The sequence below is a fragment of the Balaenoptera acutorostrata genome, chromosome 1 (assembly GCF_949987535.1).
Source record: "Balaenoptera acutorostrata chromosome 1, mBalAcu1.1, whole genome shotgun sequence".
Lineage (NCBI taxonomy): Eukaryota > Metazoa > Chordata > Mammalia > Artiodactyla > Balaenopteridae > Balaenoptera > Balaenoptera acutorostrata.
Genome location: NC_080064.1, coordinates 119331883 through 119575675, shown reverse-complemented (window position 1 = coordinate 119575675; position 243793 = coordinate 119331883). Strand labels below are relative to the sequence as shown.

General features: G+C 37.8%; 3 protein-coding genes and 1 non-coding gene across 5 annotated transcripts; 1 reads left to right on the top strand and 3 right to left on the bottom strand.

Annotated features, from left to right (window-relative positions):
- Positions 1-819: 819 nt before the first annotated feature.
- Positions 820-229018, bottom strand: ATF6 (activating transcription factor 6). The gene is made up of 17 exons (XM_028163936.2): positions 228862-229018; positions 216335-216399; positions 213506-213593; positions 211542-211648; positions 205099-205228; positions 204303-204506; positions 198575-198795; positions 175209-175394; positions 173811-173902; positions 167619-167657; positions 149305-149436; positions 140943-141056; positions 139757-139856; positions 134254-134321; positions 126535-126646; positions 54324-54408; positions 820-6091 (listed from the first exon to the last, which is right to left on the bottom strand). The coding sequence occupies exons 1-17, from the start codon at positions 228911-228913 to the stop codon at positions 5883-5885; spliced, it is 2004 nt and encodes a 667-aa protein (XP_028019737.2). The 5' UTR covers positions 228914-229018; the 3' UTR covers positions 820-5882.
- Positions 84354-85166, bottom strand: LOC103019429 (proteasome activator complex subunit 3-like). The gene has a single exon (XM_057555060.1). It carries the CDS (start codon positions 85164-85166, stop codon positions 84354-84356), a length of 813 nt encoding a protein of 270 aa, XP_057411043.1.
- Positions 134016-134088, top strand: TRNAS-CGA (transfer RNA serine (anticodon CGA)). The gene has a single exon. It is a non-coding gene; the product is annotated as a tRNA-Ser (tRNA).
- Positions 229019-234213: 5195 nt separating the features above from the next.
- DUSP12 (dual specificity phosphatase 12) lies at positions 234214-242798 on the bottom strand. Of its 2 annotated transcripts, none has more exons than XM_007171687.3 (6): positions 242342-242796; positions 241253-241366; positions 241042-241160; positions 240552-240648; positions 240064-240250; positions 234214-236973 (listed from the first exon to the last, which is right to left on the bottom strand). In XM_007171687.3, exons 1-6 carry the CDS (start codon positions 242722-242724, stop codon positions 236812-236814), a joined length of 1062 nt encoding a protein of 353 aa, XP_007171749.2. In that variant the 5' UTR covers positions 242725-242796; the 3' UTR covers positions 234214-236811. The 2 variants fall into 2 exon arrangements, with proteins under 2 accessions (XP_007171749.2, XP_007171750.2); XM_007171688.3 differs by lacking the exon at positions 234214-236973 and adding an exon at positions 239584-239643 and having other exon boundaries at positions 242342-242798.
- Positions 242799-243793: the final 995 nt, after the last annotated feature.

Below are 243793 nucleotides of genomic sequence, written 5' to 3'. Positions count from 1 at the left end.
CATCCAGAGACCAAGCCCTGTAGCTTGGGTCCACTTTTCCTTTTCTGCTGCCCAGCCCCCTACCCTCCATTGTGTACTGACTTTCTCTGCAGAAGAAGGGATTTGGGGTCTTACTTTCTAAAGAAGCCTACTAAGGTATCTTAGGAAACAAATGTAGTTTTGCCTCAAAGAGAACCCTGACGTTACTGTAATTTTGTATATTTGCGTTATCTGACCCCACAGGCCACTGTGAGCTCTTTTAGGGCAGGAATCTATGCCCGATCTATGTCTCGCGAGGTTAGGAATCCATGTGCTGAAGCTAAAGTGCCTGGGTCCAAATTACTGGGTCTATTATTTACAAGTTATGTGACCATTGTAGGAAATGAGTTGTAGGGAGGATTGAAATAAAAGAGCTAGTGAAATTCTTAGTGCCTGAGGCATACACTGGGTACTCAGTAAATGCCTGCACTGATTATTCCCAGAAGGATTCTTTGCTGTCAGTCTGCAGTGACTAGCTTCATGCTTGGAGACATGTCATTCTAAGCTGAGAAGAGGTTTTGGTGTGATTAACTCGGTTTCCTGATGTAGAAGGACAAAGTATAAGTTTTTAGACAGTTTTTTTTTTCCCTTAGTAAGACTGTAGTTCAAATATTTGGACACAATAAAGGAAACTTTTACTTAACCAGGTTGGGAAAAAGAGTGGAAAAGAGTTCAATTGTTTCATCTAAACAGTAACAGGCCACAAAACCATTTTAGGCTTCCCTTCTCATTACTAATCACTTAACACTGAAGATTCATTTTGGGTCTTTTTTTCTCTTTTTACATACAAAACAAAACAAGGCAAGTTTAAAAATTCTTTATTTGAACTTTAGACAAGGAACAAGTATTGCATTATAAAGACGTGCTTAAAAGCATGACATAGTCTGTTGTCATTGTTTCTTTATGTGTTGTAAACCAACATAAGTATTAAGGGAGAGAATGGTACATCTTTCCTCTGCAACTTTAAACCCATTCTTAACTGAGCATGGATACAACCCTCAGAAAGAAAACCCTGGTGAAATGGCATCTCTAACACTCTCTCCTCAGGTTCTAATGGCTCCAGGGGAGAAGCACTGTTGGTCTTAGCCTAACCATATTGGCAACATGACAACAAGAAACTAGTATCTCTAAGGCCAGTAGTGCACAGCAGTTTCCATCTAAAGTTCTATTTCTTTTCCCACCATCTTTTATGAAAATGACTGACCTAGAAATTAGGGCTGAGTGTGAGTTAAAATGGTCCAATATACATTTACTGTGAGAGTCAACCTGCTAATCTCTATCTGGGATGGTCCTATTGGGGGATATGCCAAACTTCCTGGTTTGCTTATTAACTAATGGTCACTGACACCACTGGGGGCAAGCAGCAAGACAGTGTGCTGTTTGTTGACCTTGGCAAATGATAAACTATGATTTATTTACTCCTTGGTTCCCCAACTTAATATAATTTAAAGTCTTTTAATGTGCTAAAAGTCTCTAAGGCAGCAAACTAATATGCTGAATATGGTGTCCACTACTTCACAGTGACTAGCCATGACATGATTCGTACGTAGGATCAAGTTTCCTGATCAAGATACCTTTGTCATCCTTCTTTTTATAAATTCTGACAGATATCAACATAGATATTAACACACAGATATTAGAATAAACTGCTAAAAGTGCTAGTCTTATCCAAAATAAACTTTGTTTTAAGCTTAGTCTTTAAAAATATAAGTTAACAGGATACATTCTGATTTCTTTTTTCAGGTAAGAGAAAACTTTTTTTTTTTTTTTTTTTAATGTGCATAGTTCCATCTGGACTCCAGCAACATTTTTGGGGGTAGTCCAATATTCTGTTTCCTAGAAAATTACAAATCAACCACAACCCCTAGGGAAAGAGGAAATGCTCCATCCCAAATATTGTCAGGGGTAAGAATAAAAATGTCTTACATTTCATTTTCTTTCTTTAAGCTTTATTCTTGTTTTTAAGGTAAAAGTTATAATTAGTATTCCTATTAGCAGCAAAGATCCTAATTTCTGTAAATTAAAATGACTCAGGACTGACAGAAATCACATTTTCGCAAAGAATGAGGGATCCATAGGGGGTAATAAATGTCTATATCAATTTGGTCATTAAGCAATCTTATTTGAGAGGTTAATTCGTACGAAAACAGCCAATAGTATGCAAGGTCTCATTTGAAGTTCAGGCCTATGACCCTGCAGCAGGAAGCTGAGTTGGCCCAGCAGTATGCAGTGGAAAGAGGGCTTTCATGGTGGAAAATTTCCATGTGGTCAGACTGAAGGGGGCATGGGCTCTTACTCTGGCTCGTCAGTAAAAGTGGTTACTTCTAATAGATAGTTCAAAGTGGAAGCTGCTTTGAACCTTTTCAAAGTGTTTGTTAGAAAGTCTAGTACAATTACAAGTTTTTCTGATATTCTGTCAAGTCGCACAACCTGAGCTCAGTGAAATGGCAAGAATCAGAAAATAGTACAAAAATTGCAAGGAGCTTGAGAGTTCTCCAGTTTTAATCACGCCAAATGCCACAGCAGCAGCACCTTATCAGAGTGTCACTGCTGTGACTACTGGGGGTTCATTCCCAGGAGGAAGAGTCAAGCCAGGAAAGTTTGATCAGGACAGTGTCTCTTTTAAAATGCTAGAAAAATCAGTTTGAATCCCAAGTTTCTTGTCTGTTTCTAAGTAGTGTTTATTCAGAACACTCAAGAATGACTCATATAACACTGCTGCTTTCAAATACCGCCATGTCTGCTTCCTGCTAACAAGAAAAGGCAAAGAAATGCCAGCTTTGTTCTGGGACTGTAGTCATTTAAAAAAAAAAAAAATTAGAAGATGCTCTGAGCTTTTATAATCACAGGGGATTTTTCACTTGTGAAAAGAAAGACAAACCCCACCCAATAACCTAAACTGCAAGAATGGCAAGCAATACATTTGTTTCAAGATGATCCTTTCACAAACCCTAACTGTGGAAAGAGGCATTTTACACTGCTGCCCTAATGGAGCTGTGTCCCTGTTCCGCTGAGTGAGTTAACCCCACAGGGAAGAAGCTCCTGACGTCTGACTCAGTAGACAGCATGAGGGAACATCCACTTCCATTAAGCCTTAAAAACTTGGAACTTGCAACCAGGTGGAAAAACCATTCCCAGCAGTCTCTGCCATCACCTCCCAAGACAGCAGTACTGGTGGCCCAAAGGGCACAGAGTCACCTAATAACAGGCGGACTTGCCTCCTCCATGAGCTTATCTAACAAACATTCTCACGAGCTTGCAAAATGCCACTTAAAAACTCAATAAATTAAAAAATTATATACACACACACACACACGTCCCCCATAATTCCTGGCTGCAATCCCCAAAAGGCCATCTCACCAAAACAATTAAGCCAAAAAACCAGCTTAATTTATTCATCAGGCAGAGCAACTTTCCGTTTCCTAAAGGACCTCGAGCTAATGTACAGACATGACAAAAACTACCCTTGTGCCCAGAGATTAACAGTAGCCTTGACAGCAGTTTAAAAAGTAGAATACTTGTCAGCTGCCTTTCACTCATTTCCTGAAACTTTACCCTGAGGAGAATCCTGTTCCCTCATCTCAAAAAGATCAGTTCAAGAACGGGTCATGACAAGGGGTGGAAGGGTCAGTGAGTGAAAAGGGAAGGAGGCAAGGCTCCCAGACTGCTTTTCATGGTCACTTCACAGGTACCCTTAACCCACACTTTCACCTGAAAGAGAGGCATTAACGTGACATAACATACTTAAGTCCTCAGTCTGACCAGTTGGTAAAATGCACACAGGAAAAGCTGGGAATAGAGGGATAAAGTAAAAGCAAGTGCCCCAAACAAGAAATCCACGTGATGGTTTGTTTTTGTGTGATTCAGTGCAAAGGAGAGGAAGGAAGCACCATCTACAGTCACTCCACACACACTGTATTTGCATCCACCGTGATAACTACGACGGTTGCAGGAGAAGATTGGCAGCTTGGGAATGACCGTGTTGCCACTGCCTACTAGCCATGGTAGCAGCCTCTTGTTTGGCTAATTCACAGGACAGAATGGGAAGGAGCAGGGCCAGGAGAAGACATTCCATGAGAAGACTGCCCTGCAACCTAAAGGTCTTCTGGGCACTTGCCTTCTATTCCTTGGCGCCCCTTAGAAGGAAGAGTGGTCCCCAGGGAAAATGGTTCTTGTCTGAAAACTGCCTGGGGCAGCCCAATCAGAGAGGAGTGCTGCCCTGACTTAAAATAGTTTGTACATGGCTAATGGATACTTTTCAAACTCCAGATTCCCAGGGAATAGAGCAAGAGTCCCCTTCTTCCCCTCACAAGAGTGAAAATGATTTCCTCTGAAAGCCTCTCATTGGCTTGCGCAGAGAGGCACCACTGTCCAGACAGAAGTGCTGGTGAGTCTTCAAAATTATTTAGGAGCCACGCCTAATTTCACAGGCAGAAAACTAACTCACTAAAGGTAGTCCTTGAGGAGTTGATATAATGTCTCTTTCCTTTTCTTGCAAGGAGGAAGAGATTGATACAGTGTGGAAATGGAAGGGAAGAAATCTGACAAGAGCAAGTCAATTAGGACAGGAGGCAGTGTTTGCAGAATGAATTCTATGGAGAAATTCAAAAGTTTCGTAGGAGGAGAGGGTAGAAGACTCACTTTTAGAAGCTGAAGGTAGAAATCACAGAGAAGACAGTCAAAGTACAAGTGAACAAAGTAAGATATTTTTCTGTTTTGTTTTTGTTTTTAATAATGGGAGGACAAAAGAGTTAATTCCTTCACTGCCTTTTCACTGGAGAATTGAAAATGATTGCAGTACTATGGGATGCACTCGACCAGCAGGAATCTAACTTGCCTGTCTGCATAGTCTTAAAGGAGTAAATACTTATCAATTCTCAAGAGAAAAAGCTCTTGTTTGTTTAAATGTAAAGTCACCTACATGCTCCTTAGCTGAACTGGGTATCACATCAATAGAAGGTGTGTAGTGTGTGGAGATTCACAATAAAAATGAAGTATTTGTCCTGTGGTCCTTGAGGATCTGAACCAGATTACTAAAGAGAAGACGTAAATATGTGTGCTAACACTCAGTGGCCCATGGCCCTCAGAATAAACGGTAGCTGTGGCTTTAATCTTAAACTGCAATCACATCAAACTTTCAGTGTTTTAAACATATGTATTAATGAAGCTATCTCCTCTTTCACAGCCCGCCTTCTCTTGCACTTCATTCTCGCAAATTTGCTACCCACCTCCGACCCCAATACAGTTGTTCACATGTAGTCTCAGGTGTGAACCGCAAATCGCAAGATAAACTTTACCACCGGGGGATTTTCCCCTTTACCTGAAACTCCAAATTGTTCTGACTCTTTTGGGGATGCTTTTGGCTCTTCTGGTTTTGACATTTGCTTTCCAATAAGCACACATCCACAATTGGTTTTCATTAAGTTGATGAAAGATCTAATGAGTGGAAACATCTGGGTGCTGTTAAATAAAAGTCTCTTTACCATACTAATAAGTGAAATGGCAGAGAGGGGAAGTGGATCTTATTTGAAAGGATATGACTATTTAAACACAAAACGAATACAGAGGGAAAAGCAATTCAGAAAGGTACAGAAAAAAATATCTAAACCAGACAACAGTGGAGGATGCAGGGCTACACGTGCCTGTGGAGATATGCTGCTCCCCTTGTGTCTGAGTTCCAGTGCTTTCCAAGTAGATGGGCAGATGGTGAAAAATAGAGCAGCTTCTTTTCTTCTCTTCTATCTTTTGAATTCTATTATGAGGCAGTTCTCTGCTTGCCACCAAGGCAGAAAGAAGCATTTCTCTCATCCACTCACCGGTCCGGCAGGGTCCCATCCTTAGTTTTCCATTGTAGCCCCTGGGTACTACTGTAGTGACTCAGGGATAGTGCTGACAACGTGGGCTGCCTCTGTGGCGGCTGGAGGGGAACCAAAGAAGGTGTTGGTTTGATTCCTCTGCTGATCTCGGAGGTAAGGAGGAACTGACGAGCTTTTGATGTGGAGGATCCTGGTGTCCATCACCTGACAGTCAATCTGCATCATCACTTCGTAATCCTGCCCATTGATCACGTTCTCTGCAGAGAGAAATAAACACAAGGAATAACTATTCAACAGAATGTGCAATTCTGCTATAAGCTTCAATCCCAGAAAGACATCAACGCGCTTCAAGGGTGTGAACTGTGAACACGCTTTCAAGGGTACAGAGAGACTTCATCAGTCACCAAGCAGAGCTACAGTGCCAGGATGGCCTGTCCTCTCCTCAATTCTAGTTCCCAAACAACCTTCATTGGCTCAATAAAGACTGGAGCCACTGTCAGAGTTAATACCACAGACTATCTGTCCACAGATATTATATGTCTTGTATGCTTTCCATGCGGTGTATCACCATGGCTGGAGCAACTGGAACAGCAGGAGATTTTAGTTGGGGGAGGGGAGAGTGGAGAGGGAAGAATACTTAAGTTCTCCCCTTCCCTTTCAACAATGGGAAGGAATAATTGTCGAAAGGACCGGCATATCATGCGAAGGTAAGGAGACCTTGGCCAAGACTGCTTGGCTCCTGTTCATCAGTAATATTTCTAATTTCATTAAGACATTCCCAACTATGAATTTAAAGATTTGTGCTTAGGAACATAAAATACAGTGAAGACTGACAACAAGTTGTAGACATCTGACAATCATGCTCTTTCCCAGAGGCCACCGTCACTTCTGGTCCGTATTAAGGCAGTCCTTAATTTCAGAGTTCTGGATTCCAGGTACAAAGAGAGCAATACATTTCCAATTTGGGATTAAAAGGAATGCTATAAGGACTTCCAGGTAAACTAGAGGCTATTGGCATAAGGGAACTGGAAAAACCATATAGAGCCATGCTTAACACATATGGGGTAACTTACTATCCTGAGTTTAATATACACAGACATGTACTACACTCCATCCTTCCTATGAGGACAAAAGCTCTTTATTTTCGGGAGAAGGCCAAATTATTCCCCGATTTGTAATTCTAGGTGGTCATTTTCTAACTTGTAGTCAATGAAACTTGGGCATAAAACTGATGGAAGACTTATAAATAGATAACATCTTTCAAGACCAGCTGGACATTCATAGCAATGCAGTTAGAAGATGTGTAAACTTGGAAGAATGCGGGGAGTCAACGTGGCACCTCAGTTTGCATTTTCAACCATGAATCCAGAGCTGGGTGTGGGACTAGGAAGAATGCTGGCGAAGGCCTAGTCCTGTACTGCCTTTTCATGAAGATGATATACAGCCAAACAGTGATTTCAAAATTAAACATTTGGCTTCTCTAGGGCAAAGAATTGAATTTAAAAGTAGAATTCTTTCTATTCCATTATCTTTCCTTTTTTTTTTTACTACTACACCATGCGTGCCAAGTATTACAAATCCAGAGGAAGAAAATCCAAAGTTTGACATTTGATCCTCAGATTCCATTATGTTTGGGAAAATTGAACTATGGAGCTTGTAACTTAACGAGGCAGGAAATGAGTTAAGGAGATCATCTAATCCGGGGTGTCTTAAATTAGGGTCTAATGCACAGACTTCAGGGAGTCCATAAGTTCCCTGAAATTGCATGCAAAGTTTTATTTGTATGTGCATTTTTCTCGAGATGGGGTACATCAGATTCTTAATGAGGTCTATGACCCCCTAAATGTTAAAAACTATTAAATCTAATAATCTATCAACTTTAAGTGCCTTGAGCAGATCATATATCCCATTTTAAAGCCAATGGAAAACATCATTATTCCACTTCTATTGGTTGATTGCCTGTGTCAATCTCTAAAATAGTCTCCATTGATGGTGAATTTCCCATTACAAGTCTTATAAATCTCTTCAATTACAGTTGAAGCTAATTTCCTTCTTTCCCAGCCTTACCAGCAACGAAGAGCAGTTGGTTGCTGCTGCGTATTAACTAACCCTACCTATTCTTTAAGACCATTGCTATGGACACTTAACTCCAATATTACAACTCCTGCCACTTTGTAATGGCTATCAAATCATTTACTTATCTTTAGAGAATTAAATCTGATTGGCTGTAAGTTAGCCAACGTTTCCGATCAAAGTGTTTTCTTTTCCAAAAAGTAGGCAATGGAAGAAAGACAACCTATTAATGTATTTGGAGTCATTACATTCAGAACATGTGACAGGGTTCAGATTTCAAGGTGCCACACTAGTCATTTCCTTTTGGAACCACGGTCCCTCTCTGTTTTAGAAAAACTGAAAGACTGTGTGCATATACACACACACACGGACACACTGAGACACAGATGACTAAATAATGAAAAACACATGTATAAAAGACATGTAATATACATTACTAATTTTTACTACTTTCCTAGATTAACTCGGAATCCAGATGAGAGTTTAAGATCAAGACTATGTTCTGTCACATAGCCCATACCACCTGCAGAAGTTATTAGGGCCCATGCGCCTGCTATGGTTTAAACAGATAACTGGAGTTCTTTAATATCTTAAATGTTGGGAAGAGATGAAAAACCTGGTGATACGTGCTCAGATGCTTGGGGGAAAACTAAAGCTGCGACCTGATTCCAAAACCTGGGAGTCCCTAGTCATGGCTGAAATGGTACTGTTATCCTAAGCCCAACCGAAGGCTCATGCTAGGTATGGTTTGGGTGGCTTTAAAATGGATTCTGTTCTTCACTCCTTTCTGAACTTCTAGGCCAAGGAAACTGTCAGCATTACTAGAAGAAGATTCTACCACATAGGATATGAATGCCTTAAACGGAATTTAGGAAGCCCCTTCTGAATGACAAGCTGGAAAACTTAGGTTTAAAGTGACACGCCATGAGGAATCCCAAGTTACCCAACACCTCTAGAAAATAGTTAAAGGGGCTACAGCAATTTCTTTTCTTCAGTCTACTCTGTGGGACCTTATAGAAGTCCTTTGGGTGTTTCAGTATTGACCCCCTTGGATAGTGAGTGGGGTGGTCTCTATTACTGATGAGGCTCTAATTATTTTAATTAAAGGAGGACAGAATGGGAAACAGCTTATGATCACTCGTGGGCTTCACAGGGCCCTCCCCTGCGCTGTCGGGCATCTGTTCACATGATCTGCTTCCAGGAGCAGCAGAGAGGCTCCGAAACCCCTCCCACAAGTGGCAGATGAAGCTCCCGTTATCCTTTACTTTCAGACTTTGAGCACAGTTAATAACTGACCACCCTTGGAAAGGACATTTTCAACTGTTGCCTATAATTTGTGCCTCGGTGTGAATAAAATAAACCAGAGGAGGTTCTAACTGGAGAGATGAGAACCTGAAAACTCTGGTGGCTCAGGCAGGGAGGAGAGGAACAGCCTCTGAAGGAAAACCCAGGCAGGATGCGAGAGGCTGAGGACGGACAGCACACTTTCATTAAGGGCCAGGCCTCCATTATGAATGGGCAGTGCCCCAGTAATAAGAGAAAACATCACAGCTCATGGGCTTGCCGACAAGAGGGAACAAAGTAAACAACTAGGGAGTTGTTAGAGCTGAGTTATGTGAAAAGACTGCTGAAGGATTTTTGTGTACTTAATGAAGAAGACAGTGACTATTTGGGAAAAACAGAACCAAAAGTTACAGTATGGAACCCAGATGTTAAAGGTTCACTTTCCCTCTTCTATTAGCAAACATTTGGGTACTGCACAAGCGATATAAATAATCTTATGTTCTGGGACTTATGAAGTAAACAGAATGAGAAGAAACACTGACCTGAGTCAGGAAAAAGATGTAAAATATGAATACTTCAAATTCAAAATTAATCAGGCAAATAAAAAGGAAAAGAGATGACTGGCTTCAAACATGAGCGCTAAAAAGTGAGTCTGAATGCCCAGAAGAGTTGGGAAAGCAAGAAAAAAAGTGCCTGGACACTGGAGGTGGAAAAACTCTAGGCAATGTGGAATTCTGAACAGCCTGTAAACACACAATAACTGAATGAAGAATGGCCTGCCAAGAGGCTGTTAGCTGGGAGATGACTAACGCACACCAGGACCTTAACCATAAACAGAATTTAAATACCCCCAAATTTCACAGAAAGTTCAATTTTAAAAAATGACAAGACTTCACCAGTGCTTTGCAAAGACTGTGTATGATAAAACAAGATTTCTGTTCAGAATCAGACACCAATCCTAACAAGAGGCAGTTTGCTCTGTGTTAGCTAGGCTGGTGACAGGCAGTGACAGGCTGTCAGTACCTCTGCCTGAATCCTATAGGGTGTGGGGTATGTGTGTGTACATGGGGGAACATGGAAGGTAAATAAAAATCCCCCCTTCCACTGATCACAAGAGATACCTGCACCCAAAACAAACAAGTGGAAAAATCAGGAAAGAAATCCAAAAGGGTAAGAAAGAGGCGACAAAGGAGACAAAGGGAAAGGAAGGCGGGAATACAATGAACAATAAGGGGTAAAACATCACATTTTTTCGGTGGCTTTCAAAAACTTCCAAAGCTGACTTCACTATGTCTAACCAATCTTATCTCCAATTTTTAACCGGAGTCCTGGTTTTGACCATCCCAGAGCACCATGCATTGTATCTCTGCTAGTACTTTATCCTCTGCTTGGAAAAAATAAAATAAAAAAGCTCTTTCTGTTCTTCTCTACCCAAATTCTCCATCCAGTCAATTTCTATTAACCCTTTAAGGCCCATTTCAAATCCCACTTCTAAGAAACCTTCCATGAAAACTCCAGTATTGATCTTTTTCTTTATAACCAATATATAAATGTTCCATGTCACTGAATATGTTAAAATACTTATAGAAAAAGGTTTGTCTCCTTTAAGAAACGTCGGGCATTTCTGAAGGTACCGGGTGGGGGATCAGTGGTAGAACTAGATAGAACCTCTCCCTCATCAGTGGGGAAGAAGACTGAGTGAGTAAGTACCAGTCGTATTGCAGATGGAAACACAAAATATGCTTCCGACTTGAACAATCTTTCTGGAAACATAAGGGAGAACACTTGCAGGAGCAAAGAGCTCCTAGCAACCACCATGTCTGCCCTTTGCCGTTTCCGGGACAGTGGAGAGATTTCAGGCTGTGAATGTCCAAAGGCAGGGAGGGATGGTGGGAGGGATATTATTTGTTTAACTGCAAGACAAATCAGAATTTGTTAAATATTTTAAAAATACATGTGTATATTTTTTTATTGAAGTATAGTTGATTTACTACATTACATAAGTTTCAGTTGTACAACATACTGATTCAGTATTTTTATATATTTGACTCCATTTAAAATTATTATAAAATATTGGCTATATTCCCTGTGCTGTATAATATATGCCTGTAGTTTATTTACTTTATACATAGTAGTTTCTACTTCTTTATTCCCTACCCTTATCTTGTCTCTCCCCCTTCCCTCTCCCCACTGGTAACCACTAGTTGGTTCTCGGTATCTGTGAATCAGTTTCTGTTTTGTTATATTCAGTCATTTTATTTTTTTAGATTCCACATATAAGTGATAACATACAGTATTTGTCTTTCTCTGTCTGACTTACTTCACTAAGCATAATACTCTCCAGGTCCATCCATGTTGTTGCAAATGGCAGAATTTCCTTCTTTTTTATGGTTGAGTAGTATTCCATTGCAGATATATACCACATCTTCTTTATCCATTCATATGTTGATAGACGCTTAAGTTACTTCCATATCTTGGCTATTGTAAATAACGCTGTCATGAACATTGAGGTGCATGTGTCTTTTTGAATTAGTGTTTTCGTTTTTTTCAGATATATACCCAGGAGGGGAATTGCTGGATCATATGGTAGTTTTATTTTTATTTTCTTGAGGAACCTCCATACTGTTTTCCATAGTGGCTGCACCAATTTACATTTCCACCAACAGTGTACAAGCGTTCCCTTTTCTCCACATCCTCTCCAACATTTGTTATTTGTGGTTTTTTTGATGATAGCCATTCTGATGGGTGTGAGGTGATACCTCATTGTGTTTTGATTTGCATTTCTCTAATAATGAGTGATGTTGGGCATCTTTTCATATGTCTGTTGGCCATCTGTATGTCTTCTTTGGAAAAACGTCTATTCAGGTCTTCTGCCCATTTTTTAATTGGGTTGTTTGTCTTTTCAAAGTTGAGTTGTATGAGCTGTTTATATATATTTTGGATATTAACCCCTTACTGGTCATATCATTGCAAATATTTTCTCCCATTCTCCCATTTTCTCCAAAAACGCTGTCTTCTCATTTTGTCAATGGTTTCCTTTGTTGTACAAAAACTTAAGTTTAATTAGGTCCCATTTATTTACTTTTATTTTTATTTCCTCCGCTTTAGGAGACAGATCCTAAAAAACAGTGCTACAATTTTTGTCAGAGTGTTTTATCTATGTTTTCTTCTAGGAGTTTTATGGTTTCTGGTCTTACACTTAGGTCTTTAATCCATTTTGAGTTTATTTTTATATATGGTGCTAGAGGATGTTCTATTTTCATTCTTTTATATGTAGCTGTCCAGTTTTCCCAGTACCACTTATTGAAGAGACTGTCTTTTCTCCATTGTATATTCTTGCCTCCTTTGTCATAGATTAATTGACCGTGTGTGGGTTTGTTTCTAGGTTGTCTATTCTGTTCCACTGATCTATGTATCTGTATACAGTACCATACTATTTTGATGACTGTAGCTTTGTAGTATAGTCTCAAGTCAGGGAGTGTGATACCTCCAGCTTTGTTCTTTCTTCTCAAGATTGCTTTGGCTATTCGAGGTCTTTTGTGGTTCCATATAAGATTTTTAGAATTGTTTGTTCTAGTTCTGTGAAAAATGTCATGCGTATTTTGATAGGGATTGCATTAAATCTGTAGATTGCTTTGGGTAGTACTGTCACTTTAACAAGATTAATTCTCCCAATCCATGAGCACAGGATATCTTTACATTTATTTGTGTTGTCTTCAGTTTCCTTCATCAATGACTTATAGTTTTCGGAGTACAGATCTTTCACCTCCTTGGTTAAATTTGTTCCTAGGTATTTTATTCTTTTTGATGCAATTGACTGTATTCTTGAATTCTCCTTCCGATAGTTCATTATTAGTATATAGGAAAGCAACATATTTCTCTATATTAATCTTTCATCCTGCAACCTTGATGAATTAATTTATTAGTTCTAATAGTTTTTTTTGGTGGACTCTTTAGGGTTTTCTATACAGAGTATCATGTCATCTGCAAACAGTGACAGTTTTACTTCTTCCCTTCCAATTTGGATGCCTTTTATTTCTTGTCTGATTGCTGTGGCTAGGACTTCCAATACCATGTTAAATAGAAGTGGTGAGAGTGGGCATCCTTATCTTATTCCTGATGCTACAGGAAAAGCTTTTAGCTCTTCATTGTTGAGTATGATATTAACTGTGGGTTTGTCATAAATGGCCTTTATTATGCTTAGATATGTTCGCACTATACCCACTTTGATAAGAGTTTCTATCATGAATGGATGTTGGATTTTGTCAAGTGCTTTTTCTGTGTCTATTGAGATAATCATGTGATTTTTATCCTTCCTTTTGTTAATGTGATGTATCACACTGATTGATTTGTAGATATTGAGACATTCTTGCATCCCTGGAATAAATACTACTTGATCATGATGTACGATCCTTTTTATATATTGTTGAATTTGGCTTGCTAATATTTTGTTGTGGATTTTTGCATCTATAGTCATCAGAGATGTTGACCTGTAACTTTCTTTTTCTGTAGGGTCTTTGTCTGGTTTTGGTATCAGGGTAAAGGTGGCCTCATAGAATGAATTTGGGTGTGTTCTCTCTTCAACTTTTCAGAACAGTGTGAGAAGGACAGGTATTAGTAGAATTTGTTAAATATTACATGGGTGTTACATTCCTGAACAATGGGGAGGCAGATGAGAAAGAGCTTATCTAGTTAGAAGATCTATAATAATTTCATTAAAAAAGTGTATGGGCCTAGAACAATGTATACAAAACCCACCAATCCTTAAGGAGCACTTGTAGTGGTCATGATGATTGAAGGGAACTACTAAAATTTAATGGGCAGGGGCCGGGAAGCTGAACAGTCTGTAATGGACAGGGACAGTCCCATGCAAAACTGTCCTGTATCTCATACAATATTCACATAGGCTAAAAAAAAACCCCTGATTATTACTATAGTAATAAACTCACTGTTTTACATTTAAATATAGAGCACTTTTACATGGGTTTTTTTTTTTTTTTTTTAAAGGATTTTCTTATTTATTTATTTATTTATTTATTTTTGGCTGTGTTGGGTCTTCGGTTCGTGCGAGGGCTTTCTCCAGTTGCGGCAAGCGGGGGCCACTCTTCATCGCGGTGCGGGGACCGCTCTTCATTGTGGTGCGCGGGCCTTTCTCTATCGCGGCCCCTCCCGTCGCGGGGCACAGGCTCCAGACGCGCAGGCTCAGCAATTGTGGCTCACGGGCCCAGCTGCTCCGCGGCATGTGGGATCTTCCCAGACCAGGGCTCGAACCCGTGTCCCCTGCATTAGCAGGCAGATTCTCAACCACTGCGCCACCAGGGAAGCCCTACATGGGTTTTATATACACTAAATTTCCAGGAATAAACTACTGAATAATAATTTATTTATTTAATAACACTTTGTGCTTCTGTATGCCAGACACTGTTCATCTAATTCTCAAAACAACCTCCTAATTCAGGTATTATTATTATTATTCCCCATTTTATAGATGAGAAAACTGGAACATAGAAACATCATGTGATTAGCCACTCAGCTGACAAATGGCAGAGCAGGAAGTTCGAACCTAGGCAGTGTGTCTTTACAATACATTCTTATAACCGCTCCACTATGCTGGGAATATTGGTTTTTTCTGAACTTAACCAAGAATTATTCATCATTTCAGAAAATCACATCACCAGTGGCAAAAACAATCTTGGTATCTGGGTCACTATCAGGAAACTCTAGTATCAGTTTGCATTTGTAGCTGTTGCATTCACAGTGATAGTACATATTGGTTCAAGCACCTGACTTGCTCACTGTGTCTTCTAATGCAATATAAGCATAATAATATATAATGCCTGAACACTATATATATTTATTAATTCAACAAATATTTACTGAATTCCTACCATGTGCCAGGCACTGAGGAAACAGTAGTGAACAAAACAGAAGAAAAAAAAATCCCTGTCCTCATAGAGTTTAATTCTTATAAAAGGTGAAAGTGAGAGGGTAGAGTCAGAAAATAAATAAAATAAATATGTTTAGTATATAGAACGTTAAATAAGTGGTATGGAGAAAAATCAAGCCCAGAAGCTGATCAGGGAATGAAAGTGGGGGTGTGGGAAGTGGTTTGCAGTTTTAGACGTGGTGCCCAGGGGAGGTCTCTCTGAGAGGGTGACCTCTGAATAAAGACCTCAGGAGGTGAGGAGTGAGCCATGCAGCTGTCGAGGGAGGAGTTGAGTGCACATATGTCTGAGATTCCGGGACATTTTAGTGCAGAGGACAGGCAAGCAGTAGGAAATAGGGGTAAGGACTGATTGGTAGGAAAAAACAGGGCTAGAAGACTGATTGGCAGGAGAAAACAGAGCTAGAACTGTAATTTTGGAGTTATCTGCAGACAAGACAGATGGAGTCCTGAAACCAAATGGTACTCTTGGGGAAAGAACGATGGGAACATGTGTGTTAAGAAGGATGGGCATGAACCCATAGAATGGAAGAAAATATCTGCAAACAAAGCGACCGACAAGGGATTAATCCCCAAAATATACAAACAGCAGATGCAGTTCAATATCAAAAAAACAAAAAACGAACAACCCAATCAAAAAATGGGCGGAAGATCTAAATAGACATTTCTCCAAAGAAGAAATACAGATGGCCAAAAAGCACATGAAAAGATGCTGAACATCACCAATTATTAGAGAAATGCAAATTAAAACTACAATGAGGTATCACCTTGCACTGGTCAGAATGGCCATCATCAAAAAATCTACAAACAGTAAGTGCCGGAGAGGGTGTGGGGAAAAGGGAACCCTCCTACACTGTTGGTGGGAATGTAAATTGGTACAGCCACTATGGAGAACTGTATGGAGGTTCCTTAAAAAACTAAAAATAGAGCTACCTGATCCTGCAATCCCACTCCCGGGTATATATCCAGAGAAAACCATAATTTGAAATGATACATGCACCCCAATGTTCATTGCAGCACTATTTACGATAGCCAGGACATAGCAGCAACCTAAATGTCCATTGACAGAGGAATGGATAAAGACGATGTGGCACATATATACAATGGAATATTACTCAGCCATAAAAAGAAACGAAATTGAGTTATTTGTAGTGAGGTGGGTGGACCTAGAGACTGTCGTACAGAGTGAAGTAAGTCAGAAAGAGAAAAACAAATACCATATGCTAACACATATATATGGCATTTAAAAAAAAAATGGTTCTGATGAACCTAGGGGCAGGACAGGAATAAAGATGCAGATGTAGAGAATGGACCTGAGGACACAGGGGGTGGGGGAGGGGAAGCTGGGACGAAGTGAGAGAGTGGCATGGACATATATACACTACCAAATGTAAAACAGATAGCTAGTGGGAAGCATCTGCATGGCACAGGGAGATCAGCTCGGTGCTTTGTGACCACCTAGAGGGATGGGATAGGGAGGGTGGGAGGGAGGCTCAAGAGGGAGGGGACATGGGGATATATGTATACATATAGCTGATTCACTTTGTTATACAGCAGAAACCAACACAACATTGTAAAGCAATTATACTCCAATAAAGATGTAAAAAATAAATAAAATAAAAATGAAGATGTAGTACATATATACAATGGAACATTACTCAGTCATAAAAAAGAATGAAATAATGCCATTTGCAGCAACATGGATGGACCTAAAGACTGTCATACTGAGTGAAGTAAGTCAGACAGAGAAAGACAAGTATCATATGATATTGCTTATATGTGGAATCTATAAAAAGGGTATGAATGGACTTATTTACAAAATAGAGTCACAGATGTAGAAAACAAACTTATGTACCAAGGGGGAAAGCAGGGAGGTGGGGGGAATAAATTGGGAGACTGGGATTGACATCTACACACTACTATATATAAAATAGATAACTAATAAGGACCTACTGTATAGCACAGGGAACTCTACTCAATACTCTGTAATGACCTATATGGGAAAAGAATCTGAAAAAGAGTGGGTATATGTATATGTATAACTGATTCACTTTACTGTATGCCTGAAACTCACACAACACTGTAAATCAACTATACTCCAATAAAAATTAAAAAAAAAAAAAGAATGGGCATGAAGGAAAAGGGTAGGTCTGTGGTTTCATCAGATCATTGTTTACTTTTAACTGAGAAACCAAACTCAGTTTGTAACCTTGATTCATTCATTCAACAAGTGTTTGCGCACTGACTATATGCTAGGCATGGTTACAGACTCTTATAAGCATTTAGATCCCATTTTCTGTATCCAAATTAAACAGAGGGTGAGTTTTCTAAAGAAAAATGGACACCATATGATGGGTCACAAAACTGTCAACCAACATTTACTGAGGGCCTTAAACTGTAAGGAATTATAGAAGAAAATGAGGTTTCTTCCCTTATGCAGCTTACAGGAGTGTTGCAAAAGCAGCAGAATTACATTTAAAATACTGGTAAAACATCAAACAAGTGCATTTCCTCAGAAAGGCCTTTTCTTACTACCAAAACTCAAGTACCATCCCCAAATCATGTCAGTTCTTTTCCTTCATAGCACTTATTACAATGTATAATTAAACATTGGCTTGCTTACTTGTTTACTAATGTATGCCTCCCCACTAGACCATCAACTCCATAAAGTCAAAGAGTATGTCTGTTTCATTCAACACTGCATACCCAGAGTTAGCAAAGTCCCTTCTCAGCAGACAATGAAAAATACAGAACATGGTTAATAAGGCTGTCCTTCATACTTGCTACTCATGTCATCAGGTAATTCTTTGCTTTATGAAAGTTCCACCATTCTTTGACCCAACTTGAGAAAGTGCCATCCTAGAATAGTTCCAGAAATGGTGGTAGCAACAAAGAATTTCTAACATCCTCAAACAAAAAATTAATCCTATTAAGACCTCTGAAACACAGCCAAAGTCACTTCTCTTCAACCCCAAGCTCATATTTTGAATTCATAACCATCAACAGTGACTCTTTCAGAGATGACCAAATGAAATTTATTCCCTGGGAAATTTAGGGGCTTATGCTACAGAGGTCTAAGCTATATATGGTCAAGTGCCTACTTTTTCTCAAGTTCAGCTCCTCTAGGGCTTTTGATAGTTTCCTAGGATGATTTCAGGAAATCTGGCTAATTCCATAATTGTTCAAAGACTAATGGTATTAGTTTTGCTTTACCCTGGACTTGCCTACTCTTTCCCTGAAAATGCTGCCCACATATGTGAGAGGTTTTTTCATCAGATCATAGAAAAGAGTTACAGTTCACTGATCTCCATCAGCCCCTGAAAGGTCATTAAAATGGATAGGACAGGGGCTTCCCTGGTGGCGCAGTGGTTGAGAATCTGCCTGACAATGCAGGGGACACGGGTTCGAGCCCTGGTCTGGGAAGATCCCACATGCCACGGAGCAACTAGGCCCGTGAGCCACAATTACTGAGCCTGTGTGTCTGGAGCCTGTGCTCCGCAACAAGAGAGGCCGCGATGGTGAGAGGCCCACGCACCGCGATGAAGAGTGGCCCCCGCTTGCCACAACTAGAGAAAGCCCTCGTACAGAAACGAAGACCCAACGCAGCCATAAATAAATAAATAAATAAATAAATAAATTTAAAATGGATAGGACAACATTATTACTTATTTCTTCAAATTGAATTTCTAAACTACCAAATTGAAATCTGATTATGTAATTTCAATTAGTGCCTCAAAAACTGAAAACAAGTGAACTTCAGGTATGAGTGGCAACAAAGGGACCCATGAGCAGACTGGGTTGGGGTTAAAATTCATTCTGAAAGCTGAGTGAACTAGACCTAGGACCTGATTTGCCGCCCTAAGACACAGTTTGGAGTTTTAGCCTAGGGCCTGGGCCCAACTCTAGGGATGGCCAATAACTTGATCGCTTCTAATGATTAAATCACTGGCACCAAGTACTAGAAAACTGTTTAGTGGTGTCACAATCTGAAATTTGAGAACCATAAGAACTGAACCAGTGTTCAGAAGCACTTCCCTATAAAACCAGAACACGTGGAATAACTACCCCGCAGGCAGATTAAGGACCAAACCTCTGCAAGTACTAACATTGGGTTAAAGAGCACTCTTTCTTCTGAAAAATAGTGGCTCTGTAATTGCATTTAAAGTTAATATGTGGGAATTTTACATTCTTCCCAGAGCATTAAAATGTCTTTCTCTGCAATATTTCTGCCATTGTGTTGGGCAGGCTCAACTTCTAAAAGGAATCACTGAATCAGAATTTTAGAAGATGAAGGAACCTGAGAGGCCTGATACTGTCATTATTACTCTCAGCCTATTAAAAAGTCTAGCATACTTTTTATTCATAAGATGGAACCTTAAAATATTTTGGAAATGATAGTCACACAATACCAACTACATTCAGAAAAACTCACTCACACGCTAGAAACAACTGTCAACAGGTTAAGATGAATGAGACCTGACATGGTATTGCAATTGCAGACTAAAAACCAGTCAAGTGAATCATTTATATATGGCCAGAAGGCAGTTCGTATAACACTGAAGGCAGCCGTTCTGCATTTTTTTTTTTAATAGTAGGAAGTGTCTCTTCCCTTCCACATTAGCTCAGATATAAAACCTGCTGGAGGGCACAGAAACAGGTTAGGGGGCTCTGTAAACTCCTGAGGCTTCTCAGACACACCCACTCCCGAAGCGCCGTTCAACTTGGACACCTCCTGGGAGGGGCCACACTAGGATGTCAGCTCCCCGAGAACAAGGCATTTCTATCTGTTTCTTCATTGCTGAATCCCCAGTGTCTGGCACACAGAAGGCACTCGATAAACATTTTTTAATAAATGAATGAATGAGGCCTCGGCTGTGTGGAAGTGGCCCCACAGGACGCTGACTTAAAGAGGGTGCTGTTAGTATTCCCCGCCGCCACACTCAGAGACCTGAGCTAAACAAGAATTAGAGTAAGGCAGCTCCCTCAGGAGAGACAGGATGTCCTATGGATTCAGTTTTTAACTAGAGAAGTCCTTCCCCCTCAGAAGAAGAGGCAGGAGTGGAGGTAAAAGGGAAGTGGAGACCAGGCTCACAGGTCAATGTCCACAACATTATTTGCCATTCTGTGTCTCATTTTCTCCACTGAAATGTCCGCAGTTCTCAGTCTGCAGTAAACCTGGCTGCTTTTCAATCACATAATGTTCAGAAAAACCTGGACATTTGAGAACTTTCATGTGTTTACTCCCCTCAGTTACTTACAACTGATAGTTTTGTAGGCTTACATAAGTGAAACCCAGGGAATAAGTTCTTCATAAAGGTGTCTGCGTTTATAAATAGTTCTATTGCTCTGTTCAAGCTCTGTAACATGCAGCCCTGCCTGCAGCCAAGTTTCATTAACAATAGCTAAGGCCAAATATATGTTGAGATTCTGAGATTGCTAATTCAATCTCATCCTTAGTTGAAATTTAAGCAAGTGTTGAGTGATCTAAGATTTTACTTTTTCAGAACTTAAAAAAAATTAAGTTTATCTTTTAGACACAGAGGTCTTTGATAACAAATAGGATTTTTAAAAAAGTCTTAGTTAAGAAACTAATGCAGATATCACTCGTAGATATCTGGAAAAGAAATAACTGCTGACTGATGCCTTTGTAGACATTCCCATAAATGACTGAAGCTCACTGTGGCATTTTCAGCGTTCACTTTACTCTTGCAGATGAAGTAACCAGAAAATTACTGGAAAAGATTTTTCCTTTTGCTACTATTGGAAACCAATCTGGAAAAGTTGTCTAACAATTGAGGAAAGATCACTGTATTTATTTAGAGGAAACAAACTAGAAGACACATAACTGAACAGCTGATAGAGGTCACTGACAAGTACAATTAAGGCTCTGCTGTGAACTGATATCCTATCCCCATCCCCACCCCACCCCCCCAAAAATTAGAAATGGACTGGCTTTTCCTCTTCTCTCAGATTCTCAAAAGAAGCAGCTTAGGGACTATAGAATATTTTTGATTTCTATAACACAAAATAATTTGGAATATACTATTCCATGCATCGAGTAATTTTTCCATTCTGTGAATTCTGATACGCTACCACATAAGTCTACAAATAGTACCACCTATGACTCCTACAACAAATACCTCTTTTCCAAGAATTTATCATGAGTTCTGAATTATTATAAAGTGGGATACAGACAAACCATCTCTTGCTATGATTGTACTGTTATTCTCTGAGTCATAAAAGCTACTTCTCTTTTTTGGCAAGGAAGCCATTTTCTCTCAGTCCTATTTCTATTTCTCAGAAAAAGGAAGCAGTTGTATTTACAAAACTACTGAGTAAATCCCGGTACCATACAGGTCTTTGGCAAGAAGCCAAATGGTATTTTGGAAAATTTAGAAGTGAATTAACCATAAAATGCTCTGATCAATAAATGTCATGTGACTTGCTGAGGAAAGAGTGAGAACATGGAGTGAAGGATGATACCCAGGGATGAAGTCCAATGGAGAGAAGTCTCTTGCTCTCATTTTTTTACAAACTAAACTCACAAAAGCAAAGAGGTTGTTTGTTTTTTTAAGATAAGACCTGCTACATCGAAAATGACACTGAATGAAAAATGGGTATACTTGGGTAAATGTCACATTCCAGTGTTCTACTCAGCTGCGAAGATGACAAACTCTGCTGAAAACCAAAAACTAAGCCTGCTCTATCCCCCAAGGCCTGTGTGGAATGTATGCAACACATGCTCCGAGAATAGCTTCAAGACCAAATTCCCAGAGATTCCTGGTGTCAACTATGATACTCAAACCATGAAGAGATTTTTTATCAAGGATGTCATTTTGATTTTTTGAACTCCAGAGAATTTCTCATGCTCTCTCATGGAACAATTCCTAATAGGTGTCACTGCTACAGCCAAAGCATAATCTTCTTAAAGCATCTATAGTTGTTCTCACAGGAGTGTTAACATCAGGGATACAGGGCCCTCCTCACACTCCTGTTTGTTAAAGACTCTGCAGGTTTGCAATCAAGAATCCTGTGCTGTCTTACGTAAATACTTGGGAAGGAGACACAGAAAATGTGCTCATAAAAGCTACTGGCTGTGGGTTCGGTGGACCCAGAGTGGTATCAGGGCAGGGACTGCTTTCAGCTGAAATGTCTAACCAAATTCCTGATTTGCTGTGATCATTCATAGAATCAGCATGTGTTCTGCTCCAAATGATTACATAGCACAGTTTCTATCTGTAAGTAGTTTACAATCAAGTTGGCAGACAAAATACATAAAGAAAACACTAATAACAGTTCAGAAGGAAGATATTAACAAATTACAGAAAAATATAACAATTTGCCTATATGCAACAGAAATTAACAAATGGTAAACTTATTAGGATCCTATTTGTAGTTCTGTTGTGACAGATAATTATACTTTCTCCCAGTGAAAAGTCATTTAAGAATAAATACAGTAGTGATGGGTTGGTGTTTTGGAAACTGCAAGACTTATTTGTGAAATCCAAACGCTAGCTGGTACGGCGACAAGAGTAATGGTTATAATAAATTAAGGAAACTTCAGTTCAAGCAAAGAAATTAACAGAGTTGCCTTTAACTAAGTGCAGCTATAAAAGTGCTCAGGGATAAGGAGAAAGAAGAGATTAGTTCCTTCTGGAGCAAAGGGAAATTGAGTAAGAGAAAGGTGACTGAGGATGCTGATGTTTTGTTTTATTTTCAAATAACAGTTTTGATTTGATTACTGATCAAATCCCACATTCAGCAATTAACTTGCCATTCTTACTTTCTCAAATTTGTTCTATCTTGTCATGGTTCATGGCAGGTTAGTCATAAATCATTGTGCAAGCAGTATAATAGGAGTGGGAATCACAAACCTCACTCAAGTTGTGCATTTAATAATTAATATTTGTGAAGGAGCTTGGAAAGCTGCCTTCAGCTCATAAGGATATGTACACCACCTCCAGATAAATGTACTCTCTTCACAGAGAGAATTTTACCAAAGAAATGAACAGGGCTGAGATACACTGCAAAACACTGCATTTAACCTTCTTTGCCAAAACTGTTGTACAGAGTTGGACAACCACCAACCTGACTTACCAGTGCATTTCTTTTTTAGGTCTGACAGCCTGGTGCATGTCCTTAACTCAGAATGGCAACAGTGTGGGACCATGCTGTAGACTTACTTCCTTTCCTAACCTGTGTGTCACTGTACTATTCCTGATTTAGTTCCCCAGCCTTAAGTGGCCTTGCCTTCTGGTTTGCTTGCCCCTTTGATGACTCTGAGGAAGCACTGGTAGAGTTGCCCTGCAGCAGAGGCCGCATGAGAGGCCGGCATGCTTGCCAATCCTGTAACGTAACACAGTGAGCTGAAAATACTAGGTCTATGTGAAGTTCTATACCTCTTCTCATTATTCCTGCTGTGTGGAGACAGTCCAAAGGAAGGACTGGTCTATGTCCGCTATGATATAGTAATTAATGAAACAACTGTTTTAAAAGTACAAATTACATAGAAAGTATTCCTAATGAACTGGGTTTTGTGTTATAAAATCACTTATAACCTCTTCTGGATTTTGGCCCGGCTCAGCTCCAAACTGAAAAAGCATGGAATGTGGATCAGAAGACCAGGGTCAGCTTAAACTCTGACACTCTGGGCCGCAGCATTTTCTGGGGAAAATCACTTTACCTTTCTGATCTTCCACTTTCTAATTTCTTTTTCATTCACTGAATATTTTCAGGGTGCTTACTGAGTGCCAAGCCTGTTCTAGGTGCTGGAGTTGAGAAGTGAACAAAACAGACAAAAGCGTTTCTTCACAGCATTTTCTCACAGCATGTCCACTCTAGTGGGCAGGAGGAGGCCAACGATAAACAAGAGAAGTAAATACATAGTATGTTTGAAAATGATGAACATTAAGGACAAAACGAAAGCATGGAAGGGGCATATGAAAAGCTGGGGGCTGGACGAGAACTTTACAAAGAGTAGTCTGGGAAGGCCTGACCAGGAAGATGATTTTTGGTGAAAAGGTGACTTTTTTGTCAAGACCTGACAGTGCTAAGGCAGCTAGTCATGCAGCTATCTGGGGAAAGGGCATTTCAGACTGAGGAACAGCCAATATAAAGGCCCTGAGCATCTGAGGAACAGCAAGGAGGCCAGTGTGACTGGGGCAAAGAAGGAGGCATGAAGCCAGAGAGGGGCTAGGGGACCAGACTCCTTACGGGTCACACAGATTTGGGCCTTTACTCTAATTAGATGAGACACAACTGGAGAGTCTGAGCAGGAGGATCACTGACTGACTTAGGTTTGTTTTTTGTTTTTTTTTAATTAATTAATTAATTTATATTTATTTATTTATTTATTTATTTTTGGCTGTGTTGGGTCTTCGTTTCTGTGCAAGGGCTTTCTCCAGTTGCGGCAAGTGAGGCCACTCTTCATCGCGGTGCACGGGCCTCTCACTATCGCGGCCTCTCTTCTTGCGGAGCACAGGCTCCAGACGCGCAGGCTCAGTAGTTGTGGCTCACGGGCCCAGTTGCTCCGTGGCATGTGGGATCTTCCTAGACCAGGGCTCGAACCCGTGTCCCCTGCATTGGCAGGCGGATTCTCAACCACTGCGCCACCAGGGAAGCCCCTGACTTAGGTTTTAATAAGATCATTTTGACTAGTGTCTTACTTATTGCAAAGGGTATAATAACCATTCATATTTTCAAAGATCTTAAGAATTAAATGTGATCATCTTTGTGGAGGACTTTCAGGCTATAAAGTGATATATAATAAAATGTGACTTACTGTCATTGTGTGGAGTCAGTGTGGCACAATGGAGAGAGGTCAGACTTTGGAATCACAGACGTGGGTCTGAAGGCCAGCTTTTCTAATTAGTAGCTAGCAAGTTTTTGTAACTTCATCTGTAATAGGGATGGTAATACCTAACCTGTAGAGTGGTTGTGAGAGTTAAACATATTAATTCAAGTACCTAACACAGCACGCAATGTACACCTCTCTAAGTAGCAGAACGGAAAGGCATTAGAGCACAGGGAAGAGGCCTGGGAATCAGTGATCCCAGGGTCTAGCTGTGACCTTCCACTGCCTCATGGTCTTGTGGTGAGGAAGTCAACTGCATTCTCCATAGTTAATTCATTTTCTCCATCTCTCCAATGGACGGAGATTACAGTGACTACCGTTTTCCTGTGGTGGTATCAGGGTTAAGGAGTTAATACTTGTGACACCGCTGTATGAAAGGAGATACTGCAGAGTGTTCCTATTGTTAATACAAGTGTGACTAAGACTTACATTATGGAGACAGTGAAAGAATCCAGAGGAAGGTGCTGCATTAGAAACAATGTGGGATTTGTCTGTTTATCTTAAAAACACTACCCAGAGCCTTTCAAGTTCTATGACTTCGTATTTTAAAAAAAGGAAAAAAGAAAAGAAAAAGTAGACAGGTTTCCAAAAGCAGATCTCTATCACACAGTAGAAATGGTTCCACAAGGGAAATTTTGGCAAGTATTAAAACCTTCTTCAAGTCTTCTTTTAGTGCTAAGAAAGCACTAGAAAATTTGGCAAGTTTCCTACGGCTTTTTCAAGATAAGTTATCCCAACCTGCTTTTGGTAACTTGGTACTTCTCACCAGGATCTGTGACATCTTTCTGGGTTTCTTCAATGAAAATCTTGGGGCCCTTCCTGGGTAAAACAACTGGAACGACCACATAGTTTATATAGGTCACTGTTAATCTCTACGGGAGCCAGGCTGAAGGCTGAAAACTATGCTGGTTTATGACTTAGAAAATGCAGGCCATAAACTCTCTTGAAAGAACCTATATTTCTTGGGATTTTTTAAAAAGCAAGACTTTCAAGCAGAGAAGGCCTGCTACCCAATCTCTTCCACAGACCAACAGTGACTTGCTACTTTTACACCATTAGCTCATCTCATCAAAATACCACCAAACACAGAAAGCTATGCTAGACTGCAGCTGGGCATCACACATCCCAAACAACTGTAAAGTGTCGTCACTACTATGTTTTTGCATTAGTAGGCACTATGTAATCTTAACAGAGCTATGGATATGCTCAATTTAACCTTTATTTTTTAAGCAGGGACTAAAGTATCCAATTTAATATATAGCACAGCAGCTCTCGATTAATAGAGTGTAATAAACAAGGGCTTTTCTCAGATATATAAGGCAAGGCAGATGTTCTCTCAGTGGGAGTTTGTTGATATGATCAATATGATTCAACTACATAAATATTTACTTAGCAGCTGTCATGTGTTGGGCACTGTGCTGTGTACTGGAGAAAGAGAGATGAGTAAGACCTGGTCCCAGATCAAGGCGTTTACCATGAAGTAAGGGAGGCAGCTATGTAAACAGATATCACGCAGCATAAATGCTATATGGGTATACGTATGGTGTAAAGAGAACAAAGAGAAGGGGTGCCTTCCCTGGCCTGGGGGGTGAGGAGGGGGCAAAGGACGGCTTTCTGAAGGAGGTGCCACTTGAGTTGAACTCTGAAAGATTCTTCAGCCTGGTTAGAGGTAGGGGAAATTCTAGAGAGGGATAAGCATTAGTCAATACATGAAGTCATGAGGCAACATTCTGTGCAAGGTGTTGTTGAAGTTACACTGTGAGGTGGAAAGTTGGGATGCGAGTCTGGAGAGGTGAGTCTGGGTGGTTCACACAGACCTTGGAATTTACCCCAGTGGCAATGGGGAGCCACTGAAGAGTTTTAAGGAGGAGAGAAACAGGGTCGGATATGTATTTTACTTAAATAAGTCACTAGCAGTAGTGAAGAAGATAGAGCTGGTGAAGGATGGAGACAAGAACAAAGGGACGATTCAACCTTAAATTTTATACATCCTGACTTTTTTCCTCTGGAGTGAAGAGGTCCATTAGTTTTGCTTTATATCTGCCAGTGAAGATAAAAGTATGGGACAAATATTTTTAATGTATGCCTAACATTCCAGAGCATATCCCTCTTGATGCACAAGTCACACTCTGTCCTTATTAGGTCTCCTTTGTCTCTAATAAAGATACATGAGCCCAATGTAAGAGGAGTCTCAAGAAGTCCAATATGGCTCTTAGACCCACAGTGAAAAGTCTTCCCTTCTTTTTTTGTAATAAAGTGGCAAAAACTAGTGCAAAATTGTTTCCCCTTAAGCAGAATTTTTATTTTTTTAAAACATTCAAAATAGACTACTCAAAACGGATTTGGAAAAAATAAGGAATTATCGAGGGAATAGTGAAGAATTTGCTACATTTCCTACATTGCTTCCAATTCCTGTATTGTTCCTTATTTAAGTAAACTAACTTTGGTTACACTACTAAAGAACACACAAACATATCAAGATACTTCTATGGCTATGGTTGCTCTAGAATTAACACAATTGAACCAAACAATGGCAATAAATGGCTTTATTAGGGAGGAGCAAAGCAATTTAGAGCATAGGGAAGTGGGAAAGGATATGGAAACAGGATGGGAACTGTACCAAGGTACCTGGCATACACTGTTTCTTTTAATCCTCATGACAGCCCTGGGAGGTACCTATTGAATCCTTAGTATTGACACATGGGAAATCTGAGTCTGAGAGATTTATATAAATTGCCTCAAAGCACACAGCTAGTGAAGTAGAAGAATCACGTTTGAACTCAGGTATGATTCCAAAGTCTGAGTATTTTTTCCATGACAGCAAGACTATGAGACCTTTCAAGAAGAGGTAGCATTCAAATTTTATCAACATATACTTAATTTGGGCTCAGAAAGAACTTTTAGGTTAATTAAAATGCCCTATATTTTAGAAATGTCTCCATTCCTTGTTTGCATTTTCTTTTCACTCTTCTAATCCCGTCTATCTCTAGCTGTGTGAAAGAGTAGAATGAGACACCACTAGTTAGGAAGGAATTACAGTTGTTCTGCTGAGATGATTGATGGTGGACAGATCAGAGTGACGAAGTGGAGATGATGAGAAGTTGTAGGACTTAGTGTTACTTTGAAGGTAAAGTTAATAAAACTTACAGATGGGATTGGATGTTGGGTGATTGGATGTTGGGTGAGAGAGAAAGAGAGGAACCAAGGTGGTCCTAGGTTTCTGGCATGAGCAGCTGGGAGAAATAACATGAGAAAGGGGTTTGGGAAGAGAAGTAAAGAGTTCAGTTTCGGACATGCGGGTGTTTGGGGATGTTGGAAAGGCAGCTGGGTAAAGAATCTGGAACTCAGGGCACAGGTCAAGGCTAGAGATACAAAACTGGGAGACATCAGCCCATAGATAATACTTAAAGCCACGTGTGGTAGAAATTGCTCCCTGTCCACCAAAATCCATTATCGTCTTTTTCCTCTAGTAAAAGAATTGCCAACTTTTAGCTGGAGTCCACGGCTATCTGACTAAAGACTACATTTCCTAGAGGACCTTCAGCAAGTTGTTGTCATGTGACTCAGTTCTGGCCAGTGGGATGAAAACAGAAGAAATGTTTAACTCCTGTGTCCTCAAGGGTGGGGATGTGTCCTTCACTTCCTATTTTCTTCTTCCTGCTGGCTAGAACACAGACATGATGTAGAGGCTGGAGCGGCCATCTGGGACCAGGAAATGGAGGCAGCATGTTGAAAACAGCAGAGCAACAGGAAAGAAAGAGTCTGGGTCTCCAGCACTAACAAGCTATCATATCAGTGGGATCATCTACCCTCACTTTTATAGGAAAGGAAAATAGACTTTCACCTTGTTTAAGCACCTGCATTCTGGGGTCTCTTTGTTACAACAGCTTAACCTACACTGTAATTTAGATACCATGGGATAAAATGAGATCACCTAGGTGAAAGACCAGGGCGAAGCTTTAAGCCCTGAGATATTTCAACATTTAGGGTTTGGGAGAAGAGAAAGAAAGAGTCAACAGATGAGACCGAGAAGCAGCTGCTAGTGAAATAAGGTGAAAAACAAATATCACATGAACAGTATGGATGCTATTGCTATACTACAAATGGAAATAGGGGTAATTTATGGGACTCTTTATTTGTAACTCAGTGCCTACAATTAAAAAAAAACTTTTTTGATAGTCTGACAACTTTCGTCTACAAACTTTTTAAATCTACCTTATATATTTGGTACTAATGAATTAAAAACTTTGGTGTACTTTTTCCATTGGAGAAATCTGACCACTTCCCTGAAAATCCTTATGCTCTTGCATTCCCTTAGATTCACAGGGAAATCTCAAGTACTGTGCGAATCATTAACATTTGGTAGAAAAGGAGATGGGGGAGGAATCTAACTGTTCACACAAAATACTATATAGAGGCAGTTACTTCTTTAGATGTAATTCCAACATATTCATTTATGTGAGTCCAGAAGCCAAATCTACAATTGCCATTAGTCATAACTTCTGTTAGTACACAGAGTCTCATATAATATGTTAAACAAAGAAATGACAGCTGGAAATTTCACAGGAAAGATTCCCAGACAATAAAAGAGATGAGGAAAGTGCACTCTGGGCAGAAAGAATAGTAAATACAAAGGCCCTGATGTGGGAGTACCCTTGCTATGTTCTGGGAACAACAAGGAGGACACTGTGCATGGAGAGGAGAAAATGGGTAGAAGAGTAGAAAATGAGATCAGAAATGCAGCGCGTTTGTGTGTGTATGTGTGTGTGTGTGGGGGGGGTCAGAATCATGTAGGGTTGTGCAGGCAGTTGTCAGGGCTCCAGCTTTTATTCTGAGTGAAATGGAAAGTGACTGTTTTGAACAGAGGAGGATTACTCCAGCTGTAGTATTGGGGAGAGGCTAAAGAGGGCAAGGGTAAAAGCAGAAAATAATAGGACTCTATTGAAGGATCCAGGTATGACATGATGAGGTCTGGTCCAAAGAAGCAGGGCAAGGAGGTGAGATGTAAAAGAGGTATGATTCAGGATATGTTCTTAAGTCAAGCTGGCAGAATTAGTTGAGGGATTAGATGTGGAGCCTTGGAAGACAAAGAAAGGAGCTGAGGATGACTCCAAGGTTTTTGGCTGTGCGAACTGAAGGATGGATAAGCCGTTAACTGAGATGGGAAGACTACGGGAGGGGAAGGTTGGGGGTGGAAATGAGGAAGCCTGGTTAAGTGTGAGCTGCCTAGGAGTCATCTAAGTGGACATATTAAATAGGCAGTTGGATAAATGAATCTGGAGTTTAGGGGTTAGGTTGAGGTTAGAGGTATATCATTCAAGTGTAGATATTGAATACATATTGAGGAAGTGCATAGCCAAGTCACTCACTGTCACAATCAGGACCCCAAAACCGCTTGATAGGCTAGGGAAAACATGAGCAAACTCTAACAAGATGAAATTATTAAGTTGAAATGTAAAATTCTGTACAAATACATGATGAGGGATACAGAGTGACTAGAAACATGTTTGAAAAAAGATTTGGAGGTCTTAATCAAGTATATAAGTTTGATACATCAAAGGTGAAATATAACTGCCCCCCCCCAACTCATGCCAACTAAGGTTTTGTTGAGAACACCCAAAAAGTGAGAGTTCTATTCTCTCCCTGTTGATCAGAGCACACTTACAATGTTGTGCTCCATTCTGGGTTGGCTTGAACTCAGGCTGTGACAGAGTAGCTGAAGGAACAGGCTTCCTATGAACTGAGGGGGAGAAGATGCAGGGGTACAAAGCAGCCATTTTCAAACATCTCAAAGCTGACCATGTGGGAAAGGGATTAGACTTCTCTGAGGTCTAAGAATACTGAATTAGAACCAATAACTGAAAAGTACAGATTCTGGAGCCATATAGAAAGTAATTTCTGACATTTATAGCTGTCAAAACAGAATGAACTGTCTCTAGATATAATCAATGCCCTTTTATTAGAAATATTTGAGCACTGTCACCATAACTGAGAATCTATTATAAATGCTTTCATATGCTGGATATATTATTAGGCAATTTACACAATATATTAAATCATTCTTTACTACAACCTCATATGAAAAAATTTCAACTCAGAGCAAAGTGAACAAATCACAGAGTTAAGGAAGAGCTGGGATTCACACCTATGTCCATCTATTTCAAAAGCCCATGCTTACATGCATGTCTCTCTGGATATTTTTCAAGTGTGCACAGTATTTTTCAAGAGTGTATGCTAAAACTAACATGGAGTAAAAAAATATCCTGCCTAGTTTATAAGTACCTGTTAATCTAAAGAGCTTTGTGATAACTTCATACCAATTACTGAAACCCATCTGCATCTTTCTTTATAATTGTGTGCAGTACATATCAGATTTCTCTGTAAAGTCAGATTCTCTCTAGCTATAATGGAAGGTCAATTGGAAGGAGGGTAGAGAGAAGTATTGTTATTTCTGGGAGGAAACTTCCTGGGAGTGGTTATCACAGTGAGTGATGATGCCCCAGGAACAAAGCCGAGAATGTGAAAACTAGTCATGACTCTTGCCCTGCCCCCAGGGAAACATAGGAACATAGTTTTAATTCTGTCAGTGGTAGAATGTGCTTACTCCCTGGAAAAGAAAGCATTTATAACATGCTAAGTGCCATGGAAACATATTTGTTCCTTCCACAAGCATATGAAAAATACAGGGAAAAAATAAATCACTGAGCTTAAGAACCAGAGGAAAAACAATTAGAAGAAAACACTAAATCATAACTCCTATTAAAAAAATTCACACTCCTGGGCTTCCCTGGTGGCGCAGTGGTTGAGAATCTGCCTGCTAATGCAGGGGACACGGGTTCGAGCCCTGGTCTGGGAGGATCCCACATGCCGCGGGGCAGCTAGGCCCGTGAGCCACAACTGCTGAGCCTGCGCGTCTGGAGCCTGTGCTCCGCAACGGGAGAGGCTGCGATGGTGAGAGGCCCGCGCACCGCGATGTGGAGTGGCCCCCACTTGCCACAACTGGAGGGAGCCCTTGCACAGAAACGAAGACCCAACACAGCCAAAAATAAATACATTAATTTAAAAAAAAAATGAGTAAAATTGAAAATCCCTTTAAAATAAAAAAATAAAAATAATGCTGCTATGAGCATTCATGTACAAGTTTAAAAAAAAAAAAATTCACACTCCTGAGAGTTATGGGCCGTTACATAGAGGGTGTTGGCCATATATTTTCCTTAAAAGGCCTTTGGGGAAGTATGTGGTGCATCCAGCAAAAGCTCTGCCAATACCACTAGGAACCAAAGGAGTCTCGGGAGCAACAGAACTTTGAAGAACTCACTCCTTCCTCTAGCTGAGCCCCTACTTCCTCAGTGGGCTTTATTCCTGATAAAGAATTTCCTGCTGCTTCTTTGGAGCCTCTTATTTTTATCAACCTTTTCTTTATCAGGTTTTGGGTTGTGAAGTGGCTCTGTTAAAGGAGTATGAAGGAAGGCAGCAACAATCTACTGACATTACAAACCAGAGGGAAGATCTGGTTTTCACAGGCCATTTGTGTAGCTTTACCCAGGCCAAAGGTGGTCTCACAACTGGGTGGCTCACCAGGGTGGGCTCAGATTCCAAGGAGTCCTCACGTGAAACAGACATACTTGCGTGGATGGAGCTTTTGCTTTGTACGGGGGCATTAAAAGGACATGTGTGTGGCTTCAACTACTGTGTCCTGATTAAAATTTTTCTTCATAGAGCAACATGTGTTATCTCCACACTAGCTAGTGAGTAATTAGCCACTAGCACTTACCCACTGGCTCAATCTGTGCTTAGCTTCCAACTGTCACTCTATACATTGTTTCACATAGTTTTCAGGTGACTCTTCTACCATTGTATTGTTTTCACACTAGCGTCTATGCTACTCCCTAATATATGGCCTGTATTAAAAAAGAAACCTTTACTTCCCTACATGATGATAATAATTGACATCATATTCTCACAGGTAATCACACAGATGATTGTGAACCTGCCAGGGAAATTCTAGCACAAAAGCTGGCCTCAATCAAGTTTTCACTAACTTCCTTTTTAAAAAACTAACTGTTTAGTTAGTTCACTAACTTTCTATTCTTTGACATTTATTTTCATGATAGGATCAACTGAATTAAATATAAGACTGTCAAATTCATCAGTTTAGAGGACTGGAAGATTCTTCAGGTTGACCTACTCACCCACAATATCTCTGTGATCTCTAAAACATTCTCAGCACAGATGGGTAAGAAAAAAAAAAATATATATATATATATATATTTATATATATATATAAAGAAAAACCTCACATATATTCCAGAAAACATGAAACCAAAATTAGCACAACAAAAATTGTCTAAAAGAATACCTAGGCTTTTGGTAGCCTATAGAGACAGGCAGGGGAGCTAGCCAAAATCACCGCAGTAGCACTGAATACTTGACATGAACTCTGAAAAATCCATGAGACTTGTCAAGTGTAGAAGCAGGAAGAGTGGTTTGTAATCTCACTGAACACACAAAGATAACTGGATTGCCAGCTCAGGGAAGACTCACCCTGCTCATTCCTTATAAAGGTAAACCAAAAGGCTGATAGCAGATGTTTTCCATTTACGTTCATAGAGAGATATTTCCCCTGTGCTAAGTAGATATGATCACGGAGTAACCATGGAATGGAGATCCCAGTATCCTTCATCAACATGACACTTGTGTTCATGAGGGAAGCATTCCTCATGAACAAGTCTCCAAGGCAAAGGCAATAAAATGGGCAAAATTTATGCAAAAAGGTGAACAGGATCCTTTAAAAGTGAGGTCAATTAAATGGTCAAGAAAAAATAATGTGGTTTTGGCAGATTACGTGCCATCTTCTGTAGTGTCTTGTGTTCTGCTTATGAGTACATCATCCTAACCCTTCTTTCAGGTCAGATCATTATCAATTCACACCTGAATGAGTGTGAAAGTTCCTAACTGTAGCCTCTGCTCATCCATGTCTAATCCAGCCTCTGTCTACATACAAGTCATCTTGTACACTGTCAGGAGATTAATCTTTCTCCAGTATCACTTTTATCATGTCCCTGGCCTTTGATGGTCCTTATGATATTGTGAAGGGTGGTGAACGAATGCCTCTTTATGGTAATGATGCTGGAACAGAGAAGTAAATGAGGAGAAGGAGTGAGCCAAGTGATGATGTGAGGTAAGAGGTTTCCAGAAAGATGGAAAGGCCTGAGGCATGAACAAGCAGTCAGGCTGAAGACGAGCAAGGACTGTGTGATGGAGCAGAATGAACAAGAACAGGGGTAGTGGTGAGAGAGGAAATGAAGTTGGAGAGATGGACAGAGACCAGTTGAGCTATGGAGGCCGAAGTTAGGAGCACAGACTCTATTACAGGTGTAACTCACAATGAGTTATGCGAGTAACTTAATAAGCCCTCCCTGCCTGTTGAACAAATGAATGCTTAAAGTCCATGCAGAACTACTTATTTTGTTAAATTAGAACTGAAGTTTATACATGATTTAAGAGAAAGAAAAATCTTCTTTTGCATGTTGAACATGTTTAAATTAAAATCATCTTTACATTGGCCAAAGTTTTCCATTACTAAAACTGAATAATGTCAATCTTTCTAAGTCAAGGGAAAAAACGAAGTTACACATAAAAATTTCTCTTCTAATTGTGTCTCAGAACTTCAATGTCATCTCTTGATAAAGTGGATTAATAGTGGATATGCACATTTAAGATGCTTTAAAACATCATACATATATACACATATTTTAGGATGGAGAGACCTGCTGATAATATATATTTTCTGAAAATAAAATTATCACTTGTTTGCATGACAGAATCACATATGTGAATGTTCTACCTAAGAACACCATGACTTTGGGGTACGCCACGATTGGACAACAGATTCACTGAGTGTGATAGGTAGCCTCTAAGATCACCTCCAGTGAGCCCCACATCCTGGTATTCACACCCCTGGTACTCCCTCCTATTGAGTGTGGACTGTATTTAATGATTTCCTTCTAATAAGTAGAATATGGTAAAAGTGATGGGGTATCAACTCTGAGATTAGGTTACAAAGAGACTGTGGCTTCCACCTGGAGCATTCTCTTATTTGCTTATTCTGAGAGAAGTCAGATGCTGTGTTATGAGCTGTCCTATAGAGAGGCTCATGTAGCAAGTAACTGCGGGAGGCCTCTGGCCAATAGACAGTAAGAAATGAAGCTCTCAATCCAACAGCTCACAAGGAAGTGAGTCCTACCAACAACGATGTGAGTGAACTTGGACATGGATCCTCCCTAAGCTGAGCTTTAAGAATGAGACTGCAGCCCAGCCCCAGCTTGACTGCAACCTCATGAGAGACGTTAAACTAGAGGCACCCAACTAAGCTACCCCTATATTCCAGACCCACAGAAAGTGTGAAATAATAAATGTTTTAAGCCACTAAGTTTGGGGATAATCTGTTACACAACCATACATAACTAATACATTGAGCTACTTACACATTTTAGTGGAGACGTAGATCAGTTAAATTTTTTAACAGTGGCTAATACAAAAGACATTTAGAATGTCTGAAATACACATTTAATTGCTTTGTAATAGCAAGTTTGCCTTTATAATATTTTTTAAACTTTGACTAATATTCGAATTAGTTTAAAAGGGCTAATTTGCAGGGAACAGCCAAAAAAATCCAAAGGTTATATTAATGAAAAAATTTGGTCAGAAACTAAGAAATTCCAGTTTCAAAGAGGCAGAAATCTAAGAGCAGAAGTGAATGACTGGGTTCCAACATAACTGAGAAAAATCTAGGGATTGTTATCAGATGAAAAATGAAGTTGTAAAATAATATTGTTTTTAAAAGCATGACAGTGGAATATAAAGACACAATAACCTGCACTGGCATTCCAGCTTTAAAGCACTGGCATTAGTGCTTATTGATTTTGTGCAGTTCAACTTCTTCATGCCTGTTTCTTCATCCATGTAACAGGAATAATAAGAAAACCTACATTTTGGGGTTGTAAAGCATTCAGCACAATGCTTGGTACATGGTAAACAAACAAAAAATTTTGGTTCCTATAACAATTAGTATTTTCTATTACAGTCTTAAATTAGAATCTAGTTCTACTTTCACAGAGTTTCAGGTTACTCTGCTTGAGACATTTAAAAAATTTAGCAGAAAGTTGAGGAAACTAAACTTTAACTAGAGTTAAGAATAAGGCTTGTTCAAGAAAGTGAAAAGATAAACCCGTAGAATGAGTGAAAATCCTTGCAAATCATATATCTGATAAGGGACTGAGACTTGTATCTAGAATATATAAAGAACTCTTACAACCCAATAATAAAAAGACAAATAATCAAATTAAAAATGGGCAAATGATCTGATTAGACAGTTCTCTGAAGAAGATATACAAATGGCCAATAAACACATGAAAAGATGATCAACGTTATTAGCCACTGGTAAAATGCAAATCAAAACCACAATTAACATACCATTTCACACCCACTAGGATGGCTATAATCAAAAGACAGACAACAATAAGTGCTGTCAAGAATGTGGAGAAAATGGAACCCTTGTACACAACTGGTGGGAATGTAAAAGGTACGGTTTTTGGTGGAAAACAATTTGGCATTTACTCAGCTGATTCACTTTATTTTAAATGCACAATTTGCTACCATCTCTATCACTGAATCAATTGAATCAAAAAAGAAAAATAGCTGACCAGTGGATACAGAATGTCTACAAAATCCTCCACCTTATTTATAATAAATGTGAAGAATCCATTTTATAATAAACGTGAAAAATCTTGTATTTCATATTGAGACAAGGCTATTTTTGAAAGAACATGATAACATTCTAATTCATTATCATAAATGCAACTTAATCCACAAATGTTAAATCAGGTATGCTATGACTTAAAATCTATTTGAGAAATAGATTATTGGAACTAGGAAACTAAAGAGGCTCTCATAAAAATAGAAGCCAAAAATAATGATGACAAATTCAATGAGTACTTCCCCTGCTGCAACTTGAATGCCTAAGCAGTACTGTGTGGGAAAATAGCATTGTCTTAAAATAAATAAATAAATTAAAAACTAAGTGGGAGTTGAAGATTTAATTATGTGAGGTCATGGAAATTTACCATCATCAAAAAATAAGCTCATGATTTATTTACCTTCTAAGACACACAATCCATTTAAGCAAAGACATTAGTTGTCACTAGTCTATTATGTAGAAGTTACAGAACTTTAAAGATCACCTACCTCAACCTTGTCATGTTATAGATGAGGGCATTAAATTGAACATCTGGTTAAGGGCTGAGCAGGGTGAGAACTAAGAGTTTTGGCTCTAAGTGCTGGTTGTTTTCCTGGGCATTATGCTGAGACCAACCCTTTCCAAAGAGATGATAGCTTCTGTATCTGCACAGAGATAACAGACCTCAAGTGGAGTTACATTCTTTAGGACCTTATTAACTTCTGAGAATATCAGTTATCACCTAGAGTTCCATTTAATGAGTTTTATCAAATGGTTTAGGAAAACAGTGTTTTGGTTTTTTTTTTTAGTTTAATGATATGAAGTAAGGTCAAACTCACTATATTTCTCCTTTGGTTATTGTTTCCTTCTTCTCGCCTCCTGTGTTTAACCTTCTCTGATTATCCAAAATGTAGCTGATAGAAGTTTTTGCTCACTTAGCATCTATCATCGTAGGTTTAGAGAATCTCCTATCTTATGAGGCAGAGCTTACCTCCCACTATATAAGTTTAAGTTCCTGTGAGATAATAGAAAATATATATTAGTCTCTGCCCCTGGTTCCTGGCACAGAGCTCCTGAAACCCTTGGAATTTCTTAAGTGATAAAAGCACTAGAGCATCTTTTGTTCTAATATTTGGTCTTTGACCTTGGTTCCTGACACAAGACTCCTGAAACCTTTTACTAGGTGACAGGAGTGTCTTTTGTCCTAATGAGGCCACTCTGGATTAGCTCCTGGATGGCTCCTGGATTAGGGCTGGTCACCGGAAAGACTAAGCCATGACGAGAAGTTTGGAATTTTCAGCCCTGCCCCCCATTCTCTTGAGAAGGGAAAAGGGCTGAAAACGGAGTTAATGATCGATCATCATGCCTATGTTATGCATGAAGCCTCCATAAAAATCCCAGTAGTACGGGGTCTGGAAAGTTTCCAGGCTGGTGAACACATCCATGAAATGGGAGGGTGATGCATCCCAATTCCATGGGGACAGAAGCTCCTGTGCTCGGGACCCTCCTAGACCTTGTCCTATGGATCTCTTCATTTGGCTGTTCATTTGTGTCCTTTATCATATCCTTTAACAAACTGGTAAACATAAGTGTTTCTCTGAGTTCTGTGAGCCACCCTAGCAAGTTAATTGAACCCGAGAAGGGGGTCATGGGAACCTCTAATTTGTAGCCCAGTTGGACAGAAGTTGTGGGTAACCTGGGGGGCCTACTACTTGCAATTGGCATCTGAACTGGGGTGGGAGCAGCCTTGTGGGACCAATCCCTTAACCTGTGGGATGTGACACTACTTCCAAGTAGACAGTGTCAGAATTGAGTTAAACTGTAGGACACCCAGCTGGTGTTGTGGAGAATTACCTGGTGTTGGGGAAAATCCCACACATTTGGTGACCAGGAGTGTTGTTAGTGTTGTGTGTGAGAACTAAAGGAGAAAGCCACAGGAAAGGAGAATCATAGGTTTTTTTCAATACGGTACCAGATACTTTATTTCTCAGACTTCCTTGTAACTAGGGTGTGGGCATGTGACCCAGACATTGCCTACAAGATGCACCAGCTCCAGACTGCAAAGAAGCCGTGGCTATGAAGACTCTTCTGGAGAGGGTGGTGGCCCTGGAAGCAATAGTATCTAGTAGCATCAAGAGCCAGCTGTGGCACTGGTTCTGGAAGCAGAGTTAGGAAATCAGTGATCTCAATGGTGCAAGCTATGCTCTATGACCAGCTCTGTGGTGTAATTTGGGGCTTTGTTTTTGTTTAAGGGACCTCCAAGTCTGATTCTCTGGTTCTCGTAGAAATTCTGCTTAAGTTACCCAGAGTTAATTTCTGTTACTTGAAACTAAGAAAAATGATGACTAAAAGTAAAAAACAAACAAAAGAAAAAAAAAAGAAAAGAAAAAAAGAAAGGAAAAAAACACTCTATTGTGAGTTTATCTGGGGCAGGCACTGTGTGTAGTTTTTTTGGGTTTTTTAAAATATTTATTTATTTATTTGGCTGTGCCGGGTGTGTGCGATCTTTAGTTGCAGCATGCAGGATCTATTTCCCTGACCAGGGATCGAACCCGGGCCCCCTGCATTGGGAGCGCAGTGTTAGCCGCTGGACCACCAGGGAAGTCCCTATGTGTAGTTTTTATATTAAATAGTATTTCTCAGCTCATAAGATAATATCTAGCCTTAATAAATGTGGAATTGAACTGGCTATTTACAAAGGTAGTACTTATTGATTAACTGCATGCTGAATGAGAATCCCTGGGATAAAAGGGAAAAGAAAGCACCAACAGGATAGTACATTTGCTAAAATGTGTGAGAACAGCTCAATTAACCAAACTCAGAGTAGGGGGCAGGAGATTTTTTTATGTTCATAGCTTAGCTCTTCTAATGGAACTTTCTAACTATCTTAATCTGAGTATAAGCCTGTTTTCCTGGGAAGATACATGGCTACATCTATAGAAATGTAGACAGTAAATTCATTAGTGAGCAGACAGACTGTTTATTTTTACTATTAAATGACATGTTTTATTTTGAATGTAGAACTGATCTGTTGGTCTGGGACAGACTAGGTTAGGGAAATGACTAACACTTACTTACTAGAAAATGTAAAACAAGGCTTTTGTATGTTTAAACACCATGGAAAAAACAAGCAAACTTTGAAATCAATGTTCGCTAAATTTGGATGGAATGAATTTATTTAAAAAGTGCTTTAATTAGGTAAATGTATGATGCCAAGAAAGCTGGAACTTACAGCTTCTCAATTTGTTTCTTCACATTTCAATATATTGGTGAAAAAGTCTTTATGGCTTATCATGGAAATTCGGGGGAACTAGTTTGTGAGCATATCTATCTTATTATGAACATAAATACTTCATCTTTTTGTTGGCCATCATACCAAATTATGTGCTTAATACTAAATATTTATAGATGACTGGAACATAAACACAGCAGCTGTTACTCTGAAATTATGGTAACATAAACTGGCATTTAGTTCTACTGTTTTCACTTAGTCAAAGTAGGAGCCAGTGCTTGGGCTAAAGGAAATATACTGCAAGGACTGTTCAGAAAGTTCAGTTATGGTTCTCTTAATTTCTCAGCCATTTCAGCTGTAAAAATAGGGATAAAATTATACCATGGAGACTGTGTGAGGACCAGATGCAACTATATGTTAAAGAACCTAAAAATATGCTTAATATACATGGTGGGTACTCAAAAAAAGGGAGGAACTAAACCTGAATTTGCAATTTAAACTATTTAGTAGCACAGGCAAATCTATGTCAAAAAGCATTTTGTTTGGGAAAAAAAAATTCCAAAATATTTTAAGTTGTGATATATGCTGAATAAATCTTATAAATGCTTAATTTTATTTATTTTTACCCTCTCATTATTCTAACAGTTTAGCTCATACTTACATACTATTTTTACTCATGATTTATACCATAATTCTTACTTTATTTATTTAACCCTGGATATTATCATTTTAATATGGGAAAATTTACATAAACATCTCACTGTCAATTGGGGTGGTCCCTGCTTCAATAAACTGTAAGGTATGTGACACTGCTAATTATTTTCTCTGGGTTTACTAATGTATTATAATTTAGCTCAAAGTCATATAGTAATCAGTGACAAAGTGAATTGGTCTTTTAAGAGAAGATAAAAATGTTTTCTAAGATATTTATGTCTCATCTCTTCCATGTCAAATACTAAGTCATTTTGCTTCGAATATAAAAATGGTTTATGTTCTCAAAGAATGCCCTTGGTGGTATAAATAAATTACCTTTCACATTTAACTAAAGTGCTGTGTCTGGGGATCTGAAGATCTGGGCTCTGGTTACAGCTCCATTAGTAGCTGGGTTGGATCAGCCATTTGCCTCCTTCAACCTGTTTTCTTACCTGTATCATGAAGCTGTTGTGCTAAACTGTCACTAAGTTTTCTTTCAGTTCTGAGATTCTCTATGATCTACATATGTCCTGCTTCCCAGAAAGATTATTAGTTCTCGAAGGCATAAATCACATCTTAGAGTTCTTTTGAAATTTGTACATTACTTAGCATAGTGCTATGCACTGAATATCTGTAAATCTGAACTGCAATTATATGACACTATAAAACAAATATGGAACAAGATTATTATATCTTATAGTATAAAACTAAGCACTTATTGCAAGGTAACCATTATTTAACATTTACAATGGGGTCCTATCTTACATTTCAGGCAAGCAAATGCTTCCTTTACTTGCTCTAGGTAGTAGGAAGCTGGGAGGAATGACTAAATAGGATAGTTTCTATATGAAATATTTTGTCCTCTTATCTCCATAAACCATCAAAATACTCCTGAGTTCTAGACTTACTCTTTATACACTGTCATATGCCAGTGTGGTAAGCAGCTTCCATATGTTCCTCAATGATCCCCACTTCCTGGTATTCACACACTTTTGTAGTTCCCTGCTACAATGAACCAGGGTCAGTGTATGTAACCAGCAGCATGCAGCAGAACTGATGGCATGTCACTTCCATGATTAAGTTTAAAAGACTGACTCCTCTCTTGGGAGCTCTCTCACTTGCTCACTTTCTCACTCTCATGCATAACTTACTTGGAGGGAAGCCCCAGGGAGAGGCCCACATAGTGAGAAGCTGCAGCCTCCTACCAACAGTGAGTGAGCTCGGAAGCAGATCCTTCAGCCCCAGGCAAGTCTTCATCTCCACCAGTAGCTTGACTACAACCTCAGGAGAGACCTGGAGCCAGAACCACCCTGCTCCCAGATTCCTGACCTTCAGAAACTGTGTGAGATAATCAACGTTTGTTTTTTCAGACTGCTAGGTTTGCAGGTTCTACCTATCTATCTATCTATCTGGCATCCTTTTTTTATATGAAGTACTCATCACTTATTTACTTCTTACCTAGATGATTATAACATCCTAACCGTTGTCCCTGTAAAAGCATCAGCCCCTCTAATTCATCCTTTCCACGGCTGTAAGGGAAGTATTTGAAACATGAGTCTATTTGTGCCTCTCCACTGCTCAAAAAATTTTAGTAGCTCCCTATTATTGTTAGGATTTTCATAACTCCATACCATGTCATGCAAGGCCTTCACAAACTGGCTTCTGCCGTCCTCTCTAGCTTCTTCTACACCTCAGTTCCTGTGTTCTTTAATCCTACTTCAATCCCCCAAGTTGGCTAAGTATTTTTCTTTTTCTGATATCACTATTGTACTGTTCCCTCTGCCTTGAATACCTCATCCACTTGGCCAATCCTACTTATCCTTCAAGACTCAGCAAGTATCACTCTGTGTGTGTGTATTTATTTAATTAATTTTTTTTTCCTTGGATACCCTATACAAGTGCCTGGCTTGTATAGATGCTTTATATATTTAATTCAATTCGACAAAAAAATTTTTGAGCACCTACTATGTGTTAGGCACTTATTTTTGTAAGGCATTAGGAATAACAAAAAATATTAAAACAAACAAGGTCCCTAACCTTAAGGGAGACTACAATTTAGCATGGAAGTTAGACAATGAACAACTGATTACAAATGATATGAATGTTACAAAAATAAGGGAGTTCAGAGTATTCTGGGCAGATAAGGTGGGGGAGAGGCCCCAAACTTATTCTATGGTTTTAGGAGAGCATTTCCTAAATGTATGCTGAGTAGGGGATTTAAGAAAAAACTCTATCCAAAAGATGTTAAATCAGGATAAAAACACAGTCCTAAACTTTAGTCCAAAAATCAAAATCAGCAAGCAAAATGGAGACATGACTTGGTAGTAATATATGTGAAAAAGAGTAATGAACTATATTTGACAGAAAGCACAATGTCTGATGTAACTGGAAAAAAACACTGTGGTTTCATGAATAGAAATACACTATACAGATCTTCCTCAACTTACAATGGAGCTGCATTCCAATAAACCCATTGTAAATTGAAAATATAAGTCAAAAATGCATTTAATACACTTAATCTACTAAACATCATAGTTTAGCCTAGCTTACCTTAAATGTGCTTACAACACTTACATTAGCCTACAGTTGGGCAAAATCATCTGACACAAAGCCTATTTTATAATAAAGTGTTGAATATCTCATGTAATTTATTGACTACTGTACTGAAAGTGAAAAACAGAATGGCTGTATGGGTACAGAATGGCTATAAGTGTGTCAGTTGTTTACCCTCATGATCACGTGGTTGGCTGGGAGCTGCTGCTGCCCAGCATCACAAGAGTATTACATCACCAATATCACTAGCCTGGGGGAAAAATCAAAATTCAATATCTGAAGTATGGTTTCTACTGAATGCATATCACTTTTGTACCATCTTGAAGTCAAAAAATCGTGAAGTCGCACATTTGTAAATGGGGGACCGTCTGTATAGAATTGGGAGATACTCCATTATGCTCAGCATTCCCAGTCTCTTTAAAAGAGGTGGGAAAAGCAGAGCCCATTCAGAGGAGAATGACCAGAATTGACGCACCTTGAACCCAGGTCACAAGAAGAATAGCTTCTGAAAACTGGAAGGCCTTGGTATGTGAAGACTCAGAGGGTACACAGTGTATAAATGGCTAAAGGTCTGTCATGTAGAAGAAATATTTTATATTTAATCCTGTAGATTTATGGGTAGAGTAAGGAAGAGACAGAAAAGAAACAATTCGCAAACTGCCAGGGCTATTTAAAGCAGGTAGGCTTCATCCCAGGAGGTGACTGCTTCTAAACTTGTTGGGCACTGAGCAAAGCGCTGCAAAAGGGAATCCAAACACTGGAAGGGAGTTAGCATGTATGACTTTGTACTAAAGCCTTTTAAACACTGATATTTTATGGCTTAAATACATGAATATTAATGTGTCTTTCTTTGTGCTAATCTACACTGTAGTGATGCCAAGTAGATCACATTTCTCACAAGGTTCTGTCCTACATAGTAAGTAGAATGAGGACAAAGAGATGGGCTTTAGATATCCTCAAAGAGTCTATCTATATGGCCTTCCTAACAACTCTGCTCCTAGCAACGAACTATTTTATAGTTCATCTGTCTCATTATTTAATCTAAATCTTATGTTTAAGGCATGCATTTGTTTCTATAAAATATGTAATAAATCTGGAAGAAAATATCTCTATGGATATTTGGTTGAGTTCAAAGGCAACTCTTGCCTGACATACTCAAGATCCCCAAAGCAAAAGTTCTCTCTAATTAATTCTAATATCTGTATCCGTATTTTCAATTTCAACGTCTGGATTCAGAAAAATGAAATACAGATTTCTTCAGACTCTCTAACCTTTATTTGCAAAAGCCCAAAAGGAGGAGTATTTCCCAGTGTGAACAAAAATTACAATGTCTTTGACATGTATATCCCTGAGATGATGCTGGCCTATCACCCTGTCCTCAGCTTGTGTCTTAAATATCAAAGAATTTACCATGCAAATGGTAAAAGAACGGTGCAACACTCCATAGAAAGTTATGATACCTAGTGTTTCCAATTGGTATCATTGCAAAAGAGAATACACAGAGGAGTTGAACCTATGCTTGTTAAGCAGGTCTTCTGAAAAACAGAAACTTGAGATTATGTGAAATGGCTCAATCTTCTGACACACTTACAAGGTTCTTAATTTTCCAGTACAAAGATAAATCCATTCTGAGTTCAATATGTGTACATAAGAAATATTTCAGATTTTGGACAGTCAGTAGGAGGTTCAAACCAATTTTGTTGGCTAAATAGATGCTGATCTGTAGTTTTTATTAGTTGAAAGCTAAACCATCTGTTTGAGTAGAAACAGATTTTTGCCACAAGGGAGAAAGAGTGAAAGTGATCTCACTGAAGCTAATGGGACTCTGAAGGTCAGTTAGGTACAGTGGGCTTGGCAATAGGCTCCTTTGGGTCAAGGAAGTCCTAATATCCTAGAAGATGCAGTGAAAACTGGTCTAATTTAAACCTCTGAAGTCTTGTGAAAGCTCCAATAGATTAAATGGTTGATTAGTAAATTACATACAAAAAAGACAAACTACTCATGGAAAAAAATTACCTGTACAACTGCCAATAAATCATCAAAATCATAATCATTCTTCACAAAGTGATAAGTATTCCAAGTACATAAAGGCAGATATACCATTAATCCTGGTTTTCTTCTATTTTAAAAATCTATTTTCAGATTTACTTTGTAGAAGAGGGTTCAGAAGAGGCTATACCAAGTAGGAATACCTAATGGTTTGGAAGGAGTTAAAAACAGATACCCTGATGACTTCAAAAAGTAAAACAGAAACAAAGCCAACCAGAGGAAATGAGGGTGGCAAGAAACAGCAATAGGACCGCTATTTCAAGATCATGGAATCAGCTTTTACTTCTCTCTCCTTCAGTTGCCAAGCACTGTAGATTTTTCCTTTAAATTTCTTCGGACATTTTCTTTTCTTTCCATTCCAGGCCTTTAATGACCTCACCCCAAGATTGCTGCAATGTCTCCTAGCTCATCTTCTCTGAAGCTTCAATTTACCCTCCCCTTCTTCCTGGCTCAGCTTCCCTCTTATTTTTTTTTTTTCTATTTACAGACCTCAGCCAGATCAACAGTCTCTTAATAGAGCTTTTATAGTGTTTTCTTAAAATTCGATAGCTTATTAAAGTCACTTCCTTAACTCATTAATGACCTAAATCATATAACTGTATCCCATGTAATAAATAAACACTTATTCCTCATCTCTCCTCAACATGAATCCTCTCTTTACTGTATCCTCCTAGACACCTTGCTCAATCCCAACACAGCGCATGATGGAGCGTTGCAGCGAGCAGCAGGGGCTAGTTTGTCCACAATATCCATTATTTCCATACTAAGAGAAGTCCACATTTTTTTCAGATCACAGTGTGCCTAGTTAAAACATTACATTTCTGAGCCTCCCTTGAAGCTAGGCATAAGACTGTGACACAGTTTATATCCAATGAGACATAAAGTCTGCTAGAAATTTATAGACGTAAAATCTGCTAGAAAAAAGGTACCAAATTATGTTAGTCACCAAGATTTTACCATCTATCATATTCCTCTAATTGTTGATCCTATACCATAGGCATTGAGATTTATAACTACCCAGTACCTAATTGATCTCTCTTTTAAAAAATCAATCAGCATATTGTTTATGGTTTAGAACTGATCTAAGTCATCACTGTTGGTCTAGATCCACTTGCTAACTTAGCATCAGTGGATGCTATAAGCTAAAAAGGGACCTAAGGAATTGAACCAAATTTTACCCAAATTCTAAAGACAATTGGAGTCATACTCTGTCTCCCTTAAGTGACTCTCTTCTCACTAGAAAACTGCCAACTCAATCTGTGGCTCAAAAGGTAAAGTTAGGTCTTTACAAAGGTATTGCTTATCATAGTATAGTAAATGTTATTTACAGCTCATCATTTTACTTGTCAGTTATTACTGTATAATACATAATTAACAGATCTCTGTATATATTTTGAGAGAAAAAACTTCTTTTTGTTCAGGTGAATAGTGTGATTTTTCTCCTTGCCTTAGTAGAAATTCTCAGTATGGGAATTTTACTAGTGGTTTTAATACTGAGTCAAAAGTGAGAGAACAATTTGATAATGCATTTTAAAAAAATTGAAACACGGTTTCAAGAGATGACTCCATTTACTCAATTAGATACAATGACATAACACTGAAATGGAATGAACTGCAGTGAAAATGCAAAATTGTAAATGTATCTAAAAAAATAAATAGCCTGTAGGCCTTTAAGGAGAAATGAATATATAAGAAGAAAAGGTACAACGTTCAGGCACAACTCTCTTGGGCAACCAGCCTGCTTGAGCAGAACAAGTCTAAAATAGGACAGTTTCCAAATATACTTTCTTTGGGATAGCACTTCTATGAAAGTGATTATCAAAAGCAGTTGTATCAACATTCTCATTATTAAAACCAATCCATTTATTTGGTTGGTTTGCTTCCTGCCCTTCTGTTATACCCTCTCCAACTAAAAAGATGTTTCATTGTTAGTGACGTCTCCTAGATTTTCTTTACATGGAAATTATTTTGAGATTAAATATAATTACAGTTTAGCCTTGTAGGCATTTCTTCACCCACTCGGACCCTTAATAATGATAGGGTAGAAGTAGAGTTGCAGTTTTATTTTTATTACTCACCTACAACATTAACTTAGCTACATGGCATACAGAGGGAAAGAGAACAGTAAAAGCAAATCAACAAAAGCATTGGTCAAACTGTGAAACATATCTACTAATGGCTGTGTTCATTCCCTGATAAAAGATGTCTACCAAGTAGCTACCATTAAAAAAATTCTTCTTTGTTCTATGTTCTATTTTGTTGAATTACTTATCAAGAGTGAAAGAAAGGTGGGAACACTCCTGGTGGCGCAGTGGTTAAGAATCCACCTGCCAATGCAGGGGACACGGGTTTGAGCCCTGGTCCGTGAAGATCCCACATGCCACGGAGCAACTAAGCCCGTGCGCCACTACTGAGCCTGTGCTCTAGAGCCCATGAGCCACAACTACTGAGCCCGCATGCCATACCTACTGAAGCCCGTGTGCCTAGAGCCCGTGCTCCGCAACAAGAGAAGCCACCACAATGAGGAGCCCACGCACCGCAATGAAGAGTAGCCCCCGCTCGCTGCAACTAGAGATAGCCCGCGCGCAGCAACAAAGACCCAACGTAACCGTAAATTAGTTAATTAATTAATTAATTTTTAAAAAAAGAAAAAAAGAGTGAAAGAAAGGAAATGAGCAATTTTACTATGAGTGGAAATAATTTAAAAGCAGGAAATGTTGACTTATGGTACAAGAAGACCTTCCAGAATCCTTTTCAAAAAAATAGCAATAGCTTTTAATTCATCACCAACTGCTCTGCCATCCATCTGCAATCATTTTTTTAAAAGCTTTTTCAAAGTATACCTAGAATTTCATATTACTTCAATAATGTTCGGTGTGAAGACTTCCCCAAAGAAAGACTTTCTTTCTTACAGCTTCAGTAACCTGTTTTCAACTCTCTTATGAGACAAGGGAAATTAAATAATAAAGAGAATTCAAAATGAAGAGTAATAAACTACAAAAATTAAATATGGCATGGAGAACACAGAATGATATGACTAGTATTTTCTAAATGGCATTAATTTCACACCCATATCCTACTCTCTTTAGCTATTTCTTTATATAGACTTTTTTCCACAGCTCAAAACCACAAAGTAGAATCATCATACATTATAGTTTAAGGCCAGCCATTGACCTGGCAATCTAATTTACTTTGCTAAAATTGGAAAATCAAATTCCTCTTCCCAAATATCCCTATCCAGGATACTACAAAATCCAGTTGCTCAATAAAATCTGACTTTATGTCCTCTACACCCTCTCCAAAATTCTGCAGGCTCCACTTAAGTCAGAGAGAGGGATCAAACCCACAACTCATGTTTTCTTTCCAAGTTACACGTAACTTTTGAATTCAGAAATGGCAGAAAATATATTTTATTCAACTTCCTCAAGTCCTCATATTACTCAGGATGAAAAACTTTGATACTAGTTATGTCCTCACAATGACTTTGCTCAAATAAACAGGTGCCCAAACGTTTTTGAGCCCATGTAACTTATACTCTTCAGATTATAAATGATATAATTATATTACAGCTTGTCAAATTCATCGCCTAATAAGTCAAAGGAATCTATCTCTGAATCTTGGACAGTTTTATAGTTCAGTTTTTCACATGTGTTTTCCTTTGTAGAACAATTGTTGAAAGGAGGTTAATAATTTCAATTCACTCTTTACTGTGAATTCCAAATTTTTAAAATAATGTGGTAGAAAGGTAACCTAGTACATATTTTAATTATTTTATATTTGAAAAGATTAGACTAAACTGTGCTTGCCAACTGTTTTTAATCAGAGTTAAAATAGTAAAGTCTTTCAAGTGACCACAAAGTAATGACCAAATAACATTTACCTCACTTATTCTGTCATTCAACAAACATGTGCCTGTCAAATCCAAAACATTATATTACATTGAATTATATTGCTCTCAATAAATGCGCTTAACCTTTATACCACAGGGACAAAGTGGTATAAAAGTCTATCTGAAATTCTGGAGTCCAAATATTTTTAATATTTGCACATTCGTCTTTAATATTGATTTCATCAACAATATAATGATTGATCAAAATATATTTTATACAATGTATTTAGATCCTGGCTCTCCATTATGTAATGGTTGAATAAATGGTATGACTTACTTCCATGAGCTTTAACATCTTAATCTGTAAAATGAAGATAATACTTAGCTGGCAGCTGAGCATTACATGAAGTAACAGAGATGAACATCCTGCAGTGTTTCCTGTGCCAGACACTGCTCTAGGTGCTGAGGTTATGGTCATAAGTGCAAACATAAGAAGCAACATTCCTGTCCTCACAGAGAAGGAGGAGCTGGCTAAGCTGACCGAGAAGGAGATACAGGAGGAAAACTAGACAAGCTGTGGTATCATAAAAGCCTACAAAATAAAGTGTTTCAAAAAAGGGAATATCAAAAATGAACTTGAGGTGACTGACTGCGAAGGGGCACAAAGAAACTTTCCAAAGTAGTGAAAATGTTGATATCATGATTGAAGTGGTGGTTTCACAACTGTTTCCATTTGTCAAAACTCATTAAACTGTACACATAAAATTGGTGATTTTTATTGTGTGTACATTATACCTCAATAAATCTGATTTCTAAAAAAATGTATATGTCATGAAAAACAATTCTAAGAAGGGCAGAAGAACTGTTCTAGATGAAAGGAGACTAAAGAGGTGTGACAAGTAGATGCCATGTATGACCTTGGACTGGATTCTGAATCCCTCCCCCCAAAAGCTATAAAGAATATTTGGGGGCAAATGTGGAAATTTGAATATGGATTCCATATTAAACTCTATTGTATCAGTGTTAAACTTTGGTGTGGTCATTTTATTGTGCTTACATAGGAGAACATCCTTTTTTTAGGAGATGCATATTCAAGTATTTACGGGTGAAGTGTTAAAATGTCTGCAACTAACTCTCAAATGGTTCAGAAAAAAACACATGTGAGTGTAAACAGATAGATAAAACTGAAGCAAATGCGGAAAAATGTCAACAATTGGTGAAATCTCGGTAAAGGTTCTCCATATACTCACTGTACTCATCTTTCAACTTTTCTGTAGATTTGAAGTTTTTAAAAATAAAAATTGGAGGACTGAAAACAAGAGGGAATAGTCAACCATGTCAAATACTGTTAAGAGGTCAGGTAAGATGAGAATGAAGACATGACCTTTGGCTTTGGCAAGATATTGGTCACTGGTGACCCTTTTGCAAGAGCATTTCAGTAGGGGCAAAAGCTAGGTAAGAGTGGGCAGAGGAGAGAATGGGAGATAAGCAAATGGAGGCAACGAGTGCAGGTAACTCTTTCAAGAGCTTTGCTATGAAGGGTAGCAGAGAAACAGAACGTGGAGTTAAGAGAGTCTCCCTACACCAAAAGGAATATTAAGACATTTTGTACGTTGATGGGGATGATCCAGTAGCGAAGAAACTGATCATTCAGGACAGAAAGACTAAAAATGCGGGAGCAAAGTCTTTGAAACTGTGAGAAGGACCGGAATGCACAATCCAAAAGGAAGGAGTCACCTTAGATAAGGGTGATGATGATGACAATGACAAAGGTGGTAACAGTGACTAACCTAACAGCTAGGCACTATTTAAAGCATTTTTGCTCATTTAATTCGCACACAAATCTAAGAGGAAGGTATTAGTAATATCTCCTTTTACAGGAAGCCAAGTACAGAAAAGTTAATTAACTTGCCCAACTATACTTATCCAATAAGTAGCAAAGTTGGGATTTCGAACTCCATGGAAGATACTTTTCTCCCAGTGCAATAAGAAGGAAGGCAGAGTTTGTGGGTGTAGATGCAGCTGGTAGCGGAAAGATAAAGTAGCTCTTATACAATTACATCTATTTTCCCAATGTAGCATTTGGGTGAGTTCATCAGCTGAGGGGGTAGGGAGAGGGGATGTTGGAGATGTGAGAAGAGAAGGTGAGAAATTCTTGTTTCAGACGGAAGGCAAGTGAATTTACTAGCAATGACAAGAGGTTTTTTTTTTTTTAACATCTTTATCGGAGTATAATTGCTTTACAATGGTGTGTTAGTTTCTGCTTTATAACAAAGTGAATCAGCTATACATATACATGCATCCCCATATCTCCTCCCTCTTGCATCTCCCTCCCATCCTCCCTATGCCACACCTCTAGGTGGTCACAAAGCACCGAGCTGATCTCCCTGTGCGATGCAGCTGCTTCCCACTAGCTATCTACTTTACATTTGGTAGTGTGTATATGTCCGTGCTACTTCTCTCACTTCGTCCCAGCTTACCCTTCCCCATCCCCGTGTCCTCAAGTCCATTCTCTACGTCTGCATCTTTATTCCTGACAAGCAGTATTGAATGCCCCTTTGGAATTCACGGTCATAAATTTGAAGTGAATCTACTTGTCCTGACTGGATGATATTTTGTAGCAATTTATAGCTGCTTGAGAGCAGGCATAAAGAGGATAGCTGGGTTTAACTAGGGTGGGATTTTTACAGGCAAGTGGGACCTAAGAAAAGAGGAGCCAGGAGGGTGGTTTGCAAGAGAGTGGTGATAGTATGGGACATGGAATGTAAGCTGGGTAAGGAGGGGTGTATGGCCATGATGGATGTAATGGACACAGGAAAAGCGGTAGGGTCAGAGGACTGGAGATCTGTGAGGTCAAAGAGTAGCTGGAGTGTGGGTATTACAGTAGGAGAGTAAGTAAGAGTCAGAGGGGGATGCCTGAAGAGGAGATTTCAAATGGAGTGCCATTATGGATGATGATACGGTCTAGAATATGACCGTGTGGATGGGAGGCTGAGGTGGTGCAGAAATAAAAGATGACTGGATCTAAAGAGGCCAAAGTGCTGGATGAGTCCTCTCTGTGGATGCTGAAGTTTTACAGAGAGCTGACAAAAGCAGTGGTGGAGAGTCATCAGTGAAGGCCGGATAGAAGACAGCAACAAAGAAGGGTAAGAGGAGTGTTATAAACTTGAAAGATGTTAGGGAGACCGAAGAAAAAAGGAGAGGTCATTTGTAAGTTGTAGTGGGGAGCAAAGATACTACCCACCCCATCTGCAGGCTCAGAGGTATATGAGGTGGGGAAGAAAAATCAAGCTCTAATTTGAGAAGTAGCCCCAGTTAGAGCAAGAAGGTGATGAGACGGTTCAGAAAAGAGGCTGAGGATGCAGCACAGTACTGAACACATGGTATATACTCAATCAGTATTTCCTGAATTTGAATCTTAAATTTTCTAATAGTATACTATATCCTAAAAAGGAAAACAAAACTTATTTACAAAGAAACCCAAACCAGATTAAAAAGGAAATGATCCTCTAATTATTGTATTTTTCAAATCCATGAAAAGGCTTATTTTCAAAAATTAGTACCCTGGCCAAGAAAATCAGAATCAAACAGCATCTTATTGTTCTTGGCTTAATACAAACGGATAGCTCAGTGTTATGCAAGAGAATGCCTGGTTTTATTTTATAAGAATCTGAGATCAGAACAACAAAATTAAGTGAATTCTGCCTTGTTGAAGCTTAGACAATAGCCTTTCTGAGCATAAGCTGACCAGAAGTTAAATCTATTACGGTTCAAGCAGAGAAACCTAGGTACCTATGGAATAAGATTTAATAATATTCCCTAAGTATATTCTTTGGAGTGTAATATAGTACACTTTGAAATATACTGTTCCACTTGAAGTTGTAATATGATTGCTCCATGAAAGCTTCAGAGGTATGCCTTTATTGAAGGAAGATAAGTTCGTCTCAATGTTATAGTTTGTTTCTTTAAAAAATTTGTTGTCTTTGTAAGACTAAGAAAATGTCATAATTCTTTTATGCTTTAACAACAAAAAAAAAGTTTTATTTTGTGTCTATAACGTTGCCTCCCAAGCATTTCTAATAAGCTGTCTATATACAGCTAACTGAAATTCTATAGTCCTCTATGGTCTTAATATGTACAATGAATATCTAATACTTTTTCTCTAAGACTAAATTTTATTGGAGTTTATATAGAATCCCAGTGTTTTATTTTATAACTGTATTTGGTGGCTTAATCATGATCATCAATCAGTATGTGGATTGGTTCAACTGCAGGTTAAAGGGCTTTTCATTTTCGTCTTATTCATTAAACTATGAGGTTCCCATTACTAGACAGAAAATTTACCAGTAGTTCTATTACACCAGATAAATGGACTTGAGAAGGATAGCCAATTCTCCTAGTTTCATTAGAGCCTAATATGATGTGTCAGAGGAAATAATCAGCCAACAATATACACTGTGCTCATTTACGACACACAGCTGGTATTGGGAGTGAGAGATTTCTCTTTTCCATAAAGAACCCATCTGGAAGTAATCTCTTCTTTACTAAATTTCTTTAGTACTTTCTTCATTCCTTATGGGACGTTCTCTTCGGGATACAGTGATTTCTGTGCTCGTCTTATTTTTCCTCCTAGACTCTAAGCAAGTACGCTATGCCTTAACATCTTTGGATACTCTCAAAGTATTAATGGTATTATTTTTATTTTATCTAATACCCAGAACTAGTGGGAGAACAAAATGCAATAGTAATACTATCAATATCAAATTCATCAGTATTATGGATTAAATATAAATAGGCTTCTTAGGTTTGGTCTGGGAATCATATCACCATTTATGTGATATAGGAAACTGCTTTGAGTTCCAACAACCTAACTTACAAATTCACTCTCAGAACATAGCAGGGACTTCTTATACATCATGTATTACCAGAAAGGCCCCAGACAACAAGTGTATAAATCAGTAAAGATGTTAACTTTTCCAATTTTGTAAATAAAAGAGAATGATTTTTTCTTTTAAAAATATAGTAATTTAAAAAGCAACTTTAAATTAAATCCTTTACTTTTTAAAAGAGCACAGGAATTTAAAAATAATATTTTGTGAAAACAGTGGGAAAATGTTTCAGAATTAATGCATGGACATATACCTAACCAACTGAACATTTTAAGTGTCTTTTAGTTTAATCCAGAGAATCTAGGTTAAACAAAGCAATTGCATGTCGTTCATAAACCAAAATTTCAACTTACCATTTATGTTTATTGCTGGTAATACAATTGACATCTTTGGTCTTGTAGTCTTGTTATGGGTGGTAGCTGGTAGCAGCAGGTGATCCTAAGAATAACGAAGAACAAGTTGTTACTCATAACAATTGGCTTAGTCCTATAACAAGCCAAATTCAGAGTTCCTAGGATGCCAACATTTCATCGCGATCATAAAAAAATGACAGTTTTTATTTGAACCTGGCTTTGGGGGTAATTAACTACAAACCATTTTACGATTCATTCATTCATTCATAACGCAATAAACATTATGAATTACTGAATGACTATCATTACCAGGTACTATGTATCAATAGTATTCTTAGAATATTCCTAGGTTCTGATAACATATATGCTGCAGTATACTATAAAGAGTATTGGTCAAGCAGTCAGAACTGAGGGATTTTAATTCTAGCTCTGCCGCTGAATAGCTGTATGATCTTGGTCCGTTTCCAGTCCTGTAAAATGAGGAGGCTAGACTAGATAATGTCACAAGATACTAAAGTTATCTATCTAATAGAGTCATTTTCAAACTTCTTTTTTAAAGAAGAGGAACATTCCCTCCACCCCAAAAAAAGAATTTTGATCCCAAATTACTGATATATAAAAGAGAGATTCTGACTGAAGCAAGGCCAAGGCCGAGAGCCTTGCCTGCTTAGCCTCCTCTTCTTCCTTTGAAGCAGCCAGTGTTAGACTTTTCTTTTGGTAAGCAACAGGTATATACTGAAGAAGATACATAGTTCTTGCCCTTAAAAAGCACACAGCGTAGCGGAAGGGTTAAAAAAATTACAAGTGCATGCCTAGCATAACTATATAATTCTAAATGTGATATTGCCAACCTTTGATCATCTATAAATGACCCAGGGCATCTGAGGTTTCTAGTTTCCAACCACACAAATACTGCAGTAAGAATGAGCCAAGAGGAGTTTAGCTTCAAAAACAGGGTAGTATGAGTGTTTTGGAAAAGATAAACACATCTGTAGGTATTCCAAAGCTGATTATGAATGACTTAATGACTTTGATATTAACTACTGTTTTCAGTAACTCCTTTTTCCTAGCAAAAACATGGGAATTGTCACAGCAAAAAGGAAAAAAAGAAAGAAGTATATATATATATATATAAGTGTTTCTATTTAAAGGAGCATGATTAAACTGAGATAAAGCTGACACACAGTCTAACTCCTCTTGCTTTCTTTTCTTGTTCGTTTCTCATTCATTCAACAAACTTGCTATATGGAAGGACTCATCAAAAAGTAGGATTTGACATAGCTGAGAGTGATAAAAATTCAATGCAACTTAATTCAAAGTCAATGTAATTATGAAATGTAAGTATCGACAAAGCTAAGAAAAAAATCTGTGAAAAACAAATTGAAATTAATGTACATGAACAGAACTGTACAGAAAACATTTGCAGTAACTGCTTGTGCTTTGTCTAATTCAAGGCAACATCTCCATGAGAACATACATGTTTTTTTAAAAAGAGGCGAAAAGATGAGTGAAATTGTTCTTTTAGAATTCCAGCCTTGCAGCATGAGAGGTTTTTTTTTTTAAAGTGCATTGTTAGACACAAAGATCACACGTTTCTGAGAGTAAGATATGATAGCCAAGACAAAACAAAACTTGCGGATCTTCATGCCATGAGAATTATAAATAGCTAAACTCCTATAATTAAAATACTGCTTCAGGATCCCCAAAATTGAATGAGAAAACAAACCAACAAACTTACAAGCCCCAAATTAAGGCTACTGTAAAAATAAACACACTTAGATTCCATTGGTCATGGGTTAAGGTCAGGCTCAGACTTACAGCTGAGTTTCCTGCTAAGATCTTACGATTTTCCAAACATAATGCCTCCTACTTTCTTCATTAAATTTCAAACAAAGCAGTTACATTTGCAGCAGAAAACCAAAAATCACATTATTATTTGTGAAAAAGAAGAATCACATCTTGAATGCATAAAAACTATTACAGTTAACCTGCCTTACCTCTAATTATTAAAGGTTTGCAAAATGGGAGGAAAACCTATAATTTAAAGTGCTTGTTTACCAAGAGGCCTACAGGTTAGAACGGCAGGGAATCAAAGCTGGTATACTACAAACTCTAATTGTGCTTATTTTATATTAAAAAATAATTTGTATACACACATGCCTGGGACAGCGTAGTTGTTTCATTTAACATTTACTTCCTCTTCCTCAAGTTAAATGTTTCTTGCCATAACAATGAATTATCAATCATTTTTTTCTCTCCAACTATGTTCATTTCACTTTTTATGGCATTTCACTAATCCTAACAGTGACATCTCCAGAGAAAAGGAGCCAGTCAACAAGTATTTATTGACTTACCATTCATTAAAAAAAATTTACCGAGCATAGTGACCTGCCACGTATTCAGCACTGTGCTACAGACGATAGTTTCTTTTAAAGAACATAAATTCAAGCTTTTATTTTGTTAGGGAAAGAATGCTAATTGTGGCAGGAACAGTCATTTGTGCTCAATATCTGCTTTCCCTTCTATAACATTAGAATAGAAATAGGACCTTCCATTTCCAATGGCATTTAGTTGGGCACAAAGCCATTCAGAAAAAGGACTATATTCCTTTGCAACCAAATGAAGCCATACATTCAAGTTCTGGTCAATGGACTATAAGGAGAAATGGTGCATGAAACTTTGTCAAGGTGGTGATGGTGGAAGGCAACCTTCCTCCTTCCCTTTTCTCTTCCCTGCTAACTAGAATGCAGGTGTGACTGCTAGAACTGGAGGAGCCATCCTGGACCATGAGATAGAAACTGCAATCTGAGATTTATGGACCAATAAGATAAAGGAGCTAGGGATCCTGATGATCAAGGAGCTACTGTAAGATCTCCAGAACTTCACATGAGAGAGAAGCAAAATTCTAATTTGTCTAAGCCACTATCATTTTGGATTTTCTGTCCCTCGTAGCTAAACACAACCCTGATTACTTGTTATATTATAAATTTGTGAAATAATACTAATGGTATTTACTCAAGAGAAATCTCAATAAGGGTTAAAGTAATCAGAGACAGCTTTACTCTATTTTTGACAGCATTCCAAAAACCACATTTGTTATCTGATATTACCTGATATTATCTGATATTGTTATTCTTAATATTACCCCCCCCCCCTTTTACTTATTTATTAAAGAACCTGTATAGGAAATTCAATCCTGGAAAAATACAGGTACAATTAGATGAATCTGAACAAAACTCTTTCTTTCCTATTAAGTCAGTTAATATAATCCAACTGCAACAAAGGTGAAGCTACTTAAAAATAAAAAGGAAAAGTAGAAAAAAAGATGTTGCCATAGAGATAAATATGATATATTTTGTCACTGTCATTCAAAACTATGTTACTAACTTTAAGATATCTTCAAATGAACTCCTGAAAAGACTTTATAGGACTGAGATACCACGGGTTATCTTCAGGGAGGAAGCTATGTGCACAAACATTATAATCAAAGCTTTGTTATTTTTATTCCCAGAGGAAGTTAGATAAACACTGGTGGGAAAACACCAAAACATTTCACTATGAGAATGAAGCATCAGTTTTCCAATGTTATGCAATATTGTGTTTGAGAAAATACACTATTTTCATACAGTTCTCCCAATCCTCTCTTCCAAGCACTTTGTTAGAAAAAGACAAAATATTAGTGCATAATACAGCATCCGAAGTTATCTGTTTCTTCTCTTTTTAACACAGCTAAAGCATTGGAGACTAACTTATCAAAAGAACAGGACCACATTTTGCTCAGCTGGAGGTTATGATGGTAAAACACAATAAAACTGAGGTCCTACTAAGTTTTGCCAAATGTTGATTCTATATTATCTGTGTAGAATAGAAACTGACCCTAACTTAAACTAACTCACTAGGTTAAATGACCCTTCCCACTCCCCTCTAAAACTTACTGACTGATGCCCCTAGCACACTGAACATTCATGACTAGTTTTTGTATTTTGCCAAAACTACTTTTGCTAATTGCATTTGTTACTAATTGTGTAATTTAATAAACTACTATGTAACTGATAAGATAGAGTGTGAAAAGAGAGCACTGTGAGTGTAGTTTATTGCAAGAAAGACAACATGGAACTTTAGTAGATCTGGACCCAAAAGGAATTGGCCCTACCTCAAAACGTGGCGAATGAATGCACATTTATATAATTAACTGAAACAAAATAAGATACATATACATCTTTTTAAAAAAATGATCCCCTGCTTTAACCAATTTTGTTAATTAACAGATTACCCACTAGTCTCTGTTGTACTAGGTAAAACAGCTTTTCCTATATTAGGAAACTCTGACTCAAGGCTGGAGTGAGTGAGTGAGTGAGTTATTTATTTATTTATTTATTTATGCTTTTTAAAAATTTTTATTTATATTTGGCTGCGTTGGGTCTGCATTGCTGCGCACGGGCTTTTCTCTAGTTGCGGCGAGCAGGGCCTACTCTTCTTTGCAGTGTACGGGCTTCTCACTGCGGTGGCTTCTTTTGCTGTGGAGCACAGGCTCTAGGCCCGTGGGCTTCAGTAGTTGTGGCACGCGGACTCAGTAGTTGTGCTCACGGGCTCTAGAGCGCAGGCCCAGTAGTTGTGGTGCATGGGCTTAGTTGCTCCGCGGCATGTGGGATCTTCCCGGACCAGGGCTCGAACCCGTGTCTCTGCATTGGCAAGCAGATTCTTAACCACTGCGCCACCAGGGAAGTCCCTGGAGTCCTTTATTTTTGATAGAAAAGAAGGTCCTTAATATCTAACGATGCCCTGTAGGAATGAAGGGAACTCAATCTGCAACAGGTGGCACTTCTGACACTAAGCAGCTTTCACTTAGATCACTTAGATCAACATGTCAAAAAGTTTTGCAAATCAGGTCCACATTAATAACAATAGACTCTTAACGTTTTATATTTGATCCATATACACTGGATTACATAGATGGGGTTGGTTTTCCAACACAGAAAACTGTTAAAACCAGACCAAAAATAAAAAGAGCATCTATCCTCATTTGAAAAATAGTTTTCTATTAAATTTTCTCTGATCTATGTTCCTACCCTAGAGAGCTTTTATTTTCTATCACTCTACCTCATTTACCTTACCAAGTATCTTTCAAACTGCCAAACAAATTGAAGAGCACATCAAATCTTAAAAATAAGAAGGTCAAAGTAGTAATTAAAAGTAGGCCTTTCACAGTTATTTATCAGATTCACAACATTCTGAACTAATGTTAATTTCTAGTAGTTATACTAATTGTTGATCAGAAACCAAATGTGTCCCTTCATTTAAAGCAATTAAAAAGCAAAAGCAATTAGAAAATTTGAAATCATTTAAATACACAGACGCACATAGGGACATATCCTGAAAATAAGAATTGCAAAAAAAAAAAAAAAAATTAGAGGTAGTAAAATTAAGTAGAGTGTAATCATTTAAAAGCCTATTAAAATGTCTATGATGTAGGACTTCACATCATAGTAAAAACATAGGCAAAGTACATTACTCACCCCCAAACTAGAAACAGTTAATAGAAATAGCTATATGAATGCAGTATTTGTGCCACTAATGTATGCAATAAAACTACAGACCAATAAAAGGGAAATGTAAAGTTTGCATCTGCACCATTAGCACACACGTCAGCCAGAGGCAGAATAAATCAAAACTATTAGTGCACAACAGATGGCCCAAGAGTGAGCCAAGGTTCACATTTTGACAAGAGGAAAATTTTGACACTAAAATCAAATTTGATAATGCAGGCAAGGTCACCAGAGGAAAAATTAGCTTGAAATCCTAATAAGTACAAACTCAAGTTTAAGAGATGGTTCTCATATCAAACTCTATAGGAAGCCCCCAGAACTGCCCAACTGATCTTGAACTCCCCTTTTATTCACACAAAAAAGTGCATGACTGAACCATACAAAACTGTCATTTTTGTGAGTCAAACCTCAGTAATTTCAGGGGACCGTGGTTGCGCAGGCCACACGAGGCCAGGTGCAGATGTATGGCGGCTGCCATAAAAGATGCAGGTGTACAACCTGAAGAGATATCCTATATCAATGCACATGCTACTTCCACACTATTGGGAGACGCTGCTGAAAACAAAGCCATCAAACATCTTTTCAAAGACCATGCACACGCCCTTGCTGTTTCCTCTACCATGGGAGCCACCAGACACCTCCTGGGGGCTGCCGGGGTGTTGAGGCAGCTTTTACCACCCTGGCTTGTTATTATCGAAAACTGACACCTACTTTAAACCTAGACTGTACAGAACCACAATTTGATCTCAATTATGTTCCACTCAAGACACAGGAATGGAAAACTGAGAAAAGATGTATTGGACTCGCCAATTCTTTTGGTTTCGGTGGTACTAATGCAACACTTTGTATTGCTGGCATGAAGGACAAATCATTTGCAATTAAATACTGATTTTTAAATGTTATAAACTACATTAAGTTGAGAAATAATGTTTACATAAATGCATATTTTTATATATGAAAAAAAAATCTCAGTAGTTTAATAAGGTTCAACCTAACAGTTATATATGTCTCTTTTTCAAACCCAGAATTAATTTTGAGTTTCATGGTCAAAACAAGTCCTTGTAAACTTCTCCAAGAATAAGACAGTAGCCTCCAAATCACTCTTCTCTCTTGATGAGAGTTTCAGGGAAAGTGTTTATAAACCTGGGTAGGATTGTTTTCCCTGAAGAAAGCTCTTAGACAAAATGTTGGTTACATGCTTTGCACAGGTAGAGGGCTAGGAAGTTTTTGACTCTATACTCCCTATTACTTCATTCAATAATTTGAGCTCATCAAATTTCAAAACTTTGTCAGCTATAATACAGGGTTTCTTCAAAGGCTGGACCGTGTGTGATTTAGGAAAAATACATTAGGATTCCTGAAACTTGTTATCAATCATCATTTGTTGAGTGCCGAGAGTGGGGCAATCGGAAAAATGTCTTATTAAGGAAAAAGATCAAACACTAAATGCATAGAGTTTAACCATATGAGAGTTTGTCAGACATAATGTTTATAAGATGTTTCATTTTAAAAATTGACTTTACTCAGGACTACTGGCAGGAAGTGAATTTCCTGAGAATTAAATTGCATCCTACAGATATGCTACCAAAGCAAAGCATGGGGAAGGGACAGAGGGAGGGTCTGAGGCTATAGCAAACTGAGTCAACAAGTTTTCTGAAAAAAGAGATTAATTAGGAAACACTTCAAGGAAAAAGTTAGATAGTGATATCAAAGAGAATTACTTTACTTTTTGTTGGAAAAAATGGGGAAAATGTTGGGTTGAGGCCCCCCAAAACTGATTTTTTAAAGTTGTAGGCAGAGGCCCTAGAAATGGGGTAAAGTTGTACAAGAGTAGTCTCAAATGCCCTAGGTGTGTAAGCAGGGGACAGGAACACGGGGAGATATTATTCTAGGTGATTCCTTCATATCAATGATTCTACAACCTTCTAGAGGTGGAGGAAGAGGGGTCCTACTTAATTTATATTTCTAAAGGTATCTCTCCTTGCATGATTCTCAGTGTCTGGATATTTCCCCAGTCTTCACTACAGATCTTGATCCTTTTCTTTCCAAAGCAGTTTTTTTTTTAATTTTTATTTTTTTTAAATTTATTTATGGCTGTGTTGGGTCTTCGTTTCTGTGCAAGGGCTTTCTCTAGTTGCGGCAAGTGGGGGCCACTCTTCATCGCGGTGCGCGGTCCTCTCGTTATCACGGTCTCTCTTGTTGCGGAGCACAGGCTCCAGACGCGCAGGCTCAGTAATTGTGTCTCACGGGCCTAGTTTCTCCGCGGCATGTGGGATCTTCCCAGACCAGGGCTCAAACCTGTGTCCCCTGCATTGGCAGGCAGATTCTCAACCACTGCGCCACCAGGGAAGCCCCCAAAATATTGCATTTTTAACAAGTATCCCCGGTGATTCTAATGCAGACCATTCCAGGATGCTGATTTACAAGCACTGGCCAGCACAACACAGATAGAGGTAATGAGCATGGACTCTGGACCTGTACTGCCTGGGTTTGAATTCTGCCTCTACCACTTAATCTCTAGCTGTAGGATCTAAACCAAGTTCCTTAATCTCTCTGTGCCCTCGTTTTCTCATCAGTAAAATGGGGACAGTAACAATACCTATTGCATGGATTGTTCATAAAGATTAAACAAGCTAATACTTTAAAGCACTTGGAATAGTGACTTGGCACATAGAAAGCACTATCAGAAGTGTTTGGTAATTCTTTTTTAAACAAAGGATTCAAAAGTTTGAGGTCAGAGAAGTGCTTGAGGAAGTGCAACAGGTAACATGAGCATGGGCATTGACACTGCTGTCTGGGTTTATTCCTTTCCACCTCGCAGTGGAGAGCCACGGTTCCACTGCTGAATAAAGGAAACCGAGGGTGACAGGCACTTACAACTGATCCAAACTCCTGAGCCTAGGAATGAAAGCACTTTTATAATTTGAGCTGCGGCCTTTGTGTGACAGAAGAGAGACTGGGGCAGTGACTCTGTGTGTGTGTGGCGGGGGGGGGGGGCAATGGGGACATTTTGCTGTCTGTTGTTTGATTTAATACTCCCTTTAAAGTACCTTCAGTAGACTCCATTAAAGAGCTACATGACTTATCAAGTTTTGGAAGTTTGGGATTTGTATTTCTTTTGGATGTGTCACTATGCCAAAATTAGTCTTTTAAAAGTACAAGCAAAAAAGTCTAGTTTTATTTGAATTACACAGATAAAGGGTCTTTTCCTCTGTGGGGAGACTACATAATGGTCTTCTGGCAGGGAAGCACCTTTAGAAATCAAGTTAAATCCTAGTACCAAAAAAAAAAAAAAAAATTTCACAGGCCTAGTTATTTGAAGAATTTGGGCAGCCACTATCTGTGCAACACATGCCTTTCTCTGCTTCCCTCCACTGATAATGTCTCCTACCCCACCCAATCCCTGGCCCGGCCCAGCCACTCAGCTTCTGCTGTGGCCCAAAGCACTTTTCCCCTAGCCTCAACCCAATTTGCTCTTCTGCAGAGTGGTATTTTTCTCTTTCCCCTCCAAAGGGTCACAGCTACTCCTAATATCCATCCAGGTCTAGCTGAGACTAATCTCATCCCTAGAAATGTGCTCCTACTAGTAGGTTCAGTAGTGTTGCCTCTATTTAGTTTGATCAGGCTGCCATCATGAATACCAGTGTAGGTTATAGGGGCCCAGAGATTTGGGAGAGAGGACACTGAAGGGCCTATACTATATGGTACAAAGCAGGAGAGATCATAGCCAAGTTTTTAATTTGATACTCTTGATATTTAATATTGGTAAGGCAAGCCATGGATTACATTCCTGAGCTGATTAAATAATTTTCAATTTGGTCATGTGAATTTCAAATTAGTTTCCCTAATCTTTAAGATTTTGTACTTAGTTTTTATAGTACTAGCTGTTGCTTTGGCTATCCAGCATTCCAATAGCTTTTCTATTTGTTGGTATCACCACTGAGTGAGTTTTTGTGAGGGAAATAGCTCCAACTACAGAAGCCTGAAGCAATGAGACACAGTCTCTCTCCCAGCTCTCCGGCAACTAGAGCATGGACATGTGACCTAAGCTTGGCCAATCACATACTCCTTTTAAGTTCAAAGACTTGGGCATTAGTGAATAAAGACTCAGAGGGATACAGATTATTCATAGCTGTGAAGAGAGTCTGCCACTGGCAGCAGTGCTAGCAAGCTGTGGGGTGCTGAGTGGTTGGTGGTCCTAACCCAACTTCTTGAGCTGAGACAATGGCTGTGTTCTTGGCTGTGTGGCCTCCTTTGGTTCCCACCACGTTTCAAGCTGAATTCTCCAGCCTTCCATGGAGTCTGTGAACTAACAAATAGCCTTCCAATAAATTCCTTTTCTGCTTAATGTCTGCAGTTTCTGCTTTAAGTTACAGTAGGTTTCTGTTGTTTACAACCAAGAAACATTACTAGCACAGAGCTGTAATTCCATTTCTGACATATTTGATACTTCCAGTTAATGTCTGACCTAAATATTAATTTTAATTAGATTAATCATGGCATTATTTTAGGTAGATAAAATATAATCGAGTGAGTCATAAATCAATGGACCTCCTTATTTCCCATTTGATGCCCAAAGTAATGAAAATTGACTCTGTCACTACCATTCTACCATAACCATACTCAAAAATATTATATTCTAATTGACAAAGCCACTTGCTTTTACCCAGTCCTCACCCTAGATTTTTCTCTGCAGCATTTGACATGCAACTTTCCCTTCTCAAAATCTCTTAGTTCTCATTCCCCTCCAATGTTTTTGTTGTTGTTGCCTTCTCTTACACCACATCCAACATTAATTACTCGTGTTTCTTACAGATGAATCTTTTTTCTTTTTTTAATTTTTAAAAAAATTTATTTATTTTTGGCTGCATTGGGTCTTCGTTGCTGCGTGCGGGCTTTCTTTTCTTTAGTTGCGGCGAGCAGGGGCTACTCTTTATTGTGGTGCATGGGCTTCTGATTGCAGTGGCTTCTCTTGTTGCGGAGCACAGGCTCTAGGCGCGCAGGCTTCAGTAGTTGTGGCTCGCGGGCTCTAGAGCACAGGCTCAGTAGTTGTGGCGCATGGGCTTAGCTGCTGCTATGCGGCATGTGGGATCTTCCCGGACCAGGGCTCAAACCCGTGTCCCCTGCATTGGCAGGCAGATTCTTAACCACTGTGCCACCAGGGAAGCCCCCCAGATGAATCTTTTTTCAATCCATATTGTCACTTGGCATTCTCATCTAGTCCCATGACTTGAAGTATATGTCTGGCTCAAACCTCTCAAAACGTAACTGAAGACCCATATTTACAACTGTTCACTAAACATCTCCACTGAAATATTCGTTAACAGGGTATTTAAACTACAATTTATCTTCCCCCTGTGTTTACTATTTTAGTTATTAACTCATCTATTTCTACCTAGTTATCCAAACAGAAACCTAAAATCATCTTAGACTCCTCCATTTTTCTTACCCTCAACACTAAATATGCCCCTCATTCCCAAGCATAAGTCCGCATTAGCTCCTCTCGTATACCTCTACTCACTCCTTGGTAATCTCATTTAGTCACAGGGTTTTAAATATTATCTATATACTGATGACTCCCAAATTTACATTTCTAGCCCATCTCACTCCCTTGGCCTTGACTCCTATATACAACTGCCTACTCAAAACATCCCCTTGGACATCTCATGGTTAAGATATCCAAAACTGGGGCTTCCCTGGTGGCGCAGTGGTTGAGAATCTGCCTGCCAATGCAGGGGACACGGGTTCGAGTCCTGGTCTGGGAAGATCCCACATGCCGCGGAGCAACTGGGCCCGTGAGCCACAATTACTGAGCCTGCGCGTCTGGAGCCTGTGCCCCGCAACAAGAGAGGCCGCAATAGTGACAGGCCCGCGCACCGCGATGAAGAGTGGCCCCCGCTTGTCGCAACTAGAGAAAGCCCTCGCACAGAAACAAAGACCCAACACAGCCATAAATAAATAAATTAATTAATTAAAAAAAAATGATATCCAAAACTAAGCTCCTGGTAGACCTCTCAAATGTACTTCTCCCATAGTGTTTCCCACTGAGTGGTAAGGCCATTCTTCTAGGGTGCTCAGGTCAAAAATATTGTAGTATGCTTCTCATACTCCACATCCAATCCATCAGCAAAACCTACTGATTCTACCTTCTAAATATATCCAGAATCTAACCATCAGTCCAAGCCATCTTCATCCATTGTCTGTATAATTACAATAGCCTCTTAAATGGTCTGCCCACTTCTGCTCTTCCCTCCTTAAAGTCTATTCTCATCACAGCAACCAGAATGATCCTGTTAAAATGTACATCAAAATGCTCCAATGACTTCCAATCTCAGAGGAAAATTAAAATAACCTCAATGGCCTTTAAAGATGTATATGTTATGACCCACCTAATTACTTCTCTGACATCATCTTCTATGGTTCTTTCCTTAATTATGCTCCAGCTGCAACAGCCTCCTTTCTTGTTCCTCACAAATGCAAATGTTCTTGCCTCAGGGCCTTTGCACTTGCTGTTCCCCCAGGAATATCCTCTCCTAAAATATGTGCATGGCATGTACCTTCACCCCCTTCAAATCTTCACTCAAATGTCAACTTCTCATTGAGGCCTTTCTTGGCTACCTTGGTTAAATTGTACAACACATCCCCACCAAACACACTCAAATCCTTTCCCTTCTCTGCTTTACTTTTCTCCCTAACGCTTACTGTCTTTATCCTTTATAAGCGAGCTCTACAACAGCTGGCATTTTTATCTGTTTTGTTCATTGGTGAATCCCCAGGATCTATTACAGTCTTTCACATGATAGATACCCCAAAATGGTTTATAATATAAATAAGTTAGCTACAGGAGAGTTTTAATAATAGCTTTTTAACTAGCTCTCTGCCTCCAGGAGGCAAGGGCCCCTAAGACCCTTTCAGCAGCTCTGTAAGTTCAAACTATTTTCATAATAATAAGAAGACATTATTTGCCTTTTTTCACTCTGTTGAAATCTGAACCAATGGTGAAAAGGCAAGGTAAAACTGCTGGGCCTTGGCATGAATCTAGGTGGTAGCACCAAACTATAATAGTAATCATGTATTCTTCGCTGCCACATACTCATAGTAAAAATGAATCAATGAATGAATAAATAGATGAATATAAAAACTTTAAAAGCCAATTCCAATTAAGAATATCCTTGTCAAAGCAGTAAAAATTATTAATACTCTCTGTGACGGGAAAAAAAAAACTTAAGTGACTAAGTTGCCAGCTGAACTACACACTTTATTTTTTTTTAATATTTATTTATTTGGCTGCACCGGGTCTTAGTTGTGGCACGCCAGATCTTTTTTTTTTTTGGTTGCAGCATGCGGGTTCTTTTAGTTGTGGCACGCGGGATCTAGTTCCCTGACCAGGGATCGAACCCTGCACTGGGAGCACGGAGTCTTAACCACTGGACCACCAGGGAAGTCCCATGAACTACACACTTTAACTTGAAATAGTGACTGACAAACTACTGTTACTCAGGCTTGGGTATTCATCAGACGTTTTCGTGAAAGTAAGAGAAGCAAGCATGTCACTTCAAAGAAAACAGTCAACAATATGTATTGCAAATGATAAAATTTGAGCTGTCAAGCAAAAATCAGAATTTTGGAAACATAGTATCCACCACCATGAGCATGACTTTCTTGATGTGATTAGTAGTGATATTAATGAATGTGATTTTTTAAATATTGTATAATGAAATATGTTAATATCTGGAAGATATGGATAGTTCAGTGAATCAATATTTTTCAAATGACCGGTGGATGATATTACAAAATCATCCATAGGTAAAAGTTCCAAAGTACAAGACAGATCGATGGCTTTTAATGTTACAGAGTATACAAGTTACACTGATATGATGTCAGATTCCATCTTGAACTAATCTTTTAAGAAATGATCACTTGTTGAGCTTTGATGCTGTATCAAAAAAATAACCCACAATTATCTGAAAAGAGTATTAAAATACTCCTCCCTTTTCCAATTACATAACTGTATTTTCTTCATATATTTCAACCAAAACAACATATTACAACATATTGAATGCAGAAATACATGAGAATCCTGCTACTTTATTAAATCAGATTAGACATTTGCAGAACTGTAAAACAATGCCACTCTTCTCAGTAAAAAAAATTTTTCCTCTTTAGTATATAATTATTTTTCATTAAAAATGTTATCGACCCCGAATAGCCAAAGCAATCTTGAGAACGAAAAATGGAGCTGGAGGAATCAGGCTCCCTGACTTCAGACTATATTACAAAGCTACAGTAATCAAGACAGTTTGGTACTGGCACAAAAACAGAAATATAGATCAATGGAACAGGATAGAAAGCCCAGAGATAAACCCACGCACATATGGTCACCTTATCTTCGATAAAGGAGGCAAGCATATACAGTGGAGAAAAGACAGCCTCTTCAATAAGTGGTGCTGGGAAAATTGGACAGGTACATGTAAAAGTATGAAATTAGAACACTCCCTGACACCATACACAAAAATAAACTCAAAATGGATTAAAGACCTAAGTGTAAGGCCAGACACTATCAAACTCTTAGAGGAAAACATAGGCAGAACACTCTATGACATAAATCATAGCAAGATCCTTTTTGACCCAGTCCCTAGAGAAATGGAAATAAGAACACAAATAAACAAATGGGACCTAATGAAACTGAAAAGCTTTTGCACAGCAAAGGAAACCATAAACAAGACCAAAAGACAACCCTCAGAATGGGAGAAAATATTTGCAAATGAAGCAACTGACAAAGGATTAATCTCCAAGATTTACAAGCAGCTCATGCAGCTCAATAACAAAAAAACAAACAACCCAATCCAAAAATGGGCAGAAGATCTAAATAGACATTTCTCCAAAGAAGATATACAGATGGCCAACAGACACATGAAAGAATGCTCAACATCATTAATCATTAGAGAAATGCAAATCAAAACTACAATGAGGTATCATCTCACACCGGTCAGAATGGCCATCATCAAAAAATCTAGAAACAACAAATGCTGGAGAGGGTGTGGAGGAAAGGGAACACTCTTGCACTGTTGGTGGGAATGTAAATTGATACAGACACTATGGAGAACAGTATGGAGGTTCCTTAAAAAACTAAAAATAGAACTACCATATGACCCAGCAATCCCACTACTGGGCATATACCCTGAGGAAACCATAATTCAAAGAGAGTCATGTACCAAAATGTTCATTGCAGCTCTATTTACAATAGCCAGGACATGGAAGCAACCTAAGTGTCCATCATCAAATGAATGGATAAAGAAGACGTGGCACATATATACAATGGAATATTACTCAGCCATAAAAAGAAATAAAATGGAGGTATTTGTAATGAGGTGGATGGAGTTAGAGTCTGTCATACAGAGTGAAGTAAGTCAGAAAGAGAAAAACAAATACAGTATGCTAACACATATATATGGAATCTAAGGAAAAAAAAAAAAAAGGTCATGAAGAACCTAGTGGCAAGACGGGAATAAAGACACAGACCTACTAGAGAATGGACTTGAGGATATGGGGAGGGGGAGGGGTGAGATGTGACAGGGTGAGAGAGTGTCATGGACATATATACACTACCAAATGTAAAATAGATAGCTAGTGGGAAGCAGCCGCATAGCACAGGGAGATCAGCTTGGTGCTTTGTGACCACCTAGGGGGTGGGATAGGGAGGGTGGGAGGGAGGGAGATGCAAGAGGGAAGAGATATGGGAACATATGTATATGTATAACTGATTCACTTTGTTATAAAGCAGAAACTAACACACCATTGTAAAGCAATTATACTCCAATAAAGATGTTTAAAAAAAATGTTATCTATTTTAAAATATAATTGTTTCATTATTGTTATTTTCAAGTGAATCATTAAATAAATACTTTAAACACTTCTTAGTTTTAATTTCTACTAATGGCTAATGATATTGAATATCTTTTTTTGTGTTATTAGCCTTTTTGTATATCTTCTTTGGAGAAATGTCTACACAAATCCCTTGCCCATTTTAAAATTGAGTTGTCTTTTTATTGTTGAGTTGTAAGATTTCTTTATATATTCTGGATATAAGTCCCTTATAAGATATATGATTTGCAAATAGTTTCTCCTATTCTGTGAGTTCTCTTTTCTCTTTCTTAATAGTGTCCTTTGAAGCATAAAAGTTTTTACTTTTGAAGAAGTCAAATTTATTTTGTAAAATTTTCTTACTTGTGTTTTTGGTCTCATATCTAATGCAGAGTGGCTATATTATCTTACATTCCCATCAGCAATGTATGAGTGATCCAATTTCTCCATATCCTTTCCAGCATTTGGTTTTGTCACTGTTTTGATTTTTAGTCAACTGTTAAGGTATAATTAAAGTATCAACTCCATTCTCAACCTTCTGGGACCAATCCTACCCACCCACTTCTCTTTGCGTTTCCATTCTCTACCACCTAGGCCTAGGCAAAATTAACTGCCCCTCATTTGTGTTTCCACAACCCCCCCCCCTATTAAATCGCTTAACATATTATAGTTTGTGTTCATATGTCTGTTTCTACTGGGCTGCATTCCTTCAGGGTAAGATTTATAATGGTGGGCTCCATGGGCTTCCTTAAGTTATAAGAGACTTTCTACTTAAATATGTAAATACATTTTTCTTGGGAGAGGGAAGCAGTCCATGATCAAAAAAGGATGATGAATCACTGCTTTAAAGAGAAAACATCTCTCAATTCCCAGCATCTCAGACTAAAGGTACTCAATAAATATTTTAACATGAATGATTTCTTTTTAGTGAAAAAAATTATCTCACTCAAAATTGTTTCATATCTTGTAAACAAATGACTTTCACGCTATAACAATTACTTTATTTACATTGAAACAAAAAGATTCACTTATAGACAAAATGTGCTTAAATGGTTAGATTTCATTTACAGTGAAACAGTGAGAAATCTTTAGTAAAAGCATTTTATAAGAGACTGTATTCTCGCAATTAATGACCATTTCATTTCAGATTATCATTTTCTAACATCCCAGACATGATTTAATAGAAAATTGTTGATTTAATAGATTAAATTGCTCTGGTCAGTTTGTGGTTATTCTATCATCATGGTTATTATTCACTCATATCCTTAGAAAATCTTTTTAATCTTAATCTCTTTCCAACAATTAAATGCACTCTTTTCCCAATACATCTTAAATTCCACCAAAACAAATATTATTCCCGATCTGTATTCTTAATATGATGAGATACACTACTACGAATAAAAGGAATTTAGGGCTGGTCACTACAAAGATGACTTAGAATAGGCTGGTCACTACAAAGATGACTTAGAAGAGATAAGAAGTTTGGAATTTCTTTTTTTTTTTTTTTTTTAATTAATTTATTATTTATTTATTATTTATTTTTGGCTGTGTTGGGTCTTAGTTTCTGTGCGAGGGCTTTCTCTAGTTGCGGCAAGCGGGGGCCACTCTTCATCGCGATGCGCGGGCCTCTCACTATCGCAGCCTCTCTTGTTGCGGAGCACAGGCTCCAGACGCGCAGGCTCAGTAGTTGTGGCTCACGGGCCTAGTTGCTCCATGGCATGTGGGATCTTCCCAGACCAGGGCTCGAACCCGTGTCCCCTGCATTGGCAGGCAGATTCTCAACCACTGCGCCACCAGGGAAGCCCAGAAGTTTGGAATTTCTGTACTCACAGCACTAGAGTAAATTGGGCAAATAATAGAAACTCATTAAAACTTAAAAAAAAGTGAATAAGTGAATGGGTGAATCCTTTTTCTTATTGTTACAGGGAGTCAAGTCAATAGAACATGAAGTATACTCAATTTAAGAGACTTATATGTCTAGAGATGTTATAATGTTTCTTTACAAACTTCCTTAGTTTTAAAGATGGCAAAAACAAAACAAAGCAAAACACACATGCATAAAATAGAGAAAGGAGAAAGTTTAGGGCACCCAAATAGAAAATATCTTCCTCATCAGAAACAGTAAAATGAGGAATACAACTGGAGGAGATCACACTTATTGGAAACCACTTACTCTCCTCATCAGAGTTCAGCTGTTAAACAGATGCCTCTAAGAAACAGAAGCCATCATTTTAAGATACTGCCCAACACTTACCTATGGAAACACTCAAAACAATGTAACAAGAACCTAAGCTGGAGTTCACTCTGCAGTGTGAGACCTTCACAAGTGCTGATATGAGTAATTAATGGTGAAGCACTAGAGGAAATAAGATGTGCTGAGCCCTGCCCTGGAATGCCAGGTCACACAAAAGAGGGTTCCTCATAATCAGACTCTGAATAGATGGGAGACCTTAGGCAAGATACTATACAAAGATAATGTTCCTTATTCTAGAAGGGTTTTTTGGGTGGGGGCAGGGGGATTTTTTTCTCTGAGTTTTGAATCTTTACTCCCAATAAGTAAATATTTTATTAGGAAATATGGTTATAGATATGCTCTTTAGATCTATCAAATGGTTGTGAGCTCTGACATTCAAAGATTGTAAAAAATCATCTACCAACACAGAACTCAAAAGATGTGTAGAATGACAATCTGAAATGCCTGACTGAAGTATCAGGCAATTATAAAGAGGATCAATAAACTAAAAAGGAAAATAAAAGACTAACAATAAGGAAAACAAATAGGTACTATTTTTAAAAACCCACCAAGGAAAGTGTTTAGTAAGTGAATACCAAATAATAAAGGCAGGAAAAGACATTCAGTTGACTAATCTGACCCTTTTCTTTGTTTCAACATACTCACAATTATTAAGCAAACATACCAAACTGCTGCGTTCTAAAATGTTAAAAAAGTAATAATAATAATCCAAAGCAATCTAATATTTTCCTGAAGTTTTTCTATTTCCCAACTTCTGCTATATATGGGACATTCAAAAAGCATATAAATATAGAATACATATTTAACTAAGAAGGTGATAGCCAATAAACTGAAAATCTGGTCCCAATTTCCTTCTCCAACCTTATCTTGTACAGTACTCCCTGAAATCTAATAAACGCAAAAGATTTCCTTTATTTCCTTTCTTTCCCACCACATTCTTTCAGGTATACTTAACTTAGCAGTGAGGGTCCTTGTGTCTGTATTGCCCTTGATCTTTATTATTCTGTGCTGGGATTACCTTTCCACCTTACATGACTTAGCTCATACATTTCTTTTTCTTTGAAGGCTTTATGATCATCTCCCTCCTGACCACAAATCTCATGTCTCAAGTCTCATGTAGGAGATTTTCTTAAAAGTCTGCTATTACATTCAAAAAGTCAACCAAAATATGACAGAAATTTTATTAGCAAAATCACAGAGTCATAGGGCAGGAAGAGACCTCAGAGATCTTACAGCCCATGCCCTCATTCGAAAAAATTGAGGCCTAGCTGGAACTTAGACCAAGCTCCAGCGATAACAATTTTATTCAAATATACCAACAATCACCACATCAAAATAAATGTTTCTAAAATCACCAAGAAAAAATGACGGTGAGACCTCCAAAGAAGAAAATACAATTCACTCATGAAAGGCAATTTATCAAATTGCTAAGGGTGCTGGATTCTGCCCACTACCTAGATAGGTTTCTGGGATGTCCCTAAATAAAAGGAAATCAATATCCATCAGCAACTTAACCAACATAATTATCTAACACGTCGTATTTGTCTATAACATAAAATTTCCACTCTTTCCCTTGTGTACTTCTCGTCTCTCTTTGGTGTGTGATCAGGAAGCATATGCCACCTGTAACATAACTCTGAATCATATAATATCAGGATGTTAAATACACTGGGAAAAAAATTTTTCATCAGAGATAATCTTTACAGCCTCTAACCTATAAGAATGATAGATAATTATATGAAAGAAAGAACTAGGGATGATTATAAATAAAGGTGAGTATAATTATTTCAATATTATCAATAGGATCCTAAAATGCATATGCATGAACAATTCTAACACAGTCACATATTAAAATGTTAATGTCAAAATAGGTATAGGCAATCTTATATGTTAGGAATTATTCTTGTATGTTTTAAGTCATGAGTAGTGGAAACAGTCCTATAAATCTTTGAATCTATTATTTCCACAGCTCCTAGGATATATCTTGTTCATGAAAAGAATTGAGAATTGTTAAACGATTTTCTTTGTTCACAGAGAGGAAATAAATGTGTGGCTATATTGTGGGCAGTCAAAGAATGATCAAAGTACAATTGGATGACAACTTTCAGAATATAAAACTTTTCTAGAAAATAAAATCACTCCAATATAAAATAGTAGGTTAAAATTATAGTATAGTGGTTTTAAACCACCAAACTTCAGGTGAGTATATACCTTGGCTATTTATTTATTTATGATCCAAGAGCAAGCTCAAAATCTAAAAAATAGCTGCTGTCTGCTGCACACATTAGTATTGCCAAAACTATGAACAGAAATCCAACTGATGTATTTCTTAAGTTTACTGGGGATGGGGGTAGGGAGGAATGTTGGGACTGAAGAATATGCTTGGTCATTCAAGAGTAACTGGCTTTAAAAATTACTTCGCATAAATACATTCAAATACTTCATATGTATGACAAACAGGAAAACCTGTTCTATGACAGTTAAGAATAATGTTTGTGGGTTAACAGGACAGAATAATGTTTGGGTGATTGACACAGTGGTCTCTCTACTGTAATTTTATACTAAAACATCATAACGATGTTACTAAGGTTATACAGCAAAAGTATTGCCAAATGTAAGTTAGTGAATGCATTAATACTAATGGTGAGCCCAAGAACATGTACAGAAAGAGTTTCATATACACTTGAACAAAATAACAGATCAGTAAATCCTCAGGATATGTTAATCAATGCGCAGGTACAATTTGATGGTTTAATGAAATAATACTGCTTCTTTAAATTACTGAGAAGAGATCAAGTTTGGGATTAACATATACACACTACTATATATACAATAGAAAATCAGCAATGACCTACTGTATGGCAGAGGGAACTCTACTCAATATTCTGCAATAACCTATATGAGAGAAGAATCTGAAAAAGAGTGGGTATCTGTATATGTATAACTGAATCACTTTGCTGTACACCTGAAACTACCACAACATTGTATATCACCTATACTCCAGAATAAAATAAAAATTAAATTTAAAAAAATTAGCCATTAATCTGACAGTGTAGCTAAAACTTTCAGAACTAATTTCAGAGTAAATCTAGTTAATTTAGAAATTAATTAAGTTTCAATGAGACTAAATAATTAAAGGAATAACTATATCCTAGCATTAGTTCATTAAAAGGAACACCAATCTGCCTCTTGTATAAACATATATTTAGAATAGTACTACTGTGAAGTAATACTAAAAGTCTCAAATTTATTTTCTAGGCAGAACTTTTATATTAAACCTTTCTGAATAAATTTAAATAACTTCTGAGGTAGGAATGGAAGAGCTAAAAGAAATATTTTATACTTATTTAATATTTCTTTCTGACTACAATAATTCTTAATAGCCTTTGCTATGGGAATTATCAAAGTTTTCATTTTTCAAATGTCATTTTTATTTTCAAATTTTCTTATGGGGCTAAAGTTCATTAGTTTTACACAAAAGTTTTACAGAATGAGCATGTCTCAGGTAATACATAAATTTATGTACTTGAAAAGCAAAGAATTAGCACATACTATAAGAGTAAGGAGATATTCTTTTAATAAACTACAATTATTTGCTTCCTTTAATCAAGCTATTCTGACTTCATTTGTTGCCATTACTCTTAATTCTTTCTAAAAGTATAAACAGAAATTAGATTCTTAAGTAACATTTAATACTTCCTACCATATGAACTATGTGGTCTTTAGGACTTCTTATAATACAGTGCAATAATGTGGAATTTAAATGCAAAAGGTTATATTCAACTTATTGGTTTCTTATTGAAAATATTAACCCTCAGCTCATGAAACTCAAAAATATGGCCTTTTCATTACTCCTCTACAGAATAGCAAGCATATTAGTCTGTCAAATTTCTTCAGCTCCAGATGGGTGCCTAATAGAAGTAGTGGAGTAAGCTATGAAATATACAGATAATGGGTTCAATAATTTTGAGCTTGTCTCACAGCATAAAATGTAGGAAAGAAGCAGAGAAAAATGTTCACCGATATTAAAAAAGTAGAGGAATAAGACAGTGATGGTTGAGTTCACTATACTTTTCAAATTGTTTAAAACTTATGAAATAATTTTTAACCAGAATGCTTTGTCTTTATATTTATTAGCAAATAAAACTTAAAATCTAAGAGAATTCTAATACTTAAGAGAATACTTTTTAAAGTATTTAATAAACTATGTAACTTTTAAGTATTTAAGAAATTATTTAACTTTTTAAATACAGAAATCTGGAAGGGTAAAGCATTATGTTCATGACCACAGAGAATCAGTTTTGAAGAACAAAATTCTTCACTCTTTGATATACTAGACTTATTTCTCCGTAACTCTTGGTTAGAAAAGTAATAAGAGAATTACTGATGCTGTTAATGGGGTGAGAGAAATGTTTTCAAATGGGCTTACACAGCATGGGAATTCAGTACACATGTTTGGAATAACTTGCAGCTGTTGCAGGGTGAAAGGCTTAAGGAAATCACTGGGAATATTGAAGGAGAATTACCAGAAGTACTTTAAAACATTTATATTATTGTGATAAGAAAAAATGTTTAATTAGATGCCTAAAATTGGTCTTTGTTTAATTCTGATCAAATTTTTAGATGTCTCTCGTCGTTACATATTCCTGGGTATACATCCACAAACATGCTCAATTGTAACAAAGTGGCTCACTTACTATATGTCTTATGAGAAAACAATTTCCTTTAGTTTGATCCAGTTTTGGTTTAGTTCAGTGTAATTCAAAATACTTTATAAATTTACTATATGCAAAACACCATGAGGGATAAAGAGTGAAAGACCCTCACTCTTCTCAAGAAACTTATTTAGAGAAAATAGACATTATATATTATACAAAAATAATACAAAGAAACAGTATTACGGGAATTCAGTGGAATTTTCGGGATTTAATTGAGTGCTCAAATGCTGCTCCCTGAGGAAGAGCCTGATTTTGCCTGTAGGTATTTGTAGGTACCAGAGGTACATTATTCTTTCATCCAGGTAAAAACTGTTAGGAAAGTGTCTCAGTCATCAAAATAAGATGTTAACCTTGTCGTCTATTTGGTTTCTAAAGCATATGGAGTCACCCTGAATTAGCAACATAGAATATCAGTACTCTAAGCTCTCACCGTAAGTCTGGATAAGAGATGTGATATTTAGAAGGTATGCTTAAGGGGCATGCTAGCCAACCACTCCTTTAGGCATTCCAAGTTCCAAGATCAAGCTGAATTCTGAGAAGGCTTGATTCACTTTTACTGAATTGTACATTATGAAAAGATGACAAATCGATGTCTACGGTTAATGTCCCCATCATATATCACTGTAGGTTTTGGTTCAGCTTCAAGACTCATCCCAATTACTCTAGAAACCTTAGCTCTAGGCATGCTGTCTAATGCAAATATACTGCAAACCATATATGCAAGCCACATGTAAACTTACTAGTACACAGTAAAAAGTAAAAAGAAATGGGTGAAATTAATTTTAATAATCTATTTTATTGAACCCAATATACCCAAAAATATTATCATGCAAGACGTATGTAATCAATGTAAAAATTACTGAGATATTTTATTTTTTCTTCTTCAAGCTCTAAGTCTTCAAACTCTAGTGTGCAGTTTATACTTACAGCACATCTCCATTAGGACAAGTTACATTTGAAGACTAGTGGCTACTGTAGTGAACACAGTGCAGCTCTAGAGGATAAACTTCTCTTGGGAAATGGCCCTTTGAGCCTTCGTCTCCAACAAAAAACTACAGCTCCTCTGCTTTCCCCCTTTATTCTGTAGGTTATTAGGGACAGAGCCATGACAACTCCACTTAGCAGTTCTTTGGTGGTGAAGAATGAGGGTTGGGGTACTGGGTCAGTAGGATATTTTAAACCCATATATTCAAAAGTGAAATAAACAAAATCGTGTACTAAACTTCTCGCCATCTATCTCCAAATGCTCTAACAGCACCTCCTTCCAACATAAGTGGCATGCCTGATAGTATAGAATAATGCCTCCTCAGAAGGAGAAGTGGAACTGGAGGTATTGAAACTCCTGAGTTTTGTTTAGTAAGGGTCATTTTTATGACCCAAATAAAGTTACAGTTAACATAAAAATTTAGAGATTGTTTTAGATTTCTTTATATAATCTTTAATTAAGTAAAAATATTACAGCCCATTCTGGTTCAGAAACATTTCAACTTCTCTTAAATTTCGCAGAACACAATAATACACCAGTTCATAGGGATATGTTAATTTATGGAATTCTACTGGTTTGCACGTTTTTAGAACTCCCTTTTAACATAATCTCATTTATTAATAAAAAGGAGGTAGTACAATGCAGTGAAAAAAGCACTAGCCTGAAATGGAAGATGATTTGGCTTCTAGACTTTTGTCACACGAGTTGTATGATGTTATATAATTCTCTGGATCTAAATTTCTTCATCTGTAAAATTAATGGGGCAAAAGTACATCCCTCAATCTCCAAAATCTTAATTGGAAACTATATATTTATTCAAGAATTTCAAAATGCTATATTATCTGAAGCAAATGGTATTTCCAAGGTAACGCTGTAAAACTTTGTTAAGAGTGAGATTAAATAACAAAGCCAAAATAAATGGCCAAGTTGTAAAAGGAACTTAATTCTGATTGCAGGTTTAATTCCTGTCCATTAGCTCCTGCTAGCTTTTCACCAATAAGTAAAAATAACACTTGACATTCTCTATGTGAGAGAATTCATTAAATTCAGTTTAGTACTGAAATATTTTAAATTTGAGTGACGGGGATCACTAAGCTTCACTGATAAGATTCTGCTAATTGAACTTTAGGAACTTGAAGACTTATCACAATAAAGAAAGCAAAGAAAAAATATATACAAATGTAGAATCATCTAATATTAAATACCTATTATTGTTGATGAAAAGATAAGTCATGAAACTTCTATATTTCTATTCTGCTTCCCATGGATAATTTCAGTTCGAGGTAGGCAGATAATGTGTTAGCAGTACAGTGTTGTAATGCAGAGAACAAGGGTGGTCCAGCACCTGTTTCTGTAACTGACTGAGTCCTTTGTTTTTTCAAAAAGATCAGGAATTTTTAAAAAATGCCTTGATGTCAGTGCACAATAGCATCTTTCAGAAATGTTTAAATGTTGACAGAGGAAGTAGGGTTCCCTCCTACTCGTACCAAATCATGTAAGCAGGAACAACTCATCTAATCAGTATAAGACAATGTAATTGCTTTCTTGAACATATTTATAAGGTAATAAAAAAATTTTTGAGGGGGGAGGGGATTAACACTAAATAATAAAATGGCTAATGCCATTATGGAACCTCAACTCAAAAGCAGAGTAAAATCCTAATATAAATATCTAGACATTCTCATCGTCGTCTAGGCAACATGTCTTCCTTGCTACTTGATCTCTATTTTCCATACTCTACTCAAAACCCCTGCCCTAGATGAATATCATTCTCACAGTTAGGTAACAGAGCCTTAAGAATCCTTGAAAGACAAAATGAAATGGGGTTTATTGCTATCTGGATCTGGGGATATCGGCCAAATGAAATTCTAATTAGTAAAACTGGGTTTATATATAAATGCTTATCTGCTACAGAAGTATGTATAATCTTTGTTGCAATAATATGAAGACATGTATGTATTCTTTAAAATAAATGAAACCCACAAATATGTTTCAGTAATTTTGTTAAACTAGTGGGTTATGGATGATTTCTCCCGGTTCTTCAAATTTCTGAGCATTGAGATAGTCCTTTTGAAATTGAAAAAACATTTTAAATTGATAGCATAGTTATCTATTAATGGCTGAGGTCATTTGGTAAGAGTTCTGTAGAAATATGAAAACCTCATAAAGACTATAAAAAAATGTTGCCTCTAGGGCTTCCCTGGTGGCGCAGTGGTTGAGAGTCCGCCTGCCGATGCAGGGGATATGGGTTTTAGCCCTGGTCTGGGAGGATCCCATGTGCCGTGGAGCAGCTAAGCACCACAGCTGCTGAGCCTGCGCGTCTGGAGCCTGTGCTCCGCGGCAGGAGGGGCCGCAATAGTGAGAGGCCCGCGCGCAGCGATGAGGAGTGGCCCCCGCTTGCCGCAACTGGAGAAAGCCCTAGCACAGAAACGAAGACCCAACACAGCAATCAATCAATCAATCAATCAATCAATCTTTAAAAAAAAAAAATACAATACCATATGCAATTGCTCAAAAAAAAAAAAAAGACTTTAGGTATAAACCTAGCAAAACACGTACAGGACTTGTATGTTGAAAACTACAAAACAAGTTTTCTTAAAAAAAAAAAAAAATGTTGCCTCTAACCAAAGAATTTATAAACAATTCAATAATTTTAAAAAACCCTCTAAGCTCCAAAGTTTAAGAACTTTAAAATTAAACCTCTTCTATATCATTTATATGGCTTAAAAAATGTATTTCACTCAGTTCTAAAAACCAGATCTACCAATTTTAGAATTTCCAATCAAATCTGAGTTAGTAGTTTTCATGAGTCACAAAAAGAACTTAAAACTAAAATTATTTAATTTCAAATGATTTTTTCAAACCATTTCCTAAGAACAAAACATCATTACACACATTCTCAATTCAGCTGACTTTTAAAAAGGAATTAAAAGGGGCTTTAAGTGCTAACAATTAGCAAATGATTCATATTGGATATCATGTTTTGACACCAGTTCCTATAATAGGTTTATTATTATAAAAGCTTTTGCAACCATTTGCAAGAAGGGGAAATAATAAAGGACTTGATTTTTGCAGAAGTAGGGACTTTATAAAAGCAATCCAGCTCCAATTTTGATATAGTGTTAGAACAGGGAATAAAATGCAAATACCAGAATTCCTTAACTACAAAGGACATGCATATTTTTTTAGTAAAAGACATGTTTGGGTATTAGAGACAATTTATTTCAATCTGGCATAGGGTTTGACAGCTTAAGAGTATAAGGAACAAGCAAAAGATGATGGTTGTATTATATATGGAACAGATATTTTAAACGTTAGATGATTAACTACGGTTGAAAAACAAGCAACAATTGGACTTCCCTTACATCGTCCACTACACACTGGCATGCAATTAAATGCCTGTCAAATGATATGAACTGATGTAGGATTCCTGGCACTTATCTGAATCAGATTTAATACCTTACAAGGAAAATAAAAAGAACTCTTTTTTTTTTTTTTAATTTATTTATGGCTGTGTTAGGTCTCCGTTTCTGTGTGAGGGCTTTCTCTAGTTGCAGCAAGTGGGGGCCGCTCTTCATCACGGTGCGCGGGCCTCTCACTATTGCGGCCTCTTCTGTTGCGGAGCACAGGCTCCAGACCCGCAGGCTCAGTAATTGTGGCTCACGGGCCTAGTTGCTCCGCGGCATGTGGGATCTTCCCAGACCAGGGCTTGAACCCATGTCCCCTGCATTGGCAGGCAGATTCTCAACCACTGCGCCACCAGGGAAGCCCAAGAGAACTCTTGAGGAAGAATGTTAAATGCAAACAAAAGTCTTTCTATTAGGCAATATCTTTTGTTGTTTTATAAGGTGCAATGTGAAAGATTCAGGCTTTTCAGAAGTTCAATGAAAGAATAAACTTGTTTTACCGTGGCATAATTTTTTAGAAGTTCACTTTGAAAATAAAGCTTCCACTAAACCAGTTACAAATTTTTTCTAATCTATATAGGTCAGAATAGACACAAAGTCATATTCATTTTAGTAAGGACAGGCCCAGTTATAAGGTTATAAGTTATACAGATGTAACTGTAAGTAAAAATTTTTAAAAAGGTGATTCAAACAGAATTTTATCTCTAATTCACTTCACTCATGAAGAAACAGTTGTTTTACTCCTTCAGGTCAAACAGATAAGGAAAATGAAAAAGCAAAAGAAAAGCCAAAAATCATTAGGCACTTCCTGGGTAGACTCAGGTGGTAGACACCACCTCAGAAAAAACTTAATGGGCATCACTATCCACCCTAGAAAAACAAAAAACCACCCGCTAGAAATGTGGTGTGGTCAGACTAAGAAATATTTCTTTTTTTAAAAAAAGATGTAAAAGGAGCTTCCCTGGTGGTGCAGTGGTTGAGAATCCGCCTGCCAATGCAGGGCACACGGGTTCGAGCCCTGGTCCGGGAAGATCCCACATGCCACGGAGCAACTAAGCCCGTGCGCCACAACTACTGAGCCTGCGCGTCTGGAGCCTGTGCTCCACAACAAGAGAGGCCGCGATAGTGAGAGGCCCGCGCACCGACCGCGATGAAGAGTGGACCCCGCTTGCTGCAACTAGAGAAAGCCCTCGCACAGAAACGAAGACCCAACACAGCCAAAAATAAATTAATTAATTAAAAAAAAAAGATGCAAAAGAAAACATCTCTGCTTTCATCTTAAACAATTCTTGCTGTTAAATAGGAAATGCTTTCATAGCAGCTTTTAGAGTCAAGTCTGTATAATAAAGGTTTGTGCTGGTTTTCACCCTTGGCAACCAAAACGCATTGTTGAAAAGAAACTCCTAAATAGTCTCATTCAAAAGTGATTTCGCTCATTAAATGGGGAAAGGGGAAAGGGGAGGGATGATTAGGATCAATTAAAAGAGTAGACAAAATAATCATGTTTTGACCCTATCTAAAGCAAGATCTGAAGGTAGTTTCATTTGTAGCAAGAAATATATTCCTACAAAGATATTGCACAAAGGGGGAAAAAAGGTAGAATTATGTAAGTTTCAGTAATAGATTCTGGACTCTGACTTATATAGTTACCTAGTTTCAGAGGGTCTTGCATCTTGTGGAAAAGAAATTTCAATGGGAAATAACATTCTCATTTCTCACAAAAAATAAATTTAATTCCTCATAATTTCCCTACCAATAACTCATTTGAGAAATAATTTATTGCATGAAAATACTACTATAAAAATACATTAAAAGATTAAGCTCACAACTTACGTATGTATACAGTCTTGAAAATATTATAAGGATTCAGGGCGCAGTTAGTTGAATAGGAAAAAGAGATGAAGCTGTCACTTGTACACAGGGATAATCCCATTCCTATCTATAAAAAGGCTCCCGCTCTCACTTTTTCTAAGTGTGTATTATGTAAGTTCCACAGGTGGTGTTTTTGAGTGATGAAGATTCTCAAATAATACTAAAACTGAAAAAAGAAATGTTTCAATAAATACACTTCAGCTGGCTGAAGTATCTTCATCATCAAAAAAGATAAAATTCTGAACAAAAACCGCTACGGAAGAATGATTCATCATATCACGTCACAAGAAACTCTCTGATGCAGAAGGTGACTCGGGGTACAGTAATTTATCTTACCTGCAAATGAAATCTGAAAATGCTGGACTTGAAATATACCAACAGTATAGATCACTATTGAGAAGATGACAACAGTTTCCCCTCAACCAGGCAGCAAAAGCAGTCAGGAGGAAAAAACCCAGTCACATTTTAGAGTATTTAGATTTTTTAAATGACCCATATAATTTGAGAGGAAAACTCTTATGAGAGCCTATAAGAAATATCTTAAGAGACAAAAGGGGAACGGAGATGAAAATTGGTTGAGAAGAAAATGTGATATAAAGCTTGAAGGACTTGGCAGGGACTTAAGAGATAAATGGATACATAGAAGAAATTCTAAATTGTGTGTAAAAGGAAAGTAGAAGACACTGAGATGGTAGAAGGTTGTGCAAGGAAGCCGCTGTCACAGATTTCTCTTCATTCTAAGGGAGGTATGGATGTCCATTTCTTTAGAACAGTTAAGACCTATGGCTCCTTACATGCTCATTTTTCTTACGCATCAGAGTTGAAAAATATCAAGGGTACGAGTCCAGCTGAGGAGAAGGGAAACTATACATCTGAAAATTAAAGTTCAGATAAGCACACTTAGGCCATCAAAATACGGTAAAACCAAGTTTTATTTCAATCTGTTAAATTGAAAGCATACAATGACCTTAACACATCCCTTTAAACTCCTTTTCTTGCAAAAAAGAAATGATGGTATAAATGGAGAATTTCTGACGTTTGAACAAAGTAACATAGAGTGGAACCTTAGGAAAACCTTCATTTAACTTTCTTTTAAACTTTAGGGTTTTTTTAATTAACCCCTGAAACCATTCAATGTCACCAATGCCATAAAAAAAGAAACCTTGGCCAACATTCATCTACAAAGCTACTTTTAAAAATGGCAGTCCTTTCTCCCTGTCCAACCCTACTACCTTCTACCAGATGGCTTCTGCCCATTCTCTCTCCTGGAAGAAAAATCAAATAAAAATCACACCAAAAGAGGATTCAGTATGAGGATAAGCTATACGAAACTGTCACTAAAGAGTAACGCACATTTCCAGTCGTTTCATCACCTGTAGAGTCATCAAGAACCAGCCTTCCAGCTGCCTGAACAGCTCAGCCAACTCCTGAAGGAAAGTGGGGTGGAGAAAGGTCCTCGGTATAGGTTGTCGGCGTTGGTGCTCCGAGGGGTCTCGATCTTCTCAATGTTTTTGAGGGTTACATCATGCAAGGTGGCATACTGGTTCCGTACATGGAGCAGGATCTGGCGCACACTCTGGTACTCCTTTTCGTTGACCTCGGCTACAGTGCGGCGATAATCTTCCACCTGGGGGTATTTCACTGTCTTGGATACCAACTTGGCCTGGGTGTTGTAATAGGTGGAGAAGCGGCGTAGATAGGAGGCTGCTGTGCTCTCCACGGTCCACAGCTGGTCCGCGGTGTCTTCCTGGATAGACACTCCGAAGTTGTTGCCGTCCTCCGCCTTTGGGAGGAGCAGCTGCACCCACATCCGCACGGTGCTGCATTTCTCTCTCAGCAGCTCGATCTCGGGTTTTACGTGCTGAATCAGCTCCACCAGATGCTGGTTGCTTCGCAGAAGCTGCCCCTCGCCGCCTGGCAGTGCTAGTACTTTGATGGAGGACTGGGTCTGCAGAGGCAGCCGATCCCGGTTGGGCCCATCCCCCGCAGTGTCTGGGGCGACGGGGGTCTCTGGGGCTGGCACCGAACGTATTATGGATAGGTCTTGCAGGCGGAGCTCCTGAACCCAACTATCCAGCTCTGACAGCTTCTGAGGGAAGAAGGTGGACACCAGATCCTCGGCCTCCTGGGCGATGCGGGCCCGAAATGAATCTACTTTCCCCTGCACGTCCTGCTCCAGCTTCAGCGGGGAAGCCATGACCTCCAGGGTCGTCGAGTGTTGGGGCGGACACGGCCTGAGTTCCTCCCTCCTCCGCAGGCTGGGTTTGCGCTTCCGCCGCCACCACCAACTCCCAACAGACCAGGCCCTGCCAGGGCGAAAAGACGTCCCGGAGGTCCCTGCGGGCCGGCGCGCGGAGAAAGCGGGAGCCACACGCTGACCACGCCCTCCGGACGGCGCCCTGGCCAAGAGGCCGGCAGACAGGCTTCGTGAGACCAGCCTAGGCTTCCAGTGCCTTGCCGCTAGAGCACCGAAGACCACGTGTTAGGGGTCCCAGCTGGATCTAGTTATCTGAGCTGCGCCTCCCCTACCTACTGGCCTGGCTGGCGGGAAGCCACTTTCAAGAACATCGTTAAACTTAAGCTGTGAAGACCAGGCAATGACAAGTCGGTCCGCTTTACATAGGAGCTCAAGGAAGTCCACAATCCCTGGATCCAGCAAACACGATCTCTTTTGAAAGGCATCTCACAAAATGGGCTCTCCAGAGCAAGGCTCACTTCTGGAGAGCCTCAAGTCACACCTTTACAGGTAACCTGGGCCTATCCATGCTTTCCTCTTAGAAAGTCAGAAGTGAGTTCACTTCACTATTGTATTTCAATCAAGTTAGTAGACTTCTGAGATCTTCTATGGCTTACTTCATACAATTTTTAGTTTAAATTACAAATGTTAAGTTATATGACTCTTCTTAAAATTCATCTTTTGGGGAATAATTAACAATTGAATCTGGACTGTAAATTAACGTAACACAGTCAAACTTCCTGAATTTGATAAGTGTATGGTTGTTACAGAGGTTAAGTCCTTGTTTTTAGGAAGTACACACTACAGTATTAAGGGATAAAGTGACATGATATATTTAATCTATTCTCAGATGGTTCAGAAAAAGTGTGTGTGTGTGTGTGTGTGTGTGTGTGTAGAGAATGAGATTGCTAAATCATGTGGAGAAATGGTAAAAATTGATGAATCTGTATAAAGAGTGTATGAGAATTCAGTATTATTCTTCTAACTTCTCTGTAAGTTCAAACTTATTTCAAAATAAAAAATGAAAAAACTACCTTTTCCTTAAAGGTTTCCAGAATCATAGAGACAAATTCTGTAAACTTCTAAACTTTCACCCTATTTATTTATATTCATTTTCCTTTCCCTGAAATATTTTCCTTTTGTCCTCTGCAGTACCACAGAGCAAAATCCATGCCTTTGTGACTTTTATTCTAAAATTATTGAAGTATAGTTAAAAAAAGGATTTTTCTAAAGATGCTATAGTATGGTTTCAAATGTAATTGTCACCTCAGCCAGACTGTAAACTCCTTCAGGGCAGGGGCCAAGTCTTAATTCATTTCTTTTGCAGCTGGCATGGAGCAGGTGCTCAATACATGTCTGATGAAATGATCCTGACTTAGTAAGATTTTAGCTAACTATAACTTCACAAAATCTAGAACTGAAAGGGAAAAAAAATCAACAAGACAAACATGTTACAGGTTGGGTTCCCCAGCAAGCAGAGAAGTTGCTTACAGGAGGTTTATTAGGGAGTGCTCTTAAGATAAACACCTGCGGAAAGAAAGAGACAGAACAGGGAGAAGTTGGATTTCGATGCAATCTCAAGGCCTCAACTGACCCCATGGGGAACTGGGAAATGCCCTTCAGAGTTGTCCTGAGGTGGGGTCAAAGCAGTTCCTGAAGAGGGTTCTTTGGTAGCAAGACTTTTAGCAATTGGGAAATAAAAACTTTAGTCCTGAGGAGGGATCTGGGAAGCTCATCATAGCTTCAACTACACATGTAAGATATTAAGATACCTATACTAACAAACTAGCAATTAAGTTGTCCAGCCCCAGTCAGGAGTTGAAAATTCAAAGATGGTTTCTGTGTTCAGATCAATTCAAGTCTCTCAGGAATGACAAAGAAGGTTGTGGTGACAGTAATTATATGTTCAGAGGTGGGGCAGGGGAGATAAAGGTGTGTACGTATGTGAGGGAGGCAATGGGGGATTACTGGTAAGTTGGATCTTAAGATATAAGGGAAGTGGCAGGAAATGAGGCAGGAGAAGTAAGCAAGGACCAGCTCATGGAGGCAGGGCCCTATTTGCCATGCTTTAGGAACCTGGATTTCATAAAAGCCGATGAAGGACATTTAGGCAGGGAAAAAATACACACAGATGTGTATGATTTCAATGGTGGAGGTGAACTTGAAGAAGAAACTAAAGGAAGAGAGACTGTGCCATAATCCAAATGGGAAAGTATGCCTCATTTTAAGTGGTGGTGATGGGGTTGAAAGAGAAGCATCAGGAATATCTTAGGAAAAAAAAAAAAAGAATATCTTAGAAGTAAAATTAACAGTATGTAGTGATCGTTTTAGATGTGGAGAGATGAGAAAAGGCAGAATTCAATACTATGTAATTTTGGGGGGGGGCTTAGGTAGATAATTTCTATTTATACTTATATTAAACCTCTCCTAAGAGGTGAATTAGATATACGTTTTTACACACACATATTTACATTCAACTTTATGGAAATTTAGATAGGGCTATCAAACAGAAAAGAAAAAGCAAATCTTAAAACATGACCACAATTGCCCATATGTTGATTTTCTTCATAACTTTGGCTATAAAAGGTTACGATGGCGCCAGCATGGAAATTCCCTCTTATACCAAAAACACCCTCAGTGGTATATATGGTTTAACAAATGGTTACTCTGTTTTCAAACAGAAAACATTTCTAGTTGCTCTTTTTTTTTTTTTTTAAAGGCATACAATCAATACCTTTTACTCCCCACCACCGACTTTTTTTTTTTTTTAATTTATTTATTTATTATTTATGGCTGTGTTGGGTCTTCGTTTCTGTGCGAGGGCTTTCTCTAGTTGCGGCAAGCGGGGGCCACTCCTCATCGCGGTGCGCGGGCCTCTCACTATGGCGGCCTCTCTTGTTGCAGAGCACAGGCTCCAGACGCGCACGCTCAGTAGTTGTGGCTCACGGGCCTAGTTGCTCCGCGGCATGTGGGATCTTCCCAGACCAGGGCTCGAACCCGTGTCCCCTGCATTGGCAGGCAGATTCTCAACCACTGCGCCACCAGGGAAGCCCCTAGTTGCTCTTTTAAAGAAGTAGGGAAGTTTCTTTCTACTTAAATTATGACAGTGATTAATGAAGCCATTTATATGAAATTATTTTCTTTAGTTGTCTAATGATAAAATATAAAATCCTTTGGGGGATTCAGCTGCTCTTTTTTTCTAGTGGGACGTAAGAGTTTTATTTTTTCGTAATGTTTCCTGTCCTTGTTAATGAGATAGCAGTTGGTAGGAAAGTAACAGCTCCTAATTTTTCTACCCCCATCAATCATCAGCAATCAGTGGTTGTTTCTAAAAATTATTTAATGCACTTGCATGCCTTGATTTGACCCATGAAATTAACACTGAGTGCCAACAGGTGGAGGAAGGCCAGGGACAGCTGTGTGGAGTATTGTCTTGTTCAGGTCAGTTTCTCCTTTCTCCACAGCCCAGCAGGGTTCATTATGTACTGATGCCAATAACTGACACCCCACTCTTCTTTTAGGAATGCCTACAGATTTATGGATTGGTTTATCCTTTAAATATCCTCCAACTCTGAAACTATGCCCTGTGAAGAAGGGATTCTGTGGTCCCGTGTATGGGTTCCATTTACAGAACTATTCTAAGCAACTGTTGTGTCAACTATTGGAGATACCTGTAAGCTTGAGATATGGATTGAAATTTAATCATTCAAAATAAGCTGTTTTTCCCACTGATTTCTTTCTATCTATAAAAGTTAGGAGAAATATAATCAGTGGTGCTAAATCTAGATAATCTTAAGGCTCTGGTGGATGGTAATATTTATCCCCTTATATTTATAAAATTTTTCATCTCTGGGTTGCAGTGGATCTTATGTTATCTAGACCCTCAAATGAGCAATTTCTAGGGCTGACAAATATATCACGTCCTCTTCCTTCATTCTTCCTCCTAGATTGCTGCACATAAAGGTACAGAAATAAACGATGCAGAGGTACTCACTGCAGTGCCCTTTTGTCAGAATCAGCCTCCACATCTAACATAAGCATGGCTCTAAATGAAGAGGAGTTGGCAATACAGCATTGTGGTTAAAGTTACGAAGTTAGTCATGTTCAAATCCTAGCTTTGCTACTTACTACCCATGTGACCCTGGCTAAGTTATCTAATCTCTCTGTGCTTTATTTTCTGCATCTATAAAATAAGCATTATAATAATACCTATAAAAGTTGTTTTGAGGATTAAATTAGTTAATACATGTAAAGAGTTTAGCACAGTCCCTCAAACATGTTAATTGCTCAATAAATGTTAGCTGTTATTGAAGGAGAGTCTATCAACAGTCCAAAATCTCCCTTCACTCTTTGAAACGGAGTAGAACTGTGTATTCTAGACAAACCAAGATACAATTTTCTTGTTCACTATCTTGTTATTTAGCAGTAGTGACTAATTGCACTACACAGTTGAATATAAGTATCTTTTTTTAACGGCTTGAATTTCTGAGATCATCAGTATTTAGAGACCATATCACAGAGGGCATAGGTGAAGCAAGCACAAAGTTTTACTGGCTACCTTGGCTGAAAAGTGCATTTCTGAATAGAACCCCTTCTGGCAAAAGCCATGTCTTCATCAAGTTCACATTATTTTATCTTACAAATTACATAATTGGGATAGTTTGGAAACAATGATGTCTACTGTCAAGGGTCCTTAAGATCACTGATTTTAACAAAAAACCCACTGATCTCTAGGTCCTAGATTCCTGACTTTTTAAGATGCTTTGGCAAATGACTCTCTACGCAAGTCACTGATAGCTTCCTTGTTTACAAAATCCCTGGATCAATAATGTACTGGATGAACTATGAATCTTCTAGTTCAGCATTTTTCAAATTGAAGTCCATCGGTTTCCTATAATTATTTGTGTGTCTTCATTTTGATGATTCATTAATTGATGTAAGCATATTCTGGGTCATATTATAACTGACATGCAATTTGGGCCAGCGATTACATTTTTATGATTGTGATAGCACAAAGTACATCTACCTTAACTGATGAGAGAGGAGCCTATTAGGTATGATTATCCTTTTTCTCCTTTTCCCAAATAACTGTAAATCAGATAGAACAAAGGTTTTCTTAGTGGTTCAAATAGAGAAAACTGGAGGGAGAATTAAGTTATCACAGAGTACTCAATAATATGGAAATGTTTAATTAATTGAAAAGACTGGCACCGTGAGAGTCAGTATCACCTTCACTTATCAGTAGCGACACAAAAACATGGTCTATTACATAAATTCAAGTTGTTGATTTGTATTTTATCTGTAATATTATTTATATTTAATTTATATATTTACATAAATAACATTTACATTATATAATTATATTATTTTGGTTTTGTAGTTGCAAACTAAAAGTAGAAGATGTTTCAAGTTTTGTGTTTATATGTACTTAATAAACATAAGTCAGTGCTGGCAGAGAATTTCTTCCTTTAAAAGTAAAACCCCTCTTATAATGCCTTGTGCAAACAATTCCAGAGCTCTCTTCCTGAAATGCGTTTTTGATCATATTTCTATCTTCTACAGTGTAAGGACCAAATTCCTTAAGCATAGTCCACAAGTTCTTTCATGATCTGGATCCTGCCATCTTTTATTTCCCAGAAACTACTCTACATTCCAACAACAGTACTCTCACATGTCCTATGGTTTACATATTCACCTCTCTCTGCATAAAATGCCCATTGTATCATCTTCCTCCCGCTCTCTATCCTACCAATTCATCCTGCTGTAATCAACTCAAGAACTGTTTCGGAAAAAACCTTCCCTAATACCACCTTCTCCCTTCCTAGATGAAGTCAGTGCTCCTGGCACAAGTTAAATAGCATAATAATATCTACCTCATAAAGCTGTTGAAAGGATTAAATGAAATAACTTACATAAAACAGCTAGGACACTAAATTCTTCATAAATGGTAGTAGTTTTATTTGTATCTCAAAGTATTCTGCATAAATCTCTTTTACAGTTCCTATCACAGTGTTGTAATTTTGGATTTACAAGTCACTTTTCTCTACCATAATAAATTCCTTGAGGACAAGCATTTTAGTTTTTTCATTTTTATATGTTCTTTGGTAGCAGTGTACCAGGTAACAATAAGTGTTCAATGAATATTTACTGAATAAATGAATTAATGAAAGAAATAGGATAAACTTTATCAGACAGGACCTGACTAGCAGAAGAGATGGGACTCTCAAGCAACTTATCTTTTTCTTATTTCCCCTGAAAAGTTGCTAGATCTAACAGCAGTCTTCTGGGCTGAACTCTTTAGGGATTTATAGGAAAAGTAGGAAATGTATTTCTTTTTTTCTCCCATCAACAGCATGCAGAGTTTCACATTCTGCTTTTGACTCTGGTAATATTCCAGAATTCTACCAGTCACAGTATTGCTTAGTTCTGAAAAAGAGCAAGCACTTAAATAACTGGAGTTGGTCTGCAGAACAGTAGTTATGCATTACTACATGTTTGTGCAAAGTGAACATATCAGGGAGTACCAGAGAGGTACACACACAAGAAATAAGGGTGGTGCTGGCTCTGACTCACGCTCCTACTGCTTATTTATAGCTTCTTATTAGTATGGGATTTGTTTTATTTGGCAAAAATACAAGATCTCACTGACTGAGACAGGAAGATGTAAGAAAATGCCTAAGCATAAAACTTCTACAGCTGAATAATAATCTGTAATTCAGTGCTGTATCAACAGACTCCCCAGGGGCTGGTGCAAGCGGAAACCACTCCAGAATTACAGACTTCATGAGCTGCAGACTTTACTGCTAAATGTAAAACAGTGGTTAACTAAAGATTTTACTCCTCCATAGACACTTCCATTTATAAATGCTAACTTCACCAGTTAGGGTTAAATTAACTTAGTATACAAAATATGTACAGTGAGTTTCTAATTTCTCTAAAAAATTTTCACCAGCAGAAATAGTCAAAAGTAAATTTTAAAAAAACAAGCCAAAGAATTTATATGCTTCAACCTCAAAAAATGTACTGTCTCTGTATTCATTTAAAATTACTGACATTCACAGAAAGATAGACAAGATGAAAAGGCAGAGGGCTATGTACCAGAGGAAGGAACAAGATAAAACCCCAGAAACACAATTAAATGAAGTAGAGATAGGAAACCTTCCAGAAAAAAAATTCAGAATAATGATAGTGAAGATGATCCAGGACCTCGGAAAAAGAATGGAGGCAAATATCGAGAAGATGCAAGAAATATTTAACAAAGATCTAGAAGAATTACAGAACAAACAAACAGAGATGAAAAATACAATAACTGAAATGAAAAATACACTAGAAGGAATCAATAGCAGAATAACTGAGGCAGAAGAACGGATAAGTGACCTGGAAGACAGAATGGTGGAATTCACTGCCACGGAACAGAATAAAGAAAAAAGAATGGAAAGAAATGAAGACCTAAGAGACCTCTGGGACAACATTAAATGCAACAACATCCGCATTATAGGGGCCCCAGAAGGAGAAGAGAGAGAAAAAGGACTCGAGAAAATATTTGAAGAGATTATAGTCGAACACTTCCCTAACATGGGAAAGGAAATAGCCACCCAATCCAGGAAGCGCAGAGAGTCCCATACAGGATAAACTCAAGGAGAAACACTCCGAGACACACAGTAATCAAACTGGCAAAAATTAAAGACAAATAAAAATTATTGAAAGCAGCAAGGGAAAAATGACAAATAACATACAAGGGAACTCCCATAAGGTTAACAGCTGATTTCTCAGCAGAAACTCTACAAGCCAGAAGGGAGTGGCATGATATACTTAAAGTGATGAAAGGGAAGAACCTACAACCAAGATTACTCTACCCAGCAAGGATCTCATTCAGACTCGATGGAGAAATCAAAAGCTTTACAGACAAGCAAAAGCTAAGAGAATTCAGCACCACCAAACCAGCTCTACAACAAATGTTAAAGGAACTTCTCTAAGTGGGAAACACAAGAGAAGAAAAGGACCTACAAAAACAAACCCAAAACAATTAAGAAAATGGTCATAGGAACATACATATCGATAATTACCTTAAACGTGAATGGATTAAATGCTCCAACCAAAAGACACAGGCTTGCTGAATGGATACAAAAACAAGACCCATATATAGACCTAGGGACACATTCAGACTGAAAGTGAGGGGATGGAAAAAGATATTCCATGCAAATGGAAATCAAAAGAAAGCTGGAGTAGCAATACTCATATCAGATAAAATAGACTTTAAAATAAAGAATGTTACAAGAGACAAAGAAGGACACTACATAATAATCAAGGGATCAATCCAAGAAGAAGATATAACAATTATAAATATACATGCACCCAGCATAGGAGCACCTCAATACATAAGGCAACTGCTAACAGCAATAAAAGAGGAAATCGACAGTAACACACTAATAGTGGGGGACTTTAACACACCTCACTTACACCAACGGACAGATCATCCAAACAGAAAATTAATAAGGAAACAAGCTTTAAATGACACAATAGACCAGATAGATTTAATTGATATTTATAGGACATTCCATCCAAAAACAGCTGGTTACACTTTCTTCTCAAGTGCGCACAGAACATTCTCCAGGATAGATCACAACTTGGGTCACAAATCAAGCCTCAGTAAATTTAAGAAAACTGAAATCGTATCAAGCATCTTTTCTGACCACAATGCTATGAGATTAGAAATGAATTACAGGGAAAAAAACGTAAAAAGCACAAACACATGGAGGCTAAACAATACGTTACTAAATAACCAAGAGATCACTGAAGAAATCAAAGAGGAAATCACAAAATACCTAGACACAAATGACAATGAAAACACGACGATCCAAAACCGATGAGATGCAGCAAAAGCAGTTCTAAGAAGGAAGTTTATATATACAAGCCTACCTCAAGAAACAAGAAAAATCTCAAATAAACAATCTAACCTTACACCTAAAGGAACTAGAGAAAGAAGAACAAACAAAACCCGAAGTTAGCAGAAGGAAAGAAATCATAAAGATCAGAGCAGAAATAAATGAAAAAGAAATGAAGGAAACAACACCAAAGATCAATAAAACTAAAAGCTGGTTCTTTGAGAAGATAAACAAAATGGATAAACCATTAGCCAGACTCATCAAAAAAAGAGGGAGAGGACTCAAATCAATAAAATTAGAAATGAAAAAGGAGAAGTTACAACAGACACCGCAGAAATACAAAGCATCCTAAGAGACTACTACAAGCAACTCTATGCCAATAAAATGGATAACCTGGAAGAAATGGACAAATTCTTAGAAAGGTATAACCTTCTAAGACTGAAGCAGGAAGAAATAGAAAATATGAACAGACCAATCACAAGTAATGAAATTGAAACTGTGATTAAAAATCTTGCAACAAACAAAAGTCCAGGACCAGATGGCTTCACAGGAGAATTCTATCAAACATTTAGGGAAGAGCTAACACCCATCCTTCTCAAACTCTTCCAAAAAATTGCAGAGGAAGGAACACTCCCAAACTCATTCTATGAGGCCACCATCACCCTGATACCAAAACCAGACAAAGATACCACAAAAAAAGAAAATTACAGACCAATATCACTGATGACTATAGATGCAAAAATCCTCAACAAAATACTAGCAAACAGAATCCAACAACACATTAAAAGGATCATACACCATGATCAAGTGGGATTTCTCCCAGGGATGCAAGGATTCTTCAATATACGGAAATCAATCAATGTGATACACCATATTAACAAACTGAAGAATAAAAACCATATGATCATCTTAATAGATGCAGAAAAAGCTTCTGACAAAATTCAACACCCATTTATGATAAAACTCTCTAGAAAGTGGGCTTAGAGGGAACCTACCTCAACATAATAAAGGCCATATATGACAAACCCACAGCAAACATCATTCTCAATAGTGAAAAACTGAAAGCATTTCCACTAAGATCAGGAACAAGACAAGGATGTCCATACTCACCACTATTATTCAACATAGTTTTGGAAGTCCTAGCCACAGCAATCAGAGAAGAAAAAGAAATACAAGGAATACAAATTGGAAAAGAAGAAGTAAAACTGTCACTGTTTGCAGATGACATGATACTATACATAGAGAATCCTAAAGATGCCACCAGAAAACTACTAGAGCTAATCAATGAATTTGGTAAAGTACCAGGATACAAAATTAATGCTCAGAAATCTCTTGCATTCCTATACACTAATGATGAAAAATCTGAAAGAGAAATTAAGGAGACACTCCCATTTACCACTGCAACAAAAAGAATAAAATACCTAGGAATAAACCTACCTAAGGAGACAAAACACCTGTATGCAGAAAACTATAAGACACTGATAAAAGAAAATAAAGATGATACAAACAGATGCAGAGATATATCATGTTCTTGGATTGGAAGAATCAACATTGTGAAAATGACTATACTACCCAAAGCAATCTACAGATTCAATGCAATCCCTATCAAATTACCGATGGCATTTTTTACAGAAATAGAACAAAAAATCTTAAAATTTGTATGGAGACACAAAAGACCCCGAATAGCCAAAGCAGTCTTGAGGGAAGAAAACGGAGCTGGAGGAATCAGACTCCCTGACTTCAGACTATACTACAAAGCTACAGTAATCAAGACAATATGGTACTGGCACAAAAACAGAAATATAGATCAATGGAACAGGAGAGAAAGTCCAGAGATAAACCCACGCACCTATGGTCAACTAATCTATGACAAAGGAGGCAAAGATATACAATGGAGAAAAGACAGTCTCTTCAATAAGTGGTGCTGGGAAAACTGGACAGCTACATGTAAAAGAATGAAATTAGAACACTCCCTAACACCATACACAAAAATAAACTCAAAATGGATTAGAGACCTAAATGTAAGACCAGACACTATAAAACTCTCAGAGGAAAACATAGGAAGAACACTCTTTGACATAAATCACAGCAAGATCTTTTTTTGGTCCACCTCCTAGAGTAATGGAAATAAAAATATAAATAAACAAATGGGACCTAATGAAACTTAAAAGCTTTTGCACAGCAAAGGAAACCATAAACAAGACGAAAAGACAACCCTCAGAATGGGAGAAAACATTTGCAAACAAATCAATGGACAAAGGATTAATCTCCAAAATATATAAACAGCCCATGCAGCTCGATATTAAAAAAAACAACAACCCAATCCAAAAATGGGCAGAAGACCTAAATGACATTTCTCCAAAGAAGACATACAGATGGCCAAGAAGCACATGAAAAGCTGCTCAACATCACTAATTATTAGAGAAATGCAAATCAAAACTACAATGAGGTATCACCTCACACCAGTGAGAATGGACATCAGAAAATCTACAGACAACAAATGCTGGAGAGGGTGTGGAGAAAAGGGAACCCTCTTGCGCTGTTGGTGGGAATGTAAATTGATACAACCACTATGGAGAACAGTATGGAGGTCCCTTAAAAAACTAAAAATAGAACTACCATATGACCCAGCAATCCCACTACTGGGCATATACCCAGAGAAAACCATAATGCAAAAAGACACATGCACCCCAATGTTCATTGCAGCACTATTTACGATAGCCAGGTCATGGAAGCAACCTAGATGCCCATTGACAGATGAATGGATATAGAAGATGTGGTACATATATACAATGCAACATTACTCAGCCATGAAAAGGAACGAAACTGGGTCATTTGTAGAGACATGGATGAATCTAGAGACTGTCATACAGAATGAAGTAACTCAGAAAAACAAATATCACATATTAATGCATATACATGGAACCTAGAAAAATGGTACAGATGAACCGGTTTTCAGGGCAGAAATTGAAACAGATGTAGAGAACAAACGTATGGACACCAAGGGGGGAAAGCCGTGGGGGGGGTGGGGGTGGTGGTGGGATGAATTGGGAGATTGGGATTGACATGTATGTACTAATGTGTATAAAATGGATGACTAATAAGAACCTGCTGTATAAAAAAAAAATTAAGTTAAAAAAATAAAATAAAAATAAAATAAAATAAAATTACTCTCTGTCCTCTCATTTTGATTTTCCTTCTTAGCCCTTATCACAAACTGATATTCTATTACATATTTAGTTGTATATTTGTTGTGTCCATCTTTAGAACATAAAAGCAAGGGCTTTTTTGTTTTATTTATTGGATTCTCTGCAATGAGGATAGCCTGAAACATAATGGCTACTCAATAAATATTTTGTTGGATGAATGACAGCAAAATTGTTTAAATCTCTTGATTAAATAATAATTCTTTGAGGATAACTGCATTTTGAAAAACTTTTTTTAATTATAAAAGTAAAGCAATTATTCAAATAGACAGTCACAACTTAGCATGAATAAAGTTTTTTGAATAATAAAATCAATCCTTAAAAGTTTGAAGAAAAAGACCTTTTATATTATGAAGATATCTCATACTTATGTTTTCTCTCAAAGAGCAATAAAGGAGATGTTACTTGTTTAAAAAAAATTGGATTTTGCTATTTATCACTTCCATTCACCTTCTTAAAATACAAGTGTTTGTTTCAAAATGAAATTGAGATTCACATTTTGATAGATAGAAATTATGCCTTCTTATCTTTCTATTTTCAACTAATGTCAACTACACCAAATTGCAGTAAAATCAAAAAAATATAGATAAAAACAATTGAGTCTGGACTTGTTTTGGTTCTAATAAGTATTTTGCTTAAGGAGATACTGTATTCTCCTGAATCTAAGCTGAACACACAGTTGGTAAAATAATCCTAGGAGGATAATAGTTTTCAAAAAAATCAGCAATCATATATGCACAGAAATTAGGTTGACCACTTCTTTTTGTATGGTATAATAATACATATTCTTATATATTTTACTAAAAAAAATAAGATAAACTGTATAGCTAAAAAGCTGACCCCAAAGCCTCAGTCTTAAGTGAAGCTGTTTTATCAGAATAGACTTGAACTATTTTATAATCTGAATTCAAATTATTTTATTATTAATTTTTGATTTACTTAATAGCCTATGAACTTCCCTTATATATAAAAATGTCAGGTAACAGGCTTCGTCTAAAAATGAGCAACAGAATTGGAAGCTTGTACAATAACATCTATTAATAATACTAAACCTATGCTGATGTAACTGTTTTAAAATCTGTGATTTTGTGTATGTTATTAATACTTATAGGAAAACAAGACTAGTTTTATCCTACAAATATATAATGTTTATTATATCTTCTGGATGACCTATCATATATACAACATATGAGTCATATGGCTCCTATCTGATATCAATATGGAAAGGTCAGATTAAAGACTACAGAGTTTCTTTTCAGTTATCAGCTGATGTCACTAAATCCATCAAAATGAATGTGACATAGTCAATTTGAATAAACCCTAAAAACAGCTGAAAACCTGGTGTCTTCTGTTACTTAGTTTTCTGTCTGTAATCTAAGTATCTAGTTTCTATAGACATCACATGAAATGAACATTGAAATAGAGTCAATTCAGGAAATCACTCTAAAATCACTTTTTAAAAGGCTACTGTAAGAGGTTATAGACTACTGAGGGAGATTCTGGCTATCTTTCTGTTTGGAAGAGCTCTTCCTTTCAAATTTATGATTCCCTTTACCCCAAAAAGGGATAAAGGGTAGGTCTAAATTATCTAAATAAAGTGTTCATAAACCTAATCAGATAATGGAGAGTAATATAAAAGTCACTTGTAAAATCTTGCACATTTCATACTCTTTCCAAATGTGCTAATTTTCTGTCTGTTGATGGATAATGGCGTTAAAATGCCTCTTTATGGGGAGTTGGGGCTGGGGTGGGATCATGGATGATTGTGCTATATCTAATGAAAAACAAACTCTTTCCCCTTGTCCTATCCATTTATGGGCTCTTCAAACTGTAGCCATAGGCTTCAAAAGGTCAGTCCCCTGATGACAGAGAAACAGACATATATTGAACACCTACTATGTGTTAAGTACTGTTCTAGTACCTGATTTATTATTTTATTATTCTGTTTAAATTTCTTAACCTATGAAGTGATAATTATTAATATTGCTGTATTAGAGATAAGACACTGAGGCTCTAAAAAGTATTTCCCTAAAGTCTGAATTTGTAAGCAATAGAACAATGCTGGTTGAAATCCAACTTCATTTGACTCCAGAGCCTATGCTACATGATTGCCTACAAAAAAAGAAAAAAAAAAAAAAAAAAAGGAGGCTGTCTCAGCACCTCCAAAGTTATTTTCTCCACTAAACTAAAAGGTAATGACTCATAGCTGAGTGGAAAACCCTTTTTTCTTATTTCTGAATAAGGCTGCACAATGCTACAGGATAAACTATCTATACCCTCTGTCATTTTTCTATTCTTTAAGCCAATGCCTAAACTATGTGTATGTCATGTGTATGTAGGAATGTGTATGCACACACACACACACACATTCATACACACATAACATATATTTTTAAAAGATTAATTCTAGGGTCTAATGCTGTAGCTCTCTTTTACTAAAAAAGGGGGAAAACACTAGTAGATTAGACAAAAAGTAGCAGATAGTTCTTTTAAAAACTTTATAGTTAGCTCCTCTTTCACTTACTTTTCTGTGTATTTCTTAGCACTGTGATCTATATAGGCACATGTTACGTGTTTATTTCGTCTGGTCTCCAGAACCTTGGTTTGGCAATATCTTCTGCTACCCATTACACTTTTGCTATAATTATCTACAGTATATGTTATGTTTCCAAAAGAATATATAAATAACAATTCATTGGTTAAGTATAAAGACGGGAAATTTGAGATTGAAGGAGTTCAATCACAGGATACTGTTTTAAGAAGTTCCAGCAAAATGTACAAGAAGAAAGTTTTAAGGATAACACAAGAAAACTGACAGCCTACCCTTTTAAGTTTGGCTTTGCTTTAACTCTATTAAAAGCTACAGGACACAAGGAAAAAAGTTTTTTTCTATTTATTTAATTTTGTATCTATATGAGATGATGGATATTCAATAAACTTATTATGATAATGTTTCATGATGTGTGTAAGTCAAATCATTATGCTGTACACCTTATATGGTGCTGTATGTCGATTATATCTCAATAAAACTAGAAGAAAAAAAGCTACTGGATGAAAACACAGCATTGAATATTATACAATGCTGGATATCCATATGCAAAAAATGAACTTTGATCCATCCCTGCACCATATACAAAAATTAACTTAAAATGGATTATAGACCTACATGTAAAACCTAAAACTACAAAACTTTTAGAAGAAAACATGAGAAAATCTTTGTGACCTTAGGTTAAAAACATGATCCATAAAAGAAAAAGATGATAGATTGGACTTCATCAAAATTAAGATTTCTACTCTTTTAAAAACACTTATAAGAAATTGAAAAGAAAGCAACAGACTGGGAGAAAATATACCCAAATCATGTAACTGACAAAGGACCTGTATCTAGAATATTTAGGAACACTCAAATCAACTATAAGAAAACAATTGGGCTTCCCTGGTGGTGCAGTGGTTGAGAGTCTGCTGCCAATGCGGGGGACGCGGGTTCGAGCCCTGGTCTGGGAGGATCCCACGTGCCGCGGAGCGGCTGGGCCCATGAGCCACAATTACTGAGCCTGCGCGCCTGCAGCCTGTGCTCCGCAACAGGAGAGCCTGCGATAGTGAGAGGCCCGCGCACCGCGATGAAGAGTGGCCCCCACTTGCCACAACTAGAGAAAGCCCTCGCACAGAAACGAAGACCCAACACAGCCATAAATAAATAAATAAAAATTTTAAAAAAAGAGTTCTCATCACAAAGGAAAAAACTTAAAAAATAAAAAGAAAACAATGACAACCCAATTAAAAATAGGCAAAAGATTTGAACAGACACTTCACCAAAGAAGATATATGGATGGCAAATAAGCACATGAAATGATGGTTTAAATTATTTGTCATTAGGGAAATGCAAATTAAAACCTGAGATACCACTACACACCTATTAGAATAGCTAAAATCAAAAAGACTGGCCATATCAAGTGTTAGTGAGGATACAGAGGAACTGGAACACTCATATACTGCTGGTGAAAATGCAAAATGGTACAACCACTTTGGAAAACAGTTTAGCGGTTTCTTAAAAAGCTAAACACATACCTACCATATAACCCAGCCGCTCTACTCCTAGGTATTTCCACAAGAGAAATGAGAGCATATGTCTTTACAGAGACTTGTACACCAATATTCATAGCAGCCTTATCTATAAACTCATGATGGTCAAAGGGTACAAGTTTCCGGTTATAACAGGAATAAATTCTGGGGATCTAAGATACAGCACGATAACTACAGTTAACAATTATGTGTATTAGTCAAAAGTGGAAGGTGAATGGATAAACCAATTGTTATATCCCTACAATGGAATACTAAGCAATAGAGGACTGAACTACTAATAAAGCAACAATATAGATGACTTTCAAAATAATTATGCTGGAAGAAAAAAACACATAATGTATGATTTCTTCATATAAAATTGTTTTAAATGTAAACTAATTTATAGTATCAGAAGGAAGGTCAGTGGTTGTCTATGACAGGGGAAAGAATGGGCGGGAAGAAATTACAAAAGGGCAAGGGAAATTTAAAACTTTCAGGAATGATGGGCATGCTAATCATCTTGACTATGGTGATGACTTCACAGAGATATACATTTGTCAAAACTTATAAAATGGGCAATTAAATATGTGCAGTTTCTTAAATGTCAGTTATACCTCATTAAAGCTTTTTTTTTTTTTAAACAACAACAATGACTAATGCACCATGGAAAACAATATGGAGGTTCCTCAAAAAATTAAAGATAGAACTACCATATGATGGAACAATCCCACTTCTAGGTATATCTGAAAAAAATGAAATCAATATCTTGAAGAAATATCTGCACCCCAGTGTTCACTGCAGCATTATTCACAATAGCCAAGACATGGAAACAACCTAAGTGTCTACTGATGAATGAATGCAAGAAGAAAATGTGATACACACACACAAGTGGAATATTATACAATAAAAAGGAAATCCTACTATGGAGAACAGTATGGAGGTTCCTTGAAAAACTAAAAATATAGTTACTATATGATCCAGCAATCCCACTCCTGGGCATATATCCAGAAAAGACAAAAACTCTAATTTGAAAAGATATCTGCAACCCATGTTCATAGCAGCACTATTTACAATAGCCAAGACATGGAAATGTCCATCGACAGTGAATGGATAAAGAAGATGTGGTACATATATGCAATGGAATATTAGCCATAAAAAGAAATAATACCATTTGCAGCAACATGGATGGACCCAGAGATTATCATACTAAGTGAATTCAGACAGAGAAAGACAATACTGTATAATCGCACTTATATGTGGAATCTAAAAAAGCTGAAACAGAATAGAATGTTACTCATAGAAACAGGGTAGAATGGTGGTTGCCAGGGGCTGAGGGGTGGGGGAAATGGGGAGATGTTGGTCAAAGGGTACAGATTTCCAGTTACAAGGTGAAAAAGTTCTAGAGATCTAATATACAGCATGGTAACTGTGGTTAACAATACTGTATTATATACTTGAAAGCTGCTGAGAGAGTAGATCTTAAATGTTCTCACTACAAAAAAAAAAGACAATTATGTGAGGTGATGGATGTGTTGACTAACCTTATTGTGATAATCATTTTACGATATATATGTGCATCTAATCATTATGTTATATACCTTAAACTTACGCAATGTTATATATCAATTATATCTCAATAAAGCGGGGGGGGAGTGGAGAACGCTAATCTTCACCTTAAAAAAATGGCATTACGTGATATACAAGATCTTACTATCAACTTTAATTACAAACTATGTTAAAGAATAAGTCTTTGCTTCATATAGCAGAAAATTAAATTCAAACTAGTCACAAGGTTTTATTCTTATTTTAAGAGAATGAGAGTCTTCCAAGTGGTATGGTTCCCTGATTGCTAATAAGGGTAACTCCTCAGAAGGCCATAAGGCAGAAATCCAAGTTAAATGCTAAATGTTCAAATATTCCTGATTACAACAGCATAAAATTAGTTAGAAAATGATAAAAAAAAACATGCCAAATAAAAACAAAACAGTATTATTATGTTGCATCTACAAATTCTTGTAATTTTCTAGCTTCCAACAGCTGGAAGAAAGGTGTGAGGGGTAAGAAGAGGGATAAAGAAGAGAAGGATGACCCTTTTTCTCACAACATCTCAAAGTGTTAATGAGGTGCCTGATGATGTTAGCAGAAAGAAAACAAGCTACTGCATCAAGATGTAATAATATAGTTGTGACTATCACACCGTCTAGAATATTCTTGTCACCATGAACTAAGATGTAATAGTTTTAGGTAAGGTATCTCAGAGCAGTCAGGTCTCAGCTCTTAAGTCTCCAGGAGGAGTTCCCTGCACAGGACTGTACTGTAATTATTTGGCTTTCATTCTCCAGATTATAAACTCCTTGAGTGCAAGGGCTGTGTCTTATTAATCAACTGTAACCCCACACCTAGCACCTTCTTGCAGAGATTTCAGTTATCGCATACTGCAAATTGGCACGCCACCATGGGCTGGCAATCCTACTGTTTCTCTGGTAGGCACACAATCCGTTAGTTAAGACAACAATTTCACACCTGCTCCTCTCTCCTCAAATCCCCTATCCCTCCTCCAACAGACTCACCTGCAGCTGATCACATTGTACTTCAGTGGGAAAACAGAAGCCATCAGAGATGTCTTATCTTCCTAGAACCAAACGTCCTACCTATAAACTGGCCTAGCCTCTACCACAAGAGAAGAAAGGTCTCACCTTCTAGTGCAAAGGGCAGTCTTTCTACTTTTGATATGAATTCCACCCTTCTGCCCCTCCTCAAGGACTTCATCACTTCTCCTATTTAACACTGCTCTCTTCCTATCCACTGGTTCATTCCTTTAAAATTTTAAATTATTTGGGATTAAAAAAACAACAATTACCTTTTCTCTGTTCCCTTTGTCAACGAAAAAAAAAAAAAAGCCCAACCTAAAAGTTGAGAATTACGTTTTATTTGGCGGACAAAACTGAGGACTTAAGATAGCTGGGAGACACTGCTCCAAAGAGGTAAGGGAGGAGCCAGGATATACAGGAGTTTCTGCTGCAAAGACCAGGTGGTTGGAACTTCAAAAGACTACTGTGAATTAAAGAAAACCAGACATCTCAAGTTAAGAAATTTAGCGCTTTTCTATGTAAGGGAAGATTCAAGAGTCTGGGCTCACTGAAATCATTCCTTTGATATGTACTGCACCCTAGCCATCCAGGGCCAGTATCCTGTGCTTTCCCATCCTGAGTTCCCTCCAGGCTCAAGGTTGGGGGGGCCATAGTGACTTGACGGCTGCAACATCTTTTATTTACTGATACGGCAGGCAACAAATTTCATTCACACCTTGTATAGGCAGTTCTCAAAACAGTTATGCTGTCCTCATTTCCTTACCACCTAATCCATCCTTAATCTCACTTTCACTTCCATCTCATACCTAAGGGCTCTTGTGAAGGATACCAATGACTTTCATGTTGACACATCCAGGAGATACTTACCTTCATCTTACCTGACCTTTCAGCAGTATTCAAATCAAGTACTCATTCCCTCTTGAATCCATCTCTCTTGGCTTTCTTGGCTTTCCTCCTACTTTGCTGGTTGCTCTGTTTCAGTTTCCTTTGCAGGCTAGCCTTCTCTAATGGAATCTCTAATTCAATCCTGGGCCCTCTTCTCCCTCTACACTCTCTTCCTAGATGAAATTCGCACAGATATTTCAAAATTAAATGGTTCCAAAAAGAACTCAATATTCATATGAAATATATTATCCTGCCCTACACCAAATCGTTCTCATCTGAGTAAATGGTGGCACTATCTATCTAGTTACCCAAGCCAAAAATCTGAACATCTCCAATTCCCACTGAATCTATCTGCAAAATGTATTTAGAACCCATTCATCACTCCATTGCCATCATCATATTGCCTGGACTACTGAAAAAGCCTTCTAATTGCTCTCTTTGCTTCTACCATATCTCCTTCTAATCCTCGGCCCAGATAGCAACTAAAACCATCCTACAAACTACATCATTCATGTCATTCAGCTGCTTAAATCCCTTAATTGGCCCTCAGAATAAAATTGAAAATCCTTACCATAGCTCACAGACCTTGTGTGATACGGCCCCTTCCAGTCTCTCCAACCTCATTTTCATAACTCAGCCTCACCTCCCAAGCCATTCATTAAGTCTTCTGGAGAGGAGTTTCAAGATGGCGGAAGAGTAAGATGCGGAGATCACCTTCCTCCCCGCAGATACATCAGAAATATAGCTACATGTGGAACAACATCTACAGAACACCTACTGAACGCTGGCAGAAGAACTCAGACCTTCCAAAAGGCAAAAAACTCCCCACGGACCTGGGTAGGGCAAAAGGAAAAAGAAAAAACAGAGACAAAAGAATAGGGACGGGCCCTGCACCAGTGGGAGGGAGCTGTGAAGGAGGAAAGGTTTCCACACGCTAGGAAGCCCCTTCACTGGTGGAGATGGGGGATGGGCGGGGGGGAAGCTTCGGAGCCATGGAGGAGAGCGCAGCCACAGGGGTGCGGAGGGCAAAGCAGAGAGATTCCCGCACAGAGGAGTGGTGCCGACCAGCACTCAGCAGCCCGAGAGGCTCGTCTGCTCACCCGCCGGGGCGGGCGGGGGCTGGGAGCTGAGGCTCCGGCTTCAGTCGGATCGCAGGGAGAGGACTGGAGTTGGCGGCGTGAACACAGCCTGAAGGGGCTAGTGCTCCACAGCTAGCCGGGAGGGAGTCCGGGAAAAAGTCTGCAACTGCCGAAGAGGCAAGAGACTATTTCTTGCCTCTTTGTTTCCTGGTGCGCAAAGAGAGGGGATTAAGAGCGCTGCCTAAACGAGCACCAGAGACAGGTGCGAGCCGAGGCTATCAGCGCGGACCCCAGAGACGGGCATGAGACGCTAAGGCTGCTGCTGCCGCCACCAAGAAGCCTGTGTGCGAGTACAGGTCACTCTCCACACCTCCCCTCCTGGGACCCTGTGCAGCCCTCCACTGCCAGGGTCCCATGATACAGGGACAACTTCCCCGGGAGAACGCACGGCACGCCTCAGGCTGCTGCAACGTCACGCCGGCCTCTGCCGCCAAAGGCTCGCCCCGCATTCTGTACCCCTCCCTCCCCCCAGCCTGAGTGAGCCAGAGCCCCCTAATCAGCTGCTCCTTTAACCCCATCCTCTCTGGGCGGGAACAGACCCCATCAGGCGCCCTACATGCAGAGGCGGGGCCAATCCAAAACTGAACTCCAGGAGCTGTGCAAACAAAGAAGAGAAAGGGAAATCTTTCCCAGCAGCCTCAGGAGCAGCAGATTAGATCGCCACAATCAACCTGATATACCCTGCATCTGTGGAATACCTGAAGAGACAACGAATCATCCCAAACTGAGGCAGTGGACTTTGGGAGCGACGATATATATATTTTTTTCCCTTTTTCTCTTTTTCCGTGTGGATGACAGGGTCTTGGTGCTCCGACTGAGTGTCAGGCCTGTGCCACTGACGTGGGAGAGCCGAGTTCAGGACACTGGTCCACAAGAGACCTCCCAGCTCCACGTAATATCAAATGGAGAAAATCTCCCAGAGATCTCCATCTCAACATAAAGACCCAGCTCCACTCAACGACCAGCAAGCTCCAGTGCTGGACACCCTATGCCAAACAACCAGCAAGACAGGAACACAACCCCACCCATTAGCAGAGAGGCTGCCTAAAATCATAATAAGGTCACAGACACCCCAAAACACACCACCAGACACGGACTTGCCCACCAGAAATACAAGATCCAGCCTCATCCACCAGAACACAGGCACTAGTCCCCTCCACCAGGAAGCCTACGCAACCCACTGAACCAACCTTAGCCACTGGGGGCAGACACCAGAAACAACAGGAACTACGAACCTGCAGGCTGCGAAAAGGAGACCCCACACACAGTAAGTTAAGCAAAATGAGAAGACAGAGAAACACACAGCAGATGAAGGAGCAAGGTAAAAACCCACCAGACCAAACAAATAAAGAGGAAACAGGCAGTCTACCTAAAAAAGAATTCAGAATAATGATAGTAAAGATGATCCAAAATCTTGCTAATAGAATGAAGAAAATACAAGAAACGTTTAACAAGGACCTAGAAGAACTAAAGAGCAAACAAACAGTGATGAACAACAAAATAAATGAAATTTAAAATTCTCTAGAAGGAATTGATAGCAGAATAAACGATGCAGAAGAACGGATAAGTGACCTGGAAGATAAAATAGTGGAAATAACTACTGCAGAGCAGAATAAAGAAAAAAGAATGAAAAGAATTGAGGACAGTCTCAGAGACCTCTGGGACAACATTAAACGCACCAACATCCGAATTATAGGGGTCCCAGAAGAAGAAAAGAAAAAGAAAGGGACTGAGAAAATATTTGAAGAGATTATAGTTGAAAACTTCCCTAATATGGGAAAGGAAATAGTTAATCAAGTCCAGGAAGCACACAGAGTCCCATACAGGATAAATCCAAGGAGAAACACGGCAAGACACACATTAATCAAATTATCAAAAATTAAATACAAAGAAAAAATATTAAAAGCAGCAAGGGAAAAACAACATAACATACAAGGGAATCCCCATAAGGTTAACAGGTGATCTTTCAGCAGAAACTCTGCAAGCCAGAAGGGAGTGGCAGAACATACTGAAAGTGATGAAAGGGAAAAACCTACAACAAAGGCTACTCTACCCAGCAAGGATCTCATTCAGATTCGATGGAGAAATTAAAACCTTTACAGACAAGCAAAAGCTAAGAGAATTCAGCACTACCAAACCAGCTTTACAACAAATGCTAAAGGAACTTCTCTAGGCAGGAAACACAAGAGAAGGAAAAGACCTATAAAAACAAACACAAAACAATTAAGAAAATGGTAATAGGAACATACATATCGATAATTACCTTAAACGTGAATGGATTAAATGCTCCAACCAAAAGACACAGGCTTGCTGAATGGATACAAAAACAAGACCCGTATATATGCTGTCTACAAGAGACCCACCTCAGACCTAGGGACACATACAGACTGAAAGTGAGGGGATGGAAAAAGATATTCCATGCAAATGGAAATCAAAAGAAAACTGGAGTAGCAATTCTCATATCAGACAAAATAGACTTTAAAACAAAGACTGTTACAAGAGACAAAGAAGGACACTACAAAATGATCAAGGGATCAATCCAAGAAGGAGATATAACAATTGTAAATATTTATGCACCCAACATAGGAGCACCTCAATACATAAGGCAAATACCAACAGCCATAAAAGGGGAAATCGACAGTAACACAATCATAGTAGGGGACTTTAACACCCCACTTTCACCAATGGACAGATCATCCAAAATGAAAATAAATAAGGAAACACAAGCTTTAAATGATACATTAAACAAGATGGACTTAATTGATATTTATAAGACATTCCACCCAAAAACAACAGAATACACATTTTTCTCAAGTGCTCATGGAATATTCTCCAGGATAGATCATATCTTGGGACACAAATCAATCCTTGGTAAATTTAAGAAAATTGAAATTGTATCAAGTATCTTTTCTGACCACAATGCTATGAGACTAGATATCAATTACAGGGAAAGATCTGTAAGAAAAACAAACACATGGAGGTTAAACAATACACTACTTAATAACCAAGAGATCACTGAAGAAATCAAAGAGGAAATCAAAAAATACCTAGAAACAAATGACGATGAAAACACAATGACCCAAAACTTATGGGATACAGCAAAAGCAGTTCTAAGACGGAAGTTTATAGCAATACAATCCTACCTGAAGAAACAAGAAACATCTCAAATAAACAACCTAACCTTACACATAAAGCAATTAGAGAAAGAAGAGCAAAAAAACCCCAAAGTTAGCAGAAGGAAAGAAATCATAAAGATGAGATCAGAAATACATGAAAAAGAAATGAAGGAAACAACACCAAAGATCAATAAAACTAAAAGCTGGTTCTTTGAGAAGATAAACAAAATTGATAAACCATTAGCCAGACTCATCAAGAAAAAAAAGGGAGAAGACTCAAATCAATAGAATTAGAAATGAAAAAGGAGAAGTAACAACTGACACTGCAGAAACACAAAGGATCATGAGAGATTACTACAAGCAACTATATGCCAATAAAATGGACAACCTGGAAGAAATGAACAAATTTTTAGACATGCACACCTTCCAAGACTGATCCAGGAAGAAATAGAAAATATAAACAGACCAATCACAAGCACTTAAGTTGAAACTGTGAATAAAAATCTTCCAACAAACAAAAGTCCAGGACCAGATGGCTTCACAGGAGAATTCTATCAAACATTTAGAGAAGAGCTAACACCTATCCTTCTCAAACTCTTCCAAAATATAGCAGAAGGAGGAACACTCCCAAACTCATTCTACGCGGCCACCATCACCCTGATACCGAAACCAGACAAAGATGTCACAAAGAGAGAAAACTACAGGCCAATATCACTGATGAAGATAGATGCAAAAATCCTCATCAAAATACTAGCAAACAGAATCCAACAGCACATTAAAAGGATCATACACCATGAACAAGTAGGGTTTATCCCAGGAATGCAAGGATTCTTCAACATACGCCAAATCAATCAATATGATACACCATATTAACAAATTGAAGAATAAAAACCATATAATCATCTCAATAGATGCAAAAAAAGCTTTCGACAAAATTCAGTACCCATTTATGATAAAAACCCTCCAGAAAGTAGGCATACAGGGAACTTACCTCAACATAATAAAGGCCATATATGACAAACCCACAGCCAACATCGTCCTCAATGGTGAAAAATTGAAACCATTTCCACTAAGATCAGGAACAAGACAAGGTTGCCCACTCTCAACACTATTATTCAACATAGTTTTGGAAGTTTTAGCCATAGCAATCAGAGAAGAAAAAGAAATAAAAGGAATCCGAATTGGAAAAGAAGAAGTAAAGCTGTCACTGTTTGCAGATGACATGATACTATACATAGAGAATCCTAAAGAGGCTACCAGAAAACTACTAGAGCTAATCAATGAATTTGGTAAAGTAGCAGGATACAAAATTAATGCACAGAAATCTCTTGCATTCCTATACACTAATGATGAAAAATCTGAAAGTGAAATTAAGGAAACACTTCCATTTACCACTGCAACAAAAAGAATAAAATACCTAGGAATAAACCTACCTAAGGAGACAAAAGACCTGTATGCAGAAAACTATAAGACACTGATAAAAGAAATTAAAGATGATACAAAGAGATGGAGAGATATACCATGTTCTTGGATTGGAAGAATCAACATTGTGAAAATGACTCTACTACCCAAAGCAATCTACAGATTCAATGCAATCCCTATCAAACTACCACTGGCATTTTCACAGACCTAGAACAAAAAATTTCACAATTTGTATGGAAACACAAAAGACCCCAAATAGCCAAAGCAATCTTGAGAAAGAAAAACGGAGCTGGAGGAATCAGGCTCCCGGACTTCAGACTATACTACAAAGCTACAGTAATCAAGACAATATGGTACTAGCACAAAAACAGAAATATAAATCAATGGAACAGGATAGAAAGCCTAGAGATAAACCCACACACATATGGTCACCTTATTTTTGATAAAGGAGGCAAGAATATACAATGGAGAAAAGACAGCCTCTTCAATAAGTGGTGTTGGGAAAACTGGACAGCTACATGTAAAAGAATGAAATTAGAACACTCCCTAACACCATACACAAAAATAAACTCAAAATGGATTAAAGACCTAAATGTAAGGCCAGACACTATAAAACGCTTAGAGGAAAACATAGGCAGAACACTCTATGGCATAAATCACAGCAAGATCCTTTTTGACGCACCTCCTAGAGAAATGGAAATAAAAACAAAAATAAACAAATGGGACCTAATGAAACTTAAAAGCTTTTGCACAGCAAAGGAAACCATGAACAAGACAAAAAGACAACCCTCAGAATGGGAGAAAATATTTGCAAATGAAGCAACTGACAAAGGATTAATCTCCACAATTTACAAGCAGCTCATGCAGGTCAGTATGAAAAAAACAAACAACCCAATCCAAACATGGGCAGAAGACCTAAATAGACATTTCTCCAAGGAAGATATACAGATTGCCAACAAACACATGAAAGGATGCTCAACATCATTAATCATTAGAGAAATGCAAATCAAAACTACAATGAGATATTATCTCACCAGTCAGAATGGCCATCATCAAAAAATCTACAAACAATAAATGCTGGAGAGGGTGTGGAGAAAAGGGAACCCTCTTGCACTGTCGGTGGGAATATAAATTGATACAGCCACTATGGAGAACAGTATGGAGGTTCCTTAAAAAACTAAAAATAGAATTACCATACGACCCAGCAATCCCACTACTGGGCATATACCCTGAGAAAACCATAATTCAAATAGAGTCATGTACCACAATGTTCATGGCAGCTCTGTTTACAATAGCCAGGACATGGAAGCAACCTAAGTGTCCATCGACAGATGAATGGATAAAGAAGATGTGGCACATATATACAATGGAATATTACTCAGCCATAAAAAAATGAAATTGAGTTATTTGTAGTGAGGTGGATGGACCCAGAGTCTGTCATACAGAGTGAAGTAGGTCAGAAAGAGAAAAACAAATACCATATGCTAACACATATATATGGAATCTAAAAAAAAAAAAAAAAAAAAAAAGGTCATGAAGAACTTAGGGGCAGGACGGGAATAAAGACACTGAGGTAGAGAATGGACGTGAGGACACAGGGAGGGGGAAGGGTAAACTGGGACGAAGTGAGAGAGAAGCATGGACATATATACACTACCAAATGTAAAACAGATAACTAGTGGGAAGCAGCTGCATAGCACAGGGAGATCAGCTCAGTGCTTTGTGACCACCTAGAGGGGTGGGATAGGGAGGATGGGAGGGAGATGCAAGAGGGAGGAGATATGGGGATGTATGTATACATATAGCTGATTCACTTTGTTATAAAGCAGAAACTAACACACCATTGTAAATCAATTATACTCCAATAAAGATGTTAAAAAATAAGTAAATAAATAAATAACTTAAAAAAAAAAGTCTTCTGCCACATTGGTTTTCTTACAATACCTCAAATAACGCTTTATTCTATGAGGCCACCATTACCCTGATACCAAAACCAGACAGAGACAGTATAAAAAAAGAAAATTATAGGCCAATATCTCTTTGATGAATATAGATGCAAAAATCCTCAACAAAATATTAACAAAACAAATCCAAAAATACATTAAAAAGATCAGACACCATGATCAAGTGGGATTCATTCCAGGGTCACAAGGATGGTTCAACATTCACAAATCAATCAATGTGTTACACCACATTAACAAAAGGAAGAATAAAAATCACATGATCATCTCAACAGATGCATTTTTTTGAGAAAATTCAACATCCATTAATGATAAAAACTCTCCAGAAAGTAGGTATAGAGGGAATACATCACAACATTATAAAGGGCATTTATGACAAACCAACAGCCAATATAACACTCAACTGTAAAAAGCTGAAAGCCAGGAATTCCCTGGTGGTCCAGTGGTTAGGACTCTGTTCTTCCACTGCAGGGGGGCAGGAACAAGACAAGGATGTCCACTCTCACCACTTCTACTTAACATAGGGTTGGAAGTCCTTGTCACAGCAATCATACAAGAAAAAGAAATAAAAGGTATCCAAATTGGAAGAGAAGAGGTAAAACTGTCACTATTTGCAGGTGACATGATACTTTATTAGAGAACCCTAAAGAATCCACCCCAAAACTTATTAGAATTAATAAATGAGTTCAGCAAGGTTGCAGGACACAAGATTAATATACAGAAATCTGTTGTGTTTCTATACACTAATGATAAAGTATCAGAAAGAGAAAGTAAAAATAAAATCGCATCAAAAAGAATAAAATACCTAAGAATAAACTTAAGCAAAGAGGTGAAAGCCCTATACTCTGAAAACTATAAAACACTGATGAGGACTTCTCTGGTGGTCCAGTGGCTAAGAGTCCACGCTCCCAATGCAGGGGGCCCGGGTTTGATCCCTGGTTAGAGAACTAGATCCCACATGCGTCAACTAAAAGATCCCACATGACATAACTGAAGGTCCCGCATGTGGCAACGGAGATCTCGCGTGCTGCAACTAAGACCTGGCACAGCCAAATAAATAAATATTAAAAAAAAAAAAACACTGATGAAGGAATCTGAAGATAATACAAAGAAGTGGAAAGATAGTCCATGTTCTTGGATTAATTTATATTGTTAAAATGGCCATACTACCTAAAGCAATCTACAGATTTAATGCAATTCCTATCAAAATATCCAGGACATTCTTCACAGAACTAGAATAAATAATCCTAAAATTTATATGGAATCACAGAAGACCCTAAATTGCCAGAGCAATCTTGAGAAAAAAGGAACAAAGCTGGAGGTATAACCCTCCCAAACTTCAGACTATATTACAAAGCTACAGTAATCAAAACAGCATGATATTGGCACAAAAACAGACTCATAGATCAAGGGAACACAATAGAGAGCCCAGAGATAAACCCACACACCTATGGTCAATGAATCTATGGTAAAGGAGGCAAGAACATACTATGGAGAAAAGAGAGTCTCTTCAACAAGTGGTGCTGGGAAAACTGGACAGCCACATGTGAAGCAATGAGATTAGGACATTCCTTCATATCATATACAAAAATAAACTCAAAATGGTTTAAAGACCTAAATGTAAGACTAGAAACCATAAAACTCCTAGAAGAAAACATAGATGAAACACTCTTTGAGATAAATCATAGCACTATTTTCTTGGATCCGTCTCCTAAGGCAAAAGAAATAAAAGCAAAAGTAAAGAAATGGGACCTAATTAAATTTAAAAGCTTTTACACAGCAAAGGAAACCACTGACAAAATGAAAAGACATTCTACAGAATGGGAGAAAATATTTGCCAACAATGCGACTGACAAGGGGTTAATATCCAAAATATACAAACAACTCATACAACTCAATATCAAAAAAAAAAAAACACAAACAAAACAATCCAATCAAAAAATGGGCAGAAGACCTGAATAGACATTTTTCCAAAATAGACATACAGATGGCCAAGAGGCACATGAAAAGATGCTCAACATCATTAATTATTAGAGAAATGCGAATCAAAACAACAATGAGATATAACCTCACACCGGTCAGAAAGGCTATCATAAAAAAGTCTACAAATAACAAATTGCTGTAGAGGATGTGAAGACAAGGGAACCCTGTACACTGCTGGGAATGTAAATCGGTGCAGCCACTATAGAAAACAGTATGGGGATTCCTGAAAAAACTAAAAATAGAACTACTATATGATCCAGCAATTCCACTCCTGGGTATATATCTGGAAAAAACGAAAACACTAATTTGAAAAGATATATGCACCCCCAATGTTCACAACAGCACTATTTACAATAGCCAAGACATGGAAGCAACCCAAGTGCCCATCAACAGATGACTGAATAAAGAAGACATGAGATAAATACACACACACACACACACACACACAGACACACACACACACACACACACAGACACACAGACACACACACACACACACAGTGGAATATTACTCAGCCATAAAAAATGAAATACTACCATTTGTAGCAAAGTGGATGGACTTAGAGAATATTATGCTTAGTGAAATAAGTCAGAGAAAGACAAATACTGTATGATATCAGAAATATGTGGAATCTAAAAAATAATACTAGTGACTGTATACACAAAACAGGAACAGATTCACAGATAAAGAAGACAAACTTGTGGCTACCAAAGGGGAAAAGGAAGAGGGGAGGGACAAATTAGGGGTATGGGATTAACACAGATAAACTACTACGTATAATATAGATAAGCAACAAGGATATACTGTATAGCAGATGGAATTATAGCCATTGTTTCATAATAACCTATAATGGAGTATAATCTGCAAAAATACTAAATCACTATGCTATACATCTGAAACCAATATAATATTGTAAATCAACTATACTTGAATAGAAAACCAAAAGATTTGCTTCCTTAACCCTCAGCCATACTGTCTACAACTCAGATGCTGAAAAAGATAAAACTAACGTACTAGAGAATTCTGTGACTCATGGAAAGGCAGAATCTACCAAGAAACTGGTTGAAACTGTTAATAAGAAATGACCATATGCTGAAAGCTATCTTCCTCTTGCGTTACAGGTGTCAATAATCTATCTTATTGTCTCTTATGCAACAAAACATTTCAAATACTATTAGGGTGTCAGTTAAGTTCCAGTGTTATTCTGAGACCAATCATGTAGAGTTTAAAGACCACTGAAATATCTTACATGGTAAATGCTGACAAAGTACATTTACCTGAGAGACTAATAAAGTCTTGGATAGTTGGCCTTGCTCAGTGCCTGCTGGATGAAAAGTCAGTAAAAGAAATCATGGCACTGCTACTTTCTAATCATATAATAACCCATCAAATTAAAGATTAGCTGCAAATATGAAGACTGAATTAATATTTCCAATACAGAATTGTGCTTTTGTTTTATAAATGAAAGAACCTACAGACTGGATGTTTTGTTTGTATTCATTGAGTATGAGCACCAAGTAATCAGGAACAAAGATCTTATATGGGAATGTTTGGCAACAAACACAAGCAGTACTAAAATATTCAGTGTTGAATAATGTTTTTGAATCTCATCACTTATCCTAGAACAACTGTGTTGATATTTACACTGATGGTACAAAATCAATTCTGATACCTTAGCCTGAATCAAGACAGTAGTACCAAACTGTATTAGAGTTCACTGTATTATTCATCACCTCATGTTCAGATACACACACACATGCACACACACACACAGACACAAAGTCAGTTTAAGGATATAAAAATCATTAATTTTATTAAATCTTGACCCTTGAGTAGACTTCTTTTTAATATTCTGTGACAAAATAGGAAATACACTTCTGCTGCATCTCAAAGTTTTTTGTTTTGTTTTGTTTTTTGGCCGTGCTGTGCAGCTTGCAGGATCTCAGTTCCCCAACCAGGGACAGACCTGGGCCATGGCAGTGAAAGCCTGGAATCCTAACCACTAGGCCACCAGGGAACTCCCTAGCTACTTTTTAATGTAACACCACTTTTACTTTAAAGAATGTCAGATAGACAAATTATAGTTATTTTGACTTGGGTATTTGATAGACAAATGAATTAAAGGAAGCTGCCACTTGAAGGAAAACAACTGACAATCTTTTCAACAGTGACAAAATTTGAGTCTTCAAACAAAAACAAGAATTCTGAAAAACCTGCATCTGCTACCATGAACTTAACAGCTTCCTAATATTAAAGACTTTTCAGATAAGACTTGTGGTGGTATTAAACAATGTGATTTTTAAAATATTGTATAATAAACCATGTCAACATTTAGAAGATCTCCATGTCTCAGTGAGCCAATTTTTTCCAACTGACCAAAGTGTGATGTTACAAAATCATGCATGGGGAAGAGATCCACTCAAAGTGCAAGATAAACCAATAGGTTTTTTTTTTAAACATCTTTATTGGAGTATAATTGCTTTACAATGGTGTGTTAGTTTCTGCTTTATAACAAAGTGAATCAGCTATACATATGACCAATAGATTTTAATGCATCAGAGTGCTAAAAGTTCTCAGATTTGGCTTCTACACTGCAACTACCCTTTAGGAAACTATCTCTTGTTGAATTTTGGTGTAGCATCAAAGAAGAATACCCACAATTATCTGAAAAGGCTTTAAAAATATTCCTTCCTTATCCAACTACATTATCTGTGTGAGGTCAGATTTTCTTCATATATTTCAACTAAAAGGAAATGACTAATGCAGAAGCACATATAACAATCCAGCTGGCTTCTACTAAGCCAGATATTAAAGAGATTCATAAAAATATAAAACCATGCCACTCTTCTCACTAATATTTCTTTGAAGTGTTTTGGAAAATATAAGGAGTTCTGAAACCAAAGAGTTTGAAAACCACTGATCTACATCAGTCTAAGGACCTCTACTTTCTTATTACTCAGTTGAGTCTGAAGCCTGATTTTTTTAGGCAAAATAGAAGCCTGGAGATCAGAGTCAATTATATAGAAGATGAGTGGATAAATATCTGATCAGATAAATGTCTGACTGCAAAACTCTGAGTTGGATATTTTTTCATTCCAAAGCCAAGGAAAAATTATTTTTTGACTATATATCATTCTCTTTGTAATGCTTGTACCTCCACCCGAATAGATATCCGAAAGCTACTAATTCAAAGCACATTTAAGAGGAAGAAAGCAACCAGTCTCTTTAAGGAACTTCAAATTAAACATTTGACACCCCCTCCCAAGGCAGATTCATACTTAACAGAATAAAACTTATAGAATTTCTATTCAATAACAAATGGAACGAGAAGAAAAATAGCTATAAAACTTAAACTGAATAACAGAGGCCTTTTATTCTGTATGATGTATTTTAGTTTTAAGATTTATTTCTAGGTGTATTATAATCAGACATAGATGACTATAAATTATTTGAAATATAGGTTATGGGAGATTCGTTTGACAAGCTTTTCTTGAACACCTTACACATTAAAATTAAACACTGTGCAGGAGATAAAAATGCTAATATCATCCCATCCTTCTAGGACACCAAAGACACACATTATAGATGGGTCTCTATACATATGGAGTTTATTCAGTCTGCGGCTTATTAATTCCAGTGCTTAAAATGGCACTACAGTCTGTTTAACACCCTAATTGAAAAAAATCTTCTGTATCCACGTACTACCAGGCTCAGTGTTTCAACTCTGAAACACAGAGAAGATCTTACTGGGTATACAGTTCCCTCATGCAACATGGTACCTAAACCTTTAAAAATGCGTTTATTTATTTTTTTAATTGAAGAATAGTTGATTTACAATGTTATATTAGTTTCAAGTGTACAACATAGTGATTTAATATTTTTATAGATTATATTCCATTTAAAGTTATTATAAAATATTGGTTATATTCCCTGTGCTGTACAAAATGCATTTAAATTTACTAATTTTCAAAGACTGATTTCTAGATTTACCATGAGACATAGATGGCCCTGATAAAAGTAGTTAAGAAGCTGGTCTGTCACAAATTGTCTATCACATCATGGTGATGGTATAAACTAATTTAGAATATGGCATGTCAAACTGATGGATTTGGTATCCAGTTTGTTCATTCATTCATTCAATATTTACTGAATACCTGATAGATGCCTGGTACTATGCTGGATACTAGGGATAGCATGATGACTAAGATAGAGATGGTTCTTGCCCTCAGGGTGCTTAAGGCCTGACAAGGGAAACAGACATTAAGTAAACAGTTGCTTAATTATTTAGTTAGACATATACCACACTCCTGGTCTCAGCTAATCGTCCATCCTGCTGGCTTCCAGTGTGATTCCTATACTAGGAATTGGAAAATTCCTCAAAGCCCATCCATAACAGACTCTTTCTAGATTAGCATCAATGCCTTGAAATAAATACCACACACCTATTAGAGCCTTAGGATCTTTCAAGAAAAACCAACTAAGTGTCAGTGTTCAGATTTGCTGATGGGGTCAAAGTTAAACAAATCAGAGTCCAGAAAAAGAAATCACTACATATGGGGGAGGGGAGGACACAAGCATTTCAGATCTTACTCCTGAGTCAGATGATAAATCATCAACTTTTCCTAACTATAGTAATTGCTTGCTCCATATTTAAGTTTTGTGACATTATCAAAAAGCTTGCATCAAATTTTGTTTAAACATAAAATGATTTAACAGTCTACTTTGCTAGTTTTCTGACTTTATATGAGGAAAAACTCCAAGACCATCTATGTATTAATTAAATTAGAAATAGTTCTATCAACTTTTATATTTTAAAAACATTTTACCATTATTAAAAGCCAGCTCCTTATTTAAGATTTAGAAGACTTTTGATGTCTCAAGGAATACTTTAAATATGATTTTATTTTTTAGAAATCTGGTTTTAATTCCACATTCTCTTTTATTTTTTATAGTCCTACTGCAAATAAACAAAAATTTTTCTTTAACCTTCTCCATGTTCTGATTTAAATAGAAAAACATTAATACAGATGAGGAACAAACATTGACATGTTTATTTTCCTTTAAAACATCTGTCAAAAATAAAATATGCACTCCATTCTTACATTTATATGCATATAAATTAACCACAATAGTCTCTCTTTACTTCATACTTTACCTTTATAGCCCTCCTATCCTTAAACACACGCACACACGCACAAACACAAACACCTTACACAAAGGGTTCTCTTCCCTTTACCTGTCTCCAGGCTATTTCCCCTTCCCTTCAATGCCAAATTTACCAAGCCCACCGCTTTATTTCCTTCACAATCTCTCTTAGCCTCTAATCTGGATTCTGTTCTGATTACTCTACCATAACTGTAATCTCAAGTCACCAACGATTTCCATGTTTATATAGGCCAAATGGGCTTTTCTCATTTCTCATTCTCAGTGAGCTCTGTGACACCCAATACTGCTGACCACCTCCTTTTTGAACTCTTCTTCCTTGACTTCCATGTTTTAAAATAAAATAAAGTTGATTTTTTTCCCCTTTCATCTGTAGCACTATTTCAATTCTCCTTCTATATCTCTAATCATTTCCTCTGTGTTTCCCTGGTAGCTCTTATTCCTCCTACACTATTACTCTGCATAGCATGGTTCTTGGTATTTTTTTCCACTGGGCTTTATCTCTGGTTTTGCCCTCTTTGGAAAATGAACCTAAAGCAACTCAAATGATGTTTTGAACAGACAGATCAGTGGAATTAAATTCCAAGTTGAATATTCTGAAGGATAAGGCAGCATTTGGACATAAAAGTGCTAGAAAGGCAATATAGGCAAGTGGCCAGAAACACAGACTCTGGAGCCAGACTCTCAGTTAAATTCTGGCTCGGTCACTTCCAAACTATGTCACATTGGACAAATTAATTAACCTCTCTGTGCCTTAGGCTCCTCATCTGTAAAATGAGGACAATAATCGTACCCACCTCAGGATTAAAGACTGGCATATTATAAGCGCTAAAAAGATCATTATTAAATAAATTACAAGACCATCATCTATTAAAAAATCAAACTCATTAATTTATAGGTCTACCTTGTAACTCGACATTTTGTTTTTGTTATGGTTGTTTTTCAAAACCCTTAAAATGTTGTAACTCCAATTGACTGAGAGTCACTCTAGTAACTTTAACGAGTTTTAACACAATACTATAGATTTCTAAGAGGACAGTGTTCACACACAGAAACATATATACACACATATACCTACACACACACACACACACAAAGAGTTAGAAGAATATTATAAATTTCTAGAGCTAAAAGGAAAATGTAAATCTGCTCTAACTTTATCATTTTACAGATCAGGAAACTCAAGATAGGAGAGACAAGTGATTTGCCCAAAGTCAAATAGTAAGTGACAGAATTGGGGCTAGAATGCAAGTCACTAAGGCCTGTATCTATGAATTATTTAAAAAACATTTTCCCTCACATATTTATAATGTGAAGAAATATCTTTTCTTAGAATGCAGTTTTGCTTTCAGGAAATGTTTTCTTCCCTCATTATGAAAAATCTGAAATTTTATGAGAAGGAAACTATCAAAACTTTAAACTATCAATTATTAAATCCTACCTGAAGAATCAGGGTAACTTTAGATGTCTTTCTTTAGAAGTCATTCTATTCTATAGCTAAAAGTTTGTCCACATCCAAGTAGACCATATATTTTAAATTTTTTCATGGTATTCAATATACAAAAGTAATTTTAAACATTCATTGAGAAAAATTTCCTTCCTTCTTTGTCTCTGCAAACTCCATCTCTACTAATCTTTTGAACAGTAGGACATAAAAAATAAGGTAAAAAGGCACAAATAAACAGCAGTTTGAGCCCTAACATTTATTTAGGACTTGCTCTGCACAGTCTGCAGTACATTGCAACAGACCTTGTAGAAAGACAAAACAGAAGGAATAGACTTTATCCCTGCCCAGAGAAAGCATGCAACCTAAAAAAGGAGCTTAAACAAATGCATATGAAAAACACATTATAAAATAAAGACCATTAAATAGAGCACAAGAATAACGAACAGTTGGAAAATTTTCCTGACTCAGATGGACTTGCCCACTATCCTGAGAATTTTGAAGACTTCAAATTATTCATGAGTTATAAGTTCTTTGTGCCCATGGCTATTCTACTTACAAGTCTAGTTACAGAGACTGTTGAACAATCATTTTTCAAACATAAAACAAGTTATATTACAGTATGCAATTGAAAAATCCAAATAACAGGTTGTTGTTTTTTTTCTAAGGTTAGCTAGGAATCTGTTACAGAGCCAAGGAACAAATGACTAAATCCCCTAAAACCACACAACAGTAACTCATATTTAACAAGGAGCTTGAGATCAAAAGTTTCTGATCTCAACAATCCGGCATGCCATATAGAGAATGCATAATAAAATGCATTTACACATGCATAAAAACCACTCGTCTCTATGAGAAGTTCTAGGGTACCAATCATTAAAATACTGTCTATTTTGGCTAAAGTACTTCCTTTTTAAGACACAGAAAAGATTTTTTTCCCTCAAATGTTTTAAAAAGAAACCAGGAACTCTCAAAGCCTATTTATTCTATTCTCTTGGTTTGAAATCTGAAGCTATACTATAACCTTTCAGACCATTAAATTATTCTTTACTATTATCAAAGTGTAACCTAATAAAGCACTTAATCTACAATCAGGTAATTAACAAACAAAAAATTTTAATTGTTATTCAATAACTCCAGCAAAACTGTCCAGCAGATTTGGCAACAAAACATGGTTGGCTTCGGAGGAATAGAGTAATTTTGCTATTTAAATATTCTGCAATCTAAAATGCAGCACCAGAATGTAAAGGAAAAAAAAAAATCATTGTATTAAATTAGAACACTTCAATTATTGCCCTAGTTCTACTGCTTACCATTTTTGTGTCCTTAGAGAAGCTACTTACCCTCTCTGTGCCTCAATTTTTCCATCTGTAAAACAGGACTAGGAATACTTACTTTATTATATGTAAGGAACTAACAAGATGATATATGTGAAAGGGGTTTGTAAACTATAATGGCCGTATACATTAAAGGTGTCCGTATTTGTATATAAATGAAAGAGAAAATGGATATATAATGTTACTGATGTAATCATTAAGTAAACTCAGGTTAAGTGGATCCTCAGACAACTCTGTTCTATTTTTTACAATACGCTTAAGACCTGGATAAGAGTAAATCTCAAAGTAAGCTAACAATTATTTAGAAAAAGCCCTCTAAAAGAAGGTTTTTCAAAAAGTCTTTAAAAAGTCTTCTAAGATAAGGTTTTTTTTAATGCAAGTATCTTTCCAAACTCATTTAGTCACATTTTTTTTTCCAGCCAGAGAAAGAATCTGGCTAAAAGGCCATGAAAGCAGAGATAAGAAAATGGCCAAACTCCAAGATCCATGTGCACACTCAAGTTGTGAAGTTCCAAAACAACAGGAGCTGTATCCTTTTGAAGTAGACTTTATAAACTAATTTCCTTTGATTTCTAAGGAAATTCCTCTTGCCTCTGAAGATTTTATATGAAGTTATATATACTAAACAAAAATTTCCAAGAAATAAATAATACATTAAGAAAATATGCCATTCTTCCAAGCATGTATTAGGTATTAATCTAGGCATTAATTTAGAAAATATCATTGCCATTCTGTGAAACTCTTTTATGGCCTTCCATGGGAATAAACCTTTGGCAAACCTTTTGAACCAATAACATCACCAGTCAACCTTTCTGCATTAATTAGCATCTTTCCTATTCTTTGTCCAAAGTTTCAAGTTTCTGGCTCATGCTGCTTGAATCTGTAGAGATACTAGACACCATCCCTTCTCCACAAAAGAAAGCAGTGAGGTCTAACAACAAACCACTCCCAAATGATTCTGCCAAATATTAAAAAACGAGGATGCAAGTACCTCAAAGTTCTCCCTATTGACTATTAAACATTTCACAGTCAAACATTTCACCAAGGTGATTTTTTTTAGCTCTAAAGCTTAGATTCAGAAACAAGCACAAAGCTGATGCATCTCTGGCTAGTACAACCATAAATAAAGAAAAGACAGGTCATCTCTAACTGAACTTTCTGCTGGACTTCAGCACTGTTTGTTACTTCTTAGATCAGTAAAATAGATTTAAATTTCTCCAAGCAAAACATGTAAATATACCCTTTAAATGATTATGGAAAACAATGAACTTCCATCACTGTGACTTCTCTTAGTGAATCATACTTAAAATTGTCCTGTTTAATAAGCACTGAGTGGCTAGCATTGTGCTGAGTGTCAGGAGTGGTAATAAAAAAGCACGTGGCACTTCCTGCCTTTCAGAGGCTTATGATACAGATGAGAAGACAAGCCTTTTAGATCAAACAACTAGGGACCAATACAAGAAAGAACTTTTTTTTAAAGCAGGTGTTGTGTAGCATAATAAACAGTTTATGAAGCTCTAAGGGCCCACCACAATCATTTTCTCAGAAGAGTGGCCCAGGCTGTTCCTTCTGCATAGCTGCTGGCTTACAAAGCAAGAGAATACATTTAATGAAATCAACCCTATTTCCCTGGTCACAAAAGAATGGACCACGGATCATGAGCCAAGGTTATCACAGCAATTCTACCCAACTATATATATAATCAGATCCTCTTTCTGCTTGGGGAGTCTGAATGAGCAATGCGTGAAAAAGACTAAAATGGAATTACTGAAGCTGCTGTTGAATCAGGAATGACAACAAGCCACTATTCCAATTCTCCATGAGGACAAGTGTACGTTCCAAGCTATGAAGCATAAGAGTTGGTTTATTAAATAATGGTATACTAAACAGTCAATAGCTACATCTACCTTTTTAGATATTAAAATATTTTGTTAAACACATGTCCAATTATACAATAAAACCACATGGTTTGCTTATTGGCTCTGTTAAGTCTGGTTTATACTAAGCAAAACCTTGAGGCATGAGAATCCCTATATTTCTTAATTTCTAATGTAACTGCACAGCATCAATTACAGTAACTTCTGTCAATGAAATTAAGAGCCTAAATGAAAGAAAAAGTCTACATCTTTCTACACAAGAAATGATGCCACTTACCTTTTTGATGAAACTGTTAGAATATTTTATATGGAAAAATGAAAAAAAAACTAAGCATGAGATCATTATGTCTTTCATTTTCATTTTAGCAAGAAAAGAACAATCCAGTATTTAAGAATCAAATTCCTGTCCAATGACACAATTTATAGTCATGATGATAAAATTAACTTCCTTATCCCTACTGTTAAAACAAAATAAAGCAAGAAAGAAAAAGTGAAAAAGGATGCTGTCTCTAACTACTGTTATCTAGTTAAGTTCATGCTTATCCTCACTTTACCTTGATATAAAACACTAAGATATGATAAATCAGTAATTAGGAAATGAAAAACTCAAAGAGAATGTGAAAGAGAGTCCTAACAGTTTTCTTAAACATGAGACTGTTTCTTCTACAACATCAAAGGACTGGAGGGAGGGTGATAAATAATTTTCTAGTAGCACTTTTCACAGCAAACTAATGAGAAGTAGCTTTTACAAATGCAAGAAACGCAATGCATTTATTTAAAAAAAGAACACCATTCATCTTCCTTTGTAAAAATACAGTCCCTTTAAGGCTAGGATAATTTTCTTCATAACAAATACTTGTTCTCTTCCCTAGAAAAATGTTACTAGTCATGAGGTCAATCTGTGGCTGGACAATTGCTACTTTTAATATATATTGTACTGTTTTCATCAAATAATAGAGAAATTATCCCAAACCTAAGAAAATGTATTCAGCTATTTCAGTGTTAAAAATATTCTTTTGTGGTAACTTCCATAACATATACTTCAACACATTCATTTTAACATCTATCAAGTCTCTTCTTCATAGTGCTGGATCCCGTCTTAAAAAGTTTACTTCCCCCCACAACCCCCCACCAACTTTAAACATGATTGTGTCAACCCAAAGCTTATACTAAGTTCTGGTCAGCCAATATAGTTGGAGCCTTGCTGAAACCCTGTTCTCAGCTGCCCCCTTGCTGCTGAAAATGAACTTGGAGGCTGGTACAGTATAGAAATATACCAACTGTGTCTGAGAGAACAGGCTGAACACAGGAAATTTTTGAGAAAAGGCAGAAATCATGAGATACCATCACTATAGTATTCCAAATCTCCTAACATATTTGATTAATAACTAAAAACACATGAAATGTTTGGTTTCCCTAATCTTCAAGTGTCAAAGTTCTCTGGTCCAAAATTCTGAGCTGCTAGATATTTATACCTTAGGAAAAGCACTGAGTTAACTGAGAATTTCAGTGACAGTGAGTGGTGACAATAATCAGAGAATGAATCGTTTATTGTTAGCATATGCTTATTTCTATCATACACTCTCTACATTCTTTAAAAAAAAAGACAAAGAAAAAGAAAAACCTAGGATACAAACTACCAAGGAATTCTAATTCATTCATGTGTTACTGGATTAACATACAGCACTGTAACCGAGATATTCATATGGCAACTCTATGCAGAATGTATTTTCATTTTAGAGGAAAAGCAGATGGAATGAAAGTAAGCTATGCATTTTTTCCCCATTTAGTCTCACATTTGTAACATTCAAAAGTGCTCATATAAACATTTACTTTTGTATAAGCTAACTGATTATCTTACACATTCTTCACTAACAAGAGTAAATGCTTGATGAAGGACAGAGAAAAGAGGGATAGAAAGTCTCAGGAACATAGCCTAACAAGACATTTTTATGTTTTTACTTCTCCGTTGGTTATAAACAAACAATATGGCTATAGGGATAACAAAGAATAAAAATCAATAAGCAGCTTATATTTTCTAAATATTGCCTGACATCAACTCCACGTTCCTCTTCATAACGCTGAACAGCTCAAAATCAAGCTTGTATTATAGCACTTAGACTGTTCCACTCATACAATTTATTTTATATTGCTTCCTATCTCTCATATCTTTTTATCTTCCACAGCATTCAGCTCAGTGCCTCGTATATAGCAGGTATTCAAAAATATTTCTTTTATTCTTTCAAAGCGAACTTACCCTTCGAAACGACACAACATAAAACGTGTCTCCCCTTCTGCGGATGGCTTCAAAAAAGTCTTGATAACTTCTGGGTGAAGCATAATATACCTGTAGCTCACTCCCTGAGTTCCTGCTGAAGTAAGAAAATGGCAAAGTGTTCTTTAACTAATACATTTCTATCCTCTCAAAAATGCTTCCCATTCTAAGGTAACATCTGAATTATAAGAATCTCTCTCGGGCTTCCCTGGTGGCGCAGTGGTGGAGAATCTGCCCGCCAATGCAGAGAACGCGGGTTCGAGCCCTGGTCTGGGAAGATCCCACATGCCGCGGAGCAACTCGGCCCGTGAGCCACAACTACTGAGCCTGCGCGTCTGGAGCCTGTGCGCGGCAACGAGAGGCCGCGATAGTGAGAGGCCCACGCACCGCGATGAAGAGTGGCCCCCGCTTGCCACAACTAGAGAAAGCCCTCGCACAGAAACGAAGACCCAACACAGCCATACATACATACATACATACATACATAAAAAGAATGTAAGCAGACAAGAATATCATTAAAAAAAAAAAAAAAAATTAAAAAAAAGAATCTCTCTCAACCAAAATATTAGTAGCATTTTGGCAGTAATTTTTATAGTAACATTTTGAAAAGCTCAAGGTCAGGATATTTGTAAGATCCAATTCACTAAAGCCAAAACTCTCATTTCTGTATCAAGGCTCTAAAATGTACCAGTCAAGTGCATTGCAAAGCATGTAAAAAAAATAGAAGTACCAGAAAATAGATTTCTGCATTGGTTTGCATGATTTTAAAATTTTGGTAACACAAATTAAGTCTGAGGAAAAGTTATTTTTCACCATTCTGTCAAATCTGTGAAGGCGCACTTGTCTATGAGGCTGTGTGAAAGGTGAAAAGCACTTAGGATTTGGAAACAAATAGACCTGGCTCTGAACTCCTGCTCCACCTCTCAACTGGGTATTCTTGGGGAAATCAATCTCTGAGGAACCTCAGTTTCCTCATCAATAAAATGAGGGTAACCACATAAACCTTTCAGGGCTGTTACTGGGGTCAGAGATGTTAGTACCAAGCATGGGTCCTCTTCCATGGGAGTCACTCAACAATTGCTAGCCATAGATATTAAAAGTACCATGTCAGTGCCTTGGTAAAATTATAACTAAAACTATAATACCTCAAAGCACAACTTATCCCCAAAGATATACTCAAATGATATTAATATAGTTCTTAATCATGTTTTCAGGGTTTTTTATCGTTTAGCACAATAGGCCAACACCCAAAAGTTAGAGTTAAAAACAAATACTTCATTTTTCTTCAAAAAGAAAAATCATATATATTTCTTTCCTATATGTTCTTTTATGTCTTCAATCAAACTTTTATTAACTTAGGAGGAGGGCAAGATTGACCTAAAAGGAAATTATAACTGAGTCGTAAGAACTTCCTTTGAAATAATTTCACATGCTCAAGAGGCCACCTCTGACTATAATATTTTAAATACACAGTCAATTCTTATTATTTATGGTAGTTACAGTCCTATAAAGTCAGTGCAAACACTGAATTAGCAAACACTGAACCATTCTCCTAAGGGAAATACAGGTTAGGTTCCTGTGAACGCTTAGTTACAGCATCTTTTTTTCCCTGAATTTTTTTTAATTTTTTTTTTTATACAGCAGGTTCTTATTAGTCATCAATTTTATACACATCAGTGTATACATGTCAATCCCAATTGCCCAATTCATCACACCACCACCCCCACCCCCATGCCACTTTCCCCGCTTTGTGTTCACATGTTTGTTCTCTACATCTGTGTCTCAATTTCTGCCCTGCAAACTGGTTCATCTGTACCATTTTTCTGGCTCCACATATATGCGTTAATATATGATATTTGTTTTTCTCTTTCTGACTTACTTCACACTGTATGACAGTTTCTAGAGCCATCCATGTCTCAACAAATGACCCAATTTCGTTCCTTTTTATGGCTGAGTAATATTCCATTGTATATATGTACCACATCTTCTATATCAATTCGTCTGTCGATGGGCATTTAGGTTGCTTCCATGACCTGGCTATTGTAAACAGTGCTGCAATGAAGATTGGGGTGCATGTATCTTTTTGCATTATGGTTTTCTCTGGGTATATGCCCAGTACTGGGATTGCTGGGTCATATGGTAATTCTATTTTTAGTTTCTTAAGGAACCTCCATACTGTTCTCCATAGTGGCTGTATCAATTTACATTCCCACCAACAGTGCAAGAGGGTTCCCTTTTCTCCACACCCTCTCCAGCATTTCTTGTTTGCAGATTTTTTGATGATGCCCGTTCTAACTGGTGTGAGGTGATACCTCATTGTAGTTTTGATTTGCATTTCTCTAATAATTAGTGATGTTGAGCAGCTTTTCATGTGCTTCTTGGCCATCTGTATGTCTTCTTTGGAGAAATGTCTATTTAGGTCTTCTGCCCATTTTTGGATTGGGTTGTTTGTTTCTTTAATATTGAGTTGCATGAGCTGTTTATATATTTTGGAGATTAGTCCTTTGTACACTGATTCGTTTGCAAATATTTTCTCCCATTTTGAGGGTTGTCTTTTTGTCTTGTTTATGGTTTCCTTTGCTGTGCAAAAGCTTTTAAGTTTCATTAGGTCCCATTTGTTTATTTTTGTTTTTATTTCCATTACTCTAGGAGGTGGATCAAAAAAGATCTTGCTGTGATTTATGTCAAAGAGTGTTCTGCCTATGTTTTCCTCTAAGAGTTTTATAGTGTCCGGTCTTACATTTAGGTCTCTAATCCATTTTGAGTTTATTTTTGTGTATGGTGTTAGGGAGTGTTCTAATTTCATTCTTTTACATGTAGCTGTCCAGTTTTCTCAACACCACTTATTGAAGAGACTGTCTTTTCTCCATTGTATATCCTTGCCACCTTTGTCATAGATTAGTTGACCATAGGTGCGTGGGTTTATCTCTGGGCTTTCTATCCTGTTCCATTGATCTATGTTTCTGTTTTTGTGCCAGTACCATATTGTCTTGATTACTGTAGCTTTGTAGTATAGTCTGAAGTCAGGGAGTCTGATTCCTCCAGCTCCGTATTTTCCCTCAAGACCGCTTTGGCTCTTCGGGGTCTTTCGTGTCTCCATACAATCTTTAAGATTTTTTTGTTCTAGTTCTGTAAAAAATGCCATTGGTAATTTGATAGGGATTGCATTGAATCTGTAGATTGCTTTGGGTAGTAGAGTCATTTTCACAATGTTGATTCTTCCAATCCAAGAACATGGTATATCTCTCCATCTGTTTGTATCATCTTTAATTTCTTTTATCAGTGTCTTATAGTTTTCTGCATACAGGTCTCTTCTCTCCCTAGGTAGGTTTATTCCTAGGTATTTTATTCTTTTTGTTGCAATGGTAAATGGGAGTGTTTCCTTAATTTCTCTTTCAGATTTTTCATCATTAGTGTATAAGAATGCAAGAGATTTCTGTGCATTAATTTTGTATCCTGCTACTTTACCAAATTCATTGATTAGCTCTAGTAGTTTTCTGGTGGCATCTTTAGGATTCTCTATGTATAGTATCATGTCATCTGCAAACAGTGACAGTTTTACTTCTTTTCCAATTTGTATTCCTTTTCTTTTTCTTCTCTGATTGCCGTGACTAGGACTTCCAAAACTATGTTGAATAATAGTGGTGAGAGTGGACATCCTTGTCCCGTTCCTGATGTTAGAGGAAATGCTTTCAGTTTTTCACGATTGAGAATGATGTTTGTTGGGGGTTTGTTGTATATGGCCTTTATTATGTTGAGGTAGGTTCCCTCTATGCCCACTTTCTGGAGAGTTTTTATCATAAATGGGTGTTGAATTTTGTCAAAAGCTTTTTCTGCATCTATTGAAATGATCATATGGTTTTTATTCTTCAGTTTGTTAATACGGTGTATCACATTGATTGATTTCCGTATATTGAAGAATCCTTGCATCCCTGGGAGAAATACCACTTGATCATGGTGTATGATCCTTTTAATGTGTTGTTGGATTGTTAGCTAGTATTTTGTTGAGGATCTTTGCATCTATATTCATCAGTGATATTGGTCTGTAATTTTCTTTTTTTGTAGTATCTTTGTCTGGTTTTGGTATCAGGGTGATGGTGGCCTCATAGAATGAGTTAGGGAGTGTTCCTTCCTCTGCAATTTTTTGGAAGAGTTTGAGAAAGATGGGTGTTAGCTCTTCTCTAAATGTTTGATAGAATTCTCCTGTGAAGCCATCTGGTCCTGGACTTTTGTTTGTTGCAAGATTTTTAATCACAGTTTCAACTTCATTACTTGTGATTGGTCTGTTCATATTTTCTATTTCTTCCTGGTTCAGTCTTGGGAGGTTATACCTTTCTCAGAATTTGTCCATTTCTTCCAGGTTGTCCATTTTATTGGCATAGAGTTGCTTGTAGTAGTCTCTTAGGATGCTTTGTATTTCTGCGGTGTCTGTTGTAACTTCTCCTTTTTCATTTCTGATTTTATTGATTTGAGTCCTCTCCCTCTTTTTCTTGATGAGTCTGGCTAATGGTTTATCCATTTTGTTTATCTTCTCAAAGAACCAGCTTTTAGTTTTATTGATCTTTGCTATTGTTTTCTTTGTTTCTATTTCATTTATTTCTGCTCTGATCTTTATTTCTTTCCTTCTGCTAACTTTGGGTTTTGTTTGTTCTTCTTTCTCTAGTTCCTTTAGGTGTAAGGTTAGATTGTTTATTTGAGATTTTTCTTGTTTCTTGGGGTAGGCTTGTATAGCTATAAACTTCCCTCTTAGAACTGCTTTTGCTTCATCCCATAGGTTTTGGATCGTCGTGTTTTCATTGTCATTTGTCTCTAGGTATTTTTTGATTTCCTCTTTGATTTCTTCAGTGATCTCTTGGTTATTTAGTAACGTATTGTTTAGCCTCCATGTGTTTGTGCTTTTTACGTTTTTTTCCCTGTAATTCATTTCTAATCTCATAGCGTTGTGGTCAGAAAAGATGCTTGATATGATTTAATGTTCTTAAATTTACTGATGCTTGATTTGTGATGCAAGATGTGATCTATCCTGAAGAATGTTCCGTGCACACTTGAGAAGAAAGTGTAACCTGCTGTTTTTGCATGAAATGTCCTATAAATATCAATTAAGTCTATCTGGTCTATTGTGTCATTTAAAGCTTCTGTTTCCTTATTTATTTTCATTTTGGATGATCTGTCCATTTGTGTAAGTGAGGTGTTAAAGTCCCCCACTATTTGTGTGTTGCTGTTGATTTCCTCTTTTATAGCTGTTAGCAGTTGCCTTATGTATTGAGGTGCTCCTATGTTGGGTGCATATATATTTATAATTTTGTTATATCTTCTTCTTGGATTGATCCCTTGATCATTATGTAGTGTCCTTCCTTGTCTCTTTTAACATTCTTTATTTTAAAGTCTATTTTATCTGATATGAGTATTGCTACTCCAGCCTTCTTTTGATTTCCATTTGCATGGAGTACCTTTTTCCATCCCCTCACTTTCAGTCTGTATGTTTCCCTAGGTCTGAAGTGGGTCTCTTGTAGACAGCACATATATGGGTCTTGTTTTTGTATCCATTCAGCAAGGCTGTGTCTTTTGGTTGGAGCATTTAATCCATTCACTTTTAAGGTAATTATCGATATGTATGTTCCTATGACCATTGGGGTTTGCCTTTGTAGGTCCTTTTCTTCTCTTGTTTCCCACTTAGAGAAATTCCTTTAGCATTTGTTGTAGAGCTGGTTTGGTGGTGCTGAATTCTCGTAGCTTTTGCTTGTCTGTAAAGCTTTTGATTTCTCCATCGAGTCTGAATGAGATCCTTGCTGGGTAGAGTATTCTTGGTTGTAGGTTCTTCCCTTTCATGACTTTAAGTATATCATGCCACTCCCTTCTGGCTTGTAGAGTTTCTGCTGAGAAATCAGCTCTTAACCTTATGGGAGTTCCCTTGTATGTTATTTGTCGTTTTTCCCTTGCTGTTTTCAATAATTTTTCTTTGTCTTTAATTTTTGCCAATTTGATTACTATGTGCCTCAGCGTGTTTCTCCTTAGGTTTATCCTGTATGGGACTCGCTACGCTTCCTGGACTTGGGTGGCTATTTCCTTTCCCATGTTAGGGAAGTTTTCGACTATAATCTCTTCAAATATTTTCTCGGGTCCTTTCTCTCTCTCTTCTCCTTCTGGGACCCCTATAATGCGAATGTTGTTGCGTTTAATGTTATCCCAGAGGTCTCTTAGGCTGTCTTCATTCTTTTTCATCCTTTTTTCTTTATTCTGTTCTGCAGCAGTGAATTCCACCATTATGTCTTCCAGGTCACTTATCTGTTCTTCTGCCTCAGTTATTCTGCTATTGATTCCTTCTAGTGTAGTTTTCATTTCAGTTATTGTATTTTTCATCTCTGTTTATTTGTTCTTTAATTCTTCTAGGTCTTTGTTAAACACTTCTTTCATCTTCTCGATCTTTGCCTCCATTCTTTTTCCGAGGTCCTGGATCATCTTCACTATCATTATTCTGAGTTCTTTTTCTGGACGGTTGCCTATCTCCACTTCATTTAGTTGTTTTTCTGGGGTTTTACCTTGTTCCTTCATCTGGTACATAGCCTTCTGCCTTTTCATCTTGTCTATCTGTCTATGAATGTGGTTTTTGTTCCACAGGCTGCAGGACTGTAGTTCTTCTTGCTTCTGCTGTCTGCCCTCTGGTGGATGAGGCTATCTCAGTTACAGCATTTTTATCAGCTGATCAATATTGAATCTTTTATATGTGTTTCTATTTAAAGACACTTTCTTTAACAAATGCTGTTCACTCATTAACACTGAACTCAGAGTCAATAGCACTATAACTCATGCATGAATGAAGCTTACCTAACGTGTATTTTCTCCACATGGCACAATACAGCTTTCTCAAGCTTATGAACACTAGGCAGCACTTCAGTACTATGCTTGGGGGCCATTTTAAAGGAAGAATTCACAAGCAAAAATCATAAAATGTGAAAAATATGGCACTAAATAGACCTCAAAAAGGACAACTGTTTACAGTATGAGAGCTGAAACAGGAAGGCAAAGTATTGCTTTGTTAAACTTTTGGGAATGCAAATGACCATGAAAGCACTTTCAGTATTGATTTTGAGGGTACAAATAAATTTTTGCAAGTAAGTGGATTCATAAATACAGAATACATGAATAAGCAAGGTCAACTATAATTCACTTTAAAACATTTTTTAAAGACTGTTTTTTAAATAGCAGTTTCAGGTTCACAGCAAATTTAAGCGGAAGGTACAGAGATTAAAAACATTTTTAACTAATGAAGAAATAATATACATATATTTTTAAATATACACATAGTAAGTGAATGAAATATTCTGGTTACAGAGAACTGTTAGTTTCTACATATATCTGAATTATCTATTTCTAAAAGATAATGATGAGAACAAGTTTAAGATGGAAGAGAAGTGTGTATTTCAACTTTACTGAAATCCTAGGTATTTAAAATTCCTGGGACCTCCCTGGTGGTCCAGTGGTTAAGACTCCATGCTCCGAATGCAGGGGGCCCGGGTTCGATCCCTGGTCAGGGAACTACATCCCACATGCCACAACTAAGAGCCCACATGCTGCAACTAAAGATGCCACACACGGCAACGAAGATCCCACATGCCACAACTAAGACCCGGAGCAGCCAAATAAATAAATAAATAAATAAATAATAAAATTCCTTAGCCAAGAGCTTCCACACTTTCTTACCTGATACTAGTCGTTTCTGTGTATTGGACAGCCATGAGCTGAGAATTTGAGCCCTGTTCCAGAGCACCCTGAAAGAAAAAAAATGGTTAGATGTCATATAATAAAATTATATGAAAAGCTTCCTATATTGACTCATTCTACATTTACTAAACTTCATTAAAGCATCCATAAACATTTTTTTGGTTTTTTTTTTTTAGCTGCTTTGGGTCTTCGTTGCTGCACGCAGGCTTTCTCTAGTTGCAGCGAGCAGGGGCTACTCTTTGTTGCGGTGCATGGGCTTCTCATTGCGGTGGCTTCTCTTGTTGCGGAGCACAGGCTCTAGGCACACGGGCTGCAGTAGTTATGGTGCACAAGCTCACTAGTTGTGGCGCACGGGCTTAGTTGCTCCACGGCATGTGGGATCTTCCCAGAGCAGGGATCGAACCCATGTCCCCTGCATTGGCAGGCAGATTCTGAACCACTGTGCCACAAGGGAAGTCCCCATAAAGTTTTTTTCATGAATATACTGACATATTAAGTTCACATAACTAAACACCAATATAGAAATTAGAACTCTTTTGGTCACATTCTGGGCTGAGAGATGTGTCTTACAGACAGTAAGACATTTAAGGCACTTCCCACAAAGATTAAAGAAATAGCCCAAAAACTTAGTCCAAGTATCACAAGTTTTATGACCAAGTCATACAAGTTATTACTGAACATATAACAACTTACATTTGTCTAAAATAATTATTTTCCCAATGAAAATTTCCTGAAGTATGAAAGGTCCATAATGAAACTAGATCCTATTGTTTCCTGAGTTAAACACAAAGATCTTCATGCTTAAATACACCTGTGGACTAATCCATCATTAAAGAGATCTCATCAATGATTCTTGGCCAGAGAACAGTCCAATCTGGAACCATTAGTGGTCCACACAGACGACACTGGAAACCTGTCTTCCACATAGCACCCGCTTTGCACTATGCCTTCTTATATACCCCAGCAGCTTTGTAAGCTGATCTTCAAAAGTTTTATAAGAGTATCAGAGTTCAAGAGCACATTACCAATTATTATGTTAGGAAGTGACCTTACTATTACCCTGTCAAACAGTGACTTCAATAACTATTTAATCATAAGATTACTAGCATTTGTTCATAACTATATCCATCCATCCTTCCTTCAGCAATCAAACTTTCATAGAGTGCCTACTACATGTACTGGTGCTACAAAATTTAACATTTGACTTTCGCCCTCTAGAAGCTTGCAGTTTAACTGGGAAGACAGATATGTGGAAATGATATAATGTGATGCTAAAATAGAAGAATATACAAAGGGTTAAGGGAAGAGAAGAGGGAACAATTTTGTTTGGTGGTAGATGGAACCAATATGCAGGGATGAATAGAGGGCTTCCAATTTCTGGCTCTGTAACAAGTCAAGGGTCTAATTTTATGAAAATCTAATGTCGGTCTTACATATAGTAAGTTTAAAAATGTGTTAAACAAAAATAAAAAGAGCACAGATAAAATGAAAAGAAAAACAAATACATTTAAATAATAAAATACTGTATTTACTGATATGCTTATCAAGTAAGTAGTAAATCAAGCCAAAATTAAACTACAGCTAGTGGATAAATATAAAATTTAAAATAAACAGATTAAATAGCTGGTGAATTTTAAATGATTTTGCTACTCTGGCACACATGAAATTAGCAGAGAAGTCTGAAAGAAGCCAGATTTCTTTCTCTAGGCTCAGAAATGAGTGGGTAGGCTTTAAGGAAAGCTGAGTTACAGAGACATCAGGCAAACAGCAACTGAATATGCCATTTACCTATCCAAGATTTACACCAATAAACAAAGGGACTTCTGAAAACTTGGCCATGAACTTCAGCATTTTTAGCTATGTGGATTTAGCAAAAGGTCACAATCAGCAAAAAAAAGTGAGGCAGACATTTACATAGAAATGAGAAAGATGTTAAAATCTCCAATTATGTTGCAGATTTATCTGTTTTTCCCTTTAGTTCTGTCACTTTTTTGCATTATGTTTTTGAAACTTTGTTACTTGGAGCCTATACATTTAGAATTGTTATGACTTCTTAATTTGTCAAAATACAAGGCAAAAAACTCATTTAGGCCAATAATTTTAATCTAATTTTTCATAAAGCCCATTTTACCAGCTGTGTGGAATTCTCTACTGGCAATTATCTCTTCCTGCCCCCTTTTTGCTCTTCCCTTGTATAACAAGGGATGAAAGCCTGAAAACTATATTACCCAAACTTTTTTGCTACCAGGGTCTAGACATAATTTAGGTTCTACAAATAATATATACTTGCACCAGATTTGGAAAGCAGAAGGGAAACAGAGTCCATTTTTCCTCCAGCCATGGAGGCAGCTAACGTGTAGGCTTTGGCAGACTGGACACTGTATTCCAACGTCAGTAAACAGCTTTGGGACTCTGAGGTAACTGTGACATTAGTAATGAAGTACTAACAACCAATAAAGATGCCATAATAGGTGAACAAAAAGTGCCAGAGAGGCCCAGAGAAACACATACTGGATAATCATGGAATCTCAAATGTCAGAGTTTAAGCTCATTTAGACTAACCCTCATTATTTTATAGTTGAAAACAGTCCCATAATGGTTAAAAGTCCATGTTTCTCAACATACTTTTAATGTACTTAGGAACCTATCATGTGCTGCTTCCACTTAGTCTCCAAATAATCAAATAGCTAAGGAATTTCCATCAGTAGATAAACAGGTAAACCTGGTGAAAGATATCCCATCCCAAAATAAAACCTCTTCCTTGATTCTTACAGCTACTCCATTTCTCTGTTTCCATTAATGGGGATCATCCTGAAACAATTTTCTCTATTTCCTCATTTTATTTTTACTTCCCGAAGCCACATCACTCAGACTTTTGTCATCACCACTCCAATGAGATGACCTTCATCAAAGTCACTAACAAGTTCTAATAATCAAATCCAATGGTAATTTCCCATTCCTCATCTTAATCAACATCTCTTAACCTTTGTAACAGTAAATCACATCCTCTTCCTTAAAAACTTTCTTTGCTTGGGTTTTTGGATACAACTATCCTACATTTTTTCCTATTCTACTGGCCAGCCACTCCTCTTCCTTCTCAAGTGCTGATTTTTCCTTGTCTTTCAGCCTCTAATGTTGAAGTTGTTCCAGGGTTCAGTTCCTTACCTCTCTTCTCTTCTTTTTACCTTCTCTCTAGGTGATATCATCCCAAATTAAACTACCAGTCTCAACCTCTCCCCTATACTCCAGACCTGGATATCTGAGTGCCCACCTGACTTCTCCACTTGAATTTCTAGTAGCCATCTCAAACTTAATATATCTAAAACTCTTTTTTCTTGCCTCCAACTCCTCCTTCCCTACTCTCAGTCTCAGTAAATGGCGTCATCATTCATCCAGTAGCTATAGCATAGGAATTATCACTGTTTCCTTTTTATTTTACAATAGCAATTTCTATCATCTATACTTTCAAAATATATTTGGCATTCAAGTACTTTCCTCCACCTTCAAATCTACCGCTCTAGTAAGGGCCGCAATAATCTCTCACCTAGACTACTGAAATGGCTTAACTGGTCTCCCTACATCGACTCATGTTCCTTGCTGTGGTCTACTCTGGGTAGCAGTTAGAGCAATCTTTTAAAAATATAAATCAGATCAAGTCACAGCCTTGCTCAAACCTCTCAATGTTGTCCTCTCACACCTAGGATGAAAACCAAAGTTCTCACCATTGCATATGAGATTTGATATGATTTAGCCTCCTCTGTCTTTCTGACATCATCTTTGGCTACACTCCCCTTAGTCGTTGTAATCCAGCCTTACTCAACTTCTTGATGTTCCTCAAATATGCAAACTGTTTCCTCCTGAGGGTCTCTATACTTTCTATTCCCTTGGTCTAGAAGCTGTTTCTCCAGATTTTCTCCTAGACCTTCACATTTTCTCCTTCATTTTCTGACTATGGCAAAAGCTATGTTCTCACCAAACCCCCTCTTCATCCCAAGCACATAGGAAGACTACATTTGCCTAACCTTCTGCAAGGGAGGCTGGGAAAACTGACAGAGTTTTAGTCAACTGAACATTGACTAAAGTCCAGGCCTGATCCCTAAAGCATGCTGCATAATCTTCCAAACTTTCTTCCCCAACACCCAAAGCTAAAAGCAAAGGATTTCAAGTTGCTGGGCTACAATGTGGAAGAACCTGGATTCCTTAGTCACTGCTTGGAGGAAAGCCATTCTAGAGAGCTACCTCAAACTCTGGGTGAGAAACAAATTTTTATTCCATTAAACTACTGAGATTTTGAGGCTACATGTTATAACAGCTGGTAATAATTACCTTGATAATACCTTACTCATGTGGCATCTCTTTAGAGAAGGATTCTCTAACCACCCAATCTAAAATAGCCACTCACCTCTCAATTCGAATTCTAACTTCCAACCCTGCTTTTTCTTTAGAGAACTTCTAAGTTTTAGTATATTTATTTACTTGTTTATTTATTTTTTAATTTAATTTTTTCCCTCATAATGAGAACTTTAAAGATCTACTCTCTTAGCAACTTTCAAATATACACTACAGTATTATTAACTATGGTTATCATGCAGTAAACTACATCCTCATGACTTCTTTATTTCATAACTGGAAGTCTGTAGCCTCCACTCACCACCTCTGGCAACCACAATCTGTTCTCTGTATCCATGAGTTTGTTTTTTTTTTTTAAGATTCCACATGTAAATGAGATCATATGGTATTTGTCTTTTTTTGTATGACTTATTTCACTTTACTTGTTTATTGTTTATCTTTCCCATTAGAATGTAAGTTCCACAAAGGCAGGGATTTTATCATACCCTCTACTGTATTCCCAGGGTCTAGAACAGTACCTGGTTCATTATTACTACCACAGGTATCATTTGCTGGGAGCTTGCAATGTGTCAGTCTAAGTCCTTCAGAAGTAGTAATAAATAGTTGAATGACAGAAAGACTATAAATGGTGCTTTGTGGTAAACAATATTAAGATAGAAGCCCAATTTAATAGGTTCTAAATAAGAGCTGTCATTAACCTGTAGTGCTACAAGTCTAAGTACAAAAATGCCCTCCATGGAGATGTGCCTTCACTTCCAAGCTGTCCTACATTTGAAAAGCTCTAAGAACAGAGGAGATAAACAGTATCATTTATTATATTATTTGTGCCAAAAACATGTCATACAGATGTCCATGTATAAAACCCCTGGCTTAAAAGCAAATTTGAGGGAGAGAGCAGGAAACAGCACTATGCCTGAGCAGGAAATACTAGTGCTATAAAACCTAAATGAGTGCTGTGAAACCTGGGAGGAGGGCTTCAATGGCAGTGACACCTGCTTCAGTAGCAGCAGGAGGTAGTGGGAAGTGGCTACAGTTCAAGCTTCCCAAATGTTCCAAGGAAGAGAGCAACCCATCTGCAGGAAGCCTTCTAACAAATATGCCAACTATTGTTCAAAGACAAGCAGAAACAAACCTGAAGAATACGGGTTTTCTGTTGATTATTCGTCATTCTTCTCGACTTCGTCCTTTCCACTTCGTGTCTATGAACCCACCCTCGAAGTTCATGATTTAACCTATAAAATAGATTAATTAGTTAAACATATTTCATAGAAACAGATGTCTCACCTTTGGTTGGAAATGAATTTAATCATATTCTGAGGTTCCAAAGAGCATTCCAAGTGCCTAATGGTTCAATATTCTTTTTTGATTTGAGAAAGCTAAGACACTTAATGTTAAGTTGTTTTTAATGACATGCATTTTTATATGGTAGCCTCCTCAATCATGAGTTCAAATTCAAAGAAAATTAGAGCTAAATACCTGGCAAACATCAATATTGGATGCAAAGGTTTTTCCACAAAAAAGTATTTCCTGTTTCTGCTCTTGGACTATGTACACACAAATCCTGGAGACACTGGAGAGCATAAAACAAGTCACAGGACTCCTAACAACAAATGGATTCATTAAAGCCTTTGAAAATCATGCTTTTTTTGGGAGTAGAAAAAGAATGAATCAACTGCTCAGGAGGAGAAATTTCAAGGTACTATAATCCAAATTTTCCAACACTGGAAATTTCAAAAAAAAAAAAAAAGGCCAGTTCAAATATAACTTCCCTTTATTTTGCTTACTCTTTAGAGCAGTTGTGAAGATGTCAGACTATACTTACTTAACTATAGTTGATTACTACGTATCACAAAAAAACTGAAGCAGTTTTTGAGGTTCAAAGATAGGATCCAAAATCACAGGAAAAAATTCAAGGGAAAAGTAGATAAAGAAAAGTACACTAATGTGAAAGTGACTCCAGAATCACATATCTTCAAATTATTATCTTCCTAATTTGAAGAAAAAGGTACTTTCCACTATGAATGTTACCACTGCAAGTCTAACACTTACCCTGAATTTTTATATTAATATCATTCTTCAGTTTTCAAATAAGACATATTTAAGTATACAACCCCAATACCATCACATGAAATAGACCCATCACCATCTCTATCAGGTTGGTGGGGAAACTGGACAACAATTGATATGCCTATGGTTATTCAATAAATAATTCAGAGTTTTCTCAACCACTTCGTTAATCTGAACAAATATTTTTCTAGGTTCCAAAGCTAAACACAGGAACCCACTCAGATATATCTGCAACAACTGACAACACTCACCTGAGAGATTCTGTTGTGTTAATCAGGGGCTGACAGGGAGGTGGAGGAATATAGAGTAGTGGTTCTTCAGTTAGCACCATCAGGGCTTTGTCATTTGAAACAGAATGATCATATCTGAAACACAGATTTACAAAATGTGTTGCCTTCTGTCTTAAATTCCTAAGAAGAAGATTGCTATAGGAAAGTCATTGTTAGTATTAAGTTTTCATGGAAATAAAAATATTGTATAAACAACAAAGTCCTACTGTATAGCACAGAGAACTAGAGTCAATATCCTATGATAAACCATAATGGAAAAGAATATGAAAAAGAATGTGTGTGTGTGTGTATACATATAAAACGGAATCACTCTGCTGTACGGCAGAAATTAACACAACACTGTAAATCAACTATACTTCAACAAAAAAAATTTTTTAAATATTGTAAATAGAACATACTGCAAGAAAGAAGTGAATGTAATTTAAAAAGCAGGGAAGTATAGACCATAGAGCACAAATTTCATTTTCCAATTTTCTACAGAGATTATCATGGTAGTTCACATTTACTGCTCAATTATTATGTACTCGAAACTAGGGATACAATGATAACACATGGCTCATGTCTTCAATGAGCTCAAGGCATACACAGTGCTGCTGGAACAGAGGTGGTGACAAAGTAAGAGGGGAAACTGGAGGAAAGACCCACTGATTGATAGGAAAGACTTATGACTGATAGGAAAGTATTATGTAACCAGGACTGAAGTTTTGTGGTCATTCTCAACTCTGTGATAACAGAACTGAATAGTCTCCTTAAAACAGTGTGTGTGGTAGGGGAAAGGAAAAGCATAAAATACTTGGCAGGAGAAAAGTATAAGCCTTGAAAAGTTAAATATAAATTTTAGAATCCCTAATAAAACACCAGAGTGACATTAACCAGTTATTCCATTAGCTTCAAAAAATAAACTTTCCTAATCATCACAGTGATCTATATCATGCAAATTCATATCCAGGGTGTGATGTAGGGAGTAAAATCTGAGTTGAAAATTAGAATCTGAACTGAGGGCATTATTGTTATTTATTCCCTTCAGTTGGCTATTTTAACCTTTCTCACTAAGAAATCTTAGCTCTATCTTGAATTTCTTTATATACAATACTCTGGATTTAGAAAACTGGATATATTAAAATCCAAAAAGAAAAACTATAAACACAAAATTGGACATAGCTAGATTTGTACTTTTCATTAATTCAATCAACAAATATTTACTGAATACCAACTGTGTGCCAGGTACTGTGCTAGGTGCTGGAATTCCAATAGGGAACAAGGGAAATGAAGTCTCCATCCTCAAAGACCTTAATGGAGAAGATGGACCAAATACAAGAAAACAAACACATAAAATAAATCCAAACTGTGGTAAGAGCTATGAAAGAAATATACATATGGTTGAAATAGAAAACCAACAACAATGTCTACTTTAAATAAAATGGTCTGAAAAGGAGATGGTATTTAAGACAAGGCATAAAGGATGAGAGGAGGCCAGCCCTATAGAAACTGGGGTAAGAGTGTTCTAGGCACAGGCAGGTGGGACAAGGGAGGGTTTAAGGAACTTAAGGAAAACTACTCACCAGCTGAAGAGTTGTGAGCAAGTGAGGGAGGCACAAGATGAGGTTGGAAAGACAGAGACCAGATTATGATAAGGAATACTAAATGTAATAAGAAGCCACAAAAGGGTGTTAAGTAGAGAAGTGATATATTTTAATTTACGTTTATGCCTTGCCATTGTTACCAAAAACAGTTTTGATAGAGGCAAAAGGGGAAGCTGGGAGACCAGCTAGAAGAGATCTATAGCAATCTGGGCAAGAGCTGAAGATACTATGGACTAAGGTGGTGGCAATGAAGATGAAGAAGAATGAACCAATTCAAGATAATATTTGGAAGGAACATCAACAGCACTTGTTGAAAGGGAGGAACCAGGGTTTCTGGCTTGAGAAACAGAAATGAAGAAGCCTGTTGTAACCATTTTATCCTGGGTTGTCTGGTGGGCGAGTGGTGAAGCAGTCCTCTCACAGATGAGGGAACATGGTGCTGCTCCCAAATGCATCGTAGTCTCTGTCTGTACAGTGTCCAAACCACAAGGCTTGATTGATCCAGTTTCACTGTTTCCACCTGAGCTGATAAGGGCCTGCCTCTCTCAGGATCCTTGTGGAGCCATGTGGCTGACAGGGTCTTGGTGCTCTGGCCAGGTGTCAGGCCTGTGGCTCTGAGGTGGGAGAGCCGAGTTCAGGACATTGGTCCACAAGAGACCTCCCGGCTCCACGTAATATCAAATGGCAAAAGCTTTCCCAGAGATGTCCATCTCAACGCTAAGACCCAGCTCCACTCAACAACCAGCAAGCTCCAGTGCTGGACACCCTATGCCAAACAACCAGCAAGACAGGAACACAACACCACCCATTAGCAGAGAGGCTGCCTAAAATCATAATAAGATCACAGACACCCCAAAACACACCACCAGACACAGTCCTGCCCACCAGAAAGACAAGATCCAGCCTCATCCACCAGAACACAGGCACTAGTCCCCTCCACCAGGAAGCCTACACAACCCACTGAACCAACCTTAGCCACTGGGGACAGACACCAAAAACAACAGGAACTATGAACCTGCAGGCTGCAAAAAGCAGACCCCAAACACAGTAAGTTAAGCAAAATGAGAAGACAGAGAAACACACAGCAGTTGAAGGAGCAAGGTAAAAACCCACCAGACCAAACAAATGAAAAGGAAATAGGCAGTCTACCTGAAAAAGAATTCAGAGTAATGACAGTAAAGATGAACCAAAATCTTGGAAACAGAACGGAGAAAATACAACAAACGTTTAACAAGGACCTAGAAGAACTAAATAGCAAACAAACAATGACGAACAACACAATAAATGACATTAAAAATTCTCTAGAAGGAATCAATAGCAGGTGTCGGATAGCAGAAGAACAGATAAGTGACATGGAAGATAAACTAGTAGAAATAACTACTGCAGAGCAGAATAAAGAAAAAAGAATGAAAAGAATTGAGGACAGTCTCAGAGACCTCTGGGACAACATTAAAGGCACCAACATTCGAATTATAGGGGTCCAAGAAGAAGAAGAGAAAAAGAAAGGAACTGAGAAAATATTTGAAGAGATTATAGTTGAAAACTTCCCTAACATGGGAAAGGAAATATTTAATCAACTCCAGGAAGTGCACAGAGTCCCATACAGGATAAATCCAAGGAGAAACACACTAAGACACATATTAATCAAACTATCAAAAATTAAATACAAAGAAAAAATATTAAAAGCAGCAGGAAAAAAGAACAAATAACATACAAGGGAGTCCCCATAAGGTTAACAGCTGATCTTTCAGCAGAAACTCTGCAAGCCAGAAGGGAGTGGCAAGACATATTGAAAGTGATGAAAGGGAAAAACCTACAACAAAGACTACTCTACCCAGCAAGGATCTCATTCAGATTCGATGGAGAAATTAAAACCTTTACAGACAAGCAAAAGCTAAGAGAATTCAGTACCACCAAACCATCTTTACAACAAATGCTAAAGGAGCTGCTCTAGGCAGGAAACACAAGAGAAGGAAAAGACCTACGATAACAAACCCAAAACAATTAAGAAAATGGTAATAGGAACATACATATCAATGACTACCTTAAATGTAAATGGATTAAATGCTCCCACCAAAAGACACAGACTGGCTGAATGGATACAAAAACAAGACCCATATATATGGTGTCTACAAAGGACCCCCTTCAGGCCTAGGGACACATACAGACTGAAAGTGAGGGGATGGAAAAAGATATTCCAGGCAAATGGAAATCAAAAGAAAGCTGGAGTAGCGATTCTCATATCAGACAAAATAGACTCTAAAATAAAGACTATTACAAGAGACAAAGAAGGATACTACATAATGATCAAGGGATCAATCCAAGAAGAAGATATAACAATTGTAAATGTTTATGCACCCAACATAGGAGCACCTCAATACATAAGGCAATGAGAAAACCATAATTCAAAAAGAGTCATGTACCACAATGTTCACTGAAGCTCTATTTACAATAGCCAGGACATGGAAGCAACCTAAGTGTCCATCGACAGATGAATGGATAAAGAAGATGTGGCACATATATACAATGGAATATTACTCAGCCATAAAAAGAAATGAAATTGAGTTATTTGTAGTGAGGTGGATGGACCTAGAATCTGTCATACAGAGTGAAGTAAGTCAGAAAGAGAAAAACAAATACCGTATGATAACACATATATATGGAATCTAAAATTAAAAAAAAAAAAATGGGGGCTTCCCTGATGGCGCAGTGGTTGAGAACCTGCCTGCCATTGCAGGGGACACGGGTTCGAGCCCTGGTCTGGGAAGATCCCACATGCCGTGGAGCAACTAGGCACGTGAGCCACAACTACTGAGCCTGCGTGTCTGGAGCCTGTGCTCCGCAACAAGAGAGGCCGCGATAGTGAGAGGCCCGCGCACCGCGATGAAGAGTGGCCCCCGCTTGCCACAACTAGAGAAAGCCCTCGCACAGAAACGAAGACCCAACACAGCCAAAAAAATTAATTAATTAATTAATTAATTAATTAATTAATTTTTTAAAAAATGGTCATGAAGAACCTAGGGGCAGGATGGGAATAAAGACACAGACCTACCAGAGAATGGACTTGAGGACACGGGGAGGGGGAAGGGTAAGCTGGGACAAAGTGAGAGAGTGGCATGGACATATATACACTACCAAGTGTAAAACAGATAGCTAGAGGGAAGCAGCCACATAGCACAGGGAGATCAGCTTGGTGCTTTGTGACCACCTAGAGGGGTGGGATAGGGAGGGCGGGAGGGAGGGAGATGCAAGAGTGAAGAGATATGGGGATATATGTATATGTATAGCTGATTCACTTTGTTATAAAGCAGAAACTAACACACCATTGTAAAGCAATTATACTCCAATAAAGATGTTAAAAAAACAGAAAAAAAAAGAAGCCTATTGTAGAGAAGTGGGTGGAAACAGAATACGGAGAAGGACCTCGAGTTTCACTATGCAGGTGTTAAGTTTGAAATGTTAAAAGAGAATTCAAAGAAACTACTGTATATATGACTCTAGAGACTCAGAAGTCTGGACGGGAAACATAAATTCAAGAGTCATCGGGATATATAGAAATGGATTGTATGCTAAATTATGGCAGAAAGAAAACAAAAAAGTTCACAGTTCCAAGCCTTAAGATTTGGATAGCAGAGGAGCCTGCAAAGATGAAGCAGAGCCCATGAAAAAAGAGGAAACTAAAAATGTAGCAATACAAAAGGAGAATGCTTCAAGGAGGAGTGATCTACACAGCCAAGTGCTGAGGAAAGATCAAGTAAGATGAAAACAAGTTTTCACTGAATTTGACAGTGAATTCACTGGCCCCCTTGACAAAAATAATTTTTGCAGAGTGGAAAACTAACTTCAGGATAAAAGTCAGAGACTTCTCTGTATGCCACATACAAGGGGAAAAAAGCAACAGCTGAGGGTATATAGATGATTCTTCCCTGCAGGTTGCACCAGAAACATTCTTGATGTCCTTTCTTCTGCCTGTTAGGGTTAAGTTATTTGAAATAAAACAGAGATGGTGGTACACAAGTAACGACTGCACACACAAACGGAAATCAGCCTAAACTAGCTGTTGAGGGAGAAGAAAAAAAACTCTGCCTTGCACTTGGTAAATTCTGAATGCTTATAAGAAAAGGCTGTTTGCCACACTAAAAAAAAAAAAACTGCCAAGAACAAAGATCTGTCACATACTTGTTATTTTAAAAATCAGGACTAAAATACAAATGCTTAAGTCCATCAGAAAAGTCTAAAACTACTACTGAAAATGTAATTCTGATTTATAATTTTATTTCCTTGTGATAAACTCTAGTAATGATTTCTGCACATCTGTGCTGACTGGCTTTGTTCTATCAGCCAAAAATATTCTTTGGAAAAGAAAAAAAAATCTGATAGGAAAAATATCAGGAAAGGGACTGGGTGGAGTTGAAGGGGAAAGAAAAGGGAGAACCTAAGCCAACATGCAATCTGGAGGCAATTAGATCCACACTAGGCCTGAGATGGTCAGGGTTCTAGGCTGCCTGCAAACCATTCCATACCAACAGAAAACATTTCAACAAATAAATCACTAAAGTGAAGGACAGTATTAAGGAGCTAGAGTGAATGAGAATTCCTGGACTATAGGTTCTGGCTGATGCCTTATGTGTAGGGTGACTATCCTTTTCCCTTTATCTAAGACAGTCCTGATTTATGCCTGACGTCCTGACATAAATATTACTAGCACCACCTTTCATTCTTAGAAGTGCCTCAGTTTGGTTGACAAACTATATGGTCGTATTATTTATATACCACACATTTCTAAGACTGAAAAAATATATGCAGTTAATTATTAAATAAAAGGCAAATGCAATATTATAAATTACAACATCAAGAACCTACTCCTTTTTTATTTGAACCAGTTCTCGTAACTCTCCTAAAAAATGAGACATAACATAAAATAAGCTGCATTAAAAAAATAAATACAAATGTCATGGCTGAGTATAAATAAACCACCTAAAATTCAGTTTAAAACAAATTCATACTTGGTGCTTCCAAATGTTTCACAAACATGTCTTTGGTATCTGTTATTCAGTATTTATAATAATAACAGAAAGAACATCAAATAATGGACCAACACCTAAATCTCCCAAGTGCCTCAATAATAACCTTAGATATTTCAAGAGACTTACACGTAACCTTTACAAGAATCGATAATCACATCCATTTTTTACTAAGACCAGTAACCCAGATTATGCACAGGCAGTGGTGACTCTGGGGTCAGGGACAGAGAGATGGCTTGCATTTCATGCATTACTTTGAAAGCTGATAAATTACAGCCTAAAAGTCATCCAGACCTCTAGTTTGAACTAGTACAATCAGTGTACTGTGCTTTCCAGGAACCACCATATTACCTTACTCTAACATGGACATATAATAAGTGAAGGCTTCTATTTATTGTAGTTAGTGCAAAATAAGTAATATTCTTGTCAAGCTTACCTGAACGGTAATTTCTGGTGTCTAATCTCATTCCATTTTTAGCAACAAGCTATACAACCTAAGTGGCACACTCTCAACTCTCACACATCCAAAGACTATCTATTAAAAATGTAACCTTTGCTGGATCTCATGTAGACAACAACAAAACTCAGAATTACAGGACATGTAGGGCAAACTTGGAAAAATTATTTAGTAAATTAAAAATTCTATTAAACTCTAGGAATATTCAGGGACTCTCTTATATGATCACTAAGATCAGTATTTCAGAAGTATGGCTAATTTGGGCACGTAAAAAAAAAATGGCAGGAAATGTTAGGTTTTCCAACATCATGGCATCTATCACATTCTATGTTGCATTACAGTCACTACCATATACTTCTTTGGATCCTCTGCCACATTTAGCATAGTACTTTGCACACTGCAGCTTCCTAAAAAAAAAATGAATACTAGCATTTTTTCCAGGAAGACTAAATGAAGACAAGCCTGAAGGACCATGGTAATAATCTCATTAAATGGTATGGGTGTAACAAAGTTAAAATCAGGAGAATGATTCCCCTCTGGCCTTTGGCCTGTAAAACCTTAGTTAAGAGTAAACAAACCTTTAATGATTTTCAAGCATTATTCTGTGTCACAGTTGCCACACTATGACCTCCCTTTGCCTTGTTAGTCAAGGACCTAGCTCCATTTGGCTCTAACAACAATTACAAATAACACAGGAAAATGTTTATGAAAAAGTATACAGGTCTGAAAAGGTCCACTATAACCTTCTTCTAGTTGACATAACATAGAAATTGTATTTTCGTAGAGTTAAGTCTTTTACTATTGACAAGCTATATGGAAATTTACCAAGACAGAATTAAATTATAACAAGGGAAGGAGATTCAACAAAAATCACAATAAGCAAGTATAAATGATTTTATCTAATGACTACAAATAGGTTCAACCATATCATTCCACCAAATCGTATCTATCACAGATGATATAGTAACAAATATTAAATACATTATATGTATAAACATATGATAGATAAAATAACTATATTAAAGACATTATATACAATATAATATGTATATATTTTATGTGTTTCAATTTGTATATTAGTGCACACAAACTGAGATTTTTAAGGTCACATCTCTATAAGAATTCTGAAACTGGGACAGCTTTTAAAAAGTATCTTTATGCTTAGAACTGATCTTAAGAGTAAAATTAATGAATGTCCTTGTAACTTGTTTGCTCTACTAGTTAAAATTGTGTATAAACAATTTAGATGTAAATCTAACCTGTAGCTGTTTTTCTGGATGATACCATCTGATGTGTCTTGCTCCTCTTTAGCAGAAAATTCTAGAAGATGCCTCCTTTGATTTGTAGGGTTCACACCAGGATTCATTCTCCTGGAATCTCGTTCCAACATACTGAAAAGTTTAAAATGTTAAGAAATAACTGAAATAAAAATATGTCATACATATGCATACTACATGTAGCTCTGAAGCAAATCAAAATTCCTTTTGTAGCTCTATACACACAGCAAGAATACTAGGCACAGAAGCAAGTCAAAACAGCTTACTGATATGGTCAAATCCCTAGCTTGGCATACTGTACATATATGAAAAATAATTTTGAAAATAATTTTTATAAGTATAGAAGTACCTTATTTATAACCTGTTTAGACAAAGTCAGTATTCTATATGCTTTAAAAACTATAATTATGTTATGTGCATATATATATATATATATATATATGAAGTAGAAACAGGTACCTAAAAAGTAGAAATAGGTACATATAAACAAATTCTAAACTCAGATAATAACTGGAATAAGAAGTCTTGCTAGATGCTGCAAACTGATTATTTTCAATGAGGAAATACTTCAAATGAAATGGGAATTTTTCTCTTTATCAACAGCCAAATTCTTTAGATTTTCACAATCCCAGAAGGCAGGCTATCAAATAAAGCTAACAGAAATTTTTTTAAATGCCTATGAAAGTTTCCTATTTACTTCTTTCTCCCCACTCTCCCTAATTCCTTCTTCATGTATTTGGGGCAAACATATGTATATCAATATCAATCAAATACTGCAATAGTTATTTAACACTTTTATTCATTCATTCATTCATTTATTTATGGCTGTGTTGGGTCTTTGTTGCTGTGCGTGGGCTTTCTCTAGTTGCGGTGAGCGGGGGCTACTCTTCATTAAGGTGCACAGGCTTCTCATTGTCGTGGCTCCTCTTGTTGCAGAACACGGGCCCTAGGCGCGCAGGCTTCAGTAGTTATGGCACGTGCGCTCACTAGTTGTGTCTTGCAGGCTCTAGAGCGCAGGCTCAGTAGTTGTGGCACAGGGGCTTAGTTGCTCTGCGGCATGTGGGAATCCTCCTGGACCAGGGCTTGAACCCGAGTCCCCTGAATTGGCAGGCAGATTCCTAACCACTGTGCCACCAGGGAAGTCCCAACACTTTTAGCTCATTAATCAAGGGCTTAGAAATTTGGCTCATCAGTAAGATATCTTGTGTGTGTGTTTAATTTTACAATGCCACACATATAACTTACACTAGTCATAATCTTCTTGAAACTCAGCACAAAGGGAATTTCCCTAGAGAAGCACAAAAGAAGGGATACCAGATTCTATTTAGAGGGATGAAGTAGAGGAGGAAAATAAGGCTGACGAGAGCATCACAGTTAAGGGTCCTGTGATTCTAAGAGAAAAGGAGTTCTTTGGGGTTTAGTAATTTCCCTCCAAATTTGGGGAAAGGGATGTCAGGTGGAAGCAAAAAGCAGGTATACCTCTCTAGACTCTTTTTCTGATATCTTATTACGTTCCCTATTCTCCTCAATTCTTTACCCCCAGAATCACTGCCTTCCAGTGGTTCTCACAGGCATGCTGTGGCACTTTGGCATACTACAAACTCTTCAAAGGTGTACCAACAAATTATGACCATTGTGTAAAATTTAATTTTGCTACAACTGAGGCTACATTTTGTTACAATTGTATTTTTCAGACAGAATGTTTACCTGAGTGGTCACAAACAGTATAAACCCTTCTGCAAATGAGGTAAGAGGCCTAATGGAATGTCCAACTAAACTCAGGAAAACTTAGTTTGGTGATTATTTTAGAAAACATGAGATAAGCAGTAAACAAAACAATTTTGTCAGGAAGCCAAATGAAGAATGTGATGATAACTGCAGAATATATTTTTTCTTTTCGAAACTTATGTTTTTGAAAAGTGTTTACTTTTTAATCCTTTCAAGTGTAATGCTAAAAATTCTACTTAGGAAAGTACGCAGTAAACAAAATCAAAGTTAAGAACTTTCCCGGCAGTTTACAGCATCTCAATTAATTCACCCCCTACTGGCCCACCCCTCAATTGCATTAGTGAAATATCCACATAGTAACATTCCTGTTTGGTGGAAGTACTCCCTCAACCCCGCCAATCCCTAGGAGAAGCTCTATCACCCTAACTATTTAAGAATTGCGTATGCGGCCCACCCACATTTTATTTCCATTGGAGAGTGTTGAGCTAAAGCTCCTGGGAAGGAATGGTGTTTGGGAGGGGAGCAAATTCTGGGTGTCCCTCCCTGGGATTCACTTCAATAGGGTCCTCTTTTTTTTTTTTTTTTTTTTTTTTTAACTAGGAATGCTTTAACTAGTACCACCAGTCTTGGTACTAGTTCTGGACTCTGTGGCTATTCAGAACAAGTCTAAGCAAGCCTTCTTCCAATGTCCAAAGACACCTAACATCCCCCGCCCCTCACTCCAGGCTTTCTTTTTCAAGGCTTTAGTTTCTTCCATATGTTCCTCTTTATAGTACAGTCTTAGGTCCCTTCAGCATATTTGGTCACTCCCCTCTCAATATGTTTCTCAGAGATGGGTCCAGAACTGGCCACAACACTTCTGAGGTAGTATGACCATTATAGGATGGAACAGGGTATAATTCCTTCCCATGTTCTAAATATTATTCTTCCACCAATATACCTAATATCAGGTAGGCTTTTTTGGCAGTTACATCATACTCTATATAGAGGCTGGTTTAATTAAAACTCCAACTGTTCTCACAAACTAATTTTGGACTATTACCTCCCCTTCCTTTCCTCTCTCACTTCCAATTCTGAAGTTATATAATTGAGCTTTTTGATCCAGCTGAATAATTTACATCAAATTCCTCTTAAAATATCATTCAAGAACTTTTAGAATCCTAATTAGCAAAAGAAATTCTCCTTCGAAGCAAGGAACAACATACCATCAACATCCTCAACTGAGTTATTATTAAGATATCGAAAAGAACAGAGCAAAGAAATTGAGCCCTGCAGCATGCTCCTAGGGAGCGCCTTCCAAGTTTGTAAAAACATAAGTTAAACCACTTATGAATTAATTGTAATATATCCTAGACCAAAATTCCCTGTCTTGACCACAGAGATATTACAAGACTGTTAAACATTCTTCTAAGATGCAAATACAGTATAACAGCAGCAACCATTTTTTGAGCACCTACTATGTACTAAGGAATGAAAGCTCAAAGAAAGTTGAGGCTCAAAGAGTTTAAACGGTTTGCCCAAGGTCATGCTGTGATATGGTAATTTATAAAAAGAAATATATATTTGGTCACAACATTTTCCTGGCACAGAGCTCCTAAAACCCTTGGAATTTCCCAAGTGATAAGACCCATAAAGGTGCCTTTTGCTATGTCAATGAGGTGACGCTGGAAGGCCCTTAGGTTACCTAAGGCTAGAGAGTAGAGAGAACCATAAGAATAGAGAGTTGGAACTTTCAGTCCCACCCACCACCTCGCAACTCCAGGGAGGGGAAAGGAGCTAGAGACTGAGCTCAATCACCAATGGCCAATGACTTAATCAATCTGTCTCTGTCATGAAGCCTCCAAAAAAACCCAAAAGGAAGGGATTCAGGGAGCATCTGGGTTGGTGAAGATTCAGGGACAGTGATGAGCTTGAAGAGGGCATGGAAGTTCCCTGTCCATTCCCCCATACCTTGCCCTATGCAGCTTTTCCATTTGGCCATTCCTGAGTTATATCCCTTTATAATAAACAGGTACTCTAGTAAGCAAAATGTTTCTCTGACTTCTGTGAGCCACTATAGCAAATTAATTGAACCTGAGGTCATGGGAACCTCTGATCTATAGCCCGTTAGCCAGAAGCACAGGTGACAACTTGGATTAGCGATTGATGCCTGAAGGGGGTGTAGGGTAACTCTTGTAGGACTGAGCCCTTAACCTGTGGGATCTGACACTATCTCCACACTGTCTGTGTCAGAATTAAGTTTAACTGTAGGACACCCAGCTAGTGTCTGAGAATTGCTTGGTGGTATGGGAAAAACCTCCCCACACATTGGAACTGGGTGATCAGAACCCTTAGGGAGAACTGTTTGGTGGTGTGGAAAAACATACACTGGAATTGGTGTCAGAAATGTACGTGCTCTGAGTAATTAACAAAGCCAGGATTTGGGTCCAGGATTAGAACATCATCACTGCATTATGTTGACAACATTTCCCAGAATGACTGATTGATTCACTCATTTATTCAACATGTACTAGATACCTATTATGTTCCAGGAATCATATTTGATGCTAAAGACTCAAAGATAAAAATCAAATACAGTGTGTGTGTGTGTGTGTGTGTGTGTGTGTGTGTGTGTGTATGGCGGGGGGGGAAGAGTGATACAGACGAAAGATAATAGAGGGATTAGCCGCATAATAGGGGTTAATGCCGAATGTTATGGAAGCATATAGCTAGGGCATTTGATCTTTACCAAGAGGATCATGAAGTTATCTTAAATTACAAGCAGTAAATAAACAGGTGGAAAGGAGGATGTGAGTGAGAAGGCATTTCATGTAGATAGACTAGTATATGAAAAAGGACACAGTCATAAGAGAGTATGTTTTGCTCGGGGAATTGCAGGTAAAGCAGGAGAGGGTATGTAAGTGGACATGTGCATGTGCAAGCACAGTGAGAAAGGGATCATCTCAAGAGAGAAGGAAAAGAAAGGAGACTAACCGTATTGCAAGGCTAGATTATTTATGGATGGCCCTGTCTGCCACATTATCATTAAGTCTAGCAATTTATTCAATAAAATAAACAAAACTGGTATGTTTTGTTCTTGTTTTAATTGTGGCTCCCAGTTAACATATCCCTTTCTATATCAAAATCTTCCCTATGAATAATATTAAATTCCCTGGTCTAATGGGGAAAATCTACCTTCTTTCTTTTAAAAACTGGTATTACATTTGTCTCCTATTCATCTAGACTACTTGATGATTACCACTGCCAGAAAAACAGCAGATTACTAGAACGGTTCCTCTGCTTTCCTATTTCCTGGCTAGGGATCTTAAAGCTGTTTGCAAGGCTCTCATAGTTAACTGCCAAGTCAAAGTGGCTGCTATGGCTGCTAGGAGTAGCTTCTATACTTTTACTTTCTTGAATCCTACTGTCAACTAGCAGTTAACACACTTTGTTAGTTCCTCCGGATCAGAATGCACCTTCCCCTAGCACAGTGATTCTCAAAGTGTGGTACCTGGACCAGCAGCATTAGCATCACCTGATAACTGGTTAGAAATGCAAACTCTCAGGCCCCATTCCAGACCTACTCACCCAAAAACTCTGGGAGCGGTGCCTAACGATCTGTTTTAACTAGCTGTCCAGGTGATATACGCCAATGTTTGAGAGCCACTGTTTTAAACTAATCTTGTTTCTCATAACATCTTTCCTACCTCAATTCCCTAAAAACTACACGTTGTCCACAATAAATCCAACAGAAGTGGACAGTTTGGGGAAAAAGATGGGGAAGTCAGACGAGAGGGATGTGGAAGGACACAATCAAAAACGATTTATGTGGGCTTCCCTGGTGGCACAGTGGTTAAGAATCTACCTGTTAATGCAGAGGACACGGGTTTGATCCCTGGTCTGAGAAGACCCCACGTGCCGCGGAGCAACTAAGCCCGTGTGCCACAACTACTGAAGCCCACGCGCCTCAACTACTGAAGCCCGCGTGCCTAGAGCCCGTGCTCCACAACAAGAGAAGCCACTGCAGTGAGAAGCCTGCGCACCGCAACGAAGAGCAGCCCCCACTCACCACAACTAGAGAAAGCCCGTGCGCAGCAACAAAGACCCAACACAGCCAAAAATAAATGAATTAATTAATTTTTTTAAAAATGATTTATGTGGTTTATGGATGATTTACGGAGTAAATTACAAGAGTTCACAATCATTAGTACTTGGAAGTTTTTAAAGAGCTCTTCTACTGATCATTGTTCTTTTGATGATTTTATTACCACTGTGAAAACTGGCATTTCGACTCACAATTTGTGACTGTTACAAGCAAATGCCTTGAGTTTAACTATCAGTTTAGGTTATTCCTTCTGTAATTGGACTGTGCTATAATCACTTAGCAGCTACAATTCCTAGGAATCAGTTTTAATGTTGATTGGTTTGGCTCATAAGTGATCACTATTTTTCCCACTGCCCAGGTGAGTAATGATTTTCACAGTGTAATGACAATATATGTTTAACCATAGCTACTTTAGTAACTTTTACCCTTTTTTAGCCTGAGGGCTCACTCAGATCTCATTCAATGGACTCCACAAAAAGGATCTTCACAACACTTTTATTATACGGAGTCAACAAAGCATTTTAAACAAGGAAGTGGGTCAGAGAAGAGGCAAAAATAAGGATCCAAACAGTCTATAAGTCTCAATTTTATTATCTACCCATTGGGCCAGAATGTATTTTGAAAAGGCAATATATTAAGAAATTTTAGAAAGAATCTTTTAAAGTTTTTCACTTTTTTGTTTTTGGTTGTTGTTGTCATTTGGTCCCAATTCCTTGTAAATTTTTTTTGAAGTCTTAAAATGAAATTTCTAAAAAAATTAATTAATTAAATAAAGTGAAATGAAATTTCTCTTAAGCTAAACTACAGAGAAGCTGACTGTCCAATTCAGCTCAAAACAACTATATATGCTTGAACCTATGAAATGACCTATAGAAACTAATTTTAACCATCTAAATAACTGCAAATTTACATTTTCCTTGTTTTTATTAATATCTGAAAGACATAAAGGAGCTTTATTTTACTGCCAGAATTCAAGACTGTCTTAGTACAATTTGGACAACACAAATATTAAGAAAGGAATTTGACAGTCCTTATAATGACCAAATGTACAAAAGAGTATGAGAAAATTACTGTTGATATGAACTTTTAGATTCTTGGCATGAGTGTTTTACATCATTCAATGTCCCTTTTTGTTAATTTTGGGAAAAATAAATTTCCAAGAACACAAGGAGATGACTCAGAGTCACAATAAGAATTAGTATAATGATTAACTGTTTATAGATCATATATTAATATGGCAATCTAATCACTTTTCATAATTAGCTTAAATCAGATTCTATTCAGTATTTTTAAATAAACTAATAAATATTTTTTAAAATAGAAGTCTCTATGACCAGAAACATGCTACCCTGTAAGAATCACAACCGTTTTAAGCCTTAGAATAATCATTACACCAATAAACCTTGCTCATGTTGTGGGTCAATGGGCCTGAAAAGCACAGATTAATAAAACACAAGTAATTTCAATTTCCCCAAAAGTCTGGAAAAAGTATTATAAGAACTGTTACTTTACTGTTTCATTTATGAAATTCTAAAAGCCAACAACTGTTTTAGATTATTTATGAAGCCAACTTAATCCTTAAGATATGATTTCAGATACCCAATGTTCATACCAAGTAGCTGAACAAAAAATGGCAAATTCTCCAAATCTATTCTTCCCTTTGCAAACCTGTTTCCTTATGGTACAAGTTGGTCAATTTTAAGTTCAAGCCATCTCAGCAGGTAAGAATCTTACTGGTTCCCATCTCCGAAAGAAATCCATATGCTGCTATTCCTCTCCCTGAGAACTGCACATGAAAAAGTGAAATCACTTTAAGCTGGAAAGAGCATGAAGATCCTCAGGTTTTAATGTGGAATAGAGGAAAGAACACAAAATTTGGAGTCAAGAGATATGGATTCAACGTGTGGCTATGAGACTCCCCAATTGAGTTGCTCTGGGAAAGCTGGTTAACTTCACTGAACCTCCAATTCCTCACATGTAAAATAGGAAAAATAAATATTTCACAGGGTTTTTCAAAGATTCAAATGAAACGATGGATGCGAACATGCTTTATAAATCGGAAAGTGCTATGTGTCCCACAGATGACACAGCAGTTAGTGGCACAGCTTGTCTTCCTGCCTGCCAGGTTCAGGCTATTCTCAACATAGCAACTGGAATGATTGCTTTAAAATCTAGGTCAGATTACTATGTCACTCCTCTGCTCAAAACCTTCAGATGGCTCTTCATTTCTATCATGGTAAAAGCCCAAATCCTTACAATGACCAAGGCCTCACTAAATTTAACACCTCCTTCCACCGTTTTCTCTCTGGCATCATCTCCTATTACTCTCCCCCTTGCTCACTTTAGTCCAACCACACTGACCCCCTTGCTTTTCCTTGAACATGCAAGGCACACTTCCACCCTAGCACCTTTGTGCTGGTTGTTCCCTCTGCCTGGAATGCTCTTCCTCCATATATCCATATGGCTATTTATCACCTTTAAGCCTTGGTTCAAATGTCTACTTTACAGTGATCACTATTTAAAACTACAATTCCAACAACCACTCTCACACTTGTAAAACCATTTACCCTACTATATTTTATCCCTTTGTTCTATTATTTCACTTATTATGTTTGCTGTCTGGATGTCTCTGTAGGTACAGAGACCTGTTTTGTTCGAGGACAATGCTTAACCCATAGAAGGCATTCTTTTTTTTTTTTTTAAATAACAGATAAATGAATTTTATGTAACATTCTGCCTCATGCCAGGAGAAAAAATCCAGATCTTTATTTTAGGGAAACTAACCCACAACTCAAGAACAGCAGGTGGTAAACTCATTATTATACCATCTCCAGATCCAGGAACAGGAAATTATGTTAATTTTCATTGCAACTGAGGCTAAAGACAGGGAGTTCCCAAGGGAGCTCTCCAAATCTTAAAAAAGCTATTTTTCTCTGTTTATTGAATGGTTCACAGATGATTTTTGCAGACTTGTAGTAAATGGGGGTAATTTACTAGAAACAGAAATTTGACTGAAGGAAGGAATAGATCAATAGTTGAGATTTTTTTTAAAAAATCCTCTAAATAGCAGTTCTCAGAACCAGGGATTACCAGACCCTGAGAAGAAACACGTACTTTACAGTGGCAGTTTGCCAAGTGAGCCAACAAGAGCAAGAAAACAACCTGAGGTTCTTTCATCCATTCAGTGAACAATTATAAAGCAAGCACTCTCCTAACAGGTGATGATCAGTCTTGGAACCCAGCCACTATACTCCGAGGAAGGCCAAGCAGCTTGTGGAGAGGCCCAAATGAAGAAAAGCCGAGACCCTCTAGCCAATAGCCCTGGCTCAGGTCCCAGCTCAGGCCAGCACCAACCTGCTGGCCTGATGAGTGAGCCAGCTCGAAAGTAGGTCCTCCACCCTGAGCCAACCCCGCTGATACTCCATGGAGCAAAGAAGCACTGTTTCTACTGAGATGTTGAATTTCCCAAACTGCAGATGTTTCAGCAAAGTAACTGACTGCTATTGTTTTAAGCCTTTAAGCTTTGGGGTGGTTTGCTACACAGCAATAAATAACTAATACACTATAGTTATTAAATTGCTGAAGTCAATGAGTCAATGTTTCATACAAAAAGTCTGTGTGCAAACAACTCTTTGGTATCCTCTCACTTGAGAAAGGCACACTCTACTCATTCTCAATGTCAAAAAGATGCCTGTAAATTTGAGTGCAATCTCTTCTATTATATTCCCACCAATCCCATCAACCCATAAAATATATATTTTCTCCTTTCACATCCAATCTTAAGCTTTAGGAAAACGGGTAAAGTTATTGGATGGAGTCCTAACTCCTCTATCTGTAAATACCAACTTCTTCTCTGCGTGGATCGCTGTTGTTCTATTAATGATTAACACAAGGGCTCCAAAGGCAGGCTGTGAATCCCAGCTCTGCCAAACGTTAGCTGTGACTTCAGTTTCCTCATCTGTAAAATGGAGATAATAACACTTACCTTAGAGTTCAAGGAGGAATTGATTTTGTATAAAGTGCTTAGACTAGTACTTGGTGCAGAGCAAATGTTTGATAAGTAAAAGCTTAACACAACAAAACACACAAAAACTGCTACCTTTACCAACCAAGTACAGGAGGTATCAACATACAGCCAAACCCAGATTATTTTGAAACTGCCTTCACTTTTTTATTCATCTTCTTTTTTCCAACGGTCTTATTTCCATTTATCTCTCATTTTCAAATTCACATCACACACAAAAAAAGGGGGGAGAAGGAAACATGAAAGCAAGTAATGCTGTTTTATTGAGAATTCCAGTAAAAGAGTTGAGATAGAAAGCCATATAAGGCATACAGACTATCTGTGATTCCCCAATATTAGCTCCTCAGAGCTCATGGATTGTGACAAACTGCCTGGGAACATAAGACATCAATGCCAGCTTATGTTCACAACACACAGACACCGTGAAGTCTAGATGCACAGCACACACAATTCATGCTATACTAGCCATAACTCTGTTAAAAACAATCTGTAGAATAACCCTTAAAATATGTTTCAAATGCTTACTGAAATGACAGAACAGGTCAAATCTGGAGAAAATAAGACATTAAAGGCAAACTGCCTAGAAGCGATAAATAATTACATATATATTTTGAAAAATCAAAAGTTTCAAAGTTATCTTATACTACCTTAATATTAGGCTAGACCTTCACTTATTACAAAGTAAAGCTGTGTATTCCTCTATTATTTATGTTTTGCACAGCTCAGTACTGAAAATGGTGCTTGAGAAAGCTATTTCAGACAAACCATCCACTGGTCCTTGTTTCATGTTAAACTAAGATTTGTAGTCTAAAGAAAATATCAAAGTAACCAACTTAAACTCTGACAGTTTTCTCATCTGCCCTAGTCTCTCACTGATGCCCTCTCACAAGACAGAAGCAGCAGAAGTTGCCACATTATCTCCTTTTATCTTTGAAAGTGACATAGTGACTTATTCAAGGTAAAGAAGGAAGTTAGCAAAGGATGTACGTTTCTGATTTCAACTGCCCTTCCCTTCACTGTAACAAATAAAGTCTGAGGGGGAAGGTAGCCAAGTGATATATGATAAAGCCACTGTGATACCTCCTCATAAGCCTCCCTATATATAACTCACACGAAAGCCAAAACTAAATCAACAGAATTTTCCACGCCCTCAAAACTCAGCTCTTCACTACTGATAGACTCTAAGCCATTTTTTTAAAGGATGGAATCCACAGGGGCTAGAAGAAAAGAGAACCAATTACTTTGTGCAGATACTTTTTTGAAGAACATGAGTAAATTAGACTATTTGGGAAAAGAACTGCCCTTAGCTCTGCTACCTCTCTGCAATCCCAGATTCAATAACACCTGGTATTTAGATGTATTTCTTCAGTTTATGTGTCACTTTGATAAATGTGGAAAGTACTTTTAGCCAAAAACTTGAACTAGATTTCATTTAAAAACCTGGCTGAACAAAACCATGTACACTTGGTGGTTTGAAGTCTGACATTTAAATTATACAGTAACTTTTAACTTACAGCCAATAGTGATATCATGCAGCAAAGTGTGCTCAGCAATTGAATAAGGAAAAAAAACTGAAGCCAGATTTGGGGACAGGCTCATCTCAGGATAAAGAGCTAGAATTATCCCTATAAAAATAATGAAAAGCTGACAAACTTGGAGAATATTGGAATTAGAGACATTTTATTTCTAACCAGTTTCAGGCCACTCAAATTCAATACCATATTCGCTGTGGTTACCTTTCCCCTATAATATAGTCTCATAAGAAAACCACAGAGTAGCTGGTCCTTAAGTAGTACAATTTGCCCTTCCTCATCCAAGTCTGATGTCTCAAACTGTAAAGATTCTGGTTCTTGTGAGGGGACAGCACCCAACCAGAACAAACAAGGGAAAAGTATTATCAATTTCAAACACTTGTTAACTTTTTTTAACACCTAATATATTTAAAACCGCCTCGGGATGTTGCCTTATTATTTGCAGAAAAGGAGAATGGTTATAGTGACTTTTTAAATAGTAGAAAGGGAAAAATGTAACAAAGGAATCTATATACTGAAGTCTTATGTGCCAGGAAGAAGTTCCTCTCACAGGGTTCTGTAATGATTCCTGTTCTGTCCAAAACACAGGTCCATAAATTTCCTCAATTATATAATACAAACCTATGACTATACAAGCGTCTGTCTAGAAATTTAACACAATTTATCTTATATATATCATCTTCTAATTTAATGGATAAGTACTCTTACAATTACCATAGGGGTCAATATATAGAAAGAAATATAAAACTATACACAGTAGTTTTCAACCCTGGACATACCTCAAGATCACCTAAAGAAAAATACTTTGTTTAAAAATAAATGATTTAAGGACTTCTCTGGTGGCACAGTGGTTAAGAATCCGCCTGCCAATGCAGGGGACATGGGTTCGATCCCTGGTCCAGGAAGATCCCACATGCCACGGAGCAACTAAGCCCATGTGCTGCAACTACTGAGCCCGTGCGCCGCAACTACTGGGCCCACGTGCCACAACTACTGAAGCCCGTGCACCTAGAGCCCATGCTCCACAACAAGAGAAGCCACCGCAATGAGAAGCCCGCGCACCACAATGAAGAGTAACCCCCACTCGCCGCAACTAGAGAAAGCCCGCGCACGGCAATGAAGACTCAGTGCAGCCAAAAATAAAATAAATGAATAAATAAATTTTTTAAATAAAAATAAATGATTTAGACCCATCTCACTAGATTCCATAGGTTTGGGGTAGGGCTCAGTTAGCTCTCTTTTTAAGATTTCGTAGTGATTATGTACAGGAAAGGTTGAAAAGCACTATGAGAGAATTTACCAAAAAGTCATCCAAACTGTTAAGGAGAAAAAGAAAATTAGCAAAACATCAGACAAATTTCTATGATAAAAACTGTAGCCCTACCATTACTCAACAGTCAACAAAACTCAGAACATAACAAAGCTGATAATAAACAACAGATTGCAAGTAGCATTTAGACTGATGTTTTTCCAACTAGCTCTTGATCACCCTGTTTTATAAAGAAGGAATTATTTTTAACACAGTTTGTTGCTGGTTAAACTTTATGTTGATAACAGAATCTTTCAGAAATTCTTTTCTTTCTATCAAAATTAATCTATTTTCCCTTTTTCTTCCCTTATTTCCCCCTCATTTCTTAAATAAATTCAGCTTCCCTCTGCGAAGAAATATTTTTACCAGTGTCTAAAATGAACACTGCTCATTTCCCCTACCTCACTGTATTTCCTTGGTATCTGTACAAGTCTGAGATTTACATCAATCCTTGGGGTCTGGGAGCAAGTTAAACTTACCTAATGTCAAAATAGTGATGAAGTGCAAACTTAAAACAACAACAAAACTTACAAATCAGACAGAAACACAGCATAGAGAAGTAATGAAAAACCATGCCTTTGGTATGAACAACATCACGTATGAACTTTGACCACTGCGTTAAGGAAGTACGAACCCAAGAGGAGGAAATTCTAAAGATTAAGTCCTCTCCCTAACAAAGAAAATATCTTTCTCAACCTCATAAAATTTAAATGTAATAACGATTTATACTGTACCCTATCCAATTTCAACGTCTGTTAGAAGGTTTAGTGTCTGAAAAATGACTAGAAGAAACTACATTTATAGTGCAGAAAGTAGTAGTAATGAGATAAAGAGAACAGCTATGAAAATTAAGGTTATCTTAAAAAATGTACAATCAGAAAAACATAAAGAAAATGGAACCAGTCATACAGAGTGAAGTAAGTCAGAAAGAGAAAAACAAATATTGTATATTAACACATATATGTGGAACCTAGAAAAATGGTACAGATGAACCAGTTTACAAGGCAGAAATAGAGACACAGATGTAGAGCACAAACGTATGGACACCAAGGGGGGAAAGCGCTGGGGGGTGGGGGGGGTGGGGGAGGTGTGATGAATTGGTAGATTGGGATTGACATATACACACTAATATGTATAAAATAGATAACGAATAAGAACCTGCTGTATAAAAAATTAAATTAAATTAAATTAAAAAAAAAAAAAGAAAATGGAACCAGTCATAAGAGGCCCAGGACTCAAAAAAAAGCTTTTTTTGCCATTTTTATTCTTTTAAGAGGGGGGACAACTTCTCTTCCATTTCTGTATTATACCTTGGTTACTGTCATGTGTCACACACTTCCCTTGGAATGTCCTTCTCTCCTTCTCTCCTTATAAATCTTTAATTCTACTTTCCTCTGTGAAGTCTTTCCTTATAATAACTCTCTCCATTTATCTCCCTCTTCTCAGTACAACACTCACAACATACACCACATTACTTGGTGCTCACTATGACATTTCCTTGCACTAGTCACTGTTTCATGCTGTTCTCCTTTACAGTGAACATGATGGCCTATGTGACCTGAACACAGCCTACCCTTTCAGCCCAATTGTTTACCATTCCCCACCATACATTCTATGCTCATTAACATTCAATCATTCATTCAGTCACTCAACGATCATCCAACAAATATTTATCAAGTAGCTACAACACGTCAAGCTCAATCTAAAAGCAAGGTAAGCTCTAGCCATCCGTGACTGCTTCTTACTGTGGGTAAAAGCCATCTTCTTTCACCTCTCTAAGCATTTGTTCAGAATATTGCCTCTGCCTGGAATGCCCTTTCCTCTCTGTCACCATGACAAAAACCTTCTTTGCAATTCAGTGCAACATGTGTCTACCATGTACTATATACACTATGCTAGATGCTGAGAATATATAAAAAAAGGAATAAGGCAGAACTTCTATTCTCAAAAAAAAAAAAAAGGAGGGAATTCCGTGGCAGTCCAGTGGTTAGGACTCAGCACTTTCACTGCCAGCGCCCAGGTTCGATCCCTCGTTGGGGAACTAAGATCCCACAAGCTGCTCAGTGAGGCAAAAAAAAAAAAGGAATGGTCCATGGGAAACTGTGGAATCTCAATAAAGTAAGCACCACTAAGAATTAAAAAAAAAAAAAAAAGGAAAAAGGAGTCTATAGTGATGAAGACAGATACACCAACAAATAATTAGTAAAATATGATACATTCTATTATATGTATACAGGATAATTTGGGAACACCAAGAAATACTTAGCCCAGCCTAGGGGTGAGCTGAACTTGCTCAATGCCACTTTTGAAATCTGTAATAACAATTCCCTTGCTTTTCTTTATAGCTATACCATTTATGCACATGCATTCATAATGTACAGTTTTTCTGATTTGAACTTTCTATAAATGTAATCATATTGTACATATTTTTCTGCAATTTGCTTTTCCCACACAGTATGGTACTTTCTACAAGGTCTGATAAATAGCATTTTAATACCATAATTTAAAACCAAATTTCATTATGACTTCTTTGATCTATGGGTTATTTAGAACTGTGTCTTTTAATTTTTAGTAGTATTGGAGTTCTTAGTTTCATCTTTTTGTTATTGATTTCTAGGTTAATTGCACTGACAGTGAATGTAGTCCATGTTAGTTTTTGAAACTTGCTGATATTTCCTTCATGACCTAGTACAGATTAATTTTTAACACTTTCATATATGGTTGGAAAACTATGTGTTGATAGATGCCATATATATACATACAGCCACTAGATCAAATTTAATAATGACAATAATCAAATCTTCTGTATCCTTGCAGATTTTCTTGTCTATGTGGTCTATCAATTACTGAGAGAGGTATGCTAAAATTTCCCACTATGGCAGCAGAATGTCAATTTTCTCCTGTAGGTCCATCAGTTATTGTTTCCAAGCTATATTATTAGGAACATACTAATTTAGAATTATTATATCTTCCTGATAAACTATACTTTTAAATCAGCATGTAGTGACTAGGTCTAGTAATACTTTTCTCCTTAAAGTATATGTATCTGATATTAATAGAGTAACTCCAGCTTTCTTTTAGCTACTGTTTGCTTTTCCATCCTTTGATCTTCTACTTTTCTGTAGCTTTATGCTTTTAGGTGTTTCTCTTATAAACAGCATGAAGTTGAATTTTGCTTTTCTCCCGCATCCAGTCTGACAATCTTTGCCTTCTAAATGCACAGTTCAGTACATTTCCATTTATTGTGATTACAGATAATATTCTAGATTTATTTCTACTACAATATTTTGTGCTTTCATAATCTAGCTGTTTCTTTATTTCTCTATTCATGCCATCTTTTTGACTGAATCTGAACACCTCATTCCACAATACTACTTCTAATAGATTTTGAAATGATATATTCTAATTATATTTTGTTAGATGTTACCTCTCAAAACTTTAAAATGCCAATTAATTTAACAAGTCTAAACATAGTCATTATCTTTACCTACTTCCCAAACAACAGAAACTTTGAGTGCTTTAAGTTCAGTCACACCCCTCACAATGTATCAGATGTTATTGTCCAGAAATTATAGTAGTCCCCCTTTACCTGTGGTATCACTTTCCGCAGTTTCATTTACCTGCGATCAACCACATACTAAAAATATTAAATGAAAAATTCCGGAAATAAACAATTCATAAATGTTAAATTGTGCACTATTCTGAGTAGCATGATAAAGTCTCGCACTGTCCTGCTCAGTCCCGCCCTTTCAAGACGTCAATCATCCCTTTGTTTAGTGTATCCCACTGGTTTAGTCACTTAGCAGCCATCTCAGTTACTAGGTCAACTGTCGCAGTATCAGTATTGCCGTGTTTGTGTTCAAGTAACCCTTATCTTACTTAATAACGGCCCCAAAGTGCAAGAGTAGTGATGCTGGCAATCTGTATATGCCAAAGCCGTAAAGTGCTTCCTTTAAGTGAAAAGGTAAAGTTCTCTACTTAATATGGAAAGGAAAAAAATCATATGCTGAGGTTGCTAAGATCTACGGTAAGAACAAATCTTCTATCCATGAAATTGTGAAGAAGGAAAAAGAAATTCGTACTAGTTTTGTCATCACATCTCAAGCTGCAGAAGTTATGGCCACAGTGTGTAAGTGCTTAGTTAAGATGGAGACGACATTAAATTTGTACCATAAGCTATTTTGAGAGAGAAAGAGGTCACATTCACATAACTTTTATTACAGTATATTGTTATAATTGTTCTATTTTATTACTAGTTACTGCTGTTAACCTCTTACTGTGACTAATCTATAAATGAAACTTTATCATGGGTATGTACGTATAGAAAAAAACATAGTATATATAGGGTTTGATACCATCCATGATTCCAAGGCATCCGTGCGGTCTTGGAATATATCCCCCAAGGGTAAGGGGGGAATACTATACCTCCATCTTTATTTGTTTTAACCTTACAAACTAGACATTGTTAATGTTTCATACCATCAACTTTTTTAAAAGTTTCATTCACATTTATTATTTTTGTTGTTGTTGGCTCTTCATTTCTATATCTCAAAATCTTCTTTGAGGTTATTTTCCTTCTTCCTTAATACCTTGACACTTTTGAAGATTACAAAAATATTTTAATGTCCCCCTCAATCTGGCTTTATCTGATGTTTCTTCATGGTAAAACCCAGGTTATGCCATTTTGGCAAGAATGTCACAGAAGTGATGTTGTGCCCTTTTCAGTGCATCACATCAGGAGGTACAAGATGTCAGTATGTCTCATGACTGGTGATGTTACTTTGATTACTAAGTTACTGTAGTGTAACCCCATAGTTATGGTAGTGTCTCTTAATATCTCTCAAGTTTTCCATCTCTATGTCTCTCTGTGTTACATTCTGTATAATTTCTTCAGATCCATCTTCCCATTTACTATTTCTTTCTTCAAATGTGCCTAATTTTTTGTTTTAACCTGTGCACTGTTTTTCTAATGTCAACTTTTTAATTATTACATTTCCAGATTTTTTTTCAAAATGTCCTGAATAATTCTTAGTCTTTTGTTCTTTCGTCATACTTCAATTCCCTCTTTTATTTAACATATTTATTTTACCTCTAGTATCTGTTAATTCAAATATCCGTAGTCTTTCAGAGTTTTATTCTGCAGTTTATTTCCTCTAACTCTTATTCATGGTGGCCTGTTTCCTGGTGTGTTTAATAATTTGGGGGAGGTGAGAGGATGTGGATTCATGTTCAGTTGGAACCCTACCTTTGGCAATTTTTTAGATGTCTGTTTAAAGTGCCTTTCTCTGAGAAGGATTTACATTTGATCCTGCCAGGAGACTAGCAGTACCACCAACACAGGACCGCTTAAACTAAATTTTTGTCTTGGTTTTTTCGGGGGCCACACAAGTAGTGTAAATTCAGGCTCAAACTGCATGAGTTAGGGCTTGTGGTAAAGAGAAAATTCTTTCTTTATTTCTACTCTACTCAAAGCCAATACCAAGATAGGTACTTACCAACACTCTCCCTATGTGGTATGGCAATCTACTTTTTTCTCTTTTAGCAACCAAGAATGTCATTCTTTGGAAGTTCCGGCTTTATTTGGGTGGGGGTAGGAGGGCTTCAGTTGTGACTTCTCACCTTGTTTGGATCCAGAGCTTTCTTTCCTCTTCCCAGATGCTAGGACAAAAGGATGAGGAAATAACTCTAGGACAAGCACCACTTCCAATGTTAGCTTACCATTATGGATTTATGTTACCTTAATATTCTGGTCTCTGAGAAGTGCTTCCTTTTCCTCAGTTCAGCCATGAAATAAAAGAGTTTTGATTTGTTTTTTAATCCAGCATTTTCCGGTGTACTAAAATGCAAAGTTTCTCTGTACCTCTAGCCCACCATACTGCCAAAAACAGAAGTCCTTAAGGTTTCTTGAAGAATGGTAGGAAAAAAAAAATGCTTTATGGTTTAGTAGAAAAGGCAGAGTTTTCAATGATCATTTCTTAAAAAGAGATCTGAGTTAAATTTCAGGTTCTGCAACTATAAAATACGACTAATGATCATAGAATCAACCCCAATGAGTAGTAAGTAAGAAGAGGGTTTCCTACCAATTCACATTTGTCCTGTTAAGCCATTCCGTGCTGCCTAGAGTTACTATTTTTATAGACCACCCAGAGTAGGCCAGTTCTTTGAATCCTGTGCCAAAAATAGCTAGATGCCTTCTTTACCATCCACACGATATCAATAAGGTCAGAAAAATTAACCCTTTTAAGTCTACTTAGTTTATTTTCTTTTTCTGTGTGATGACTATTCAGTAACCCCAAACTCTCCAAACTAGTCAGTTTTGCTACACATTACTTTGACAAAACTCTCTTACTTTAGATGTAAGATGTATTTACATTTCATCACCAAGTGCCTTCAGGAAATGTTTCTTAAGGCATACCTATATTTGGCAAATGTGTGTTATATATTTTCTCACTTGGACCCATACCAGTAAGGCACAAAAGTTCAATTCTACATTGAACATCTGAAACAACATTAACAACACTACTATGGTAATGTGATCTCTTCTGAAAGAGTTTAGCTTCCTAAATTTAAAATGCTTTCGAAATCTCTGATTAAAATGTCTATTTGTCTGGCCAGACTTAGTTTTGTAGTACCTGAGAAAAGCTGAGTTAGAACTCACAATCTATTATTTAAAAGCCTATGCAGTTTCTGCACCAATTAAAACATAATAATGCTTGCTTTATAGATATTCAAGGCCACGGATGTGAAAGTTGTTCAATAAATATCTTCCAGGTGGTACTAATAAGGTTCAACTGGGGATTTCCCGCTCCTCTGGCAGATTCCCAGGTCTGAGAAGATCATTGGTTTTGCAGTGAAAAGACTGCAAACAATGAGGTCAATTAAGAGATGCTTCTGAATAATATACATGATGCAACATCTCCATTCCCAACATTTGGTTCAGGAGTAGATTTCAGTCTTTCAGACATTGCTGCTCTCTGAGCTTTGATATTTCACTGTGCCAAATTTTCTCCAGAAGAAATAGTTCCTGCTTTTTATGAGTTTCATAGCCAGTTTCTTTCCTATTTCCTTCTTGGTATCTGGAGATATTCCAACTTGTTAAGACATTTTGATTATTTCTTCATTCCTTCTAGCTCTTCTCGTTGTTGTTTTTCTTCAATCTAAGCCTTTTAACATGTTTTTAAAATCTGAACAGTTCCTAATATTCCCACTACTTCTTGGCTTTCTGTTCCTAAAGCCTTCACACAGAGACAGACACAGATGTCCTTAGGTTGTTGCTCAGTATTTTCAAGTATTTAAACTTTCTCCCATTCTTAATTCTCCTTTTTGTACTGTCCATCTAATTTTTTTAAACACAAACCTTTATTAATAAATTGAGACCATTATCTCCTCCATCCATAATGGATCAATCTACTTGCTCATGGAAATAAGACCCAACCCGTGACACACCCATCACTTCAGCACCAGTGAAGATCATTAATTCATTAAAAATTTTTGTTTCTGTCTTATTTTTCAAATCTCTGTTGACTTATGAGGGCTTTCACAGCAAGACGTCCCCAATACCATCCTCACTTCCTGCAGCATAATTCCATTCTCTTTATTCGTTCATCAAATGCTACTCCATAAAGCCTCTGTGACTACCATCATCAGAGTCACTGATGTTCCTTCAACAATGTGCCCCTATTGGGAATTCCCTGGTGGTGCAGTGGACAAGACTCTGCGTTCCCAATGCAGTGGGTCTGGGTTCGATCCCTGGCCAGGGAACTAGATCCCACATGCATACAGCAACTAAGAGTTCGCATGCCACAACGAAGGAGCCCACGTGCCACAACTAAGGAGCCCACGAGCTGCAACTATGGAGCCCACCTGCCGCAACTAAGGAGCCCGCATGCTGCAACTAAGACCCGGTGCAACCAAATAAATAAATAAATACTTTTAAATATATATATATATTAAAAAAAAAAAAGAATATGCCCCTACCTTTATACAACATCTACATAATTCTTTTTCATACTACAGTTGTTTACATATGTGCTTCTCTAACTGGACTTTTATTCACGTTTGCATTCCTGGCTCCTTGCTCAGTGCCTGGCAAACAATAGTCCTCTAAAAATATTTGCTGTATGTCTGACTGAATAAATAATGAGTACCTCATATAGCCTAGATAAGAAATGAGGAACTAAAAGCACACAGCTTTTGAGAAATAGCAAATGAACACACATAACTGTGTATCTCCTCTGGGATGAACACTGTCTTGTCTCTACAGGACAAATTAAAGAACTAGACAACATGATCTAAGACCTTATACCTGTGGCAAAATATGCATAAGAAACAATAACAGCACAAAGCACAACTTCAACAAGTGGAAGAAAATGTAACAAATTGATAACTGGTGAGAAGCAGTTGAATAAAGCAATATCAAGAATGTCAGTGGGGAGAGACTAAAACACATAAGTTGAAAGACAGAAGGAAGTTCTTTCAGTTTAGGAATGGTGTACATAAACATACAAAAATAGGAATTAGTAAATATATGCAGAGTATGGCAAGCAGGTTACTTGTCAATAAACACTAGATACATGTTTAATACATGCAAGTAGGTTTATAGCAACTCATACCAAAAGAAAAGATTTTTTGGTCAAGACTACAAGTAATCCTTTTAAAAGAGAAATACAACTAGCTAAAGACTTATCAAAAAATAACTTACTACTAATGGGGGGTGGGGGTAGGGGGGAACATATTCATTCATACCACAAATATTTATTGAGACACCACTATGTGCCAGGCACTGTTCTAAGCACTGTAAAACAAAAAAGAGATGAAAATCTCTGCAAGGAAATAAAGAAAATAAATAAGTAAATTATATAGTATACTAGAATAGAAGAATCTTCAGGGTATAACTACTAATGGTCACCTTTAAAAACTGGTATTTAAATATAAGATAATAATTGAAACCTATGGCTCTGTTATCCTCAATGGCTGTGGCAAAAGTCACAGAGGAAAGTCAGTGGAAAAAGTCATTATATAAAAGAGACTTTGAAAGGAAGAAATGAGTGTAGCTGGAGAAGTTCTAACAAATGGCCTACACCCATGAAGTCCCCTCTGGTACTGAGGGTTCCAGTATAAAACGCTTCATTTTGAGAGCTCTTGGTGACTCTATATTCACTCCACAGTAATCTGATTCACTTTATTCAAGGAATTTAATTATATTCAAGTTCCTAAGTCAGGATGACAAAGTTTTGATTAGCATGTCTCTTTTCTCCTTTATTAATCAAGAGATAGATCTTCATGAATAAAGAAGTCCCAGTCCTCAAATACAAAAATTAAAATGACAAAATAATTTTAATATGAAAAATATGGGTAAAATGTCAAGAGTAAATAATGAATAAAGTAGTAAAATAATTTTTTAATAATTCAAATGCTTACTCCAGGTATCTCTTCAGCGTATTCTATGTAACTTGTCTAATATAGTGTGAACTTTCAAAAATAAGTCAACTCAGAATTATGACTTCTTTTCACTGAGTTGCCTTAGTGAATAATTAAAAAGTAGATAGGTCTCTGGGGCTCCATGATGAGATATCAAATGCTCTGGGGAATTGTGCTAACACCAAACAATAACAAAAGTCCAATACGATATCTATATTTTATTTTTTAGAAACCAACTACGTAGGAATAAAATGGGAGTGACCTAGTTTGGCCATCAAACATATGAAAAAGGGGGTTCATTATACTATTTTTCTCTAATTTCTGTTTGAAAATCTTCATAATAAAAAGTTTAATTAATAAAAAAGAGATTATTCAACTTACAACTTTCAGTTCTCAACTAATTTTAATATAGATTTCGCTCCTATCCCTAATAAATCTGCTTTCCAAGATTACTACTGACCTGCTAATTACCGAATTCAATGTTCCTGTCTCAGCGTTCTGCCTCTCTCAAGCCCTCAGCATGTGATATCACTGCTCAAGCCCCTCTTGAAACTCTTTTCATCCTTAGCTTCAGAAAACCATTCTCTTCTCATTCTGTCCCTAACCCTATTCACTCTAAGTTTCTTTTCCTGAGTCAACCTACTGCTCATGCTGATTCCCTCAGATTCTTATTACTCTTCTTCCTCTATTTTTCTCCTTGGATAATCTCAGCTATTCCACTAACATCTCTGTTTGTCTACCTATCTATCATGGTAATTCCCAATATCTAGTCACTATCTCAAATTTCCCATACTACTAATAAAAACCATTGTCTTCCATCATAAAACTATTCATCTTTCTACGTTGGCTACCTCATATTACAGCATCACCATTCAGTCCCTCAAGATAGAAATTTTGGAATTATGTTTAATTTCTCTCTTTTCTTCCTCATGTTCCACATTGTATTCATCATCAAATCCCACAGAGTCTATCTCAGAGATGTACCCTGAGATAGTCCATCATTTCCATCACCATAGTCTAAGTTCAGGCTCTCATCTATTACCTTAAATACACCAACAGCCTCCTAATGCTGTCTCTGCCAATAGTTTCTCCTCCATCCAATCCATTCTCAATACCACCCCCTCAGAGTCATCTTCCTAAGATACAAAACCGATTGTTACCCTCTGCCTAAAAACTCAGGAATGCCTGGTTTATAGTAGCACTGTATATAGCAGCATACAAGGCCCTTCATTATCTGGCCCCCACCTATACTGCTAGCCATATTTCCTCATACACACTCCCACAGATATAAAACTGCACTGAATTTTTCATTTTTTTCCTGAAAATGTCAGGCCATTTCATAATTGTGCCTTTTATCATGCTGCTCCCTCTGCTTGGCATGCCTTTCCCATACTTTCCACCTGGCAAACTATCATCACACTTTAAGATTCAGCTTCCTCTATGGGATGTCCCTTACCATTCTGTCGTTCAACAAAAAAATGTTTTGAGCATCTATCAATATGACATGAACCTTCTCCTCAAGGAATCCATATTTTCATTTATATTCTTTTAGTACTTTGTTCATACTGATGTTATGACATTCATCACATTATCCTGTAGTCATCCTTTTACATGTCTCTCCTCCAGCTGGATCACGAGATCTTTAAAGGCACAGCCCCTGTCCAACTACTCTTGACTCTCCAACACGTAGGATGCTAATTTTGTTCATGTGTTGAGTGTGCCATGGTTAGTGGGAGTCTGAAAAAGACGATTTCTAAGATCCCTTTGAATTCTAGTATTCTATGACTCCAACACAAAAGCAGCATTTCTTAGTTGTGATTTAGCTGAAAACCTGAACCAAGTTCAGCTAGAGGCTTAAAATATTTATACTGATTCCCATTCCAAATCTACTAAAGAAGAAACTGAGAATTATTGCTCTACCTACTTGTTTTATAGCTAGGGAGGAAGCCACCCAAGTGCCTTATAATCTCTGATACTCAAGTATCATAGTATTGAGGTAGGTAATATTATTCTTATAAACACATTTTAAAAGTAAGTAACTGAGGCATAGAGAGATTAAGTAACTTGCCTAAGACAACAAAGTTACTAAGTGGAGGAGATAGGATTTGAACTCAGGCAGCCTAATTTCAATGCCCATGATCTTAATCAGTTCATTATTCTGCTTCATCAGTGATCTGTTGAATAACTTAAGGCTTTCTTCATTAAAAAACATGAACTTTCTGCCAGACCTAGGTGAAGAACAAGGAGGAGGAACCAATCTTTCTTCTCCCTTCTTGTCTCTGAGAAGAACAAAACAAATCCATTTTTCCCTAGCTTATGACTAGAGCTAGAATAATAACAAGAATTTAAATTTTTAGCATTAGTATCCAAAATAAATATCTATACACTTACCTCATGGGTCCATAGTTCAGTATTACAAATGCCAAAACTATCATCACACAGATAGCTCTTCGTTTTGGACTGGGAACTTTAAGCCTCTGGTTCTAAAGAAAAGGACCATATTAAATACAATTGAACTACACATCCATCTCACAAAAAGCAACATCTAAGACAACAACTCTCCTCTTCACCAGTTATGTGAATACTTAAACAAAAAAACAAAACGCAAATGTGAGGAAATAGTACTTTTCAAAAGACTAGAGCAGAACCTTCCAGAGAGAGAGAAAAGGACAGTAGCAGGAGAGAAGAAACATAGCAGCCACCCTGTGGCAGAGGCATCCTCACCCAAAAGGAAAGAATTCAACAATTTTTATAATTTTATGGATCTTCAAAGAATCCTACGATACTTCTGTGGTTTGTCTCCCTATTAAATCATTGTTTTCAGTAACATAATGGAACATTCCCAAACGCTCAAGGAAAGACAGAAAGAGCAATATAAGAAGCCCCACTCAGTAGGCAGAGGCATCAATTTGGTTCAGGACAGCACTGCAGTAGGAAATCCTGAAAGCAGCAGATTTCATCAACAGAACTGAGGAGAAGATTAACCTTGTTGGGACCAGCATGGCAACAAAATAGAAAACATAATAGTGGTCATGTAGACCAAGAAAACATTAACAATTTTTTATTTTGTATTGTTTTCTTCTTTAAAAGGGACGACCTAGTGGGACTATTTAAGAGCCTCAATGTGATTCATTTAGTCAAAAAAAAAAAAAAAAACAAAGAGAGTGCTATGGTAATAAGTGAGGAGAAACCCAGGAAAAGGAGACAACTTTTGTGTACAGCTTGTGAGGTACAATTCAAAACCTCCTCTTGGGCTTCCCTGGTGGCGCAGTGGTTGAGAATCTGCCTGCTAATGCAGGGGACACGGGTTCGAGCCCTGGTCTGGGAAGATCCCACATGCCACGGAGCAACTGGGCCCGTGAGCCACAATTGCTGAGCCTGCGCGTCTGGAGCCTGTGCCCCGCAACGGGAGGGGCCGCGATAGAGAAAGGCCCGCGCACCGCGATGAAGAGCGGTCCCCGCACCGCGATGAAGAGTGGCCCCCGCTTGCCGCAACTGGAGAAAGCCCTCGCACGAACCGAAGACCCAATACAGACAAAAATAATAAACAAATAAATAAATAAATAAATAAAAGAAAATCCTTTAAAAAAAAAAAAAAAAAAAAAAAAAAAACCTCCTCTTGCCAATACTTTATCCTTACTACAAATGTTTTGGGGTTTATTGGGCCTGCCTTTTCCTAGTACTATTATTTTACACAATTTAATTTAAAATGTAAAATTTCCAATTGATTTATCAGAAGAAAAGAACACTTTAACCCATTATCCTGGCTCTATCACTACCATCACTCACCTCTGATACAACTTCATCCAGCTGCCGCTTCAGGGATCCGTTCTCTTTCTTCAGCTTCTCATTCTCCAGAAGGGCAGCCTTTAACCTTGCCTCTAACCCTAGCATGTATTCTTTCTTCTTCTTGCGGGACTGACAAGCTGACTCTCGATTTTTTATCATACGTTGCTGTCTCCTTAGCACAGCAATCTAGGAAAAGTTACAGTGAATCAAAATATTTGGATTTTAGGATCAGATCAGTTAAGAATATACTGATTTTTACAATTATCTTTAAACAAATTGTTCAAAACACAGGTTACTGGTTGTTTTAAAAAATATTACTCAAACTAAGTAAATTGAAATCAAATGATTAAATAAGGCCTTCTAAAACCTGTTAAATGTTTTCTTCTGGTGTTTTCTAAGGCTTATTTATTGATCTTCCAATTTTCCCTTTAGAAACACTATGTATATATGTATGTATATATACATACACCTTTAATCTATATCGCAGGCCCTGAATTAATTGACTATTTTTCAGAACCATATATCCAATTACTTATAAGGCCACTTCTATTTGTAGAGTTACCATCACTTGAAATTCACTATGTGCAAACTGAACTCATTATCTCCCTCTATTTTTTTAAAATCTATTCATTTTATATCAGTGGTAAGTATCTCTCAGGATATAATGGAAGATGTGACCAGTAACCTATTTTTCTTTCATTGTCTAAATTTACTACCTCTCTCAACCTCCCACTTACTCACTAAATATGTACTGAGGATATAGTAATGACCAAGTTTCTTCCAGTGAAAGTGTCTCTCAGTCATTCCTTTCTGTTTCCACTGCCATTCTCCTAATGCAGGCACTCATTAACTCATCTCTAGACTACTACAATAGCCTCCTAACTACTTTAATTGGCTTCAGGCTCCTTCTGTCTACCATTTCTAAGATAACTTCCTTCCCCTAAAAACATTTTAATCTTGCTATTCCATTGCAAAAGCAAGCTAGTCATGCATTCTAGCTACCCAGCTTTGCTTTCAAAATCTTCCATAATGTGACCACCCCCTACTTCTCTAACCCCCCAACTATTCACACCACACCCTCCAATCTTAACATTTAAGCCTACTCCATGATCTTCATACACACCTAACTCGTTCCTTTATTCATACTGTTTGTTCCAATTTGGAATGCTGTCTCCTCTACTAAGCTAATATTAAGGACCATCCGAACTCTAAATATGATAAACCACTCGGAGCTTTTATATTGTCTGAATTTCTTATGCCCTTATAATTCGGAAGATACACCTGAACACTCTGATGGTCTCAACTGTTTCAAAAATGTTGACTCTCTCTCTCTCCACCTAGATTTTATACCCTGGAAACCAAAACCATGTAATATGACCCACAATAGCTACCATAATCAAAACTTACTGAGCAAAATTATTTTTGTCATATTTTCTAAACTAAGGTGTGGAACCTATTTGTTTTAATTTTAGTCAAATTTATTTGGGAGAGATGGTGAGGTAGCAAAAGTCCATAAAAAGCACCAAATAATATTAAATTTATTATTGTAAGAATACAGATGACTGAATTACTGAGTTCTCTGTTTTGTAAAGGACTTTAAAAAAAATAAACATTTTACTGTGGGTGTTTAATAACGCTTACTCAGATTGGTAAATAAAATTAAATAATTTAATACTGATTTCTTTTGAAATAACAACACAATTCCCACCCCATACTACATTTGCTAGAAACAGAGGTATACCAAAGCCAACCAAGCAATCAGAATCCACAAGGAAAAGAAACATTATATGAGATGTCAAGAAGAGTATTTTTTCCTCTTTTTTTTCTTTTTTAACTGAAGCTTCACAAGAATGCTGACTTATATAACCATCTACAAAATTTACAAAGTTTCCCTGTGGAATAACTATCCCACTCTTCAGTAATGCTAAACACACACACACACACACACACACACAAACAGAGGTGGCAAAGCCACGATGGATTGATTATTCATCAATTTCAAACTATTCTCTGGACAATGCCACTTTGTTCAAACTACTGTTACTCTCAGTGATCTTCATTGTTACTTAGAATGCCAGTGTCCATAATTAATACTTAATACTAGAGTGCTTAAGTACACAGAACGCTGAACAAACACATAAAAGAGAAGGTTCCCAGATGGAAGAGTTTATACTAAAAGTTAGATAAAAGGTAACCTTACTTTAAAGGCTAATTAATGTATGGAATTTGGGAAGGCTTACAGATGGCACAACATTTAATAAATTTCAAACAAGGATTAAGGATTTCTGTAAATAATAAAAGCACCTGCATATTATACAGCATAAAGTTTCAAAGGCTGTCAATGCACATGCCTCATACTAAAAAAATGAAAACCACCTGTGGCCAAATATTCATTTCTTCCCATAGAAAAAGACACAATAGCTCTGAAAATGCAGTAAATACTCAATATTACCAACAAATACAAAGGATAAGTACAGTAAAAATATATAAAATCCACAGGAATCACCAAACACAGAGTTCCAACTTTACATTTCATCAAGCTGTCTTCAGCTATCTAAATAAATAATATTTAAATTATTCTGTATTCTAGGCAAAAAACCATAATTTTCAGATTAAACACACACATACTGTTTGGTTTTTTTGATGGGGAATGATATTTTATACGAAAAAAAGGATTACACTATAATAACTGTTTTGTAAACTGATTTTTTCCCCCCAATTTTTATTTATTTATTTATTTATTTATGGCTGTGTTGGGTCTTCGTTTCTGTGCGAGGGTTTTCTCTAGTTGCGACAAGCGGTGGCCACTCTTCATCGCGGTGCGCGGGCCTCTCACTATCGCGGCCCCTCCCGTTGCGGGGCACAGGCTCCAGACGCGCAGGCTCAGTAATTGTGGCTCACGGGCCCAGTTGCTCCGCGGCATGTGGGATCTTCCCAGACCAGGGCTCGAACCCGTGTCCCCTGCATTGGCAGGCAGATTCCCAACCACTGCGCCACCAGGGAAGTGCCGTAAACTGATTTTTTTAACATACAGTGTATCATGATCATCTTTGACATGCCATGAGAATGGCAGCATAGTATTTCAATTATCTTGGTGTTCCATAATACATTTAATTAATCTCCTCTTGTTGAAATTTTTACAGTTTTCAAGATTTTTAAAAATAAGCCTTATCATTTGATGCTGTTAGAGAGTAGAAGAGCCAAGGCTAGAACTTAGGACTGTTGATTCCAAGCCCAGTGCTTCTGACACAACAGCTCCACACTGCTTTTAAATACCAAACAGGAAGTCTTGCATCACAGTATGGAACTCTAAACTCAGTGAGCTGTATGGTTACTTTAATTATGTGCCTGTTTGAAATTGAAGGCTTACGGAACTGCTTGAATAGAAGCTTACTCTCCTCTATTAGCAGTCTGCAAACATAAAATCAATACTCTGGCCCATTAATCAATTGACACATCTCCCTTATGGGCGTATGAGAAGATTCAACATGACTCAAATGAGTGAACAGCTAGCAGTTCACTAACAGTCACTGCTAACAGCTAACAGTCACTGCTTCTGGTCATCCTGCCTTCAGAAAACTCTTCCACCAAGCATTGTGCCTTGGAAAAAGAAAAAAGAAAAAGCTCCACGGCAGCAAAATATTCTCCCTTTAGTGACACTGCACTATAAAATATGGTGTTTCATTATCAAACAAACATTTATTTGACTGTAAGAAAGAATCTCGTAAAGGGAGAACTTCCACAAATGGACTAGTACTTTTTGAAGGCTGGATCAATTTAAGAGTCAAAATTCTAAGTCTCTTTCCATTATGTTTTTTAATTTTAAGTTAGTGACTGATAAACACTATAAGATATTATGTTCTTCTTACAAATAAAATAAGACTATTTAGACCCTTGATTCTGTGATGTTGCTAAGAAATAAGCTTCAAAGTCCTGAATGGCTATAAATTAAAGGTATTAAAATAAAATATTTTACTGCTAAGAAATACATTCTAACATCACACACAAGCTCAAGAGAGATCAAGTACTGGTAACATACAGGTGAATCAATCACTGGCTTACTGCACATCTGTCAATTCTAATTCTCATTTTGCTGAATCTTTCCTTCTAAACTGACGTATGAAGCAGAAACTGTCACTGATTAACCTCTTCATCATATCAAACAAAATTTTTTTTCAATTAAATAAAAAAAAAGAAATAAACTTTGTTTATTTGAAATTGATTTAAAAGGCAAAGGAGTAAATTTTCTTAAATACTTCTTTTAATTTACATAACTATTATATTATTGTATATCATAGTAAATATACTTATTATAAATACATCCTAAAAAAGATGTACAGCAAAAATCAATGGCAAATTTAACTTATGGCAACCTTATTTTAAATATTCAAATAAATTAAATATTTTAATTTGATTTCTCTTAAGAATCTTAAGTACACTCCTTTTTTTCTCATAAAATTATTTAAAACAGAAAAACAAAATCTTTACTTACATCTACTTTTCTCAAATCTTATGACAGAAAGCCAGAATTTTATTTTACTCTCTATTAAGTTGTGTGTGTGTGTGGTATAACCTTTTCCTACTCATTAAAAGTTAAATAAAGACTCTTCATTACTGGTAACAGGAGCCATTAAATTGGCAGAGTCAAGTAGATAATTTTCACCCCGAAGTTTTCCTTTCTCTCTCCCTTTTTTATTTCTGAATGAAGAATGCCTTGTGGCATGTAGTATGATTTCCAGAGTGAGAAAGGATAACAGACAAAATCCCTACTAGATTGTAGGTCCAAGCTGCTCTATCCAATCCTATCTTCTGAGTGAAAAGAAAGAACTGGTAGAGAGGCAAAGACAAGAGTATCCACCAGATGCCCTCAGGAAAGCCACACTGCTGGCAGAGCCTCCTGAAGAATGGAGGAATCTTAGTCCTGTGCACAGGATCTTCAAAGATCCTCAGAGCAGTTTCCTGTGCCTTCAATTAATGACTCCTCTGCTTCATATGTCCCTAGAAATACCTGGTGTAGCTATATAAGAGTAATAGTAATTTAGTCATCAAATGACAACACTGGGTGCTTCCCTGGAGGTGCAGTGGTTGAGAATCCGCCTGCCAATGCAGGGGACACGGGTTCAAGCCCTGGTCCGGGAAGATCCCACATACCGTGGAGCAACTAAGTCCGTGCGCCACAACTACTGAGCCTGCGCTCTAGAGCCTGTGAGCCACAACTACTGAGCCCACGAGCCACTACTACTGAAGCCTGCTTGCCTACAGCCCATGCTCCACAACAAGAGAAGCCACTGCAATGAGACGCCTGTGCACTGCAACGAAGAGCAGCCCCCGCCCACCGCAACTAGAGAAAGCCCATGCACAGCAATGAAGACCCAACACAGCCAAAAATAAATAAAACAAAATAAATAAAATTTTTTTTAAAATGACAACACTGGAAGTCGGGAGTTTTTTTTTTTTACGATTTTTTTTGATGAGGACCTTTTTTTTTTTTTAAACATCTTTATTGGAGTATAATTGCTTTACAATGTTGTGTTACTTTCTGCTGTATAACAAAGTGAATCAGCTATATATATACATATATCTCCATATCCCCTCCCTCTTGCATCTCCCTCCCATCCTCCCCATCCCACCCCTCTAGGTCGTCACAAAGCACTGAGCTGATCTCCCTGTGCTACGCGGCTGCTTCCCACTAGCTATCTATTTTACATTTGGTAGTGTATATATGTCAATGCTATTCTCTCACTTCGGATGTGGACCATTGTTTTAAAAAATATTATTTATTTATTTATTTATTTAATATTTATTTATTTATTTGGCTGCACCAGGTCTTAGTTGTGTCATACGGGATCTTTACGTGCGGCATGTGGGATCTAGTTTCCTAACCAGGGATTGAACCTGGGTCCCCTGCATTGGGAGCGCAGATTTTTAACCACTGGACCACCAGGGAAGTCCCAGAAGTCAGAAGTTCTTAATTCTTGTCCCAGCACTGCAATAAATTAATTGGAAGATCTTAGAAAAATCATTTCTTCTCCCAGAGTCTATTTAAACATTAATAAAAAGAGGGAGTTAGTAAGAGCTTATCTCTTGTTTCATTAGACTGTGTATGTCAAGAGAAATGTAAAATACGTTTCTTACTGTGGATTATGGACAAAAAGTTTAAAGCCACCGCTTTAATCCTCTAAAGGTCTCATCCAATCCAAAAACAAAATGGTTCTAGCACTGATGTTAAACATGTGTGCTTAATTACCATGTAGCACAATAATGACTACTGTATCATAAAATATGGATGATATTAACTTTGCTGTTTTATTTGATACCAGATTGTTCAAATAAGGTCCATCTTTATACTTTGTCTCTCAAGACGTAAAACCATCTGCTTGAATTTTTTTTTTTTAATTAAGAGAATACATTTGCAGAGGGAGAGAAAAGGGAGCAGCAAGTTTCAAGACGTAGGTAATTTGAAGTTTGCACTGCATCAGGGCTGCTTTGAAAGTAAAGCCCCATTAATGGAGCACAGAGTAATGACAACAGCACTGGACTCAGAGAAGGCCTAGGCTTGAATCCTAACTCCATTATCGCAGGTCATATGATAGAGGTGAGGATCAAATGAGTAATGGACATGAAGGTTCTCTGTAAACTATAATGTACCATACACGTAAGTGTCAGTAAAAAGAAACATCCTGCAGCTATGAATAAACTGGGTGAGGAGGCAAAAATTCTTAATTCCAACAACAATGTGCCTCACAGCTGCTCTGATAAACTGCGCAACTAAAGTAATATTGAAAATATCTGTCCTCACTCCATCTCCTATTTTTACACATTTCAAATTTTAAATATCAGACTAAAACAAAAACAAAAACAGACAAAATCTGGAAATCTCATTTAATTCCTACAAAAGCAGAAAAACAGAGCCTAAGAATAAAAATCTAATCTCCTCCCAAGATCGCTCAGTCTGCTCCTTATTCTGTATTTATCAGGACTTTCATTCACCTCAAAAGGCCAACAGGAGGTTTTATGCACTTAGAAAGTATCTGGCACATACCACTTTATCAATATTAGCCATCTAAGTAATATGGCCTTGGCTGAAATACTTAACCAATTGATTTCATTCAATGGTAAAATGGGAATAAAGCCTACTTTACAAGGATTCTGTGAGAATCAAATAGGACTACGCAAAAATAAATGTGAAGTACTTATCAAAACTATATTAGAGATTGGAGAAGATGGCGGAAGAGTAAGACGCGGAGATCACATTCCTTCCCACAGATACAGTAGAAATACATCTACACGTGGAACTGCTCCTACAGAACACCCACTGAACGCTGGCAGAAAACGTCCGACCTCCAAAAAGGCAAGAAACTCCCCCCGTACTTGGGTAGGGCAAAAGAAAAAAGAAATAACAGAGACAAAAGAATAGGGACGGCACCTGCACCAGTGGGAGGGAGCCGTGAAGGAGGAAAGGTTTCCACGCACTAGGAGCCCTTTCGCGGGCGGAGACTGCGGGGGGCAGAGGGGGGAAGCTTCAGAGCCACGGAGGAGAGCGCAGCCACAGAGGTGCGGAGGGCAAAGCGGAGAGGTTCCCGCACAGAGGCTCGGTGCCGAGCAGCACTCACCAGCCCGAGAGGCTTGTCTGCTTAGCCGCCGGGGCGGGCGGGGCTGGGAGCTGAGGCTCGGGCTTCGGTTGGATCGCAGGGAGAGGACTGGGGCTGGCGTGAACACAGCCTGAAGGGGTTAGCGCACCACAGCTAGCCGGGAGGGAGTCCGGGAAAAAGTCTGCGGCTGCCGAAGAGGCAAGAGACTTTTTCTTGCCTCTTTGTTTCGCGGCGGGCAAGGAGAGGGGATTCAGAGCGCCGCCTAAACGAACTCCAGAGAAGGGCGCGAGCCGCGGCTATCAGCGCGGATCCCACAGCAACAGGGGCGCAGAGGGAAAATCGGAGAGACTCCCGCACAGAGGCTCGGCGCCGAGCGGCGCTCACCAGCCCGAGAGGCTTGTCTGCTCCCCCGCCGGGGCGGGCGGGGCTGGGAGCTGAGGCTCGGGCTGCGGTCGGATCGCAGGGAGAGGACTGGGGCTGGCGGCGTGAACACAGCCTGAAGGGGTTAGCGCACCACAGCTAGCCCGGAGGGAGTCCGGGAAAAAGTCTGCAGCTGCCGAAGAGGCAAGAGACTTTTTCTTGCCTCTTTGTTTCGCGGCGGGCAAGGAGAGGGGATTCAGAGCGCCGCCTAAACGAACTCCAGAAAAGGGCGCGAGCCGCGGCTATCAGCGCGGATCCCACAGCAACAGGGGCGCAGAGGGAAAATCGGAGAGACTCCCGCACAGAGGCTCGGCGCCGAGTGGCGCTCACCAGCCCGAGAGGCTTGTCTGCTCCCCCGCCGGGGCGGGTGGGGCTGGGAGCTGAGGCTCGGGCTGCGGTCGGATCGCAGGGAGAGGACTGGGGCTGGCGGCGTGAACACAGCCTGAAGGGGTTGGCGCACCACAGCTGGCTGGGAGGGAGACCGGGAAAAGGTCTGCAGCTGCCGAAGAGGCAAGAGACTTTTTCTTGCCTCTTTGTTTCGCTGCGCGCAAGGAGAGGGGATTCAGAGCGCCGCCTAAACGAGCTCCAGAGAAGGGCGCGAGCCACGGCGATCAGCGCGGACCCCAGAGACGGGCGTGAGACGCTGGGGCTGCTGCTGCCGCCTCCAAAAAGCCTGTGTGTGAGCACAGGTCACTCTCCACACCTCCCCTCCCGGGAGCCTGTGCAGCCCGCCACTGCCGGGGTCCCGGGATCCGGGGACAACATCCCCGGGAGAACGCACTGCGCGCCTCGAGCTGGTGCAACGTCACGCCGGCCTCGGCCGCCGCAGGCTCGCTCCGCCTCATCCGTACCGCTCCCTCCCCGCGGCCTGGGTGAGCCAGAGCCCCCGAAGCAGCTGCTCCTTTAACCCCGTCCTGTCTGGGCGGGGAACAGACACCCTCAGGCGACCTACACGCAGAGGCGGGTCCAAATCCAAAGCTGAACCCCAGGAGCTGTGTGAACAGGGAAGAGAAGGGGAAATCTCTCCCAGCAGCCTCAGAAGCAGCGGATTAAAGCTCCACAAACAACGTGATGTGCCTGCACCTGCTGAACACCTGATTAGACAACGAATCATCCCAAATTCAGGAGGTGGACTCTGGGAGCAGGAGATATTAATTTTTCCCCTTTTCCTTTTTTTTGTGAGTGTATATGTATATGCTTCTGGGTGAGATTTTGTCTGTATAGCTTTGCTTTACAATAGCTTTATTTTACTTCACTATATTATAGCCTCTTTCTTTCTTTCTTTCTATTTTTTCTCCCTTTTACTCTGAGCCGTGTGGACGAAAGGCTCTTGGTGCTCCAGCCAGGCATCAGGGCCGTGCCTCTGAGGTGGGAGAGTCAACTTCAGAACACTGGTCCACAAGAGACCTCCCAGCTCCACGTAATACCAAATGGCAAAAATCTCCCAGAGATCTCCATCTCAACATCAAGACCCAGCTTCACTCAACGACCAGCAAGCTACAGTGCTGGACACCCTATGCCAAACAACTAGCTAGACAGGAACACAACCCCATCCATTAGCAGAGAGGCTGCCTAAAATCAAAATAAGGCCACAGACACCCCAAAATACACCACCAGACGTGGACGTGCCCACCAGAAAGACAAGATCCAGACTCATCCACCAGAACTCAGGCACTAGTTCCCTCCACCAGGAAGCCTACACAACCCACTGAACCAACCTTAGCCACTGGGGACAGATACCAAAAACAACGGGAACTACGAACCTGCAGCCTGTGAAAAGGAGACCCCAAACACAGTAAGATAGGCAAAATGAGACGACAGAAAAACACACAGCAGATGAAGGAGCAGGCTCAAAACACACTGGACTTAACAAATGAAGAGGAAATAGGTAGTCTACCTGAAAAAGAATTCAGAATAATGATAGTAAGGATGATCCAAAATCTTGGAAATAGAATAGACAGAATGCAAGAAACATTTAACAAGGATGTAGAAGAACTAAAGAGGAACCAAGCAATGATGAAAAACACAATAAATGAAATTAAAAATACTCTAGATGGGATCAATAGTAGAATAACTGAGGCAGAAGAAAGGATAAGTGACCTGGAAGATAAAATGGTGGAAATAACTACTACAGAGCAGGATAAAGAAAAAAGAATGAAAAGAACTGAGGACAGTCTCAGGGACCTCTGGGACAACATTAAACGTGCCAACATTCGAATTATAGGGGTACCAGAAGAAGAAGAGAAAAAGAAAGGGACTGAGAAAATTTTTGAAGAGATTATAGTTGAAAACTTCCCTAATATGGGAAAGGAAATAGTTAATCAAGTCCTGGAAGCACAGAGAGTCCCATACAGGATAAACCCAAGGAGGAACACGCCAAGACACATATTAATCAAACTGTCAAAAATTAAATATAAGGAAAACATATTAAAGGCAGCAAGGGAAAAAAAACAAATAACACACAAGGGAATCCCCATAAGGTTAACGTCTGATCTCTCAGCAGAAACTCTGCAAGCCAGAAAGGAGTGGCAGGATATACTTAAAGTCATGAAGGAGAAAAACCTACAACCAAGATTACTCTACCCAGCAAGGATCTCATTCAGATTCGATGGAGAAATTAAAACCTTTACAGACAAGCAAAAGCTGAGAGAGTTCAGCACCACCAAACCAGCTTTACAACAAATGCTAAAGGAAATTCTCTAGGCAAGAAACACAAAAGAAGGAAAACACCTACAATAACAAACCCAATACATTTAAGAAAATGGGAATAGGAACATACATATCGATAATTACCTTGAATGTAAATGGATTAAATGCTCCCACCAAAAGACACAGGCTGGCTGAATGGATACAAAAACAAGACCCATACATATGCTGTCTACAAGAGACCCACTTCAGACCTAGGGACACATACAGACTGAAAGTGAGGGGATGGAAAAAGATATTCCATGCAAATGGAAATCAAAAGAAAGCTGGAGTAGCAATTCTCATATCAGACAAAATAGACTTTAAAATAAAGACTATTACAAGAGACAAAGAAGGACACTATATAATGATCAAGGGATCGATCCAAGAGGAAGGTATAACAATTGTAAATATTTATGCACCCAACATAGGAGCACCTCAATACATAAGGCAAATACTAACAGCCATAAAAGGGGAAATTGACAGCAACACAATCATAGTAGGGGACTTTAACACCCCACTTTCACCAATGGACAGATCATCCAAAATGAAGATAAATAAGGAAACACAAGCTTTAAATGATACATTAAACAAGATGGACTTAATGGATATTTATAGGACATTCCACCCAAAAACAACAGAATACACATTTTTCTCAAGTGCTCATGGAACATTCTCCAGGATAGATCATATCTTGGGTCACAAATCAAGCCTAGGTCAATTTAAGAAAATTGAAATCGTATCAAGTATCTTTTCCGACCACAACGCTATGAGACTAGATATCAATTACAGGAAAAGATCTGTAAAAAATACAAACACATGGAGGCTACACAATACATTACTTAATAACGAAGTGATTACTGAAGAAATCAAAGGGGAAATCAAAAAATACCTAGAAACAAATGACAATGGAGACACGACGACCCAAAACCTATGGGACACAGCAAAAGCAGTGCTAAGAGGGAAGTTTATAGCAATACAAGCCTACCTCAAGAAACAGGCAACATCTCGAATAAACAACCTAACCTTGCACCTAAAGCAATTAGAGAAAGAAGAACAAAAAAACCCCAAAGCCAGCAGAAGGAAAGAAATTATAAAGATCAGGTCAGAAATAAATGAAAAAGAAATGAAGGAAACAATAGCAAAAATCAATGAAACTAAAAGCTGGTTCTTTGAGAAGATAAACAAATTTGATAAACCATTAGCCAGACTCATCAAGAGAAAAAGGGAGAAGACTCAGATCAATAGAATTAGAAATGAAAAAGGAGAAGAAACCACTGACACTGCAGAAATACAAAAGATCATGAGAGATTACTACAAGCAACTCTATGCCAATAAAATGGACAACCTGGAAGAAATGGACAGATTCTTAGAAATGCACAAACTGCCGAGACTGAACCAGGAAGAAATAGAAAATATGAACAGACCAATCACAAGCACTGATATTGAAACTGTGATTAAAAACCTTCCAACAAACAAAAGCCCAGGACCAGATGGCTTCACAGGCGAATTCTATCAAACATTTAGAGAAGAGCTAACACCTATCCTTCTCAAACTCTTCCAAAATATTGCAGAGGGAGGAACACTCCCAAACTCATTCTACGAGGCCACCATCACCCTGATACCAAAACCAGACAAAGATGTCACAAAGAAAGAAAACTACAGGCCAATATCACTGATGAACATAGATGCAAAAATCCTCAACAAAATACTAGCAAACAGAATCCAACAGCACATTAAAAGGATCATACACCATGATCAAGTGGGGTTTATCCCAGGAATGCAAGGATTCTTCAATATACGCAAATCAATCAATGTGATACACCATATTAACAAATTGAAGGAGAAAAACCATATGATCATCTCAATAGATGCAGAGAAAGCTTTTGACAAAATTCAACACCCATTTATGATAAAAGCCCTGCAGAAAGTAGGCATAGAGGGAACTTTCCTCAACATAATAAAGGCCATATATGACAAACCCACAGCCAACATTGTCCTCAATGGTGAAAAACTGAAACCATTTCCACTAAGATCAGGAACAAGACAAGGTTGCCCACTCTCACCACTATTATTCAACATAGTTTTGGAAGTGTTAGCCACAGCAATCAGAGAAGACAAAGAAATAAAAGGAATCCAAATCGGAAAAGAAGAAGTAAAGCTGTCACTATTTGCAGACGACATGATACTATACATAGAGAATCCTAAAGAGGTTACCAGAAAACTCCTAGAGCTAATCAATGAATTTGGTAAAGTAGCAGGATACAAAATTAATGCACAGAAATCTCTTGCATTTCTATACACTAATGACGAAAAATCTGAAAGTGAAATTAAGAAAACACTCCCATTTACCATTGCAACAAAAAGAATAAAATATCTAGGAATAAACCTACCTAAGGAGACAAAAGACCTGTATGCAGAAAATTATAAGACACTGATGAAAGAAATTAAAGATGATACAAATAGATGGAGAGATATACCATGTTCCTGGATTGGAAGAATCAACATTGTGAAAATGTCTCTACTACCCAAAGCAATCTACAGATTCAATGCAATCCCTATCAAACTACCACTGGCATTTTTCACAGAACTAGAACAAAAAATTTCACAATTTGTATGGAAACACAAAAGACCCCGAATAGCCAAAGCAATCTTAAGAACGAAAAATGGAGCTGGGGGAATCAGGCTCCCTGACTTCAGACTATATTACAAAGCTTCAGTAATCAAGACAGTTTGGTATTGGCACAAAAACAGAAATATAGATCAATGGAACAGGATAGAAAGCCCAGAGATAAACCCACACACATATGGTCAACTTATCTTTGATAAAGGAGGCAAGCATATACAGTGGAGAAAAGACAGCCTCTTCAATAAGTGGTGCTGGGAAAATTGGACAGGAACATGTAAAAGTATGAAATTAGAACACTCCCTGACACCATGCACAAAAATAAACTCAAAATGGATTAAAGACCTAAGTGTAAGGGCAGACACTATCAAACTCTTAGAGGAAAACATAGGCAGAACACTCTATGACATACATCACAGCAAGATTCTTTTTGACCCAGCTCCCAGAGAAATGGAAATAAGAACACAAATAAACAAATGGGACCTAATGAAACTGAAAAGCTTTTGCACAGCAAAGGAAACCATAAACAAGACCAAAAGACAACCCTCAGAATGGGAGAAAATATTTGCAAATGAAGCAACTGACAAAGGATTAATCTCCAAGATTTACAAGCAGCTCATGCAGCTCAATAACAAAAAAACGAACAACCCAATCCAAAAATGGGCAGAAGATCTAAATAGACATTTCTCCAAAGAAGATATACAGATGGCCTACAGACACATGAAAGAATGCTCAACATCATTAATCATTAGAGAAATGCAAATCAAAACTACAATGAGATATCATCTCACACCGGTCAGAATGGCCATCATCAAAAAATCTAGAAACAGTAAATGCTGGAGAGGGTGTGGAGGAAAGGGAACCCTCTTGCACTGTTGGTGGGAATGTAAATTGATACAGCCACTATGGAGAACAGTATGGAGGTTCCTTAAAAAACTACAAATAGAACTACCATACGACCCAGCAATCCCACTACTGGGCATATACCCTGAGAAAACCATAGGTCAAAAAGAGTCATGTACCAAAATGTTCATTGCAACTCTATTTACAATAGCCAGGACATGGAAGCAACCTAAGTGTCCATCGACAGATGAATGGATAAAGAAGATGTGGCACATATATACAATGGAATATTACTCAGCCATAAAAAGAAATGAAATGGAGGTATTTGTAATGAGGTGGATGGAGTTAGAGTCTGTCATACAGAGTGAAGTAAGTCAGAAAGAGAAAAACAAATACAGTATGCTAACACATATATATGGAATCTAAGGGAAAAAAAAAAAAAAAAAGGCCATGAAGAACCTAGTGGCAAGACAGGAATAAAGACACAGACCTACTAGAGAATGGACTTGAGGATATGGGGAGGGGGTGGGGTGAGATGTGACAGGGTAAGAGAGTGTCATGGACATATATACACTACCAAATGTAAAATAGATAGCTAGTGGGAAGCAGCCGCATAGCACAGGGAGATCAGCTCGGTGCTTTGTGACCACCTAGAGGGGTGGGATGGGGAGGGTGGGAGGGAGGGAGATGCAAGAGGGAAGAGAAATGGGAACATATTGTATATGTATAACTGATTCACTTTGTTATACAGCAGATGCTAACACACTATTGTAAGGCAATTATACTTCAATAAAGATGTTTGAGAAAAAAAAAAAAAAAAAAAAAACTATATTAGAGGGACTTCCCTGGTGGCGCAGTGGTTAAGAATCCGCCTGCCAATGCAGGGGACATGGGTTTGAGCCCCAGTCCGGGAAGATCCCACATGCCGCAGAGCAACTAAGCCCATGCGCCACAACTACTGAGCCTGCGCTCTAGAGCCTGTGCTCCACAACAAAAGAAGCCACCGCAATAAGAAGCTCACGCACCACAACAAAGAGTAGCCCCCACTCACCACAACTAGAGAAAGACCGCGCGCAGCAACAAAGACCCAACGCAGCCTAATTAATTAATTAATTAAAAAAAAACTATATTAGAAAAGAGATGAATTTCTCAAAGGTGTCAAAAAGACAAAGGCTGTGGAAATGTTCCAGATTAAAAGAAGCTAAAGAGACATGACATCTATATGCAATATCTGACCCTAAACTGGATCCTGTATTGGAGGGAAAAAAACTGAACTGATAAAACTGTAACATTGACATTTGAATAAAGTATTTTACAAACATAAATTTATGGGTCTGTACTACAGGTATTTAAGAGAATATCCCTATCCTGAGGAAATATACACTGAAATACTTAGGGGTAAAGGACTATGAGGTATGTTAGTTCCTCTAAAATAGTTCAGGAAAAAATTTGAGTATGTATGTATTGATAGATGGATAGACAGGCAGATAGATAACATGAACTAATAAAGCAAATGTAGTAAAATGTTAACAATAGGTGAATCCAGGTAAAGGCACATGGGTGTTCTCTGCACTACTTTTGTTTTTGCAACTTTTTAAAATTTGAAATTATTACCATATACAAAGTCTAATACACATGTACACACACACACACACACACACACACACATACGGCTGCAGTGCACACATAACACTAAGGAGTTACAGGAAACGAAAAAAGAAACTTTCCTTTAGAACTCATAATCAAGGGGGGGTAAGAGCCACAGAAAATTTTAACCATAACAGGTTTAATCCTTGAGTATCATTTGTTAACCACCTTTAACCAGTCAAAAGTCCTCTTCTGTTAACAATTAATATTCTTTCACATATTTGTAAAGCAGTAATGTTCTGGAGAACATACACCTTCTAAGACGATATCACCCCTGTGAAGTAAGACTACCATGCATCTATTACAAAAATAGGGAAACTTCTTATGTACTGATGTGGAAAAAATCTCTACGATGTATTAAGTGAGAAAAGCAAGGTGCAGGACAGTGTTTATAGTATGTTACCATTTCCATAAAATAGGTAAATAGGTAAAAAGACAAATACTTATATATTAAAGAACTGTCTCAGGAAGAATGCATAAAAACCTAGTAACAGTGACTGCTTCTGAGCAGGGGAACAAAATGGCTAGAAAGCATCTAGGGCATGGGAGGACTGTCTCCTTAAGAATGAGTCTCCAGGGCTTCCCTGGTGGCGCAGTGGTTGAGAGTCTGCCTGCCGATGCGGGGGACACGGGTTCGAGCCCTGGTCTGGGAGGATCCCACATGCCGCGGAGCGGCTGGGCCCGTGAGCCACAATTGCTGAGTCTGCGCGTCTGGAGCCTGTGCTCCGCAACAAGAGAGGCCGCGATGGTGAAGGGGCCCGCGCACCGCGATGAGGAGTGGCCCCCACTTGCCGCAACTGGAGAAGGCCCTCGCACAGAAACGAGGACCCAACACAGCCATAAATAAATAAATAAATAATAAAATAAAAAATTAAAAAAAAAAAAAAAAGAATGAGTCTCCAGGGACAGGTTACAGGAAGGGAAATCAGAGAAAGGAGAGAAGTATTTAATTATTTATTGATATAAATCAGCACCCTTCTAAAAGTAATTATTTATTAACCTTATCAAGATGCTACACTGAAAACTACAGAATAAAGAATGTTAACGTCGCCACGAAATAAATCTAACCTAATGCAACACATCAGGGAAAAAAAGAAAACACCTTCTGTTCACTTCCCATTCCAAAGATACTGTAAACACAAATGAGATTACTTGTCAACGTCTTTATTCAAGATAAATTTTTAGAAGCCCCAAATCTCCATCTAAAAAGGAACTGCAAATATTTTAACAAGTCATGTTTTTCTTTTATTTGCAGAGTCCCTGGTAGCAGCAAAGCCAAAAAGTAGTCAACACAGAAGTGATTTTTTTTACTAGAATGTGGATAGCTTTTCAGATCTCCAAATCTTCCTGTTGAATTTGTTCTGATGGATTCCTCTACTTTATAGCCTAAAGAAATATCATGATCTCCATGTTTCTGTTAAAGACTTAGGCACTAAAAAGTATCTATTCATTATTTACCTTCTTAGATCTGAGGTACCCACACAATTTAAGGATATTCAGCTCACACCTTGACCCAACAGAGTATCTATTCTTGGGTGTTACAGATAAAATAAGCAGCTTAAGTGTCAGTAAAAGTTACACTTTTTTTTTTTTTTCTGAAATAGAACATAGGCACTCTCTATTTTTCTAAGAGTTTCTCTGCACTGCTTTGCATTGTAAACAGATTATTTTAGATTCATATTTTCCTTGGAAGATACTCCTTTAGGGGGTCCCCTGTGAGTCGTGCTACTACATGTCCTCCTGGGTACAACAAGAATACAAGGCCCTGACCACTCTTTACCTAGGCCATTTCTCAGGGTTGAAACCTTGAGAGATGAGGTAACATCTCCCTCGGGACAATTAGGAGGCTTGCTTACTCCTTGCTGTAAAGGTAGTCAATTCCCAAGTTCAGCATTCCTCCACTGCAATAAAGGAACACTGTGTGCACAGCCCCCATCTGGGCCAGTATCACATTACCTCAGCGGTGACAATACTAACAATACCTGAAATCTTGAACTTAACTGTATAACACTGTCTCCACAGGAAAGAAGTACAAAGTTTTAATTTGGTATGTATGCTAGGGGAATCCCCTTCACACCATTCAAATACTTGAAGGACAGTGGAAAGGGATCCCCCCAGCAACTACCTTCTCATGATGGCTCTAGTGACCCAGGGCAGGGACTTCCAAAGGATAGGGGCTGGGATGGAAGAGGTCAGGTGACTAAGTAAAGAATTAGACAGAGGGTCCAAAGTAATAAAGGGTTTGGAAGATGTTCAACAGAGTGAACAGGCTGAGAGGAAGACCTGGGCCTCCTGTCAGTATAGCCTGTACCCCTTCATCAGCCTCCTATCTGATGTTATTTCTAGTTGTGACCTAGTTCCTGATCATTTTCTTTCCATTGTTCCCACCAACTGATTTCTATTAAGGGTTTTTGCTCCACCTTGACCCACTATGCGACATGTAGAATAGAATTTCACCACTTTTTTTTTCCTGCTCTGTTGTCCCAATCACCAGAACAATGTAGCTCCACAGCCTTAAAACCAGGGCCATAATGTCTCATGAACTTTATGGAATTACAATGGGTAGGCGGAAGTACTAAATGCAGATTTAAACAGACTGCTGTTTCCAAGCCCTTGGTTTGATGTTTGGTCACATTCGATAGCACTTTAAAGAAAGATAAGGGCTTCCCTGGTGGCGCAGTGGTTGAGAGTCTGCCTGCCAATGCAGGGGACACGGGTTCGAGCCCTGGTCTGGGAGGATCCCACATGCCGCGGAGCAACTGGGCCCGTGAGCCACAATTACTGAGCCTGCGCGTCTGGAGCCTGTGCTCCGCAACAAGAGAGGCCGCGATAGTGAGAGGCCTGCGCACCGTGATGAAGAGTGGCCCCCACTTGCCACAACTAGAAGAAGGCCCTCGCACAGAAACGAAGACCCAACACAGCCATAAATAAAAAAAAAAAAAAAAAAAAAAAAAAAAGATCTTCTTTAAAAAAAAAAAAAAAAAAAAGAAAGATAAGCGTGCTCTCCCATGAAGGCATCTTTGTACTTCCAAGATAACCATTTACTAAGAAACTGCTTAAGAGAATGTCTACACTGAAATAAGAGACCATGTTCATTTTTTCCATCAGGATCACAGCCAAAAACCAACCATATTTCTTGAAAACTTAGATGAGCTTTCCAAGAGTTAAACAGAACAGATTTACCAGCAAAAGGCAGAAAGAGTGAGATTATAATTTGAACCAGGCAAACTGTTTCATAACAGAAAATGGGGCACTTAATGTAGTTTGCAGAATATGGTATGCTAAAAACGCTACTTTATGGCAGTAGCAGGCCTCTAGAGAGTGAAACTAGCCAAACAAAAGAACAAAAAAGGTAGAAAAAAAGAAGCCATGTCAGCAATACAAAGCCACAAAAGACTGATGCACTTTTTTTTTTTTTTTTTTTTTGGTGCTGAATTACAACTTTTTCACCAGACCTTTGGTTTAAAAACACAAAAAACACTTGATGAAAAATTTTTCATTTTGGCCATTTTAAACCAGGAATTTATACTAACGCAAATTTATCCTACTTTAACAGGACTTGAGTCTAACAAACACATGCACTATTGAGGTCACAGAAGACTATATACATGAGAAGATCAAAGGTTTCTGCAGCTCCTTCTGGAACAGATTTACTCTGGGTTCCTGAATGGCTTGGCCAGCAGATAGGACAGACTGATGTTTCTTTACTTGAAATAAACATTAAGTCAAAACCTCTACCAGAAAACTCATACTGAAAAGGCTTGGCTCATTTCCTGATGTGCTAGCCAAGGAAAAATAAGCAAAAAAAACCTCCGTGCAGGTTGACCAGAAACTTTATTCTAATCGTCTTTAGGTCTCTTGCACCAGACACACAGTACTTGAATCTTTCTTGTGTATTACTGTCAACTCTAAATTTGAAAAGTAGTAAGAATGCTAGTCAATAAATAATGCTTAAAAAAAAGCTAATACTTGTTGGTTCTATACTTTCTCATCTCACACATCCCCCAGTTCTTCAATGTTGACTGAATTATTCACCAAAGTTACATCAGTAAATTATTCACCAAATTTACAGAGCACTCTTAAGAGTGCAAAAGCGGAACAGACATAGTCTTTCACACCAAAGAACTTCTAAAGGATGTCTGGCTAAAAGACCAACAAATAATTAATTGAAATGTTTAGAGATTACAGAATGGGTCAGTGACATACAATGACTGCCAACATTAAGATGCTCACTATTCAGATATTAAGCCTAGAAAAAAAAAAAAGACCTCTTCTAGTTTTTAAATACAATTCCTATATCAAAGAATCTTAGAATTAGAAGAAACTTTTCTATAACTTACCTGAACCTGTTCTAGATGAGTCCTCTGAAATAACCCAGAACAATTATCTTATTTTCCACATGACAACCTTCATTTCCTAGAAGATAGCTCTACTTTCAGTCTTCTCTCCTTCAGCTTACTGAATCATACCAACCCTTAAACCATTCCTCTCCCCATGACATGGTTTCTAGACCTCCTCCCCATCCTAGCTATGTTCCTCTAGACTGTCCAGTGATTGAATGTCATAATTCTATGAATGTAGACTAAGAATATATTAATATTTTTTAACAACTGTGATATACTGTTTATACTTTTTAAATATCTAATTAATCATTACCTTTTTCATGTCTAAAATATTTCATAATACATATTTTAAATGTCTAAACAAATTACATAAAGACAACTTTGAATATTTTCTATTGCAAGTTCTATTTGGGAATATTATAGAAGAAACATTCAAATTCACAATTTAAAGAGTATTAAAAGAAAATTTTAAGGGATCATTTTAAAAATCCTTCTTCAGGACAGAAATTATTTCAAGCATCTTATCTGACCACAAAGGTATGAAACTAGAAATCAACCACAGAAAGAAAAATGGGAGAAGAACAAACACATGGAGACTAAACAACATGCTACTAAAACAACAATGGGTCAACAATGAATCAAAGAAGAAATCAGAAAATACCTCAAGACAAATGAAAATGAAAACATAGCTTTCCAAAATCCATGGGATGTAGCAAATGCAGTTCTAAAAGGGAAGTTCATAGTGATACAGGCCTTCCTCAAGAAACAATAAAAATCTCAAATAAACAACCTAACCTGCCACCTAAAGGATTGGAAAAAAAAGAACAAACAGGGCTTCCCTGGTGGTGCATTGGTTGAGAATCCGCCTGCCAATACAGGGGACACGGGTTCGAGCCCTGGTCTGGGAAGATCCCACATGCCACAGAGCAACTGGGCCCGTGAGCCACAATTACTGAGCCTGCGCGTCTGGAGCCTGTGCTCCGCAACAAGAGAGGCCGCGATAGTGAGAGGCCCGCGCACCGCGATGAAGAGTGGCCCCCGCTCACCGCAACTAGAGAAAGCCCTTGCACAGAAACGAAGACCCAACACAGCCAAAAATAAATAAATTAATTAATTAATTAAAAAAAAAAAAAAGAACAAACAAAACCCAAAGCCAGCAGAAGGAAGGAAGTAATAAAGATCAGAGAGGAAATAAAATAGAGATCAAAAAACAACAGAAAAGATCAGTAAAACCAAGAGCTGTTTTTTTGAAAAGATAAAATGGACAAACCTCTAGCCAGGCTCACCTAGAAGAAAAGAGACAGGACCCAAATAAACAAAATAAGAAATGAAAGGGCTTCCCTGGTGGTGCAGTGGTTAAGAATCCACCTGCCAATGCTGTGGACATGGCTTCGAGTCCTGGTCCAGGAATACTCCACATGCCGCAGAGCAGTTAAGCCCGTGCGCCACAACTACTGAGCCTGCGCTCTAGAGCCCGCATGCCTCAACTACTGAAGCCTGCGTGCCTAGAGCCTGTGCTCCACAACAAGAGAAGCCACCGCAATGAGAAGCCCGCACAACCGCAACGAAGAGTAGCCTCCGCTCACTGCGACTAGAGAAAGCCCACACATAGCAACAAAAACCCAACTCAGCCAAAAATAAATAAATAAAATAAATTTTAAAAAAAATCCTCTTTCATCATTCTTAACTTCCTCAGTCTCCTGTGAAAAACATACTCTTTTTTTATTGGTTGTACAACTTTTTAATTGAAAATATCATGAAATATCTTTAATCTTTGTTATTGTTGTTCATCTACTTATTGTAGAAAATTTACCAAACACCAAAAGAAAAGAAAGATTACATACCCAACTTAAATGATTACCAACATTTTGCCAATCATGTTTCCTCTATCCTGTGCTCATCATCTCCCCATAGAGTATTTTAAAGCAAATTCCAGCTTCATATCATTTCATCTTCAACTGAAACACACACTATGCATTAGTGCCTATTATGCCATAAGCACTGTGCTTACCTTTTTTAGTCCTCAAAATAAACTAACATAATAGTCAAGCTTAATCCTGTACTATCCATGTCTGTTCTCATATGACACTAATGTTCCTCCTTCATGCTTTGGCACACACTGTTTTCAATACCTATGTAAACTGTGGGAATTACTATAGAACTTCGATGTTCTACTTCCAGTAGATAATATTCTTTTGTTATGGGTCCTTACAATATTTCTCATGGAGATTACTTGGTTGTGTTTATGCAACAGTAAAGCAATTTCACAACTAAATGGGCTACCGACGTGCTAGTTAATAATTCTGGTAGACAGATCAGTCAGTAGTATGATAAACAACCTTACATAACTCACAGGATTTTAAAAGTACTTTGCAATACCTAAAGAAAAGGTGGAGTAGCAATATTAACAACCAGTAATATCCACTTTTATTTTAAAGAAAACTTATAGGCTTTGTTTTCCCAATCACAATTTTAGAGAACCCACTTTTAGACTGATTATTTAACTTTCATTGAACTTTAGGACCATAATGTTCAATTACTATTTAATACATAACATGAGGTATTTTGTATCACTTTTAAAGAAAGCAAGAGTTAGCTGGCAAGTACTATAACCGGTTCTAGATTGTGACAGATCTTAGGAAACTTTCTGTGATTCATAAATTACAAGTCCCTACAACAGAAATTTTGAAGTTTTGCAAAGATGGGAAAAAATTAAATAATCATTAAGAAACAGAATTCTTAAGAATAGCAAGTCATCATTATGCAGTGGTGAAAACCCTTCAATAAGTCAAGAGAGAAGATAAATATAAACCCTGACTAAAAAGCAGTCTACAGACTCTTATCTGGGGAGTTGCCAAAAACATTTCAATCAGGAAACATGAAAGAATCCTGTAAAATACTAGTGTATGATTGAGTTGGGGGTGACAGTCTGGAGGAATGTGATGAAAAGGTCCAAAAGAAGGGATTAAAGAATAGGGAGGTATGCATACTTCTCTTTTCATCAAACCACTTCAGACTTTTTTTAAACCTTTTCACTTAGATTCTAACATAATAAGCCTTACCCTAATTTTCCACCAAAGACTGGATCTGCAATTTCAGCACATTTGACACACTATAACAGACTTTAAAAAACAAAAAAGTGTTTCGTTCCTTTTTTTGTTTTCATTTTTTAAATCAGGCATTAAAAAAGCACTAAGCTTCAAAACTTACATCTGAACCCACACTTCTCATGGTACTTTGTAGGACAGGTTTAGTCACAGAAAGTTTTCCATTCACTGGGCTATTTGCCACTGGGGCTGGTACCACGTTCACCACGTGATTAGGTAGCTGTGTGGTTGCCCCAGCGACAGCAAGGACTGGTTGAGGAGGGGACAGAACTCCAGGTGCCTGGAGTTGTACCATGGTAGGCTGAGAGAGCACCACGGTCTGACCTGCAGTAGAGAAAAAAGAAAAGGAATCAGAGGGTGCATAACTACTGTGGCAGGAGAAGATATTCAACATTTAGGTCTCTTCTGCAGATATAATAGGTAAGACCAAACAGAGGGATTTGAAACCACCAATTAAAACACAATCAATAGCAGCACACATTCATACTGACTTTTGTTGTGTTTTTAATGAAACCGACTAAATTCATTCTCTTTGAAGTTATCATTAACGATGTATTTCCACGCTTTTTTTCAGCTAACACATATCAAATCTGCTAAGTTATACATAGATTTCTCTAAGTATTAACCTCTGAAATTTATTAGTGCTAAAAGTATTTATCATATTACAAATATCAAACCTTCTATTCTGAACATAGAATCATATATTTTAAATTAATGGGATTTAGAAATACATATAACACCAAAAATATATGACAGAGATTCAGTAACTCAATACTTGGAAGAACCTGAGGCTACAAATACCAAAAATGTTCAAACCACTTAGCTAACACGGGAAATGTAAACCTGTAATTTAAAATAGTCTGCAGATAATATCGACTCCCCTACCCACCAAAATGGTCTACAAATCTTTTCTTAATCTTTACATTTAACCTTATTTTAAAATTACACTAATCTGAGGAAAATTAGTATCATTAACCTAAAGAAGGCTCATACAACTCATAACACTGGTCTATTAAAATTTTTACTTGCCTGCTGAGTGTTTGCTTTCAGATCTGGCCACTTTTATAAGGTGTTGAAAGCCTCACCTAACATCCACAACTGCTTGAGCCTATTTAGCAAAATAAAGGTACTAAAGTAACTGGCAACTAAAATTTCATATAGTATATTTATACTCTTCTTTAAAGGAAAAAAAACATACCATACTTTCAGACAGTGTAACATGATCCATGTAAAACTCAGCTCAGTATTTCAAAGGATCAAGGAAAACTAAAAATCAAAATGATGCTTCAGAACACCTGTTTGTTAAGAACATCTGTCTTAGCTTAAAAAAAAATCACTTGCATAAAATCAAAGTCTTTATGTTTCAGAAGGCCTCAGAAAGCATACGAAAACTAGAATTTAATTAATAGCATTTTATCCCAGGTAAATTAGTAAGAAAGACCTAAAAATAATTTCACAGATTTGTAATGTATACAATTTACTTGAGCATAAATGATCACTAAATATTTTTATCTTCTAATTTTCCCTTGGCATAATTTATTTTATGAGATGAAAACACATAAAATACAGAAATGACTCATAAGCAGATATATATTTGCTTATGCCAAATATTCAAATAAAAATAATTAACAGGGAATTCCCTGGCAGTCCAGTAGTTAGGACTCTGCACTTTCAGTGCCGAGGGCCCGGATTCAGTCCCTGGTCAGGGAATTAAGATCCCGTAAGCCGTGTAGCACGGCCAAAAAAGAAAATTTATAAGTAAATTTATAAATAGCATATTTATTTAAATAGTAAATGTTAAGTTTTTTAATTACACTTATTGAGATATTACAGTCAATCTGGTACTATGAAAAGACATACTCATCAGAATGTAAAACTTAAACCAAGGGTTCCCACCCTGAATATAAGGACCCTTCTTTAATAGCAAAAATATCATGGTCACCCAAGATGATCATGGCTGTCCTTTCAGTTTTGTGGATTGAGAAAATACATGATGAGAAAAGGCTGTTAAGAATTTAGTAATGATTTTAAATGAATTTGGAGTTTAGTAATCAGAAGTATAACCACAAAATTTAAAAACATCAGTACAAAGATATATGAAACAAATTATTTATTCAGTCTACAGAAAATATGGTTTTGCAGATGCCCTGCAAAAAGCCAAAGGTTACTACTACTCCAACCGCACATATCCCAGGGCCCACTGTCTACAGGTTGAGAACCACTGACCTAAACCAATACTTTGAGAAGAGCATTATCAGAAGCAGTGTTCCATATCTTCTGAGTTTAAAAATTATGATAAAAAGACCCTAAAAAACTAAACAATGTTCAATGAACTGTGGGATTCTTCCAAAGAACAGAGAAGGTGGTACACATAAAGAATTAAGTCATTTCAAAGAAAGGATCCTACTTCTAGCTCCAGTTACAGATTTAAAATATTAGCAGTTAACATATGCAGATAGCTTTGTAATATTTCTTAAAACTAACTGAGAAAAATAATCCAAGTCTGTAGTATCCAGTGTCTGGTTATCACCATTCTCGTTGCTGAAAGAACTGCAACACGGAGTGAGGGAGATGGAGCAATGTCAAGTCAAGGTCTGCGTACCAAATGTGGCTCCAAGTCCTACCAGGCCACTGATGTCTCCTTTTTTTCCCAAAATGCACATCAAGCCCTTTCATCCCAGAGTGCCTAACTAACCTCAAATTATTGAGCACCTAAATCAAAGATCCTATAAATATACTAGGCATGTTTGGGTTCAAGACAAAATGTGGAGAAACAACTAAATTTCCATGACAATGTGTTCAAGGTGACTTGCTAAACCTGACATGCTAGATGCCCACCAGCGCACAAAATGCAGTGCAAAGGACTGTTTCGGGTCTTAAATAGTTAGCAGCTGAACACAGTTACTACTGTTCCTAGTGTGGAAACACTTAAAAAGGACATATCAAAAGGCTGTTTATCCATTTCAGCATGCTCAAAACCCTCTTTGGCATTACACACAAATTCCCCTTAATGGACCACGGCTGGTTTCAATGCTGGATACTTTTGACTATGTATGACTCACTGATAGTGATAGTCAGTTTCTTCCTTTTCAGTTACCTTCAAAGATTTCAAACTTTATATCAAACATTTATTGAATGCCTGCTTTGTCTAAAATAGTATGGCTGTGTGACAGTAAATTTCTCTGTGTATTAATTTTCTCATCTATAAAATGGAGATGATAATAATAGTACCCATCCTCACAGAGCTGATGTAAGGATTAAATAAGATAACGCACTTAAGCACTTAGAACAGTGTCTGGCACGTAATAAGAGCTTAAATGTTAGCTAGTATTAATTATTTTTATTATTATTAATTACTATTAACCTCCTTTTATGTATAATAATAGCTTCTATAAGGGTATTGCATGTATTATCAATTCATTAGTTCTCATAGTTACTGTTATTTAACTATTGATATAAATTTGTTAACTCCCCAATTAGATAGAATTCTTGAGATCAAGTACCACATCTCTGCATTCTTTTAGAGGCAATAGACTATAGTGATTAATTACACAGACTGAGCCAGACCACCTGGGCTCAAGTTCTGACTCTACTGCTCACTAATAGAATGACCTGGAACAAGTTATCTTACCTCTATCCTCCATTTCAATGATTTGTTACCACTATCTACCCAAAAAGCCCAAGACAGGATACCTTCCTCTCTATCCTCCATCCCCCTTTCACATGACCTAATTACCAAGCCCTGTGATTCTACACTTTTTAACATCTCTACTGTCTGTCCTGGCTCTTCATTTTCATTGATATTCCAGGCTTTCAACATCTCTCACCTGCACTACTCGTACAAGTCTTAATGGATGTATAGGACTTAGATGTAGAAGTAGGCAGAAGCTGTTTCAGGCAGATAGAATGGCATGTCAAGAAACGAGGAAAAAAAAGAAAAGTTAAGGGACAATGGCCAGATTAGTTGAACTAAAAGATTTATAGAAAGGAGAGTTATTATAAGGTAAAGTTAGAAAACTAAACTGGAGTCAAACCATGAAGGGTTTTACATTCCAAGCCAGAGAATTTGAACTTAATCCTGTAAGAATTACTTCTTTTTTAATGGCAAAATATTTACTTCTGATACTTACATCGATTAACTGTAAAATGCCTTTCCTATATTTCTCTTCTTCTTCCCTCCCCATTTTCAAATAAATGGAAGATATACCCTTAAATCTATATGTTATTACAATATACCTCTCCAGATTGTACTATAAAAACAGACAAGTGCCCTATATTAGCATATGCTCCCCCAAAATAAAACTGTCTTCAGATAATGGGAAAGCACTGAAGTTCTGAATAATGTATGATTCAGGTTTCTAAAACTGATAAACTGCTCAGAGAAGTTTCTCTTCTTGCTATAGGTGGGAACTTCTATCATTCAAACATAGCCAATGGTCTGCTAAGAGCAAATTCTTACGAATACCCCTTGCTTTACATACTCGTCATATTAATATCAAACTTTTACTTTTTATACATGTGTTTTAACAGCTGATGGGAACTATAGTGAAGTTCTTCACAAGTTTAGATTCTCAGCCTTTGGGAAAACACAGACCCTTTTGAGATCCTGATGAAAGTTTTGGAGACTATCCCTAGAAAAATCCACAAATAACATACACTAAATCTTGCATTTTATTTTAAGGGGTTTATGAACACTTAACATCCATTCACAGGCCACAAGAATACCCATTCTACAGGACTGCTATTTTTCACATGAAAAAGGCAGTAGTTTTCACCCTGTCCTAAGAGGGCAGGTATTTCAGGTTTGTTTGGTTGGAGTTTTTTTGGTAGGGATTGGTGGATTTTCACGGATCCATCCAGTTTCTCGCCTAGTTCTTTTTATCAATGTCATATTGTCTATGACCATGGAATAGAATAAAGATAACAGAGTACCTGGAAACCAAATTTATGACCTTGCCCTCATTAAAACCATGCTCCAAAGAAATGAGCTAACAATCCACAGCTGGAAATACAGCCATAAATGTAACACTGGTATTTATTTACAACCCATTCCCCATTGACTCCAGTCCTACTTGGTGCCAACAAGCTAAATCCAGGGAAGGAACGCTGCGCAAGTTTCCCTTTAGTCATGTGTACACATATCAGTATAAGTACAATGATGAATGATCTTCCCAAGAGATCTCTATGTGCAAATGATTCCTATATCTGAATAGTACCAAATCCTCAAACTTGAACTTCTTTCAGTATCCACCTAAACTTCTTGTAGAATCAACTATGGGAGGCCATCTAGTGGACAAAATATAGAAACACACATTCTTAGCTACTTGAAGACAGAGTTTCAGGTTTCTTCTTAGTGCCCCATACAAGATCATGTTACTAAACAGTGCTGCCTCCTCAGAGATTAAGAGTCTGACTCTATTGCCAAAACACACCTATTAGACCTGAAATGGACCATATTATTTTAAATACTGACTTCTCCTTAAAAACAAAAAAGTTCATGGACACAAAAATCTCAGAATAAAATGGCACCGAGAAAGTTTCCCAGATTTTCTTCTTCGTTACAAGTGGTTATATAAAACCACAAGCCTTAGAGACAGGCGTTTTCATAATTAAAACTGTGAGAAAAAAGAACTATCAGATGTAAATAATCTCGATAGCTATCTCCCTTGTTAGGATAGGAACCACATCTCTACAACATCCTCAGAACCAAGGACAATTCTTGACACACAGCATGTGCTCAGAAATTATAACCTGAATTAAAACAAGTCATATGACACAAGCCTCAGTGCCCTCCAATTAAACATACACAGCCTCAGATTCCATTCAGGTACCTTTAGTGGGTGCAGGATGTATACTGATAATTGGTTGCTGCTTCGCCAATGGCATAAGTGTCGGTAGTGTTTGAATAATGATGGTTTTTGCTGGAACGCTGGGGTTTGTTTGAGTCTTGGGTGCTGCTGGAAGTAATAAAGGCTTGGGATGAATTGAAGGTTTTGAATTCATCTGAATTTTTTTCTTTGGAGTCAGTCCATTTTCTGGAGAAAAACCAAACAAACCACAGATCAGTTTAAGGGCAATTAAGCAAATTCTAGAAAGCAGATTCTATTATACATCTTTCCCTAAACATTATCTTGACCTCTGACTACCCTTACTGAAGTTTAAGCATAGCCACTCTATATCTTAATGGACTGAAGAAAAGTCCTCAATCTGAGGTCTTCCTTTTTGACCAAGCTGCAGCTTTGCCAAAGGGACACATGAACCAGTAAAGAAGAATAGCTAAAATCCCTGAATAAAGCATTGAGGTGAATAAGGTTAACAAATGTCACAGCCAAATGGCCCTCACATTCAATATCTTTAACTGAAACTTTGAAATTTCTCCTGAAGATGGTGGGGCCCTAAATCTATTTAAAGTATCATTCACCTATAAAGACAAAAACAACCAAAGAAGATTATTTCTTCCCTTTCGTCTCCACATTAATCATCCACAACAAACAAAACAGGTCCACTAATTTAAAAACAGCAAGCCAGCTTAAAAAACATACACTGAATCCAACATTTTCTTTTAAGAAATGGAGCCTAAGCTCAGTCTAAAATAGAGATAACAGAAGTTAGGAGATGGATTAATACCAGTTTTGCTCTTAGGACTTATGATGGGCTTGTCTTCCTTCAGTGGCTCTGCTGAGGAGGGACTATTAAAGCTTTCGCCATATAAGGAAAAGGGAGAGATCTGGGAAGTAGAAGACAAATCCAACTCCTCCTGTAGCAAAATAAAACACAAACAAATTCATTCAGAAGAATACTATCCTTGAGCAGAAAATTGCTTACAAAGAGAGGCAAGATCCATATATAAACAGAGAAACACTTCAAGACAACTTCAAGGCAAAGGTGTGATATATTAGAACTATGTCTATATATGAAGTACTAAGAGATAATGGATAAATCAACATTATCCATCTATACTAAAGGAAAAATAACTAAAAATGAAGCATGTCTATTTCATCCTCTTATATGAAAGATATGAATCACTGATCTGATCTGCTTCTACATTTTCTCCCACAAACTTTCCTAGTCATACAAACATTTAGTATCATTACAGAGTTACAGTTAAAATGCTAATATCTTTTCCCCACCATCTCTTATTCTGTCTTACAGGAATCTCAAAAGCAAATAATTCTCACTATTTGTATCCTTTTCTATTTCTTAACACTGCCTTTGTCCAGAATGTTTTGAAAGAAAAACACTGAAAGGAGCAGGGCTATTTTATTTTATTTAATGGGTAAACTAATAATACAGAGGGACTTCCCTGGTGGTCCAGTGGTAAAGAATCCGCCTTACAAAGCAGGGGACATGGGTTCAATCCCTGGACGAGGAACTAAGATCCCACACGCTGCGGGGCAACTAAGACCACGCGCCACAACTACTGAGCTCACACGCCTCAACTAGTGAGCTTGTGTGCCGCAAACTACAGAGCCCACACGCTCTGGAACCTGAGAGCCACAACTACAGAGCCCACACAGCCTGGACCCTGTGCGCCACAACTAGAAAGAAGCCCGGGCGCGGCAACGAAGAGCCCTCGCACCACAATGAAAGATCCTGCATGCCTCAGTGAAGACCCCGTGTGCCACAACTAAGACCCGATGCAATATACAAAAATAATATTTTAAAATAATAATAATAAATATTTTTTTAAAATACAGATATATAAATATTAATATTTTCTAAAAGTCTTTTACTATTCAGTGGATCTGTCTCATTTTGTTAGAATAAAGAAGCTTAATATAGGATAAAAGTAGCATTCCAATTCCAAGAGAAAAAGATGTTATGTATAACAATGGAATGGGCACAAGTACATAAATACATACATCATACCATCTTCAAAAGAATCTATAAGATTACTGAAAGAAGAATTAAGAGAATACTTGTTTACTCTCAGCATGATGTAGGCTCCCTTACATCAAAAAATCCAGAAGCCATAAAGGAAGAAGAAATAGATTTGAACAAATAATAATTAAAATATTTTATAAGAAAAAATAGAACATAAACAAAGTTAAAAGATACATATTGGGAGAAAATATTTGCCAAAAATGGACGAAGTAAAGAAACCACCATTTCATTGAAAAGGAAATGTAAATGGTATCCAAAGGCAAATTTAAAAGAAAATCTTTTTTTTTTAAATCATCAGATAAGAAAAAGTTAAAATGACCTGAAAGAGTATATGGGAGAAATGGTCATTCTCAGTAATGCCGGTGAGAATGAGAATTGTTTCATTCATTCATCCTCAACACCTATTCAGCATGTAGCCATAAGCAGGGCTGTATGAACCTTACAGAGTATGTTATAACAATAATATATTTGGAAAAAAACAAAGACTATGAGATAACACAGGAGGAAATGATTATCTTCATGGCCTTAGTTGCTTACAAGGTATTTGATAAAATCCAGCAAAGATTCCTCATAAAAGTCCTAAAAAATAAGGACTGGAGGGACACTTTCTTAACATTAAAAAAAAAAGCTATGCATAATTGCAAAGCCAAAGTCGTACTTAATGGTAAAATACTAAATGCTTTGCCATTAAAGTCAGGACAAGAAAGAAATAATTGCTTTTTCTGTAATTCTAGCAAACGTAATTATACTAGAAAATGAAATAAAAGGAATAAATATTAAAATAGAAGAAACAGACGTGCCTTTGTTTGCAAGGTGATATGCTGTCTACTTGGAACACATTTAAGAACCAACTAACAAAATTTTCACTATGAAAATATTGTATTAATAATCACTTAGAAAATATAATTAAAAATAGTTCACTCATAATAGTAATAGCAATTATAAATACCTTGGAATTCATTTTCTAAAGAATGTGCAAGACCTATATGAAGAAACTTAACTGAGAAGCATAAAAGAAAATCTGAGTAAACAGAGAGACATATAATATTCTTTAACAGAATGATTATAAGGGTGATACAACTGGGAAAATTGGTTCACTTATATAGTGAAAATTAAAACTAGATTTGTACCTAACACTTCATACTAAGGTCAACTCACAGGCCCACAAGGGGACATTTTTGACAATGTTCACGGTGGTGTAGGTGAAGTGTTGTGCAGTTACATGCAACAGATTTTGATGTAGACAGAGCAATATGACTTGATCTTAAAAAAACAATGTGCTAATTTTGAAAAGTAAGAAATAAAGAGATCTGATATAATAGCATTTACATAAATTTAAAATACGTACACAAAACTGAAATCAGTGAGAAAAAGATGAGCTTTTTAATAAATGGTGCTAAGGACTTCCCTGGTGGCACAGTGGTTAAGAATCCACCTGCCAATGCAAGGGACACAGGTTCAAGCCCTGGTCCCGGAAGATCCCACATGCTGCGGAGCAACTAAGCCCGTGTGCCACAACTACTGAGCCTGCGCTCTAGAGTCCATAAGCCACAACTACTGAGCCTGCACGCCACAACTACTGAAGACCGTGCGCGTAGAGCCCGTGCTCCGCAACAAGAGAAGCCACCGCAATGAGAAGCCTGCCCACTGCAACAAAGAGTAGCCCCCACTCTCCACAACTAGAGAAAGCCTGTGAGCAGCAACGAAGACTCAACGCAGACAAAAATAAATAAATAAATTAAATAAATTCATTTTTTTAAAAAAGAATTGATTTAATAAATGGTACTGGAACAATCCTTCTGATAGTCATTTGGGAAAACAAAAAACTTGGATTCGTATTTCACATCATAAACCAAGATAACTCCAAATGGATCGGAGATCTAAATATTAAAAATAAAACCTTATGAAAAATATGTATTAACAGTCACTTGGAAACTATTACTTCCTGAATAATTTGATCCTAAGGCCACTAGATGGAGCAGTGCAAGACCAGCATCCATGCAGAGAGGCAGGCTGGTGGAGTATCAGAGTCTAAGGAGAGGAGGCAGGGGCAGGCAGCCCAGCACAGGGAGTCAGAGCAGATTACCCTGCTCATACTGGGTCAGCTTGATGCAGGTGTCAACGCCCAGCAACACAGGAGTCAGTGTGAAGGGACCTGCACTGGCCAAATCCAGGATAACATAAGAATCAGAATAAATAATTACAGTAATGGGTTATAATCTGTTGAATAAACTAGGAAACCATGAGTCCATACTGATATAAACAAATACATGAATAAATTTAAAGTCTGATGAGAAACAGGTTATTTTTACATAGCTTTAAAGTACCTCCTCATAAAATACTTATTTTGGGCAAAGGAAGAAAGCACAACTTCACAGTGGAATAGCCTGGCAGACACCACCTTAATCAAATGAACAAAGTGAACCTCATCAGTAGTAGCAGGACAAATGAAAACTGTTTGCCATCACTTCAAAAGTAGATGAGACAGACACAGCATCACTTCTGTGATATTCCTGCCACAAACACAAAACCTGAATCTCATCCTGAAGAAACATCAGACAAACCCAGCTGAGGGACATTCTACAAAATAATTAGTCTTTAATCTCCAAAAGTGACAAGGTCATGAAAGTCAAGGAAGAAGGAACTGTTTCAACTGAAGGAGATTAAAAAGACAAGACAATCAAATGCGATGCGTGATTCTAAACTAGATCCTTCTGCCCAGTAAAGGACACCTTTGGGACAACTGGCGCTATCTAAATGGGAACTGAAGATTAGATGATAGTATGGTATAAACATTTATTTCCTGATTTTAATGGTTTTATTGTGACTAGAAGACATATCCTTGCTTGTAGGAAGTAGACACTGAAGTATTTGGGGGTGACAAGGCATCAAGTTGGCAACTTACTCTCAAATGGTTGAAGAAGAAAAAAGTTCTTTGTAATGTACTTGTAATATTTCTATAAGTTTAAGCTTTTTCAAAACAAAAAATTAATATAAGCAAGAAAACAAGTATAAAAATATTATAACCTATGAGTGGTGAAAACCCTCCTTTGAGTAACAACAACAAAAAGCAATAAAAGATTGATAATTCAGCTATGGAGAAAATAAACACCAGAAATAAAGCTTAAAGACAAATGACAAATTGGAGAAAAAACACTTGTAACTTATTTCACAAACTAAACACTAATAATCCTAATATGTAATAAAGCACTTTAAAAATTGAAGAGAAAAAGACCAATAAAATCTAACAGAAAAGTGGACAAAAATTTGAACTGACTGTTCATAAAAAGAAATGCAAATAGGCCTTAGACATATGAAATATACAAAAAGATGTTTAACCACACTTATAATAAAAGAAATAGAAAACAAAACATGCTGTGTAGCGATGAAGGGAAAATTGGCCCTCTTACATACTGCTGGTCAGAATACACAACCGTACAACCTGTGGAGGGAAATCTGGCAATAAACAGTAACATTAAAAAAGTATTCACCCCGATCTCAGCAATCTCTCTTTAGGATAGCTGCCGGTTGGAAGATATCCTGGCAAAAATACGAAGTGACTTATGTGCATAGTTATTTATTACAGCATTACCAGAAAAGACCGAAAACAACACAAATGTTCATCAATAAGGAAATCACTGAATAAAGTATAATATAGCCACACAATGGAACACTTATGCAGCCATAAAAGGGAATGAGAAAGATTCTATATCCTGAAATTGGAGTTACCTCTGGGATATACCACTAAGTTAAATAAGCAAGGTACAAAGCAGGGTATGTAGTATGCTACCTTTTGTATAAGAAAGGATGGAAAGGAAAGAATAGGATAGAAATCAGGCTTCTGTGAATATACCTTGTTATATATTAATACTTTTGACTTCAAAAGTAAATTAAGTTTTTAAAATTAAATCATTGGAGAAACTGTGGGACCACAGAGAACTGCCAAGAGCGGCAATCAGAGAAAAGCTTCATAGAGAAAGTAATGTTTGAACTGGGACTTAAGGATGAATAGCAGTTTTCCAAGGAAGAAAAAAAATGAGGCTATTTCAGGCAGAAGGAAGAGCATGTACAAAAACCTAAGACGGCAAGAGCAGAGCAGAGATCTCGCTGCTCTTGTCCACAGACGGTGTTTGGCACGGTTCCTGGCACGGTTGTTGAATGACTGGAGCACACAGGAGCTCTCAGGGTTAAACCTAAGGGGAGTGTGAAGGTAGGAACAGGAAGGGTAGTGAGAAACAAGACTGGAAAGGTAAACAGGAGCCAGAACATGGAGGGCCTAGTACACTGGCAATTGGAATTTTGTCCTTGCAAGGGTTGGGAAGGTTTTAAGCAAAAAACTGGCACAATCAAATTTGTGATTTTTGAAAAATTTCTCTTTGAAGATTCCTCTGCTAAGAAAGGTTTACGGAGTTAGGAGGCAGAGAGACCAGTCAAAATTCTATTGCCTTAATCCAGATGAGGTGATGATGGCCTGGCGTGTGTGGAGAAGATGAATCTTAGAGATACTAAGTGGATAGAATCATCAGGATTTAGTAACTGACTACATGGAAATTACGCCAGAATGAAGATACCTCAATTTACAGCAGATATAATTCACTGAAAGAGTAATTTGAATTTTTCTTCTTATATTTTTTCCTTTTCCCATTCCAAAAAATACCTAAGCCCTTTGGTACTTCCTTTTCCTGGCCTCAGAGCTTTCGTCTAGATGAAGAGCAGAAGCATTTTTAAGGTGCTTTTGTAAAAATCCTTATTAGCTCATTCAAAAGGTAGTACTAGGCTTTCCTGAACTAAGGAGACCATTCTAGGTTACATGGCTAAGGAGTTACAGAAACAGACCATCTTACAGTCTTCCATGTCCTCAAAGAATGTATATTCTAATGGGGAGTAAAGAGGGTAGCAGGGAGAAAAGACAGTAAGTCAATAAACAAAAAAAATATTGGGTACTGGTAAGGTGCAATGAAACAATGAAATTATGAAGACAAGAACATAAGGGAAGGAGGGCAAAACCAAAGAGTCTAACAGCTTTCTAGCTCCCTCAAGGCCCTTCCTCAAGATTCAGCTTCCTCAGGATTAAATGAGATAATAGGACTTATATTAGCACTTAATAAATGTTAACTGCCTCCCACACATACATATTTTCCAGATTCCATTGTAACCAAAATCACTGTAAAAGACTGGTTACTTACAGGAACATGCTGAGTTGAAGAATAAGAGTCCACTGACTGAGGAGATGAGATTGAACAACTTGAGGAGGCTGGAGAAAGTGGCTGAGGTTCTGCCTTAATATCTTTAACTGAAAAACAAGGGGCAAAAATATTCCCACTGAACAATATAAACTCAGAATGAAATGAATAAGAAAGAAGGTAAAATCTGCTTTTAAAATTCAATAATATAGAAGCTAAGGTCACCAAAATATATCATCAAGTGAAAATTCAAGAGCAGAAAATAGTAAATCTAGTATGCTTCCATTTGTGTAATAAATTACACATGTGTATACTATTGTACTACTAGCATCTGCATTAACTCTCTTGAAGGATGAACATAAGAAATCGATAACAGTGGTTGTCTCTGGGAAGCAGAACTTGGTGGCTGAGGGACAAGAGCCAAAAGAGACACTTTTCTACTCTATGGACTTTTTGTATCTTTTGAATATTATGCAATATGCAAAATTATAGACTCCCCCCAAAATAATTTTAAAACATAAGAAACAGGAAAGAATTATTGTGGAAAGCATTTTTGACAATACAATTAAAACACAAATATGTTCCTATCTTTTGAACTATGTATCTTTAAAAATGTGCTGAGCAACTATAGCCTAGGTATTCCTAGGTGTTATATTTATAACAGGGTAGGAATGGGGAAGAGAAGAATCTCTGTGGCAGATTGTGTTCTCCAAAGTTAGGTGCAAAATATCTACCATATCTCATGATCTATAACGTGATCTTGCCACTTCCCCATCAAGAAGTAGCCACTATTTCCTCCTCTGTTTGAATCTAGGTGGGCTTATGACTTCTTCAATCGACAGAGTATGGAAGTAATGCTATGTGAATCCCAAGGCTGGGCCATATAGAAAGGTGACGTGTAAGCACTCAAGTTGGCAGTCCTAGTCTTCAAGTCATTCCAGACCAGGCATAAGACATGTGAGTGAAGAAACCTTAAGGTAATTCTAGCCCCCAGTGTCAAGCTACCCCAGCCTTCAAATCTTCCCAGATGAGGTCTGGACACCATGGAGCAGAGACAAGCAATTCCTGGTGCATCCTGTCCAAATGCCTAACCCACAGATTCTGGGAGCCTAATAAAATGGTTGTTGTTTTAAGCCACTAAGTTTTAGGGTAGTTTGTTACACAATGGTAGGAACCAGAACACTGGCCTTGTGTAGCTCTTATTCTGTGAGGGAACACAGGAATTGAGCAAGATATACAAATACATAAAATGAAAGGGAAAAGGAAATGCAGCAGTGGGGAGGACTGCAATTTAGATGGGGAAATGTGCTGGTTATTTACACATTTTCTCTCAGCTCTAAGTCTACCTTCTATAGTCTGTGACACAAATTATTAATACATGTCTCAGCTGGCTTCCTTTTAGGTCCTGTCAATAGGGGATACCAGAAGGATGCTAAAGGGTAGAAGGGAAGAAGGGACTTCTTCATCCTCCCATCAGCTTCATCCCAGAAGGGACAGTTTGCTCCAGGTTCCAGCTTTTTTCAGCACACCTAAAACCCACCTCATTAGGCCCCTTAAAGATACTAGCATTAGCCGGGTAGGGCCTCCTCCTCAGATGTGTATACACGGGATCCCTACACTAAGTTCCTAGGTTCTAATAATCCCAAGCTTCTTCCCTTTGAGTCCCTAAATTCTGTCTAATTCTCAGATAGGTTAATCTCTTAGAGAGTATTACATATAATTTGAAATCAATATTTCTGAATAATAAATTTTTTATTCATTATGTGACTAACACATAACTATGAAATTCTTTATATCTATTTTGGCAAGAAATTTATGTATGCCTTGCTACACCAAAGTAGAATGTAGTCCCTGGAAAGTTTTGGCCTACAGAAGTAGCCCAGTAACCCCACCTAATTTTGACTATTACCAAGCTACAAAATAATATGGACCCATTTAAATTTTTTATCAATGAAATACATCATTACCTGTACAGAATTGATTGTTGATGTCCCAAATGCCTGTCTCCCAAGGCATCAGATCAAAATCAAAATCAAGATTATCAAAATTATTTTCCTGTAGGTTTCAAATCAGCAAAAGAATATTACAAGATTAAAATATATACATCCAGAAATCAAACTAACAGATGCAATTTGCCATAAATAATATAATTGTGATTACCCAACTTAGTAAAAATAACTTGCTAAGTTAATCAGTTCATCTTGAAAATACATCTTGGATAGCTTAGAGATAAACCAATTTAGTTATTTTAAGCACAGTAGTAACAACTAGGAAGGAGGTATTGAAGTCAACATCTATCTGAAAGATTCAGTTGGTCTCATTCTTTTCAGTGGAAACAGACCTTTACAACAGTCACAAAATATGTGTTTTGTCATAAAGGAGATTCAGCAAAATAAGTTTTCCCATTGCAACAGTCACAAAATACGACAGTCACAAAATATGTGTTTTGTCATAAAGGAGATTCAGCAAAATAAGTTTTCCCATTGCCATTAAGGAAAAGAAGTCACAGCAAATGCCTATTTACAATACCATCTCTATATACAAGGGAAAGAATATAGATGTATCCAAAAGACATGCAGGAATCATAAAGAGACTTTAACTGAAACTTCAGATATACCAAATATTAAAATGCTTATGGGAGAAGGAAGAGATCCATAGGAGGATGGGTAATTTTATATTTTTTACTGTTCTGTACTTTTCAAATTTCTAAAATAAAATTTCTAATTTTTTTTTTAATCCTAGAAGATAAAACTAAGTTTCTCAAATAGGGGTCAGTAAACTTCTTAGAGGGGCTCTTAGTTTCTTTTCATTCAGATGACAATTTTTTAATTTAAATATAATCATATGCTGGGTCATCCGGATGACCATCTTATACCATATATATTAATAAAGAACTGCCACATGATTTCAGAGCCCTCATATGAGTTTAAGATTAAGACAGTAACACAACTATTTTAAATGTTTAAGGTTACAGAGATAAGAACAGAAGTAAACTTAATATATAAACAGTACAACAAAGTTAAAAGGTAGTCAATATTAACTTAACGTGACAGATAATAAAACAGCAAGAAAGCAAGCCTCAGGAAAAAAGTAAAGATTAATCTAGTTATCAATAAAAACAATTTGGAAATAATTTCTAGAATATTATCATTTCAAATGTCTATTCTGTGGTTTATTTTTATTGAGAATATAACAGAAGGAGAGAAGGGAAACTTTTCTTATCATACTGCCCTAGACTGAGTAAATATTATTGCAAATTATATAAAGAGAATGTGTGAAAGTTCACATAAAAAAAAGAAAAAACTACTTAAATTATGAAAGAACCACCTTTTAAATCAATCTCCTTTGCTTTGTTCTCATATTTGAATCTAGACATCAAATAATTAAGCAGCCTCATACTTTCAGCAACGAAAAATCTTTAAACTTTCTTAGCCTAAGTAAATTGAGCAAGGATATTTGCCTGAGTGCTAGCAATACTTTTTAACATGTTCAATAGTGGCATGACCTACTTTGAGGATGCTTCATACTCAATCTTCAGCCAAAAAAGTCAAATACATTTTACAGCATAAGAATTTTATCTGGTTGGAAATTTCACAGACCCATTTTATGTAAAGCAAAACATACTGGTACTTATATACGCTAGTGCTTCAATGACTTCTCAAGGGAAACTTGTACAGCCATGTGAAAGAAGAATGACAGTTTTAAAGCTAGAATGGGCCCTCTGAAACCATTTAACCCAATCTCTTATTTTATACCAGAAAAACTAAGGAACTGAAAGATTGAGTGACTTGTTTGAGGTAACAGAATGTTAGTTATAAAATCAGGCTCATATTTCCCTGAATCTTTCAAATTTACTATATTGTTTCTTGACAATGTTAGGCTCTGGAGGTTATGAAAAAATACCAGTTGCTTAAGCAACCAGCCAATATTAAAAGCCAATTTAATCAATAGACAACATTGTAAAGCATCTCACAGAGTAAATGAAACCATTAAAATCTCATGCATTGATTTTAAAAAATATCATGTGTTTCACTCCCTTCTATTGATTCATGGTAAAAACAACTGCTAAATTATTCTTTGAGAAATGTCTTAAACTCACTGAGCAAGCTTTATTTTTAATAAGGGCTTAAAAAATAAGTGATAAATATTCAACCTGATTGATATGCATATAAAATCACTCTGTTCACTTGAACTACTTCCCAAGACAAACAGCACCTCATCCATTAAAGAATAAGACAAAGTAAGAGTTCAGGCCAAACAGCTTCACATATACTAATCCAGAAAAGAAAAAAAAAAAAATCTAAAATACTTTTGAGAACTTAAAGTGCTATAATAATAGCTTTTATGCATACTTCTAACCACTCAAAGGCAAAAAATAAGGACATTTCTAAGTTTCAGAGCTTTCAACACTAAGGATACATAACTTTAAAAAAGGAAGTTGGTAAGTTCTCTTAACTAGATCCATGACACACATACTCCTTAACATCACACTGTTTCCCTTATGCAGCAAAATATCTGTAAAAACCAAGAGGTAGGCAGTTATGTAACTCTTCCAAGGTTACCCACCCCTGGGGCCAAAGGTAGACTTAGAATACAAGTCTTCTCACACCAAGACCAATGCAATTTCTACAATCCTACATTCACTGACAACAAAATGGCTACTAACTTTCATACTTAATCTTAAAAGTTATTTAAACTTAAATAACTAGCCTAAATGTGTTATCCTGAAATCTTCTTGCAATAATTGAAGATTAAATATCACATTATTCAGCATTTCTCCTCTAATAAATACTTACATAAGTTTCATTTGCCGCATCCAATTGCAGGTCATCATAGCCAAGTTCAGCAAAGAGGGTAGAATCTTTGGACAAAAGAAAAGAATACACATTTACTGTTAATTCAATGTTTTGACAAAAGAATAAGTGCTGTATCCTTATGCCAGCTCTATTAGGGTTTCTCATTAGCCATTACTATTACTGATAAACTCCAGGAGTGTGAATGACAACCAATTCAAAGCTGGTTTCTAACATATGTATTGTTTTCCACATAATTTTTATCTTGTGAACTAAATCATTATACCAGGGATTAAAAAACAGGTTTTATGTCCTGTCATGTCATCTTGGACTAACTGATAGTGACTTTCTGGAACATTACTAACACAAATTCTGAGGCTTCATCTGGGTTCAGCACAAGAAAAAGTGACATGGTTGATCAGCAGTGATGACAGGAGAGGAATATGGCAACACATGTACCAGGTATTTGCCATCCTTGCCTTAAGTTAGAGGTACAAACAATAAAGAACTCACTCATCTAAACCATTTCATTTATTTCAACAAATCTAACTATGTTCCAATTTCCTAATAAGATTTCCTTATAAACCGAGAAATATATGAACACAGGTCAAGGTGCTGATAAGGCCAAAGAAGACTGATTACTGTATAATCTGTAAAGTGTCTATTTTCTTTAACATTTTCAGAACTTCAAGCACTTTGAAGAGTTTCCCAATCTAAGTCTGCCTTTGTACTCTCTACTATCATGCCACTGAAATTTGCTCTGGTGTAGCCAGAGCACCGTCCTCAGAGAAGGGGAAATCGTGAGGAGTCAAGAGTCTGAGGATCTTAGCTCCCAGGCAAATGCAGGATGTGATGAGATAAGCAGGGCAAGGCATGGCGAGCTGCAGCCACGTTTTCGGAGGATAATTTGGCAGCACCCGGGGGTGGGGGTGGGAAAGCTAAGAGGGTAGTGGTTGCACCCAAGAAAGGAGGTGCATGAAGAATCAAGGGCCTTGGTCTTGGATTTGTTGGGGGAATTCCCAGGAATTCCTGGGAGGAGCATCCTGGGAGAAAACTGATGCAGAAGGGAAAGTCCAGTCATTCCTTAGGGGTCTGGAGCAGGGATGCACACAACATTTTGGCTCCTGGAAGACAATGGGCATTGGGAAGGGGAATGAGTAGGATTTGTGGGATGATGAGGAATTGAGTGAGGACATAAGAGTTCCATCTAAAATAGGGAGCAGGGGCTTCCCTGGTGGCGCAGTGGTTGAGAATCTGCCTGCTAATGCAGGGGACACGGGTTCGAGCCCTGGTCTGGGAAGATCCCACATGCCACGGAGCAGCTGGGCCCGTGAGCCACAATTGCTGAGCCTGCGCGTCTGGAGCCTGTGCCCCGCGACGGGAGGGGCCGCGATAGAGAAAGGCCCGCGCACCGCGATGAAGAGCGGTCCCCGCACCGCGATGAAGAGTGGCCCCCGCTTGCCGCAACTGGAGAAAGCCCTCGCACGAACCGAAGACCCAACACAGTCAAAAATAAATAAATAAATAAATAAATAAATAAGAAAATAAAAAAAAATAAATAAATAAAATAAAATAAAATAGGGAGCAGCCCACAAATGAATGGTAAGAAGGGTGTAGGAAGGGAGTGAGGGGTTACAGGCTGAGAATGCTTTTAGGCACAACCTCTGGGTCATATTCATTTCAGTGGCCACCTTGCTGTCCTATTGTAGGATGTTATTTTATGTTTTCAACTCTTATAGAACATTTGGAAATAACACTTGGAAATTGGGAATTTTCCTCCCAACAGTGAAGTAACTCCCAGGTCGCCATAGTCTTTGTATAACATTGGATACATTTCTAGAGGAGCCTAAAGTCTACAGGAAGAGTGGTGACGAGGGGGAGCTCTGTCTTAAGTGAACGTGAGACGTGGAGGGAGGGCAGGAGTGGAGGGACTGGCTGGGTGTGCATCTGCTTATTTTGCAAAAAGAAACACGGAAAGGAGAAACCGTAAAGTGACACCTCAGATCTTTTCTTAATTAAGGTAAAATATGCATAAAATAGACCTTTTAAGCCATTTTTAAGTGTACAGTTCACTAGCATTAAGTATCTTCACACTGTTGCACCACTGTTGCTACCATCCATCTCCAGAACTGTTTTCATCCCCCAGACTGAAACTCCGCCCCCAATTAAACAACAACTCCCCATTCCCCCTTCCAGCCCTGACAGTCACCATTCTACTTTCCATCTCTATGAATTTGACTACTATAGGTATCTCAAATAAATGGAATTATATTAAAAAAAAAATAAAAAAATAAAATAAAATAAAATAAAATAAAATAAAAAAAAGAAATTTGCTCTGGTGATTTCCTTACTTCACATATATAAGAACTACACTACCAGTCTCTCATTGACTTGGCCAATGGTAGAAACATTTCACCAGCCTAAAACAAAATAGTACATAGCACATTTTTTTGTATGTAGTGATAATGAAAGGTTACTCATATAACTCTGAGAAAAGGACTACCTTAAACTCAGCTGCAGAGCAAAACAAAACAAAACAAAAAATCCATTTAAGTAGATGACTGTGGCTAAGTACTTTATACACAGGCTAAAACTCCTTGAAAGAGTTCTTTATCTGCTGCCTCTCATTTCTCTCCTCCCTTTCCTTCTTGAACCTATTCCAATCAAGCTCCCCCCCACCAACACATACACACGCATACACATCAGTTATTATGTCACCAATGACTTCTCCTCTGCTAAATGCAATGGTAAATTCATGGTCCTCATCTTACTCTCAACAGCATTTGAAACAGTTAGATCTTTTCATATTAATTGAAGCATTTTCTTCACTTGGCTTCCAAATTACCATACTCACCTGGTTTTCCTCCCACCTCACTGGATGGCCCTACCTTACTGGTTCTTCTTCATCTTCTTAACATGAAATTGTCCCTGGGCTTAGTGCAAACTTTTCTATCTATTCTACTCCCTTTGTGATCTTAGCTGAGCTCATGGCTTTAAATAGCATCTATATGCCAAGGGTTCCTAAATATATATCTCCAGTCCATACCTCAAGACGCATGTACACAGTGAGTACTCTACCTCTCCTCTTGGATATCCAAAAGGCATCTCAGGCTTAACACATCCAAAACTGAGCTTCAAATCATCCCTCACCAAACCTCCTACTGGTTCGTCCTCATCTCAGTTAATGACAATTCAATTATCCCAGGAGCTCAGGTCAAAAACCTTAGGAGTCATTGCTTACTTCTCTTCCTCACTCTCTGTATTCAATCTACCAGTAAATCCTGTCAGCTCTGTCTTCAAAGTATGTATTGGTAATCTGGCATCTTACCTTTCCTTTCCATTCTTCCTTCCCTTTCCATCTTTCCTTTCCTTCCCTACTCTTCCCAACACAGAGATGTCAGTAGAGCAAGGAGGGTGGTGGGGTTTTGTGTGTCATCCTCTGTGGCAATGTGCCTGGGACCCAAGGAAATAAGATGATACAGGAGGGGAGGTGCCTTGTGGAGGTGGCAGCATGCCTCAGATGCCAAAGAAATGGGGCAGTGGGAGGAGGAACAGAGTGGCAGATGTAAGAAGCAGCCTGAGTGGTTAGGAGAGTGGTAATACCGAACAAATGTGTTAATTGATGGAGCAAATGATAAGATATATTAGAGCTAGGTTTCTCACTGTCTGAGAAAGGATTTAGAAACATGAAAAGGGAAGAGAATAAAAGAACCCTAAGATGTTGCACTGGAATTAGAAGTATTAATATGAACACCTTTTTTAAAAATATTCATACACAGAAAGAATTATAGATGTTTGTATATGTGTGTACACATATACATACATGTATGTCCTAGTTCTGTCTGCTAACAGGTCCTAGAAACGAAGACATCCCACCAGCACTGAAAAATCCTATGTTTCCAGACCTTGGATACTGAATACCATCCTCTACTAAATGGAAGTCCACTAAAGGGCTCCTTAGAGAAAGAGCTGATTCCAGGGCTTAGGCAGAGAAAGTGCAAAATAGGCCTGGGAAAATCTTGTTGTGCCAGAAAATAAGGAAATCCTCAGAGAATGATGGAAACATGTCAAAAGAACAAAGGAGCTGATATGAATGGACTCTTACTGGTCAATTCTCAGAAAATCTGAGCATCAAAATAAAGTCAGATTACAACCCATTGAATCAAATAGGAATTAGTGAGCTCATAATGAAATAAACAAAGAAACAGAGAAAGCTTTTTCTTATAGTATAATGTCAATTAATAAATGTAGACAGAATGTTAAGAGAGAATCACCATTTGGCATTAGAGTGGTAGTTGATATAAGCTGGAGTTATCAATGGAGGCCAGGGCTGGTGAGTGAAGGTTTAGTAAGGAATAGGACATTGATGGCATTCAGATTATCTCCCCCAAAATACTGGGTTAGCCAAAAAGTTTGTTCAGGTTTTTCCGTAAGATGTTACAGAAAACCCGAAGGAACTTTTTGGCCAGCCTAATACAAATCAAATGTAAAAGGAGGAAATAGTGACTTTACAGTGGAGAAATCCAGCAGATATTAACTTGACAATGTGATCAAGGTGAACATCACCTTGGAACAGGTCAACATAGTGTGCCTCTATCATTTCTCTAGCATTCCTGCCACGGACTCATGGCCTGATTCTGGTCATGAGGAAACAGTATACAGACCTAGGTTTAGAGTCATCTTACAGAACAAAAGAGCTGTATTCTTTAAGACTGTCAAGGATACAAGAAACAGGAAAAGACTAAGGAACCATTCCAGGTTGAAAAACTCTAAGGAGACATGAAAAGTAAAAGTAATGTGTGTTTGCAGGTAGGGTCCCAAACTAGAAAGGAAAAAGAGCCATTATTAAGACATACAGCAAAATATGAATGGCATCTGTGAATTGGATAGTAATGCTGTATCAGTGTTCATTTCCTGACTGGAAGGAGTGTATAACAGTGATATAGGAGAGTATCCTTGTTTGGGGGAGGAGGGGATACACACTGCAGTATTTAAGGGTAATGAGTTAACAACACATTTCACTCTCTTTTTCTCTCTCTAAAGAAGGAGAAATGGGGCAAATACAGCAAAATTTAACAATCAGGGAATCTGTGTGATGGGCATGCAACAGTTCTTTGCACAGTTCTTATAACTTTTCTGTAGGTTTGAAACTATTCCAAAACTTAAATTTTGAATAAAAAATATACATGGGGAGCTTCCCTGGTGGTGCAGTGGTTAAGAATCCACCTGCCAATGCAGGGGACATGGGTTCGAGCCCTGGTCCGGGAAGATCTCACATGCCGTGGAGCAACTAAGCCCGTGTGCCACAACTACTGAGCCTGTGCTCTAGAGCCCGCGAGCCACGACTATTGAGCCCGCGTGCCACAACTACTGAAGCCCGCGGCTAGAGCCTGTGCTCCACAATAAGAGAAGCCACCGCAATGAGAAGCCCGCGCTCGCCACAACTAGAGAAAAGCCCATGCGCAGAAAAAACCGAACACTGCCCAAAATAAAATAAATAAAATTAATAAATTTATTTAAAGAAATATATATGTATATACACATGGGTATATACATATGCATATGTGTATGTGTATATATCCACAGTCAACCACTTCCATTATCTCCACTGCTCCTATCATAAATCACTTGGATTGATGCAGTAGCCTCCAAATGGTCTCTCTGCTTCTGCCCTTGACCCTCTTTCAGTCTATTTTCAACAGAGCAGCTAAAGTAAGCCCATAAAAACATAGGATGTTATTGGGAATCAGGATTTACACAGTAGGAAAAGAGAAATAAAAGTATATAATGCAAGAAGGTGAGAAAGAACTCTGTGGTACTGGCTTTGAACTGTGGGTATTAGTATGAATTCATGCTTTTTAAAAATACATATTTCCTTGTTCTTAGGAGATACACAGTGAAGTGTTTAGGAGTTTCATATTATTTGCAGCCTGCTTTCAGATAATGAAAGAAGAGGGAAGTGTGGGTAATACTGAGAGAAAAAGTGAGTATGGCAGGATGTTAACAGTTGGTAAATCTAGATAAGGGAAATACAGGTTATCGCTGTACTGATCTTTTAACTTTTCTGTGGTTTGTGAATACTTAAAAAAACGGAGAGTGGGTTGATAAATACATTTGTATACTACAGCATACCTTAGAAGGATCCGTAAGAAAGTGGTGGCATTGGTTACCTATGAAGTATCTCTAAAATATATTGCCTACTTCTATATCTTTTTCACCAATCCCACACTACCTGCTATGTAGATTTCTCCTAACAGTAGTAAACTATGGTAGCTATTAGTTTTTGTTTGCTCAGCAAGCTTTCCCACCTGACTGCCACTCTGACCATTTATTTATTCCTTTACTTCTTGTAAGATGAGAAATGGCCACTGGAAAACAGTGGTGACCTTAGAAAGCGCAGCTTTGGTGGAGTGGTGGAGCCTGACTGCATTGTGTTCAAGAGACAGTGAAAAAAGAGAAAGTGGAGTCAGTGAACATGGACGTTTTTTAAAAAAGAATTCTGCTGTGAAATAAAAAAGAGAAATGTGGTTGAAGCTAAAAGGGAAGTAACATCTAAAGAGGGTTTGGGGTTTTTTCTTTTTTTTTCACTCTAGACAGGAGAAGCAACTACATGTAGGAAGGGAAATGAAGATTCAGGGAACAGAAGGAAGAAGAGCTTGAGCAATATTCTTGAATAAAGGGGGGGGGGGGGCGCGTCTAGGGACTTCCCTGGTGGTGCAGTGGTTAAGAATCTGCCTGCCAATGCAGAGGACATGGGTTCGAGCCCTGGTCTGGGAAGATCCCACATGCCATGGAGCAACTAAGCCCGTGTGCCACAACTACTGAGCCTGTGCTCTAGAGCCCGCGAGCCACAACTACTGAAGCCCACGCACCTGGAGCCCGTGTTCCGCAATAAGGGAAGCCACCGCAATGAGAAGCCCGCGCACCGCAACGAAGAGTAGCCCCCGCTCACCGCAACTACAGAAAGCCCGTGAGTAACAAACAAAGAAGGAGGGGTCTAAAGCACACATAGAAGTGATCAGCTCTAGCATTCCCACCAACGAAGAGAAGGCAAATATACTGGTACATGGGTAGATGAGGTTGTAGGAGATTGCAGCAGTTCTCTTCTGATTCAAAGAATGCAGGAGGAGGTGTTGGAGGTTTGAGGAGAGAAGAACCTTTATAAAAACGATCATCAGAGTGACAGGACCAAGGAAATATGATCAGCCAGGTACTACTTAATGGTCTGTTTCAGGTTAGTATCATAAATTTAAAGTGAGACCAATCAGCATGGTTGAATTTTCTTTTTTAGCCACTTTCAGCTACTTGAGTGCATTCATGGAGTAGACAGAGTTGGATTTAACCAAGGTTGCAGTTGATCAAAGAGAGAACTACAAAACAAGAGAGAGACAAGGATATTGAGGGTGTGAGGGAATGATTACAGAGATTGTCCATGGAATTTAAACTGGATAAGGGGAAAGTGATAACATAAAGGGGACGAGGGACAGTGAAAAGATGGCAGAATCTCAGCAGTGTTGGAGGTACCACTGGAATTGGAGTACTAAAGAGAGTGAGCTGGTAAGACAGAAGGTGATGGTCAGAGTGGGATGTTGGAAACTGAGATTATGTTACTAGTACCGACAAGGTTTAGGTTTATGATTGGGGAAGAAAATGCCTGAGACAGGGTGGAAGGTGGAGAGGAGACCCAGGAAATGAGAGGTCAGCGTATTTGAAGGATTTTCTCTGAGAATACTGAAATCAGCCAAGAATCATGATGGACGGAGTGTTAAAGAAAGTGACAATAAGCTAGGAACTAAATTTTTTCAAAAAGTGAGGGAGAGTGAACCAGAAATCAGCAGATGACTATAACAGGGAGAGGTAGAGGACAGCATGTGAGACAATGTGAAATTTAAGCCTGGATGTTTTTAGGGAGGATGAAAGGAGAATGATCTAAAAGTAGCAATGAAGGACAAGGAAGATAACTAACCCACTTTCAGAGGCCCTAATGGTGAAAAGGTTTTGAGAATGAAAAGAGCTACCATTCACTAGGACTTTAGGGAAAACCGTGTCATCAGGGGAGTCAGGTTTTGGTCAACACAGAAAGGCACAGAGAACTTTCACAGAAGACACTGAATTTATCAAAGAAACCACAGTGGCAGATGGAAGCTTCTGATTTTGGTACATATATCTTATGTGTGGCAAAAAAAAAAAAAAGTGGCTTTTGCAAAATGTAAGAAAACGAAAGGGAGGGAATGAGAGAGGTAGGAAGGAAAGAGGAAAGGAAAGATATACAAATGACAAATAAAGCATATGGGGATTGCCCTGGTGGTCCAGTGGTTAAGAATCTGCCTTCCAATGCAGGGTACATGGGTTCAATCCCTGGTCAGGGAACTAAGATCCCACATGCTGCAGGGCAACTAAACCTGCGTGCTGCAACTACTGAGCACGAGATCCACAACTACAGAGCCCACATGCTCTAGAGCCTGCGCGCCACAACTAGAGAGAGAAGCCTGCATGCCACAACGAATATCCCGCATGCCGCAACTAAGACCTGATGCAGCCAAAACATAAATAAACAAATATTTTTTAAAAGACCTTCCCTTTAAAAAAAATAGATAAAATAAAGCATACGAAAAGATGCTCCACATCACATGTTATCAGGGAACTACAAACTAAAATAATGAGATACCACTACACACCTATCAGGATGGCTATAATCCGAAACACTGGCAACACCAAATGTTGGCAGGACTGGAGCAACAGGAATGTTCATTCACTGCTGGTGGGAATGCAAAATGGCATAGCCACTCTGGAAGACAGATTGAAAGTTTCTTACAAAACTGGACAAAGTCTTACTGTATGATCCAGCAATCATGCTCCTTCGTATTTACCCAATTTATATGAAAACTTATGTCCACATAAAAAGCTGCAATGGAGTTCTCTGGTGGTCTAGTGGTTAGGATTCGGTGCTTTCACTGCCATGGCCCGGGTTCAATCCCTGGTCGGGGAACTGAGATCCTGCAAGCCCCACAGCGCAGCCAAAAAAAAAAAAAAAAACTGCACATGAATATTTATAGCAGCTTTATATATAACTGCCAACATTTGAAAGCAACCAATTTTAATTCTCTGTGCAGTGTCCATCACTGGAGAACAGTTTGTGGCTGTCCCTTCACTGCATGTAAGCCCTTTATAAGCCGGAACCTGTCACTCTTGTCCCCCATGCCTGGACCTCTTTCCTGGCCTCAGTCTGTCTTTAACTGGTTTTGAGACCCTAGAAGCAACCAAGGTGTTTTTCAACAGGTAAATGGATAAACAAACTGTGTACTATGGACCAAATTGTGTCCCCCCCCAAAATTTATATATTGAAGCCCCCAAGATGACTGCATCCAGAGGTAGGGTGGTCTTTAGGAGGTAATCAAGGTTAAACGAGGTTACAAGGGCGGGGCCCTAATCTACTAGAACTGTGGCCTTATAAGACTAAGAGATAGGTCTACCTACCTACCTACCTCTCTCTCTCCCCCACCTCTTCCTCCTTCCCTCCCTCCTTCCCTCCCTCCTTCCCTTTCCACCCCTCTGCCTCATGAGGACACAGCAAAAGAAGTGGCCATCTATAAGCCAGGAAGAGAAGTCTCACCAGTATCTGACCATGCTGGCACCTGTACTTGGACTTCCAGCCTCCAGAACTGTCAGAAAATAAATTTCTGTTGTTTAAGCTTCCCAGGTATTTTGTTATGGGAGCCCAGAAGACACTGTGGTACATCCATACCATGGAATATTATTCAGTGCTGAAAAGAAATGAGCTATCAGGCCATTAAAAATAGAGGGATCTTAAATGCATTTTGCTAAATGAAAGAAGCCAAATTAAAAATGCTACGTACTCTATCATTCCAACAATATGACATTTTGAAAAAGGCAAAACTAGGTGACAGTGAAAAGAACAGTGGTTCTTGGGGCTTTGGAGGAGGGAGGCAGAGACAAATAGGTGGAGCACAGCGGATTTTTTAGGGCAGTGTAACTATCCCATATGATACTGTAATGGTAGATACATGACATTATGCATTTGTCAAAACCCACAGAATGAACAAGAGTGAATCTCAATATAAACTATGGACTTTACTTAATGATAATGTATCAATACTGGCCCATCAGTTGTAACAAATGTACTCCTCTAATGCAAGATGTTACCAATAGGGGAAACTTGGGGGGCGGGGGAACTCTGTACTATCCCCTCTATTATTCTGTAAATCTAAAACTGTACTAAAAGTACACTCTATTAAGTATTAAAAACAATTACATGAAAGAGAATTTCAGCATCCATAAATAAAGTTGTTTTGGAACACAGTCATGCTCAGTTTACATTGTCCATGGCTGCTTTTGTACTACAACTGGCAGAGCGGAGGAGTCAGAACAGAGACCACATGACCACAGAAGCCTAAAATATTTCCTATCTAGACCTTTACAGAAGATGTTTATAGGCCCGTTCTAAATTTCATCACCCCACATAAAGGGAACATGCACATGGGATGCACATCCCATCATAGGCTGTTCTGAGTAAATCATTTTTAATTATACAAAGTTATTAAGAGTCACAAGTACTAATTACATAATCTGATTTAAAAAATTTAACTGGCTAGCTTCTAATATAGAAAAAAAAAAAAGTCAAATAAATCAGTGAAGTACTTGAACACCCAAAATGGCAACTCCCAGAAGAAGAATCCATATTCTACTGAGAAATGCTAGCAAACAGTAACCTTTCACTCCAGTGCCTGCAAAATCTGTCCTGCTTACTGAACACCTGAGGAAGCAGAATTAAAGTGTTCCACTAAGAAAAGATTGTTAACAGCTTGAAAAGAGAAGCTTGGAAAACCATGGGAAATGGGCATATTCAGGGAGGGGCAGGGCAGAGTCAGTGAACCTACTACAAAGAACTGAATGCTCTGTTAAAGAACATTAAGACTAGGAGTCAACTGATCAGATTAGTCAGGAAAATGCAGCCTGGGTAACAGAAGACATAATAATGCTATCAGGAAGTGCCTCACAGTTATAGTTTAAGAAACATCATGAAAATATAATAGTTGACTAGCTGAAAAAACAGATCATAACAACCCAATATACTGAAGTAGATTTGTTAATAACTGGGGGGATCTTGGTAAAAATCAAATCTGTAGAAATAACTTAGGAAAGCAATATAGAATAGTGACTAAGTGCACAGGCTTTGGAGGTAGACAAACCTGCTACTGATCCTGTTTCTGACACTCACTAGCTATAAGACTCTGAGCATTCATTCTCTCTCAGCCTCAGTTTCCTCATCTGTAAAATAACAATACCTCACTGGACTGTTGGGAGGATTAAATAAGATAATGCATGTAAGAGCTAAGCAGGGCACCTGACACAAATAAAGTGCTTACCGGCAATTGTTCCTATTACTACGACTACATTTGGCTTGGGATGTAAGAGCTAAGCAGGGCACCTGACACAAATAAAGTGCTTAATGGCAATTGTTCCTATTACTACGACTACATTTGGCTTGGGAAAATACATTTGGAAGAGATAGTCTAAAGTTTTTCCAACAACTCATAGAAAACCTATCCAAGAATTGAAATAAATCTCTAACACTATGTGATTTAAGAGAAGTTCTGCCCTTGGAAAATCAAATGAGGACTTCAGTTCAACAAACAGAATTGAGATTACACTCTTGCTACTGAGAACGATGGTCCAAGGGGGAAAAAATGAAGGTCAGTCTGGGTTTCCTCCAAATTTTAAAGGTAGTGAAGGGTGTAGGTTCACCGCAGGACACATTCAGGGACGTATACAACCCCAAATTCATACTGAAGCCCAAGAACGGTATTAGTACTGTGTCTCGCAAACAAGGGAGGAATATAAGTTTCTTCTAAACACTTAGATGATAAAGCTTCTCCACTCTCATTTCCACTACATTCCATTCCACTCTTCCTGACCACAAAGCCAAACAAAATATCCATAACAAGAAAATTCATAGTTGTATCCGGAGAGCGATCGGGATTATATCCGTTTATAAGCGTTAGGTCTACGTAATCAGGGACCTGAGGTCAGGTGCTGGGGTGCTTTGCTTCTCTGCCAAGATGGGCATCAGCCTCGATCAATAGTGGAAGCTTCGAGATGAGGACTCACATTCTCTCACACAAACCAAACACGTACACGTACACTCCCTGGCAAGCATCTCCCACATCCCACACTCTGAGAAAATAGCTTGCAGCCTTTTTGATGGTCACAGCCATCCTGCCCTAAGCTTCCTAATGACGTCGTTTTCGCCCCACAAAATCATCACCTGGTACTTTCCCAGAGGAAACGGTGAAACACGATAGTAATTCCAATCAGGCAATATTTTACGCTCGCTGTCGCCAGGGCAGAAACCGACAGGTTCTGCTAGACTCTACTAGGACCACGGACGGAAGCAACGAGTGGCCCTCGCTCCCCCGGCAGGGTTCGTCCACACCTGTCACCACAAATGCGCGGAAGTAAGGAGGAAGAAACCTGGAGCCACCCCTGGTACAGTCTCAGATTCCACTCACCCCACTCTTCATCCGGCCGGTGAGGGAGTCCCGGACTAAAAGGTGACTCCATGGTGCCGGCAACGCCAGCCGGCTCCGCCGAAACACACGTTCCCCTGCCCTGGAACTCGGCGACTAATATCTGGGACGGTGGCGGCAGATGGACAAGATACTCCGTAACGCTGACGCGACGGTGGCCGAATGAAGACAAATTGCTTCTGCGCGAGTGACGTCAGAGACTAAGCTAATTTTAAGCAAATCTCTGAGTAAATATTTTCCTTTTGGAGGTTTCGGCATTTTCTGTCCCGCTGTTTTAGGGAAAAAGAAAGAGAGGTAATCACTACTTCGGTTAAATAAGATATATTGATAACATTAAAAATGGGGAAGAAAATCCATTCTGAACATACTGGCTCGTCCCCTGAGTATCATTCTCAATACCACAGTGTAGAGATATCAGAACAAAACTAGAGACTAAGAAAGTAAAGTTGGTTTAATTTTTACGAATAACTCACTATCAATGTAAAAATTCTCCGTATACACAAGTGTGTGGAATGAAAACACACAACTATTTTTTCCACATTCGTTTGACCTGCCTCTCCACTGGCACAGTACCTGAGATAAGCAAAAATACTATGAATTGTACTTCTAGAAAGACTACGTTTATTTAAACAAATTTTAAAAAGTAAATATAAAAGATAAACTCCCCAAAATCAAACTCACCTCCTTAAACATACATTTCTAAAGCATGGTACCTAGTAGTGAAAGTCCAAGCTACCCTACCCTAAGACCTACAATAAGGTAAATTCCCAGTCTTTTTATTACTAAAACTTAAGAAACGGTTTTGTTTAGAAAAATCCACTTACGTCACAAACTCTAACTGAAAATTTTAACTGAGTTTGACGAAGCAGTTTCAAGAACCCTACTTAACAGAATTTCTTTTTAAAGCATTTCAGCAGTTGAATATTTAAAATACCTTAAGAACACATGTCCCCAATGGAGAAAAGACAGTCTCTTCAATAAGTGGTGGTGGGAAAACTGGACAGCTACATGTAAAAGAATGAAATGAGAAAACTCCCTTACACCATACACAAAAATAAACTCAAAATGGATTAAAGACCTAAATGTAAGGCCAGACACTATCAAACTCTTAGAGGAAAACATAGGCAGAACACTCTATGACATACATCACAGCAAGATCCTTTTTGACCCACCTCCTAGAGAAATGGAAATAAAAACAAAAATAAACAACTGGAACATAATGAAACTTAAAAGCTTTTGCACAGCAAAGGAAACCATAAACAAGATGAAAAGACAACCCTCAGAATGGGAGAAAATACTTGCAAACGAAGCAGATTTTAAACAAAGGATTAATCTCCAAAATATACAAGCAGCTCATGCAGCTCAATATCAAAAAAACAACCCAATCCAAAAATGGGCAGAAGACCTAATAGACATTTCTCCAAAGAGGATATACTGATTGCCACAAACACATGAAAGGATGCCCAACATCACTAATCATTAGAGAAATGCAAATCAAAACTACAATGAGGTATCACCTCACACTGGTCAGAATAGCCATCATCAAAAATCTACAAACAATAAATGCTAGAGAGGGTGTGGAGAAAAGGGAACCCTCTTGCACTGTTGGTGGGAATGTAAATTGATACAGCCACTATGGAGAACAGTATGGAGGTTCCTTAACAAACTAAAAATAGAACTACCATATGACCCAGCAATCCCATTACTGGGCATATACCTTGAGAAAACCATAATTCAAAGAGTCAGGTACCACAATATTCATTGCAGCTCTATTTACAATAGCCAGGACATGGAAGCAACCTAAGTGTCCATCGACAGATGAATGGATAAAGATGTGGCCCATATATACAATGGAATATTACTCAGCCATAAAAAGAAATGAAACTGAGTTATTTGTAGAGAGGTGGATGGACCTAGAGTCTGTCATACAGAGTGAAGTAAGTCAGAAAGAGAAAAACAAATACCGTATGCTAACGCATATATATGGAATCTAAAAAAAAATAGTTCTGAAGAACCTAAGGGCAGGACAGGAATAAAGACCCTGAGGTAGAGAATGGATGTGAGGACACAGGGAGGGAGAAGGGTAAACTGGGACGAAGTGAGAGAGAGGCATGGACATATATATACTACCAAATGTAAAATAGATAACTAGTGGGAAGCAGCCGCATAGCACAGGGTGATCAGCTCAGTGCTTTGTGTCCACCTAGAGCGGTGGGATAGGGAGGGGGGGAGGGAGACGCAAGAGGGAGGAGATATGGGGATATATGTATACATATAGCTGATTCACTTTGTTATACAGCAGCAACTAACACAACATTGTAAAGCAATTATACTCCAATAAAGATGTTTAAAAAAAGAACACGTATCCCTCTAGGACCAAGTGGAATGTTTCCCTCGGTTACTAAACAAATCAAATGCTTCCCAGAATCCTCCAGACTCCTCGTGGCTGGATGATTACTACAGATTACACAATCCCCAATGTACAAAATAGCCCTGGGACCCAAACCCCGAAAAAAATGACGAAATTCCCTTACGTTAAAGGTGATTCCTTCTGTCATCAGCTAACTAATCAGTTTTCATTTCAGGTGCAATTTATAAGATTTTTATCCTTACCCAACTGCAAATTCGAAAATTGGCATAAAACCGAAAATAAAACCAGCAAGAGTCTTCTGTATCCACCAGACAACTTAGTCTTTTTTTTAAGAAAATCACCATGACTGAACTCCAATAAGTTTTCATTTTTTTAATTTTCAAAATTTTTATTTTTTATTCAAGTGCAGATAATTACAAAACAAGCATTTGTGTACTTATTGCCAAGAATTAACAAATATTAACTTTTCCATTTTCGTTTCAGATATTTCATAAGAAATTAAACATTGTAGATAAGGTTGAGGTCTGCATTTTCCTCTGCTTCATTTCCCTCCCTCCACATAGACAACTTCCATTATAAATTTTATGGTAATCATTCAAAGCCATTTTTTATTTTTATCATGTTTAAATAAGTGTATAGATACATATATTTAGTGCTGTTTTGGGGTATTTTAATTTACATAAACTTATAGCACTAATGTTCTCCAAGTCACTTTTCTCATTCAACATTACTTTTTGATGATCTGTGTTTTAACTGTTCTATGGTATTTCCTTGAATATATACAATATATAATATAGACTTTTCTCATTTCCCTACTGATGAACATTTGGATTGTTTCAACTTTTTACTGTTACATAAAATATATCCTTCTAGGAGTTATCCTTGTGCATATATGCAAGAATGTCTTTAAGATATATGCTGGATCATGCAGTAGGAGTACTGCTATTTGCCAAATTATACCAGTTTACACTCTTGTTAGCTAGTGATGAATTCTCACCAACACTAGATGTAGTCACACTTTTATTTTTTGCCTGTGAAGGGTGTGACTATAATTTACATTTAAATTAAATGTAAATTAAAGAGGTGGTGCATCTTTTCATGTTCATTAAACCTTATTTCCTCTTCTGTGAATTGCCCATTCTTCTCTTTTATAAAATTTTCTATTGGATTTTCTTTCTCTCAATGACGTGTACACCTTTAGATAGTCTATTCATTTAACCCATATGTATATAGCAAATACCTTCTCTTAGGTTGACACTGGTCTTTGTTTATGGGGTTTTTGTCCTCTAGGTTTTAATTTTAACATAGTCAAATTTATCAAACTTTTGTTAATGATCTCTGCTATTTGTATATTGCATAAGAAATCCTTCCCTCTACTGAGGGAAGTTTTCATAGTTTTATAGTTTCATTTTACACATCCTTTTCTTTAAAAAAATTTTTTTTTTAAATTCAGTTATTGCTGGGGTATAGTAACACTATTGACTTTTATAGAGAAATTTTGTATTCAAAAACCTTATTGAATTATGTAATTCTAATATTTTGTCTGTAAATCCTCTAGAATTTTCTGTGTAGACTTACTGTATGCAAACACTAACATTTAAAAATCTATTTTAAAGCAGCCGCATAGCACAGGGAGATCAGCTCTGTGCTTTGTGACCACCTAGAGGGGTGGGATAGGGAGGGTGGGAGGGTGGGAGGGAGGGAGATGCAAGAGGGAAGAGATATGGGAACGTATGTATATGTATAACTGATTCACTTTGTTATAAAGCAGAAACTAACACACCATTGTAAAGCAATTATACTCCAATAAAGATGTCAAAAAAATAAATAAAAATAAATAAAAATCTATTTTATTTAACATCATCATTTAAAAAATTAACATTTAATATGGAAAATTTCAAACAAACAAGAGGTAAGAATCTGTCACTTGCAGGAATTCCCTGGTGGTCCAGTGGTTAGGACTCTGCCCTTTCAGGGCTGAGCACTTTCACTGCCTCACTGCTGGTGTCCGGGTTCAATCCCTGGTTAGGCAACTAAGATCCTGCTGTGCGGTGCAGCCAAAAAAAAAGAGAATTTGTTATTTGTCCTGTATAATTTCTCACTTTGTGATTCTGCTGATTGTGATATCTAGGGGCTTGATTGGTTTTGTTTTTTTGTTTCCTCATTTGTTTTTGCAAAATTTTTTTCTGGAGACTTTTTTTTAAATACAAGGAAACATTTTCAATTATCATTAAGAAATGTGCTGTTTGTAGTTTTTTTTTTTTATATGCACATTGTTTAAGGACGCTTCCTTCCATTCTAGTTACCTTTTTTTTTTGTCATAAATGTTGAATGTTATCAAATACTTTTTCTTTCATTTATTCATTTGCTTTCAACTTAAACCCTTGGCAGAGAAATAAAATTTGAAAGAATGTTATGTCTAGATCCATACCTAGGACTTTACTCTGGCATCTGATAATGTCTCTTCCCACAGGTTAAGAATCCATGATGCCAAAGTGATGTGCTCAGCCACGACACATGGTCCCTTTCTAGACACACTTCTGACAACCAACTAGCCCAAATAGCTCCAAGCCTTGCTCAGGCCTCTGACAGAACTGTGCCAATAGCGTATGCCAGGAGTGTAGACAGAGCTTAGAAATGTGAGGTGGGGAGTCCACATATACGTATACACCAGGGTCCGCATGAACAAATCCAGGGGTGGGAAAAGGGGGGCAGTCTGTAGGTCAGGGGCCAACTCTCACTGCATTGCCATATTTTGTCATGAAACTCCATGAAGTCAGAGAATTCTAAATTCAAACCTTGTCTTCCAGGTCATTATGAAGATATATTTGTCAAGAGAACAAAACATTTTATTTAATAGTTTGGTAGCTTTATTTATAACTTTTAAGAGAAATAGAATGTAGGCCTCAATTTGTACCCTGCAAATGTTGGTGGGATGCCTGACTAGTGAATTTATAGCTTAGTTAAAAACTGCATTTCATCAGTACTATTAGATTTTACAATCTGATTGACATTTTTAGTATGACATCTTTAAGACAAATACCACCCTGAACAGTGAACCCAAATATTAGAAAATAGAGGTTAAAAGCTCAGATTTTGGAGTAAGCCAAATCTTGCTTCTAATCTAGGTTCATTTGCTATGTAACTTTGAGGAAGTGATTTAATCTTTCTGAGCCTCAATTTCACCTGTAAAATGGGAATAATAGGATCTATCTCACGGCTGTTTTGAGGATTAAATCAAATACACATAAAGTGTTTAGGATAGTGACTGGCACGTAAGTGCTCAATAAACTGCAGCTATTTTAAGGGAAAGGTTTTTTTTCTTAAGAATGCTAATTTTTAAAAAATGTTTATTTGGCTGCGTCGGGTCTTAGGTGCAGCACGCAGGATCTTCATTGCAGCACGCAGGATTCTCTCTAGTTGTGGCACATGGGCTCTAGAGCGCATGAGTTCAGTAGTTGTGGCACACGGGCTCCAGAGCCTGCGGGCTTTGTTGCTCCGTGGCACGTGGGATCTTAGTTCCCCAATCAGAGATTGAACCCACATCCCCTGCATTGGAAGGTGGATTCTTAACCACTGGACCACCAGGGAAGTCCCTTTAAGGGAAAATGTTGACTGCTACTAGCTAGGCACTATACTAAGTTCTTTATCTGCAGTGTATCACAAAAATCCTTGTAATAACCCAGATACTACTGTTATCTCCATTTTATGTAAAAAGAAATTAAAGCTAATGCAAATGATCTTTCAACAACCCTGTCAGGACAGCAGAACATATATTAATCCCATTTTGTGAAGATGAGAAATGACTCCCAATTTTCAAAAGACCTGCTCACTTCCAGGAAGATGGTGATCAGTAGAGCCAGAATTATTAGAGCCACTCTCTGACTTCTACTTCAGTACTGTTTTCACTGTACCACACTGCCTCTGAAGGTTAATATTGCTATTTTCAACAAATGTGTAAATTCAAATGTTTTACATTGATATCCCTAAATATTAAAAAGAAAGGATTCCTTTTTTGTTATTTTGAGAACAAAGGCATAATGGATTTACCCCACTCCCAAAATAAAACATTAAAAGACTTTAAATCTGAAAATCTTGTTAGTGGATGTTTCACAAAACTTCAAAATTTACATAAAGAAAAGTCAAGTATCCCCAAATCATTCCTCATTGGCAAATACCAATTATCTTTCAAAAAAGATACTATTTTGTCAATGTCTCCTGGCTAGAATATAAATTACAAGGCAGAGGTTTTATCTAGTTTGTTCAATGTATCACCTAGAATCATGTACATAAAAGGTGCTTAGTAAATATTTACTGAATTAACAATTATAAATTCAAATAAAATCTATGTAATTTTCTCTGTGATAGATGCCACAGTGTTATGGATAGGTATTAGCTTGAACCATATACAAAACTGCTGCTACTCAATTACTTTTCACCTACAAGGAGGCAATTTCATATGGTTCAACCTAATTGTTTTTAAAAGGCTTTCTGGAGTATAACATTACAAAGTAAAGAAGTAAACAGATATTGTGAAAGCTAAGACAAATGGAGAAATTTTTTCTCCTAAGAAAAATTTATTATACGAAAGCTGCCAAAGGCTTCAGGTCCTATGCTGAGATATTCTCAAGAATCATCTATAACACTCCCACACTTTTAAAGAGGATCATGATTCACATTTAAAATAACTCCCTTTGTGGTGTTTATGCACATATACACTTACATGTGTAAATATGAAAAACGTATTAAGAACATGGACTATATTTCTCTTTATTAGCTAATTCTGATTTCATGTAAATGTTCAAGTATCTAATTAGGTATAATTCTAACTATTATCAATGAATAAAATAAATTCCAGTCTCCAGAGATCACATTAAAAAGCTAATCTGGACATATTACCTTTTCCAATACTCAACACATCGGGCTAAAAAAGGTGATTGAAATGTAGTTACTCCACATTTAATTTTCTTCATCATTAGAAATATACCTAACATTAATACATTTCTTTAAGTAGATTACTTCAAAAAGTATCATAGGAAAACCACATTTTAGTCAGTGTTTTACTGATGTCCTTTTCTTCTACATTTCCAAGAAAAACCCAGATTAATGTAGCTTTACTAATGTCCCTTAAAAGAGAGAAAGAGAAATGTCAAAATATGTCCAAACAAATCTGCTTTACATTTCTAGAAATAAAAGAATATCACTTAAACATGAGTTTCTAATTTTTATACACAATTTTGTCCATCTAGACCTTAAGATTACATAACTAACATTCCAAAAATCACAACTTTTAAATATATATGAAATAAAGAAAGTATCTGGGTTATAAAAGATCTTAATATCAAATAAAGTGTAATTTACATGATTAAAAAGTTTTGATTTCCATTCTACTTAAATAGTGTAAGAAGCTGACAAAGTATAGTTTCTAAGTCACATCAAGTGATTTTTATCTTCTCATATTTCAAATGAAATGTTAATGGCCTAAAAGCTAAACAATCTGCCATGAATGACAATAAGCAAGGGTAGCACATATCATCAGCAAGTTATCAAATGTCGCAAGTTTATATTTTTCTTGTTTGTGATCCCCAAACTGGCAGCATTTTCATTTCATCCACTCTATTCTTATGTATTTGAAAAGCAGGTGTTATCCATCTACCACATGAGCACTGTTCACCATACCAGTTGAAAGAACCCAACTTGGCATTGCATTTGGGGCAAAGAAGCTGAAATAAAATAAATGTGTTACTTCATTCATTCACTTTTATACAAAACAAATAATTATCTTTGGTAATATATGATATAAAAACAGGTAAGACATGGCTCATACCTTCAAGGAGTTGACCTAATCAGTGAGATGTAATGGCAATTTACTGTAATAGATAGTAGACTACAATAATTGTGTAAGAAGTATGTTGTACTCTGGGAGTTTAGAGGAGGAATAGATTAATTCCAGGATTAAGGGAGAAAGGTGAAGGTTGAGATGTGAAACAGAAGGTTATGTGACTGTTCTGTGACTGTGGCACATGTGTTGACTTTTAAATCATCGACGAGCTATATAGAAAGTCTGGGCATAAAACTCAGGAACTAGAATTGATTACATAAATATCTTAAATTTTAGTTTGACAAAATATACCACATTCCTCAAAACAATTAAACATAGAGTTACTATATGATCCAGTAATTCCACTTCTAGGTATATACCCAAAAGAGATAAAAGCAGGGACTCAGGGCTTCCCTGGTGGCGCAGTGGTTGAGAATCTGCCTGCCAATGCAGGGGACACGGGTTCGAGCCCTGGTCTGGGAAGATCCCACATGCCACGGAGCAACTGGGCCCGTGAGCCACAATTACTGAGCCTGCGCGTCTGGAGCCTGTGCTCCGCAGCAAGAGAGGCCGCGATGGTGAGAGGCCCACGCACCGCGATGAAGAGTGGTCCCCACTTGCCGCAACTAGAGAAAGCCCTCGCACAGAAACGAAGACTCAACACAGTCATAAATAAATAAATAGAAGAACGTGAATTTCTTAAAAAAAAAAAAAAAAAAAAAAGCAGGGACTCAAACAGATATTTGTATACCCATGTTCATAGCAGCATTATTCACAATACCCAAAGGGAAGAAGCAACCCAAATGTCCGTGGATAGATGGAACGGATAAACAAAATGTGGTAGCCTATACATAAAATGGAATGTTATTCAGCACTAAAAAGGAAGGAAACTCTGATACATGCTATAACATGGATGAACCTTGAGGACATTATGCCAAGTGCAATAAGCCAGTCACAAAAGGACAAATATATGTGTAATTCCACTTTATGAGGTACCTGGAGTAGTCAAATTCATAAAGACAGAAAGTAGAATGGTGGTTGCCAGGGCCTGGCGGGGGTGGTATGGGGAATTAGTGTTTAATGGGTATGGCATTTCAGTTGGGGAAGATGGTGGTGACAGTTGCACAACAATGTGAATGTTCTCAATGCTACTGAATTATACACTTAAAAATAGTTAAAATGGTAAATTTCTGTTATGAATATTTTACAATTTAAAAAACCCACATTCACAATATATGTATGTCATTTATGCTGTATACCTTCAACTTATACAGTGCTGCATGTCAATTATATCTCAAAAAACTGAAGAAAAAAATGTATCACAAAGCTGAGATAAGCAACAGACTGGAGAAAATATCTGCAATATACTACACGAAACTCTAGACTATATAAAGAACTCCTACAAATCCATTAGAAAAAGACAAAACTCACAGAAAAATGGGCCAAGGACATGAAGGAAATTTACTGTAAAAGAAAATATAAATGGCTCCTAAGTATATAAAGATGTTGGTCTCAGTAGTAGTCATGGAGATTCAAATTAAAACATTTTAGGATTAACATTTTTCATTTCACAGACTGACAGATTGACAAAACCTTACCAATTTTACAATATCCATTATGTCAAGGGTATGGGGAAATGAGTACATGCATTCAACACTAGTGAAAGGCAAATTTGTATGGGCATTGTTAATGTCAGCCCAGACTATCAGTAATATTTAAAATGTACACACTCCTCAAGCCAGGAATTCCACTTTTAGGTATATATTCTATAAGAAAATTCAAATAAGTGTACAAAGAAGTATGCACAAATGTGATCTAGAATATTTCACAAAAGCGCCTTTATCTTGTGTGTTTTCCGGGTTAAATAAAAGCAGCAAGGGAATTCCCTGGCAGTCCAGTGGTTAAGACTCCACACTGCCACTGCCGAGGGCCCAGGTTCAATCCCTGGTTGGGGAACTAGGATCCCACAAGCTGCAAGGCACGCCCCAAAAAACAATAAACAAAAGCAGCAAGGCAAAAGCACAAGCCACAAAAGAAAAAAACAGATAAAGTGGACTTCAACAAATAATATCATCAAGAATGGGAAGTGACTGCTGTACAAGGTATATTTGGTAGCGATAAAAATGGTGATAGTTGCAAAAACCTCTGTGAATATACTAAAAACCACTGAATTGTACACTTTCAATGGGTAAATTCTATGGTAAGTGAATTATACCTCAATAAAGCAGCATTATCTGAAACCGTGGGTTTGAATATAGGGTACCTCTTTCTAGGCAAGACACTAACTAATGCAAACTAAGTTTCCTCACATATAAAATGTGAATATATATGTGCTCGATTTTATAAAGTTATTGTATTCTTCAAATGAAATAATACAGTGAAAAGGTTTCATAAAATACTCACCATACAAACTTATACAAACTTTAAACATCATTATATCTTAGATTTAGAATATTTTTAGATTAATATCATGTAAACCTAAAGAATTGTTGCTGTCACAGGATGCTCATATGAGCTGCATTCTTTAGAATTAACAGGAAATGAAAAAGAATCTCATAACAAACATACAAAACTGAAAGATCAAGAAAACAAATACACGGAGCCAAAAGAGAAAAAAAGGAAGATTAAGAAGAAATTTAAAATCTAATTTTAAAATCCATGATTTGCCCTACTTCTTACAAAGTTCAAGTTTTGTTAAATATATTCTAATTAGTTTGTTAGTCTTAATTTGAAAAAATACAAACAATAGCCTTAAAAGGAATTAATTAACTTAGACCAACAGCTTTCCACCAAAAGTGGTTCACTATTTTACGTCAGCTGGTTTTTATTTGACTAATTTATCTTTGATAAAGTCTTGTCTACATTAGAAAGATATTAAACTTTAGAAAGAAAGCAGTTAAGATGGAGTAAAATGCTAGTTAAAATATGGTTTAAAATGAAAGGAACAAAATATAGATGACATAAAACCGTAGAAAGTAAAATGTGTTCTCACCTGTCCATCCATCACTCCCAACAAAGTGGATTCCATCCACTGCACAGGTTCAATGAAATAAGATGTACATTGAGCCTGACTCCCTGTAGTAAGCATGAGGGATGGTGTCATTCTCTTGTGGGCAAAGGCTATAGGACCACTTCCTTCATTATGATCCAAAATGCTAGAACTTCGAAATAAAGATCGCCTGCAACCCCCAAACAAACAAAAACATTAATGACTTGCAAAAGGATGAAAAAATAGATTAAATGTGCAGTATTTCTTAGGGGGCATTATGCTACTTTAATTTTCAATAACCTCAAGTAATCACATTACTTTTAAGAATTCATATTCTTCTTGAAACCAGATTTGAATATGAAATTTCTGTATTATTCAATTAAACAAATTCCTCCTACAAGATTTTAAGAAACTGAAACTTTCAGTACTTTTCAGCTATTTCAGCTATTCTGAGACAAAATAAAATCTCCAGAGGATACAAAATATTTTACCTGCATTTCCTACATTTGTAGAGAACCCCATCTTTCAATCCTTGTGTAATGGCGGATGGGTCAACAGCAAAGAGTTCTTGAGGTAAGTTCTGCAATTCTACATGACACAAAATGTATCCATTTGTCAAAATCAACTCTGCGTTTTCAGACAAAATTCAGCTAATGTCAAATTGAGGCAAGTAGTGCTAACTTCAGAAATTAAAAAGAAAAAAAATTGTCCATTGTTGAGAAATCAGGATGAGGTAGGAGGGCACAGTGATCAAGCCCTTGGGTTCCAGGCACAGACTGCCTGAGTTCAAATTCAAGCCAGCCACTTACAAACCCTGTGACCCTGAACAAGCTATTTCTTGCTAAACCATGGTTTCAAAAGGAAATAAAAGTACCTATCTCAAGGGATTGCTGGAAAAAGAGATAATGCACCTGAAACATTTGGTGTCAGAGTAAACAGCATCTGGAAAGGACTGAACACATACTACCAATTATTACTCACCTGGATACTTCTCTGTAACCTTTTGTAAACGATACTGTTTATAAACTGCACTAGAGGTATCTACTTCACATCCCATTGCCTGGTATAATTTCAGTTGCCACTCAAACCCCTCATTCATCCTGCAAGGACAAACAAACATAGAGTTAATTTTTCTTTAAATAAATAAAATCACGTCACAAAAGCAGAATTATTACTACGACAAAAAACTCACTTAGCCTCTGGTCTGATAGTCTTAAGGTTTTCATAGGCTTTTTCAAAGGTAAGTTGGTCAGTCTTCATCATAAAAGCAGTCATTACAGCCACACTTCGACTGACCCCTGCGTGACTGAAAAAGAAACCTTTAAAATATCAAATAGCAACAATTTAAAAAACCCAAAAAAACCCAGCCCCCCATTAACGGTCAAGTTCAGGTCCACTTCTTGTCTGCTTCTTCTACTCAAACAAACCTTTTGCCTCTGAATTACTACGGTTGTACAAAAGAATTATTCCCTTATTTCCTTATTCATTTTAAATTCTGAACCATATGAAGGTATTACCTATTCAAAAATAATTACACTAATTTTTTTTTAACATTTTATAATGGCTTCAGAAAAAATCTAAACTCCTTTGCTGGCTTAAGAGCCCTGGAGATCTGATCCCAGACTTCTTTCCCTTTTATCACTACCTTATGTCCTTTATGTAATATTTAGAACAAATGCTGGCAGTAAAAGTGCTGGCTCAATAAATGTAAACTATCGTTATTACACTCTTTTTGCCATTGCTATCACCTACTCCATCTTTCCCCTAGGAATGGCTTAGGGATCCTTTACGTCCTAACCAATTTTTCTCTCCCCAAACTTCCCCTTACATCAGCCACCACGCCTCAAACAAAAGCAATGAAAATAATCTCCTCTTCCTCTGAAGTTTGAATAACCTTAACCTTTGTTAATCTCTTACTACACATCTCGCATCCTAGTCTGCATTACAATAATCTGGGTATGTGTCTGGCTTCTTGTGAACAGATTTAAACTCTGTAGGTGCAGGGACTTTGTCATTTACCTGAAGATTCCTCCTACCTCCGAAACAAAACTCAGCGGCTGCAGAATGAACCAACACAAACTGAATGAATGAAAGCCTGCACGCCATCAGGGGCCCGCCTCCTGCCCGATCCTCTCTCAGACACAAGCCTGTGCGAGAGGGAGGAGGAGGAGGTTCTAGTGGCTGACAGCCCCTTCGTCCTCTTCTGGGGCCTGGGAGAAGGGTGAGGGGGGCAGGCTGGAAGCGTGGCGGGGTTGCGCTCCCCACGGACCTGGCCACTCACCAATGCACCAGCACCGCGCGGCCCTCGGCGCGGGCCTGGCCGAGGAAGGCCACGCACCGGTCCAGATGGCTAAGCAGGTCGGTCTCGGGTTTGTCCAGCGCTGGCACGAAGAGACTCCGTAGACCCTCGACCCCAGCCCCCGTGTTGAAGTCGGGCTCCTCCGAGTCCACCGTCAGCACGGACGTGATGCCCGCCTCCCTCAGGTGGTCCGGCTCCGCGACTGCCGCAGCTCCACCCAGGAACAGCCCTGGCCGCACCTCCAGCATGTGCTCAGCGGAGCTGGCCCGGGTCCGGCTGCCGGTCGTTCGCTCGCAGCCATGGCTCCCGTACTGAGGCTCCAACATGGCGGCGCCCGGAGGCCGGACTGCGGAGGGCCCTACCATCGAGTAGGGGGTCGGCTAGAACGTCCTTCATCTAGGACCAGCCGGCCTGAGTTGCGCCGCCGCTCCCTCGGGGGACCACGTCGACCGCGGGAATGTGGATTTACTGGGGGAAGGTGACGTAACTGCGGCTGGGGCGGAGCTAAACCTCGTTGAGAACCACTTCTGGACCCTTGTCTCTCCCCGGCTACCCCAACTTGGTGGGAGAGGATAAACTAACGCTAATACAGGGCTTCTCAGGCTCTTAGTGTTGAGATTTTCTGGATTTTCTGCAGGAGCAGAAAATGGACTCAAACTGAAATGATGGTCCCATCAACTGAATCAGCAGCATAATTTTATGCATTTGAAATAAAACATTTTTTCAATGCTTCAGAAGCCATTTGTTTGTAGTTCTTCTCTTGTGACTATTTTTCCTTTTTTTTTTCTTTTTGTTCCGTTTTTTATTGGTATGTGAATCCTTTTCTTGTTGATGTATACTGTTCTATATATTTGAAGATATTAATCCCATGGTTTTGTGTGTCAGTGCCCTCCAGCCAAAGACCACCAAGAATCCACCTGTAGTTAAGTAAATTGGGTTTATTACTCAACCATGAACTGGAGAATTTTGGGAAATCTAAGTAAGAGAGTGTTAGGAAGACCCTATTATAGGATTTGAGCTTGTATTAGATGTGTTTGGGCTAAGGGTCTAAGGAACGAAGCGCCTAAAGAAGCAGGACTTTGCTCTGGACTGGATGCTGTCAGGAAGTGGGGGTGATTCTATGACTGGGTATCTTAATAAATCTTACCTATACTAGGGAAGGCTAGAGAGACACTAAAGCTGTAATTGGTCAAGAAGTAGCAGTCAGTCATGGTACTGGCATAAAGACCGAAACATGGACCAATGGAACAGAATAGAGAGCCCAGAAATAAACCCTCACATAGATGCTCAAATGATCTTCAGCAAGGGTACCAAGACCACACAATGGTCTGGGCAACAACTTTTTGGTTATGACACCAAAAGCAATAAGTGGGACTATGTCAGACTAAAAAGCTTCTGCATAGCAAAGGAAGCAATCAACAAAGTAAAAACAAT

What these genes read in the sequence shown, in the direction of transcription:
- LOC103019429 (XM_057555060.1), bottom strand. Translation starts at nt 85,166, where the DNA reads ATGGCTTCCCCGCTGAAGCTGGAGCAGGACGTGCAGGGGAAAGTAGAT.
- ATF6 (XM_028163936.2), bottom strand. Translation starts at nt 228,913, where the DNA reads ATGGAGTCACCTTTTAGTCCGGGACTCCCTCACCGGCCGGATGAAGAG. An exon ending in TGAGAAGTGTGGGTTCAGAT is followed by an intron (nt 175,395 to 198,574) that starts GTAAGTTTTGAA and finishes AACTTTTCCTAG; the next exon opens with ATTGCTGTGCTAAGGAGACA. An exon ending in ATCCAGAAAAACAGCTACAG is followed by an intron (nt 141,057 to 149,304) that starts GTTAGATTTACA and finishes TCTGTGTTTCAG; the next exon opens with ATATGATCATTCTGTTTCAA.
- DUSP12 (XM_007171687.3), bottom strand. Translation starts at nt 242,724, where the DNA reads ATGGTAGGGCCCTCCGCAGTCCGGCCTCCGGGCGCCGCCATGTTGGAG. An exon ending in GGTTACAGAGAAGTATCCAG is followed by an intron (nt 240,649 to 241,041) that starts GTGAGTAATAAT and finishes TGTGTCATGTAG; the next exon opens with AATTGCAGAACTTACCTCAA. An exon ending in TACAAATGTAGGAAATGCAG is followed by an intron (nt 240,251 to 240,551) that starts GTAAAATATTTT and finishes TGGGGGTTGCAG; the next exon opens with GCGATCTTTATTTCGAAGTT.